Here is a 288,358-nt window from a genome sequence, read left to right as displayed (position 1 = left end):
CCCCTCCTCAGTTTCTACGCGATTTGTCGGAACACATGTCATCATTCAAACATAAAAACGTAGTTCTTGTCGGTGATTTTAACTTACCTAACACTAATTGGGAGTTGGCCTCATCTAATTCACGACATTGCGCAAATGCTGAGCACTTATTTGATATTATGCTGTGTCACAATTTGAAACAGGTAGTCGGACAACCTACACGTATTCATGGCTCATCTGCTTCCATTCTTGACCTGATTTTTGTGAACCGCTCTTTTGAAATGTTTTCAGTTTCGATCCACCAAGGACTATCTGATCATGAGTTGGTGTATTTCACTTGCGATTTCGTCGCTGATAAATGTGCCGTACCGTCCAAAACCGTACTTGTAAAAGATTTCTCACGTGCCAGGGATGAGAGTGTATTAGATTGTTTAGATCTGTGTCTCAGCACCTTTGTCGGAACTGACACATCTGATCTCTGGATCAAGTTTAAAGACATATGCACATATTGTATCAACCAATTTATTCCATCAAGAGCTAAAAAAAGTGGCAAATCTAATCCCTGGATTACACGAGAAATCTTGCATCTCAAAAGAAAACTTAAACGCTTAAGAAGAGCCCGTGTCCCTCACAACATCATTCAAATGAGGCAGGCTTCTTTGAACAAAGCTGTTGCGGCTGCTAAGCGACATTACTTTCAAAACATTTTGCCGAATTTCATTCGTAACGCTCCTCAGAAATTTTGGAATTTTTTAAGCAAAGAAAAAAAATCCCTGCCTGCGATGATGCATGAGGGCACGTTGCTCACCAACAAAAAAGATATTGCTGACAAGTTCAATTCATATTTTCACAGTGTGTTTTCCCAATCTGCAAATAATTTCACAACTCGTGATTCTTGTTCCCAGCCTGTGCACGATCTCGTATCTCAACCTGGTATTTTTGCAATGCTTTTGAATCTTAAAACAAAAGCAACTCCTGGGCCTGACGAAATACCTAATTCATTTTTACATCGTTATGCTGAGATGGTTTCGCACTTTCTTGCTATCATTTTTCGTGCTTCTCTTTTGTCTTCAAGTCTACCACCCGATTGGAGGGTGGCCCGTGTCGTTCCCATACACAAAACAGGTGATACCGCATTCTTTAATAATTACCGTCCCATATCGTTGACCTCTTCATGCTGCAAGCTTCTTGAACATATCGTAGCCAATTACATTAAAACATTTCTCGATGACAACAACAAATTATCGGCTTTCCAGCATGGTTTCCGCAAAGGCTTTTCTACGGTCACCCAACTTACATCCGTAATTCACAATTTCGCTCACGTTCTGGACCATTCCGGCCAAATAGATGTCATATTTCTAGATTTTAAGAAAGCTTTTGATTTAGTTCCGCACAATAAGCTTATCCATAAACTAGAAACTATAGGTCTTCCTTCTTTTATTGTTAATTGGGTTGCGGCTTATTTATCTAACCGATTTCAATATGTTAGTATCGATGGTCATTGTTCTAACAAACTTCCAGTCACTTCTGGTGTCCCGCAAGGCAGTGTCCTTGGGCCATTACTGTTTCTTATCTATATTAATGACATTACAGACATCATCTCTCATCCTGTTCAAATTAGGTTGTTTGCCGACGATTGTGTTTTGTTTAATGGAGTTAAAGTTCAAGACGACCAGATTTTACTTAATCATAACCTACACAATGTTAGTGAATGGTGCGTTAAATGGGGGATGGAACTAAACGCTGACAAGACAGTATTTATGCGGATTACTAATAAAAGAAACAGTCATTTCTTTTCATATAATCTTCCCACTCGGCACCTTTCAGAAGTCAAAGAATACAAGTACCTAGGAGTAACACTAACGAATAATCTTAGTTGGAATAAACATATTGAAACCGTATGCTCTTCTTCATTTCGCAATCTCTGTTTTCTTAGGCACAAGTTAAAACTAGCTCCCCCTAACGTTAAGCAATTGGCATATTACACCATGATTAGACCAAAACTTGAGTATGCATGCACTGTTTGGGATCCTCACACAAAAACTAACATTAATGCCCTTGAAAGAATTCAGCGCAAAGCAGTTCGGTTTATATTTTCTAAATATCGCACCACTGACTCACCATCTGCTCTGTTGCTTCAACATAATATACAGTCCCTTGAAACTCGGCGTAGAATACTAAGGTTAAGATTTCTCTTTCTATTGAAAACTAACAAACTGTCAATGGCCCCCGATTTGTATCTCCAACCGATAACGTCCAGGTCAACAAGAAACAGGCACACTGAATCGTTAAAACCTTACTTTGCCAGAACTAACATATTCAAATTCTCTTTTTTTCCCCGCACCATTACCGAGTGGAATCAGTTACCACCATCATCAACAGTTGACGTTGATGCCATTGAACAGGCCGTTCATTGATTTTTGTTTTGTGCTTTTTTTGTATTGTGTTTATTGTGCCCCTCCTGCCAGGGCCCTTCACTGGGCCTGCAGTATGTCCTAAATAAAATAAAATAAATAAAATAAATACCCACGACGCCATGGAGAACTGAGTAATTTCCGTCCTTCAGAGGCGCTGATAACAAGCACTCCGCAGTGTTCCACTCGCGACAGAAGTAAAGCCGGCGACCCATGTGCGAAAACTCGGCGACTCGGCCGGCGCAATGCACCGGTCGCTGCTTGCGCATTGCAGCCCCACTGCAAGCAGGGACACACGGAGCAGCAAGCATCGTTGCGCCGCTCGACTCAAGCACTCGAGCTCAAAGTGTACGCTTTGCCACCCGCAGCGGTCTGATTACTGCGTGTTGAAGTTCGCACCAGAAAAGACGAAATAGCCATATTATCAGAAAGACCGCCTGCTATACACGAGCAGCGACAAAGCATGCTTGCGCTAGTAGCGAGCTTTCGGCAACGGCACCGCCCGCGGTCCCGCCAGGCGACGAACTGTGCTGCTGCTGCCCGGCGAAGCGGACGCCGCTTCGCAAGTAGCCTGCGCTATATCTCTTAATATCGCTTGGCTGTTAACAGTATAATCGCACCATGAACTAAAATTATGGTCAGTTTCCGCGACACCTTCGGCTGCGGAGCTAGCGGACCGCTGCGGGCGACAGGCGAGCCGGACCACAACGGCGGGCCAGCGGCAGCTTGCTGGGCGATTCTGGCGAGAAATTTTGCTCTTATCAAAGTTGTTGCTTTTACCAGCAACTCGGTGTTGATCAACGATCCTCAGAAATGATACATTTGTCACATTTTTCAGTCTCAGCGTTTATTTCTTACGTCAAAAACAATCTTAAGCTGATTTTTATAACGGCGGCGGACGCCGGCGAGCAGGCTCGGTTTACTTCACGTTCGCACAAGAAAAAAAAAAAACAACGAAACAGCCATGCTATCAGAAAGGCCGCATGCTATATTTGAGCAACGGCACCATGCCTGCGCAACAGCCGCGCTTTCGGCAACGACGACGCCTGCGGGAGCGCCAGGGCGACGAACTGCGCTGCTTCCCGGCTGCCGTACTCGTCGCTAAGCCTAGCTGGTTTCGCATCGATGCCGCAGCTCAGGGAACTCCTCTAGTCACATCAACCTGTCCGATAATAAAATAAAGTTATGCTCGATTTCCGCGACGGCTTCAGCAGCGGATCTAGCAGACGTCAGGCGAGCCGCACGAAGCAGCAGCAGCAGCAGGCGGCTATAGGATGAAATTTGCTTGTATCGTAGTTATCACTTCAACCAGCACCTTGGCATTGGCCAACGATCCTCAGTAATGATACCTTTTTGGACATTCATCTATCCCAGAGCTTGTTATGAACATAAACAAACAGTACCATAGCGAAATCGTGTTCGTGTCTCGTGAATGTTTTTGCTCAGCGACCGATCTCGCGACGACACGGTCGGCAGACCGGTTTTGTCGGCGTCGCGGGCGTCAAAGCATGTCACACTACGAAGACATCTGGTCGTCGGACGAGTTGGTGTCGTTGTCGGCCTAGTGTGACAGCTTGGTCTGCCACAGACAAGGTCGGCCGACAGGGTTGGCCGATCTTTGGTGTCTTTGTCGTGTCGGCGTCGGCGGCGTGTCGGGCTAGTGTGACACTAAACGTCTAGAGTATTGCAACGCAGCCCGGGTACAACCGGCCCCTGGCAGGTCGAAATAACGCAAGCGTTATTTCAACCCATGACGTCGCATCTGGTTTGAAGAAAAGACGTCACGTCCGCCATTTTTTTTTTTTTTTTGCTGTTTGAGTCATGTGTGAGCCGAGCGCCGGTCGGCGGGTCGGGCGTGCGGTCGTGTTGCACGTGAGTAATTTGTTCTTTCTATCTTTTGGCATGCACATACTGAGCAATTGCCTGTTATCTGACACTCGGCATTCCGTTGTCAACTTCCTTGCGCCCGAATATTTTGTGTTAGCAGATAACCCAGGACTAGCACGGAGCCCGCTTGCCCGCCAGTGGACCCAAAGGCCCGGAGGGAAAGACTCATCTCTTTTATCGTAAGTTCTGCTCAAAAGCTCTGTGCAGGTCTACAGAAAAGAGCAAGAGCTGAGCGTGTTTTTATATCTTTTGTCAGCCCAGCCCAACGTAACTCATGGTAACGCATAATTACCAGCTCCCGAAAAAAGGCGGGAAACTTTTGACAACAGTCTAGTTGAACCACTAATAAAGCCGGTCGTGAGTTGGACTAACCGTTTGTGCGATGAGTTTTGTACGCGGTCCGATATTTTGTGGCCCCGCGGCTGGGATAGTCTTGAGTGTTGACTTAATTGCACTTTACAATTGTGTGCTCTTGTTACATTTCGCTTTCTAAAACAGGTGCAAAAATTGTGGCGAGATAAGCGATTACGCTTTGGTGTCTGCAGAGGGAAACATGTTCTTCTTTTAAATTCATATTTATTTCAGACGACAGCACTTGAAAAACTTTCAGGCAGTTTTCTGGTATGCACGGGCCTTCCCGATTCCTGCTTCGAGTCCGGCGTTCACTGGCTGAACGCAGAGGCTGAACAAATGGGACGTTAAAATGCTGAGGCAGCAAAGGCTTTAAGGCGCCACAAGGTGAGCCCTCCACCTTCTGTGATGATTTTAAAATGAGTGCTGTGCCACCTGCACCAAACATCTTGGACTTATACCCGTGTTACACGGGCGTTTTCAACGACAGTTCAGTTAACCGCCAGTTGAGGATTTCAACTGCCGTTGAACTCAACTGGAATCGCCAGCTGTTACACGAGCACTTCGCGTTCAGTTCAGTTAGCACTCTAACCACATGACCTCGCGTCTAGAGCGAAGTTTAAATAAGAAAAAAGCAGTGTGTGCATTTTTTTTCTTGTTGTAAATGATCGCAGTGTATATATTCCTTACTATAGTGACAATTATTTTTGTGTAGTTTTTGCTTTGCGGTAGAAATTTGCGGGTTCGAAGCACACTGAGCCAAGACAATCCAGTAAGAGGGCAAGTTTTTCGGTCCCTAGGTCGCCATCTTGTCAGTTGGCCGTTCAACTGGGACCCCCGATCTCAGTCGAACTCAACTGCCGTTGAGATTTCAACGGCAGTTAGCACTGCCGTGTAACACCGCTAACTGCCGTTCAGTTCAACTGAGAGTCAACTGAACTGCCGTTGAAAACGCCCGTGTAACAGGGGTATTAGGTGGCCAACTATCATGGAGGCAACTGGAAAAGCATGCTTCCTTTTAAGGCCTCTAATCTTAAGACCTTTTTACAGCTGATGTTGTAAAGAGGCCTTAAAGAGATGAACACTGTGGACAACGTGCATGATGTCCTTTGACAGTTTGGAAGCTTGTGAGGTGCATAAAGCTCACAAGGCACTGTTGTAGTGTGTGACAGGTCATTGTGGTGGTATTAGAAAAAGACATAGTACAGCACAATGGTACAGAGAAAAGGAGCACACAGGATAAGTGCTCGTCCTGTGTGCTCCTTTTCTTTGTCCCGTTGTGCTGCGCTATGTCTTCTGATATGCTATACCAACAAGCCCAAACTACCACTTTGTTAAGATTGTGGTCATGATGGGTTTCTTTGATTTGGCTGCACTCTCTGCACTAGTTCTGTGAAGTTCCACGGTGGTGCCGGTAGCATGCAGTGTCAGTTCAGATGGTTCAAATGCAGCTTGGCACTGTCCGCTTCCAAAACGAATGGTCGAGTGCAGGCCCGATTGATGGCCTTGCTGTTGTCACGAAATTGCAGCCAACTGCATGCTGCCGACGCCAACGACCACCAAAATCCTGAAACAGTTGGAAGAATTTTCAAGCAGCAAATCGCAAAGAAGTCTTACCATGAACCTGCTCTAGGAAATCGTCGTTTCACAGAGAAAAAAAAAATTGTTGCATGTATACACACAGGCTACTTACGAATTAGCGCTGAAATGCTGCCCATGCAACTGGACTTGACCACTTAGGTTTTCATTATGACGCCTCAAACAGTCACTCAATTCTTCCATGTGTAGGTCGAAGAAGCAGAGAAGGTATGGCACGTGTTATTTAATGAAATGATGACAGTTATTTACTGAAAGGTTATGTTTTATGGGGGTTTAATGTCCTAAAGCAACTCAGGCTATGAGGGACGCTGTAGTGAAGGGCTCCAGAAATTTTGACCACCTGGTGTTCTTTAAGGGAGCTGCTGACCTGAAGGACATGGGTTCGATCCCGGCCGCGGGGGTCGAATTTTGATGGAGGTAAAATTCTAGAGGCCCGTGTACTGTGCGATGTCAGTGCACGTTAAAGAACCCCAGGTGGTCGAAATTTCCAGAGCCCTTCACTACAGTATTCCTCATAGCCTTAGTCGCCCTGGGACGTTAAACCCCCATAAACCAAACCAATCTTTTTTGTAATGAGGTGTAAGGCATTATTATACACGGATTACACGTGGTATGCTCCTACGGCTGCTAAATAATTTATAACTGAATTTCTTTCTCGTGCTGTTTCAGTTTCAGCAGCTGAACGATGACTGTGACCTTAAAGAGAGGTTGTAGGTCATGTGAGGCGTGAAAAACTGCAATATAATTGGTGCTTCTACATTTGTTGTCATTCCTCCTCTAGAGGAAGGCTGGCTACAGCAGTGCAGTAAATAAAAACGATAAAGCAGCAATTATATCGCAGTTTTTCTATGCCTCTAATGACCTAAAACTTCTCCTTGTCGTCCCAGCTCTCATTCGGCTGTTTAAACCGAAACAGCGTGACAGAAAAATTCGATTATGAATTATTTAGCGGTCGTAGGCGAATACCAAATCGTGATTCATGCATTGTAGTGTCTTCATTATAAAGAAGAAAATATGCCACCAATATTAGGTCTCTATGCTCCATTAACATGCACTGACATCGCACAGTACACGGGCCCCTAGAATTTTGCCTCCATCAAAATTCTAGAGGCCCGTGTACTGTGATGTCAGTGCATGATAAAGAACCCCAGGTGGTCAAAATTTCCAGAGCCGTTCACTATGGCATCCCTCATAGCTTAAGTCACTTTGTGACGTTTAAACCCCCATCGACATTTCAACAAAGAACTGTCATCATTTCATTAAATAACTAGTGCCATATCTTCTTCAGTTCTTCAACCTACACATGGGCATTGCCATACTGCTGCACCGCAGCTGCGGTGCAGTAATTCGGCTTTCATTTCATTCATTTCGGCCAGCCTAGAACTCGTGCCGCACTAGTGCAGAAAGTGCAGCCAAATGGAAGAGACCTTATGATTATGTGTCTATTTCCTTTGCATTGGGTGGGCAACAGTTTTTTGTCCTAGCCATTACATAGAAAGAAGAAAAAAAAAAAGAAACGTGGGAACATTCACTATTAAGACAACAGCTTTCACCTGCAGACCCCAAATGAACAAAGCAACTAGGCTGTCACGTATCTAGCAAGTTATAATTTTGAAGGTGGGCCTCCTGCTGTGAAACTGGCAACGTTTGTGCCCCTAGAGACAAGCAGTGGCGAGAGGCGAGAAGTCGCAGACGAATGCAGGTAGGACAGGTAGCTGAACGAGGAAGTAGTTCCCGTAATTGAAGAATACAAAGAAACACAAGGACTAGACATGTTTATGTTCTTCCTTCTATGTTTGTCATTTTGTTTTCACAAGTTAACAGTAGACGTTCGTTGTAGTTTCACTTTTTGAGGAAAATGGGGATGGGGTTGTTCATCTTGAGACATGTACGTAGCCCAAAAGAGAGCACAGGAGTGACTCACACAACATTAGTCTTTGCGTTTTGTTCCTACTGTTCTGTGTGCTTGCACCCCTTGTCCCCAAATGAGGCATTGACATGATCTTACGTGGTGCTATGCTGGTAAAGGATGTCTGCTGCATGCATATGGGTGTGTGGCATTCAGATTCAAGCACCAACACACGGCTTCTAGTGCAGTAGGAATTACGGGAGGGAAAAAAGCCTCAAGGATATAGATGAATAGTTTAGCTCTTCAACACGATAGCAAGGCGGGCGAGTTGGTGATACATATTTAAAAAATTAACAGCGTGGAAAACGGGGACTTCAAAGGTAGAAAACACAGGACAAGCGCTTGTCCTGTGTTTTCTACCCTTGAAGTCCCCGTTTTCCGCGCTGTTATGTTTTTAACTCTTCAGTTTGCCTTTTCTGAAAAGATTCTGTGACGGGAGGTTCTAATACATGTCAGCCCACCCCTCATGTAATACTCCCTTGTGGGCCTTTGAGGTACAAATAAATAAAAAAAGTAGTGCCCTTTCAAACAGTATAATTTGCAACTTTGGTGCAAGATTTTCAGTGGCCCCTTTAGGGAGTGTTTGTCCAGTGCATGTAGCGATTGCTTAATGTCACTTGGTCCCAAGAACCAGACAGTTAACCAATTGCCCTTGTGCCTCTTGATGAGAAAATCTGAGAGGTAAAAATGACAATTTACCATAGCTGTGAACAGTAATGAGCTGGATGTATTGCCGAAGAGAATCGAGGTCATCTACTTGACAGTGGTAAGAATTTTGGGTTGGTTAGAGCATAGATGGCTTAACGTCATCTTCCGTATCTTAATAGATGTGGCATTGTTGGCGTGCGTAATTAAAAATTTGTTTCGATGTGTGTGTTTCGATGTGAGCTGTCAGCTCAGGCATGACGAAGTTGTAAGCTCGACCAGAAGTACCTGTGCTGTTTGAGCTCAGGGCAAGATCTTTGAGCGAGGCCACTGCACTACGTCCTTGTTGTACATTTGGCTTTCATGGTGCTCCAACTTCCTCCTTCCCCCACCACCTCTGTTAGGAATGTCGCCATGGGGCCGAGCGAAAGTGGTAGGGCCGTGGCATGGCCACAAGGCCATTAGAGCAGTGGCATGGCCATAAGGTCCATCCGAACAGTACTGCGTAAGACATGTTTGCTGGATTGGCCCCGCAGTCAGAACTGAGGTGAGTTATGAGTGGGCCACTGTGGAGAAAGAAAGTAGAGCAGCGGAAAACATGCCACGAATGGTGGAGAGCCATAATTTGGAGCAACCTTTGATGCCTTTTTTGCCATTGTGGTCAAAGCTATCTGTGAGACCATCAAGGGCACCACCTGTTCTGAATGCATCGCATAGCAATAGATCAGGGCTTCAATTTTATAGTTGGATCATGGGCTTTACTGCAAGAGGTGTATGAATTGGTTCAGATTTCACATTGAGGCGCATCAAATTCAGCAACGTTAGTACTCACAGGTACAGTAAAACCTCGTTAAGGCATACCTCGCGGCACTGTGGAAAAACTGTGCAAAGCGGCAATATTGTCACGAAGACGATGAAGCTGGCAGTGGTGCGGGAACGGAAAAGTCACGTTATAGGCGAGCGGCCATTAAAACCATCTCACTGCCATCATTCATCGCCGCTTATTATTCGGCTGGTCACGACTTAACATTTGGTGTGAGATGCGGGGTATCATCCCCATCCTGGTCCTGGATCTTCGGAGTCTTCTGCCTGCCGTTATTGTCGGCCATGTGCACCTGGTTTGCCCCGCTGTGCCCCAGCCCGCCGAACCTGTATCGACCTCGCCGCTCACCGCAGTCCCGTCCCCCGCCCTGACCACAAGACACGTTGACATGACAATGCTGCCGCGACCCAAGACGCCGCCCACACGTGAGGACACAACCCCCCTGCCCATGCCATTCGGTGCATTCAAGGGCTTCGTCCGTTGGCTACTGGTGACCTGTGTCCCAAGCGCTTCGTCGACTAGGATTCACTCACACGTATCTTTCATCGTGGCAGCCAGCACTTCCCCCCATGCCATTTGTGTTGTACCGTCCTCCTCTGAACCCATCTCCACTGAGCCGTCTCTCCGTCGGTGTGTTCTTCTATTCACTGTCAGGATGATCGCTCGGCAGCCCCGGTTAGTGTCACTGAAACGACGAAGCTGGCAGCGGCGCGGGAACAGAAAGGTCGCGCTATAGGCGAGGGGCCATTAGAATGATCTCACTGCCATCGTTCATCGCCACTTATAATTCGGCTGGTCGCCACGTAACAATATGCCCAAACTGAAAGCAGCCTGAGTATATCCGTTGACCTGGTAAAAGATGATACCTGAGGCATTTCAAAGAATGTGCAGGCGAAACCTTTTAATCACATAGCTACGAGTGCAGCCTCGAAGGTATGTAAGCCAGGTCTCGTGTCCCAGCTGCTCTATTAGGCCGTATTTGAGTGAACAAGCAAGTGTCTAGCACGCATGCAGTTTTTTTCCAACAGTACAAGTTTAGCTGTCTTCAGCTTCCACGTAGGCGTTACTTTCATTGGATGGTGTTTTGCCAGTGATGGAAGCAACAGTGTCAATACCAAACTGTGCTTCTTGGACTGCATTGTCTAATCCATCACCAATCATGCAGAAAAAAAAATGAGTCTCCGCAATGCGTCCTCTGCAACAAAATACCTCCTGTAAACAGGACTTATTTAGAAATACCTGCTCTATTCCGAGGCCTGGATTGGGAAAAGTGGGGATAAGAGTTAATGGAGAATATTTTAGTAATCTGCAATTCTCAGGTGATATCGCTAAGTCGCTCAGCAGATGAACCACAAAGCAAGATCAGTAAGCAGAATGGTGGGTCTAAAGAGTTAGAGGAGTATAGACACCTAACTTTTGGGTGCGTGTTTTTTGTTTGTAACGATGTGTAAGGCGTTGTTATACATGAATTACCACCTGGTATTCTCCTATAACCACTAAATAATTTATAATAGCATTTCTTTCTCGTGCTGTTTCGGTCTGAGTTTCAACAGCCGAATGAGGACTGTGACGCCAACGTGTACTTACAGGTCACGTGAGGCATGAAAAAACTGCAATATAATCGCTGCTTACACATTAGTTGTCATTCCGGCTCTTCAGGAAGGCTGGCTTCAGCAGTGCAGTAAATCATAACGATGAAGCAGCGATTGTATGGGCGTTTTTCGATGCCTCACGTGACACAAAAGCACTCTTTGACATCACAGCAATTGTTCGGCTGTTGAAACTGAAACAGCGTGACAGAAAAAATTCAATTATAAATTATTTAGCGGTCATGGGCAAATATCGCATGGTGATTCATGCGTAGTAGTATTTTCTGCATCGTTGTAGAGAAGAAAACATGCCACCAAAATTATGTGTCTATATTCCTTTAGCACGCAGAAAACCAAATGGAAAATGCTCTTGGCCATTCCCTCCAATGCAAATGCTGTGTGGTGTATAATATTGTTATGTGGTGGCTGTACACAGAGTGAGTTGCGATGAACGATGGCAGAGATATAATTTAATGGCCGTTGGCCTAGCGCGAGTGCTCTGTAACGCACCACAGCCAGCTTCGTCGTCTTTGTCACAATATTCCATTTTCTCATGAACATTGTCACTAATAGGAAACTGGGTGGTGTGTCATTGTTTGCGTAAGAACTTAAGGACACTGAGAAATTCCCTAGGCAGCCGCTAACCACACACCATACGTGGCAAAATTACTTTTGAAAAGTAATTAAATTCTATTACTAATTACTTTCCTATAAATCACAGAAGTAATTACATTACAAATTACTGGTCTCAAAGTAATGACATTACATTACAATTAGCTGCCTTAAGTAATGAAAATTACTTCGTTTCGATGCCAAAATGTTGCGCATTGGCCATAGTTTGTGCAAAATTTCTAGTTTTTTGTTTTTGTTTACACCGCCACTGAGCTTGAAAATGGGCGTCAGAAATTTTCCCCCTTTTTAGTCAATTTGAACTGCAGCTTTGCTGATGTAGATGAGTCTTTGTCATATCATTCTTCAATCAGAAGTACATTGTTCAATGTGTAATATGGTCCCACCATCCTAATTTTGAAGAATTTGTCATCCGCGTAAACAGTGGGAGTGCAGTGACTGCTTATCCACGCATCATCCCACAAGTGCACAGGCGCGCGAGAAGCTGCCAATTCTGCTGTTCAATTGATTTGTTCTGGAATTCAAGTTGGTGGAAATACATTGCATGTCGCTGGGACGCTGTTGCCTATCTTGCCCTTGAGTTAGAAATACGGCCTCAGATGAGGCCACAAAAACCCGACAACTCGTGGCCAACTTTCTTATACATGTCAGTTGAGACTTTTTGTCAGTGTCAAAGTACTCAAAGACGTCAAAGTACTTGCTCAAGCACTCGCAGTGCGTCTGCGTGAAGGTGCCATATGGCATGCCTTGGTCATCGAGCTCTCCTGGTCGCCATGCAGTGCATTTGCGTGTGAGAGCTTATGCAGTGCAGGGAGATGCGTAGCAGTCCTGTGACTGATATGCAGACTCTTCACCAAGGCAGTGCTGACGCCTGCGCGCACCTCTCGTCCGCGTGCTTCCCTGGGGTGCTGGCTATTACTACTTGCACGCTTTTAAGGCACAAGCCTTAAGTGGCACATTAACATCGATACTCGGCGTTGTTGTCGATGTCCAGGAAAAGTGGTCCATAACCCCCAATGACATCGTCAGCAAAGAGAAAAATTTCTTCCAAGGGTGCAGAGAATTGAACCCAGGGCCTTCAAATTACGAGGTTGAGTTGAGTTTTTTAACATTTTAGTTCTCAGTACAGAAAACTAAGGGCCGGGGACAAAAGGTACAAAACTTGTACAGGTGCGGCCAGAATAATACGGAGCACGCGACAGGCGACGCATCAAGGAGAAACTGCATCTAAGCGCCACCTATCAACAACAGTCATAAACACTTGGCTCTCCGCGCGCAGCGAGAGTACCCGCCACCGAGCCCCGCTCTTTGCTTCAACCCTGGCGTTATCTTTGCTCGAAAGATGCTGCGCAGTTGCGAGCAAAACCGCCAGGTGATGCCTTGATCCAAGCGGGCTGAGTTTATCGTCGATGTCGCGCGCCGAGCAACGAGCTGCGTTACGAAGCGCGCAGGCTTTTGTTTGCAGCAGGCATGCAGTAGAAACATGTCACGATGCTGCCTCTCACAAGAGGAAAATGCTGAGGGAAAAAATAGTTTTCTTCCCTTAACTGCCGAAATGCACTTTTACTTATCTTTAAATTTGCTGCGCGTATTTCTTCTTATTTGACAGCATATGTCAGTGAAGATTGCTGTCGTGTGAAGGATATACTTTTACGAAGGACGAAGAATGCAGTGTTTCTCCAGCACAGAAATTGAGGGACTACAGAATAAAATATTTGATATCGGAGCTTACGTTTCTAGACTAACCACAAAAAAAAAAAACGCCGGATATCATTTAGGTCTTCGCCTAGGAAAACTAACGTTTATTATCAAATATGACTTGCACAAGACAACTGTTTAGAGAAATAACTTTTATAACAGAAGAAAACAGCAAAAAAAAATTACATGAACCATAACAAAACCGAGGATACAGTTAAATGATCTATTCGACTCGTTATCTTTTATTTTTATCGGCATTCTTGCCTGGCCTCATTTTTCAATTCATTAGAAAACATGCAAATGCATATCGATTCATTTGTAAATGTCTGCTGTTTTTTGGCCATCGATTCCGCAGACCTACAGGCATTACACCTCTTCAGTGTCGCTGCCGTGTCCACTGTCCTTAGTTGAGACGGCGGAGAAAAAAAAAACGGGCTTTTTTGTGTGCGGCCAGCTAGTAGTGGGTAAAATTCCCGTTCACACGAATTGCTTCTTGCATGCGGTCTGGGAGTGACTGAAAGAGGCTTTCAACGTAGCCACCCCTCTTGGAAAGGCGCTCCCATTCGTCATGAACCGCTGTCCACAGTTCGTCCGCGCCGGCTGTCCTCAAGTTCATTTTAGATAGTTCTGACTTCATTACACCCCATGCGTTTTCAATTATGTTAAAATCTGCTCCTCTTGGAGCCCAATCCAATAGTCGAACAGCCCTCTCCTCAAGAAGAGATTTAACTGCTCTGGCGCAGTGAATGGGGCTCTGGTCGTGTTGCAGAAGAAAGCAACCGTCCTTGAAAGGCCCGTCCAGAGCGTATGGAATCAGGATATCTTCAAGAAGGTCACAGTACGAAGCCGAGTTGTAGTAGTGTGGTAGTCGCACCAACGGTCCGAGGCCGTGGAGGCTAATCGCGCCCCAGCCGTTCACGCTGCAGCGGCCACTGCTGAGGACACTTGACACGAACTCGGGATTATACCTGGTTAATGTAAGAAAGGGGAAAATATTAGCGCCCTCAAGAAAGATATTTACTAGCAGGGTGAAAAGGGCAGATGATTTAGAAAGGACCGACCAACCTTCCTTCGCCGAGCAAAATATATTTTTTGCATAACCAGGCACCAAATACATTGTGCAAAGAAGATACTCTCCCGCTGTGACGCCACCGCTCCTTCAAAAAGTTATTTCTAAATCCCTTTATCAGATTACTGGTATTAGCATGAGGTGACACATTGTTACCCTTAAATGCTCAAGTGCACAAGAGGTCGACCAGGGAGCAAACAAGGGTAATAAAAACGCACATTAAACGTAGCATGTTTCGTATTCCTGGCCACCAGGTGCTTTTTGTGATACGGAAGATGAGAATGAGGACTGACGTATAACATAAAACAAGGTCAAAGTAAGTAGCCAATGCTACAGTCATAATTACCTAGAGTTTAACGGTCGCCACACTCGGCGATGCTGATCCCACCGCGAGCTGAACGTGCTCTCGTCTGTAAAGATAACTTCACCCCACTCGGTTATGCCCCACTCCGCATGAGCTCGGGCAAATTCCAGGCGTTGTCGTCGCTGTCGGTCCGTGAGGTAAGGCTTTTGAGCCGCCACACATGCCTGGAGACCAGCTTCTTGTAGTCGACGCCGAGTTGTTCGCACGCTGACATCTATGTCTAGTGCGTCCCGAATCTCCTGTGCGCTCAGAAACGGCTCTGCCACTGCTGCTGCGATGATTATTCGGTCTTCGTCCACAGATGTGCAGCGGCTTCTGCCTGACCGTGGCGCATCTCCTAAGCTGCCATGGTCGTCCCGATATGCTTGTATAATCCTGTTCACCGCTGTCATTGAACGTCCTGTTATCCGGCATATCTCTCGTTGAGAAGTTCCCTGTATCGATAAATGAATTATTTCCCTTCGAACTTCTAAAGGCACTCTTGGCGGCATCTTGTGTTGCCTGTCGCGCCAAATATTTTCCATCTACACCAGCAGAAAGCTCGAACGTGGGCCCAAAAAAAACGTGGGCCCCGGTTTTAGATGGCCCGTATCAGCATGCATATCAGTCGCATATCAGTCGATGATTTTGCATTTTATTAATCGCGCTAGCGAATACACCACTGGTCACATTGTGTCTTGTAATGACAGTGTGAAATCTACTGCCGCACGGCCGTGACAGCGCAAGATAATACGCGATAAAAGACGGCCGACTAGGGTTCGTCTCCAGTTTGAGCCGCTGATCGACGCTAGCGCCGAAGCGCTTGCTGGTGTCAGCAGACTGTAAGCAGTGATGCGATAGGCCTGCGGCAAAAAAGTAGGTCCGTGCCCCGGCGCCTCTCTGCGCGTGCCGACACGCATAGTTCCGGCCGCTCCTGCTAGGTAGCGCGCTTAAGCAGCTCTCCGCAGTTCTGCCACCGTTCCTGTGCTCCGTATTATTCTGGCCGCGCCTGTACCTGGCTGGGTCCCCTGACCCCATAACAAAGTTGGTAGCGATGCACTCCGAATAAACAAATAATAAACTAACGAAGAAAAACGAACAAAGCACTTTGAGCGAAATCAATTTAACATGATGTTTGAAATTGTGCACAACACTCGTGCCAATATTTAAACAAAATAAAAACCGTTTTAGCAAAGCCCTGTGCGGAATCCATCAGAAAATACAGAATCCATCAGGAGAGACACTTATAATCAATAATGTACAACAAAAAAGTATGATGAACATAAATCAAGTATAGTTACTCGAAAAGAAAGTAGTCACACAACCCATCGGCCACAAAACCGCGTTGTTTCTTGGCAAGTAATGATTCATTTAATGTATGTGTTGCCCTATGACTATAAGCTAATGAGTAGGTGTGTCACTAGAAAGGAAGGAAACAATATAAATTAAAAAGTGAATGTTTTTTGCCTTCAAAGCATGAAAGTAGTCTCTAGTGTGTCCATAATTTATTCTTGCTTTGTGAGTCGCCGCGGTGGCTTATTGGTTATATGGTGCTCGGCTGCTGACCCAAAAGACTCTGGTTTCATCCCGTCTGCAGCAGTCTCATTTCGATGGAGGCGAAATGCTATAGGCCCGTGTACTGCGCGATGTCAGTGCACGTTAAAGAACCCCAGGTGGTCAAAATTCCCGGAGCACTTCACTATGGCGTCCCTCATAGCCATAGTCGATTGCTTTGGGACGTTAAACCCCCATAAACTGCATCTTTGCTTTGTATATTGCTACGGTTGTGCTTGTGCTTGGAACGCTCGTGCTTGGTGCGCTCGTGCTTGGTGCGCTCGCGCTTGGATCGCGAAGAGGACGAAGTGCGTTTCTGCTGCTGGGCTTCGCGTGCCCGGTTGTTCGGCTGCGTGGCTGTAAGCTGTTTCCCTGTAAATATATTTTTCCCTTTTGGTGTGCACATCTTCACGTTACATTATTGGTGTGAGGTGCGGGGTACAGCCACAGCAAGCACGGAACTTCGCAGCGGTCGTCAGCTCGCCGGCTCTTCAACCATGACCAGCGAAGGGGCCGCTCCGTCGGCGTCCGCCAACCCGGCGTTCATCATTGCCCATCCGAGAGATCCTGGGACCTTCAACGGAACGGACGGCGTCGACGTGGAGGACTGGCTCGCAATGTACGAGCGCGTGAGCACACACAACAGGTGGGACCCGACCCTAAAGTTGGCCAACGTCATCTTCTACCTGACGGGCACTGCCAGGGTATGGTTCGAGACCCACGAGGATGAACTCACCAGCTGGGATCTCTGCAAGCGCAAGCTTTGTGACCTGTTTGGTAAGCCATTCGGGCGTCAGCTCGCTGCGAAGAAGGAGCTCGCATGCCGTGCACAAACGTCCACAGAGTCCTATGTATCATACATTCAGGACATATTAGCTCTCTGCATGAAAGTCGACGCCACTATGTCAGAGTGCGACAAAGTAGGTCACGTGCTCAAAGGCATCGCAGATGACGCCTTTAACCTTCTTGTATACAAGGACTGCGGAACGGTTGACGCAATCATCAAGGAATGCCGCCGGTTCGAACAAGCGAAGAGCCGCCGAATTTCTCCGCAGTTCACGCGGTTGCCGAATACGACTGCGACGTCGTCCTGTGTAGACTCGACTCCACCGAGCCGTCTGCCGACATCTGAGAGCCTGACACGACTTGTGCGCCAAGAAGTAGAGGCAATGTCCCCCGTTGCGTTTCATCCACCCGCAACAGACAGTACTCCAGCAGTATCCCTTATACAGGCTGTCGTTCGCAAAGAATTTGCCAATCTTGGGATTCAACCTGTTTGCTCAGTTAGTGCCCCATATGCTCGCCGCATGTCCCCGGAGCTCGGTTCTGAACGTGCATACTACCCTCGACGCAGCCGCAATCCAGATGAATGGAGAACACCTGATGACAGGCCCATCTGCTTTAACTGCTCCCGAGTTGGCCACATATCTCGACACTGCCGAAGCCGTCCGTCCTCGACCTACAGCCGCTACCCGCCGGGTTCTGCATATTCCCGCCGCTCTCCCTCGCCCCCGGAAACGACCTCTTCTGGCCACAACGCTCAGACCCCGCTTACCAACCGTTCGTCGTCACCTCAGCGCCGTCGATCTCCATCGCCCCGACCTCGCCGCCCTTCGTCGCCGGCCCCATATGCCCGCTCCCGGTCGGAAAACTGATGGCTGCAGCGTCTGGGGGTGATGCTGCTCTGACGACCCGACCAGAAAACCCTCCTTTAACTCTTCATGCTCATCGGAACATCCTTAACGTCGACGTGGACGGGGTCCCTGTTACCGCTCTGATCGACACTGGAGCGCACGTCTCAGTCATGAATGCTCGTCTTCGCCGTCGCCTAAGGAAAGTGCTCACTCCTGCCCCCTCAACTGTGGTCCGTGTTGCAGATGGCGGTATGTCTATTGTCGTCGGAATGTGTACTGCTCGTGTTTCAATAGCCGGCCGCCATACTTCTGTGCTCTTCACTGTCCTTGAACACTGCCCTCATGACATCATTCTCGGCCTTGACTTTCTCACCGACCATTCCGCCCTTATAGATTGCGCCACAAGCATCGTTCAACTCGCTCTACCTGTTCCTTCAGAGCCACCGGATCCAATTGTTCACCGACTGTGCACCGCCGACTTTGTCCGCCTGGACCCCGATGCCGCCACTTATGTCCGTTTCTCCTCGGTCCCGCCAGTTCCCGATGGTGACTACATCATTACTCCGGTTCCTGATGTGCCCTTTACACGCAGTGTTGCCCTTGCGCATACAGTTGTCACCATGTCGGCAAATCAAGCGTCCCTTCCGGTTCTCAACTTTGCCTCTTACGTTCAGCCGCTCCCACAAGGTATGTCGCTCGCCACGCTGTGCCCTGCTGCCGAATGCGTCGTATCGGCGGTGAGAAGCGTCCCACCCTCGTCGAACTGCCGCGACTCTGACGTCCCACCACCTGATGAATATGCAAAAATGATTGCTGCTGACCTCTTACCAGGGCAAGCTCACGACCTTCGGTATCTTCTGTCGTCTTTTCGCGACATCTTTGACTTCGATGACCGCCCTTTGGCTCGAACATCTGTGGTCACGCATCGCATCAACACCGGTGACGCAGCTCCTATTCACAGACGACCCTACAGAGTGTCCAGTACAGAACGCACCATCATACAGCAAGAGGTGGACAAGATGCTCAGTAAAGACATCATAGAGCCCTCGTCGAGCCCTTGGGCCTCACCAGTTGTGCTGGTTAAAAAGAAGGACGGCAGCTGGCGCTTTTGCGTTGATTACCGGCACCTAAACAACATAACAAAAAAAGACGTCTATCCACTCCCAAGAATAGACGATGCTTTGGACTGCCTTCACGGAGCCAAATTTTTCTCTTCCATTGACCTTCGGTCCGGGTATTGGCAAATCTCTGTTGATGACAATGACCGCGAAAAGACGGCATTCGTCACACCGGACGGCTTATATCAGTTTAAAGTTATGCCATTCGGTCTCTGTAATGCGCCAGCTACCTTCGAAAGAATGATGGACTCCTTGCTTCGCGGCTTTAAATGGTCCACATGTCTATGTTACCTCGACGATGTTGTGGTTTTTTCGCCCACGTTTACCACGCACCTCGAAAGACTGGCGAGCATTCTTTCTGTCTTCCGTCGAGCCGGGCTACAGCTCAATTCGTCGAAATGTCAATTCGGTCGCTGCCAACTCACCATTCTCGGACATCTAGTCGACGCTTCTGGTGTCCGCCCGGATCCTGTTAAAGTTAAAGCCGTCAAGGACTTCCCTATTCCCCAGTCGTCTACGGATGTGCGCAGCTTCGTCGGCCTCTGCTCGTACTTCCGCCGTTTCATCAAAAATTTTGCCGGCACCGCTCGCCCCTGACCGACCTTCTAAAGAAAGACACCCCTTTTACCTGGGGCCCTGCCCAAGAGGAGGCCTTTTCTTCACTAGTCGACTTACTCACCTCCCCACCTATTCTGGCCCATTTTGATCCGTCGGCTCCGACTGAAGTTCGCACAGACGCCTGCGGTTATGGGATTGGCGCCGTGCTAGCCCAACGTCACCAAGGGCAAGAACGCGTTATTGCATATGCCAGCCGCCTCCTTTCTACAGCTGAGCGAAATTACTCAATTACAGAGCGCGAGTGTCTAGCTCTTGTTTGGGCCGTAGCTAAGTTCCGACCGTACCTGTTTGGCCGTCCATTTTCCGTAGTGACCGATCACCACGCCCTTTGTTGGCTGTCTTCACTGAAAGACCCCACAGGCCGGCTCGGACGTTGGACGTTGCGCCTCCAAGAGTATTCTTACACTGTTCATTACAAGTCAGGGCGTCTCCATCAAGACGCCGACTGCCTGTCTCGGCACCCTGTAGAGCCGCCTGATCCTGGAGACAACGACCTCGGCCCGTGCCTCTTCGCTATCTCCGATCTGGTTAACATCGCGGACGAGCAGCGACAAGACTCTTCCTTGCGTATTCTCATTGATCGCCTCAACTGTGCCAGCCGAGATCCTTCATTGCAACTGTTCGTCATTCAGGATGGCGTCCTATACCGCCGCAACCTTCGTCCTGACGGACCTCCGCTCCTGCTAGTCGTTCTTCAGCGTCTCCGTTCATCTGTCCTAGCGGAACTACACGACCTACCGACCGCAGGCCACCTCGGCGTCTCCCGCACATACGATCGGGTCCGACGCCGCTTCTTTTGGCCTGGTCTGTACCGCTCTGTTCGGCGTTACGTTGCCTCCTGCGACCTCTGTCAACGCAGGAAGAGACCATCAACGTTGCCTGCTGGCCTTCTACAGCCTATTGACGTACCTCTCGAACCATTCTACCGTGTTGGACTCGACCTTCTCGGACCTTTCCCGACATCCTGCTCCGGCAACCGTTGGATTGCTGTCGCGACCGACTATGCGACCCGGTACGCTATCACGCGTGCGTTACCAACAAGTTGCGCAACCGATGTCGCCGACTTCCTATTGCAGAACGTAATCCTTCACCACGGCGCTCCACACCAATTGCTGACGGACCGCGGCCGCTACTTTTTGTCCCGAGTAGTTGACGATATCCTCCGGTCCTGTGGCACGCAGCATAAGCTCACTACAGCTTACCATCCCCAGACGAACGGGCTTACCGAGCGCCTCAACAGGACTCTGACCGATATGCTATCCATGTATGTCTCGCCCGACCACCGCGATTGGGACGTTGCCTTGCCTTATGTAACATTTGCTTATAATTCGTCGCGGCATGATACCACCGGCTATTCTCCTTTCTACCTTCTGTTTGGTCGGCATCCTGCGCTGCCATTGGATACATTACTCCCGAGTTCTACTGCCTCGACCACAGAGTATGCACGTGACGCCATCTCCCGAGCAACTATGGCCCGTGAAATCGCCCGAGACCGGCTCACCGCATCTCAGACCTACCAGAAGTCAGTTTACGACCGCCGGCATCGCCCAGTACACTATCCGCCGGGCTCACTCGTCCTCCTTTGGTCTCCTTCTCGCCATGTCGGTCTCTCTGAGAAACTTCTACGTCAGTACAGTGGCCCTTATCGAGTTCTCCGTCAGGTGACCGACGTGACCTACGAGATTACACCTCTTCATGCTCCGACGTCGTCCACTAGCCCTTTGACTGACGTCGTTCATGTAGTCCGTCTCAAACCGTACCACACGCCTGCTACATCATCCACTTAGCACCGGGACGGTGCTTTTGCCGCCGGGAGTTATGCTACGGTTGTGCTTGTGCTTGGAACGCTCGTGCTTGGTGCGCTCGCACTTGGATCGCGAAGAGGACGAAGTGCGTTTCTGCTGCTGGGCTTCGCGTGCCTGGTTGTTCGGCTGCGTGGCTGTAAGCTGTTTCCCTGTAAATATATTTTTCCCTTTTGGTGTGCACATCTTCACGTTACAATATGCTTATCTCCCAAACGCGAGGCCAAAGCATGGCAGATACGAGGAGAAGCATGGACTCGGTATGCAGCAAAAGTAATATTGCTAGTAATTGATTACTTTTCCGTGAAATTACTGCTTGAAAGTAGTTCATTACATTACTAAATTACCAGGCCACAAAAGTAATGAATTACATTATAAATTACCGAGAAAAGTAATTTAATTACTGTAAATATATTACAGTAATTTAATTACTGTAAATATATTACAGTAATTTATTTGCTGGCTAATCTGCCACACACTGATTTCAAAGTGATTGCACACTGCTTTTCAATGAATGCGAAATCCTGACATGATAGCTTTTGCAAATGGTACGAAACAACGCCTTTTGCATATTTAAGGCAAAGGTTTGTGCCACCTTCCCTTTTATTTTTTTGTTCCCCCCCCCTTTCCCCCTTCCTATGTTTTTTTTTTTTTTTGATTTTATGAATGCAATGTTTTAGCAATAAGCTTGAATTAGCCCCTATGAAAGATTTTTTTGCTGGTCTGCACGTGACTGTCTCTATGTCCAGGTTTTGCACCATTTCCTAGTCTCTGGCATTTATTAGCACTTTCACTTCAATAAAACTTTTGTGAATGTGCTGGCACAAATTTTGAAAAGTTCCTTTGCTAGCGCTTGCAAGTTGTTTCCATATTTTTGTTTTCCATGGGGGTGAAGTTTATGGGGTCACTCCGCGTCCAGCCGGCCGGGAAGGCGAGCTTCCGTGCAAGCTACACGCAGGCGTTATTCAAGTACGCAACACGTTTCCCCAACCCGTGGCGCAGAGTCGCAGCCACGGCAGGTCCGGACGAAATAGGCAACGGCAGGGCACGCTAGGAAATAGTTTATTATCCTAACGCGAGGTAAAGCACACTGCAGAAGAATGTTCTATCCGTAAAATAGATGTTCAGTAGCTCACCAAGTCGTTGACGTCGACCGGCGTTGGTGTTCGGGGGCCGGCGGGCAGCGGAAGGGGTCCGTGGGGCAGATAGGTCAGGTCCGGCGGCGAGAGTCCCTTCCCGCCGCGCGACCACCCCTTTTATCCCCTCGGTCATTGCCTCCCTGGCAGCAAATCGTTACCGTCAAGCTTAGGCGTGCTACCCTCTCTGCAGAAGGCAGCGCGCTGCCGTGACGTCACGTCAGTGCTGGGGCGGAAATGAGCAGAGTCGCGGGGGTGTCTTCTCTCCACATTCCTGGCGGCCAGCGCGCCCGTGTAAGTCACAGTCGCCGCTGGCGCGGGGGACGAGGAGGGGATACCAGTGTATCTCACATCCTCCCCTCCTTAAGAAGCCTCCCGAACACAGAAACAGGGGCAACATTACTTGATCTCCGCCATCCTGGGATCGAAGTTCTTCAGCTCCCGCCGGTGCATCGGTTGACGGCCGCGCCACGCCCCCGCCGATCAGCTGCTTCGCTCCGAGGGCTTGGCCTCCCGCACGATGACGCTTGGAATCTTGCTCCCTCTCACGGTCTTCCGAGTGCGCGCGGCTGCGCCGTTCCGGTGAATTCGGTCGACCGCCTCCTTGGCGCCGGCTGCGATGGCTTGGAGGCCAGGTCCATGGCTACGCCCTTGAGGTACTGGGTCAGGTGGCTTCAGGGGCCAGGGCTGAGGCGCTTTATGGTTGAGGCCGCGGTTGGGCTGCCCTGGCATACCTGGTCAGCAGGCGAGGACCCAGGGTTGCGGTGGTAATGGGGCCCCACAGGCGGTGGCGCACAGTCGACGGGTGGGCAGCTCCGATGCGTTGTGGCAGGTAGCCGGGGTGGCCAGGGTGGCAACTGCAGGTCGCGGGCGGGGCGTAGCGTCGAGCCTTGGGCGCGGCGCGTTGCCGAAGCTGGATGGTGGCTGGTAGTTGAACGGTGTCGTTCTGATGTGCCCTGCTTCTTTTCCATCTGCGCTGGAAAAGGTCAACACAGATGTAGCCAGCTCCCGCAGCGCGTGCTGCGTGGCTGTTCGACCCTCACGATAGTCATGCGGGTTAACGCAAGTCAGTCTTGCGTGACACTGATCGGCATGAGCGGCCCGTACATTCATGCATCTAACGAGACTGCCTGCCGGCTCGCGCCCTTGCTCTAGGCTGCGCAGGCAGATTCTGTTTCTGCCTAGGGCGCAAGTTATAGCGGGACGCGGGGTTCGCCGGCTCATAGCAGCGCTCGTTGTCCGACTGCGGCGCGGGTGGGGCTGTGTCCTCTACCCACTCATCTCGCTGCACGTAGCGTTTCAGGTCGCATACGTGCACCGGTCCGCCTGTCGGTTTCGACCGCAAGTCCTCGAGCCTGTAAACGAGCGAGGAAAGTTTCTCTCGCACGCGGAATGGCCCGATCCATTTCGGCGCCAACGAGGCCGCAAACTGTTTGCTAGCGTCGCTGAGAACGTGCTGGCGTCGAAGCACCAGATCGCCCACTTCGTAGTGAACATCCCGGTGCGAGCGGTCGTACTGTGCTTTCTGCTGCGCCCTAGCGGTGCTCAGGTTGCGGCGAGCCTTGCGTAAGGCCTCCGTCATCTTAGCGCGTAGCTGCGTCGCGTACTCAGCTCGTGCTGACGAAGCAACTGGCGTCTTCCTGCTGTCCGATAGAATCCGGTCCATCGGATTTAGCAGCTCTCTACCCAGATTGAGAGAAGACTGCGCATACCCAGTCGAGCGGTTAACGGTCGAACGCAAAGCAAACGTGATCTCCGGCAGATAGGAGTCCCAATCTTTGTGCCTCTCAGAGTACGCGACAAGCAAGTGCTTAACGTTGCGATTGACTCGTTCCGTGGGGTTCGACTGAGCATGATAGGTGGTCGTTTTCTTGTGCTTAATGCCGAGAGCAGCGCACGAATCAACGAACACCTTCGCAGTGAAGTAGGACGCGTTGTCCGTTATCAGCTGCTCTGGGAAACCGAACCTGGTGAATACGTCCATCAGCTTCTCCATGGTCACTCGTGCCGTCAGCTTTCTAAGGGGGAAAAGTTCAACCCACTTGCTGAAGTGATCCGTGACCACCAGCAAGAACTTGTTCCTACTCGGTGTCATAGGATACGGTCCCATGATGTCGCACGCCGCGATTTGCCAGGGAGTCTGGCTGTTAATCGGGTGCATGAGGCCGGGTGGTCGTCCGCCTCGGGGCTTCACACTTTGGCACACGTGGCACGAGCGGGCGTAGCGTATTACGTCCCTTTTCATGCCAAGCCAGGTAGCAAAGTGACACAACTGAGTGTAAGTTTTGGGGCCGCTTGCATGCCCAGCGATGCACGAGTCGTGAAAGTAGCGTAACAGTGCTGCCCTCAATACTCGCGGTATCACCACCTTGAACGCCTCGTTTGTGTCGTTCTCGGAGGGGATATACCTCAGCAGGACGCCGTCGGGATCCAGCAGATACGAATCCATTGCGCTCACAGCACTACCAGCTGTTTCCGAGCGCTCCGCACCGACAGCAAAACCAGCTGTCTCCTTGTGCGCGGCGGCCCTGCCGCCCGGCTCCCGGAGCCCGTCGAACGCCTTTCGACAAAACGGATCCTTCTGCTGAGCTTCGAGCAGCTCCTTTCTGCTGAACACGATCCCCACGGAACTCGCGTAGTCCACGTGGTTCACGCTCTCGCCCTGGATCAACGGTTGGTCCGCGTTCCTTACATGGGCTACGGCTCGAGTCAGTCCCTCGCTCTCTCCGGCTGTCGGGCGGTCGGTCGCGTGACCTTCCTCGCACTGGACAGGCGCTCGCGAGAGTGCGTCAGCCACAGCGTTGTTTTTCCCTTTGCGGTAGCGCACGGTGAAGTCGTAACGCTGCAGCAACAGGAACCAACGCGCTAGGCGGCCGCTCGGCTCGCTGAGTCGTCTCAGCCACGTGAGCGCCATGTGATCCGTCTCGATCACAAATGTCACCCCATCGACGTAGTAGTCGAACTTACGCAGAGCAAAAACTATCGCGAGACATTCCTTCTCTGTCACCGAGTAGTTTCTCTCTGCCGGCGTCAACGAACGGCTCGCGAAAGCTACCGGACGGAGAACGCCTTCATGCTCCTGAAGCAACACTGCTCCTAAGCCCAGGTCGCTTGCGTCAGTTTAAATCACAAACTCCCTGTTTAGGTCGGGTAGCTGCAACTCAGCCTTGTCAGCGAGCACTTTGGTGAGGTTGCGCAGTGCATCCTCTTGCTCGTGACCCCAACTCCAGCGCTCACCTTTCTTCAAAAGCTTTGTCAAAGGCGCCTGCAGCGCTGCGCACTCTGGGATGAACTGGCGATAAAAGTTCGCCATTCCCAGGAAGCGCCTGAGTCCGGCTATATCTGTGGGCGACGGAAACTTAAGCAAAGCCTCAAGCTTATCGTCGCACGGCAGAATGCGGCCTCTGTCGATCGTGAACCCCAACAGTGTTATTCGGGCCGCGGCGATCTGTGCCTTCTTCGGGTTCAAAGTGATTCCCGCGGACCTCAGCCTCTCTAGGACGTCCCTCAAGTGACGCAGGTGTTCCTCGAACGTTTTCGAGTACACCACGATGTCGTCTAGGTACGCGAGCGCATGTTGCCACTTCGCATCTCCCAGAACACGGTCCATTAGGCGCTGATAAGTAGCGGGTGCTCCTACCAAACCAAAAGACATTCTCTTGAACTGGAAAAGGCCTCTGTGACAAGTGAAAGCAGTTTTCTCCTTGTCCCGCTCATTCATTTCAACCTGAAAGTATCCGCGGCTAGCATCGAGCGTTGTAAAGTACTTCGCCCCACCTAGGTTGGACACTAGGGAAGAAATGGTGGGTAGAGGGTAGGCGTCTTTCCTCGTAACCTCATTCAGCTTGCGGTAGTCCACGCAAAGTCGATATGTATCGTCTTTCTTTGGAACCAAGACTACCGGGAAGCCCCAAGGGCTGTTAGACCTCTCAACAACGCCAGTGTCGATAAGTTCGTCTAAGGCGCTGTCCAGTGCTTTTCTCTTGGCCAAGCTAATTGGTCTAGGATTGCACTTCCAAGGCAGTGCGTCACCCGTGTCTATTCGGTGCCTGACTAGGGCAGTGAGGCCCGGGCGGTCAGTGAATGTCGCGTTGTACTCGCAGAGGAGCGATGACAAACGTGCCTTCTCCCTCTCCGTCACGCTGTTCACTTCCGACAACAAGGGGTGCGCTGACCTTCCCTGCGCGGCAGAGCAGCTTCTAACCCCGCCAACCTTCTCTCTGCCCTCTCGCCTCCTGGATCTCGGGCTGGCGGGGTGGATTTGTCACGGTCTCCCCCCGCTCGCGCCGCGTTCGGAGTCTGAATGGTCTGCGACGCCGCGGGCGCTTTCGCGAAAGGCTTCAAGGCGCCTGACGTGCGCTCCCTGTAGCCTCCGCTGCTGATGTCTATCACAATACCTGTCTTGGCTAGGAAGTCTCGTCCAAGAATTACAGGAACGGATAAACAGGGAAGATGAACGAGGCGTTGTCGCCGCACGCGTCTTTCCCAGCGAACCACTATCCTAGCTGCACCGCTTGATTGCGCTGTGCCGCTCGCGAGGCAAAAAGTGGTATCGCACTCTCTCAGCCGGATTTTGTTCTCGCGGAGATGGTTTAACACCTCGTCACCGAACAAAGAAGCGCTTGCTCCTGTATCTAGTAACGCGGTGAATTTCTTTCGAGCTATCGTTAGCTCAATGAACGGCGCTGACAGGTCAACAGAATTTCCTACGCGACATGCCAAAGGCGCTAGCAAACCGGGGTTTTCTGTGTACGCCGCGCGGAATCGAAGGTCGATCACCGGCGGCTTTGGCCGTTTCCCGACCGTGTTTGGTCACGGGCGGGAGGGCGGCCACACTCGCGGGCGAAGTGTCCCGGCTGGTCGCACCGGTAGCAACGGTTGCCCGGGCCCCGACGGGCTAGGCGCTGGTCGCCCCGTTCCGGTCGGTCATCTCGAACTCGCGGCGCGGATGGTGGGGGCCGCGTGTCGGCCTCGCGATCTCACCTCGGTTCGTTCCGCTCTGCGGCAGCGCGGTCGGACAACTCCCAACCCCTTGGGACACGCTCGTCAGCAAACTGTGCTGACGCTTCAGTTCTAGATGGACTGCGCGCTGAGCTGCCATTCCACGCGCAGCGCGGCTCAAGTGACAGCGATGCGGGTGGGGGCGGCCGATACGCTCGCACAGAGAGGATGTCTCCCTGAATGCGCTTCGCCTCAGCTGCCAGCTCATCCAAATCTCTGAACCTGACTCCTCTCAGGTAAGCCGTGAAAGTCGGGTGCGCTTGTCTCGTGACACGCTCAACTTTCTCCGTGTTCGTGGCGCGAGGGTCAGCGAGGCGATAAAGTTCGTTTATCGCTCGGACGTACTCAAACAGAGACTCGTCGGGGTGCTGGGTTCGGAGCTCCAGCTCTCTCCTCAAACGCCACTCATAGTTTGCGGGAAGGAATTCGTCGCGGAAGCTTGCGCAAAACTCCTCCATTGTCCTCGCTCGGTTGCCGGCTAGTCGGTACCAGCGGGCCGCTTGCTCCGTCAAAGAAACAGGCACAACACGCGCGAGCATTTCGGCGTCTGCGATTCCTGTCACTTGCTGATAATGCAGCAGACGGTCGAGGTACTCATTTGCTCCCGTAATGTCGTGGTACCCCGTGTAGGTAGGCAAGTCTATCCTAACACGTGGTGACTGGGCCGGGGCTTGCAAATTGTTTTGCAAAATACCCGCTAGACTCTGCATAACCTGCATTGCGTTCTGCAAGAGCACCTCGGATGATTGCGGACTAACGCCCCCGGAGTTGGGCACAGCCGCTGATGGCGTCGAATGATGAGGCCTAGGTGCCTCATTGTTCGCGCCGCGGAGCGGCGAGGCGCCCGATGTGGAGCCCCCCATGCCAGGCCTAAGTCCTACCAACGCGTCAGGGGATGTTACTCGGCTATTCCGCGTGGAACGCCCAAGATTCACAAATTCAAACCCTTCCAACGGCGCGTCAAGTAGGGAGCCCTGGTTATGTGCCGCTGGCTCTGACAGCATAAACAAAGACTGCAAGTCACTCCTGTCGGCTGCCATCCTTTGTTAGGGCGACGGTAGTCGTTCGCTCCAACAAAGGTCACTGCTCGATTGCCTAGTTCGCCCCACGTTCGGGCGCCAAGATATGGGGTCACTCCGCGTCCAGCCGGCCGGGAAGGCGAGCTTCCGTGCAAGCTACACGCAGGCGTTATTCAAGTACGCAACAAGTTTCCCCAACCCGTGGCGCAGAGTCGCAGCCACGGCAGGTCCGGACGAAATAGGCAACGGCAGGGCACGCTAGGAAATAGTTTATTATCCTAACGCGAGGTAAAGCACACTGCGGAAGAATGTTCTATCCGTAAAATAGATGTTCAGTAGCTCACCAAGTTGTTGACGTCGACCGGCGTCGGTGTTCGGGGGCCGGCGGGCAGCGGAAGGGGTCCGTGGGGCAGTTAGGTCAGGTCCGGCGGCGAGAGTCCCTTCCTGCCGCGCGACCACCCCTTTTATCCCCTCGGTCATTGCCTCCCTGGCAGCAAATCGTTACTGTCAAGCTTAGGCGTGCTACCCTCTCCGCAGAAGGCAGCGCGCTGCCGTGACGTCACGTCAGTGCTGGGGCGGAAATGAGCAGAGTCGTGGGGGTGTCTTCTCTCCACATTCCTGGCGGCCAGCGCGCCCGTGTAAGTCACGGTCGCCGCTGGCGCGGGGGACGAGGAGGGGATACCAGTGTATCCCACAAGTTTCATGGCATGTCCAGTCCGTCAACTATTTCTTACCGTTCTCAGATTTGTCCTGTTACACTTGTGCATTGTGGAAGAGCCGCAGCTGCTCTTAAGATGCTTTGTGTCCTTGCCTTTGTGCAGGGCAGCAGCAGCGACTTCTCCGCAGCGCTCAGTTGCATGTGGGCAAAGCATCCAAAAATGATGACTAGATTGGCTGCCATTTTCTCTTGGTCTCTGAATGCTTCATGTGGTCAGAATTTGGCAAAATTATGGACATGTATACCAGGGAATCGTTTCAAAAAGTTATCCAGGATTTGTATTGTGAATAAAAATAGCACAACACGCATAATTTTTCGTTTTGTGATACTGCAGATTACACGAACCAAGAACAGAACAGGAAGGTTCTACTGTATTTCTTTGAAGGGCTGTGACGGTTTTAAAGGGTGTCTAGCAACCTAGAGTTATCCAGAGGAATTTCGTTTACCTGGAAAATTCTGGCAGTTGTGAGGAATACCATCAAGAAAGTGGTCAAGTCTCAAAAAAGGACGGACTGAAATTAACGCAGAGGTCTGCTGCGAGTTTTAACGATACTGTGAGTGTCCAGCACACGGTCCGTTCTTATTGGCATGACATAGTTTTGCTTCTAATGAGTATTAGGCATGGCAGCCTGTATGTTTTAGCTGTCTTTTTCTTGTCTTCAATTAAGTGAGCATTGTATATACTGTATTTACGCACATAATTTGCGCACTTTTTATTCAGAAATTAGGGCTCTAAAAAGGGGGTGCGCAAATTACGCGGGGATTTCCGTGAGCGCGACATAAACTCCACAAAGGTCATAACGCGCAATATAAGTATAGTGTATGTTGCTGCGTACACGTCAGCACCCGAACCCGCACCCTACGCTGGCCGGCCCCCGAAAAAAAAAACCAGCCAATTGTTCGATAGTTCCAGATTCCGTAAGTTTGCTTTCGCAACTTCGTCTGGGAAAGCAACCGCGAATCAATAAATCAATTATCAGACCACACAATTCTTTAACAGTACCGCGCGAGTATCGACCAAACTGCTTGTCAGCGCCTTATCACGGCGCGCAGCTGAGAAGCCAGCGAGAATAACCACATGCACACAAGTTTGCTGACACGATTGTCGTCTATCGACAGACTTGTGCGCATGCGGTTATTCTCGCTGGCTTCGCCGCTCCGTGCCATGATAAGGCGCTGACAAGCAATTTGAAACTTGCCGTATAGTTGTGATATCCCATCGCAAGACATGACCGAACAAACACAAGCCGTCAGAGCGACAGAGAAAAGCGTAGCCGGCAGTCGAGTCACATGCATCAGCCAAACAAACAGCGGTGTTGGCTCTTCTATCAGCTGCCGATCCTCCCTGAAAGCACTGCTGGCCGTTCCGAGTGGCGATGCCGCTGGTGCCACCGCGATTGTAACAGCGGCCCGACACCACCATGAATGCCCAGTGCACAATAGATTCAAAAAGCCTTCCGAACAAACACGCGGAATAGCCGAATGCTACTGGGTAGAGCCCGCGTGCATGATGGTGGTCTGCGCAGCACGGTGCGTAAAATATGCGAGTAAAAAAATTTTTTTTGTAAACCCGAGTGATAAGTTAAGGGTGCGCAAATTATGTGAGGGCACAAATTATGCGTGTAAATACGATACTAGTTGGTTCTGTACAGGTTGCCACATTCCTCATTAAGTTTGGTCTGGTGCATATCAATAGACACAGCTACGTTCAAAAGTATTTTCTGTGGAATAAGCCGTAGTCATAGAAATGTGCAGAATTCACGCGCTTTCAGTATACTGATGCGAGGTGCCACGCCACCCCAATGTGGCATCAAAATCGATCTGTAAATCTTGCTCTCAGGCCTCGTCAATCTTGTAGGCTATTGCAGAAACAAACAAACAGAGGCTAGTTTGCGGTTTGAGCTGTGATGATGAGGTCGTAAAAAGCTGTTACTTTTTGTGGAAATGCTTGGTGCTTGTCCTGTGGCATTGCTGCTATCGAAAGGGGTGCCAGAGTGTGCCTTCATTGGAAAGGCAGTAAAAGGCAGTGCTTCTCAGTGATGAGCAAACCAACCTTTGTCAGCCCTCTTGTTCAAGGGTTCCTTCTTGAAAGCCTGAAATATTCTTTTGCAGTACATTGAACAGTGTATGGAGTCCCTGAAAGCATGCATAGTGTTCCGTTTAGAAATTTTCCAGAATTTTCTCAGAGTTTTGTTTCTTTTGTGAAAGCAGATGTAATGTCAGCACATATGGCCACCACTCTTATGAACCATTAAAAGAAAGCAAAAACTTGTGAGCATAATTTTAACAAACTTCCAAATCTAAGAGTCCGGATCAGTCAGGCACTTTTCGTCCAGTGAGAAGGAAAACAGCTGCTGAAATTTCAGCACAGATTCCTAGTTGAAATGTGCCAGCATCTGTGGTTCCGTTACGGCCAGGGATTCCAGTGTGGTGAAACCCATACACAAGAGTTAAGTGGGCCATGTCCTGTTAAGAATGCTGCATCTGGGGCAGCATTCCACAGCTGGAGGTGTCACAAGAAAGTGTGGAAGAGGTCGTCTTGTTAATTTATTTATTTTTATTTATTTATTTACATATACTGCAGCCCCGATGTGGCTATTGCAGGAGTGGGAGGAAGAGGAGAGAAAAAAAAAAGGCAGAGAGGGACAACACCATTAAAATACAGAACAGAAATGCAACAGACTAATCACAGATTTGAAACAAGATTGAAAAATAGGTTTGGTTCCAGGGAGCGTATATCACCGGGTAAAGAATTCCATCATTCGATAACACGAGGAAAAAAACTAAATTTGAACACATCAGTGCGCGCGTGAATGGGTGTTACATTCAATGGGTGGTAGCTCCTTGTAGATGAGGATGCTGAAAAATGCAAATACTCAGACGGAAGCAAAGCGGGATGAATTAACAATACCATGAAAATATTTTACACTCATTGTCGCGGCGGGTACAAAGGAGGGAAAGGCCTATGGCAGGAAGAGTGGATGAAGGTGAAAAATTTCTGTCATACCGTCGGCAAATAAACCGTACTGCTTTCCTTTGGACGGATTCCAGCTTACTGATATCGGACTGTTTATGAGGATTCCAGATTATTGATCCATACTCCAAAAGTGGACGAATTAAAGCTTTGTATGTTACCAGTTTAGTTTCTTGGGGGGCAACACTAAGTGTACGTTTTAGATAACCGAGCCTCCGCATTGCATTATTGGATATTGTGTTAATATGCTTTGACCAGGACAAGTTAGAAGAAAAAAGAAGACCTAAATATTTGTACTCGGACACTTGATTCAGAGAGTTATCTTTGAATGAGTAGGTGTAAGAAGATGGTATTGTGCGATTACAGAATGACATGTATACAGGTTTACGAAAGTTTATTTGCATTTGCCATGTTTCACACCATGAGCAGAATGACACGAATGACTGATTTAGTTGCGCGTGATCCTCAGGGGTGTTAATTGAACTGTATATCACACAATCGTCTGCATACAACCGAATTTTAGAAATAATATTTTCTGGCAAATCATTAATGTATAATAAGAACAACAGTGGTCCGAGCACGGATCCTTGTGGTACACCGGATGATACATTAACAGTTTCAGATGAACAGGAGTTGAAAGAAACATACTGTGTACGATTAGAAAGAAAGCTTGATATCCAGTCTACCAGTAACGGGTTTTTGAGTATTGCATTAAGTTTACAAAGAAGTTTGCTGTGGAGAATGGTGTCGAAAGCTTTAGAAAGGTCGATAAATAAAGCGTCGATTTGTGAGCCCGTGTCGAGGGAACTAGCAATGTCGTGCGTGAATTCTACAAGTTGTGAAATGGTACTGAGCCCGCGCCGAAACCCATGCTGAAATTTGCACAAGATATTGTTAGCTTCAAGAAATTCTGTAATGTGCTTATGAATGATATGTTCTAGTAATTTGCATGAGTGTGAAGTTAACGAAATGGGGCGTTGGACAGGATTTGGGTGCTGCCAGCTTTAAACAGGGGAATAACTTTTGCAAGCTTCCAGGCTACGGGGATGGTTGCGGATGATAGCGATTTCTGGAAGATGGTAGTCAAATAGCGGCTGGTCCAAAGAGAGTAACGATGCAGAAATACATTAGGGATATCATCAGGACCACTACTTTTTTTCACATTTATGTTCAGAATGAGGTTCAGAACACCTTCGACGCTTATTGAAATATCATCGACAGAACATTGAGAGTTGCTAGGAAAAGTAATCATTTCAAGGTTATCTGTTGTAAATACCGACTGAAAATATGCGTTGAAACTAGTAGCTATAGCTAATGAGTCACAGACCGGCTTATCATCAATAATGAAGGTATTGGGACTAGTGCTCTGTGGCAATATGGATGCCCAAAATTTGCGGGGATTGTGTTTCATTAATTGCGGCAAGGAATTTCTGTAGTAAAAATCTTTTCCCGAGTGAACTTCGGCACGGAGTTCTTCTTTAGCATCGCTGAACTGTTGCAAAAGTTCAGGTTTACCATTGCGCTTGGAAACGCGTAGTCTGGCAACACGGCGAGAAAGATGCAGTATGTCTCTTGTTATCCAGGGCATACTGTGGTTTTGCTTTTTAGTTTTTAATGGAACAAAACGCTGAATACAGACCTTCACAATGTTCTCGAAAAATGTTACTAAAGAATTCACGTCACATGGTATGCTGAGGTGCTGAAACTGTTCAAATGCGCCACTTAATAAATCCAGGATAGGCACGTCGTCTGCTCTACTGAAATCCGGAATTGTTGAATAAGTTAGTTTTGAGGAAGGAATAGAACATGGGATCGAAACAAGAACAGCGTTATGATCGGATATCCCCTCGACGACTTCGCATGTAAAATTCGTCGCGAAAAGAGAAGAGCTTAAAAACACCAGATCCAGTATTGCCGAAGACCTCGTCGACTTATCAACTGTCTGTTTTAATCCAAATGACAAAGAAAAATTGACAAGTTCATTACTGATTGCAATGTCTTGACCAGTAATGGATAATGTATGCCATTGAATTCCGGGACGATTGAAGTCTCCTAGGATAATTATATTTGGATTGTTGATATGATGAGAATGCACGTGGTCTACGGAAGTGCCTGGTGGTCGATACACCGCACCGATAACAAATGATTTGTTACCTACGTAGAGTTTGCACCAAGTTGACTCTATTTCGACAGGGACCGAAATTTCAACAAATTTCAGACTAGACTTAATGAAGAGAGCGACACCGCCTCCTTTCCCATGCTGCCTGTCCGCCCTAATTACAACGAAACCTGGAGGAGTTATTTCAGAGTCAATTATACCATCATGTAGCCACGTTTCGGTGACCGCAATGACATCAGGCGAATGAGTTAGGATTAAAGAGATAAAATTTGGAAGCTTGTTTACTAAACTTCTGGCATTGATGTTCAGAACACGAAGGTTGGCGGCGGTGTCCCGTCAGTCAGAATCTGCGGGTGGCTTGGCAGCAGTAGCATTAGCAGCAGCAGTGTCCGGGGGCGTTGATTTCGAATCTTTGACCAAACTTTTCTCAACATCATCCCAGTTGTACCGCACGCTATCAATAAACACGTGGTCATAACGCAAATGAACCTTCGAGCCACTGTCACGATAAGATTGCGTTGCATCCCATATTTTTTTCCGGATCAATCGAACGTGAGCAGAGAAATCCTCGGAATTCTCTGCTCACGTTCAACTGAAGGTTATCGATGAATACCTTAGTCACCGCAATGAACAGAGCTTTGTTAGTTTCTTATCTTCTTCAGCAAGACCGTGAAATATAAGATTGTTTCTGCGAGAACGGTTTTCCAGGTCATCATTTCTTGAAGCAAGCTTGCTAACAACCTCAGACAACGAATTCAACTGGCGTTGCACGGCCCCCGTCGCTTGCGTCGCCGTTCGAGGTCGGCGAGCTTGACTCAAGAGCAGAGACTCGTGATTCAAGTGCCTCAAAACGAGAGTTCACTCTCTGCTGGAAACGTTTTATATCTGCAATATCTTCGGCCATTTTTCTCTGGCCCGCAAGCAATTCGGCAAGCATTTCATTAATAGCTGGCTGATTGGAAGTGGAGCAAGCGTCATCAGTGCTTGCTACTTGAACATTAACGGAAGAAGATGTAGAACGTGTGCCTGGTTTTGAACCGGGATTGCTGTGAGAGGTTCCAGGATTAGTTTCCACATCTCCGCTTAAGAGAACACTAGCAATGCAGTAAACAAGCTGTGAATACAATGATACAGACACATAACGAAAACCGCGATTGTGTGGGCGAGGAAACAGCATCAAAAATCTGTCATCAGAGCGGACGCAACGTGCGTTTTCAAGAAAACGTACCTGCGTCAAGAATAAGAAGCGGATCAGCATGCTGCCACTTTCGCTGTCTCCTAGCCCACTGGCAGACCGCTGTGTAGGCATTGCTTTTATACAATCCGTGGGTGACGTCGCAGAACTTGGCTTTAAGATGACCGGTAGATCGAAGATGACATCGTCGAAGGGAGATGCTCGGCCAGGTTGCGCAGTGGAGGGGAACACCCGTGCTGTCTTTTACAGGAAAGGTAGGGCAGTCCACGCTCGCACAGAGGTCATCCACGTGTAGGATTGATGATGGCGATGGAACTGAAGTCCGTAGCACAAGGAAACAAGGCGCCGCTGTAGTCCCGACGAAGGCACCAGCGAGGCAGGCGCAGAACTGCGTGAAGAATAAGAAGCGGATCAGCATGCTGCCGCTTTCGCTGTCTCCTAGCCCACTGGCAGACCGCTGTGTAGGCATTGCTTTTATACGATCCGTGGGTGACGTCACAGAACTTGGCTTTAAGATGACCGGTAGATCGAAGATGACATCGTCGAAGGGAGATGCTCGGCCAGGTTGCGCAGTGGAGGGAACACCCGTGCTGTCTTTTACAGGAAAGGTAGGGCAGTCCACGCTCGCACAGAGGTCATCCACATGTAGGATTGGTGATGGCGATGGAACTGAAGTCCGTAGCGCAAGGAAACAAGGCGCCGCTGTAGTCCCGACGAAGGCACCAGCGAGGCAGGCGCAGAACTGCGTGAAGAATAAGAAGCGGATCAGCATGCTGCCGCTTTCGCTGTCTCCTAGCCCACGTCTTGTTAATGCTCTCACTCTTGTAGCTTAAGCTGCTGTTCATTGATTTTTTGTGTCATTAATGTTTCTCAACAATGCCACATCACGTCATACGCCTTTTCAGTGTCTGAACTGTGACAAGAGCATCTCCACAGCAGCCGTGGCCTCATGCTTGAGTGCTCTATTTTTTTTTATTCGAGAAGTGTGCTATGAGGCATAAGTTGAAAAAGGAAAGGGGGGGAAGGAATGCACGGGATTGAAAGTTAAAAGAAGGAGTGAAGAACCGTTGCGCTGAGGTAGTCGCAGCCGTCGCTGGGCACGTCCACAACAAGTGCCGAACATCACATATGTCCGGTGCAGCGCTACAGTGAGGGCACCTGTCAGGTAGTGGCAGATCTTTGGCACGCCACCGATGACGGACAGATGGTGTCAGAGCCGCCCCTGCCCGAATCCGGCGCATGGATACCTCCTCCTGCCGAGTAAGACTACGGGGGAGAGGGTGCGAACACGGAGGAATTAGAGCGCGTGTTCGCTGGCGCAGAACTTCGGAATCAGAAACGTGGGACAGGAACGGATCTGGGGGAAGAGGGGAAGGTAGCGGATCGTCTAATGTATGAAGATGAGTCATAGCATCCGCTTGAATGTTAGGTGGATCCTGGGCATGGCCGCGAATCCAGTGTATGCACACAGGACATGGATACTTTGCGCAGAGCACATGAATAGATTGTGAAATCTGGAAGGTTCGTCGAACAGCCTTAAGCTGTTTAAGGGCAGCGCGGGAGTCGGTGTAAATGTGAACTGTATTGAATGTTGGAACGAGTGGCTTGAAGTTCCAATGCCAGGGAGTGCACGTATCCGCAGTATACGTCGTGCGAGAGTTGAGATGCGGATGAGATGGACTATACACAGCAGTAACTCCCCTCTCTGCAGAATGAGATGCATCCGTGTATAATATGCACCCTTCAGGCAGATACGCTGCTGATACCGACGGGGAAACAGTGGGGCGATTGTCAGTGAGCTGGCAATAGGACCACGGTGGAAGTGTCTTTAAACGATGAAGTCTGAGAGACTGTTTTCGAGCTCTATTTGCCACCCGTTGGTCGATGATTTCACTGAGTGTATTAAGTTGGGCGAACTCCTGTAGCACAGGTATGGGTGTTAAACGAGGCAGATATGTTATGACGCGCATAGCCTCACGATTGATAGCTTCAAGGGAGCCCCACTGTCTGCGGGTGAGACGTTGAAATTGAGCCTGATATACTATCCGTGGCTGAAGGATAGAGCGCACAAGCTGGCGGGCCGTATGAGCACGTGCGCCACCAGAGCGCATAGCTATGCGACGAATCAGACCTAGAGTAGCGTGAGCCGATATACGGGTGGCTGTCAGCCACGGGGTGCCAGTCCCAGATGTATGGAGGAAAAGACCAAGAATACGAACAGTTTCTACCTGAGGAATCGGAGAATTATGTACCGTAAAATTTAAAGGGGGAGCTTTCCGTAAGGCGGCTTTATTTCCAATTCGAATGAAACATGATTTAGTAGGAGAGAGTGTTAGACCCAGAGGTGGGAGGCGAGATGTCAATACATCCAGCGCGTGTTGAAGGACCGACTGATGAATAGACGCATCTGGATGACAGCACCACAAGGTGATATCATCGGCATATGCAAGCACGCGGATAGAAGGGATGGTCTCTAGGGCTCGAACAAGAGGAATTAAAGCCACATTAAATAATGTGGGGGCGAGAACGGAGCCCTGCGGCACTCCTCTATTGGAAGTGAAATTACCAAAGGGCTTTCCGCTGAAGGTTCGATTTGCTAAAAAGGCGTGAATGGAGAGGAGGAACCGGTGAGGGAGACGGAAGAGTTTGAAGGGAGGCAAGAATGGCAGAGTGAAGGATGAGTGCTCACCTCGGCTACGGGAGGTCGTGGGTACGATTCCCGCGGCCTCCGGTCCACCAGCCAATTAATCCAATAGGAACAGGCGGTCCCCCGGCCTAGTGCTCGGCTCTCCAGGGCTGCACTGCGTGGGAAGGATAGCCTGCGCCTCAAAATTCCCATCAAATGCGGGCACAAAAACGTCTCCACGTGGTTAAAACCCGCAGTCCAAAACTCTCGCCTTGTGCCAGTTACAAAACTCACAACGTTCACTTCTCTAGCCTCAAGATAGATGTGCCATAAGCACTCTCCGCTCACAAACCCCCTTTGAGCAAAGTGCGGCGGTATTTGATTGTTACCGTTGTGGCTGGCTCACATGCATCAGCAGGTGTGCATGACGGGTTAAAAAAAAGATGGGCTTCTACCGCACGAGGTGGATTTAGGGTTGCTTGACGGCGGAACTTATCTCTGATCCATCAAGGCAACGGTTTGGTCGGAGACCCTTCTCCCAAGCATCTCACCCTAGATGAGCCGAGCACCATGGCGGGGAAATCTTAAAACCGGTGGGTACCCGGCGGCACTGGGAATCGAACACAGCACCTCCCGAATGTGAGGCGGATGCTCTGCCACAAGGTCGCGCTTCGGTGCTATGATCTTCGCCAAAAGGCCGAGAAATGAAAAGCCGAAAGATTGTCGTTCGGCAGCTTACAAAGTCAAGCTGTCATGTTTTTTCCTGAACACAGTTATGGCTCAGGCTAATTGTACCATTCTACATGATTTTCCCTCATTCATTGAGACGCTCAGTAAGCATTAGGATGCGATAAATTATGAAGAGGAATGAAATATTTGTATGAAATGTTTCTTTTCATCACTGCATTTTGTGGAAACGTGTTTGTATTGTAATTTCAAATGTTTTATAATTTGAACTACTCGAAAATAAAGCATATCGCAGTACTGGCCGGCATTTCGAAAGGCCCTGATATGCACACCATGTGTACGAGAGCAGACGATGCAGCGGTCCCTGTGTCATTACTTTTGGAACCCACATGACCAGGGTTGCTGCTCTTCCTCGGGAGTGACGTCGTAATGCACCCCGACACTCAGAAACCGAAATCGCTCAGTATAAATAATGCGGTAATATTTAATGTTCATATTTAAATTGCGGAGCACGTATCATGCACCGGGTGGGAGTATGCAATGCTTGAAACTAAGAACACTCCAACCAAAAATTTGATGTCTCCGCTCCTTTAAGGTTTTGGGTTTAGCATATGGAGCTTGTGAGCTCCTGTGTGCCAGCTTCAGAAGCCTTTCAGAAACCCTTTCGTTGTTTGTCTTGACTGTTTTTATTCATTCTTGGTCTCTGCCTTGTACACACTTCTTTTTGTGTGTGGTTTCTCTGGCACATCTTGAACAATGTTCCTATGTCCATACGCAAAACCACTACAGGAGTGCATGGGCTGCTGCTGTAGCCTGTTGGGAGATCTCCTTATCTTTTTTCCCTCATATGCATTCCATTTTTTGTGTATTTGTTTGTGGGCTTCTCTTAGTGATTTATTAGTTGCATTTTATTGTTCTGAGCTTGCATACTTTTTTCTCTTTTCATGGCATCCAACCCAGTGTATGACTGACACTAGTGGAGGGACTGCAGCAGCCGACCTTGCATGGCGCGGCAGTCTCTGGTCCAAGGTACCTATTCCCCATTCCAGGCTATTGGCTCAAGGTTGTGCCCACAAGTCTGCACCTTGGCCTACAGGCAGTTGCATTAGGCCCCCGTCAGCCAGGACTTCCTTGCCAAATAAAGTGTTCCTACCAACACGCCTTGTCAGTAATTGATGAGGTGTATGAATAAATGAGTAACAACTTCGTTGGCCGTATAGAAAAACCGTGTTACAAAGCAGTTTTTTTTTAAGGCCATACCCAGCCACCACATTGTTTCCTCTGAGCAACCTACTCATCTTTGAGGTAAGTGCTTGCCGTGTGAAGCATGGCAATGCAGCGCGCTGCATGCGGCCATCGTGGAGAACCACTCATCTACTACCCCTGTCACACGGTGCTTTTGAAGTGGTTTCTCTCCCCAGCTGCGCTCCTGTTCCTGCCACGACGTGGGACCAGTTTATTTTACCGTATGCGGGGCCTATCGAGTGGAATCGATGAGGCGCCGCTGACATTGCAGATGAGCGGTCACATAAGAATGAAAAGATCCGTACCAACCCATGGTCGGGCTCCCAAATTTATTCCGAACTCTGCGTAAAGAACTATTTTCGGTCCCCTTACCCTTTGTTTCTAATCAGCATAGTTTGAACAAATTTCCGGTCGCTTAATAGTTTGAAGTATCGAGGCGCCGAATGCCTGACCATTGGTACGTGGCCACGTACATACTTCCCATCCATGGCGCGCGCACAATTTGTCCCTAAACGTAATGGCCCTTGGATATATTGTCCATGTTCAAAAGACGTGTCGCAAATCTCGAAAGTTTATTATAGCGACAAATTTATATATAAGACTGCTCAAAGGGAGCACGGCTACAAAACCGCCGCACGCCGCTCTTAATTCAGTTCCAATAGATTGGCCGAAAGTTTGAGCTATAAAAAGCGAGCACTAAACAACGAGAATTCACTGTGCAAGTGTGTGTTTGAGGACGGATCGCGCATAAAAGGTTTTACCACTAAACGCACTGATCATAGTGCTTGCATGCGGCACAGCGGAACGGTGATATCGATATAAGATGGAATTCCGCATCTGGCGCATCTAGCCCTCGCAATGAAAAGAGTCAGGATTAATTTTTCCCTTTGCAAAACAAACATCTAGTAGAACCTGCTGTTACGTTCGCGGTTGCTGCGTTTTTCCCGGTACGTTTTTTTTATTCATATGAGCCAGATAGTTCAGCTGCCACAGAAGCCCCTTCAACTGAAACTCGATCGCCTATATCTGTTACATAATGCAATTGTTGCATAATTCCCTTGTCGTACTTCGCGAAAGTCATCTCACGATGGTAGTTTACACCGTCCCGGAATTCGTTCAATTGCGCGCGTAATTGCGACGCCGGCCAGAAAAAGCGATACTATACACGTACTCTATATAGGCACTTGTTTGCCGCTGCGTTCGGCGACGTCTGGAAGCACCCAGACCACCGCCAACATACAGACCATGTGATTTTTTGTGCATCTGTTGGCGCAGTTACATCGACGCTGCGACGCTAGCGCGAACGACAGCACAAAAACGAAACTATGCCGCGGCAGACGGCACAAACAGCGCTGTACGAAATGCGCTTGCGTGGGTTCGCTCCGACAGTTTTATTTCTGCCATCCGCTTTATTATTGTCGCCTGCGCCTTAAAATACACAATTTCTAGATTCCAATATAGCGATGATTCTATGGGATTAATGCGGCCACCGCGATAGCAGCGAAGAAGCGCACGCGTACCGCATCTTCGCACGCTTCGGGTATGCTCCCTCTTCATTGCTAAATACCTTCCACAGACAGCTGCTCAGGCCAACTGAGACTCGTCGCAGTGCGTTTCTGAAGGACGGTATTTGCTTATGTCAGCTTTGTCCCCCTTTCCCTTATATATCATGTTCATTCTACTTGATCGCCATTCATTGGGGGCTTTGCCATCCACTACCATTTTTTTTTCACTACCTCTATTAATGTTTGCTTGGATTTTGGTCAAAGCTTCTTTATTGATATAATCGGAATATCATCTGGTCCTGTCGACGTGTCACTAGCAACCTTCTTCTCTTGTCATAACGCGAGCGCATGGTTGCGCTCTCTGGAGGGCCACCGCGTCCGACACGGCCGCGCATCGAAGCGAAGTGGCAGATGAGGCGAAGCGCCACGCGCAGGTCCAACTTCTCCTGCGCCACTCGGCTGCGATAATGGCCGTGTCGAACGCAGTGGCCCTCCAGAGAATGCAGCCACGCACTTGCGTGTTCAGGGTGGACGACCCTGTACGTATGGGACCGCTGCTCGCTTCGACCGACGAATGCCTCGGGGACTGCAGAACCACCGTGCCTGATCACGTTGTAAAGAATTCACGTTACCAACTTGCCTATACTCTGCGCAAATCAAGGATGAAAGCTCGGAACTTATGAGCGCACATATGCCCACTCGAACAACCCATAAATTACGCGAAATGAAAGCGTATTTTCATACGGTCAATTACGACAAGATTTTCCTGAGAAAGCTTCGAAAAGACTCATTTTTCTGGAGCGCCTTCCAAGGCACAGGCACTACACAAGTACGAGCACACAAACCACACAAGCGTCCTTTCACAACGAATGTGCCACACCACACGTCCAGAGCATCCAGAGGCCGACCAAACAAGCAAGCGATGCAAAACGCCCGCGCCCGCACGACCGCGATCCACAAATCACAAATGACGCCAAGCCAATCTATAATCCATGGGTGAAAATAACGCTTCCGGGCCCTAAATATTACCGGCCATCGCCCCATCTAGGAAGATGCCTGCCGTGTGCGCCAAAAACCTGCTGCCCTTACCTTTCTCTATTTTCTCCTTTCCACTTGAGGTAGCACCTAGCGATCTTTGTGGCGGCCACTTGCAACATATGCGCGCATGCGCACATCACCGCGCGGTCGTGGCGCGCTCGCGCCGTAACCGCCGTAACAGACGACGTCTCTGCGCCACTGATCTCCACTAGGTGGCTGGATGCCGCATCGGGCGCTCGAAAGTGAAGCCACCAGAAGTTGGGCGGCATGTCCCGGAAGTCAGCCTTTTGCAGTGCTCGAAATCGGACCTCAGCACGGTTTTTCAGTTTTAGGTTTCGTTTTCCATTTAGCATTTTGTCTTGTCGACGTTCTCGTCTTTTTTCGTGACAATGCCTAGCTGTTGTGCCGTCAACTGCGTGAGGAGAGCAGTAAAGTCCTCGGGAAAGACGTTTCAAAAATAAGGGTCCAATGCATCGCTATGGGACGATGCTAGCATACGACAGAACGTCGCTGCACACGGACGGAGCCTCGTATGCTCAACTCTGTCGTCCTGTTGCACTAGCGTCGCCAACTCTGCTCTTTGTTGTGATGCACGTTGTCGCGCTCTAAGCCCAAGTTATACCATCAGTGGGGGATAAATTTAGTAAGGGTAGGTGGAAACCTGCATTAGGCAGCCGACTTAGCATCGAACGTACATTTTACCGAATTATGTTTAGACCGAACTGATCGAGCCAGCTAGGGCGAGACCACAATCTGGTGAGGTGCCGTCGGTGTTCTGCTGGTTCACATTAGCGTGTCCAAAATGTATATGGCACTGCTTTTTCGACGGAGCGTATACAAGTATACTGTTTCGTACTGTCGCAAATTATGCCTGAATGGGCTTTTATTCGTAATGCTTGATGCAGTTTTCTTCTAACAGCGCTTGTCATGCGCTGCTGCATTTCTTGTCAATCGTTTCTCTCGTGCTGTGTAGATGAAACGTGGCTGTGCTATAGAGTTAGATTAAAAGCACGTCTGGAAGATAAATGGCACACTAAAGCGATAAACATCACCTGTCATCGGTGAGAAGAGACATCGTCCGCCACCAACCCGAAATTGAAACAGCGGCAGCTGTATAGCGAGTGGCTCTTCGAGTGTCAGGATTTCCGCGTCATTGCCTTTTCTTTGCTACATGAAAATTTGTTTTCAAGATGATCTAGGCTCATCGCCATTCCATTACTTCTCCTAATTACGCTCGTAAGACAAGAACCAGGTCAGAAAATAGCCTTTAATGCACGTACTCCTTGCCGCGGCATGTTGAGACATGCATGCCTGTTCACTTCGGTTCTTCTGAAATTACAGTGTTTCCCGAACAATGCTCACATTTATCACGTTCAGCTTGCTTATTACTTTGATATTATACGTTACACGAAAACAACGCGAGAAACTGAGGACAGAAGGGTGAAAGACGCGACTTTTTGCATTGAAATACTCAGCAGACACCGAACTTCCGGGACATGCCTCCTAATTTCTGGTGGCTTCACTTGCGCCCACTTCGGAAAGCGGGAATGCGCAACCAGCCACCTAGTGGAGATCAGTGTTCCGAGCGTTTCGACTGTTTAAGCAAACGAAAACAAAAGCACACAGAGCTAAAAGTAAACAGTCGCAAACAAATTTATTTTACTCTCTCATAGGCTGCTTAATCCCTTTTTAAATGAAGTTTAAATCTTTTGAGAAAAATACGCTGGCAGGCCTATTAGCAGAAGAACTGATTAACACGTCTGCTGACTGCTGCCGCTCGCTGCTTGCAACTGTTCCGGTATTTTGACACTTCAGCAGCAGTTTTACTTGCTCATTGTGCGTATGGAAAATAATTTTTTTGTTTTGTAAAGCACTATGCGCTATTGTTGCGTCCCAAACTGCACCTCAAGCGAACGAAGAAAGGAGCCCGGAGCTACCATCCGACAGCGCTACGCGGGTGCGGTGGATAGGGGCAATAGCGAGGAAGGATTGGGTGCCAGCATGTGATTACACTGTTGTGTGCAGCCTGTATTTCAAACCGTCTGATTTTCGAGACGACTGCAAGCGACGTCTACTGAAGCCAGGTGCAGTGTCTTGTGTGTTCAGTGTCAGAACGCCGCGCACAGAGGAATCCGCCGTTCCGACAAAACAGAGCGGAAAAACGCAAGCGCGAGCCTTCGCCAAGTGTGCCTTGCGTGTTAGACGTGTGTGAAGATGAGCAAGACAAGGCAGCCCCTTCAGTTGAACTACCCGGTGAGCTACCGACAACATCAGATGCTGCTGGGCCATCCAACGGGCAATTTACAGACGGTAGAAGCAGCGCGCACTCCACATTGAACATGACGTGACTGCACCGATTGGCGCATCGCATGAACCTGTGTAACATGGCAAAGAACCGGTCACAGCTGTGGAGAAGAAGAAACGAAAAACCAAAGCTCATGCTAAAAGGTCATTTCAAACACAAACAGCGCCAACACCCTTTTCAAGTTTTTTTCGTCCAGCGCAAACGATGGCGACAAAAAGAAGGCGCCCTGACAGCGAAAATTGACAGGCTGAACACAACAGTGGACGTGTACAAGCAAGAGCTTCAGAAACTGAAGGAAAGCTGCTTGGTCAGTGCATTTTTAGAAGTTGCGGCCGATGCAGAAGACGGAAGTGCGAAAGCAGTATACTAGTTCAAGACCAAGTGAAGAATTATAAAAAGAATAAACTGCAGTGGTCTGAAACCACAATCAGACACTGTATCGTTATTCGACACCTGTCGACAAAGACGTACGATCATATCAGGTCCGAGGGACTCCTCCGACTACCATGTCGGAGCACTCTACAGAAATATATTGGAACAGTCGCCGGAGAAGTTGGGTTTAACGACCTGGTTCGCTGCCGCCTGGAAGCAGAACTAGAAAATCAGGAGACGCCTCAGTCGAAGGTGTGCGGTCTTGTGGTTGACGAGAGGAGGATTCAGGAGAAGCTGATCTACAACAAGCAAAGAGATGCATTTTGTAGGTGATGTTGACATGGGCCCCGAACTTCAAGATATTAGTCCCAGCTCAGAATACGAGGTCCTAGCGAACCACCTTTTGTGCTTTTTGCTGTGTGGTCTTCACGCAAGGTTTAAGATACGTGTAGAGTATTCTTTTATCAAAGGCTGTACAGGAGAACAACTGGCTGTAGTTGTACGCCACGTGCTCAAGAAGACAGCCGATGTAGTATTCGACATTGTCTGGCTGGTGACTGACAACCACAAGGTGAATGTCGCGGCAATGGATATTTTGTGCGGAGGCAATGCGAAGGCGAACATACAGACATCGCACCCTGCCGATCCCTCTACGGAGCTTTTTCTTTCGACCAGTCACATAATAAAAAATGTGAAGTCACAGTTCCTGGCGAAGGACTTCGGCAAAGAAAAGCAGATCACATCACGGTTTGTCAAAAGGCTCTACAGAATGCAGAAAAACTCGACAGTGAAGCCGGTTAGGCTCTTTAACCTCTTCACCGATAATTGCTGATTTGCCCCCTTACTGCTGTCCAGATATTTGCTTGTCAATTTTCTAGTTCGCTTTCTCCATTTCGTGTCAACATTCCTTATATACAGGTATCTGAAAACATTCCTAGCCCTGCTTTTCCCCAATTTTTCTCAATCGCTCCTCAAATGCTATCTTACTGCTAGCTTCTCTGCTCTCGAATGATGCCCATCCCATATCATCCTGTACGCCCTGATTTGGTGTATTGCCATGTGCTCCCAAAGCTAGCCTCCCTACGCCACGTTGTTTAATTTCTAACCTTGCTTGAACATCTGGTCTCATGCACAGGACCGCATTACCGAAAGTCAGACTAGGAACCATCACCCCTTTCCAGATGTCACAAAACTCGGCGCATATTCGAAAAAACCGGCGCTGCGCGTAAGCAATCGCGCCCGCGCGCGATAAATAAAACAAAACAGGGGGGAATGATCCCCGGAGAGCGCGTAACTTTGCTCGCTGGCGCGGCGCCAAAGTAAACAGCCACGCGCGGCGTCGATTTCTCTAGAATGTCTGAGCAATTTCTACTCATCGTCAAAGGAAAGGGTGTGACCTTGACCGCGCTAAAGTGATACCCTCTCCCCTTCGCTCTCGCGCCGGCGACTTCGCATCCTAAGGGCCCAGAAAATTCTCGAAGGCTGTCTCCCCGCTCGACCAATGGCGCGAGAAGGTGCTTGTGCAGTTGATACTGCGTGTATGTGCGCGCCTGCCTTGGTGCGAAGAACAGACGCGGACTGCGCCTATAAAGGAGGGACTTCAACCGCTGTCTGTTAGCCCGAGCCGCCGTTCAAGCTTCCGAGAAGGGCGCCCGCTCGACTCCCGGGAGAACACCACTCGACCAGCCACGGACCAGCGAGGCAACGTGTGCCAGTCTGCGGACCGGCCCCGTCATGCTCCTCAGGTCGTCGGACGTACTGTCGCAGTGCCCGGTGAACAAATTGTTTTGTTTGTTTGTCTATCTCTCAGTTAGTGCACTTTAGGCGGAAAGATTTTGTTGAATTGTTATCTCTCTCTATGGTTACTTTGCACGAGTTGCATTGTATTTGTAAATCACTTCGTATCTGCTCGTACGAGGGATTGTGAAATCATCTGTATCGTCTCTTTGCTGCATAAACTGTTTTGTTTTGTGAACCTTTGGCTCCGACCCATTCTCTGGCTTGCGACCGGCGAAAGCTGGGCACCAAACGACCAACCCCCCTTGTCACTTGGTAGCTGGTCTCCGGCTGAGCTTGCCACGCTGAGTCGAGGGCATCTCCTTTATGACCGAGACCGCTACACCCACACGCTCTAAGGGTGTCTGGGAGCGCACGCAAAAGTGCGCGAAGTGGTGACACCAGATCCCTCTTACCACTTCATATCTGTTGTAATTCCACAGTGCCCTATTTTTCATTACACCTGCATTCCTACTAGCTTTATTCATTACATATTTTTCATGCTCTGTCAGATACTCAGCACTGTTATTTATCGACACCCCAAGATATATATACTTGTACTCATCCACTACTTCTAGCGTGAACTCCTGTATTCTATGCTCGCCGCCCTCATCATTAAATATCATGACTGCAGATTTTTCCTTACCAAACTTGAGACCTAATCTATCTCCCTCTGTACCCCATATGTCTATCAACTTCTGTAAATCTTCCTTGTTGTCAGCCATTAGCACTATATCATCGGCGTATATTAGTCCCGGTAATGACTGTTTAATCAACTCTGCTTGCTTGAAAAAAGAAAGGTTGAAGCCTAGTCCGCTCCTCTCTAGCTTGGTCTCCAACCCTTGCAGGTACAACATGAACAACAAAGGAGACAGAGGACATCCTTGCCTAAGCCCCCGCTGTATCTCTACAGGCTCCAATACATTTTTTTCCTATTTTATAAGCACTCTGTTACCTTTATATATATATATATATATATATATATATATATATATATATATATATATATATATATATATATATATATATATATATATATATATATATATATATATATATATATATATATATATCTTTTAACAGATTAATTACTCCATCTTCCACATCCACTGTGCCCAGTATGTCCCACAGATACTCTTGAATAACATTGTCATAGGCTCCCTTAATATCCAGAAATGCCAGCCATGGGGGCCTGTGTTCCTTTTCAGCAATCTCTATACACTGCGTCAAAGAAAACAGATATTGTCCTCCAACCTCCTTTGTTTCCGGAACCCATTTTATAGCTCCCCTAGCAACCCCTCGTTCTCCACCAAGCCTGCAATCTGTTCTTTATAATCTGCATCCCCACCCTGTAAACCACAGATGTCACTGTTATGGGACGGTAGTTACGTCAGCTTTGTCCCCCTTCCCCTTATATTGTAGCGAAGAGAAAGTTGAAGCGCGATTGCCGCTACTATCCGTACCGCGAACTTCGGCCTTCGAGGTTTCAACCGGGCAGATCCGCGCCCCCGCCACGGTGACAGCCCCGCGAGGTACAGGACTACCTTCGGCACTCTCCATCGCCAGTGTCAGCTCCATCTGGCACCTCCCGGTCGCCGCTGTTGTGACTTTGAGGTGGTCCCGTAACGCTCGCCACCCGTTTTGTGACAGAGCGTCGCCAGCTCTCAGTCGGTAGCGAAGACTCCGAGTCAGGCGTCGGTGAGAACAACGAAAGGGATTTTATACGTTATGTACAGAGCATTATACAGGACGAGATCGGCAAAGGGGCCGAGAGCTAGCAGCAAACGCGACTGTTCTCGCACGGTGACGTCCGGCGAGGCTCCAACGCGTCACACATCACGCTCCACTCGGGAGCGGCACACTCAGCACGAGCTCGGAAGATCGGCAGCGTTGGGGCTTATATAGCCCCGAGAAACGGTCGTCACGCAAACGGACCAATAAAAATCCAGCACTTGACAGCCGGCCGAGAGGTCCAACCAGCGACCGCGCTGGCCACCCGCTTCAAGTTTGCCGCGCGCGGTGACTCCCAGGGGGAAAGGGAACCGGCGCCTGGCTGTCTAGCAATGCTGCAACACGTTTGGACATGTTGCTCGCCGATGCTTCTCCATACGGCGCCGCTGCCCAGCGGCGCAGCATCTGTGCCTGACAAGGCGTCAGCGGTTGCCTTGCGGCGCAGCGCCGGGCTAGTCTAAGGGGCCTGTCCAAGGGCGTTCGCAGGAGAATTTGTGCATCTTGTAAATGTGGAAACCGGGCTGGTTGTCCGGGCACAACACCGCCGCCTCGCCGATCATCACCCCCTTCTCGCGGATCTCGCCGTGAGAGCCTTTCGCCACTTCGGGAAAATTAAGTACGGCGACGCCTGGAGGTGGCGTTGCCGGTGTTGCACGCAGTAAAGAACCTCCGCCTACGATGGAATGTACCCGCTCGACTGATGGGACCCTTGGAAGCGAAGACTGTTCTGTGGCCTCTAGCAATGCACACGTCTTAATCGACGGTCGTGACGTAACGGCGCTTGTCGACACCGGTGCCGATTACTCGGTCTTCAGAGGCAACTTCTCTCGGCGTCTTCGCAAGGTTACCACCCAGTTTGACGGCCCGCCCATACGTACCGCGGGAGGTCACCTCGTAAACCCTGTTGGCAAGTGTGCTGCCCGCGTTGAGATTCACGGTGAGACGTGCCCAGCCACATTCGTGATCTTGGAGAATTGCTCCAAAGATGTTATTCTTGGCATGGACTTTCTCCGTGAGTATGGCGCTGTAGTCGACGTAGGGAGAAACAAGTTGACCCTCCGCGCACGTTCTTCATCGCCAATACCTCCTCGGGCCCCTCGCGTTGCGATGAAAGTTATGCCGACCATGTTCACTTACCGCCGTTGTCGACAGTTTTCCTTCCGGTCCGAGCCGATACAACCGCATGTGGCGAAGGCGTTCTGGAAGGAAGTGTCCAGATGCTGCTTACACGGCCGGGGCATTGGTGTAGCCCGGGGTATTGCCAATGTTGAACGTGGGCATGCCAAAATTTTAGTGACCAACTTCAGGAACGAGCCGCAGCACCTGACGAAAGGGGTAGTTATAGCCCAAATGGAAGAACTAGCGACGTTCGCGAACCTGTTGCGCTGCCTGAGGAGGAGGCCCCGCCCGGGTCATGGTACCCTACAACGTTGTCCCTGGACATCGATCCCGAGATTGAGCCTGCCCACACACGCGAACTGCTCTCTCTTTTGCATCGGTACCACAACTGTTTCGCGACGACATCCTGAGTTCGCCAGACGCCCATCGCCAAGCATAGAATTATTGTCGATACCGCGACGCCCCCGATTCGCCAACCACCGCACCGCGTTTCCTTGAAGGAGAGGGAAGCCATACAAGAGCAAGTGCGCGAAGTGATTAACGACAACGTCATCCAGCCATCCAACAGTCCGTGGGCTGCCCCAGTAGTACTGGCCAAGAAAAAAGACGGAACCCTTCGATTTTGCATAATAAGGTGACCAAGAATGACATGTATCCACTACCTCGCATCGACGACACTCTCGACCGTCTCCGTCATGCCCGCTATTTTTCGTACATCGACTTGAAGAATGGATACTGGCAGATTGAAGTGGATGAGCGCGACCGCGAGAAGACCGCATTTATAACACCGGATGGACTCTATATACCGAGTTTAAGGTCATGCCGTTTGGCCTGTGTACAGCGCCCACGACATTTCAACGAGTCATGGATACCGTGCTCGCCGGACTGAAGTGGCAGACGTGTCTCGTGTATCTGGATGACGTTGTCGTCTTCTCCAGCACTTTCGCTGACCATCTTGTGCGCCTTGAAGCGGTTCTTCAAGCTCTTCTGACCGCCGGACTCACGCTCAAGCCTTCGAAGTGCCGTTTCGCATACAGTGAGCTGAAGTTCCTAGGCCATGTCGTCAGCCAAATTGGTGTGAAGCCAGATCCAGAGAAAACGGCTGCCGTAGAGTCCTTCCCTCCACCATCCGACAAGAAGACTGTCCGCAGCTTTCTCGGCCTCTGCGCGTACTTCAGACGTTTCGTTCGCAACTTCGCCCAGATCGCAGCGCCACTTTACCGCATTACGAAGGATAGCGTCGCCTTTGAGGGGACCGAGGAGCAGCAATCAGCATTCCGCCAATTAAAGCACGCCCTTGCAGCGCCTCGATCCCGAATTAGGCCATTTCGACCAAGATGCCGACACTAAACTTCACACGGACGCCAGCAACCAAGGACTAGGGGCAGTGCTTGTGCAATTCCAGGACGGCGCCGAGCGGGTTATTGCCTACGCCAGCCGAGCTCTTTCGAAGGCGGAGGGCAATTACTCGACAACTGAAAAAGAGCGTCTAGCTGTCATTTGGGCGATCAACAAATTCCGGCCCTCTCTGTACGGTCGCCCTTTTCGCGTCGTTACCGGCCACCATTCGCTGTGCTGGCTCGCCAATCTCAAGGATCCCGCAGACCGCCTTGCTCGGTGGAGCCTGCGGCTACAGGAGTACGACGTACGTCACCATCTACAAATCCGGCCGCAAACATAATGATGCTGACTGTCTCGAGCCCCCGTGAATCCGGCGCCAGAGGGCGATAATGACGACGAGGACGGCTTCCTTGGGGCATAGGACACGGCAGATATGGCTACTCGGCAACGCAATGATCCTCAGATTCGTCAGCTGATGGCACACCTGGAAGGCCACGAAGACGTGGTGCCCCGCGTTTTCCTGCGTATTCTGCCGACGCTCCGGATTCTGCAAGCCTATTGTACAAGCAGAACTTCGACAGCAGCCCGGTCATGGCTCCTTGTTGTGCCAGAAGACTTGCACGCCGAGGTGGCCGAGGCTTGTCACGATGATCCTACAGCTGGCCACCTTGGCTACAGTCACACTTCACGTATTCAAGAAAAGTATTATTGGCCGCAACTTCCTAAGTACGTCCGTCAATACTTAAAAACTTGTCGAGAGTGCCAAAGGCGGAAGAGACCTTCTACATGACCAGCTGGACTTCTCCAGCCGCTCGACCCACCGCATGCTCCGTTCCACACAATCGGAATGGATTTTCTCGGCCCATTTCCAACGTCGAAGTCGGGTATACAGGTACATTATCATAGCCACCGACTACCTAACCAGATACGCTGAGTCCCGAGCACTTCCGTCAGCGACGGCTGCTGAGGCAGCTGTTTTTTCTTGAGTGTACTGTGCTCCGTCATGGTGCCCCTGCCGTTTTGATCACTGACCGGGGTGCCGCGTTTCTGGCACAGCTCACACAGGAGATCCTCCGTCTCAGCTGCACCGGCCACCGCCGAACTTACGGCGTACCACCCGCAAACCAATGGGCTGACGGAGAGGCTGAACAAGACGATGGCTGACATCGACGTCATGTATGTGGACGTCGCCCATCGCAGTTGGGACGAGGTATACTGTCCTACGTTACATTCGCGTATATAATACCGCTGTCCAGGAGACGACAGCATATATGTACCCTTTCCAATTAACTGGTGCATGGCAGACATGTCACCACGATGCTTGACGCTATGTTGTCACATGAGCCGTCTGTCGACGTAGTCGATGATGCCCGTCTAGTCTGCGAGCGCGCGGAGGAAGCTCGTAACTCGCTCGACTCCATTTTTGCCCTGGGGACAAGGTCTGGGTGTGGACACCGGTACGCCGTCGAGGTGTCTTCGAGAAACTCATGAAGCGCTACTTTAACGGTTCTTCGCCGCATCGGTGACCTGAACTACGAGGTGCAGCTGCCCGAAGGAATGCGACCGTCATCTCGTCGTTCCCGCCGCCCTGAAATTGTGCACGTTGTCCGGCTTAAGCCGCATTACGCGCGATAATCGCCTGCATTTCCCATTGCCTTCTACATCGGCCACCAAGATTTCTGGGCCCCTGTGCGGTTTTCCGCCGAGTGTTTTTTGCTCTCGGGTTAGCATCGGGACGATGATCCTTTATAAGGGGAGGTGGTGTAGCGAAGAGAAAGTTGAAGCGCGATTGCCGCGTGCCGACGACGACGCTGCTGCTGGCGGACCTTCCCGTTCCTGTGTTCTTAATTGTGCTCCTGCTATCACCACCTGTGCTCGATCGCCGCCGGCCTCTACGTCAAGCAAGCCGCGACAATATATCATGTTCATTCTACTTAATCGCCATTCAACGGGAAGTTTCCCATCCACTATCATTTTATATTCACTACCTGTATTAATGTTTGCTTGGATTTTGGTCCTATATAGCTTATTCATTAACATAATCGGAATACCCTCCGGTCCTGTCGACGTGCCACTAGGAACCTTCTTTGGCTTTTCCCACTCTTGCTCAAGTGAAGCTATTGCAGTAACCGGTCTATCGTCCTTCGATAAATTATGTGCAATATTTCTTTCTTTAAATTTTTCTGTCATCCTTGTTCCTATATGTGTTGTATATCGCTTCATCCCCTTCCAGTCGAATACCCTGATCTGTAACAATAAACCTCTGCTCTAGCCTAGTCTTATTACTCATTGCATTTAGATTTTCCATAATTTTTGAGCTGCTTTTCTATCCTTTTTATTTACTTTTGACATCCATTGGGCACCCTTTCGATCTTCTAATTTTCTCATTAATCAAATAGGATGCTTCCTTTCTACACTGTATGAAGGTATCCCATTTTCTGTCTACTTCAACTTCTGGTTCCCCCCTCTTCTCGGAATATCTTTGTTCCCTGGACGCTCCCTGACGTTTCTCTATCGCCCTCTTGACCTCCTCATCCCACCAACTCTTGGGTTTGCGTACAGTGAACTAGAAATGATGAGGATGAATTTTTATGGCGCAAGGGCATCTATGGCCAAAGAGCGCCATGACACAAGGTATTTTTCACTTCTCAAGGTGCGGTCAAGGACGCATTTCCCAAGCATTTCACCCTAAATAAGCCGAGCACCAGACCAGGGGAAAACTTGTACCCATTGTATCACTGGGTACTGGGGATCGAACCCCGCACCTCCCGCATGCGAGGCGGATGCTCAACCACTCGGCCACCGCTGCGGTGCCTGAACTAGAAATAGGTTTACGTCTTTTCCCTTTTAGCTTTACTCGCACCTTAGCTAGCTCTAGCTCCAGTAATCGAGTTAATTTGGTATCAGTCCATTCTGTTTCACTATCCTCAAAGATTACTTTCTCAATTTGTTTGGCTGCTGCTTCCAATTGCTTTTCTGAGTAAAAATTCCCCTCTGATTTTTCATCTCGCTTCAGTCCTACATTGGTTTCTCTTCTGTTAAAATGTTGAGCAGATAGGGAAGTAGCTGGCGCCATCTCTTAACAACCGTCCGCAACTTGGGGCACGGCTGGCACGGCGGCTTTAATGGGTGAGCTAGCGACGCTGCAGGCATCTTTCTAGAGGAGGAACTGGCTGAGCCAATACCACCTAGATAAGTAATCTGGCTGAGCGTGGTTCCGTTATCGCCGGACCGCGGGATCGTCCCGTGCACTTACTTCGGGCAGCTTCATCGTAGGTGGGCCCTTTGCGTCGCCCGCCTGTTGCGGCAGGACGAAGGACAGCCAAGGGCGATGACCATGCTGCTTCGCTCTGTGACGGCGCGGACGCTGCTGCGATGCGCGGTGACCAGGCAGAGCCCACCCTGTATCCTTGCTCGCTGCCGGTGACAGTCAACTCGCGCTGCCTTCCGGAGGGTTGCACCTGCGCATGTCGCAGCGCAGCTATTGGTGAGAGCGTGCACATGCGGGACAAACCACACCGAGTTGCTGCTGGTGGTGTGACCTGACTTTGTTGTCGCCAGGTGTGATCACCATGGAACATTTTCTCAGCGTGACTGAGTCCTGCAATACTGACAGTGGTGTCTTTCCTCAATAATTGCAAATTCTTTCATCACTATAGCCACAAAGCAAAAATCTGAATTGCGCGTAGCAGGCCAACAAAGTCTAATCAAGCGACCAACTAAATTCATGGAAATTCAAAAAATGCCTCAAACTCAAGTTTACACCCTTAGCAATGGGCTATAAGTGTGCCCTTCGTGTTTTGGGGAAATAAAAACGATTTCAAAATTATGTTTTGTTTAAAATTCAGCAGTAATGCGGGTTGTTTAACTGCAGATTATTAGACATATCTGTTTTCTACAGGGGTATGCCAACGGAGCTGTGGATGGAGACGCAGAATTGAGGCATTACATTACCAAGTATGCCGAACAGCATTCTATAACAGTTGCACCTGCTGGCCTTGCAGGGCAAGGCCTGCAGCAGAGCTGTATGCGACTTCTCACAAGTAATTGATTACTTGTAATAAATTTGCATTTTCTTTGAATTTTGTAATGCATTGATTACTTTTTGTAAGAGGTAATATTCTTAAGTTTACAAATATCTTTTTCAATAATGAATTACTAGTAACCAGTTGCTTTTTGTGCAAAAAACAAGTGGTTAGCACCAGTACTTAGGGAACCTGAACTGTGTGGCAAAAAGTACTAGCGCTTGTGCAGAAAATTCCTTTGTGACAGAGGGATAATGTTCGGGCTGTGGAAAAGCTGCATATTCGGAAATGCAAGCATTTGACTAGTGCTCTGTCACACTGTTCACATTTCTTCGTGATGGCGCAGCAGAATTTTATGTTTCGTGACAAGAGCTTTGTCCCCTCAAAGTGGAAACGAGAATGAAGCCCGGAGCTTTGTTAAACTACAACCTTGTGCATAAGTGCTTCATACATTACAATTCTGCCTTTCCTTCCAGTGTGTACACCAAGAGAGTCTGCAGTGTTGCTCTTAATGCTTTTACTAGAAAACGTGCGAAATACCTGGTGTTTTCACAAGAAAACCTGGGAAGAATATTGAGGAAAACTTGGAAAACCATGGCTGGTAAAAATTAAGTGTATAAACTGCAGCAGACAACAGATCAAGGGTGCCACACTAGCTTATTGCAGTCAGTGTATGTTTGTCTTATGCTAACAAAAGTGGAAGGAAAATAACAATAGTAATCGATTGCTCTTTTGTAATTTGGGGGCTGTAATTGCCCAATTACATTTCAAGTTCTGTAATTGTAATCAGTTTCTTACTTCGTGTAATGTGTACAAGACTGGCCTGCAGATAACATACACCGCGCTTGTTGAAATGGTGGTCCACCTGCTACCTGGCGCTTTTCAAATTCTAATCATGGGAATGGTGAATGATGCATGCGCTTGTGGTGATCTGGAAAGGACTGAATGTGTGAGCACATCTCTAAGTGCATGATAAACACCAAGGGTGCCTGCAAGTATTACTTGAAAATGTTTCAGCTAGGAAGCACTTGATACATTACAATGCCACTCAGTGTGTTGTTGTATTGTTACTTGCCTTTAATAGGGGCTGTTACAGTGGCCACTGGTAACAGTGAAAGCAATGGAGAACTCAGGTCTCTGAAAGGCCCTTGAGCTCCTTGCTGTGCAGGGAGCTCATTATCTGCCCGAGTTGAGAGAAATTGCTGCAGTATGCGACAAGGCTGTTCTTAGCAGGGCATTGTCACTGTGGGCCTGACTGCTTGCCAGTGACTCTTAGCAGCCGCGGCTTTTCAGCTCAAGTCTGTGCCCGGAGAGCTCACCCTGCCTGTTCCTAAGAAAGAAGGTTTTGTGAAATAGGGCATATATATATATGTTTTTTTCACAAGACTGCCGCTGCTGTTGTGAGGCTGGCACACTGCACTGTTCTGATGCCTTCTTTCCTTGACTTCTTCCCTGCTCAGCTCGAGCTGCAACCTCAGCAAAACGTGAGTGGCCTCTGGAGTGATAAATTTTCACTGCATTCGTTTTTCATGTGTTTTCTGAATGCCCCTATTTCTTCTAACGAAGGGAGTTTGGTGTAACATATGTGTTCCGTAGCCAATTCATTTATGTGCGTAAGCAACATCATAAGTAGACTTCGTCTTGTTAAAAGGGCTCTGAAAGGGGCTCTAATAAAGTTGCGCTGTGCCTGGGATGTTAAAGCACGCTGCTTTGCAAATATTGTCCAGGAAAAATTTTTTTTTATGCACTTCGTAGAAGCAGAGGTTATCTGTAGTCAGCATTTGAATTTTAGCATCTTCGTGCCTTCCCTTTCCTCGTTACTTTTTGCACGCTGGAAGGTCGCCACTTCTCTGCCGGACCCACCTCCGGGGGCAGGGCTTTCTCACCCGCTGGAGCTACGCGTCTTATTGGCCGTGGCCATGGTAGCTGCCTGATGTCTGAAAGAATCTAATCAATAGTCATTCCTCAACTTGTATGCGCAGGTGCGAGCATGAAAAAGTCACCTGGAAGGGCTTGCCAACTTTCACGCGTGTTTGTGCGTTCTCTGCTGCGTGTAGAAATGTATTATTTGGCACAGGTGCTCGTGACGACCCAATGCAGTGATTGAGCTGGTTGACGTTCTCTCCTCGGAATGTGTTTCAGAGCGCCTTTAACGTTGCACTGCCTGGCCAGGATGTGCCTGCATCGTTATGAGTAAAATTCAAATGAGAGCACTGCAGAGTGAATGAATAGGATTTGTTGTCCATTTCTAAAGCAAGTGCTTTAGTACAATTTTAGCCTAAAGTAAAACACTGCGTTCAACTGAGAAACACTGCAGAAAAGGTGTGGCAGCAAGGAAGTTGCAATCAGCATTATGTCTTGCTTGATTGTTTAAAGCTGAAAGTATCTTTTTTTTGTTGAGGTACCAAAATTGGGTTGCTTGACCCAGGCATGTGCACTGAACTCGTGACGGTCTTGCATTCCTTCCCAAATCAGGTCCCAGAAATTCTCTCCACAGCTTCTCGGCTGCTCGCTTAAAACCAGGAACTGTCGTAAAGCAAGGTTTTGCAGTTTTAGCATCCTCATTGCTGCCACACTCTCACAGAAGAAGGTTGGCAGTTATGTGTCGAGCATTAGCGTTTCTCTTAGTTCCCTTAGTTCCCTTACCCTCACTGGAGGGTAAGGTGTGGTAAGGAGTTGGTGTAGCTGCGTGCAGTGTCTACTTATGCATGCGAGAAACAGTTCACAGCCTCAACAGTACGCAAGTAGATGAATAGCATTTGTTGTGTTTTGCTCTCTGCTCCTGGAAATTGCCATAAGGACATGTCTAGGACACATCTGGGGACAACAGCAGCCATTTGCTGCAGCTGTGCACTCTTGCATTGCACGTGAAACCAGAGCCTCTGTGCAGTTTGCCTGGGTGACCTGTGATTGCAGTTGAGTGCCTGCGTGGAATCGGAACAGTTGCCTATAAGTGCATCATTGTCCAGTATGCATCAGTACATCAGTAAGCATGGTGTGCAGCTGACCAATCCTGGGCGGAATGCATGTCTAGGCCCATGCATCCTCCTCCTCCACTTGAGTGCAAGTCAACTGCTCTTTTGTTTCCTCTGCCATTGTAAGAGGACTCGCTGTCAAGCTAGCTATGTGAGGGTGTGTGAGTAAAAAAGCCTTTACCATTTGCATGCCTGCCCCCATGTTGCAAATTAGCCGCGCCTGTTGTTGGCCGAGTTGGTTCATGGGTTCTAATAGCAGAATGTGCAAACAAAAAACACACACATAGGAGACGAGGTTGATGGGACGAGCCCAAACTTTGAACTGATTTTATTGCCTTGCAGCGATAAAAAAACACCACAAAAAGAGGGATTGCAAGTCATGCCTCTGCGCATGGTCTAATTTTGCACTGGAATGAAAGCTGGCATTCCTAAGACCACTGAAACCGCATCATTGTTTGCACGAAGCCAGCGGAAAGCACTTTTTCCCCTCATTTTTTCCTTGAACTGGTGCACTTGGTGGTGGCGCCCCGAACTACTGCTCCTTGGAAGCTGTGACGTCACGCGTCTCTCTGCCTCTGTGCACGGCAGGTCTGGCCGCTTCAGTGTCACGGGGTGCACCTGCTGCAGCGGCGTGGATGCTAGGTGCGACGTAGGGGATGCACTGCGAGTGCCGCCACTTTTGTCCGGAGTCCCTTGAGCTCGAATTTGATCCACGCGGCTGCCAGACCAGCGAAGGGTGGGGGTGCTAAAGTATTATTCAGCTAAAGGTTGTAACAGTAGCGTGTCAAGGGAAGGGACATGCCATGTCATACCTTCGCAAAAGATGCTACGCTCTGAAGAATGGATCTGTGTGCGCAGCTAGCCTTCGCGGAAAACTTTCTAGGTTCGAATTTTTATCGTGGAAATTTAATCGTCTGCGACATAAATCTTTCTCTATTGCGAATCGCCGTCATGCCACTGAAACGACAGTGCCTCAAAACCTGACGCTTTGCAGTACATAATGTCATGTATACATGTGTAAGAGGAAGCGTTTGTTGTTGTTGTCCTCAATATCACGGTAATGGGGGTCGATTAGCGATAGCGCAAGCGCTACATCGTTGTCTTCCAGATCAGCTGTGTGCAACCTTGCAATACTAGGTGGCAATATTCCCTAGGAAGCACGAAACCGAAAGCGTGACAGCCACCCTTAAGCGAAAAGGGGACCTAAACTTAATGAAAATTATATTATAAATTATAAAGAATGCAGTTTACTGCTAAAAAGTGTGCACTCTGTAGCGCATGTTAGTGCACATAATTAGCGAGAATATGAAGGCTAAAAGCGTGGCAGCATTTGTTACAGGTGTATCTTCTTTGTCAAGAGACAGTTCGGTAATATTTTCACTGGTTCCTGTTTCTTCGCTGATTCAACCCTCAGCGGAAAATCATCTCGGATGCGAGGCAGAACAGAAATGCACATCATAAACGCCCTCGCCTCCCTTATTCCGAATTTGCAGTACATTCACCCAACAAACCGCCAACAGGCAATATATATGCATGCTTGAGCAGGCAGAAAAATAAATATATCATGTAATAGTGTTTTAATGCGAGCATGTGCCAACGAAGAAAAATTGAGCGGAGAGGTTCTTCACTCATGCCCAAGACCATCACAAAGTAACTGCGTTGGCAATCTACTAACAGGCCAATTCCTTGAGAATCGTGCGCCTTTTCTTGGGAAATATGCACTCAAATCTAATAGCGTAGTAACAATGCTCCAGTCACAAAAAACGATGTGCTGCATACTTTTTCTCTATGCTGATGCAATTAAGTTGGCTGCCTTTTTATGTTGAGCACTCACTCCGCTGTTTGCGCTGCTTACGTGATGTGTAAGTCCTATTTAAAATATTCTCCCCCCCTCCCCGCCCCATCTCAGCGCTGAGGCTGCCTTTGGCAAAGGAAATCTTTCAATACCTAATGCTGGAAAACTTGTCCGGGTCATATCAAATTTTGGATTATAATATGCATAGCTACCATTATGGGGTGCGCACCTGGGTGATATGTCATCCTCCGGTCTCATTTTCCTCCTCGTCACTCAATTAGGCGTCGGGGTCGCAGCCGTGTCTCTAGTCCGAGGTCATTTCGATATCTGAATGATATAATCGTTACTCACTCTTTCAAGGCTCTAACTTTTGATCTCCACAGCCGCCGCGGTGGCTCAGTGGTTATGGCGCTCGGCTGCTGACCTGAGAGTAGCGGGTTCGATCCCGGCTGCGGCGGTCGAATTGCGATGGAGGCTTTGTATGGGCAGGCGCAAATGGAAGCTTTCGAAACTGCGGTTCCCGATGTGCTATCTCTGTTTGACCAGTGTTTGCACCCCCTTTCACTGACATCCGAACTTCCGGAAAGTAACTAAATGAGATTTCTTGACCTACGGCTACATTTTGCCGCCACACATACCTGCTGGGCCTACGAGCCGCGAGGTAAAAAGCCACTTCTTCCATTTGCGTCTGCCCATACCAAGTTAGTAAAGCGAGGCATCATCAGCCTGTGCCTCAGTAACGCCCTTCAGAAATCCTGTGACCATTTGCTTCAAGAAAGTCTTCATAAACAGATAGGGCGCCTCCATGCTGCGTGCTACCCCTTGCAGCTCATTATAGCAGTAGCAGAATGCCTCAATAAGAAACGACGGGAACAACGTCCACCAGCACCCAATGGAAACGACCGCAAAAAAGTTGTCGTTATACCCTACCTGCACAACGTCAGCCATAGCCTGAAAAAAGTTGGCAAACGTGCAGGCGCGGACGTGGTGTTTTCGGCACCCCATAAGCTCTCCTCACTCTGCAAGAGAGTTAACAGTAGTAGAGTTCCTCGTGGCTGTGGGCAGACGCATGGCAATCGCCACGTTTCATGCGCCACAGGTGTTGTATATTCAGTTCCCCTGTCCTGCGGAAAGAAATACATAGGCCAAACGGGGAGATGTATAAACACCAGGCTACAAGAACACCACAATAATATGAGCAGGGTAGCTATCACCGGGAACCTTGCAAAACATTGCAAAAAGTGTAATAACGACACCTGCACCCCTGTATACGACGGGTGCGCGATCATTGGCAAAGGACGGGATCGCTTATCTAGAGAAATAATCGAAGCCATCGAAATCCAGCGTGCCAAGGACTGCTGTGTGAGCACTCCGTCCATCTGCCTTTCTGAGAAAGAATTGATGTTCTTAAAGGCAGCTGGGCATACCTTTTGAGAGGTGACTTAACTCGGGGTATTTGTGTTCTAGCAGACATTTTTTCCCCTCTCTCTTGTTCCTTGGGGTTGATGGTGCTTTGGTTTTTGGCGTTCTTCCGTTGACTGCCTTCAAAAAACTTTTTTGTCTTTTTAACCTTTGGCCCCTGTTAAACTTGAGAAATGTTGAACGCCCTCTTTACATGTTTTTAGCCGCACACAGCAATTTTTATTGTTTTTAATGTTTTTATTCTTTCACTATCGTTTCCACGAGTTTTAACTTTTATAAACCCATCTTTTTTCGCCATACTTTCGCATCCTGTTTAATCCTTCATCTATTTTTTCTTAGTTCACGTGACGGCCCTCTACACTGTGCAGTTTTTTATCGGTTTTAGTCTGTTATATCGCCTTTTCCCTTCCGTCCTTCTCAGCGTCAGATGTCTAAATTCATTATTTGACGTGACTATTCACTGTTTCCATGTGACCGCGCATACCTGATTGTACCCCCTTGCTGCCACCTTATATATGTTTGTGCTCCGAAATAAAGATTCAGTTGATAGTCAGCGCCCGTCCCTGTGCTTCCATGTCTGACTTCTGTCCTGTTCTTAGCGCTGTTCCTACACCAAGCTGTATGAAAGTTAGCCAATACCATGTGGTTATATTTTGGGTAGGTGTTTTCATTCAAGAGGTGACCTCAAGCCTTTTTGAGCGCTTGTTATCTGTGGCACAGCTTAATCTGAAGATAAGTTTGAAAACTACAATTTGGAAGCGAGAGGCCAGAACAAGTTCTTAGCAAACATCTTATTGGTATTATTTTATCAAGCACTGCCCATTAACAATGTCCAGCTCAAAGGCACTACTGAGTTTAAAGTTGCTGCTGTGATGTTTGTGGACACGTGTGTGGACTAAGTAATGGCAACTATTTATTTGAGGGAATTTCTTGAAGCCTGAAACAAAAACTTCATTCTAGTCAAGCACCGACATTCAGCTAGGGGTGGCACATTAATCAACGGAGCATCTCTATGACAGAGTCAGTACACGTATATCTGAACATTATAAATCGAGCTGCTGCTCCTTGCACGCTTTCAAGTTGCTTTTATTAATAGACTGTCTACGGGATCCCATATAATGCTGGCATATTCTAATGTTGGTTGCACATGTGTTAAATAGGCAGTTAATTTGGATGATTGTGTGGCCAGTTTTAATCTTTGACACTGAACAGAGTTTCTTTTCAGCATCTGAACAAATTTTCAGTACATGATTTTTCCAGCTTAAATCTTGAAATATGACAACTCGGTCGGCGTGTCCACTCTAATAAGTGCGGTAGAATCAAGCACGTAACTTCGTTAGAATTCATAAGCTAACATAGTGGAAGACGATGTTCTTGAACCTTAACCACATGATGAAGAAGATAGAACACCGACCAAGATAAAAATGAACATTTCAATGACGTTTCGGCTCCCACACAGGAGCCTTGTTCACAAACAGGTACAGACATGAAAGGGTGGCTATTTAAGCTTGAAAATGTGCCCTAGGCAGTGGGCATATGCACTAGGAAGTGCCCCGCCAGTGTGATGAAGAGTGTGTTCGGTTGTCTGCATGATATATCTGCAGATATAAACGGCTTTGGAGATTCTTTTCTGTTTTTAACCACATGATATTGAAGCCATCCTCTCCTTTGAAACAGTCTAAGGAAAAAGTTAAGTAGTCTAAAATACTTGTATGATCCACTTTACCTAAAAATTTGGCGGTGGTTTAACTCTGGTTAAACGTGGAGTGACGCGGTAGCTGCAGCTGGCCGAGTGGAACTTAGTCACGTGATCAACCACGTGACGAATCACATGACCAGCAACGACGCCGCGCTGCCGGCAGCTGCTCCGCACCACGTGGCCAACCACTTGACAGTGTGACCACAGGGTGGCGGCGCCGCCACGCAGAAGGCTCGAAATGCTACCGTAATGTAGCTATCACTACAAAATTCGTTACCTGAATGATGCTCTCGTTTAACCTTTCCAGTCCAATCTGTGCAGTTACCTGAGCAAAAACAAGTTTGTGATCGGACACACCCTCTTTGACATTTACTTCATCATTGTCGATTCGCCTGTAAGCAAACACCAAGTCCAGTGTTGATTTGACAGTGCCAGCTGCATGTGTATTCTCAGTCACCACCTGTGTTAAGTTGTTATTAGAGGCAATGTGCTTTCACACTGCTTTCGAGTTAATTTTCAGTATTCCAGTGAATGCCTGGCAGATTAAAGCCTCCATAAAAAGCCTTTAATGGCTCATGCTCGTGTCCGTCCGTCCGTTACGCTCCAACTCGATAAGAAAAAAAATTTTTGTGTACGATGGAATTCGAACCACCATCCTTCCGTTCCGCAGTCGAGCGTGCTAACGAATACGCTACTTCCTGCCAACACATATGTAGTTCTGCTTGTCTAGGACGCTGCAGAGTGTTTGCAGAAAGGCGTCAAATCAGACGGATGCCTGCCAAACGCCCTCCAGTGTCTCCAGCATTTAAGATTCACAAACAATTGTGTACTTAATTAACATCTTAATTACACATCAGTGGCACAAGCAGCCACACCGCGCTAAAGGCTTTCGCCTCACCGCGCTTTAGGTCATCAAAGTGCTCCCCTGAATTTTTAAAACTTGTGGTTCCTCGGTTTTGCATTTTCTAGGTATCTAGGTACGAAATGGGTGCATTTGGTGGCCTATAGATCACTCCTAGGAGACAACAGGTTTTACCTAAATTTATCTGGCACCAAGTACTTTCATGACTTGGGATACCTTGGATGGGTGAGAACTGAATCCTTTTAAGCTTATAGTTTTCCAGCACAACGGCACTGGGCCAAAGAAGGCGAAAGAAGAAAGCGCTGTGTTCGTCCTTCTTCTCGTCTTTCTTTGGCCTTGTGCCGCTGTGCTGGAGAGCTATATGAACTAAATCTACAATACCAGCTACCTCAACTGAATCCCTTCTTTTTGATTGTTGCAACACCCCTGCCTTGGGTTTCCCAAGCATTGCAAACTACCCTGTAGCCCAGAGGTGCCAGCTCGTTATCTTTCCAGACATAACCAAGTTTTGCTGACATAGATACATGTGGTTCATAATTAGGTAATAAATATTATATATCATCAATTTTATTGACCAGCTTATTAGAGTAGAAAGACAGACTATATGGTATTGGTAATTCGAATGCATTTTTTCAGGGAAAAGGACGTTGCAGAGAGACACACGCAGGACAAATTGATCCTGTGCCTGTCCAGTGTGTGTCTCTCTTCTGATTTTGCACAGGCATTTAAATTATTGCCCAGGCTCTTTGCATTTGGAGCATAGTTGCACATTTGCTTTGGTTCATTCCTGATTTCGCACAGGCGGATGATTTCTGGTGCTGGCAAATTTTAATGCAGTGGTCCTTGAATGATTCCAGAAGGAAACCTCACGATTTATAACCAACTTATCATATTCAATTCGCTCGTTTTATCCTTCATCTCTTTCTTTCTTAGCAAAGTTCCAGAAATGCTTGGGTTTATTCTGTGTTCCTTTGGAAAAGTCGCCAGTGGAAGTACTGGCTCCTTTGAGTTCCTGTCGAGTTCCCACCTGATTCTGTGGACTATTTCTGTGGTTTCCACTGGGATGCCTAATTTATCCTGTGTAACTCTGTAATAGCTTTGGTTTTAAGCACTATCATAGTTTCTTTCTCGCTTTCTTCAATTTCAAACACCATTAGATTATTCCGTCTGGTTCTATCTTCTAAAGCGAATATTTTCTCAATTTTTTTCTGGATGGGGCCATCAAGACCATGCACTCTCTTTTTCACCTTTTTAAGCTGTGTAATTCTACGAGCATGGTCTTTAACTGCTTTTAAGCTGTTTTCAACCTCTTGAAGTCTTTTGCCTAAATCGTTTAGTTCAACCTGAATTGCCTTTTGGCTGTCGCACAACTAAGTGCCTTGGTATCAGGCACAGGGTTGAGCTTCAGATCTTCAGAGAGTATTGATGCAAAAGCAGCAAAAGTCACTTTGGGGCACGGCAGCATGACAATGAAATGACTGACACTTTTGTAGCCATGACAATAGTGGCAGTAACAACCAACGTGCTCGAGAAGCAACAGCTGCAGGTTTAGGCGCGTTACCTCTATCGTGCCACGGTGAAGAAGACTACAAACAGGCATGGCATGCCTATGGTTTTTTGAGCACCATGAACACTTGCCGGGCTATGCCTTAGGATCAGTGGCCAAGGAGCTCGGCCCAGTGGATGCGGAACGAAACATGTCAAAATGTCTGTGAAATGTGACATGGCTGTCATCTACCAAACTCTGCTGAAATGTGGACGTGTCTACATAGGCCAGACGGGCCGCTGTGTTAATGTGTTAATAAATGCGCAGGGGAGCATGCGCAATCGATAAAAGGAGCCAACTTGCTTTCTCACTGCATTGCATGCGAACTTTGCAAACAATGACTAGAGAGTATCAAGATTCAAGGCTGAAGCAGGAGTATAATAGCGCATGAGCTGTTGGAGGCGTGCCACATCGAGAGAACCGGTGATGCTTGCATTAGTGAAACATCATTTTATTCAGAGAGGGAATCTCTGCAGCATTTGGCTTGGCTTGGCTTGCAGTTCCTCTTTTTGTGGTGTTTTTTATCACTGCCTGTTTAAGATGTTACTTATAAGGCAATAAAATCAGTTGTAAGCTTGTGCTCATCCCACCAACATCTTCTGTGTGTTTTTTTTGTTTGCACGTTTTGTTATGAGAAGCCATGAACCAACTCGCCCAGCAACAAGTGCTGCTAATTTACTGGCCTTTTGGTCGATATATTGTGCGGACGCCCTAACTTCGAGAACTGGAAAGAGTAAGAGTTCGAATGGCACTTAGATCGCACAGTGGAAGCTAAGCTGCCAACTAGAAGTTAACGTGACCAGCACAGCACACCACATGTCTGAGCACTGTCTTGTCTTTTTTCTTGTCTTCTGTGTTCTTTAAGTGCTAGTTTGTCTCTCAGCCACTTGCCAAAGTAATTGTTAATAAAATCAGTGCAGTGTTAGACTTCAATCATCCAACTGGCTAGTTTTCAGATAGGGGCTCAACAGTGCACCACATTACTGCCATCAGTCACATTATGAAGAAATATGTGGAATATGACAAGTGGCCTCCTTGAGTTGGTATATAGTGAACATTTACATCATTTGTTACCTTTTGGTTTGGTATTGTACATTCAACTGCTAAAACCATCTTGAGAGATTCTGCAGAGAAGCCTGTAAACTCTGTGCATTGCTGAGCAAGCAGCCACAATGTAGGGTAACACTACCTGAAAATACTTTCCCCAAACCGTTGTATACATATCATGCCCTATTTGAATGTTAGCACTGCCACGTGGCCTATTGATGCACAGTGCCACAGGCTGTGGCTTTCTACAGGTACTCGCAGTGTGGTCACATTTGCATGTTAAATAAAACTTGAGAGCCTTCTTGACCACATTCTTAAAGAAGAAAATGAGGTGGCATTTGGGTTGCCTGAAATGGTGTCTACACTGAGTGGCTAACGTTGTTCTTCCAATTTTCCCGCTAAAACTCCAGTTGGAACCTGTTCCATTGCCCTTATATGGTGGGCATGCATCTTCAGCTGATACAGTAAAACATCGATAATTCGAATTCGGATAATTCGAAATCCTGGATAATTCTAAGAATTCCTGCAGTCCCATAATTTCTTATGTAAATTTGACCGGATAATTCGAACTGGCGGTGTGTACCAGCCCGGTTAACTCAAAGATCTGATGTGCTGTGTAAGAATGCCCGATCCCAATTTCGCCGCAAACTGATGAAACGACAGCGTCTCGGAGCTGCGAGGTGGCGCTGCAGAGCGATGTCGATTAGCAGTTTTTATGCTCAATATGCGAAGCGCCCCTGTGCCGGTACTACCAGCACAAAAACCAATCTGGTATGGCTTGCTGACTGCCGAAACACACGCCTGCAGAAGAGAAGACATGCTTCACTGCAACACAGGTGTAGATAGCAGTTTCAAAGTAATGTGCTCTCAGTGCATCATGAAAGCACGGCAGAGGCGCTGGCATAGAAGCACATCCCAACCCAAAAGTGGCAACTCGACGAATACATAGGCGTACACATGGAGAGCCCAGCACTGCGCCAGGCATCCTCCCGACTCTTGGTGTTAGCTCACCCCACCTCTCATGCCAACTGAAAGAATGTCAAGTTGTGGACAAGAGAGGTTAGGGAGCGGAAAGGATTCCAAGAAAATTTGGGGGAACCTGAAAGAGCTTTAAGCCATGAAGAAAAGGGTCACCGAGAGCCTCGCAGTCCTCCGATTGCTGTAAACCAGCCCGCACTTTAGACACGCCATGGCACATGTAGTGTGAGCACCAAATATTTAAGCGGGGACAGATCGAGCTCATGCTGCTCGTGTCTCTCACTGCGCGCATGTGCATACCAGCTCTGGCTGATGCGCGCGCCTCGGGGTGCGCGGAACAAGTGCCCATCAAGTTGCCGGCCTGCCATTTGTAGAGGATTTGGTCAAAATTTCTAAAAAAAAATTAAAAACGGCATCCTAAAATTCGGGGTCGACGTATACGTGGATCGGCTTAATTGTGGTGTGCGAGGCAGTTTTGGACGAGCGCCAGGTAGTACGTGCTCCGTGACGGTGCCCGTTCCCAGCAGGACGCATGGGGCTCCTTAAGTCAGAACAGTTGTTAATTTGTATGCAAATCTGTTCCAAAATTCTAATTGTGCACCATTTACTCAGCTCATTCATGCTGCCAGTCACTTCCTCGTACCAGCGGTGGATAGAGCAAGGGCAAACTTCCGATTCCAATAATCTCCAAGGTGTGTGTCACACCAGAATCCGAAACTACAGGACTGCTTGAAGGTATGCGCCTGCCTTTTTTTTTGGCCAGCAAGGACTACGAGCTGGACGGTCGACTTTTCGCTGCAATATATAGGAATCACAAAGTTCATCCAGTAAAGGTAGCACGTTCCTGCAAAGAAATTTTTGCCTGGGTCCATTTCCTTTGCTGTGGTTGGTTAATTGAAAAACCCGGTCAACTGGAATATTTTTTTGCAGTCCCAATGACTTTGAATTAAGGAGGATTTACTGTATGATGTTCAAGTACCATTGATTGAATTATCTGGGATTATACTAAACCTACCCACAAAGCCACCTGTGATGCCATTGTGATGCCATTCACTTCAAGATCGTGGTTGAAAGTGCCTTATAGTATTTCTTATTTTTTCAACTAGTGTAACGAACTCACCACTCCTTTCTGTAGTGCCTACGGGCCTTGAAAGTAGGCATAATAAATAAACAAATAAATACTAATCCCTACTTATCTACTTAATCCATTTTCTGGGGTGGGCCCACTTCCAAAATTTGGGGGTTCTCAGAGATTTCAAATTTGGCGGTGCCCTATGATTGGTCCACTGGCTGTCACGTGGCGTTGATGACGTTGCGGCCCTCTCAATTGCATTCATAGCTCACGGGGAGTCCTTGTATCACTACTGCGCAGTGGTGCAGAGGTTGAGCGATGCTCCACTGCCCTGGCAGGTGGCTGTTTCAAACATGGCCACTGGTGAGGCTTGTGAGACCCGGGTTGCTCTTTCCGAGCTCCCTTAAGGCTCATGCACAGTGCCAGGGTGAGCAGGTGGCAGTTGCATGCAATTTGGCAACATTGAGCAGTTTGCTCACAATCCGGTGGCAGGCTGCCATCTGCCTGGTGAGCAGGTTTTGATGACGTCGCAAGGTCTTGCGGTCTCTCTCGACCATTCGGGGAATTTGGTGACAGAGAAGCTGGAAATTGTTGTGAGATGACAGCATTATTGCATTAAAATACTCCTGTTTGCAGCATATGTGGATGCCTGTGGCCAGTGGTTCCCCAATTAATGAAATAGGCAGAGAAAAATCTTACTGGAAGGCGAGAAAAGGCTAGAATCCTCACTGCAAAAAGGGGAAACTGATGAAAGCAGCAGAAGTGCAAAAATTTCTAGACAAGGTGCTTAGAAAGATTTCTGGAACCAGGATGACACGAGAAAACACAATTTGTGGTAGTGTGAGTAAGCAGCCACAAACCAAACGGTGTGCTCTGCACCTCCTCGCACCACCTGCACAATGCACCCCCCCAGTGCCAGGCAGTGTAGCTTTTTCATGGCTTATGTGTTCTGAGCAGTCACCTGTACATAATCGCTCTTTACTTAGTGTAGTGGAATGTGCAAAAATTAGATAATTTTCAGCAGCGGCAAGTATGAGAAAACAAAATAGTCTTATTGCTTTGGATTTTTCTGATGCTCAGATGTGGTCTGTGATGAGAAGCTTGTCAACGGGTTTCATGAGAGTGTGATGAGTTCGAAGACCATCAGGTCAGGCATTGTTAAATGATTCTTGGAACCCTTGATGAGCCTTTGACTTCTTTGGCATGCTATCTGTGCTGTTCCTCCTTTGTAGGATATGTTTCAAAGAGTATATACCCTGTGATTGAAGTTTATTGCTGGTAGATGACTGCCGATTGTTTTTTTATCATGGAGGGAGAGCTTTTGTGAGCAACTTCTGTTTACCTGTGTCTCCGAATACAGTTTGTGGTTGTCTTGCAACAAAGAAACCGGTGCTGATGAGCCTGTGTCAGGTAGTGTCGTCATTGAGAGCAGCTCGTGTGATGGAGCGCAGGTTTTGACCACCGTGATGCCTTCCTGTTGGACGAGCAGCTGACGGAGGAAGAGCGGCTGGTGCGGGACACAGTGCGCGACTACTGCCAGGCCCGGTTGCAGCCCCGCGTCCTGCTGGCCAACCGGCATGAGACCTTTGATCGTGACATCATCCGCGAGCTGGGCCAGCTGGGTGTTCTTGGGAGCACGCTGCAGGGCTATGGCTGTGCAGGCACCTCCTACGTGGCGTACGGCCTCACGGCACGTGAGGTGGAAAGGTAGGCTTCCTTCCTTAGTCCTACTGTAGTGGTGTGTTGGCCAGTGCTCGGGTGATTGTCTTCAAATGATGGGTTGCCAGCTAGCCCACGTCTGTTCCCATGCAGAGTATGGATGCACTCGCGTTCTGAAGTGTTATTTCCTCTGTCTGCAGAGGCATCAGGCAAGCTGGCTGCAGCAGTGTAGTTGCCACACCATGAATCATGCATATATACTCATAACATCCAGGCTTGCATTGGTTTTTTAACACTTTTTCAACCATTTTTTATATCACTGGCCCAAGGTGACCAGTCACCTTGTGTTAGCACTCTCCCTTTCCAAAGATGCCCTTGTGCCATAAAAACTCAATTGTCATCATCATAATGCATCGATGTTGTCCATTACAATAAAGGCCAGTACTTGATGCCAAGGCTCTTTAATGCTGCACGTCTCACAGTGTAGTGTACACGGAAAAGTAGTGTCTCCTTTTTTATTTTTTCCTTCACATTAACTCTTCTGCTTCTGTGGAAATATGGACGACTTGGAGTGTACTGAAAAAAAAAAAAAATTTTTTTTACAAGAAGTAACAAACCCAGCGCATATGAAATTGTAGCTTATTAGTTACACTTCCGAATGAAACAAACAGCAGAGTCCTGTGTGCAAAAGTACTTGAACATTTATTAGTCAAATGTGGCAAAAACACTGAAAAAGTATACAGAAAAAAACAAATTACTGGCTACACTAAGTGAGAACTTGTTTAGAGAAAAACTGGAATATACAAACTGTTTCACATGCTGTCATTCCTTCAAGTTTTAGCTCTGAGGAAAAATTATTGCACTTTCCATGGCCAGTCAAGCCAGCGGTCATGACTGTGGTGCCACTGTGAAAACCAATCACATGAACATGTGAATCAGAAGAAGACTTGACAGGTGCTGCACATAACGTTTGATCTTTGTTCATGTTTTGTTCTCTAATAGCAGGGCTTGCAGTTCCTTCTTTTTTCCATTTTTTTTTGGTTAGTGACGAATGGATTTTATGGGAGGATTGGGGACGTGGACTTCTTTTACCTCATCATACTCTAAGATTTGTTGGATGAGCTGCTTCCTGAAAGCCCGCTGATCAAATTTGGCATTTTGGAAAAACTTTGGAACATCAGGATCGATGAACATTCATTGATGTTGTTCAAAAGCCAGGACACTTTCCAAGTCTTGCCAATGGATTCAGCCGCCACGAATCCTCCGGGCCCACTGCGTGCAGAAAAACAAGCAAAGCGAAAAACTGATTTCGGAAAATTTTATTTGATGGCTGAAGGCTAGAATAGATGATTCCTGTATTCCAATAGAGATATAGTCATGGCAGGTCAACAGTTCCTGTGTGCATGATGATTCAATGAACTTCAGCATCTCCAACGGATTCACCTTTTCCCATGAGCCGTCACGCCGAGCGTATGTTTGCCTGTCGAAAATCTTCATCCAGGCACACTTATTAGTGTTTTTGTACAGAGTCTTCATCACCTCCACCATGAAGAACATCAAGAAGTCAAAAGGTCGAGCAAATCTCCGAGCGCCGCTCCGCAGCGATGCGCTGACATGCGCGCCTGGCTGTTGTCTCGGTCGAAAAACGCGATGCGACCTTGAGCATTTGGAAAACTCTCTTGGCCATATGTTGTGAAGGCCCTGAAGAACAAAAATAAACCACTCTCATCAATTACAAACCGCACGCACCGCAGAAAACACAGAGCGAACAAAACCAAAACTCACAAGCGAATACACGCTTACGTTCCAGGACCGTGAGACGAAGTGTCTCTACCGGAACTGAAATCCGACATTTGTGCATTGTTGTCTGACTGATCACCGTGACTTTCATCGCAAAAACCGGAACAGAAACTGGCCGAAGCGCTCAGTGTAAGATCTCAATTTCGAGGGGCGCGCGGCGATGCGGACGACATGTTCACCAGCTGACGCTGCTGCGGCCGTTTGAAGTTTTATTTTTCACGGTGCCCCCTCATGCTCTAAACTGAAAACAAAAGCTGCAATTATGAATAATGGCTGCATTTGGGCGAGTTGGTTTTCCATTCTGAACGTAAAAGCGCAAAAACACAAGGACACAGACTAAGGCAGACAACACGAGCGCTTACTTCCAACTGATTTTATTTCATGCAAGAAGCGAAATTTATACTCTTGATAAGCGTCTGCACATGCTTACAGGGCAATTACCACAGAGTTATGACTGATGCCAGTTATCATGTAACACATATGAAAGATGTCAGATATGCCATCTCTTTTTGTGACAGCAGAATTGATGGAGCACTTATGCAATCATCCCCAGCTCGCGCTATCTCCAAAGCTTCAACAATTTCTCGGGCAATTTGGCATTTGTGCACATAAAGGACTTTGCACTTGTGAAAGAGAGGACGACAACCCTCTTTACTTTTTCTTTTGCACTTTAAACAATGAATGCTCATGTGCCCCCCTTTTTTGTTGTTCACAACGTAGTCATGCTCGCTCAACCGCTCGTTCAGGCATCGTCCCGTTTGGCCTATATAGTATTTTCCACATGATAAGGGCACTTTATAAACAACACCTTCTTTGCATCTCACAAACGGCTTTTGATGCCTGATTATGCAACCAGTTTTTCTTTGGTTTCCTGAAGTACTTTGCTTACATAATGACATCAGCTTATTTGGGGCAGAGAACACCACATCAACGTTTACCCTGTTACCAATTTTTTTGAGATTGTGTGAAATCTTATGTTTATACGGAAGGACTGCAAATTTCTTATTGGCTTTTGTCTCTTCCGGCTCATCCTGGCACTTAACTCCCCATTTTTTCTTTTTGACAAGTCCTTCCGCCACAGAAACCAGCAGGTGTAACGGATAACCCACATCTTGCAATTTGTTGGACTGCAGGAGAAGGCTTTCTTCGATTGCATGTTCACAAGACTTCTTTATACAGTTAAGAAACCCTAAACGAGCTATGTTTCTTTTTATAATCTTTGAGTGCGCGGAACTGAAGGGTAAGGTCATTTTTCCATCCCTGGGATGATAAATCCAGCAAGTGTGGTCTTCTAGAAAAGTTAACCTGATATCGAGAAAGCGTATGCTACTGTTCTCTGGCATTTCATGCGTGACTACAAGAGGAGATAGGCTACACTTGAAATGATCTAAAACCTTTTCTACAGCCTCATTGAGGGTGATTGCAGTGGTGTGTTAGACACCACTGCAATCACCCTCAATGAGGCGGTAGAAAAGGATGGAAAAATGCCCTTACCCTTCAGTTCCACGCACTCAAAGATTATAAAAAGAAACATAGCTCGTTTAGGGTTTCTTAACTGTATAAAGAAGTCTTGTGAACATGCAATCGAAGAAAGCCTTCTCCTGCAGTCCAACAAATTGCAAGATGTGGGTTATCCGTTACACCTGCTGGTTTCTGTGGCGGAAGGACTTGTCAAAAAGAAAAAATGGGGAGTTAAGTGCCAGGACGAGCCGGAAGAGACAAAAGCCAATAAGAAATTTGCAGTCCTTCCTTATAAACATAAGATTTCACACAATCTCAAAAAAATTGGTAACAGGGTAAACGTTGATGTGGTGTTCTCTGCCCCAAATAAGCTGATGTCATTATGTAAGCAAAGTACTTCAGGAAACCAAAGAAAAACTGGTTGCATAATCAGGCATCAAAAGCCGTTTGTGAGATGCAAAGAAGGTGTTGTTTATAAAGTGCCCTTATCATGTGGAAAATACTATATAGGCCAAACGGGACGATGCCTGAACGAGCGGTTGAGCGAGCATGACTACGTTGTGAACAACAAAAAAGGGGGGCACATGAGCATTCATTGTTTAAAGTGCAAAAGAAAAAGTAAAGAGGGTTGTCGTCCTCTCTTTCACAAGTGCAAAGTCCTTTATGTGCACAAATGCCAAATTGCCCGAGAAATTGTTGAAGCTTTGGAGATAGCGCGAGCTGGGGATGATTGCATAAGTGCTCCATCAATTCTGCTGTCACAAAAAAAGATGGCATATCTGACATCTTTCATATGTGTTACATGATAACTGGCATCAGTCATAACTCTGTGGTAATTGCCCTGTAAGCATGTGCAGACACTTATCAAGAGTATAAATTTCGCTTCTTGCATGAAATAAAATCAGTTGGAAGTAAGCGCTCGTGTTGTCTGCCTTAGTCTGTGTCCTTGTGTTTTTGCGCTTTTACGTTCAGAATGCAATTATGAACTTGGCTCCATAGAAACAACCTAGGTGGCACAGCATATCCGCAAGCACAAAATGAATTTTTGGCGGCTTTTTCAAAAGGTCGGTCATATGTGCCTGGTCGCCTATGGCACGGTAGCGAAAGAGTTCCTTTACATATTTTTTTGCACCCTTACTGACCTGCCCCAACATCCACAGCCTTCTTTTTATTATTTTAGCTGTTCTTTTCAAATGTCTCTCAGTTTAAAACTTTCTACATCCCTGTTGTACAAACTGGGCTCCATGCATCAATGTTCACCAGAAGGGCCTTCTATGCCATAGCTGAAATAAGTGACAGAACTGGAGAAGGAAGCACTTTCCTTATGTGCACACCATGTGGTGGCCATGATACCATGACTGGAGATATGCTTTTCTTTTTGTTGTTGGAGACATGTCCACTCTGCAGCATATATTTTAGCTGCATTTCTTGCAGTGAACACACATTTGGCGGTCGCCAGCTGGAGTGGGCCGTTGCACATTTAAAAAAAAAACTGCTGTATAATCACTGGTACATAGTATAATCTCAATCATACGAATCTCATGGGTTCATGAAAAATATTCGTACCATCCGAAATTCATATCATCCAAAATGAACAAAATTCACATGAAGAATTTATGCAGGTCAGTTTTCAGCTGACGGAGTTTACTTACAGCTGCACGGCACTGCCGATTCGCGACGTCGGTGCCATGCTGGTCACGCGCCGCTTCTCACTGCTCGAGATGCCCACCACATTGATTGGTGATCGCGGTGTCAATTGTTCAGGCCGCATGCCGCCGTCGACTACTCGTGGTGCACACCACATGACTAATGGTCCCTGTGTCAGCGATGTACAGGCAGCAAGTATTTGGGTGCTCGAGGGTGCGGTCGTGGCTGGCCGTTCGTCATACGCAGTGAGGCAGGGGGTTGTCTGTACCATTCATGCCTATCAACCATATCGACCGGTATTATACCATCAAGACCCTACTGTAGTCTTTAATTCACTACAACACTTAAGCCAGTCTGCCTCAAGAGCTGGAATGACTACAAACAACATATCAGCAGTCATATTGTCATTTTCTTCATGCCTTATGTGACCTAAACAAAAACTACTCATCACGGCGGCCATCGTTCAGTTCATAAAACCGAAACATTGTCAAGAAGAAATTAAATTATAAATTGTTTAGTGGTTGTAGGCGAACATTACGGGGTGCTTCATGTATGCTAATCAGTATCATTGGAAAGGAGAAAACAGTCAAACAGAAATTTGGTGTCTATACGTCTTTAATAGTTGAGAGCAAGTACTACTGGCTTGCAGATATAAGAGCTTTCAGCATTCAGTCGTTCTCGTGCGTTCTCGCTAATAGCTAGCCAGCTCGTTTATCAAATTTTTACTGAGCATGTTCCAGGCAGTCCTAATGTGCATTGAAAATCCAATTTCTGTTCACCTCGTCGAGCACGGCGAATGATCTCCACTCTGTTGGAAAATGGCAGGGCTTGCTGTACTACATAACACACTTGCCACTTACCAGATGAGAAACAGCAGGTACAGAATTGACAGCAACAGAGGACAAGCTGCAGTCGTGAGTGCAGCGCAAACAAAAAAAGCATGAAGGTTTTAAAAGGGAGCGCAGCTGGTACGGTGTCACCAACATCACATAGCAACCTTTCTTTTCTCCCCAATCGTCCGATGCCAGTCCCACCTCTCTCCTGATGCGCGAAAGGCTGCTTGTGCTTGGTTGATCACATGAGGGGTGGCTGCCCAACAGGAGCACTGCAATGCATGGCAGGGCCATTGACAGCCATTGGGAGTCACCACAATGTGGTCACCACGAGCATGCAAATTGCAGAGCAGTCTGGTGAAGCTTTGGATATTTGCCCTAACCCTTTCAGTGTCATTGGCGTACGGCTACGTTTGAGATTCAGGGTTCATAAATGCACCAGATCTCTTGGAGGTGCTGCCATCTGTCGTTAGTTTACGCAAACATTCTTTTTGTTTTGTTTTGTTTCAGGCAGTAGTTTTGGCAGGAAAGTTGCATTATTTGCACTCATAGCATCTCACGTGGGAACTTCAATTGAAGGAGAAGACTGGGAGTGGCGGCTCATCTGATCTGACTCCGATTACATGCAAAACCTGGAATCAGAATATGATAGCTCTTTGTCTGAGCAAGAAGTGACAGGCAGTGCTGGCTTGGTACCAGACATGGTGAGCCCATCACATAAGAGCACGTGGCCAAACGAAAACAAGTGGAGCAAATATACTACCTTACCATCTGTGTTTTCTTTTGATGCGTTACACTGTGGACCATTCGCAAGTGCAAAACTTCACCTGATGCTCAAGAAGCACACTGCTTCTTTGATGAGGGAGTCATTTCAATCATTGCGAGCAACACGAATGCTTATGTACGCCAGAAGGCAGGTGCCCCTGATGTTGTACGCATTTTGCAGCTGAAAGCCTACGTCACTGTCAGCATGTCAGAAATGTATTGCTTCCTGGTAGTTGTTCTGCTCATGGGCCTGGTTTGTAAGAATGCCTTAAAGGGCTACTGGACAACTGGCTCGCTGTTGAAGACATCTTTTTTCGACATCTTTTGCGGCTACTGCATCTGAGCTCCAGTGTAAGTGAAAGCGATCACCTCAGAACAATTGGACCCTTTATACAAGCAAGCAATCCAGGCTAAGTTTCTGAGTCTCCTGGTACACCGAGACCTCCACATTGATCAGTCCATCACACCGTGGAAAGGACTTCTGTCGTTTGGACAGTACCTACCCCCTAAGTGACACCACTTCGTCGTCAAGTTACCCGCCGCGGTGGCTCAGTGGTTAGGGTGCTCGGCTACTGAGCCGGAGTACCCGAGTTCGAACCCGACCGTGGCGGCCACGTTTCGATGGAGGTGAAACGCAACAGTGCCCGTGTGCTGTGGAATGTCAGTGCACGTTAAAGATCCCCAGGCGGTTGAAATTATTCCGGAGCCCTCCACTGACATCGCACAGTACATGGGAATTCGACCGCCGTGGCCGATATAGAACGTGTCGGAGCTAAGGCGAAGAACAACCAGCTCCGACAGCGTTGAGGTGCGAACTGTTTATTTGCACTGCTCACGCTGCGGTGGCCAAGCCCAACTTTTTCTTTCTTGTCCAGTGCCGCGTGCCATGGCCTGTGAGCCGAGCGCGGCGCGAGGGGCGCTACAGGGCTCCCCCCCCCCCCCCCCCCCCCCCCCCCCCCCCCGTAGATCGAAGCCACAGGATTCGCCCAGCGGATGTGCTTGGAGGAAGCTGCACACAATGGTGGCGCAGTCGAAGCGAGAGCAAGTGTAAGGCCGACGGCAGAGGAGTGGCAACGTAGGCTGGTTTGAGGCGGTCAGCAGCCACGACGTCTTCACGGCCGTTGACGTCTAACGTAAAGGTCTTCTGCGCACGATGGAGGACGCAGAACGGTCCATCGTAGGCCGGCGGGAGGGGTGTACGGACGTGGTCACAGCAGATGAAGACGGGTGCAGGAGGCCAGGTCCTGACTGACGAATACGGACTGAGGGTGACGGGCTGCAGGGGTAATGTGGTGAAATGTGTGTCGTAGGTCTCGAATGTAGGTGGAAATGTCATGGATCAACGGAGGGGAGGAAGGAGAGAAGAATTCCCCAGGGAGATGCAGGGGAACACCGTAGACTAGCTCGGCAAAAGAGCAGCCGAGGTCAGCCTTCAGTGCCGATCGAATGCCCAAGAGGACGAGGGGAAGGTGGTCGGACCAGCATTCCCTTGGCTGATAAGTGGTAAGGGCAGCCTTCAGTTGTCGATGCAGACATTCCACCATGCCATTGGCCGAAGGATGGTGGAGGACGTGGAACGGTCCATCGTAGGCCAGCGTGAGGGGTGGACGGACATGGTCACAGCGGATGAAGACATGGGTGCAGGAGGCCAGGTCCTGACTGACGAACACGGACTGAGGCTGTAGTGTTAGCAATGGGTAACGCCTCGGGCCAGCGGGTGAAACGGTCCATGCAGGTGAGCACAGAAGAGGCCCTATGTGATAACTGGAGTGGTCCAACAATGTCTGTGTGAACGTGGGAAAACTATGCGTCAGGCGGCCGAAAAGGAGAGGCAGGCGTGATGGTATGCCGGTGAACTTTGATGCACTGGCAGTGAAGGCAGGTTCGTGCCCAGTGGCGGACGTCGGCATTGATGCGTGACCAAAGGAAACGAGATGTGATCAGCTCCTGCGTAGCATGAATACCATGGTGGCTCAGGCGGTGCAGTTTTTCAAAAATGGTGCGACGGAAAGCCAAAGGTACTTAGGGGCGCGAGACACCAGTGGATGTCTCACACGTAATGAACTGGGAGGAAAACGGCAGTGGACATTCGGTGAAGGACAGGGACGTGGATGAGGAGTGAAGACGTTGCAGCTCTGGATCATTGCACTGTGCAGCCGCTAGCTCCTCCATGTCCGCTGGTGATTCGGACACCATGGCACTAACACGGGAAAGCGCATCAGCATCAGCATTCTCCGGGCCATGGACATGATGGAGATCCACTGTAAACTCGGAAATAAAACACAGTTGGCGGATCTTGCATGCAGTGTAGGTGCTGTGGCTCCTTTGGAAGGCAAACGTCAAGGGCTTATGGTCCGTGATGATGTGAAAGTCTTGGCCCTCCAGGAAGTGGCGAAAGTGCTTGATGGCGAGGTACACAGCGAGCAATTCTCGACCGAAGGTGCTGTATTTAGTCTCAGGTGGTTTCAGTTTTTGGGAGAAAAAACCGAGGGGCTGCCAACTAGAGACATACTGCTCGAGAACTGCGCCGACGGCAATGCCTAAGGCGTCGGTGACGAGGTGCAGTGGAGCATCAGGAACTTAATGTATGAGCAAAGTGGTATCTGCGAACGCCTTCTTGGCAGCAGCAAATGCAGCGGCAGCGTCCTCAGTCCTCGTAGCCAGAAGAGCCTTTTCTCATCGCCAAAAGATCGGTTGGAGGCTGCAGGAAAGAGGCGCACTTCGGGCGGCGATGAAAGTTTAGGAGGCCCAAGAATTCTCTGAGCTTTTTGAGTGACGTTGGGGCAGGAAAATCTTGAATGGCTTTGACTTTGCTGTCAAGAGGCCGAATGCCCTGTGGAGTAACAAGGTGGCTGAGGAACTCTATTGTAGCTACGCCAAAGAGGCATTGTTTATTTATTGTTCGGGTTGATGACGAGCCCATATTCATCTAGACGTTGGAAGAGGGCGCGCAGATGAGCTTCGTGCTCACTACCAGATGAAATTGCTTCGAGGAGATCATCAATGTAAGCGAACACAAAGTCGAGGCCTCGCGTAACCTCATTGATAGCTCGCTGAAAAGTCTGTGTGGCGTTGCGCAAGCCAAAAGGCATCCGCACCTACTCAAAGAGGCCGAACGGTGTGGTAATGGCCGTCTTCGGAATATCAGCGGGCTCCACAGGAATTTGATGATAAGCCTTTACTAAGTCAATTTTAAGAAGATCGTGCACCCAGCCAGATTTGATGTAAAGTCCTGTATGTGAGGAAGTGGATAGCGGTCTGGTAAAGTGTGAGCGTTGAGGGCGCTGTAACCTTCACATGGTCTCCAGTCGCCCGGATCCTTCTTTGGCACCATGTGAAGTGGTGATGCCCAGTTGCTGGAGGAAGGGCGTACTATGCCGAGTTCAAGCATGCGTTGGAACTCGCGGCGAGCGATAGCGAGGTGCTCTCCCGACAAACGGTGAGGCCAAGCAAACACCGGAGGTCCCGAAGTCACGATGTGGGGAGTGATCAAGTGTTTCACCTTTGACTCTCTGGTATGCGGCTTTGTGAGGTTGGGAAAATCAGCCAGAACTTTCGCATACAGCAAAACAGGGTCGAAAGCGCGATACCCCGTCGCCGCAGTGGTGGAGAGTACGCCGGTGATGAAGAGGTGCGTGCTGAGGTCTATGAGGCGATGAGCTTGCATGTCGACGGCTAGGTTGACGAAACTGAGGAAGTTCACGCCGAGAACAGCTTAAGAGATGTCAGTGATAATGAAGATCCAGCGAAATGTGCAGCACAATCCGAGGTTAAGCTTCAACGATTGTTGCCCGTACGTGCGAATGGGGGAGTTGTTGATCGCTTGGAGCGGGGAGGTCTGTTCGTTGCAACGGCTGTCTGCCCAAGAGGCCGCTATGACGCTGACTTGTGCTTCCGTGTCGACCAGGAAACGAGTGCCAGTAATCGTGTGCGAAACGTAAAAGAGGTGGCATGTCCGCTCACCAGAACCACTTGCCGCCGTCAGTGGCCGGTCGCAGCGTTTCCCGACCAGGAGCATGCGTGTGTGCACTTGTGGGCATAGCTGCCGAAAATATGGTGGTACCAGATGTGGGGACCTGCCCTGCAGCCCCCTGAGTTTGCTTTCCCGCGAGGCACCGTGCAGCAGCAGTCGTACCCCGAGGATGAGCGCGTTCCCTTGCCAGTTACATTAACTGGCAAGAGAGGGCGCCAGCGTCGCTGCGCGGGAGACTGCTGAAGCCCGCCCGCGGGAGATGGGGTCTCTTGGGCCGGGATAATCACCCTGATCGGACGCGTCGCTCGGGGCTCCGCTCTTCGCCGACGGGGCGAAGAAGCGACGGGGAGACAGGCTCCCGTACTCGTCCCGTCCGGCCTGCGGAGTTTATATCCCTTGCCCTAGCGCGGGCGAACATTCGCTCGGAACCTTGCTGGTGAGTCGGACGTCCTTGATTCATTAGCGTACCTTGTTGCTAGCTGGCGTTATTGTTTCTGTAGCAATAAATGCCTGTTTGTGTCAGCCAATGTGTCGTTCCTTTGTTCCCCCAGAGCAAGGCCCGCCGTGGTCGGCGTGCGCTCGGTAGCGTACGCGATCACGGGGTGGGGTCCGGGCGGCTTTGAACCGTGTCAGCCGCGATTGAGTGGGGAGAAAGTACTTATCTCCCCATGTCAAACCCCACATCTGGCGCCCAACGTGGGGCCTGCTCTTGGAACATTGGACGACTGTCGGTTCGGTTCGAGGAACGCTCTTTGTCCGGACTTGACAAGTGCTAGGCCTAGAGTGAATTTTGATCGCTAGGACCTGCGGCATGCTTTCTTGAGTGCGAGTATTGCGCTGCAGCATGTTTGAACTTTTCGACATGCTCAGCACATTTTTTTCCCTGGAGTTTCTTCGTGAGAATGACTTGGTCCGCATCGAGGGAGTTCGAGGCCTAGCGCCCGCGGAGTCGCCGAGCCCGAAGCGAGTGAGTACGGAAGCCGCGTGGGTGGTCCGAGTTTCTGTATATATTTTCTCTACTATCTCTTTTTCGACTCTGGGAGTCGCGGCTCCGGGAGCCGGGTGGCCTGGGGCCACGGGTGCCGCTACGAGCTCGCTGGTATTGCAGCTCGGCACCGGGCGCTCCGACACCGTCCGATACGGTGGGCGCCGACCGCTCAGAAGCTGCTTTGTGCAGTGAGCGGGGTAGGACCACCCCACAAAGCTGACGTCTCCTCGCGGCTGCGCGCACGAAACCCGTTTCGGGTCTTTCTTGTGGTCACGGTCGTTGTCGGAGTGGTCGTTAGGCCTGAGGCTTTTCGGAGCTGCCTGCACCACATTAAAAGAGACATGACCACCGGACCGTGACGTTGAGAGGGGGCGCACTTTGCTGCCCGTCCGTTTTTTTTTGTAACCTCGCACGAACTGAGCAGTCTCGTTCAACTCAAGAAAGGGCTTTGTTCACTCGAACTTTGCGTTTGCACAGCCGCCGACACGTTTTGCTAGCGAGTTAGGCATTGTGCCACGAGGCCCTTGCGGATGCCGTTTCCCCTCCCGTGACCTACGTTAAAGGCACGCCGAGAGAGCCACCCAGGCTTGCTGACCGGTGCACATCGTCTCGCTGCCACCTGCTGCGACGGAGCGGCCTGTATCCTGTTCGCCGCATCCATCCGGGGCAGCTGTGGCGAGACCAGTCAGCAGTCACCTCCGGCTGCTGCTGCCCTGGCGACTACTGCAGGATCCTGGCCTGCAGTTTTCCCACCGGCCTTCGATTCGCGGGCCTGCGGACACGGTAGTCCGCGGGCCATACGAGTCATCCCAGCGGAGACCGTCACGCCGCCTTCGGAATACCGCGGAAGTCTGCGTGGACGCTGTCGGCGTGACCTCCGCTGCAAGACGTGCCTCAAAGACATGAAGACCAGGAGACTCCTCCATAGCATGTACTTTCAGGCGCGTGGGTCTATTTAAGGTTGGGGGGATGTGGGGACCTGCCCTGCAGCCCCCTGAGTTTGCTTTCCCGCGAGGCACCGTGCAGCAGCAGTCGTACCCCGAGGATGAGCGCGTTCCCTTGCCAGTTACATTAACTGGCAAGAGAGGGCGCCAGCGTCGCTGCGCGGGAGACTGCTGAAGCCCGCCCGCGGGAGATGGGGTCTCTTGGGCCGGGATAATCACCCTGATCGGACGCGTCGCTCGGGGCTCCGCTCTTCGCCGACGGGGCGAAGAAGCGACGGGGAGACAGGCTCCCGTACTCGTCCCGTCCGGCCTGCGGAGTTTATATCCCTTGCCCTAGGGCGGGCGAACATTCGCTCGGAACCTTGCTGGTGAGTCGGACGTCCTTGATTCATTAGCGTACCTTGTTGCTAGCTGGCGTTATTGTTTCTGTAGCAATAAATGCCTGTTTGTGTCAGCCAATGTGTCGTTCCTTTGTTCCCCCAGAGCAAGGCCCGCCGTGGTCGGCGTGCGCTCGGTAGCGTACGCGATCACGGGGTGGGGCGGCTTTGAACCGTGTCAGCCGCGATTGAGTGGGGAGAAAGTACTTATCTCCCCATGTCAAACCCCACACAGCAGACAGCCGAGGGCGAGGTGGCTGGCTGCGCGTCCGGGGAGCGTCGGCGTGGCCTGAACCTCGGCGGAGAACGGCATGGCAAACGCGCGAGGGCATTGAGCCGCCTGGCAAGAGCATCAAGTTGACATTTGTTGCTGACAAGCTGGGAGTCTGCGGTAGTAGTTGGAGGCGAACTGGCCACGGAGCTGACATTGGAGAGCCGTGAGTAGTCCGCAACACGGTCAGCGAGTTCAGCGAGCTTGTCTGATGAAACATCACCTGCAGCTGCGAGGATGTGCTGGGGAAGACGCTGAAGGAACAACTCCTCAGAAGTGGGTCGTGCTGAGCAGCGGAGTCTCCCAGAAGCTGGTGCATGCGACAGAGGAGCTGCGAAGGGCGGCTGTCGCCAACTCTGTAGCGCTGAGGAGCTGCTGGAGTTTGCTGCGCTCGGACGCTGACTTGCGATCGATGATAGCCGCCTTCACTGTGTCAAAAAGTCGAGCCGAATCCGGCGAGCTGATGATGTCCACTAAGTTCTCAGCGACGTCAGGAAGCAAGGACGACACGAGGTGGAGGAACTTGGTCTCCTGACTGGTGATACGTCGCAGCTGGAAATGCACCTCAGCCTGCAGGAGCCAGGCGCGGGGGCTATTGGCCAAAATGGTGGCAGGCTGACTAGCTGGAATGCGGCCACTGAAGCACCGAGAGGCTGAGCGTTCTGGGACGGGTCGCCGCCAGTAGGCAGGGCGGAAGAGCCAGCGGAATCCATGTAGGATGATGGGGTTGCGTGTTCGAAGCCGGGTCGCCAATTCTGTCGGAGCTAAGGCGAGGAAGAACCAGCTCCGGCAGTGTTGAGGTTCGAACTGTTTATTTGCGCTGCTCGCGCTGCAGCGGCCTAGCCCAACTTCCTCTTTCTTGTCCGGTGCTGCGTGCCATGGCCTGCGCGCCGAGCACAACGCGAGGGGCGCTACAAACCTGCATCTTTCAGGTCAGCAGCCGAGTGCCATAACCACCTGCCAACATGGCAGCGAACAAATAAAAGAATTAAGGAACCTTATATGGTGATTGCAACTGCCATGATAAAGTGTATGGTTCTTGCTCGATTTAAAGCACTTCTTTCTCTCTGTCTTCTTTCACTCCCACTTTCCTCCCTTCCCTTATGGCAGCGCAGGGCGTTTGGTGTTCATTGAGATAAGTGAGACAATTACTGCGCCATTTCCTTTCCTCAAAAACATTTTTTTTTTTCTCAAGATGCTTGACCTCTGGGATACAAAGACGAGCCATGTATCAGAATTTGTTGTTTATTCTGGGGCCACAACGAGCACTATACAATGATTCAGGAACTTGAATTTTCTGGCTCAATTATCGTGGAATTGCTCTCTGGCTATCCTGGGCAATATTACGGATAATCGAAACTGTCTCAAAAAGTGTTTCATTTTCCCCTCTCCTATTGGTCGGCCGTGGTCGGCGGTCATTTTGATTTTTTGCGTCACTGACTGACGTCGTAAATGGCCCAGAAGTGTTGACGTTGGCCACCTAATTATGCGGGCAGATTGAGACGATTTTTTGAGGCTGGGAAATGTAGTCTCAAAGCGTTTGAGACACAAAATGGTGGCTGTTTACATCGTCGTATATGCGGGTGACCGCGCGAGCAATGGTGTCGGAGGGTGCAATGGGGTCGGAGGGTGCTTTGACGCGCGGGACGAGTTATTTCGATGCTTCAATTTAAGAAGGAGACTGCGCAGTGGCTGTGCGACGAACTCGCCGTTGAACTGGGAGGTATGCGGGCGAGTGCGCTGTCAGTATAGCGGCAGGTGCTGTGCGCGCTGCGCTTCTTCGCCTCCGGTGGGTGTCGAGGCGCCGTTGGAAATGAAGAAAACGTCGACACAGCCCAGCTATACCACACCCAGCTATACCAACATCACTCCGCCTGCCAGCTATAACACATCACTGCCCTGTCCTACCTGCCTCACTGCCCTGGATCATATGCAAGCGCTATGTACCAGCGAACATGAACAAACTTGCTCAACTTTCTGCCCAGTTGCAATTAGCCTCTACACAAGCCATGCAGGCAAACTACTACTTTCCTGGTTGACCCTAGATCTACTACAAGATCAGCAGATGACGTTAATGGAACAAGCTCGTTCTCTCCTTGGTGACAATAGCAAAGTTATCAAATCAAGTGCTTCCTTTCTCTCTACATCACAATTTCTGCATCTTGCACAGGAAAAAAAAGAAACTACTGCAACAGCTGAACATCAACCGAACGGAGCTACAAAAATACCAATGGAACATCAAGTGCTTAGCACGATGTGGGCGGCATCACTTGGTTACGAGGCAGAAGAGTGACTGCTGCCACAGAGGCAGGCCGTGTCGGCTCTCATTTCCCGCACCGAGATTGCAAGCTATCAGCAGCTGCACCTATCTGTCGGCAGTTGCTTCTGTGTGATGATTCATGGTTTTCTGGTATTTTCTAAAGAAAATAAACAGAGCCACACGTCACTCGATCATCGATAGGCGCCGACCGAGAACACAGACTAAAGTTGTCGTCGTCGATTTTTGAGCCGAGCTAAGTTGATGTTGGCAGGCTGGTAGCATTCACTGCCTTCAACCAGATTTTTCTGCGCACTGAAGACATCCGCAAAGTACCTTGACTTTAGACGACACGCAAAAAAACAGGAACTAGCCATGGAATCAGCTGTTTTCTTGCAAGCCGCCATGTTCACGTTATACCACTGCCAGTGCGCCCTCATGGCAAGAGAAGTTACCCTACAGCAAATTTAATTGCAAAACTGAGAATGCTTCTAATTTTCCTTCGTGTTGTTGAGTTTTTAACACAGTTTGTTACCAAAATAAAACATTATTTGTTTTCTTCATTGCGTTTGTTTATTTTTAGACTAACATGTTTACGCTTTACCGCTCACGGCACACCTTCACACCTTCACGGCAACAAAAGTGACTGAACAGCAAACTTAATTGAAAAAGGGAAAACACTGCTTGTTTTGCTTGGTTCTGTTGAGTTTCAAATGTAGTTTCTTAGCAAAATAAAATATTACTCGTTTTGTTCGCTGCGTCTTTACAGCAAAACATTACACTATGGTCCCTTGTCGTGCGAATAAATGGTTCCACGGCGGTACCCTGCTAATGGCCATTGCAACCTTGCTGCTAATTGGCTGATTCCGCGGTCGGCATCTCGCGGTGTTGTCATTTTGACGTCACGATCTCAAAATTGAGACTGTTTTTGAGAGCGATCCGTAATACCGCCTCTGGAAAAGGACACACTGTCGACAATTCCATGAGCAGCACCATCCAAACAGGCTGCACTCTACACCGACGGCTCAGTGAAGCCCATCAGTAGTTCGGGTTTCGTGGTTATACCCGCAAGGACTACAGAAATCAGAATTAGGACAGCACACGAGACTTCTTCGATGGGTGCTGTATGTCGCCATTGAGCATATCAATCAGCACTCTCCCCAGCAGTGGCCTACTTTCACCGATTCCAAAACAGCCCCCCAAGGCTTACAAGCTGCTCTTCGCTGCGAAGGCCATGAATAGCTGGTCATGGAAATTTGAAAACTACCTCACTCTGCCATCAATAAAGGGCAGATATTATCTACCAGTGGCTTCCAGAACACAGCAGCACCGCGGGCAGTCACCGTGCAGACGAGGTGATGTGAACTATTCACCATAATGGCAGTTATGTGTTGATCACCATTTCGAGAGCAGATGGAGCAGGCAGGCTTCGCACACTTGTGCGGGAGGACACGCTTGCCGCGTGGAATTCAGGCCAATTTTCGAACTCGCGTTTAAAATCCCTGGACTCTGAGCTGAAGCTCCAGCTTCTACCCGGCCTGCCACAACTTGAAGCAGCTTTGCTATGTTGCCTGTGGCTTGGTTTTGCATTCACCAACCGATACTCTTCCTTAATTGGTATAGCTGACAGCCCTGCATGTGCCATCTGCGGGTGTGACGAGACTATAGCCCACATTCTTTGTGAATCTGTGCCGGAAGGCAGTCTCTCTGCCATGAGCTGGAGCATCTAGATCTACCCCCGTTGACGGAAACAAAGATTCTCTGCCACTGGCCACACGATCGTCAGTGGTGAAGTCCTCCCAGGCAGTGCTCTGCTTCTTGAGAACTTCTGGCCTGCACGCTTACTGACTTCGCATACTGACTTCATTTTCCTGTTACTCTTCTGTTTTTTGTTTTCCTCTTCCGCTTAAACTCCCTGCCTTTTCTCCTCCTTCTCCTTGCATAACTTTTCGGAGCAACTGAAAGAGTCTTTCAAATTTCAGGAAAAAGATGAAAAAGGTTGAAGTGGAATCCTTGAACACCAAGATGCTCCTGGCACTCAAGTAACATGACAAGGGGGAGGGGGGGTACACATGTTGACACCTGTTCATGATGCTCATCTTAGCATCATTGGGAAGGTGGATAGAGCCACAGCACAAGAAGAAGATGGGGTCTGTCGACAGGACAGACATGCAGCTCAGTTTTACTGAGAGTATAAAGAAGGTGCTGGAGTGGCGCAAGAAGTATGTGATGGACATGGTTCTCGGGACCTGCCTAGGATTGCTGAAATGTGCCTCTATGGCCGCAACCATACTAATTGCCCTGGAGAATTTGGTCACCTACCTAACAATTGATGCCCTGAGGGTACATATTTGATACCTCTGCCAGGTTCACTCTCACCATCTTGGCAGCCTTCATATTACCAGGCCACGTACATTGTTTGCAAACATCAGTGATGCACATCACGACATTCTGCTGGTCCAGTTTACACCCACCTCAAGGCCATCCTCTCCACTGTTGCACCAACCTTGTGTGCTTCTTTCTCTCTGCCATACGCTGAAGCATCTTGATTTACGCCCGCTGACGAAGACGAAGATTCTTGAACATTGTCTTGGTGATTGTTGGCAGTGTAGGCCTCCCAGGTACTGCTCCGCTTCTTGAGAGCATTGGGCCTGCTCGATAGGGTATGACTTTACCTCATGCTTACTGACTTAATTTTACTGGAACTTATATCCCCTCATCCCTTTCCCCCAGTGCAGGGTAGCAGACTGATTTCTTCTCCAAGTACACCTCCCTGCCTTTCAATCTCCTCCCCTGCTTCCTCCAACACCATTGTCGAGGTGGTGGTGATGATCGATTGAAGCATACAGTGGACTGTCTTTAAACGGAACCTCAAGGTATGTTCTATTTACAGAGAGAATGAGCAAAATGCACATTATGAGCACAAACTTGATATAAAAGGAAGACAAACTTTTCAGTTGTGCAGTCACTCTTTCTGGAAACCTGCGGAATAGTGGAAATAGGCACTTCCATCTATGAGAAAACATTTTACATTTCTTTGTTTTAGCTCTTGCAGCTATTTTTTCTGAATGATGTCACCCATACTTGAGGGGTTGTGCAGGAAGAGTTTTGAACTTTGCTGTCAGTGCACTTGCACTGCCGTTTCTGCCTGTACTGGAAAAAGAAAAACTGACAGTGGCACTGAACTTTCACTACTGCCGTATTTACCTGATTCTAACACTCTTTTATCCTTCTTTTTTTGTTTGTTTAACAAAGATTGTGCCTCGAAACGGCATGCACGTTGTGTGGATTTCAAACGGAAACTATGCTACAACCAGCTCTAGTGTCATTGCCACCACAAGATCGCGCTTAGGCTTTCGTGTTGCCACGTGGGAGAGGTTTCTCTGTAGGCATAGTTAGCATCTTGTTTGTTGATGTTAGGGCCAGCTGCATATATACTGCCGCGTAAAATTTTACCTGTTTTAAAAAAAGATGACGATCCGAAATTTGGTGGGCGAGCTGCGGCTACAATGCGTCTGTACAATACCGGTGCCCGCTCCTGCCATGATGCATGGAGCACCCTTTGTAAAAAAAAAAAAAAAAAGTATATATATGAATGCAAATTGGTTCCACTAACGAAAATTCAAACTGCGTGCCATCTGCTCGCTTCTTGTGGCGGTCACTTTCCCAGACTAGCAGCAGGTAGCATTAAAGAACACTTCCGGTAGTGACTGTTCATAATCTCTGTGGTCTGCTGCGTGCATTTTAGCTAAAATCCAAAACTACAGGATAATTGTTACTTCATTTTGCTGCATGTGAGTATGCAAAGCATGAAAGTCGGGCTGTCTTTGATCTGTATTTGCCTCCGACTTGCCTTGCAATTGCGTTCTTACGCTTAATGCAACTTGAGGTGTATGCACCGTAATGACTGCGAAGGACTGTCAAGGAGAGCAATGAGTAAAGCCTGTTTCACATGCAAGTGAAAACACTCACAATTTCTGCTGCCGTGGCACGAAAACTTGAACATTTGCGGCGTCTCGAGCAGCCAAAGCAACAAGATTCCAACAAATTGGAAATTTTTCGCTGTGGCACGCCATTCAGTGGCTCAGTCTGCTCAGTTGCTTGATGTGAAAAAGCATTAACGCGCAAGCATGAATGAATGAATAATGCTTTGATGTTTTTTTGAACAGGAAAATCACATGCATGTCGCAGTCGGGGCGTGTTAGAATCAGGCAATTTCAGTAGTTGCAGTTTTGGTTCTATTTCTAGTTTTGTTTACCTGATGGTGGAAAAATTTTGCTTCCAACCAACGAGATTTTTTTCACATAGCCTTAATACAAAACCAACCAACCCTGAGGTGCTGTTCCTTTTTAAGCGGGAATTCCGTTGAACCGATTTTCATTTATCGAGATTCTACTGTATATTTTGTTCTCGAGTGTGTTAAGTTTTAGTCTGAAGAGGTGGTCTGTGCCCCTGCAATGAGACCTAGGCTAGGGCATCAGAGTCATCATGTCATCATGACTTATTGCACTTTCAGCTAGGAACCAATTTGGTTAAGACATTCACTGAGCGCTTCTGAAAAGCAGTCTTGTCACAGATCTCTCCGGAGAACACTCGGACCGAAAGAATGGACTAGGCAACGGGTGTACCCACACAAATGCACATCTAATACAGCCTACGCGACACACGCATTAGAACACAAAACTAACACAAAACACAAATTTTATAAATACACACCACCCGGGCACACTGCTACCAGCGTCTACTACTACTATTAGTTGTCGGCGTTCGTGCTCACGGTTGGTTCGGTGTGGTTGCGGCGTTGTATGGATCCAGTAGGCGGCGTCGAGGCGGCGTTCGCCGTGCTTGGGCTGGCGTCGCTCGACGTGCTTGGGCTGGCGTCGCTGGCTGCGTCGTACAAGCTCCAGGTGCAAGCGCCCGTGGAGGTGATGCCGGTGTTGTTGGCGTTGGGGGCACCACCCGGATGGGTGGAAACAGCGCTGGAGACACCCCTGGCCGTAGCAGGTGGTAGCGTCCTCCGTTGACTCCCCGGAACGGGCTCAGGCACGGCAGGAAGTCCACGATGCGGAGTCGTAGAACGCAAGCTCACCGGAGCAGTACCCGGCGTCGCTATCTTCCAGCCAAAGTGTCCCTGACCCGCCGGAGCCTCCGCTTCTCTGCTGTTCCCCCCCTGTGCCTCGCTCTCACTCGCCCTTTTATAGCCTCAGTGTTTGTCCACGTAAGCCTTGTCCTCGTCTTCTTCTCTTCTCCACCAATCATCTCTCTCCACCTCACCGAATGCTCCTTCACCAATCATCTCTCTCCACCTCAACGAATGCTCCTTCTTCCTCTTCTTTATTCTTCGGTTAATTTGCGTCGTCTTCTTCACACCTTTTTCCTTCAAAATTTAGTTTAGGCTCCTTAATATATGTGACAAGTCTTCACATTATGATATATGCGCCCGGGACAGAGGGCATCACCTTCAGCGTGGTCATGGACTGAAGTTTTTCCCTGGGTGGTGGAAAGCACCATGTTGTTAACTAGATGACTGGAGTTCACCTTTTGCACCTTCTTTCCTTCTCTGGTGCTGCAGGGTAGACAGTGGGTACCGGTCGACCATGAGTGTGCAGTCCTCACTGGTTATGCTGCCCATCTACCTGTTTGGCACGGAGGAGCAGAAGCAGCGGTACCTGCCGCGGCTGGCACAAGGGGAGCTGCTGGGCTGCTTCGGCCTCACCGAGCCCAACCACGGCAGCAATCCGGGTGGCCTGGAGACCCGCGCTCGCCACGACCCAGCCGCACGCACATACACCCTCAACGGTTCCAAGACATGGTGGGTCTGGGGAAAATGTGATGAGGAGGTTGTCTGCTGACGAAGAATTTACTTGGATTACGGTTCGATTGGGGGCAATCTCCTGTGACCTCCCACTGCATAATTCCGGAAGGCCTGCAGAGCCTCACGTTGACACTGAAGCGTATGACAGTTCGAAGGTAGTTAAAGTGCTCCGTGGAGCTCTGAACTGGTGCAGGCAGCAACTCCCGAGTTTGTTGTACTTATAGATGCAGAGGAAAAGGAGCACCAAAAGACTAACGTAATTGACAGGTCACAACACTACTCTTTCAACTAATTTGACTGAAAAAAAAATTTTTGGGGACCCTTAAGCTTTGCCTTTTAGAGTAGCGCGTGATAGTGTTGTTGGGTCCCATTCCGACTTCCTACTCAACACTCACACAATGACCTAATTCCTAATTAACATATTCGTAATTAGTCATGTACGCATGAGTACATGCCTTTAAGACAGTTCATTAAGTGCTAGACCACAACGCATTCACCAGGTCCACTTTTAATCAGCTCGAACCAATGAGCCTTTGTGGCCTATGGGAAGCATGCCCACCTCTATTTGCCCAATTTTCCTTATAGCTCAATTTTATTAATTCTTTGCATCCATCGGGAGGCTTCGTTCACAGCCAGTGATGCCGATGTCAATGCCGGCTTTTCTGCAACACGGTGCCCTTAATGCTATCTCATTAAAGCAGTCACGCACGAACATTCTAAGATCAGAAATGCAGTTACGCACTGCAATGGCTCAATCGATTTGGGGTTCAGCAAGTGAACAGCAGCTCACAATTGGTAGCGAGGTGCTGGAAGTGGTAAAGGAATATGTTTACTTAGGGCAGGTAGTGATCACTGATACGGATCATGAGAGGGAAATAACTAGAAAAATAAGAATGGGGTGGAATGCATGTGGCAGGTTCTCTCAGATCATGAATGGCAGTTTACCAATATCCCTGAAGTGAAAAGTGTACAACAGCTGTATGTTACCAGTACTCGCCTACGGGGCAGAAACGTGGAGGATAATGAAAAGGGTCAGCTGAAGTTGAGGACAACGCAGCGAGGTATGGAAAGAAAAATGTTAGGTGTAACATTAAGAGACCAGAAGCGGGCAGAGTGGGTCACGGAACAAATGCGGGTTAATGACATCCTGCTCGAAATCAAAAGGAAAAAAATGGGCTTGGGCAAGGCATGTAATGCGAAGACAAGGTAACCGCTGGTTCTTGAGGGTAACGGAGTGGATTCCAAGAGAAGGCAAGCATAGCAGGGGGCGGCAGAAGGTAGGCTGGCGGATAAGATTAAGAAGTTTGCAGGTATAGGGCGGGTGCAGCTGGCAAAGGACACGGTTAATCTAATCGGAGAGACATGGGAGAGGCCTTCGCCCTGCAGTGGACCTAGTCAGGCTGATGATGATGATCACAAGGTTATGGGATTGAATCCCAGCTGTGGTGGCCGCATTCCAACAGAGGTGATATGCAAAAATGCTAGCATGCTGTGCAATGTCAGTGCATGTTAATCTCTTTCCTTACCACGCCATAGACCACCGCTCATATATGACCGACGTTTTGCACCTGCCGCCAAAAATTAAAAAATTCTGGGATAAGCTACGCCATCTTGTTTGCTTCTGTAAGACGAACTCATTGGTTTCAGTTTTGTCTTTTCATTTTCTAATGCGAGAAGGGGACGTGAATAATGAAACATTGACCAGATGCAGTTCGCCGGTCGCTGATCATGGCTTCCATTTCAACACGCGCTCCTCGAAAGTGAACGGTTGCACAGAGCACTTTTGTTGGTTCCTATGCTGTCTTTTTTTAGATCAGTAGTGGTGAGTTAGACAACTACGTGGAATGATCGGATTTCAGTTTCAATTTCGAGACTTCGTCACGGAGACTTGGGACATCAGCGTGTGCTTGCATGTGTTTCATTTTACCGTTCACGTTGTATTTTATGTAGTGCACTTGATTTGTAAATGATCAGAGTTGTTTTATTTGGTGCTTTAGGGTCTTTGGAATATACTGCCAAGATATTTCACCAACTTCGCGAGCAGATTTTTGATTATGATGATGTTAAAGAAGGCCACGCCCCATTTTCCGCGCCGTAGGCCATCGGTCATTATAGACCAGATTTTTTTACCCTCGCGCGCAGGCTGCGGCCGCGCTCCTACTTCGATACCATGGACTGGGGTCGCGCCGGTGCCGCCTGTAGACCGCGTGTTTACTACGTGTTTGCTTCTGTCGTCGCGCTCCATCACCTAACATATATGGGTGTGTGCTGTGCATCACTACTCACATTTTCCCTCTACCAGAGAGTACTACTGCTACCGGAGACACATTGTTACTCGTTAAGGTGACGTCCGAGGGTATTCGACCAGGTAGGGTGCGGACAGGAAACTAGTACTATAAGCAGATTTCTGTGCTGGCGTGTCGCTTGTTGCCATCTTTTACGTGTGCTACCATCTATGATAAATTTATGCATCAGAATATAGATTTACTCATTTGAATTAATGGTGTAGTAACCAGACAGGCCAGCTGCAGACTGAAGATTGTCTGGGCAAAGCACGTGTTTTCAATCGCCAATACGTCTTCGACATCCGTGTGCTAATCTTGCTATTGTTCCCATTAAGCTCACTAAGGGAATGTAAGCTCGACCACTACCATTCTAAGATGCTGTTTCTCAAGAAGGGTTTTCTGGCGGGCTAGTTGGTGCTTCTTGTTCATGATTAAACTGCGCGAAAGAAACGGACAAAGGCAAGAAAATACGTACACACACAGAGCGCAGACTTCCAGCTTTTATTCGAAAAAAGCTTTTGAGCATTCCTTTTAAATGCACCAGCCCACCACGTGACACAACCCCAATCCAACACAGCAGATAAGTTTAACAGTTTAGTAGAGCCAATCTGGAGAACCAGTCTAAAGACCCCAAATGTATGCGTGCCTAAACACCATTGATACCTGGATAAAAGGAGAGAGGAAGATAAAAACCTGACGGTGAAGCCAAAACTTCAAAGAGAACGAAAACAAAGAGGGCCTAACCATGTATTACGAGCGATAATCTTACTAAGCAAAGGAATGAGACGTGAAACCACCAGTAACAACAGTAAAAGATGAAGGTGCAAGCACTAAATGTAGGCAGAAAAGCATAAAAACGAAACCATATGAATGATACAAAACAAGATTAACAACGAGGCTAAAACCATGAAACTGAGAGTGAATTCTGGAAACGACCATAAACAAAGCTAAAGGCTTACGCGAGAATGACAAAGGCTAAAATCAGGCTAAAATCTATGAAGGATGGAAACAACAAGTAACAAGAGTAAAGGTGCAGGGTTAAAAAGGACAGTTTCAAGGATGGAAACAACAAGAAACAAGAGTAAAGGTGCAGGGTTAAAAAAAGGACAGTTTCAAGTGTTGCTTTCTAAAAACGAGATTTCTTTATCCAAAAGCAGAATGGACGGTGTGCTCACACAATTGTTCGCATTCTTTGCGATTAAGAAAGCCTCAATTATTTCCCTTTCTGTTTTGGTTCTAGCCGTAGCGAGGAACTTTGTGCTTTCGATCAACGGGTGGCAATCTCTTTTTTTTTGCACTTTTTACAATGTAAAGCTAAATTGAAAACACACTTGAAAACATTAAGGATGCTACTCACTGGGTGAGGCAGACTAGAATGAGCAGAGAGGTTTGCCATCACGAGATAATCATGAACGTACCTAAAGATGCACACAAAATGTTGGTCGTAGAGACAACACTGCAAACGCTGGTCAAAGGAAGAGAGAGAAATACTACATAAAATAGGTGCTACGGATGAACCAATGCAAATGCCACTTTTCTGAATGTAAAACTGTCCTTTGTGGCAGATTGCTGTCGAGGCAAGGTAAAATTTCAAAAGTTCAAGGAATTGTTCCTAGGACATGCTAACTGCGTTGCGGAAGCTGATTTCACCGTATTCTTCTACTTGCTGCTTGACAGCTGCAAACGAGGCTTCATGCGAAACAGAGTAGAACAAGTCCTCTATGTCTATCGAGAACGCCGTGGTGGCCGAGGTTATGTCATCCAGAGTGGCAAGAAGTTCTTTTGAGCTCTGCACTAAAAACGGATCCGGTCCCACAACTTTGTCCAGATGCTTCTTTAGAAAATCCCCTACCATGCGCTGCCAGCTGTCCTTCTCTGAAACACGAAGAGGGCAATCTACCTTGTGGGTTTTTCCTGTGAAGAAAACGTGCAGGAACCCATTTTGATCTTTCTTGACGTCTTTGGCTATTGATTCAAGCTGTACCTTCTTCAGAAGCTTCCTGGAAGCTTTCTTTTGTCTTTTTTCACAAAACTCTATCGGCCCGAAGTTCTTCGTTAACGCCTGTACAGCCTTTTCTTCATACATTCCAACTAGCATAACAACGAAGCTGCCGCCTTTGTCGGCTTTGATGACTGTAAGGTCGTTGTCTTTCAAGTAGTTTACGATCTTCTTTAAAGGAGGGTTCTTTGGTGGACGTTCACATACAGTGCAGATGAGGCTGTCAACTCCGTCGCCGATAACACGTCCTTTATCTTGGTTAGTTGCGCTACGGGCAATTTGTCGCACTGTTGCTAGAAGCTCAGAGCGGTTTGTCCGCGGTTCAAAGGAGAACTTCGGACCTCTTTCCAAAAGGCTCTGTATATTTCCGGGGATGTTGACGTTGTCTTCCACTGAGATGGTCCTGGCTGCATTGCTGGCACGCTTCCGAGACAGAAGAATTTACGCCCTCACATATCTGTTGGTCCTACAACCCCAGAATGAACAAGCAATTTCTACCCTATGACAGTGCACATTCAAAGTTGGTAAAAAGAGCGATCGTTCACGTAGCCTGCCGTTCCGCCCTAGAAAAGTCTTGTCAGCACAATTTTCATTCTCAACCATCAGATTGAGAGATTGTATGCTGCTGGGTATCCAAGGCAAATGATAGCCTGTGTTTGCGAAAGCTTGCTACAGAGGATGAAGAATACAAACCGAAAAGCGAACGAAGAACGAAAACCTGTGTGTGTCATGCCTTACGTGCACCGTGTGTCACACAATTTAAAGAAAGTTGCAGGAAGATTCGGCGTCCATCTTGTGTTTGCGGTGCCCTGTAAGCTTGCTAAAGTATGTGCTATCTTGAACAGAGAAGATAGACAGAAAAGAAGCACCTTAAACCACAGCCTTGAGTACACAGAATGTGCCAAAGAAGTTATCTATCAGGTTCCATTGTCCCGTGGAAAGATGTACATCGGCCAAACTAGGCGATGCTTCAATGAGAGGGCAGCTGAACACGTTCGCAATCTGTCTACCAACTCAGGAGGCAATTTAGCTTTACATTGTAAAAAGTGCAAAAAAAAGAGATTGCCACCCGTTGATCGAAAGCACAAAGTTCCTCGCTACGGCTAGAACCAAAACAGAAAAAGAAATAACTGAGGCCTTCTTAATCGCAAAGAATGCGAACAATTGTGTGAGCACACCGTCCATTCTGCTTTTGGATAAAGAAATCTCGTTTTTAGAAAGTAACATTTGAAACTGTCCTTTTTTTAACCCTGCACCTTTACTCTTGTTTCTTGTTGTTTCCATCCTTGAAACTGTCCTTTTTAACCCTGCACCTTTACTCTTGTTACTTGTTGTTTCCATCCTTCATAGATTTTAGCCTGATTTTAGCCTTTGTCATTCTCGCATAAGCCTTTAGCTTTGTTTATGGTCGTTTCCATATACTCTCAGTTTCATGGTTTTAGCCTCGTTGTTAATCTTGTTTTGTATCATTCATATGGTTTCGTTTTTATGCTTTTCTGCCTACATTTAGTGCTTGCACCTTCATCTTTTACTGTTGTTACTGGTGGTTTCACGTCTCATTCCTTTGCTTAGTAAGATTATCGCTCGTAATACACGTTTCGGCTGTCTTCGTTTTCGTTCTCTTTGAAGTTTTGGTTTCACTGTCAGGTTTTTATCTTCCTCTCTCCTTTTATCTAGGTATCAAGGGGGTTTAGGCACGCATACATTGGGGCTTTTTTTGGACTGGTTCTCCAGATTGGCTCTACTAAACTGTTGAACTTATCTGCTGTGTTGGATTGGGGTTGTGTCACCTGGTGGGCAGGTGCATTTAAGTTTTGAAAGGCACAAAAGACACACACACAGCAAAACAGGGGGATGACACAAAGAGCGCCTACTACCAACTGAGTTTATTGCGGAAACACCCTCTTTTTTAAGCCAAGACATACCAACCACGAACAGGAAGCAGGAAAACACATAATCATGGTTTGAATTCACATTTCGAAACACCATCGGCAGAAAAGAAAAAGCCACAAGAACAAACAAAAAACCCCAGAATCTAGAACTACACGTGGCCGTCTAAGAAACCCAGCTCTTGGCGGCAGAGTTCAATTGATGAAGTGCTGATGGACGTGGACCCAGCTTTCTGTATATGATAGGCTTCGATAATCTCTCTTTAAAATCGCTCCTTGCCTCTGCCGATAAACGTTGCCTGTTTCAACACCGGTCCGCAATCTCTGCATTCCCTACAGTGATCCGGCAGGTTGCCCCTGTCCTTGTTTTTAATTGTTCTTCTGTGCTCGCTAGCTCTCTCGTTGAAACACCGGCCAGTCTGGCCGATGTAAGCAGATCCACAGCTGAGCGGTATGCGATATATGACTTCGGACTTGCAATCGGTGAACCGTATCTGATGTTTGATAGCGCATCTTCGGGGTCGTCTGTTCATCATGGAGCAAATTTTTGTAAGCTTGCATGGTGCTGAAAACAACACATTTACACCATATCGACCCCCTACCTTCTTGATGTTGTGCGCTATCTTATGCATGTACGGTATTACCACCGTAGGCCTCTTGTCTTTCTGTTTGCTTTGCGTTTCACCGCTAGAAGTGACCTTGATTCTTTGTAGCAGAGATTCACATATCGCTGTTATCATCAGGTACGGGTAGGCAGCGCTACCCGATCTCAGCAGCTGCTTGTCGAAGCCGGCCTGCACACAATGATCGCAGTATTTCGAGAGAGCTGCGTGTAGGCACGTGATGGCGATGCTGCGTTTAACCAGTTTGGAGTGGGCACTGCTGAACGGCATGAGGCTTTTCTTAGACCGGGGATTGTACACCCAACACACATGGTCTTTTCTAGAGAAATCAAACAGAATGTCTAGGAACTGGATTTTGCCCTCTTGAGGCAGTTCCCAAGTAAAAGTAAGGCCTTGAGCACTGTCTCTAAAAATGTTAAGAACTTCAGCAACAGCATCGTCAAAGATAAAGGGAGAGGTCCCGTCAAAAAGAATAAAATAATCATCAACAAAGCGGAAAACCCGTCTAACAGGTGTCCATGATTCAAACCATGATTATGTGTTTTCTTGCTTCCGGTTCATGGTTGATATGTCTTGGCTTATAAAAGAGGGTGTTTCCGCAATAAACTCGGTTGGTAGTAGGCGCTCTTTGTGTCATCCCCCTTTTTTCCTGTGTGTGTGTCTTTTGCGCCTTTCAGAACTTCAATCATGAACCAACTAGCCCCAAAGCAAGTTCTTCTGGTGCATTTAAAAGGAATGCTCGAAATCGTTTTTCGAATAAAAGTTGGAAGTCTGCGCTCTGTGTGTGTACGTGTTTTCTTGCCTTTGTCCCTGTTTCTTTCGCGCAGTTTAATCATGAATGCTATTTCTGCATGTATGTCAGAGCGATCAGCGGGGTAAAGGGCTGACTTTAGTATATTTCTGCTGTTGGTATCTGTGTGAATCGCATCCAAATATACACGATTTTATTACAATTTACGACACTTGGCCAAGCGGCTACGCGACGCTGTCACATGCGCTGAAAGCTTCCGAATAAAATGAATGCGACTTCGAGCTGCAGAATTTGTGAAAGTTGGCTTCTCTGCTAATATATTTATTCAAGCTTTGATAAATTAAGCGAAAATACATTTTTATGTGCCAGATAGCATAACTTGTTACAAAATTTGTTTTCTGTTAGCCCTGCGGCTCAGTTGAGCTCATAACGATAATTTGTTGATGTAACTGGCACACCACCGCACAGACGACAACAAAGCCCCATTTGTAGGAGGTGATTTATGGCCAGCAGGAAGGATTAAGAGCGCATTGGAATTTGAACTATATGCTAGCCATACACCTAATAATTGGTATTGATCAAGAGTTTTTTCTGCGATGGAGCACCAAGACAGTAGTGATACTACGAGCACGTGCGAAGTGCCCCGGCACAGTCAGCCTGAATGTCAAACTAGATGTGATGACTAACGCATCAGTTTTATTCCTTTGATAATGCAAAGGCTTCCTGCAACACAACTACGCTGTGGAAGTAGGTTTGGCAATATTTTTTAAGCGCCCGAAGGCCAGTGTATCACGGCTATATGCAGGCGCAGCCATGGAGCTGCAGCAACCCCACAGTCCCCAAAGAAACGCTCGCACCGCGGCATGTCAGTCGGTGGAAAATGACCATGCCAGAGAGCGGCTCTGGATATTGGTCTGTATGACCGACGTTTTGAACCTGTCACGAAAAATTAAAGGTGATGCTGTTGGACGAGCTGAGCCTTTTAGTTAGCTTCTATAACACCATCTCTTTCAGTTTGCTTTTTATTTTTATAATGCGAGAAGGTGACGTGAATATTAAAACTTCGACCAGGCATAGTCCACCGGCTGCCAATCATGGTGTCTGTTGCACAGTGCGCTCCTGGAAGGCAAAAAGCTACATCGAGCACTTCTTTCTTTAGTAGCAATGGGATTTCAGTTCCGATTGCAAGACTTCACCTCAGAGGTTCGTGACATCAGCGCGTGTTCGCGCGTTTCGCTTTGCCACTCTTGTTGTATTTTATGCAGTGCGCCTCATTTGTAAATAATGAGGGTGGTTTTATTTGGTGCTTTAGGGTCGTTGCAATGTACTGCCAAGATATTTTACCAAATGCACCAGCAGATTTTTTTATTATGATGATGCCAAAGAAGGCCACACCCTCTTTTCACCCATTCACTACACACTGAAAAATAAAAAAGGGGAAAGACAGTAACTGTGAGCTGTGCTATAAAAAAACAAGAACAGTGCTCATAACAAGAGCAATGTGGAGCACATCCCTCATCTACCTCCACTTCATGTCCTCATGTGACTGCTTTCTCTAGTGGCACAGCAGTCATACTGCCTAACTTGAGAGGATACGGAAAGTGCAGTGCATTACGTACGAAGCTGAAAATCACAAGAATGGTAGCTAAGAACATGTGCAATATTTTGTCTATTTTAATTTTTTAAATAAATTTATGGTTTCGTGCAGAGGGTTATTTTTGGTTTGATTGTATTTTTTTAGTTACCAACATATTTCATCAGTAAATTTTATAAACGTTCTGCACACACAACTCTTTCGTTTTTTTCATTCGGAAGTAAAATCAATAAGCTGCAGTTTGATATATTGCCATGATCAGTGCATTTAGCACTTTCTGAAGAAATATTTATATTTTAAAACATTCAAAATTGATAGTTTTTTTACGGTAAGGAAAGAGTTAAGAACCCCAGGTGGTCTAAATGAATCCCGAGTCCTCTGTTATGTCCCTCGTAGCCCATGCATTGTTTCGGGACATTGAACCCAACATACTGCATCAGAAACACAGTGGAGGAAAAGGGAAGTAAGAAATATAACACGAAGCCCTGGAAACAAACATCATTAAAGACGCGATGACAAAACCCTGATGCACCACAGGTGGCTTCTTGTTAGTAAAATCAGTGAATGCAGCGTTCGCATGCATGTCGCCCAAGAAAACAACCTCTTCAGTTTTGATCATTTCTGTTGTGCCTTAATCAGGGCACCAAACAAAAAAAATGCAGCCACGTACTCAAACATGAGTCCCAAGATGGCTACATCTTCAAGCGTACATACCATGCTTTCAGTCATTTGGAGTCTATTGGACACTCTATTGGAGTACGTGAGAAAATGTATCGGCTTACGTGCTTTTGCCTAAAGTGCTTTCTCTGGATTACATTTACTTCTCTCCGGGGATGTCGAATTAAACCCTGGCCCTGATCCAGATGATGGCAGTACTGAAGGATGTGCTAGTATTGAAGGCATTTATGCAATTGTCCGCAGGCTTGAGCAAGGGCAGACTCGTTTTTTCTCCGAGCTTGAAGATGTTAAGAGAGAGAACTCTGCTCTCCCTCTTTCAATACAAGAACTACAGAACACAGTCGCTGTTCCTCAAAGTGATCTACTTTCAGCCAAAGAACAGTCCTCAGAAAATCTGCGAAAAATGGTCGAAATTAAAACGTCCCTTGAGGATGCAAACAACAGGACATACAGAAATAGCTTGATAGTTGTTGGCTTATCTGGTTGTGAAAATGAAAGTTGGAGAGAGACTGACAAAAAAGCCATCGCGTTTTTTGAAACTGAGCTCGACCAGACTATCACAACAGAAGATATTGAACGTGCTCACAGGCTGGGAATGTTTCGTGAGGGAAACAGCCGGCCAATTATTGTCATTTCTGTAGATTTAAAGTTAAGGAACTACTTTTGTCATGCGGATCCAAGCTGAAAGATAAGGAATACGCAATTCGAGAGGGTTTGAGTACTGCTATCAGATATGCACAATCAAAACTGGTTGAATATGCTCTAGCCACAAAGCTCTCATTTGAGCTATGTTTCGATAAACTGCACATCGGCAACAAAATCTTTGGCTGTGATAGCGGAAAAAAGGTGGTCACTGAAATAAAAAGATAGCTAAAGGTCAAGCATTGTGCAGAACCTAAAACTTTGTGTACTGGCGTGAAATATAACAGTTCTTGTTACCTTCCACTTAATGTTTTGTTAGCTAACTGCCGAAGCTCGAAAAATAAGGTTGACGAGTTCGCTGCATTGCTTTCCGCTGTCCGACCGCTCATAGTGATCGGAACTGAGTCCTGGTTTCATGAATCTGTCGCAAATACCGAAGTATTTCCACGTGGTAATTATGTTTACCGGTGTGGCAGAAACACACATGGCGTTTTTATTCTCATTAATTAATGCTTTCAGAGTAGTGAACTACCTACTTCTTTAAATTATGCTGAATCCATATGGTGTAGGGTTAGAATGAGCAATGTCAGTAACCTCGCTGTTGGGCCTTTTTACCAGTCTCCTAGGTCTTGTGATCCGGAATCATTTACTGAGCTTTCAAACTTTCTAACTACCTTAAATACTGAGTATATACTTGGGGGTGACTTTAACATGCCTGCTGTTGACTGGGGAAATGGCAAACCTGTGTTCACAGATTCGACTACCCTATCTCTAGCCTTTTCAGAGTTTTTTACAACTAATGACCTAACCCAATTCGTGTCCGAATGCACGCGACGAGATCATTTTTCTGCCAGCACTTTGGATTTGTTGTTCGCTAGCTCCGAGTCGTTGATCCAAAATCTAGTTGTCATCCCTGGTATCACTGAACACGATTGCGTTGTTACCACGCGTATTGCCGCTCCAATTAGATCAGCCCATTAATATTCTAGAAAGGTTTTTTTCAATGACCGATAGGTTTACACGTCTTTATCACGAGAGGTTTCTAATTTCTCCCCTATTTTTTGTGAGGTCAGCCAGTCAGTGGACATAGATGAAGCTTGGATTCTTTTTAGTGATGAAGTAAAGGCTTTAATTGAAAAATACATTCCTTCCAAAGATTTGACAACTAGGCGCCGGAATGATAAACCTAGGGTGGAGAAGAAAATTCGCTCGCTAATTAACAAGAAACACCACCTGTATGCTTTGTATTTAAAGACTCGCAATCAGTCTGTTTTCCAGGAAATGCGTCACGTGAACTACAAAATTAAGCAATAAATCCAGGTAAATAAACAAACTTATATTTCATCGCTTGACGCAAAGTTGAGGAATAATCCTAAAGAATTTAGTAAATTTGTCAAAATAAATACTAAAGAGGCCACCACTGTTCCTAGTTTATCAGTTGGTGGGAAAACAGTACTTGATGATTATGAGAAGGTTTGGTTTGGTTTATGGGGGTTTAACATCCCAAAACGACTCAGGCTATGAGGGATGAGGGACGCTGTAGTGAACGGCTCCGGAAATTTCAACCACCTGGGGTTCTTTAACGTGCACTGACATCGCACAGTACACCGGGCTCTAGGCTTGCTGTCTGAATTTCTATTCTAAAAGTGTTTTTTCTGAGACGTACACTGGTGAACTGCTTGAAATACAAGAAATAGCCTACGAGAATATGCTTATCATTACTGTCACATATAACGGTGTTCTCAAGCTTATTTCCAATCTGAACAACAAATCGGCTGGCGGTCCTGATGGTGTTCCGTCACAGGTATTAAAATCCTGCTCATAAGAAATTGCGCATTTTTTAGTAGCTCTGTTTAATAAATCATAAAATACCATTTCATTACCTGCAGAGTGGAAGGTAGCCCACATCATTCCTTTTCATATACTAAACGGTCCCAAAAGTGTACTAGAAAACTACAGGCCTATTTCTCTAACATGCGTATGTTGCAAAACTACCGAACACATTGTATACACTGCTGCAATGAAACACCTTCAAAGCAATAATTTCTTTTTGAATGCTCAACATGGATTCAAGCCTGGCTTGTCATGTACGAGCTAACTGGTAGAGTTCTCCCATCATCCCTTTGACTCTTTTGACCTTGGATTTCAGGTAGACTGCATATTTTTGATTTACGGAAAGCTTTTGACACCATTTCTCATGCATTGCTATTACATAATGTATCTTGTCTCTGTATACACCCTACAATAGTGGATTCGATTATAAATTACTTGTCTGGGCAAACACAGCATGTTTTAATAAACGGAACTAAATCAACACCTGTCACTGTAACCTCTGGCGCGCACCAAGGGTCCGTTTCGGGGCCTTTGTTATTTTTAGTCTTTATAAATGACATTGTTCAAAATCTAGAATAATGCAAAGTGAGTTTATATGCTGATGACTGTGCCATATACAGGAATGTAGAAAATGATTCTGATGTTAACAGTTTGCAGAATGATGTGAACAAAATTCATGCTTGACTAAGTGGAGCATGTCTTTGAACAGTGCCAAATGTCAAGTTGTGTCATTCACCCATAAATGCTTTCCTGTGAGATCAGCGTATATATTGAACGGACTACTTCTTGAAAAGGTCCAACGTTACAAATATCTCGGGGTCTATTTTTCAGAAAGTTTAACATGGAACAGACATATTGAATACTTAACCTTAAAGTCATCTCGTATGCTAAACCTCGTTAGACGTAATTTTTATAAAGCCCCCCCCACCCTAGGAAGTAAAAGAACTGCTTTACATAACAAATGTTCTTCCGGAACTCGAATACGCTTGCGTGGTATGGGACCCTTAACGCTCTAATCTTATAGAAAAGCTTGAATGCGTCCAGAACCGCGCTGCAAGATTTGTTTCTGGTAATTATAACTTCCGTAGCAGTATTACACTAGTTAAATAGAACCTTGGTTGGAAAACACTAGCACACCACCGATTAACTGCAAAGGAATTTTTTTTCTGAATTTACTCTGATCTCGCAGGAATAAATAAGAACTTGTACATTTTTCCTCCCCACTTCATCTCTAAATGATGTGATCACGAGCTGAAAGTTCTTGAAATGCGCTGTCGTCTACCGTAATTAATTTTTTCCGCATGTTTCCGCACATTGGAATAGGCTTCCCAAGAGCATTGGTGAATGTCAAACGTGTTCAGAGTTTCTTTCTTTATTGTCACGCAGTCTGCCGTAGATTAATATCATCCCATTTACTTCATATCTTTTGGCTGGCATTGCGCTTCACGCGATGGTGTACCCTTTCCATTTCTGTGTTGTAATTTTGCACCGCAGTACACTGAAGACCGTTTGCCGCCAGATGACTTATCAATGTTACGTACTTTGTTACTTTCTTGCTTTTACCAATTGTGTTTAGCTATTTTAAGCTTTTGTCACATGTTATTTTCCTCCAATTGTCCCCCACTGCAATAATGCCCGTGTGGTGCTGCAGGTACTTGTATAAATAAATATATATATAAAATTAGGATGGCATCCACTCAGTCCAACATGCTTCTGCTGAATCTTTTGACACAGGAAAGGCATGATGTGTGCTATACCTTCAGTGCACGTACTTCTTTGCTTAGTTATACGTTATTAAGGTCCTAGTTCCCCGTGATTGTGATGAATCACGGATTTAAGTAGCATAGACTGCTCATAACGCATACCGCGGGAGTCGGGAAAATCCGCATTATAAGCGGTAGTGCACTATAACCAAAACATAGCTTTGCCATGCATTCGTGCTTTCAGAATGGCCAGCCTACCTTTCAAAGTGCACCTGACAATGCATCAGGTGCACAGTACTGCAATCACAGGTAACAGAGAAGTTTATTTGATCTTTTTGTCAAAGCGTCGTAGTGAATGAAAGAACGACGTTATTTTAGTAAGGCACCACGATTAATTGCATTGCTAATGGCTTCATCTTCAAAAACAGTGAAGCACTTGAGCGCTTGCTCGCCGAGGTTTCTCTGAGCGCAGTAGAGGCTCAGTTTGTTGCAACAGTTGAGCGTGTCTTTGCGTGAAACTCCTGCTGCACTTTCACTCACTTCGTCGGGCTCATCCTCGGATAGAGGCTCATTGCGACTGTGCACCTCTGCCACAATGTCTTCGCTGTTACTTCACACACAACACCGTCGGGGTCGGCGATGACGAGTTTATCTCATGCCGGTCCTTGAAATGCTGAATACGACCGTTCAGTGGGTTGAAACCATCATGCTCCAAAATGTTTGCAAGGCACCTGGCCTTGGCTTGCAATATCGAGCCACTCACAGGAACGCTCTAGGCCCAGACCTCACAAAACCGTTCAAACAAAGCGGCGGCGACGTCATTGTACTTCACCGCATAAATCCGCTTCCTTGCAAGTGACATAGAGTCTTCCTGCAGCTGTTGTCTCACTTGTCACTGTTATTTCAAGTAGCCTGTTATACGTAGTGGCACAGGCAGGAGCTTATTGGTTTACGTTTTTTTATGGCAGCTCCACCATACTTTTTTGTTATTTCAAGTGGTGGACACAGTAGCATTGGCGACACTGTACTTTTTTGCCTTAGTAGCCTTTTTCAAACTGCTCTCGACGTCCCTCACAATGCTCTGCTTGGTTTCGAGAGCTTGTCGTTTACAGGCTTTCGGAAGAGCAGACGCCATCGGAACTGAAGACAGCCCAGGCTGGTAGACTTGCTCACGTTGTCAACTGACTTGCCCACGATTTCAACTTTTTCCTACACGTGACGACGACACGTATCTCACTCATAGGCTCAGGCGTGACGAGACGCTGCCGCCGCCACTCCAGCATGCTCCAGTCAGGCTGTGCCATCACGCGTGTGCTTTCAAGTTTTGTGCAATTAGGGAGGCGCATCGGAGAGTGAGAGGAAGAACGCCTGCTTTGGGACTTTTTTCTATCCTCTTCTGCCTTCAGCCTTGCGTCGAACCACGCTGGCAATGCTCCCCCGCCCCGACTTTTGCCCCCTTCTTGCACAATCTGGGAAGCACGCTTTTCGTGCCCGCCCATACCCACGGGCCTGTGCTGGTACGCGGGCCGCCAGGCTTTCCAGAAACCGCACTATATGCGGCCTCCAGTTATGCGCTGTTGCATATTAAGCTTTAAGTGGTACGCCAATACATTGAACTCTATGGGAAGCGAAGCGGTTGTCACAAAAAGCCGCATATAATGTGGTCCCGCATTATAAGCGATAAATGGTCTGAGCTTCTTTTTTTTTTTAATTCTGTGTTACAGCCACATTATATTTTTATCCTCCTTAATAGTCTTAATTCTCTAGAAATCTAGAATTTCGTAAAGCTGAAGTTCTGCCGATACCTTGCCTCAACAGAAATTGTAATTTGTATAGTTGCAAGTTTTCGCTGGTTCTATCCGTTTCCTTCCTTGTGTTTTACGTTACCCCATAGTGTGCATATGTCAAGATGGTTGATTAACCAACTGGCCCCTCTTCTAGCCACATTAGCCTTGACATGCTTGCTTCTCCATCCAGCCGAGCAAGCTATCATGCCAGGCATGATGGCACTGGCAACAGCGTGTTCACGCCCTTCTTTTGGGAGAGTTGCGATACCTTCGAAAGCAGGGAGGTTATCAGTAGTGGCAGAACAGATTAGTTCGGGGTCTGTCCAGGAACGAAAAGTGAGCGGCTGCAATGCCTCTATGACGATACATCCCACTTGCGGGCATAATCACGACAGCACCATATTTACACGATTGTAACTTGGCCCCCCATATCACATTTCAGAAAAAAAAAAACTTGAAGGTCATCTAAGCTTGGCCTTTAATAATGGAACGCGATAGCATTATCCTGCGGCCGCTGCTTATTGCCGGCTGCTCTCTCCTGCTGCGCGCAGGTGTGCCCGTGGGCACATTCCAAAACTACTACTCACTCATGCACACTTGCACCATCATGCAACTAGCGCTGCCGTCGTGATCACTGCTGCAGTCCCACAGCACGTCGTTCTAATGTCGTTGTTTAGCAAAATACCGCACTTTGCAAACAGTCACATCTTGACATCAAGTGGAAGAGCTGAAAATTTTGCCTCGCTACAGCTGCCACACCTGTATCACCCGTTGCAAACATCGAACTTGCGCCCCGGCACGCAGTTGTTCGTTTCTTCGGCGTTAAGAACGACAGCAGTTTTGAATGTAGCCGTGGATGAGTGCCGGTCGCTTACCAGAGCACAAATGACGCACTGCTTTAAAAACTTGTGAAACGCGGCTGGCAGTAGTCAAATGCGTCAGAGCAAAAAAAAAACTTCGCATGAGCGGCATCGGTTCTTTCGTCGGCTACCGACACTCCCCGGTGCCGCTGCCATTTCGAGTGGCAGTGCCGTCGCAATTGGAACAGTGGCCTTTCCATCAATTGTCAATGCTCTCTTGAGCACCGAGTGCGCAGTTGAAAGTAAAAAAAAAAAAAAAACTTGGAGGGCGCCTCGCCTATTAAGAGTAGAACGCAAATGAATTATCCGGCCACCACCGCTTATCAGTAGCCACGTGTGGGGAGTGGAGGCAGGGGGGGGGGGGGAGGTTCCGGTTTGCTGCTTATCGACGGCCACCATCAGTCGCCGCTCACGGGGAGGGGATGCCGGTTCTGTGCGTTGACACAGCAGCTACTCAAGGCCAGCACCAAGAGCGATGCAACAGAGCCGCACAGCAGAAATGCAACCACGTGGTAGCATGCCTGATATCTTTAAGTTAGTCTCGCCTTTATTTATAATGTCATGCTTTGGTTTCGATTGTAAGTCGACCCCCCCACTTTGGATTTTCAAATTTTGAAAAATAGGTCGACTTACAATCGTGTAAATACGGTATGCACCGGGACAATGTCACTGAGGTCATTTGTTGTGCAGGATCACCAACTCGCCGGAGGCAGACGTCTTTGTGGTGTGGGCCAGGTGTGAGGAGGATGATGTCATCCGGGCCTTTGTGCTTGAAAAGGGCATGCCGGGCCTGACGGCGCCTCGCATCGAGGGGAAATTCTCGTTGCGTGCATCGGCCACCGGCATGATCCTCATGGACGACGTCACCGTGCCGGACAGTGCTCTGCTGCCGTCATCCCACGGGCTCAAGGTGCAGCATTGGTGGGAATAAAGGGGGCAGACGTTTTTGAACAAATGGCCCTTCGGGGCAATGGAGTGGATTCCAGAGAGGTGGCTGAGGATGGAGAGGTCATTGCAAAGGGTCTTCATCCTGAAACGAATGTAACCAATCATGGTGAAAGCTTAACCCTTTAACCACCAGCCCCGAGGTGTACTCGTCATGGGAGACTGTGCCAATATTGCCAATGACAAGTTGCACTCATCCGGCCAAGTGTTGCGTTGCTCCCAATGCCAGACTAGTTATGGTCAGCATTAGCGTTGGTTGCAATGTTCAACACTATAGGGTGGCAGTTGCCTGTGAAATGCATTTTATGTTTTTAGCACGTGATTTAAGCCTGACAACAGTCATTTTTGCCAAAAAAATTGCTAAAAAATTAGGCAATTTTGGCACGCTTTTTGGGAGATAATTTGGCGGTTAAAGGGTTAATACAAAACACCGCAGTGGATTGTTTTTAGTGCGACGTGGCAAGCGAATCTGAGGGGATGAAAAGCTGGCCTTAAAGAATAATGGCTGTGGTTGTGGCTCATTAGACTCCTCGTGTGTATGCTGCACCAGTCAGTGCCTTGCCTCTGCAGTCGAGGCAGCTTGACTAGCATTCCTATCACATTATGTTAAGCCTGTACGTTACTGGGAAAGAGCTGTACATCTAGCTAGGACATTATCCCCACTGTTAATGTGAAAGCTGTGAGAAAAACTGCCAAGTAACTTCGTTGCTCAAGTGCCCCATATCATGCTCACTTTCTTCATATTCTTGTTTTCATTCAGATAAATTCTGAGTGAATTTATCTAATGGATCTGGAAACACGGTGTCTTGTACATCAGCACATATCACGTAACGCTGGACTTTGGCAAAAGCTGCTTCCCCCAAGGTTCTACTGCACGAAACCTTGGGCTAGCAGCCTCAGCTGCAGATTTACGCTGAAGGCGACTGCAGTGTTTGGCGTGTCTGCAGGCAGCGTTCCAGTGCCTGACTAGTGCTCGGTATGGCATCTCATGGGGAGCTCTGGGTGCAGCCGAGTTCTGCCTGGAGACGGCGCGCCAGTACACTCTCGACCGGTGAGTCCCCCTGAATGCGAGGTTTCGGCTGATTGGCACTCTGGGGCCACTTGCCAAGTGCCTGGTTGTTGCAAGAGCGCGGCTTGCTGAGCAAAGCCACCGCAAGAAGACACAACACTAGGACAAGCAGACAGAATGATGCTGGACTAACAACTGACTCATTTCTTTGACACCGATTCCTATGGGACAATCACATGTGTGTGCCAGAACCAGTTCAGCACCTGCAAAATGAATATCAAATATTGTGGCTATATGTACAGCCTAAGGGGAAACGCTGGCCTTAAAATGAAAATTATTAGAATATTGTATTGAAATGAGGTGTGCATATGTATGTATTTCTACCTCCTGTCTTTAAAAATGTACTTGCTTTCATTATATCTCAATTAGTTCCCATATTATGGAACAATAACTGAATACTAATTAGGTAATTTCTAGTGGGTCGTTAAGACACCTTTTCTTAATTCTTGGGTCCCATCTTCTTAATTTTTGGGTCCCATTAAAATGGAGCTGCAGCCAAAGGCCTGCCTTGTAGAGCTATGCTATTTATATTGTTAGTGAGGTACATCGCTGTATAAATGTTTTTTTTCAAAGCACCATAATTATAAAATGTAATTATGTGACATTATTGCTCATTATTGTTCTCAGAATTAATTGTGTTTGACTTGGCAAATACAACGAAAACTTCCGTAAGGCTAGTCGTGTTGCCAAAAAACACAAAGTTGAGTGACATTATTGCTCATTATTGTTCTCCATAAATACAACGAAAATTTCCGTAATGCTAGTCATGTTGCCAAAAAACGCAAAGTTGAGAAATCGCATTTGAAATGCACGCGCCTGCCATTTGGAGGTTGTGGTAGAGGGCTCACAAATGGACGAAATGCAGATGTTTCGAGAGGGTTGCTCAGTAGTGAGTAATACCAGAGTAAAGGTTTGCCGGTGGTGTTGGTCCGGTGATTTCCAGAAACTGGATGCACTGCTTGAAGGCTTCTCGATGATACGACTTGCAGGCGAAGCGATTTATAGAGAAACGAACTTTTATACAGGCTATTTACAGATGGGTACAAACAAAAGTCAGTATACGGCCACAACTATCCGCGGCTGGCCTAGCCGACCGCCTGCACAGAGGCAAGGGACACCGCGTCCCAACAGTCAAACTGGCGCGCCTCGCACCAGCTCTCAACGGTCACTCCCTCCGCACTCGGCCAGACCGAGCGCCTGCCCGCTAGGAGCAGCTAGAGACAAAAGCCCACCGGCGCGGCTCCCTTCGCGGGCACACCCCGAAGATGCCCGCGCCCCTTTCCACACGCAAAAATTAACTGTTAACTGCGGCTCATCAGTTTTGACGAATAGGAAAGCTCAAAACTGATGTCACCGTTTTCCCTTACCCCCGAGTTCCTTCCAGGTGGTCTAGCAATCCTTCGGCAAGGGGACAGGGGTCCAAGGTCGAGGCCGGCAGATAGCCCCGCCGTCCGGAGCGGCGAAGGGAACCGCAAGGACGAATGGGGAGACTAACCAAAAAGGCATGAGTCCCCTTCTAACGGCGTGCACCAAAGCAAAACAAAATAAAACAAAACCGGACGCGCAGCCTAGGTCACTGCCCTCTCGCGGAATATTCGGAACACATGTACAAAAAGATGCGACAGCACGCCGAACCCTACACCTTCCCCCCCAAGAGTCGGCTAATCTATTCAGAGGTAAGCCGAGACAACAAACAACAAAAAGGGTTCGGCAAGTGGCGGTTGAGTACCTCTGCACGAGCAAGCAACTGGAGCCTGCGAGACCGCATGCTGCGACCCTTCGTCACACACACAGATACATGCCACTAAGGTCCACAAAATATAGACAAAAAAAACACGCACAGAAATCCCACACTTTCGTTCGATCGACGTGCGCCTTTCTTGAGTACAACGAGTACAGTTTGTTGTCCATGCACACAGTTCCCTGGTCCACTATCCCCAGCGGTCACTGTGGGACGTCAGCCAGTGCACTATCCCAACAAGCGTTGGGTATTCTAGACAAGGCATCTGCGTTAGCGTGGTTGACTCCTCTGCGATGTTCAATGGTAACATTGTAGCGTTGGAGCGCAAGAGCCCAGCGCGTAAGCTTTGCACTTTGAGGCACACTGCTCGTAAGAAAGGAGAGCGGATTGTGGTCAGTGATGACAGTCACGGTGGCGGCGAACACCCACGTCTCAAAGTTTTTTAATGCCCAGATTACCCCGAATGCCTCCCTCTCGATTGCCGCCCACCGCATCTGCGATGGTGTGAACTTGTGACTGGCGAAGGCTATCGGCGCCTCAGTGCCGTTGTCAGAAAGCTGCGCTAAACAGGCACCGGCTGCTACTGCCGACGCGTCTGTAAAAAGCAGATACGGCAATCGCGGGTCCGGAGTGGTCAGTGAAACCGCCTCGCTTAGAGCTTTCTTCAGGGCTTTCAAGGCTTTGTCCGCGTCATCTGGCCATGGTATTTTGTTCGGCACGCCTTTTCCTGTCAGGCGTGTTAGTGGCAGAGCGATTTCTGCAAAATTGGGAACATAGCTACGGTAGTAGCCGCACAGCCCAAGGGTGCTCCTCAATTCTTTCTTTGTCTTAGGGACTTGAATTTCTTCGATGGCCTCAATTTTCTCTTTGGCTGGGCCATGCCGGCCTGAGCCGACAACGTGCCCCAGGTAGCGGATTGAAGGCATCGCTACCTGGCACTTCTCCCAGCTAGCGTGCAGGCCCACCTCCTCCAGAGTGCAAAACACCCGCTTTAAATGATGGATATGCGCTTCTAGAGATTGGCTGAATACGGCGATATCGTCTAGATAGGCGCAAGCGTATTCTTCCTGCCCGGCTAGCAACTGGTTCATGTTCCTTTGGAAGGTTGCCGCTGCGTTCTTAAGACCGAAAGGCATCACCCGCTAGGCAAATTGACCTAGGTGCGAGATGAACGCTGTCGGAAGCTGAGAATCCTGAGCGAGTGGCACCTGCCAATAGCCGCGCCTGAGGTCTAGAAGTGTTATGAACCTCGCGGCTCCGACTCGCATGATCAGCTCCTGGGGGCAAACCATAGGAAATGCATCCGTCTCGGTCACCACGTTCAGCGCTCGGTAGTCTATGTAAAGACGTACCGACCCGCCTTTTTTGGGAACGCACACGATCCGGTGTGCAAAAGGGCTTTTACAGGGGTAGATGAGGCCTTGTGCAAGGAGCTCATCAATTTGCCTCGTTACATCGTCTTTTAAAGCCTCTGGGATCCTATAAGGGTGGCCTCGCCTTGGAGTTGCCCCCTCCGCGAGCTTTATGCTGTGCTCGCCCACGCGCGCGATCGACGGTTCGTTTGCAAATAATGCCTGGTGCTGCTCGAACGTGGCGTGCACCAGCTCCGCTGCATCCCTGTCTAAGTGGCTTGTTTTATCCAGTGTAGGCATTACCCGGTCCTTCGGGACGTTGCTTGCGCGCGGGGTATATTCGATTTCTCCGAAATCGTAGTCGTCATCAAATATGACGCTCACCGAACCTACCTTCCCGACGTAAGGGCGTAGCCTATTTGCATGTACTAGCATGCGGCGACCGTCACTCATCTGCACATAGTACGAGTGCTCGCGGTACCTTTTTGTCACCACCGCCGGCCCTAGCCACTTCGGGTACATTTTCCCTGGCCTCTTGTCATCAAAGACGAGGACCGCCTCACCTTCGCGAAAGGTTTTTACCATTGCATGCTTGTTGTAGTGTGATGAGTACGCCTCTTTCTGTTTTCTAGTCGTTAGCTCCGCAATGTCGGCCGCGATCTCGAGCTGTGCTTTCAGATTTTTCAAATACTCAGCCGTGCCGCCCGCCTGTGATGGCTCTACCTCATTACTGTCAACTGTCTGCTGGGACAGGGTTTCGTCTGCGAACGCCAGGACGGGCTCGGTGCCCACGTCTGGCCCTGATCTATCTGGTCTGTCTTCAGCCGGCGGCGACAGAGTTCCCACCGCCTGCACGAGACCCTCACTGTCCGTCTTGCCCGAGCCGTGCAGCTGTTCCCATGTGTCTGCGGAAATAAGACAGTCTGCTTGTGTGAGCTTGTCGGTAAGCGCACACAACACCGGTGTCGCATCGTCCACATCTTCGATCAGGGGAGCGCCACGACACAGCGCCAACGGAACTACTGCCAGTTTTGCCTCTACCTTCCCTCCGAAAGCGGAGACGAGATCGATCGTCCCATGTGGGGATACGAACTCCTCAGGTACAAGGCTTTCGCGCACTACGGTGATATCTGCACCGGTGTCCACAATAGCGCCAATAACCGCTTCCCTACAGCAGATTTTACTGTCCCTAAGCGCTGGACGCGTGGATTGCAAGGGATGGGTGGACACGCGTGCCGTTAGCCTATCATCGCGCGGTGGATTTTCTCGTCTGTCAGCTGGGTTCTCCCGATCAAATGGGCAGTTCGCGACATGTCTCCAGCTTCCGCATCGGAAACAGCCACCCGACCGCGATACCTTTTTCTTTTCTCCTCCTGGCCTGACTGCGGCTATTCTGTCTCCTCGCTCTGCTCCATGCTTCCGCGTATGTGGGGCTTCAGTTCTCGGTTTTGGGGTCGTGTCAAAACCTTTAAAGCTGTCGGCTTTCCTCTGAGCGCTTCCCTTCCCGGCGGCTTCCTCGTATGTCTGTAGCAGTGCAGCTATCTCATCCGCATTCAGCCATTCCTCACCCTCGCGCAGCTTGACATATTTATGTGCTTCTTCTGAGAGCCCCGCCTTGAGCTGGTCGGCAACCAGTAGCTTCAATAATCCATCAAAAGACGACACGCATTGTGACTTTAAATAAAAATTTAAGTAACTCTGGACGCGTGTGACAAAAGCCTTCCAGGTTTCTTCGCGGCGCTTGGTGGCCCCAGAAAACCGCCTTTGATACTCTGCGGCTGAAAGTTTCAACTCGTCTAGGACCACCGCCTTCAACTTGTCATAGTCCCTGTGCTGCTCTGCGGTGAACTGTGTCGATAAGTAGGTTACCCGCCCAGCCAGCACCGGGAACACAAGCTGCGCCCAATGTTCCTTCGGCACGTTGTAAGCCACGAGCGAGCATTCCACTGACTCAAACCAGACGGGTACTTCACCGTCTGCCGGCAATTTGGAGAACGCGCCGGCGAGTAGCTTAGCGTACTGTCTCAACCACTCGTCCTCGGAAGGCGCCGCATTCTGGCTTCGAGCACGCATGATTTGCATCTCGAGCTCTAAGGCTCTTATCTTTTTTTCATACAATTCCAACTCTTTCTCAATGTCTTGGCCATGCCGTGACCCTGATGCCTCATTGCTGCCCTTGTCTCCACCGTCCCCCCTGTCACAACTGTCACTACCGCTGTCCATCGTAGATGCCTTGTCGGGGTTAAGATGACCAAATCGGGTTATCATCAACTACGCAAGCCTTGATCAAACAGTGACCGCTAAGAAAACGAAGGAACCAGGGAACTCACTCGGAGCTGCGCTCAGGGTCCTCTTTTCGGGCAGGAATGGCGGCGACCTCGGACCAGGTGCCGACTGAAGCCGCTAGCAGCTGCCTTTACTCGGGGATGCCGTTTTCTGTCCGCTGAAGGCCGTGTCGGCTGGAATCTTCCAACTGCCGCTGTTGCTCAGGGATACCACTCTGTCTTTTGAAGGCCTTGTCTGGTTCGCACCTTCGTACCCCCATAGCCTGTCGTCCTTTCGGTATCTCGCCTTGGATGCCGAACTTCGTCGTTCTCTCCGTGGATGTCTTCGTCCGTTCCTCGGGGCCGCTGCAGAGCACCAATCCTGTCGACTGCGCCAGTAAAGGTTTGCCAGTGGTGTTGGTCCGGTGATTTCCAGAAACTGGATGCACTGCTTGAAGGCTTCTCGATGATACGACTTGCAGGCGAAGCGATTTATAGAGAAACGAACTTTTATCCCCTTCGGGCGCCGTGTCCACGATTGTGGACGCGAACTTCGCGCGCGCTGGTGTGTAAAAATACACCCAAAAGCGTTTTTTTGAATATACTAAGACACGCCCCTTGAGCCACTTTAATGGACAAGTGGCGCCATCCCACGGGATGTCAACAAAATGCTGTCGAAAAAGCGCGGGAAAGTATGGACGCGTCTACCTTCTACGGAGCGAAGAGTAAGTACTTCTTTTTTTCTTCCGTTTTTCACTATTCCAAATACAAACTCACCGAAATATTGGCATTTACGTATCAATGTAAGGTCCTGTGAATGTGAAACAGCTGCATTCATCCTTCTTGTGAAGAAATTCAGCCCTGCATGCAGTTCCAGAAGTTAGCGTCCACATTTGTGGACACGGCGCCTCATATCCGCCTTTCCTAACACACGCTTTTTCCAGAGTTCACGGCGTCGCTCACGCGCTGAAATGAAGAAAACCTCTCATTTTTCCAGGTATATCCAAGCATGCTACTGAAAGAAGGCGCCTGGATGATGACACAGCCGAAAATATATTTAGAAGAATTCAAAACGGTGATATTTCTGACGCAGATCTTTCTGATGACGAGTACACCGAGCAGGACACACAAACTACGGTAATTTTGTCTGTTTTATATGTTTAGTTAGAAAATAATGTGGCGTATGTTGTGTTTTTTCCTCAGACTCCTACTACAAATGGCACTGCCCAGAGTGCATTGTTATTGCCTGGAACATCAAGCACGCAGGACAAGCAAGTGCCAGATGTGCCATCGAAGAAGATGAAGACCTTGAACTGGGTTGCACAACCTCTTCAACCTGGGAACACTAACTGCACCTACCAGCTTCAAGGTGGATCAATCCCTGAGGACCCATTGGCATACTTCAGCCGGTATTTCTCACCCATGCTTTTTCGCGATCTAGCCACATTCACTAACATGTACGTCCTGCAGAAAGACGGGAATGTGCTTGGGACTTCTGAGGAAGAAATCAAAATTTTTTTTGGAATCCTAATGCTCATGGGAGTTCTAAAATTCCCAAGAATTCGAATGTACTGGCAAGCCTCTACAAGAATTCCTGCCATAGCTGAATCCATGACAGCAAAGCGATTTTTTAGGATTAGAGCCGCGCTTCACATCACGGACTCGAACGCTCCACGGGACCCAAACAGCCAGGACAAGTTCTGGAAAGTGCGCCCTATCATAGAGGCAGTGAGGTCACGGTGCTTGCAGCTAGAACCCTTGGAGCACAACAGTATAGATGAGCAGATGGTTCCATTCACTGGCCGTGTCCCTGCCAAACAGTTTGTTAAAGGAAAGCCAAACCCAGAAGGGGTGAAAGTGTTTGTCCGCTGCAGCGCCGATGGCTTAGCACATGACCTCGAGCTACACCAAGGGAAGGGAACAGGGGTCAGTGCACAGCATTCACACCTCGGACTTGGCAGATCGGTTGTCATGCGTCTTGTGGAAGCAATGCCTAAGGAAAAGAACCTGAAGTGCTTCATGGACAACTACTTCACCTCAGTGCCATTATTCCTGGAGCTGAAGCAAATTGGCATTCTCGCCAGCGGGACGATCCGAGCCAACCGACTGCTCAAGTGTCCCTTAAAAAGTGACAAAGAAATGAAGAAAGAAGGACGGGGAAGCATGGATCAGAAGGTTTCCGCGAATGGAGACATTGCCATTGTGAGATGGCAGGATAATGGAGTCGTCAATATGGCATCCACACAAATTGGAATTGGGAATGTGGGAAAAGTAAAGCGATGGAGCGAGGCAACAAAGCAACATATTGAAATTGACTGCCCAGAAGTTATTGTGCAGTACAACGCATACATGGGAGGTGTCGATAAACTTGACTTTGTGATGTCACTGTACCCGCTTACGGCAAGAACCAGAAAGTGGCCAGTGAGGGTTATTTCTCACTTTCTGTCTTTTGCGTTGTGCAACAGCTGGATAGAATATCTACGAGACGCGAGTGCCGAGAAGCTTCCACAGAAAAGTACCTTGGATATGATGGCATTCCAGAGAGACATTGCTAACAGCCTCATCGTATGCAGCAGAACAACCCCGAAAAAGCGCGGTCGGCCAAGCAGTGAGTGCCCAGAGCCTGTTGCGAAGAAGGCTAGCCCGCATTTGCTACCCACCGCAACCATCAGGTACGATGGCTACAATCACTGGCCGGAGCATGTCAGCACGCCAAACGCACAGCGCTGCCGCCATGAGGGATGCACAGCGAAGTGCAGGATTCGCTGCCGAAAGTGCCACATTTTCTTGTGCCTCTCAGCTCAGAACGACTGCTTTTACCTTTTTCACAACAAGTAGATTCTAAAGTGCTTGATTTTATTCACAAATCAAGCAATAACCCTTTACCCATGTTTTGTGCCCCACGTCATGCTGAGAACACTGTCGCACTTTCTTTTAGTTGTGTGCCATATTTTTTCTGTACTGAGGCGCTGTGTCCACAAATGTGGACACTCTGAAATTCTAAGAAAGAATAAAGTTTTTGTTTCAGTCTTTTAAAGACTCGTCATTTGCAGCTTGGAGAACACAAAATTGCGCTCACATATTTTATTTGTTTCACAGATTTTTTTCGTGCCTGAAGGGGTTATACAGGCTATTTACAGATGGGTACAAACAAAAGTCAGTATACGGCCACAACTATCTGCGGCTGGCCTAGCCGACCGCCTGCACAGAGGCGAGGGACACCGCGTCCCAACAGTCAAACTGGCGCGCCTCGCACCAGCTCTCAACGGTCACTCCCTCCGCACTCGGCCAGACCGAGCGCCTGCCCGCTAGGAGCAGCTAGAGACAAAAGCCCACCGGCGCGGCTCCCTTCGCGGGCACACCCCGAAGATGCCCGCGCCCCTTTCCACACGTAAAAATTAACTGTTAACTGCGGCTCATCAGTTTTGACGAATAGGAAAGCTCAAAACTGATGTCACCGTTTTCCCTTACCCCCGAGTTCCTTCCAGGTGGTCTAGCAATCCTTCGGCAAGGGGACAGGGGTCCAAGGTCGAGGCCGGCAGATAGCCCCGCCGTCCGGAGCGGCGAAGGGAACCGCAAGGACGAATGGGGAGACTAACCAAAAAGGCATGAGTCCCCTTCTAACGGCGTGCACCAAAGCAAAACAAAATAAAACAAAACCGGACGCGCAGCCTAGGTCACTGCCCTCTCGCGGAATATTCGGAACACATGTACAAAAAGATGCGACAGCGCGCCGAACCCTACAACCAGGATGTAGGGAAGAGCACTAGCTTTTGAACAAGACCAAGATGGTGGCGCTAGGGGATGCAGTTGTGAGAAGCGATGGGTGCAAAGTTCTGCTGCCTTTTGCTCCAAAATTGCCATTTTGGTGCTTTGGAGGCACCAAATTTATCGATCTTTTAGTAGTTGGAGGTCGAATTAGACCTTGAAACTTTGTAGGTTGGCGAGTATATTGAACCCGAATATGCCATTTTTTTTAATCTAAATTTTCAAATTGTGTATGTTAGCATTAGTGAGCCATATATATATATATTTATATTGCCAGAAAGCCTGGCCTGCCCGTTGGCAAGCTTTCCTGTACATGTCGGTGAGTGTTTGCTGCATGATGAGCATTTCTGATGCAGTCAGTATGTGAACAACCATGCTGAGCATTAGCCTCTCAATCACACATTGTTTCAAATTGGCTTGTGGTTTATTCGAACTTTTCCAGTCCCCATACAGTTGAAATGAAAAAGTTGCATTCTGTTTCAAGGTTTCGGTAAGAATTACGGCAGACCTAGCAATGCCAGACCATGAGAGCATTTTCACTCAAAATTTATTCAGGCCCTTTTTATTATACCCCTCACCTTTGGTGGTTTCTGTCCACCATTATAACTGTCGACATTGTCTAAATTTCTGCCCTCAAATTTGTAGTGTGGCAAGTGTGGTCATCTCTATGGCGAAAGAATTGAATAAAACACTCTGGGAACCAGGCTGTTCTGTGCCTTGGGCTGAGCCCTGTTGGTTGCTGTCGCAGGCAGCAGTTTGGCGGACCCCTGGCACGTAACCAACTGGTGCAGAAGAAGATGGCTGACATGGTGACCGAGATCTCGCTAGGCCTCCAAGCCTGCCTGCGTGTGGGCCGCCTGTTTGACCGGGGCAGGTGAGTCGCACACAGAGCTTCAGATCTCCAGTAGTAGCACCATTTTCGAGACTGCTGGTTTGGAATACAGTGCAACCTTGTCAGTTCAGACTTGGAGGGATTGGGAAAAGTGTCTGCATTATCCGAAGGCCCGAATTAACGAATGCCCCCTCCCCCACTTTTAAAAGGCAAAGGTGGGCCAGTTGGTGATTAACAGGGGAGTGCATACTGCAACCGCGCAAAACGACGAGGAACGAAGAGAAGAATGCACAAGACACAACGCGGAACTTCAACTGAGGTTTACTACAAGGAAAACCACATATATACAAGATTCGTAATCACACCTGATAAACAGCAGACACCATCACGTGGCACTGGTATGCGGGCGCGCGTGGCACAGGTTAGCATCAAGATAGTTGAATTCCTTCTTGGATAAGGATACGGAAGTGGTGCTTATGCAACGGTCATTTTCTTTTCTAATGCTGTAGGCTTCAAAAATTTCCCTTCTAAGCTGGGTCGGTAATTTTTTTTCGTACCTCTTCGTTTTGCGCGGTTGCAATATGCACTCCCCTGTTAACCACCAACTAGCCCGCCTTTGCCTTCTAAATGTGCTACTTTCTAGTTCAATGGGCCCTGTTCTACCTTCCTTTCTTTGTGTGAATTCAGCCATTACACTTGTTAACTTGACGGACATCGTCACCTGTCGTGCGCGCGTGTGTGCCTTCGCCTTGAACCACCGGCTCGTCCTTGCAGAGGTCATTCTCCCCTTCTTCCCGTGTGTTCCCTCGCAAAGGCATTCTACCAGAATGATGAAGATACTACGGTCCGAACTATGGAGGCAAGTCTCACATCTTCAAGGTTGTCTACGGGTCCTCGCAGCTTCCCAAGTTGGGGGAGCTGAGAACTGTGATGCCGTGTATAGAAGGTACTCTCGTGAGTGTAGCTTTATCACTGAACTACTGTGGTCGCTATGCTTTCCCGCGCTCCTTGACTGGGTAAAAAGTCGAAAAAAGAAAAATCCGCTGCCAGGTAAAGTTAGCTACATTGGTTACTGTGGTGTTCCTACGTATGTTGATTTGGTATTGTCCAAAGGTCCTAAGTTCTGCACGGAACCTGAGGATTCCCCGGTAGAGCTGTTGTCGCTTGTCAAAAGTATCGCTAGACGTGCCCCAGAGGAGGAAAAAGGCTGGTGTATTTCAGAAGGTGTAAATTCCCTTGTGACGAAGCGGCTGCAACAGAAGCAAAAACTTGATGTAAAAAAGACTGTTGAGTACCTTAAACAGAATGATCTTGCCTTAATGATCTCCGATAATGAGGGTAGTTTTGCTGTTCTGTCCAATTCGGTTTATCGTCAAAAAGCGAGAGAAGCTGTTTCATAAAACTTCTCCCCCTCGAAGTTCAGCGCCGCTAAGCTGAAGAAACTAGCGATAGGGTTATGTGAAAGATGTAATCTGGAGAGGCTCTGTTCGACTGTCAAGGGTGCGTCCAGCGGAGCACTTGGCATTTTCTTTTCTGCTAAAACCCACAAACAAGATGTTCCTTTTAGGGCCATTGTATACGTGGCAGGGGGCAGTCTCGAACTTTCCTCAGAAACACCTACGCATGCTCAGCTTTGAGGACCCGTTCTTGATTAAGAATTCTGAAGAGCTCATCATACAGTATTTCTTAGTGACCAGGAAAGCACAGGTGAATCGTTTCCTTTTTCAATTGACGTTGTTGACCTTTTTTATTCCATACCACAAGACAAACTGCTTTGTGCTCTTAAGGATACCATAGATGACTACGGCTCAGTGGCTTTTCAAAACGCATGTGGGTTGAGTGTGGACGACTTTGTAGAAATGCTCCGTTTTTATCTTACTTCGACCATAGTTAATTTTGAGGGAAAGAATTTCATTCAGAAGCATGGTGTTTGCATTGGTTCATGTATTGCCCCTTTGTTAAGTGACATCTTTTTATCATATTGTGACAAGTGAATCGCTGCAAACCTTGACACTGCCCACTCGGCTAAGATTTTTAGATACGTAGATGATTATGCCATTTTCTTGAATGGCGTATTTCGAGAAGGGGCCATTGCAGTAGTGAACCAAATTCTTCAAATCTTCAGTGAGTGTGCCTTTGGGTTGAGCTTCACCTATGAGTTGCCGTCGCAGGGATGCTTGCAGTTTTTGGACGTCTGTACTGTTACTAGTACTAGTGGAACCCAGGTGTGCTGGAGGTACCAGCCTCGTTCAAAAAAAGGTATTTTAAACCACCAGTCAGCTCATTCGAAGCTTATAAAAAGGGGAATAGCAAAAAACTGCCTGCGCGCCGCTCTTGATAAGTCTTGCCCACATGAAATGCAGAACAGCATGTGATTTCAGTTACAAAGACTGACTAGTGCGGGTTTCCCTTGTGAGCTGGTCACTTCGGTGATAGAAGCCCTAGCCAAGGAAGCTCGATGCCCACCGAAGCACTGCCTAAGTGAAGAACCGCACCGCCGGAGACCCGTGGCTATGCTGTACTTCCACCAGATTTCACATCGCCTCAAAAAAGTGGCCATGAAATGTGAGGTCCCGGTGGTCTTCACGGCGCCCAAGAAGCTTTCAGGCATGTGCAATATGGTGCAGGGAAATGGAAACAAGAACGGGTGCCGCACTAAGCACGTAGACAGGTTCGCTCCCTGCAAAACAGGGGTGGTGTACCAAATACCCCTCACGTGGGAATTGTTACATTGGGCAAACTGGACGTTGCCAGAATGTTAGACTTCTGGAGCACCGCGCAGCCGTTGAATCATTGGCGGGGGGTGGTGAACTGGCGAAACATTGTTGCCATTGCCGTAACTGCACGCCCAGGTTCCGAGACACAATTGTCCTGAAGAAATTACCGACCCAGCTTAGAAGGGAAATTCTTGAAGCCTACATCATTAGAAAAGAAAATGACCGTTGCATAAGCACCACTTCCGTAACCTTATCCAAGAAGGAATTCAACTATCTTAATGCTAACCAGTGCCACGGGCGCCTGCATACCAGTGCCACGTGATGGTGTCTGCTGGTTATCAGGTGTGATTAAGAATCTTGTATATATGTGGTTTTCCTCGTAGTAAACCTCAGTTGAAGTCCCGCCTTGTGTCTTGTGCATTCTTCTCTTTGTCCCTCGTCGTTTTGTGCAGTTGTAATATGCACTCCCCTCCCCCAATTTTCTAGAAACCATTCACATTACAGTAAACTTGCTTGGCTAAAACCAGGGTGACGGTCATCTGCTTTTGAGGTGAAAACTGCACGGCAACGAGGATTTTTCTGAATAACATCAGATGCATGCTGTGTGTACACTTTCAGCATTATTTTGTAGTGCTGCTCCAGAATAGTACAGTGCAATCCATTTACCATATTTACACGATTGTAAGTCGACTTGAATGTAAGCGGAGCCCCCCACATCACATTTCTGAAAAAAAAAAAAACTTGGGAGGTCGTTTACTTCGCCTTTGATAATAGTAGAACGTGGTAGCACTATCCTGCGGCCTCCTCTTATCGCCAGCCCCTATCGGCTGCCGGATGCGGGAGCGTCTGTGGGCACATTCCAAAACGAAAATGTATTATTCACTGGACTACTAGTCCACACTTGCGCTATCGTCCTCTCTAGCGCTGCAGTCGTGATCGCTGCTGCGGTCCCACAACTCGTCGTTCTAACATCGTCGTGCAGCGAAATCCCACACTTCGCAAACAGCCACATCACGACATCGCGTGGAACAACTGAAAATTTTGCCTCACTGCAGCTGCCACACCTGTATCGCCCGTTGTGAACGTTGAACTTGCAGCCTGGCACACAGTTTGTTTCTTCGGCGTGAAGAATGACAGCTATCTTGAATGTAGCCGTGAACGAGGTCACTTGCTGGACTCGGAGCACAAATGACGACTGACGAAGCACTACATTAAAAACTAGCAGTAGCCAAACGCGTCAGAGCCAAAGAGAAACTACATGTGAGCAGCATTGGCCCTTCCGTCGTCTACTGACACTTCCCGGCGCCGCTGCGGTTCCGAGTGGCGGTGCCGCGGCGATTGTAACAGCGGCGCCCTTTCATCAACTATCGGCGCTTGCGCGGTTGAAAGTAAACAACAACAAAAAAACTTTGACACGAATGCATTATCGGGCCGTCGCCACCGCTTATCAGCAGAGCAATATGCGGCCACGTGTGGGGTAGTGGGCTGGTGCCGTTTTGCTGCTTATCGACAGCCACCATCGGCCACCTCGCGTGGGGTGGGGATGCCGGTTCTGCGCATTGACACAGCAGCTGCTCAAGGCCAGCACCAAGAGCGATGTGACGGAGCCGCACAGCAAAAATGCAACCACGCAGCAGCATGCCTGATGTTTATTTTGTCTCACCTTTATTTATGGTGCGATGCTCTGGTTTCAATTTTAAGTCGATCCCCCCCCCCCCCCTCCACTTCGTGTCTTCAAATTTTTAAAAATAGGTCGACTTACAATCGTGTAAATACAGTATAACGATATTGAGTAAGCCAGAAAATCTGATTGTTATAACTATTATTGTTATATATGGACCGGCAAAAAAAAGAAAACCTACCCATGTATTCTTCCATGCATGTAGCCACCTCCACCGATGCTCCTGTCAAGGGCGCACAGCGCCTCAGTGCTCTGCCAAGTTCGCTGAGCAAGCTACCTCCACCCCTTCAGGAGCCCATATCAAATTATAAACATGCTGCGATGTTATTGGCATGCAGCATCTTGCGCGTAACGGGGGAAGGTGCAAGAAAAGCGAACGCTTAAAAAAGTAAATTCTCAACTACCTCGGTCAGAAACTACATTTGTGTGAGACAGCGTTGCGCGGCAATGGCCAAGCAAGCTCCTCCATCCAGCGATTGTGACGATGATAGTGCTTGGTTCCTGAGGCCGTAGGCAACGCTCCCTCACGGATTTCGCCACAGTCCGTTCATGGAGTTTTTATATCATTCGCTTCAAAGTATTTTATTTTTATCAAACTTTCAAATTTTGGTGGTAAGCACCATCCGGGCGGCCAGAATTTCGCCGATAATTGTATTGTTATACACAATTTATTTTTACATAGGGGCAATGGGATAATTGATAAATCTAAAGAATTTGATTGCCATAAGCGATATATCATTATACCTGGTGTCATTGTAAGTGGTTTACACTGTAGAGGCGTCCACAGGTTCCTTCACAGTGCGACACGGTAGAAGTGGAGCCTCCTCACTAGCAGTGTCGCCGCACGTGCGAACAGTGCATGACGGGCATGCATTTTTGCCCCAATAAAAGATAGGAAAAATCATGCGGACAGAGCCCAAGGAAACGAGTCGGTGCCGGCAGTGTGAGACAACTTCTAGTCAGGAAATGAAATGTCTAGAGACGCACCAATCAGCGTTCGAAACTGCACAAAACTGTATTCGGCTGGCTGGCAGATGCTCTGCTGGGTCACCATTGCCATGGACTGGTAAAATAAGGGAACTGAAATATGTAGCCACAAATTTTTTCAGCACTGGGCCCCTTGGAAGGCCGTCATGCCTGCCATTGCCTGTCGTAGGAGATGCGGGCACCACTCTGACGTATTTGACATGATGTGGGATATTAGCACAATCGCTCACTGTTGGGAGCATGTCTGAATTAACTGGTGTGGGCGCAGCAGCTTCCGTTTTAACGAGCATGTGATGCCATAGACATGCATGGGCGTAAGACGAAACCACGTCGGTAGTCCGAATTGTATGGATTTCTGAATTAACGAGGTTTCACGGTCTAGGCACCGCCTGTGGCCAGGTCCTAGAAAGGCAGACATGGCAGCTGCAAGTTATTTCCACTGTTACAGGGACACTCTGTGCATCACGTCAGTCTGAAACTATGTGCTTGGGCTCTGAGGCATACTGTTCTTCGTCCAGACTTGGCCATGTGGGGCATCTAACGCATCACACACACACACACACACACTGGCGATGATGCTGCATGCCCAGCTGTGCCATTGTATGCATGCTTAGAAAACTGGAAAGTGCCAAGCATCAGAGAGGTGTGCAGCAATTTAAAACAGAACACACTAGAACATTCTCTGCACTAAAATGCTTAACGAGCTTTCTTCAACAGGGCTGGACAGCAGGACATGGAACAAGAAGAGACAAACAGGGCGCTGAATTTACAATTGGATTTTATTCGAAGTAAGCGTCAGTCTATACATGCATAAAGCAGTCACAAATAGATGCACTGACTAAGAAATAAAAATAAAACTATAAAGCCACTCAAACGCATGTGTTGTACCCACCTATCAAGCTACCCTTTGTGAAGCATGGCCGCTTCTCTTGCAGATGAAACTAAAGATGGTTTGCTAACGCATCCATTAGATTTCCTGATAATGTGGAAAGCCTTGGCAACTTCTCTGATGATCTGGTCACTATGAAAAAATAACAATTCAGTGTATTATCAAAATATAGTACGCATTGGTACACATGGCACGCTCATATCACTAACATATCAGCATCAATCAAAACACTAGGTTTTCTAAGTGCCATCTCAGTCTTGCTCCATCACATGTAAAATTGCTCGCATATAAATCGCTTGTAAGACCCAAAGTGGAATATGCATCTGCCATCTGGAGCCACATCAAGCGTATCTAACCACTGCATTAGACGTCATTTAAAATCGTGCTGCCTGATTCATTCGTTCCACATATTCATACGAGAGTGTTTCATCTTTGAAAGCAAAATCTGGCCTGCCACCCCTCTCTTTACGTCGCCGCATTACAAGCCTCTCTCTTTATCACAGGTTTTTTATTCTCCTCACACCCGCAGTGCGCATAGCTCATCGTACCAGTCATCCACTTCAAGTTGCGCGCTCGTCATCGCATACTACTGTGTTCTCTGTTTCTCTCTTTTTTTCGAGCTGCTACAGACTGGAACGGCCTACCATGTGACATCATCGCCATAGCCTCCTCTTCTTCTTTTAAAGATTGTGTAACTGATCATCTTCAATAATACATAATCATCACCGTTTGTTTTCCTATACTCAACTGTAATCCGACCACTTATGTAACACACCCATGAATGGGGGCCTTTAAGGAATAAACCTGAACTGAACTGACACATGTTGCAATGTTTTGCCAGGTTTGTGGCATTCTTTTCCAAAAAATTGTACGCGAGGCCGCAAGACAAAGGAATTTGGTATGCCACACCCGTCTTGCAGGGTAAGGTATACCAAATAGCCAGTTTTGCTGATTGGTTGTGTGCGCATAGTGCAATCAGATAAAGAGTTCCTTGTTGTACTATCTGGGGAGCAGTTTTCGGGAAGGGTCTATGAGGCAGTACTAAAGAATTTTAGAGTTCGTAGGCAGGATCCGGTTTGGTGCAAGCAAAAGGCAGTGGCTTTACTGCAGAGCTTCAGGCTCGAGGGTTTGGCTCAAAAAGTGAAGGAAGCAGGGCTTTCCATCCTTGAAAGTTTCTTTTCAGCAAAGGACGCACAAACTGGATGTTCCTTTCAGAGCAGTAATTTCTGTGCACCACACTTTGGCAACTGGTTACATCGCCAAACCTATGCAGGCATTTGTCAGCACTCTCCGTTACTCACCCATTTGTTACACTGAACTGAGATGCTGTTCTAAAGTTTGTCTTGAATGAGTCTTGATGAGAACCCAGCTTCTTGCTCTGGCTTTAGCATAGATGTGGTCGATCTGTTTTAGCCTCTTCCTCATAATTGACCTCTGCAGTGGGTGCAGAAAAGTATCATGGATGACCGTGATGAATACTTGCTCCAGAAGGAACGTGGTATTACTACCGAGCCTTTTCTGGAACTGTTGTCCTTTTATCTCGAGAACACTTATGTTGTGTGGGAAGGTGAAGTATTAATGCAGAATTCGGGGGTATGCATAGGTGCCAAGGTAGCCCCTGCTCTCAGCAACATTTATATAAGCCAAGTTGATAGGAAAGTAGAGAACGACATATTCCAATACATGAATGATTTCTTGGTTTTTGTTAGGTGCCTGGATACTGAGAGTGTCGTTCAGTTGCTTGATGTTTTTTTCAAGAAATGGTTCGGGACTGAGGTTCACACATGAAGTTCCTCAGCAAAGCATCTTCCAATTCCTAGATTTGAAGTTGACTTTCAAGCTGAATCATGTGTGTTGGCAATACTCTCCTAGCAATGAAAAGCCTCTTTTAAACTACAGGCCTCTTGCATTCCAAGCTTGTGAATCCAGGATTGTTACAGGATGTATTGGTATTTCTGTCAAGAAATCGTATATCAAATGTTGACTAGTCTTTTAGCCAGGCCCATAGATGTAGGGAGCTGGATTCCCAGACTCTGTACTTGTGGCAAGTGCTGATAGGGTTTTGCGAGCGTTGAAATGCTAGGGACAGCATAGTAGAACAGAAAAAAGAAGGTTGCTCTCATGCCTTATGTCCGTTCTTTGTCGCATAGTTTTAAGAGAGTGGAGGCCAAGTATGGCGTAAATGTACTTTTCTCAGGTCCTAATAAACTTGGTAAGGTGGGAGCAGCTGTTCAGAGAAAGCGGGAAGGTTCAAGACAAAACAGCATCTGCGATATAAACCGTGACAATAGGTTTGTTCCCCGCAAGATGGGCGTGGTATATGCCAAATTCCTTTGTCTTGCGGTCTCATGTACCTTTTGAAACACCTTTTAAAAGGTGTTCGAAAAGGTGTTAGTGGGCGATGCTAAAACATTGGCGACTCAAATGTAGCTGACTACGTGCTTTTGTTGATGGGCGGCCGGACACATATGATGTGAAATTTCGACGGTAGCAAAAAAAAAAAAGTTAATTACACGAGCAAATATGATATACCGCGTTCCGACCAAGTGTGACATGAGTCATCTCCAAATGGGCCGACGAACTCCCTCTGCTATCGCATAGTTGGAGTGCACAAATTTTCGAAAGGAGTGATACGTGTTTTGTTGCAGGTAAGCTGCCTCTGTCATATTTTTCGATATGCGACAGCCTGCGGCCTTTTTTTTTCCCATACCAAGAACTCTCTTCTTACAAGCTAAAGTGGCGCAACTAATGTCTGATCGTTGAGAAGGGTTACTGCAGATTTTCTACAGTGGCAGGCCAACACACTGGTAGCAGCATAGCTGGGTGCTCCATTCAAACAGTGAGCAGAAGGGGGTGTGCGACGCAAACGTCAGACAGCAAAGGAGAGGCTTGGAACGTGTGGTGGTTTTTCAGCATGTGCCCCGAGATGTGTCCCTGGTGAAGCGCAACTCGTGCGGCAAGGCCCTGGACATTGCCCGCACCGCTCGCGACATGCTGGGCGGCAACGGCATCAGCGATGAGTACCACGTCATCCCGCCACGTCATGAACCTGGAGGCAGTCAACACCTACGAGGTGCCCTTTCCCTCTTCTTCCTCCTTCTCCACATGCAGTGAGTGATGGGACTCTCTTCTCCCTACGATTGCAGGAACCCATGATGTCCATGCACTGATCCTGGGAAGAGCCATTACAGGGATACAAGCATTCTCTGCAGATTAGGCACCAACTAATGACTGGGAAGGGGTGGACAGCTATTTTTGGTACACACCAACTGTGCAATAAAACTTTTTATTCCCCTGAAGGCGTTGTAGTTTTCCTATTGCAAGTCTGGTTGCCCAGTTCTTGCATACACTTGCACAGGCATGATGGAACATTGCACAGAGACGACATTGACCTACTGTCGCCTCAGCTCTGTTTCTTTACCTAATTTTGCTTAATTTACCTAGTTTTATTTTAATATTCGAGGACGGCAGCATATTCAAGGCGGTACTGTCCCTATGGGAAGAGTACGGCTGCTCCGGCACGGCAAGCCTAAAGCGACCATGCCAATCTAAGGAGGCTGGCTCGGAAGAGGCGACTATGGCTTCCCAGGCCGTGGAGCAACCAGAACATGGAGACGACCACCCGTCCAGTGAGACCTCATCGCTTAGTGGGGATGAGTCAACGATCGTGGACGGTGACGAGTCAGTGGCCGATATGGCTGACGTGGACAACGAGGGCTTCAAGTTGGTGAGTCATCGCAAGCAACGAACGGTCGGGATTCCTGCAGTGGTTGAGCCCACAGAGAAAGGGGATTAATTTAAGAGAGAGGAATCCCATCTTCCTTTTCGCGGCCATTCAATAGGGGACACAACCTGGGCCAGAGGGCGCTGCAGACGCCAGTGAACAGCGCCCTCTCCGAGCGATTCCTCCTAATTGATCGGGCAGGACGACGAGCTTCACCACTGACTTGTGTGCGTTGCCTGGCTCGCACGTGAAGAAACGAGTTTCGCGCATGCGCACTCGTTCTTTCTGGCTTGCGCTTCGTTGCCGTTGAGAGAGGAGCTTGCTTCGCGTGCGCTATGCTCTCTCTGCTCGTGCATGGACGCCGTTGTGAGAGAAGAGCGCGCCCGCTCGAGGGTTTTCCACACGCTTTGACACTGCTACGAAAATTTTGCGCGCGCTTTCGTGGTTTAGAGAGGGAGCAGCTCGTGTGCGCGGCGTCAAGCAAACAGTCCAAAAGGGTGCTGCTTTCGTCACGCCCTAGTTTTGTGCCCAGAGCGCATAATCACATGGTGTACGAAGTGAAAACTGAAATTTAGCCTACCTTTCAACGAAGCTGCGGCACGAATGCGTTTCGCGTTTTTTTTTTCTTCGTGTCTTCAAATAGTGCTAGCTTGGCTCGATCTGCTTGCTTCCGCCATGCGTGCTGGTGACATGTTTCTGCTACCTTTTTCTTTTCCCTTTGCGCGGTGTTTCAATGGATTTGGCGCTATGCTGCTCACCCCAGTGTCACAGATCATATCGCGCTGCGTTTAGATTTGTGCAAGATACGAAAGCGTATTTCGCAATATAGGTGCGCATTAATGAATCCCATTCTGTTGAGCTTTGAGAGTGTTAGCATGGGCGTGCGGCTGATGCGACCAATATGGTAACATATTGCCGTTCCTACCGGTGTCGCGCTTGCTTAGCCGCTTCTGCCATATGGTCGTATTTACAGCATATGGCGTATTTACCATACGGATATCTAAAAATAATACGTTGTGACATTCCGTGTGTGCTACGAGGATCCCCGTTCGACGGCGCGGCGTAGACGGAGACCCGTGACAGCGGCATCATCAATTACCCAGCCATGCTCTTTGAGTGACGACCAGAACAACCGGACCCGCCGCCGCCCCGGGGAAACAGGCTTTATCCTCCCCAATTTCCGGGCACATTCCAGGACAAGGGAGCTGTCAGCGGGCCAGAGCGCGCCGTACCACAGCCGACGCTATGCGCTACCGCGAAGACAACATTCTTTCCCTCCTTCCCCTTTCGACGTGGGCTATCGCCGGGAAGGCACCCACAGCTTCCCGCCGTGCCTCGTGAACAAAAGCGCATTCCCAGAAGGGCCGTGACGGACACCTGTCATGGCGGACAGGCAGTACTCGCCAAGAATGTGGAAAGACAGGCGCTAGTGAATTAGCTCCGAAGAGAGAGCCTGTGTACACTCTCACTTGAGAGAGAGTGGTGGCGTTTTTGTTGTTTATTTAGTTTGTATTGTTAACAGACTCTGGGTTCGAGGCTAAGCCCAACCCAAGGGGTGGTCCTTATCTCGCATGTTATTTTGGATTGGAGAATTGATGCTTTGGGCGGGCCACTGGAAATGACCGCCCTTAGTCCTTTGTTAATCAAGTGCTTAAAAGCACATGTAAACGGATGCAGTCCAGTCTGAGCTGAGGAAGACATCGTTCGCCAAGAGGGCCTTCAGCGCCGAAGCCCGACGGCGTGCAGCTTCTGCCAGCAACCGCTCGAGCCCAACTCCGGAGCCACTCCATCGCCCCCATGAAGTCGTCGGCACGTAAGCTCGGACGCCCCAGCCTCTGATGTATAACCTTAATCATGTGTAATTATTGAATATACCTGTTTGTTTAAACTTCGAGCCATACGGTGTCTCTTTGCCTCTCCGTCCCGTGTGGACCTGCGCATTATGGGGGTCATCACACTGGTGTCAGAAGTGGGGTCTCAAAAGCAAATGTCCTCTGAATGCTGCGACATTCATGACTTCAAAATTGTAATCAAAAGGGAATCACGGGACTGATTGTGGGACTTTTACCCCCATTTGAGAGGCTTGAGGCACCGGAGGGCTTGAAAAAAAAAATGTCTTTATCTGAGGGAGCTCCCACTCCACAGCCGTCGCTCGGAGCAAGCATGCTGGCATTAGGAAGCGTCGTTCCGACGTTTACAGGAGATAAGACAGGGGTTCCAATCTGCGATTTCTTTTCCATGCTAGAAGAGATTGGGAAAATGGGGGGATGGTCCGATGCTCAAATGCTGGGAATGGCGAGGTGTAAGATGGCAGGAGCTGCTCATGATTTTGCATGGCGAGACGAAAAAGTAAAATCCACAAAATCATTTGAGGAATTTAAGAAGCTCGCGTTTGAGCATTTCGACACGGAACCACGTCACGTGCGGGTACAGAGGTTCCGTGACGCCGGACAGATGGTAGGGGAGGACGTGCGAACATTTGCGTCGCGGCTTCAGCGCCTAGCGCACGATACGTTAAGCAGGGAGGAGGAAGGAGACCAGCTTAAGAAGAAATACGCGGAGGATATACCTAAAGAGGAAATGACCGCTTTGTTCGTGGCTGGTCTGCAAGACCCCGTGCGCCGGTTCGTGCTCTCGCGCAAGCCGAGCAATTTCGACCAAGCCGTGGAGGCCGCATTGGATGAGGAACAAAATGAGGCGTTAACGACAGCCGCAGCGAGAGTACGCGTCATAGAGAGAGCGGTGCTCAACCCTGAGGTTGCTCTCTTGACAGAGCGGCTAGATCGCTTAGAACAGCTGCTATCTCAGCAGGTAGAATGCCAGGTTGAAGCGCGCGCTCAACAGCGCCCATTCGCTGGAAACCGGAGACCGCCACAAAGCTACAGGCGCGGTATGCGAGATTTTGAAGAAATCGTATGCTTCGCTTGCCAGGGTCGCGGACACATCGCCAGGTTCTGCCAAAACGTGCGCCGTGGGGAGCCACAAAGAGAAGCAGGCGAGACACGCCCTAAGCAAGCCTACAGCGGGGCTCCAGATACCGAGTCAAAAAACTAGTTAGTCCTCCCCAGCCTGAGGAGCGTGGGGAGGGAGCAGTAGATGATGAGGTGGTGGTAGTTTGTGTGGCCGACGAGGCATGCCCTGTTGTGCGTTGCAAGTTAAATGGTTGTTGTATGGAATTGTTGATAGATACGGGGTCAAAGGTGACATTGCTTAAGGAGAGCAGTTTTAACACGCTTCGAAGGAAGGGGGACCGCGAGGTGTTGGAAGCGTCTGGTGGTATGGCAACCAAATTTGTAGGCATAACGGGGGATCCTCTTGGCATAAGTGGACTCTACCGGTTACACTTCTCTCTCGGCGGAATTGCATTGGAGCACCCCTGCTACGTATGCCCGGACACGGTGTCTCTGCCAAACGGAGTGTCAGGTATATTAGGGCAGGATTTTTTGAGAAAAGGGAAGGTAGTAGTCTCATTCTCTGAGGAAGAGGTTAATGCGGGCGGCTCAAAAGTTCCGTTTTTGAACAGGAGAGGGGCTGAGATTCGCATTACCGATATTGACACCCGTCAAACAGTGGGATCATTGGAGAAGGTATATTCGCGGGTTGCCGTCCGGCTGGTCGAGGAGGCGGTCGTCCTTCCTTGGTCGGAGCACATTTTGTACGCGTTTGTGCCTTCAGATGTAGAGAGCGGCGCCTTGGGAGTGCTTGAGCCGGTCGACTCTCTCAGCAATGGCCTGAAGGCAGCCGCGTGCCTCGTGACAGTTAATGACGCCCACAGAGTGCCCCTACGGGTGGTTAACTGTAGCCAGCAGCCACTGAGCCTTCCCAAGAACAAAACATTGGCTTTCTTCACCTCTGCGATAGAGCAACGTGAGCCCACCGATACGGTACTCGCAACTGTAGAGCATGCTAGTCCTTCGGCTGCTCCAAAGGTGTCGTTCGATCTTTCTCACGTAAATTCCAGGGAGAGGGAGGCTCTGGCTGGTTTGCTGAACGACTACTCGGAGGTATTCGCCGCGTCCAACCTGGATTTGGGCTGCTGTGGCGTTATAAAGCACAGGATAGAAACCGGCACTTCATCGCCCGTTTACCAGCGTGCGTACAGGATTCCTTACTCCCAACGTGAGGAGATGGAGCGGCAGGTGCAGGACCTGATTGATCGCGGCATTGTCGAACACTCAAAGTCACCCTGGGGAGCACCAGCACTATTGGTGGAAAAGCCAGATGGCTCGTATTGATTGGTAGTGGACTACCGCAAACTAAATGCCGTAACTCGCATCGATCCATACCCCATCCCCAATATACAGGAGACGCTTTCTCAGCTGGGCTCTGCCAGGTACTTCACGGTAGTGGACATGGCGGCGGGATTCTGGCAGATAGCAATGGATCCGGCAGATGCCGAGAAAACGGCATTCAACACGCCCTCAGGGCACTATGAATGGAAAAGAATGCCGATGGGTCTGGCCAACAGCCCTGCTGTCTGGCAGAGAATCGCTGATGTTATCCTGGCAGGTCTTCTGGGGAGGCTGTGCTTCGTGTATATGGATGACATTATCATATACAGTGACAGTTTTGAGAACCATTTGCGCGATATTGAGCAGGTTTTGGTGCGACTAAGAGGAGCGGGTCTCAAGCTGAAGCCCTCTAAGTGCCAATTCCTCAAAAACGAGGTGAAGTACCTCGGGCACGTTGTTTCAGCTGACGGCGTGCGACCGGACCCTGAGAAACTAAGGTGTGTCTCGGATTTTCCATCCCCGACTAGCGTCCGCCAGGTCCGGCAGTTTCTCGGCCTGATCGGTTACTACCGAAGGCACATAGAGGAGTTCGCCAAGCTCGCTAAGCCGCTCACCGCCTTAACAGCCAAAAATGTCGCCTTTCGCTGGGACGAAAAACGCGGAGAATTCTTTTGGGGCCCTGAAAAGGAAGCTAATGAGTGCACCGCTGTTGCGCCACCCGGATTTTAATTTGCCCTTCGTTATGGCCACAGATGCGTCAAAGTTCGCAGTTGGTGCTGTGCTATCTCAGGTTATCGAGGGCAAAGAACATCCCGTTGCTTTTGCTAGCCGACAGCTGAGCCCCACAGAGCAAAAGTACGGAGCTACGGAAAGGGAGTGCCTCGCCGTTGTCTGGGCAGTAAAGCACTTCAGATGCTACCTTTACGGCCGCAAATTCAAGCTAGTCACAGACTGCCATCCTCTGAAATGGGTGATGAGTGTCAGGGACCCTAGCTCGCGACTCGCTAGATGGAATCTACACCTGCAGGAATACTGCTTTGAAGTTGAGCACAAGTCAGGAAAGACACATCTGAATGCTGATGCACTCAGCCGCACAGCTGCCGTGGCAGCTATAGATGAGTTTGTCCCCGTAGTCGACCCCGCCGAATTACGCACAGAGCAGTGCAAAGATCCTGACCTGAAGCGAATAATCGAAAGCTTAGAGGGCGCACCGTCTCACCCCGAACAGCTAGGTTATTTCATTGACAAAGACGGCACCCTGTGTCGGCGCACGAGGCCAACCAGGAAAGGGAGACCAGAGAAAACCGCTTGGGAGAGAGTCGTCATACCTCGGTCGTGGACAGAAAGGGTTCTTCGCGAGTTTCACGATGCGCCATGCGCCGGTCATTTTGGCGTAGCAAAGACACGCAGGCGTGTGGAGCGTTTGTACTTTTGGAGTGGCATGCGACAGGATGTTAGAGACTACTGTGCGAAGTGTCATTCCTGTCTCGAAAGAAAAACACCCAAGGGACGAAGACCAGCTCCAATTCAGCCAGTCTCTGAGGTTTCGGCTCCCTTCGAGCGGACAGGTATGGACATAATGGGCCCATTGCCCACGACCACTTCCGGAAACAAGTACATTTTAGTATTTGTCGATCACCTTTCAAAATACGCGGAAGCGGTAGCACTCCCAGATCAGAAGGCAGACACGGTTGCAAGAGCATTTGTCGAACAGATCGTGCTCCGACATGGACCCCCGAGGCAACTCTTGACAGATCGGGGAACGAACTTCGTGTCGCAGCTAATGAGGAGAGTTTGCGAGCTGCTTAAGATCGCTAAGAAGCAGACAACACCGTACCATCCGGCTTGCAACGGCGCGGTGGAGCGACTGAACCAAACCGTGGCCGGGTTCCTGTCGCATTTTGTTTCGCGCGACCAGCGGGACTGGGACTTGTGGCTCCCGTATGCAATGTTTGCCTACAATTCCGCAGCACACGAGAGCACGGGCGAATCGCCATTCTTTCTTCTCTACGGCCGAGACCCGGACCAGCCTAGTGAAGTGCCAGAGGGCCCCCGTCGTGTCCCATACGCTTCACTGGACGACTATAAGGTTGAGCTAGAATCGCGCTTGCAAGTGGCGAGGGACATCGCAAAGGAGTCCTTAAAGAAAGCGGCGAAGCGCAGGAAGGAGGTGCACGATCGCAGTGCTAGAGACGCGCCGTTTGATGTGGGGGACAGCGTGTACATTGAAAACTGCCAAAGGCAGATTGGGCTAGCTCGTAAGTTCCAGACGAAGTGGAGAGGACCGTGCGAGGTTGTCGAGAAGCTTTCTCCGGTAAACTTCAGAGTCCGAGACGTGAACCGGCGTTTGATAAGGATACACGCAAATCGCCTCAAGTCGGCACCGGTTCAGTATTCACGAAATGAGGAAAGGGAAAGCGCGGATTTTGATGGGGACAGAAGTGAAGCGGAGCGCGCAGATAGTTCGCAAGAAACGCCCTCTCCTGCATTTGTTCGGCAGGCGCCCGAGGTGACGGCCGGAATGCCACCGGATTTACTTCATGCATTGCTAGAAGAAGAAGCGCGCGAGGTTGCCGCGCAGATAACGCCAGGAGAGGCTCCTGCCACGAGCCCTCGCGAGTCCCAAAGCAGACAAAGGGGCACAGACTTACTTAGTATGACTCATGAAGGCCGATATCCGCTGCGAAATCGGAAAGCTAAGTCGGACTAATGGCGTAAACAGAGCGGAGTTGTGAACTGGTTAGAATTGTGTAATGCCGCAGCTCATAACATTGCTATGTGCTTATGTGTTAAGTTATCGGAGTTGGTAGTTAAACCTTTCTGTCATTAAGTAACACCTTCACAGGAGAGCATGCGGAGCGCATGCAGAACCTGCCCTACTTCCTTTCGTTATCTATATTTTTGTCTGTGCCGTGATCGTGCTAGAAGTGGGAGCTCCTTTGTAACTGTGGTAAATTTATTTCGTCCAGTTTGGACTAGAAAGGAGAGGCTTGGGTGCTGAGTTTCATGTTTATCTGTAAAAGAAGATCAGTGCTGCCCCTGGAGACGCCAGTATTGACCGCGGAGGCATATGGTGTTGTGCAGTGGTGTTGAGTGCAGCGAAAAGTGTTTTGTCGGACGCACTGTGCGAGGCGATTCAGAAAGACAAGGGGAGCTGCGTGGACTCAAATGTTCGGAGAACATTCTTCTGGAGGGTGAGCGAGTGTGACATTCCGTGTGTGCTACGAGGATCCACGTTCGACGGCGCGGCGTAGACGGAGACCCGTGACAGCGGCATCATCAATTACCCAGCCATGCTCTTTGAGTGACGACCAGAACAACCGGACCCGCCGCCGCCCCGGGGAAACAGGCTTTATCCTCCCGGGCACATTCCAGGACAAGGGAGCTGTCAGCGGGCCAGAGCGCGCCGTACCACAGCCGACGCTATGCGCTACCGCGAAGACAACATTCTTTCCCTCCTTCCCCTTTCGACGTGGGCTATCGCCGGGAAGGCACCCACAGCTTCCCGCCGTGCCTCGTGAACAAAAGCGCATTCCCAGAAGGGCCGTGACGGACACCTGTCATGGCGGACAGGCAGTACTCGCCAAGAATGTGGAAAGACAGGCGCTAGTGAATTAGCTCCGAAGAGAGAGCCTGTGTATACTCTCACTTGAGAGAGAGTGGTGGCGTTTTTGTTGTTTATTTAGTTTGTATTGTTAACAGACTCTGGGTTCGAGGCTAAGCCCAACCCAAGGGGTGGTCCCCATCTCGCATGTTATTTTGGATTGGAGAATTGATGCTTTGGGCGGGCCACTGGAAATGACCGCCCTTAGTCCTTTGTTAATCAAGTGCTTAAAAGCACATGTAAACGGATGCAGTCCAGTCTGAGCTGAGGAAGACATCGTTCGCCAAGAGGGCCTTCAGCGCCGAAGCCCGACGGCGTGCAGCTTCTGCCAGCAACCGCTCGAGCCCAACTCCGGAGCCACTCCATCGCCCCCATGAAGTCGTCGGCACGTAAGCTCGGACGCCCCAGCCTCTGATGTATAACCTTAATCATGTGTAATTATTGAATATACCTGTTTGTTTAAACTTCGAGCCATACGGTGTCTCTTTGCCTCTCCGTCCCGTGTGGACCTGCGCATTATGGGGGTCATCACAACGTGTTATTACGGAGCCCTTCAGAAACAGCTTTGCGCACAATCTACGTACAGAATTAGGACGTTAAACTCACAAACCGCTGGCACAACTCAGTTTTGATGCGCATCGACGGGGCACGTAACAGTATTGCGCGGCTGCCCGAGGTCAAGCTCAGTGTTGTTGGCGTTACCGAAAAAAAGTAACTAAATACGTTACTGGTTACGTTAAAAAAAGGAGCGCGTTACCGCCCTACGTTACCTACAAAAAAGGTGGCGCGTAATCGTTACCGTTACCGAAAAAAAGTACCGTACGTTACTTTGCCGTTACTTCATGGCCATAAATGTTAGGTTTTCGTCACCTTTAGAACTTACGATAACAATTTTATAAAGCTGACATTTCCCAAATAACATCTAGCCTAAACAACGGTTTTACGCGCTATCCTGATTTAACGAGAATAGTTTGCACAAATGTGCACGAGCTTAGCAATGTTATAGTAGCCTAAAGATGCCTGTAGAGTTACATGTGTTCGGTTCTAACTGTGTATTACATGATGAAGCCATCTTATGAATGTGGCATTAAACACAAAATGACACTCCATCATCAATTCTGACTTCACAAAGAAAACATCGCTGAACTCAACAAATTTAGAGTAATTCTGAAAAATGTGATGTTCCAAAATGATCGGCATGCTTCCACTCTAGAAAGTTGTGTGTGTGTGAGTGGTTTGGGAAGGGGAGGTAGGTGAAGGCAAGTGTGTGAATGCGTGTTCGTGCAGGTGTTTTGTGCTTTATGGCTATTCCATCTTTTTTTAATTGGGTGCGTTGTCAAGGGCAGCTGTTTTCTGGCATGCATGCGAACCCCAACACGGGTTGTCGGGAGCACCTGTGCATTTTGTTTATTTACATCACTTTAGGTGCTCTGCGCTTTTTTTTCTAAAAAATGGGGCGGAGTGGGTCACAACTGGAACAAAAAGTAACTAGTAACGTGGCACCTCCCGTTACCGAAAAATGTTAACGTAAGTATGTTACCCGTTACAGTTCTGAATTGGTAACGACTACGTTACTAATTTACCCAAAAAAGTAATGCGTTACCGATAACGCCGTTACTTGTAACGCGTTACGAACAACAATGGTCTAGCTACAGTGTAATTTGCAGAGCCACACTGCTACTCGTGTGTACGACAGAGACACAAGGTTAGTTCACATGTGGAATCGTGTCTGCCATCTTCGCCTTCGCAGTTGTATGCGCGGCCACTTTACATGGTGTCGGCCGAGTAAGTGCACATATATTAAGTGCCCGCCAGCGCTCTCTCCTGTTGCCGCTGGTGATGGATAAGTAGTGCTATTTTAAATCAATACTGCAGCGCGCGATAATGCACCGGTACTTCGCATTGAACGATTCCTGCCACCTGGGTAATTTCCGTTGACAGCACACACGTCAGTAAGCAAATGCGTCATTCCATAGAAGCCCACAAGTCAAGCAAGACGCTTCCCCACCTTTATGCAACCACGGTGCCGCGTGCCACTTCGATCACCGCGTAAAAACTGCCCAGCGATGGACATAAACGGCGCACTGTGCAGTCGTCAGGCTGTGCTCGCATCCGCCGCGCCCGCGAGGAGATGGGCACGAGGAGCACGCGGAGGGAGAAAGCGCGCGCAGCACGCGAACACAGTCAGTTGGAGCGCGCCGGCGCCGTCGTGCCCTATCGACGCTTCAGAATTCCGCCGCTGCGGGAGGAGCACGGTGCTGTCGTCGCGCGGCAAACTTTAGGTTGGGGTCCCTATTACTGCTGGGATCAGCTCCGATTCGTAGTCGGTTCACCATGCACGGGGCTCTTCAGCTGGATGTCTCGACGGAAGAGCAGGTTGACAAGCTCCTGCAGTGCTCTCAGATTGGTGACATCAAAGTTAACGTGCGGTTGCCTCATTCCTACATGAAGAACACCTGTGTTATTAAGGGTGTATCAAAGTGGTATTCAGAGCGCGCCCTACTTGATTATTTTAAACCACAAGGTGTTCTGCACGTGAAACGACTCGTGCGTCGTGTGGAGTCTCCAGAAGAAGAATGGGCTGCGAAACCTACCAACTCATCGTGTTGACATTCGCTTCCAACTCAGAGCGCCCCTAAAAAATTGATCTGTGATTCACAAAACACGCAGTTGCCGATTTCACTGAAGCTGCTCCATGGTGTTGTAGATGCCAACGTTTTGGTCACGTGGCCAAAGTTTGCGCAAAGGATCGACGCTGTAAGTGGTGCGGAGGCGACCACGACTTTAAAACCTGCAAGGCCGATTTTGCTTGCGCCAATTGCGGTGGTGATCATCTAGCGAGTTTCAGAGGCTGCCCCTTCCATGTGAGCACTCTGCACCGTCGAATATCCTTTATTGCTGGTCCCAGAACCCAACCGACTGAGACGCCTGTTCCAGGATTAGACGAGTTCCCAGTGTTGGAGTCTGATGTTGTTGCGTTACCCAACAATGTCCCTAAGAGACCTGGGTCCAGCAAGACGTCAAGATCCATTGTGTGCGAGTCGGCTGTTCGACCTCCAGCAAAAAGTGTTCATGTTCCTGAGCGACTGGATCACAGCCAGACTCGACGGCAAGGGGGACTCTCATATGCACAAGTGACAAAAAAACCAGCTACTGCGGCCAAGACTGTGTCCCCGTCGGCATCTTTTCTCGATGTTGTGAGTGCGTTGCGCAAATTAAGGAGCTCAAAAATCAAGGTATGTCTGACCTTCTTAATGTCTTGGTTGGGGCCCTGCGTTCACATGTTCCAGCGATGGCGCCTGGTAACCTGAAGAACCTCCTACAGCTGGTGCTTTATTTTGAGTCCCTAATTACCACCTTCGCAGCTAACTTTCTTGCGATCTAATATGGATGGGATTAACCTCGTGGACCTAATATTCACTGAAAAGTGCCGTTTATATTGCAATGGAACTGTGCTGGGATTTTAAGTCGGTTAGCTGAACTAAAGCTATTCTTGAAAGAGACTTGTGTTCCAGTATTGGCCCTGTCAAGCTGGCCTGCCAAGTGGGAGATGTTTGACTGGATATGTCGCCCATAAAAACTGCAGCATAAAGTCATTTCCTGCAGGAAGTGCTGCGCTTTACATGAGAAGGGAAATTATACATGCTTCTCTAAGCATTGCTGATCTTTGCATGGATGACATTGAGGTAGCGGCTGTGAGAATGCAGCTCAGCTTTCGAACCCTTTCTATTGCATCCGTGTACGTGTCCCCGCGGAAGAACGTAGCATTGGATTTGTTTCTACAGCAGCTCTGAGACCACTGCCCAGCTCCTCGAATCATCTGCGGTGATTTCAACGCCCATCATGCCGTCTGGGGTGACAAGAACACGGGATTCGCGTGGATGCAAACTCGTAGACGTTATTGACAGTTTGGACCTGTGTGTTGCCAATGACGGAAGCCCCACTTTCTTCCGGCCTCCAGCTTCAGCGACAGCTATAGACCTGACACTGCATTCACCTGACGTCCGCTTGAGGTGGTCAACAGCGCCTGACCGCATGGGAAGTGATCACTATCCGATTTTTGTGTCTGCTGCTGACTTTCATATGCGGGGTCCTAAAATTAGCAATGTGGTCAACTGGGACAAGTACAGAGAGCAACTAGAACGTGTTTCTGGCGGTGTTATTGACAAAATGATTTCCAGTAAGCTGGCAGCAACTACGGCAGTCAAGTTACGTGATCATTTTCCGGCCCCGGATTTAAAACTTAGGAACCTTTGCGCAGCGAGAAGGGCGGAGCGCCAACTCGTGCGGAAGAAGGACGACAGCAAACTGAAGACGACCTTCAATAGGGTGAATTCTGCCATTAGACTGCACACGAACAAGCTCTACAGGTTGCAATGGGCCTCATTCTGTGCTAGTTTGACCGTGTTCACACCGATGACAAGAATATGGCGAGTTATTGGCAGCCTTGCTGGAGAATCTCGCCCCTCGAAGCCTTTTGAAGGTCTTGCAATACGCAAGGAACAACGTACTGCGTGCTTGGCAGAGGAATTTGCAGATGCACTCGTATGTGTTAATTCTGGAATGGATATATATACGCCACCTGCTTCCTCCAGGTCTATCATGGACGGCCCATTCACGCTTCGTGAGCTTCAGACTGCGCTCAGTGACCTGCGGCGCCGGTGTGCACCAGGCCCCGATGGCATCACCAATCAAATGCTGAATAATCTGCCCTTGGAACTCGCGAAGGAGCTCCTCAACTTCATCAATCGAGTTTGGGAGACTGGCGACGTTCCTACATCATGGAAGGTGGCACATGTAGTTCCAATACTCAAGATTGGCAAAGACATGACGGATCTTGCCTCGTATCACACTGTGTCATTGACCTCCTGTGTAGCTAAGTTGATGGAGAAGCTGGTAAATGAACGCTTATCGTGGTGGCTTGAGGACAGCAAGGCACTGCCAACATGTATGACAGGATTCCGCCAAGGTCTTAGTGCCCAAGATAGCGTCTTAGACTTGGTGAGTCACATTGAACACCAGAGAGCTTTCGGCCTTTCCACCTTAGTCATTTTTCTTGATGTTGCGAAAGTGTATGACAACATGCTTCAGAGCTCAGTTCTAAACAATTTGTAAGGGATGGGCATAGAGGGCCATATGTTAAGATTCATTTACAAGTTTATAAGTGATCGTGCGGTTCGTGTATGGTTAGGGAGTACCTTAAGCACCGAAAAGGTTCTATCACGACGTGTGCCTCAAGGAAGCGTTCTTTTCCCCACGCTCTTTAACGTCGTAATGGCTAGCCTTCCCAATTCGTTGCAAAAAAATTGCAGGCTAGTGCGTATGTCAATATAAGCTGACGACATTTGTATTTGGATTACTGGCTACCAACACAAATGATTAGCCCTGATAGCTCGACAGGCTCTACTTTCGGTACAAGCTTACCTCCAAGGTGTAGGATTGTCTCTGTCAGTGGAAAAATCCAGCTTTGTTCTGTTTCCAGGTGTAGGAAGACATCAAGCGCGGTTGAAGATAGACTTCGGTCACTTTTGTTGCATCCATCAACTCATCCACACGTGTTTCCTGGGCGTCATTATTGACTCCCGTCTACAGTGGCGAAAAGCTGTCAACGCGATTATACCATCCATATCTTCGCGTGTCAATGTGATCCATAGAATTGCACGTGAGCAATGGGGAAACCATCCTTCTTCAATGGTCAAACTTCGTGAAGAGCTGGTGGTCAGTTGCATAATGTATTAATTACCTTTAATTTCCCCCTCGACATCACAGCTTGAACGTCTCAAAGTTGTCCACAGAAAGGGCCTAAGAAAAGCCATTGGAGTTCCTCAGGTGGCTGCGAATAAGGCAGTACTTCATGAGTCACTATCGAAACCTCTTAGCCTTGTCGCTTCTCAGAGACTGCTAATGCATCTTGGCGGCCTAGGAGAGATGGTAGCTGGGCGATCCCTTCTCCAGTGGCTCTGCAAGAGATATGAGTCGAAGGCCTACTTGGCACTTATAACTCTTAGTTCTTTAGGCCTTAATGTCCGAAGGCAAAGGAAACGGTTGAAACCCCCCTGGTCTTTTCCGACCCTCGACTGTAAGGTCACAATTCCCCATGTGAGCAAAAAGCGCAGCTCTCCTTTGGCAGCAACGTGTTCGCTTGAACTTGAACACTTGGAAATAGAGTATACCCGCCACCTTCATATTTTCACGGGTGGTTCTGTGGACAAGGTCAAACAAGCTAGCGCAGCGGCTTTTTACATTCCTTCTTTGGACTGTAAGTGGTCCGTACGCTGTACGACTGTCGTATCCTCCACAACGGCTGAAAGTGTTGCTATTGAGGCGGCTTTACGGAAGTTAGGGTCTTGTCCGGCTCAACCTGTTGTCATCCTAACTGATTCAAAATCTGCCCTTCAGAGGTTAGAGCACGGATTCCCTACTGATGCCTATAAGCTCTCTGCGCTTGTTGCAGAATCTGCACAGCAGAGGCTTTACTCTAATTTCCAATGGGTGCCCTCTCACATAGGAGTCAACGGCAATGAGGTGGCAGACAATGTTATAAAGCTCTCTCAAGGAATCCATCAATAAAAGTACCTCAAGATGAAAAAGTCTCTACAGGAAAACGGTGTTCGATCATTTCAGTACCCTGTGGAGTGCGCCCCACAAGCCATGTGTGACCAAGGGACTGAGAAGATCCCAGGAGACTCTACTACATTGAATTCGCACTGCCTTTGCTCGCACTCCTGCCTGGATGCATAAGACGGGCATAGCATCGTCTCTGCTATGCTCTTTATATGGTGTGTGCGGGGATATCGAACATTATATCATGTACTGCCCAGAGTACAACGCGGAAAGGTGTGCGATGTTCGCTTCCTTCAAGAAGACAGGAACCCGTCACAGTACAGTTCAGGACATTGTCTACCCGAGTGGAAACCAGACATACAGAAGGGAGGCTGCACACCTTTTAACATTTCTGCAGGGCACGGATCTTGTTTCTAAATGGTGGCTGCAGGAACGGACTAAGGCCTACTGTGATTGAATGTGTGCGTAGATGGTGTCTTCTGGAGTGGACTACGGTATACTGTGAGTGAATGTGTTTATAGATTGCGGCACTACAATGGACTATGTTCTACTGTTAATGTTCTACTGTGACTGTATATGTGCATAGATGGTGACTTCTGGATTGGACTGTGATGTGGACTGTGTGGAGTGATTGTGTGCATAGATGGTGACTGCGGGAGAGGAATGTGTGCTATTATAAGAGACTGTACGCATAGCTGGGTAGATGCAACAGGTATTTAGGAGATTATTAACATAGAAAGGACTCTACGGTGGAGCAATTGCCGGCAGAATAAGCAAGGCTAATCCCTCCCACCTGTAGCATTCAACACCTCAACCTGCACAGAGACAACATACAAGCAGTATGCCCTGCTGCAAGCTTGGTGGTGGTTGGTGGTGCAGGTGCCACTTTGCTTGAGTGTGTTCCTTGAACCACAAAAGTCGGCTTGCAAAAGAGGCGGCCGAGGCTTTTCACAGTGAGCATCTGTGTCTTTGGACATGGTTTACCTAAGATAGTGAAAATGTCAGATGTAATCCGAGGTACTTATGTGACGTTGTTGGGGCAATCGGTACTGAGTTAATATTGTATGAATGATGAATAACTGCACGGTTGCGAGAGAATGACAACAGTTGGCATTTATTCAGGGTTAAAGGCATGAGCCATCTGTCGCATCATGTGGCTATTGTGTCAATATCTTTTTGTAGTAGGTGATTATCGTAGGGACCACGAATGGGGCTGTATACTACACAGTCGTCTGTGAACAGTCTTAATTTGGCATTTGTGTTTACTGGAAGATCGTTGATTTAAATGAGGAATAGCAATGGTGATAAGCCAGCGCCCTGGTGGCACCTGATGATACACTGGTAAGGAATGAGCAGTAACCGCTGCGTGAAAGGAATTGCATGCGTCCATTTAAGAAATGATCAGTCCAGGTTATTAGGCTATCAGGAATGCCTAGGGAGGAGAGTTTTGCGAGCAGGTGCGAGTACGAGCAGTCGAAGGCTTTGGAGAAATCTAAAAAAATGGTGTCTATTTGAAGGTTATTGTCCATAAAGTGTAGGATGTCATGAGTGAATTTGGCCAACTGGGTTTCACAGGAATAGTGTTTTAAAAAAAACCGCATTGGTGGCGATAAAAGAAGTTAGCTGAATCTAGGTGGCTCATTAAGTTAAACGATATAAGATGTTCAAGTGATTTCGAAGGAATGCTGGTCAACGAAATGGGGCGATAGTTGGAAGGATTTGTGCGGTCATCTTTCTTGAATATTGGAACGATTTCAGCTATCTTCCAATCATAAAAGACTTCTCCAGATTCCAATGATTGGATAAAAATTGGATGCAGGATTAGGCTTGAGACTGAACTAGTATTTGTCAGGAGTTACTGTTTACATTATCGCAACCAGCCGATGATGAAGTTTTGAGAGAACTGATTAAGTTTACTATTCCTGCCGGTGTGACTGACTTGGGGCATGGGTAATGCCGAGATGGCTGGTGAAAAAATTTGGACTGCTATTTGGTGAGGAGAACACTGAACAGAAGTATTTATTTAGAATTGCCGCGCACTCTTTGCCGTCTATGGGCTCACGGTCAGTGTCTAGAAGCTCAATGCTACAAGATCACAAATTAGGGGAGATAATACACCAGAATTGATTAGGGTTTGTTTGAAAGATAGAATGTAAGTCGGAAGAAAAAAACGAGTTTAGCGGAGGCTAATTTTTCATTATATTATTTTGCGCATTGATGGTACCATTCCCATGTTTCAGGCAGGTTATGCAAGTTAGCCTTACGATAAAGATGCTTTTTCTATTACGAGGCCTTTTCAGATCTCTATTGAAACATTCGTTGTTACAATCGGATTTTACAAAGAAGGACAGAATGTGTGCGTTTTTCAATCTTAGCATTGTAGTTTTAAAATGTTGCCAGTTGGCATTGACAGAGCGAGCAAGACAAGATTTCACAAATGAGTTATAAAATTCTGATAGTGTGAGGTTGATGGTGTCGAAATTAGCCCTTTTGTAGTCATTCATCTTTTTTGTTGGGGACCACTTTGTGATGGGCAATGATAGGCGGATGTGAATTAGGTTGTGATCGCTAATGGCTGGTAACATGGTTATGCCTTTAATGTCATCGGTGGAGGTTGTCAGAAGTAAATCAATAAAGTTACTTCCTCTTGTGGGGCATGTAATGACTTGGTGTAGGTTGAAGTCAAGTGTTAGATCAAGGAAGCGTTTTGATTCGTTGGAAAGTGATCTATTAAGCAACGAGAGTAAGGGCCAGCTAAGGTTAGGGAAGTTAAAGTTGCCAAATAAATAGATGGGAGAATTTGGAAATTTATCTGATGTTGTTCAAGGCACCACACAGTGCGTCACAGAAGAATAAATCACTATCAGGTGGCCGATAGCAAATACCAAAAATGACTTTTTTTGCCCTGTCATTCACGGATGCCCACGTGAGTTCAAGAGTGTCGTCACTAGAGATGCGAGACGATGACAAGGTGTTCTTGATAGCTGTGAGAATGCCTCTGTCTTTTTTTTGTTTTTTCTGTCATGCTGGTATATTGTGTAGTTAAGTTTGGGGGAAAATATTTCACTGTCTCTAATATCGTCGTTCAGCCAGGTTTCAGTAAGTAGCACGACATCCGCTTCAATATCAGTAATGCAACCTTCAAGTCTGTCGCGTTTTGGGATAACTCTCCGGATGTTCCTGAAAGCAATATTCAGGTCGAGGTATAGTGACGGACGCTGTATAATGACGGGTGAAAGTACTTGCTGGTCGGTGCGTCATGTAGTGCTTCGTTGAGTGTTTGCGGGGGATGGTCCTGTGTTTCTGTGCACGGTAGCTGCTGAGCTTGGGCTCTCCAGTACGCTATCAGCGTCAGCGTTATAATAATAGCATTTACTGCCCACATAAAGCTTGCCAAAAGCAAGTTTAAAGGCACATTTTTTTGGTCTTATGAACTCATGCAGCTTTGAACATGCTCGGCGTGTAAGAAATTCAGTCTTCTCTTATGGCATAGCTTGTTCCTTTAAGTTCTTGCCCATGGGAAAGAATGTTCTCTTTCATTTTGAACTGTGTAAACTTTATGATGATGGGGCGTTTTTTTGTCGTCGGAGCAACTTTCAATACGGTGGGCACATTCGACGCTGCTGCAGTCCAGATGAAGGTCAAGGTGATCTACGCAAAGTTGAACAATTTTGTTCCGTGATTCGGTCCGATTCGGTGTTTGTGTCGTCAAGGCCCAAGAAAAGCTAGTTGTTGCGGCGCATACGGTTTTTGGTGTCAATGTTGGCAGCGTTTAAGACTGCGATTTTGCGCTGTATGTGGTCTGTCTCGTTAGGCGTTTTGTCGTTATTCAGTGAGTGTTCTGGTGACTCAAGATCGGTTGCTTAAAGCGGCTATTTGTTTTTCGTGCGAGACTTGAGTCACACGAAGGCTAACTATTTCTAAGCGGAGTGCTGCAAAACTTTATTCTAGTTACAGGGTTGAGTTCGACATCACCAGATAGTACCGGCATGAGTTTTGACAGGTAGTTGAAAGCTTGAATATCAGTGAGTATGCGAAAAACATCGCGCCACTTCGAGTCGTAGGGGCACGACACCATGACCAAAAAACGGTTGCTACTGCGGTATTGTTTGCAATGGTTAAGGTAACTAACTTGAAACATCAGGAGTGCGGTGAGCATTGTGCGGCAAAAGGCGTCGTGCCCTGTGTGGACCGGGTGTTTCTGCTGGTTAAGTAGGGCAGCGTCGTGTCCTGTGGTTGATGACGTAATAGATAGCGGCGGTTGCCAGGTGGGGACAGCGATTATCATCGACAATGATGCCTCGAGCGTAGAATGGGCGGCATTTGGTCCAAAGTTCCGGGCAGGTGCGGTGTAATCTTTGGAGGGCGGTAGATCAAGGCGGCACCATGTACAACAACCAGTACGACAACACCTGAAACATCAGGAGTGCGGTGAGCATTGTGTGGCGACCGGTGTCGTGCCACGAGTGTCTAGCATTTTGCCTCCACCGAAATGCGACTACCGCAGCTGAGGTCAAGCCCGTGTCTTTAGTGTCAGCAGCCGAATACCATGTAGGTCAAGCCCGTGTCTTTAGTGTCAGCAGCCGAATACCATGGCCACTGTTCCACCACGGTGGCTGCAAGATTCCTAATGGATGGACATGTAAAGTGTTAGCAAATCATATCAGTTTGAAGTGAAGGTTAGCAAGTTCTATGTATAATTAGCGGTATGTATTGCAGTACGCAAGTGTAACACCCATTCCTTACAGAGTGAAGATGTGTGCTCTCACAATTTTACATTTAGTTACACACATTTAATTTTTAAATATTTAGGAAATATTTCTAAGTTATAAGCCTTTAAAGAGTTTAATAAATAGGACAATAAATGAATGTTTGACCCAATCAAACAAATGTTTAATATTAAAGGTTGCTATCTCTGTGGCTTCTGGATCGAGCAGCTACTGGTCCCAGCAGATAACGGTCCCATGGGCAGGGAGACTGCACAGCAAGGCTTGTCGTTCCAGATTTTTTTTTTTCAGTGCACCATTTAGGCATCGTTTACAATGACCGCCAAGAAATATGCAATAAGGGCTGTACCAGTGATGGTAGCCAGCAGTTCACGCTGAAAATTTGTGTCAATTTTTAGTGTTCACTGGATACAGTAGGTTCAGAGGGACCCACTGGACAAAATAGCGCCAATTGGGGTCCGATTTGTGGGGTTGAATTGGGGAGATATAAATACGCTCTCCCCACTCAATCGCGGCTGACACGGTTCAAAGCCGCCCGGACCCCACCCCGTGATCGCGTATGCTACCGATACCGAGCGCACGCCAACCACGGCGGGCCTTGCTCTGAGGGAACAAAGGAACGACACATTGGCTGACACAAACAGGCATTTATTGCTACAGCAACAATAACGCCAGCTAGCAACAAGGTACACTAATGAATCGAGGTCGTCCGACTCGCCAGCAAGGTTCCGAGTGAATGTTCGCCCGCGCTAGGGCAAGGGATATATGCTCCGAAGGCCGGACGGGACGATATACGGGCGCGGGTCTCCCCGTTGCTTCCTCGCCCCGCCGGCGAAGAGCAGAGCCGCGAGCGACACGTCCGCTCGCGCCGACGATCCCAGCCGAAGACACCCATCTCCCGCGCGCGGGCTTCAGCAGTCTCCCGCGCAGCGACGTTGGCGCCCTCTCTTGCCAGTTAATGTAACTGACAAGGGAATGCGTTCATCCTGCTGCTGCACAGTGCCTCGCGGGAAAGCAAACACAGGGGGCTGCAGGGCAGGTCCCCACAGATTGGAACCCTATATTGTCGAAATAGCAAACTAGTTGTGTTCCTCAGTTTACACATACTGATGGTACAGTGTAATATGGTGTGGTATGTGGGTTTAAATGTCCCAAAGCTACATGTGAGCTGGCGTAAGGGAGGGCTCTAGATTAGTTTTTACCACAGTGGTTCTTTAACATCGCTCTGCACCCAGGCATTTTGGCATTGATAGAAATGCAGTGGGTGCATCCTGCCAGTACTTGCTTAAAAAATAAACCAGGACAACGCAGTTTGCATGTGGCTAGGCTTAGAGTGGTCCCTGGGCTCCAGAGCATGCAGCATCTCTCGCCGGGTCGTGTTGCCCATGCAGTGCACTTGCCTTTGTGCCCTCGGCCCATTGTGTTGAAGGTCCTGGGGCCCACTGATGCACTCCTTCACCGCTTAAGAGAGGGTCCTCTTCTGTGGACAGGGCACCTCGTGTCTATGCCTTGCCCTAGCTGCAGCCAGGCAGGCCACTTGCTGTGCACTGACCTTCCCAAGAGATTCACCTGCTGGCTGTGACAACGCCCCAGTACGTGTAAACACTGCACTTATTCAGGTAGCAAACCCATTTTGTTGGCCATTCCCACCTGCACCCTTTTCTGTGGAAGTGAGACAACCTGCCACAGTGTCCCTTGTAAACTGCAAAGGAACCTTAGCCAGCTGGGTATGGGCTACGGCGCAAGGTGTCTAGGTGGCAACACAGTGGCTCACACCACTGGCATATACGAGGTGTGTTAAAAAAAAAAGGTATCGAGCCTTCTCCTCTCCCGCTTAAACCAATGAAGTGCGGGAGACTTCTTTCACTGGAGATGTAGAGGGGACATTCATACGCATGCGCAATATTTTTCCGGCTCACAAAAAGGTTCAGTCGCTGGCCGTCTGCCTACAAGTGAGGACACGTAGTGCGCAGTCGTCGGATTCCAGTAAGTTGTACAATGACAAAACAACATGAGCAATGATATTGCATCAAATTTTGCCAGAAGCTTGGCGATACCAAAGCCGAAACCATTCGCAAGATTCGACAGGCTTCTGGGGACGATGCCATGAGCAGCTGATGGATAAAGGAATGGTACAACCGCTTCAAAGATGGCCGCACAGCAGTGGACAGTGACTCGCGTTCAGTCAGACCATCAACAAGCTGGAATGAAAATGTCATTCAGCAAGTGCAGACTTTGGTCATGGAGGACTGTCGCATTACAGTACGAGAACTTGCGAGCGAGGTAAGAGTAAGCATTAGATCTGTACATTCAATTTAGACTGAAGATATGGGCATGAGGAGTGTTTCCGCAAAATTCGTACCGAAACTACTAACAAAGGAGCAGATGGAATGCTGTCTGGAAATCGCGCAGGACATGCTGGACAATGAAAACCATGACCCCAACTTTCTGAACACTGTGATCACAGGCGATGAGTCATGGGTTTATGGGTACGACCCAGAAACTAAGATACAGTTGTCACAGTGGAAACATCTGACATCCCCGAGGCCAAAAAAAGCACGGCAGGTCCGCAACAATGTGAAAGTCATGTCGACCGTTTTCTTCGACTCCCGTGGGATGGTGCATCACGAGTACGCACCACAAGGCCAAACCATCACAAAGGAGTACTACCAGGACGTCCTTCGTCGCCTTGGTGAAGCTGTGCGGCGCAAACAACCAGATCTGTGGGCAGCACAATCTTGGCAGCTCCATCATGACGACGCACCCGCCCATTCTGCGCATCTGATTCAGACTTTCTCAGCCAAACACAACATTCCTGTGGTTTGTCAGGCTCCCTATTCCCCCGACATGGCTCCGTGTGACTTTTGGCTGTTTCCCAAGCTAAATGTGCCAGTGAAAGGAACCCGACTTGAGTCAAGAGAAGCATCATGGGAAATGCTATGGCCCGGCTGATCTCCATTCCAAAAGAGTTGTTCCAGAAGTGTTTCCAAGAATGGAGGGAGCGTTGGGAGAAGTGTGTGCATCACCAAGGAGAATACTTTGAAGGGGATTAGGGTTTTGTGCCTCCGAATAAATAAATGCATTTCTGCAGACCAAAGGTTTGATACTTTTTGAACACCCCTGGTAAAGTACCGTAGTTCCTGTATGCGCCAAGAGATGAATCATTGCTAAGCGCCCCATTAGAGTCACTAAAAAACTTATCCAGTGACTCTACAGCTCATTTTCGTGTTTTATTTGAACCTGTAATGTGGGTAACCACTGGCACTTTGATGACAATGCAGTAACTCTCGCCGAGTGATGTCATTTGTTTACTTGACTGTTCCCTCATTCGTTCATCACCGCCCCTAGTGCAAGTCATAGCGCGAATGCTCTAGCGCCCGTGTTGAAAAAAAATTCTACTGCACATGTACGCCGCGGCTGCGCTGAATGGTGGCTGGCGGCCAAATGCCAACGAACAAGCACCACACAATAGCATGTGCTTTCTATAACAAAGAGACAGTTGATGCATGTTTCTTTCGAAACAGTAATGATTCGCCGCTCAGCCAATAGAACTCTGCAATCACAGGCTATGTTTGGAGGTGCAAGAGTGGTACATTATCCAGCCGCCAGCATCCAGCGCATTTCGAATGCTGCGTCCCCACAGTCGAGCCTGGATATATCAAATCCAGACATATTGAAATATCGAACGGTGCGCCGCTCCCCTGCAAGTGGCACGTCTTCTAACGGCGCTCTTTGACTCCTTATCGCGCACGGCCTCAGGCGCCTGCTGGCAGCACTAGCGCTGTGAAACCGCATGACGAGGTGAACATGGGATGCGCTCGAGGATGGCCTTCGGTCTCTAGTACTCAATTTCCATGCCACATCACTGCCATGTGATGAAGCCAACTTCTCTAACCTCGATATGTTGCAAGGTACTCGAACACATAATATACACTAACATTATGACTCATCTTAACCAGAACAACCTGCTTCATAACAACCAACATGGCTTCTGCAAACATTTATCGTGTCAGACACAGTTATTTGAGTTAATAACGGACCTTCATCAAGCAATCGACTCTTCCCTCTACATTGACTCCATCTTTATTGATTTCTCCAAAGCCTTTGATCGCGTGCCTCATAACTGCCTAATGATAAAGATACGCAACCTACAGCTGGATCATTGTACTACGCAGTGGATCTATGCATTTCTAACAAACCACTTTCAGTCAGTTAAGTTAGAGAGCTTCTTATTAAGACGAACAGGTGTTGCTTCAAGAGTACCCCAGGGTTCGGTGCTGGGTCCACTGCTTTTCTTAATATATATTAATGACATCACGTCAAACATAACATCAACAATACTATTATTTGCAGACGACTGTGTAATTTACCGAGTAATATCGAGCCCTTGCGACATCATTGCTCTCCAAACTGATCTTGATGAGCTAACTCATTGGTGCGGCAGGTGGCAAATGGTAATAAACGCAGATAAAACTAAACATCTAAGTTTACTTCCGCTGCTAACACGAGTTCTAATGCCTACACATTTAATAATAGAAACTGCATCGTCGGTAAAATACCTCGGTGTTAATTTTAGCTCTAATTTATCCTGGAGCTCTCATATTGAACTGATCACTACCAAAGCCTTAAAAAAACTTGGGTCTTCTTAAACGCAGACTTCACCAAGCCAACCAGGACACCAAACTACACGCATTCAACATGCTAATCAGGCCTGCAATTGAATATGCGTCAGTGATCTCGAACCCTCATTATAGCTATCTTATTACCATATTGGAATCTGTGCAAAACAAGGCTGCTCGATTCATCGTTTCCCGTTACTCTCGGTATCAAAGTGTAACAGCACTGAAAACATCGCTCCATCTCCCGCCTCTGGTCATGCGCAGAAAATTCAGCCGTTTATCTTTTTTCCATACTCTCTACCACAGCAACACACCATTTGCAAGTTCACATCTTCTCCCGGCACCGCACACATCAGCTCGCGTAGACCATACGAAGACTGAACCCATTTTCGCTCGGACAGAGCGACACACTCACCTTTGGTACTAGCTATTGAAGAGTGGAATTCGCTTCCTTCTAGCATTGCGGCTATCGTTGAAACATCATCATTTCAAACAGCTCTTTGGTCATACTTAGAAAATTCCAATGTAGAATGATGTGCGTTTTTTTTCTTTCATTTGCTTCAGTGTGTGCGTGTCGACCGGTAACGTTCCATGAAGTGTTAGATATGTTTTGTAACTTCTGAAGGTGCGATTGTTTTGTTTTGTGGGATTTGCTACATGTGCATTTTTTCAGTGCCTATTCCTAGCCATTCCCCCCCCCCCCCCCCCCCCCCCCCTCTCCTATTAATTTGTACCTGGCTTCTTGACTTGTTTATGTCTATCTTTAGCCGTTTATATGCTGTGTTGTATATTTGTCAAGTTTTTTTTGATTAATCCCCCCCTATGTAATGCCTGCATTGGGCCTTTAGGGTATTGAAATAAATAAAAAACTATAACCTAGTGGTGACCCTCCTCATGGCGTGCGCCGCTACAGAAGACATTGTGCAAACAAAGTATACCTTAATTTTAATGAGATTATTCTATTTACAGTGTACTGGTAATTAGATTAGACATCTATTAGCAAAGAAGAGAGTAACTTCGGTTGGTGCAATGTAGTCTCGCTTCTAAGTTTCAGATATGCTTATCCTCTGCCATTTTTTTTATATTAAATAATCTATATATAAACTATTCGTGGTCCCCTTTGAGTTTGATATACCCGGGTTCGACTATATATTGCACCGTGGGTGTAGCCGTCACATAGCCCAAACCCCGACAGGATTGGAGAACAAACTCAAGTTAATGTTATTAACATTGGGGCTGAGAAAAAGGAATCTACGTGGGTTTCCGGGACGCGTATTGTGAAGAACTGACAGTCTGTTAGGGTAACAGTGTGAATTCAAAAGAAAGAAAAATATAGCCAGATGCAACTGAAAGTGGAGTGGAGAGATAACAGTAGGTGTTGCAATGCTGCCGCAAAAGGAGGTTAGTGGGAATAGCCTTGTCCTGTAACCCAGGCGATGATGAATAATAACGCTTGGTTGCCCATTAGCCAGTACATGCAACAATGAGAAATATTGAGATTAAAAACACCAGGAATGCTGCCCCATGATGCCGGCTGCATTTTGCAACACCCCAAAGAGAGCATCAATTGGCTGCAGTTGTGACGCATTGTTTATTGGGTGGTTTGACTGTACAGGGGGGGGTCCTCTAATCAGCGTAGAGCTTGTTGTTGGCTTTCGGTGACGCTGAAAACAAACTGCAGGCAGCCAAGCTTAATGAGGGAGCCGTGGTGCAAAAGTGCCGTGCCTTCCCAGCCGGCAGCCCCAATCGGATTGGCACGGCAACTGCACGTCCGCCTCGTCACCTGCAACGACCACCGCTCTTATCGCACTGGCCAGGGCAAACACTGCAACCTTTTCTGCTTTCTGCCATTTCGCAGCATTGAAGGTCTCATATTTTCTAAGACAAAAAGCTTGTATTAATAGCTACATCACTACAGTTTTACAGACACTTAACTCTATTCAACTCTAGTTCACAGATAATTACAGTTTCAAATAGTCGTGCAAAGATGGCCTCCTAGATTAACACAAATCTCGGAGACTATGATGCTATGGAGACCATGATGCTAGCACACTGGCACCTTCTGTGTTCAACCTGCACTGAAACAAGAGAGACAGCAAGGTTATTTTTGTTTTTTAGTGCACTAGCACAAAAACCTCCACTTTCATATTTTGCTGCTGTGTGTCCAAAGCCTCTCTCAGTGACATTGAGGATGCCTGGGTCTCACAAGCCCCACTGGTGGCAACACCTGCCATTGCAGGGCAGTGGCGCATTGCTTGACCGCTGCACCACTGCGCCAGGAGGGGTACAAGAACTCCCAGGGAGCTATGAATGTAAAACAGAAAATGAGCAATTCTGCTCACGTGGGCATTAACTCATTAATGCTGTTGTGTCATACCCTTAAAGCTGCTCTGAAAGGGGCTTTTAATAATGTTGCGGTATGCCTAGCAAGTTAAAGGAAGCCACTTCACAAATGTCCTCTGGCAGGAATTTTTTAAATGCGTTATGTGGAAGCTTAAGTTATCAGTAGTCCGAATTCAAATTTCAGCGTCTTTGCACCTTTCCCTCTCCTCTCGTCACTTTTTGCGCACTGAAATATCGGTGCTCCTCCGCCGGCCCCTCCGTCGGCTGCGGCAGAGTTGGCAGAGTGAACCAATGATAGCAGTCCGCTGCTGATGCAACGAGCGCTGCATGAAACATGGATTCAGGAGAAAGCCTGACATCGCTGGTGGCCGCGAGGCACTGAAGCGGAAGTTTTAAAAATGTATTTTAAATCATCGGCTTGCCTTTGAGGTCTTGAACACTCAGTCGCCTGTACTCAGCACAATGCAAGCATTTTATGACAACCTCAAACACAGGACCCTTTAAGGCAGATCTCAAATCCGATTTCGCCAATCTTTGCCCGAAGCTTGACCTTGAAAACAAAGCCTTGAGCCTAAACTGAAGTGAAAAACCACAGTGCTAGAGCACCTAGTTCTCATTTGGCCCAACCACACTAAATAAGGTGCCATTTTTTTTCTTTTTGCAGAATCAGCACATTTGGTGCAAGAAAGAGTTAAGGGTGAACTAGAATGCAATGCTTGTAAGGGTCAAGAAACCATCTAGAGACAACTTCTTCACCAAATGCCAGCACAGTTTGTGTCAGGGATTGTCAACCGTCAAGCAACTAATTGAAACAGCACATGATATCAGTGAGGCACTTGATCGCAGAAGTGAAATAGATATAATATTCCCTGATTTTAAAAAGGCCTTTGATTCCGTTATTCACGAAAAACTGGCATTGAAACAAAGAACTGTATTATGGAATAATAGTATTATTCGATGGATAGAAGCTCTTGTCAGTATCGAGGGATACAGGTCATCTGTGGAAGCAAAACTCTTTGCATACGACTGCGTTATTTACACTGAAGTGAAATCAGGAGGTGATAAAATTCAACTCAACGAACAATTAAAAAGAATAAGCTACTGGTGTAAGGACTGGCAAATGTCTCTCAACTTGAAGAAAACAGTATGACAATTTCCCATTAAAGGGGCTGCGAAACACCGCTTGAACGGACGCCAGTTACACTTCAGATGGATTCTTTATGTCGCACAGATGCTGACTCAAAAAGAAATATGAGAATTGATGCATAGGAACGGTAGTTATTCAATGAAGAAATTTCAAAATACAAGCAAACAAAATGCTGCCCTCAACTCGATTTTCGCGCAGCTTCCCATTCCCATTTCACTCTCCCAATGACGACACACTGTGCGACCAATCAAAGCAGCCTATCTTAGCACGTGGCGGAAGTTTACACTCCATGGTTGCCTGTTCTCTGTAACTCGTTCATGCCAAGGCTGGCAGCGCCGTTTGCATGGTTACAACAACCATGTGAACGCCCAGCTGACACAGCGATGCTTCATCGTCAGCACGACGGCGCAGAAGGGAACACTGACCAGTGACGTTCCCTGACTTATGGATCCCAACTGGAGCCCGAGATACTGCGACCATGTGACAGCCTGCGCAAGATATCAGATAATAATAATTGGTTTTTGGGGAAAGGAAATGGGGCAGTATCTGTCTCATATATCATTGGACACCTGAACCGCGTAAGGGAAGGGATAAAGGAGGGAGTGAAAGAAGAAAGGAAGAAGAGGTGCAGTAGTGGAGGGCTCCGGAATAATTTCGACCACCTGGGGATCTTTAAACATCGCACAGCACACGGGCGCCTTAGCGTTTTTCCTCCATAAAAACGTAGCCGCCGCGGTCGGGTTCGAACCCGGGAACTCCGGATCAGTCGTCGAGCGCCCTAACCACTGAGCCACCGTGGCGGGTACAGACACACTTAGCATAGCGCGTACTACCGCTACTACTTACCGCCATCCATCGCCCCTAGCGCGCTGGTTGGTCACGGCAAGCAAGGAGCGCGCGCTGATAGATAGATAGATACTTGAGGCCTTGCCCTTTGTAACGCGTGGGCACCACTACGGTGGGCACTCGAACCAAAAACAAAAACAAAAAACGAGATGAAAGCGCTGTTGACGGGAACGTGGTGCCATCTGGCGCCGCCGCCCGGTGATCCTCCACAAGCTGACGATGCGCACTGTCTGCTAAATGTGAACTGAACGCATCATCCCATGGGACCGAAATGAACGCTTATAGAGTGCAATGGCTCGATCGGATCAACTCCGCAAAGCTGCTCTCATATACTTAGAGAGTACCCATAAGCATTAGTGCTAGGTTGTAGGATGTTTACAGAGAGGCGCAAAGTCCGTCGATGCAAAAAGTAGCCAGAGCCTCTACTGCTGTATTTTTGTTTTACTTGCTTTACAGTGCGTTTATCTAGGGCAAACAAGTTGGTTTTGTTAATGTAATACAGAACACAAAAACTTGACAAAACGTATCTCTAGTTATTAACACAATTTGCAGTATATTTACTCTTTGTCCAATCATAAAGCTCGCTCTCCTTGATGTCATATCCGATGCCAAAAACCGCCACTGTATGGTGACAACGTCAGCGCCATGAATTTGTTTTTGCGAGCTAATTAAAATATTAAAAACAGGAGTATACGCGGTACGACCAATGCCAATAGCATCACTATAACTCATTCTATGCAACCAATGGGCAAAACAATGCACTGAAAATGTGTTTCGGGGCCGCTTTAATGTGAACCCCTGCACTATACCTACACATACAGAACTATGCTTTATCGAAGGCCACAGAATACAATTACTTAGGTATAACAATTAATTCGAAACTTGGTTGGACCACGCACATTGACAACAAAATAGGGTAAGCAAATAAAAAATTAGGATACTTAAGACGTTCACTCAGACTTGCCACATCAGAGACAAAACTAATAGCATGCAAAGTGATAGTACGCCCCATGTTGGAATACGCTTGTGAAGTCTGGGACTCCCTAAACCAAGTCCCTAACATCTAAACTGGAGCATGTCCAAAGACGTGCACTGTGTTTCATTTTTTCCAAGTATCGGAGGCAGGAACAAATTTCCCCGCTGTATATCAAAGCTGACCTACCCCTCTCAGAGCTTCGTAGGAAAATAAAAAGGTTGAATCTGTTTTATAATATTTTGAATAACAAAACACTCTAAGACAACGTAAGTACATCAATGAAACTTTCTCACCTATAACGCGAAAGAGGCATGACAGGACCGTCCAAGAGAGGAAATTTTCGAAGGGTTGCTTTAAATATTCATTTTTTCTATTAACATCACGTGATTGAAACAACCTGCCCGAACAAGCAGTAAGCGCCGAGAGTCGTGAAATGTTTTCATCATTGTTATTGAAACTATTTAATATGGAATGCCGAGGTATCGGTGTATTTTGTACTGCTTTACACTTTCTGTTCCTTTCAGTTGTCACATTAGAATGTATTACAATAATTCTAGTGAAGTGTTTTGCACTGTTTTTTTCTGTTATCCACCGTTTTTTCCCCATTCCGTTTTGATACTATGCTGTACAAAACCGCTTCTATCGTATTTTCACACTGTTTTCTGTTTGCACTGTTTTTTTTCCTTTTGTTCTTGTATCATGTAGTATATAACCACTCCTATCCAGGCCCTATTTGGGCTGATAGTACCAATAAATAAATAAAATAAATAAATTATACCCTCATTAACTGCATTAGGAAGAGGCTTCAAGGTGGGCAGATATGAAGGTATCCACACATGTGTCCTATCCTCAATTTTGTCACTGAAACAGTCTCTCAAAATTAGCATTCATTTTTCTAGATGCACATAGTCCCATGCATACTGTCACATGGTGGTGCGAATGCTGAGGACAGCAGAAGAGTAGATTAACATGGCACGAAAACAAACTCTTCGCTGGACTGGCTTGAACAGCTCAGTAGCGGTGACAGCACAAGCATGCCTGGTGGTTGTCGAAGACTAGAATCACTGTCGCTCCCAGTCACACTCAATTTAAGGGGTATTCACACAAGCAATCTAATCACTAAGTGAGTTGCGCCTTTTGTTCGGACCGTTCATTCGGCCGGTATGCCCAGTCCCTGTCTCCCCGGGATATGTGGCCTTCGGTGGCATGTTCACCCTCGGGTTCCTTTTTTCTCTTATCTCCCCTCCTTTCACGTATCTATTCTGTTTCCCCCTTCGCTTTTTTTCCTTTTCCCCACAACCCCCCCAAGGGAAACGGTATTGTTTTCGCCCCTTCCTTCCTTTTCAACCCCTGGGCCTCTGCCTCCACAGCTTCGCTCCTCCCTATGGGCGTCTCCCTGCTCCATGAGCAGGGCGGACTTCGGAGGATCAGTGACGTCGCTCACCTTCTAGCTACACCCATCTGCGCCGATGTCCACCGTGTGAATACTGCTTTCAGAGGGAACATGGCTCTTAAAGCTGCTTTGTTTATTTTTTGACCGAATTGGATGGAATTTCATTCAGTTTCTTGCTCTGATTTCAAATATTTGTATCTTTTTAATAGGCCAATTACGAATATAAACAAAATTAATGGTTCATAATTTGCAGAAACAATGAAAAAATAACCGCCCCACAGAAATTGACACTAACATATGGCTAGGTACTACAAAGCATTAGGAATACAATGTTAGGAGTACTTTTTTGATGTAACAAATATTAGCGATGCTATAGCAATACAAAGTTCACTGTTCCAAATGTGGGTACCCTATTATCTATCTAATCTAGAACAGAACTGCTAAATTTTTAAACATAAATTCCAAAATCTGTTCCTAACATTGTGTGCTTTGTACCCTTAGCTACATGCCACAACAAAAACTATGGTTCTACCTGCCTTGAAGGCCAAGATATCGCTTCCGCAAATTAGCAAGAAGTTAAAAATGGGTGTTTTGAGAAAACGAGAAAAAAGAAATAAACCCACTTTTAATCAAAAATGCAGAGAAAATAGTGCCATATTTTGCATCCTATGTAACTAAAAGCCACCAGGAATGTAGTCAGTGTGACTAAGGCCACCGAAATGACGCTTTTTGAAAGCGTGCTGCATGACCAAAGTGGTCTTGCGCTTCTTTGCAGATGCCAGTGCTCAGCTGCGGCCTCTTTCCACCATGCGCTTCGTGCAGTATGCCAGGGTTGAGGTACAGCTTTTTCAGTATTGCTGCAGATGCCCTCTCACAGCTAGCATTGAATCTCATTACAGCCTCAGCCACTGCAACTTGTACAGTGAACAGTGAGGCATGCTATTCCTTCCTTCGGAGCCACTGCCCATATCGTGGAGTGAAGGGACTCATTGCTGTTCCCGAGTACTGCTCCTTTGGCACCGCTCAAAAACCCTCTCATCAGAAAGGCGCTCATAAATGGGCCTCACAGACATATGAAGCCAGATTGTAGCGGTGTTAGGAGCCATCTCGCCCTTAGCACTTGCTGCATTTTGGCGGCACCTTGAGCTCGGTCCTGGTGGGCAATGGCTATGGTCTGACACCAAGTCATTTGATGTTGTGCGATGTTAAGTGGCCATCATTGCTTTCTTCAATCCCTGCACATCACCCTTGTGAGTCTTCAAGGTCCAGCCATAGTACTGCATTAGCTTTGCAACTAGGTCAGTGGTTAGTTGGCCTTTACCGTCAAGGCTCTCCTATCCAGGTCCCTTATGTTTTGTGATGAGGATGCGCAAGCTTGTGCTCATTCGTTTTTGTACATGGTTGGTACAGTATTCTTTTTCCACCGGAACGTACCCATACACACTGGCTTCCTGCAGCACACGGAAAGCACGGCTGTCACCATCTGAGAGTAGGGTGGTGTACCTTAGCTTACGTCATTGCAGTGACCTCTGGAAAAGGATGAGGGCGGCTTCAACTTCCATTTCACCGACCTTCTTAGTGGTGTTTTTGGAGCGGGAGCTACACTAGGCTACCAGTCGAGCATTTCGCGGTACAGGCGAGACGCCAGTTGTGCGCATGCGCTACCATGGTACATGCGGGAGGCAGTTGTGTGCATGCGCCGTTACCATGGCAACCGGGGAGGAGGAGTGGGCGCGTGCGCACTGTCGTTTCCCTCCCTCCTTTATCCTTTCCTTTACGGCGCGGTTCGGGATTCCACTGAGATATGCGAGACGGTTACTGTACTTTGCATGCTTGCGGCGCCATCTGGCATTACGTCACACCGCGTGGCTCGCCGTCGCCGCTTGGTATGACGTCACACCGCGTTCATCACCCGAACCGCGCGTCGTCGCATGCGCAGCATTGCGTATAAAAAGCGGAGATGTAATCGGCGGATGTATCGCAATGCTTGATATGGATGCACAGAAGGAGAGTCCAGCTGCTGCTAAATGGCGGTATAGACAAGAGAACATTAATTCTTCCGATCCAGAGGTTGTCGCCTGGCAGTTGGCTACTCAACAAAGAGAGAATGAGCATCAGAAGGCGAAGAGAGCAGCGGAGATGCCCGAACAGAGAGAGGAACGCCTTGCCAAACGGAGGCGCCAGACTGCCAAGCGTAACAGACGCTGCATAGCCGCCGAGATGGAGCCTATGGAAGGCGTCAGTCAACAGCAACCAACCGAAGAGGATGTGAAGGCCCGTCGTGTGCCTGATCACACCATTCGAGTTTTCCGAAAGTGCATCTGCGACCCGGACATTTTAAGCGAACATATCTCTCATTGCTAAGCATACAGTGCCAACAACAAGCTCAGCCAGGGAAACGTATACCTCCCGCTACGTATATCCTGGCATAGCCGAGCTAAGCCGCTGCCAATTTTTTGGCAGGCGTGGCTCTCTCTCCTGCCAAGCCTTGTACGTCAGATTATCTTCCTTTGGTCCATGCTCACAACCAGCGCAGAAGTTGCGGAGTACAACAAAATCGAGAATGTGAAGAGGTGCTCAATGACCGTGCCAACGCCAATGTACGACGAGTGGCCACGCATCATCCGGGAATCGTCGTATGACAGGGCATGTTTCCGAGGTTCCCAAGCTTCAAGTTGTCGTAGGGTTCCCAAACCGACTGCGCACACAGAGTTGTCTGCTTCTTGGCAGCAAGAGCCGCAGCAGGCGCCAACTTCGTCTTGATGTATACCTCTGCCATGTTTTGGTGTGAAGGCCGCGGTGGGAAATGTTCATCGCGGCAAAAAAGACGTTCAGTGCCGTTTGCCGATTCCCGCTGGCTTGGATCATGCGCGCAGCAAGGATGTTCACACGAACGGCCTTCTAGTTGCCGTTCACGCGGGGCGAGCTCCACGCCGACGCCACATCACCGCAGCACGTGCACCTGATAACAATCTTTATGGCGAGGCCATATTTTCGTTCTCCTCTGCCTACAGTGACGCTACCGCCGCACACATTGCACTTCACGCAAGTTTACGATAACGAAGCCCGCCTCGATGTCGGCTGGCGCGGCCGCATCGTCGTCAGCGTGAGTGAGAAAATCAAGCTTTCGAGTCGTTGCCGGCATTGAAGCAAGAACTTGGAAGTTTTTCTTGAGTTTCAACCTCCCTCTGCACCAAATCCGCACGCTGCAACATTACAGTGTCATGCCGAACACGACCAGTGTCCGCAAAACTGACTCGTCGACGAGCTAGATAGGCCTACTTCAGCACTGTCGGCGGCTTCGGCATCGTTTGCCATTGCAGCGGACTATTCTCAATGCCCTCGGAAGGAACGGCACGCTTCTGGAAGTTATAAACAGATCGCTTCTTTCCTTTGACGAACTTGTGCCTCGTGGCGTGAATTGCTGGGCGTGTTGGTACATGTTCAAGAGAAAAAAAACAGCGGAAAAAGACACAGGACCAGGAGAAGACAGTCTGTGTGCGACAGTCTGTGTGGATCTTCTCCTGGTCCTGCGCCTTTTTCCACTGTTTTTTTTTTTTCTCTTGAACATGTGCCTCGTGGCGAACTGCCCGTTGGATTGGACATCGTTGCACACTTGTCACAAGGAACGAAGAGACGCGTCGTCGCGTCGCTTGCAGAGTGGAGCAGACGACGGGAGCCTCATGCAGCCAATCATAGCATGGTGTATATAACACCGCACTTTTCGGTCATGTGCATTAGCTCAACGAATAGGGCCTCGCGTTGGGACTTTTTTTTTTGTGTGCATGGATTTAGACATCACCAGTGAACTGGTGGAGGCATTTGTGGCGGGAAATTAAAAACTACAAAAAAGAAATTTAACACTAGGATCAGGTACATAAACATGCGAGGCCGTAGAAAGAGAGTGAAATGGTTAGAAATAGAACAGCAGTTAAAGGACAAAGAAGTAGGTGTATACGCGCTCTGTGAAACACATCTCAGAGATCTAGAAGATCCACCGTTTATTGGTGGCTGCGTCTGGGAAAGCAACAGAACAACAACGGAGAGGAAGGGAGGAGGGGTAGGTATGCTGATACATCAAGGAACAAATTGGCAAAGAATAAAGTCAACTTGCAAAGAACATCTCTGGGTATCAGGTACAATTGCCGGTAAAAGGACATGGGTAGGAGTATTTTATTTAGGTACAGGGGACAAATACAGGCAAGAAAACAAGGATATAGTTAAGTGTCTCAATGACGATATAAAGCAGTTTGGAGAAGGTGCCGATATTATTCTGCTGGGTGACATGAAAGGCCACATCGAGGATCTGGATGGATACACAGATTGTAACGGGAAGTTGATGCTAGACTTCTGTGAGCGACACAACCTAGTTATTGTAAATAGAGAAACTAAGTGTGACGAACAAATCACGTGGGAATCCCGTAACAGGCAGACGACCATTGACTACTGCCTAATGTCGCAGGGCATGCATAACGTGCTCGCAATAATGGAAATAGACGAAGAGGGGAAGCACAGCCTGGGAAGTGATCATAAGCGTATTAGCCTACAGTTGGGAGCCCAAATCAAAAGAGAAATGCAGAGAAGTTAAGAAGAAAACGCAAAATTAAATGACGAACAAATAGCGCTAATTAGCAGCCTGCATAGAGGAAGCAATAGAGAAACGTCCCAGGGAAAAGTGGAATTATAATCACTTAGAACTACTCATTAGTACAAAAATAAAACAAGTAAAAGGAGTAAACCGCTGGAGAGGAAAGAGGAAGCCACTAAGTTGGCGCAATAAGGAAATTAAAGAGGCCATCGAACAACGACGGTTGGCATCACGGGAACACAGAGAAGAGAAGAGGGCGCAGTTGTCTGAAGAGGAAATAGGCCAAAAATGGGAATCTTATCGAAAAAAGAAACAGCAAGGTAGGTCCTCGTCCAGGCTAAAGTAAAGCAGTACTCTGATTGCTGGCTGGCTGAAGTTCGCGATGCAACTAAAGGGGGTCAAGAAAATTCTGGAACCATATAAGCTTGCTGGGTAAAGAGAATCAAAGAAAGCAGGAACAGACTCGAGATGCCAAGGGAAAATGTTTAGAGGGAGATGACGCTAACTATATTGCATCAGTTTTAGCTGAGTCATTTAGGAGCTATGATAAGGTAATCGCCCAAAATGAGGGAGCAACACAGAACAGCACAATAGAAAACAGCTTAGAACTGGCCAATCTTAACTGTAAAAAGGCGGGAGCAAATATTCTAAAATGCACGTCAAGCTAATAAATGAACTTGGCCGAAGAGGCAAGGAAACACTGATAAAAGCATTGGAGGCAGTCATAACAATAAGCAAATTCCGCACAGCTGGAAACAGAGTAAAATGAATTTGGTTTATAAAGGGAAAGGTGATAAGATGAACATAAAATCCTTCCGACAGATTATGATAACATCAGTCAATTACAGACCGGAAATGAAGGCGGTGAAATTAAAAATGCAGTCATGGGTAGAAAGTAATAGAATACTTTGACCAAAATTGTGTCTCAAATATATACCCAATTCATCTACTCGTAGATATTGTCATGTAGTGGCGACGGCGGTCAGGTAATCAGGAATGCACCAAAAAGCTTTTAAACGAAGCTCTTTGGAGTAGCAGTTCATTAATTCAAGCTTCAAGGGATGAGAGATTTTACTCTGAATCATCAAAAATACGCCTCAATATGATCCAAAACTAAGGGCAAATTGCTTTATTGATATATATGCATACAAATAGTATTTTGGATCTATTACTCTATGAAAATGTAGCTAAAACCTTTAGCGCAAAATATGATATTGGTGAAAGGCAGTGATATGTTTACTTAACCAACAATCTTCAACTGGTTATGTAGTTAAAAAAAAGTAATCAATAATGCACTGGTTTCCCTGTAGAGTGGTTTGGTTTGGTTCATAGGGGGTTAACGTCCCAAAGCGACTCAGGCTATGAGAGACGCCGTAGTGAAGGTCTCCGGGAATTTCGACCACCTGGGGTTCTTTAACAAGCATTGACATCGCACAGTACACGGGCCTCTAGAATTTCGCCTCCATTGAAATTCGACCGCCACGGCCGGGATCAAACCCGCATCTTTCGGGCCAGCAGTCGAGCGCCGTAACCACTCAGCCACCGCGGCGGCTTTCCCTAGAGTAAAACCATGTTAGTTGGGGTCTCACCTGACTGCAAAACACGCCTGAACTGAATGGTCCAATCATCAAATGGCTACAAACAAGCCGTTTCACACTGCAGCAAATTTAAGTGATGAAAAACAGGCAATGGTCATCTGCTTTTGAGTGAAAACTGTGCAGCAACAACAATTTTTTCCAATTCCACCGTGGAGTAACTGCATGCCCAATGTTGGGAATATCAAAGCAGAACTAATCCAAAATTGTAAGGCCTTCTGCGGCCTCCTTCACAGGTGTGAAGCGTTAGCGGTGGAGCATCCCCACAACTTCAGGTTCGCGCGCTATACTTTGGCACAAGGACTAGTTACAAAAAACAGGACAAGACAGGTACGTGCCCAAACTTTCAACTGTTTATTAAATGTACTGGTCTCCTTATATACTCACATACAAAGAAGAATTGTACAAACGCGTATGAGATACAAGATGTTAAGTGCTATTCATGAAACCGTAACCCAAGTATCACTGCTTTCCATCGCGCTGCTCGTTAACAATTGAACCTCGCTTTGCGTCAACACTATCGACAAATCTGTTGTGCATTCCGCGGCACTGGCCCATGCCATTTCGTATGCTTCAAAGATTACTCTTCCATTCTGGTCTGTGAAATGCCCAATTATATTGGTTTCCTCAAATCTTGGGATGCATTCTTTGCGAGTTACATGCTTGGCGAGATTGCTTGGACTGTTAGTTTTGCAAGGGCAGAAACATGGGTGAAACTTGGGTACACAACACAAGCGCTAACAGCACCTGTGTTGTGTGCGTTTTTATTTGTCCCTGATCCCGGTTTGCGCTACACTCACATACCAGGGTTCATTTTGCCGCAGTTTCTTCGATGCTCACCCAGTCTGATGTTTATGCATCTTTCGGTCTGGCTCAAGTATATCTTGCCACAAGACAGCGGGATGTTGAGCACAACACACTTATCAATTCATGATCTTCTTTTGATGGCCGATTCTGCATGTCGTGCTAACTCTCTTTTACCTTTCCCGGAAGTTAACATTTCTGCATATTGACACGGTGCATTCCGCTAGCACGTGCCGCCTCAAAAGAAGAAGAAGTGATCTGGAGCTGTGGTCAAGACGTTCGTCGAAGCCCGCCACTGTCTCCTGCGACCAGTGATCTCCCACATTCACGCGTGACATCTTGATGGAGGTGCTGGGTATGGGGTGCGCTACCCAGCATCTCAGCCTTGGGACCACAGTGGCCCACATTCATCGTATTGCCGACGTTTGACGAGCACCTGGCCCTGCCATGGGGTCGTTAACAGAAGTACACACCGGTGTTCCCGACTTCCAGTACGGCATTAACTCCGCGCTTTCACCACAGCAGCGAGGGCAAGTAGAAAATCTCCTCCAGCGCTAAGGCGATACCTTCTCGACTTCTTCCCGCGTCGGAAGAACACACTTGGCCATGCATCGGATAATTACGGATGACGCTGTGCACCCTCTCCGACAGTCACCTTACCGTGTGTCTTCCACTGAACGCGCCGAAATCAGCCGTCAAATTAATGAGATGCTTCGAGACGAAGTCATTCAGCCCTCCCGTAGTCCCTGGGCGGCACCTGCCGTCCTTGTGAAGAAAAAAGATGGTACACTGCGGTTTTGTGTTGACTACCGTCGCCTATACAAAGTAAATAAAAAAGATGTTTATCCCCCTCCTCGAATCGATGATGGTCTCAATGGCCTCTGCTATGCAAAATATTTCTCATTCATGGACCTGAAATCCGGATATTGGCAAATCGAGGTAGATGAATGGGACCGAGAAAAAACAGCATTTATTACTCCAGACGGGCTCTATGAGTTTAAGGCAATGCCATTTGGTTTGTGCTCTGCACCCGCAACGTTCCAACGGTTGATGGACACGGTTCTGGCCGACCTTAAGTGGAAGACATGCTTCGTCTACCTTGATGGCGTTGTTGTGTTCGCCCCAACGTTCGAGGAGCGCCTCGAAGTTGTGCTCCAAGCCATAAAGTCTTATGGGCTAACGTTAAAAAATGAGAAATGCGACTTTGCTTACACTGAGCTACAGTTATTGGGTCACGTCGTCAGTTACGAGGGAGTTCGGCCGGACCCAGATAAAACCAAAACTATTGCCAATTTCCCTCCACCGCAGGACCAAACCAAAAGGCAGTCCGCCGCTTTCTAGGATTATGTGCCTACTACCATCGCTTTGTGAAAGATTTCGCTCGAATTGCTGAGACCCTGACGCGTTTGACGAGGGCAGACACGCCTTTCACGTGAGACGCCCCTCAAGCACAAGCATTTGAAACTATTCAACGCCACCTGCAAGCACCTCCAGTTCTGGCTCACTTCGACGAAAAGGCTGATACGGACGAAGCAACGTAGGCCTGGGTGCCATTCTGGTTCAAATCGACAGCAGTCGAGAACTAGTCATCGCATACGCCAGCCGCTCTTTGTCTCATGCTGAAGCTAACTACTCAGCAACTGAGTAAGAGTGTCTAGCGATAGTGTGGGTGACATCAAAATTTCGACCCTACCTTTATAAAACGTTTTACTGCAGTTACGGACCACCATGCCTTGTGTTGGCTCGCGACCCTCAAAGATCCGTCAGCCCGCTTTGTCAGATGGAGTCTGCGCCTCCAAGAATACGACATGACAGTGGTGTACAAGTCCGGCCAAAAGCACTCGGACGCCGACTGCCTCTCGCGTGCCCCGGTCGAATCCCTAACGGAGGACGGTAACTACGACGACGACATCACCTTAAATGGGATCAGTGCAACGAGCCTCGCTGAAAAACAATACGCCGACCCGGAACTTCGGCACCTCATGGAGTTTCTTAACGGTACCCGGCCGGTTGTCCCGAAGGCTTTCAAGCGCTCGGTAGCGTCACTCTGCGTTCGCCATGGTGTCCTCGTGAAGAAAAATTTTGCCGCAAACAATCAGCAATACCTTATTGTCATACCGACGAGCCTACGAAATCCTTCAAGCTTCACACGACGAACCGACTTCTGGACATTTGGGTGTAGCCCGCACGCTTGCAAGGATCAAAGAGAAGTATTACTGGCCCCGCCTTCAGTCGGACATTGCGCACTACGTCAGAACGTGCTGAGGCTGTGAGCGTCGCAAAGTGCCCTCAAGAAAACCAGCTGGATTCTTGAAGCCTATAGCACCAGCATTGCGGCCTTTCCAGCAGATCGGGATGGGCATGCTGAGCCTATTCCCTCTTTCTCATTCGGGAAACAAGTGGATCATCGTTGCAACTGACTACCTGACACGATACGCGGAAACATCAGCTCTGCCAAGCGCCACAGCCCTTGACGTGGCAAAATTTTTAATCCACCATATCGTTTTGCATCACGGTGCAGTGGAGATCCTAATCACCGACAGGGGTACAGCATTCATGGCTGACCTCCTGCAGCAGATTTTACGCCACAGTCATACAGACCACCAAAAGACAACATCCTATCACCCTCAGACGAATGGTTTAACGGAACGATTAAACAAAACGCTAGGTGACATGCTCTCAGTGTATGTCGACGTTCAGCACAGAACTTGAGATGAAGTGCTCTCATACGTCACCTTCGCATACAATACGACTGTACAGGGAACGACAAACATGCCACAGTTCCGTCTCGTTTACGGCCACGACGTGACCACGATGCTGGACACCATGTTACCGCATGTGGACGACTTCGACTCGAATGCGGATCTTCACACCTTCCTGCACCTCGCTGGAGAGGCTCATCAGCTGGCCAGGGTGCGGATTCTCGACCAACAATGCCGAGGTGCCCAACACTATAACCTTTGACGCCGTGATGCTCGGTACACATCAGGAGACCGTGTGTGAGTCTGGTTTCCCCATTCGCTGACGCGGACTTAGCGAACAGCTCCTCTGCCGGTATTTTGGACCCTACAAAGTGATCAGGCCAATTGGAGACCTCAACTATGAGGTCGTTCCTGACAACTTCCAGAAGTCTTGGCGATCCCTGCACCCTGAGGTGGTCCACATTGTCCGTCCCAAGCCTTACTACGAACGATAGCGGTAGAGCTGGTCTTTTGCGCGCACATCATGCTTTCCCTAGTGAACTCTTTTTTTAAAACACACAGGCTACGCATTGGGATGATGCTCTTTCTTTCCGGAGGGCCAGTAACACGGTGCATTCCGCTAGCACGCGCCGCCTCAAAAGAAGAAGAAGCGATCTGGAGCTGTGGTCAAGACGTTCGTCGAATTCCCAGTTGCTGTCTCTTGTGATCAGTGATTTCCCGCATTTACGCGTGACAATATTGGCATTAGTTTTTGGGGGGCTGAAAAAACAACCGGGGTTTCATGCTTTGCTGCAATTTTCTTAAGCCAGTGCGATACCTTGTGTATGTATGGTACAACAACAGGCCTCGCCCTTTCTTTTTCCTTTGTCATCCCATTTTCTGGCCGGGTTACGTCTCTGATCATCTTCTCTGCAATTGAGCCAATCAGATGTTTGAAAAATCCACTTGTGACCAGCCTATCAACTTGCAGTTGTAAACTTTTTCCCATTTCGTGCCATACCGAAAGATGCATAAATATTAGACTGTGCAAGCATCGAAGAAACTGCGGCAAAATTAACAGTTCAAGCAATCTCGCCAAGCATGTAGCTCGCTGCAAAGAATGCATCCCAAGATTTGAGGAAACCACTGTAATCAGGCATTTCACAGACCAAAAGGAAAGAGTAATCTTTGAAGCATACGAAATGGCACAGGCCGGTGCCACGGAAAGCGTAAGCGATCCGTCGATAGCGTGCCCCGCCGCGGCGGCTCAGTGGTTAGGGCGCTCGACTACTGATCCGGAGTTCCCGGGTTCGAACCCGACCGCGGCGGCTGCGTTTTTATGGAGGAAAAACGCTAAGGCGCCCGTGTGCTGTGCGATGTCAGTGCACGTTAAAGATCCCCAGGTGGTCGAAATTATTCCACAGCCCTCCACTACGGCACCTAATTCTTCCTTTCTTCTTTCACTCCCTCCTTTATCCCTTCCCTTACGGCATGGTTCAGGTGTCCAACCATATAGGAGACAGATACAGCGCCATTTCCTTTCCCCCAAAACCAATTGTTATTATTATCCATCCATAGCACTGACACAAAGCGACCTCATCGAGCAGTGCAATGGAAGGCTGTGATACGTGGGTTACGGTTTCATGAATAGCACTTAACATCTTGTACCTCATACATGTTTGTACAATTTTTCTTTGTACGCAAGTATATAAGGAGAGCAGTACATTTAATATACAGTTGAAAGTTCACGCACATACCTGTCTTGTCCTGTTTTTTGTGACTAGTCCTTGTGCCAAAGTATAGCGTGCAAACCTGAAAATGACAAACCAACTAGTTGCCGTTACAGCATTGCTTGCATTCTCACAAGTGGTGGCATCCATGTAAGGAGGCTTCCTTACACAGCACATAGCTCATGATGAGCATGCATTATAGATGTACAGGACCACGCAGACGGAAGCGAGGCGAATGCACATTTGCGCCAGAATGACAAGATGCCTAACGAAAACAAAAGACCATTAACTCACCAATCAGAGCCCAAACCAGCATTCAGCTGGACTTCGCTTGCTGAAGCGTGGCCAATAGCTGCAATTGTCGCGGGCTGGTATCGAAGCTCAAGAACATAACTATGCGGCAACAGGGTGCCTCCAGTTGTTGGAGTGCCGATCGGACCTTGACATTGCCCCCCCTTCGAACCGGGACTGACTTAAAAACGGCTGGAGAGGCTGAACTTTAAGTTCACATGGCGCCGCAAACATGAAGTATCAAACCTCAGCCACTGCTCTTTTGTGTGCCGGGAGTATTGGAACAAGATAAAAAGTTTGGATCAATCGAATTTAAGAGATGCAGCGGTATTAATTAAACGGCAGCCAGCCAAAAGCTTTGAAATTTGTTTGAATCAACCGAAAGTGCGAATTACTCATTTATTTATCAGAGTTATCGTGAGTCTGCTCTTTTGGGCTGACTTGCACCCACAAGAAACTGAACAATCGACAGCGGCAATAAAAAAATAGCGTGCTCAGCGGTTATCGCAGAACAGAATCACTGCTGCTCTCAGCAGTTTCATTTAAAGCTCAGGAAGAACTTTCGAGATAAGGGGCGGTAATAGTCTACGACAATATTGAACCACATAGAGCCCACTGAATGCAGCTAAAAACATTCCAGACAAAAATAGTCCAGAGTTTGACGGCATAGCGTCTGGCGAGGAGCAAACATTGTAGAAATAAACATGCACTCGCCAAGAGTTTCGAAGAAAGAGACCCGTATGGGCCCTGAAAAGTCGTGTTTCCTTTCTTCGAAACTTTTGGCGAGTGTATGTTTATTTCTATAATTCCAGATAAATGTGGCAGCACCTCTCGTGCAAAACAAGTGCTAAAGCCGCATGACAGGAGATTTGCACATGAAGACATGAACATTGCAAAAGCTATGTGGCAATATTTTTGAGACCGCTACCAGACTTGGAAAAAAAAAATCTCACCATGATGTTTCTTAGCTGCATGCTGCTCAGTCCCACTGAACACAGCTACATCTGTTAGACATCTACTGTATATTTTGATGAGACATGCAAGACATATTTATGACAGCTAGCCAGGCATTAAGGGCAGCTATGAAACACCTAGAAGCAATTCTGCAAAACGCACAGTGCACATCTTGTCACTCTCATTCAAGATAGCAGTCCAGTCAAGTGAGTAGTAGTGGCCATCTCATAACTGGGCCAATGCAACATCTATTTTGGGTTAGAAGACATCTTCCAAGATGTTCTGTATACATTTCAAAGCAAGGATGCCTGCTGCACCTGTCGAATAAGATTTCTTGTGGATGTACTAGATCTTCACTTACTACCTTCGGTCTAAATTAGCGCTGCATAACAAAAACTGCCACAGGGTCTTCCGTGCAAGCACAGGAAACATGAAGGAATACAAGCCCTGCACTCGCCTTACTCCATCAGAAAACCTTCGCACATCCTTATACCAGATTTTACAGCTATCTTTACCCAAAGATTAAAAATTTTAAGAACAACAACACGAATTAGAGAAGGACTGAAGGAAGACACACGTTCCAAGCAATAAACCTTTAGTTGCAAGTCAGTGCCTGTCCGTGTGTGTCTTCCTTCAGTCCTCGTCTTATTCGCGCTGTTCTTGAAAATGGCATACCAACTCGCCCCAGCATCAATCCTAATGAGATTAAAAATTTACCAAGGCAACATAGGTGGAGGCAACTTTGACCATGTTGCCGATCACCGCATGTGCTTTTTGTACTTTGTAGTATTTTTGTACTTTGTTCAACTGCATAATTAAATAAATTGAAAAAAGAAAAACTTTTTGCCTACTGCGCTTCTGGCCAAACTTACGGAACCAAATTGTAGAGCATGCCAAAAAATGTCTAATAGCTCGCATTCCTGGTATGCCCACCCAATGGTCTCTGCAATGTTCATGTGGAGAACTGCTCATCAAAAAAGTTACGAAAAATATTTTTGTAGCATGGAATTAGTCTGGTCTAAATGCGACAAAGTATTGGTTCCTATCAAAGCACCAAAGACAAACTCAAAAGTGAAAGATATTCATCCGCATGCATACGTGTTCTACAACCTTCATCCGTAAAGTTTCGAGACTGGCTTATTTTCTTCTCTAGAAATGATTCCCCAAAACAAATGTTGGTGCGTTTGTGTAGCGCCATCTTTTCGGGCTACCCTGAGCTATTTATGTTATTTGCTGTGGCAACCGCTAGATGGCACTACATGTAGAAAAATACATTGTCACTAGTCGTTTGCGCATTCTACTGTGAGTGAATGTGGAGAGATGACATCCACCTTGAACAGTGTGTAAACATAAAATTCAGTGTGAAGCTTGGCAAGACAGCCACACAGATGTATGAGCTCTTTCGTGACGCTTACGGCAACGAGACATTATTGCGGGCGCGAGTTTTCGAGTGGCACAAGAGGTTCGTTCCAGGGAGAACGTCAGTGGAAGACGACACAAGGCAGTGGCGCCCTTCAACCTCACGGAATGGCAACAATGTGGCTCGGATCAAGGAAATCGTACAGCAAGACCACACCATTACAGTCCGCATGCTATCAGATGCTCTCGACATTAGTAAGGCAACATGCCACCATTTTGCGTGACAACTTGGGGAAACGAAAGCTGAATGCCAGACTTGTGCTACACTCTCTCACACAGGACCGGAAGGACACGCGGGCATCAGTGAGCGCTGATTTGCACTCCGAGGCAGAGAAGGATGCTGCATTCGTTGATAGCATCATTGCTGAAGATGAAACATGGTATTTTCAATACGATCCTCAAACAAAGAGGCAGAGCGCCGAATGGCAGTCCACAAGCTCTCCGGCGTCGAGAAAGGTGTGGCAACCGAAGACCAAAACAAAGACGATGCTGATACTTTTCGATGCCAGAGGTGTCATACACCACGAGTTCTTCCCACAAGGGCAGACGGTGAATCAGGAGTTTTAGCGTGCTCCAACACATGCGTGATGCACTGGGACGCTATCACCCTGACTTATGGGCATCTGGACAATGGAGCCAGCCTTCTCCACGATAATGCAAAGCTGCACACTGCTCTCAGCCTTACAAAATTTTCCGCAAAGCACAGCAATACTGTACTTCGCCATCCGCCATACTCGCTTGACCTCTCCCCATGCGATTATTTCCTGTTTTCTCGCGTGAAGGGAGCCCTAAAAGGTCGCTGGATGGGGAGTGTGGAGGCCATTCAAGATGCCACGACAAAGGAGCCGACAGCCCTGCCAAAAGAAGCGTTTTCCAACTGTTTCCAAGACCTCAAGAAGCGTTGGAAGCTGTGTACAGACTGAAAGGGAGACTATTTCGAAGGGGTGCTGCACAAATGATTTAAATGTTAAACCCATTTTTTTTATTGGACTCAGTCTTGGAACTTTACGGACAAAGGTTGTACATAAGAGACCTTAGATGCCAGTCAAAGCTGTCTTATTTCAGTGTAAATAGCACTCTTTAACGGGGTCCAACCCCAGCCAAGAAAATTGTGTGAAGCTTGACCCATGAGGGCGACCCATGCGACCGTAGCCGGTCCACTGGCCGTGCTTGTAGATGGTGCCTTGGGACCTGTGTCGCCAGCGCACGCATTATGTAATGACAGCAGCTTTGTCACCTCGCTCAGCATGCATCACTAGGACTGTGTATGCACCTCTTGCGCCTCCTTCGCAACGTGCACTGTCTTCGCCCACTACGAGACTCGCAAGACACTGCTGTTGACGCATGTAGCATGTAAATTGAGCTTTTTCTGTTGCATTTTCAGTGGTCACAGGATGCACTAGTTTCCTCCTGTTTAAGTGCAAAGATTTCACTGCAGCTGCATATGCGGCCATGTAGCTGAAGCAGTCTTGTGAGGAAGCCCTATAGACATCTGCAGCAGGATGTCTTGAAGGCAACTTGCTTATGCCGACTTGTAAGCGTCATGCACCGGTGAATATATGTATAATCCATCTAAAGACAGCTTCCCACATGTCTTTTATCTAGACATGTTTCAAAGGTAGTCATGATATTTATAAAATTCTGCTAGACATTTTGTGCCCAGTAAAAAATTTTCCACCGGGTTTTGTCCATAATGGCCCTTCTAATGCTAATGCATTAAAAAGAAAGTCCGCCATGTAAACCCCTTGTTCTTTGCATGCATTGAGGCCACTGCGTAGCTTCTTCAGGAATGGCCTCACAGCTGGGAGGAAGAGCGATACTCATCAACGCCGCTCCTGGCGCCCTTTCCTAAGCCCCAATATTTGTTTTCTTTTTGTGGCAGGTCATAGAGGAGGCGATTTGAACGAACCTGAACTGACCTGCGGTCAGTCATGTCGACAGTTAATATCGTCTTTGCTGCACATCAACCATGCGGGCCTACTTTGCCAAATCTGCGCACTTGCGATACAAGCAGTGTAAGGAAATACCGTAAAATACCGAACAAGCCCTTCCACCCATGCAAGGGCCCCCCCTAACTTCACTGTTAATTTCACATTTCAGCACCAATCCAGGAACCCCCCCCCCCCCCCTCCCCGCCCTTATCACGCACGGCTCCCAGGCTACAGTGAACAGGGAGTGACAGTGAACAAGACTATTCCCAGGCAACACTGGCCTGCCCCATCCAGTCCAAGAATCCAATCCAATCCAATCCTGCTTTTCAAGCCATTCGCATGCCTATTCATCATGCGCCATTTGTCTTGTCTTGGCGTTGTCAAGTTGGCAATGCATTCGTACACAGTGGCGAAGAAACTTGGTCATACAATGGCATTGGGGAAGGAATGTTTGCCAAACGTCTCGAGGCTTCAAGTTCGACCAGAAACGGACACAGGAATGGGGCAAAAATTTCTAGACGCTGCTACAGCAAAACTTCGAAGAAAGTTGAATAATGGCACGCCGTTTAGTGAATGCGTGGATGATGCGTTATTCGAGTACTTCGAGCAGGAAAGAACGGCAGGACGTTTTAAATCCATGTGCACTGCGCTTTTTTCTTTTTTTCTGGCGGGAAAATGTCGCCATTGAATTTCAGCACCGTTCCGAGATAGCGCCCCCCTCCTACTTTGCCAATAATTTCAACTTGCGGGGGTGGGGGCGCTTGCTCGGAATTTTACGGTATGATCTGCTATGCTCACTTACTGCAAATCATGTAGTCGATGGTTTGGCGGTATGCCGCCTGGTCAGGAATCATGGCTGATGAAGTTCATAGGTCACTGACCATGGTTGAAAAAAGAATGACGTTTCGGGAGTGCTATGGCTCCCAAACAAACTGTGTGTGGCAATCAGGTTTGCTGTGAACATGCAAGGGGTGCTATAATGAACAAACAGTGCGTGGCGATCGTGTTCACTACTAGTGGGCTCCAATCCTGTGGCCACAAGAATCAACAATGCTTAAGCTTGTTTACACCGGTGTTGCAGTGAATACTTTTCCAACAATGAAACACACAATAATCCACACTGATGCACAACTCTGCAGATCTGTGTTTAGCATGATGGGACGAAAAATGCCTTTGACTCGCTTGCAGTGTGCCGCTTCTCAGATCAGGGATAGTCAAAAATGACTAGTCACATTAGAAAGGCTGTCTTAATTAACTACAGTGCCAGTAAGTCATTTATGCAGTATGTTGTACAGGCATCGAGAGACAACAATTTGAACTGCTTGCACTTTCTAACAATGGTGAGATGCTTTTCTGGCATACAACCTCCAAGATCAGCTCTGTTGTAGCAAGCTGTAGCATGGGTGACACCAAAGCAATTTGACCTGCACAGCATACATTCGCTGCTTGGCTAAGTTGTAGCCAGACTTCACAGATTGTTTGTTCTGTAAAACTTCTCGACCAGACAAGTCCTGAAGGCACGAGTTGGGCCAAGCAGTGCCAAGTTGGCCTGCTTGGGCCAAGCAGTGGCCTGCAGTATTCTGAAATAAATAAATAATAAATACAGGCCTATGTGATTGTACTACTTTCTATAGACCTCCTGCATGTTTGTAAACAAACGAGGTGGCGCTGCAGTCGCTAGCGGGCTCGTGGTAGGCAAAAGGTCGGGGAGTGGCGTTGCGGATAGGTGTTGAGCGCGGGTTTTCAAGGGTTGTAAGTGCGTTTCCAGTTCCTGCGAATCATATCAATGGTTTATGCTTCGAACTTAGTAATTTGTCGAAGTACACGAGCTCGCGTTGGCCACATGCGGCGTATTCAGAGAAATAGTTTACCACTGTGTATTGTATATATGGTTAGTAGTAAAGATGTAGAAAGCGTTTCTGCTATTGATTTATACGCTAGGCATTGAATAAATAAGTTCCGACACTCTGCACTAGCCGGAATGATTTTACTTCGGGACAGTAGTGAGGGGAAGTGCTGGCGTTGCTTCGTCGGAGCAGACGTGCCCTCATCGTCTGTTGGCATACGTGTCGCGCTGTGCGAAAAGTGGGGACAGCGTCGTGTTCCTGACCTCCTCTGTCTCGCTTAGCGCTGTTTTTAGCCGCATTACCACGCACCAGCCAGGCCGAGTTGTCCTCTTGTAAAGCTGGTCGATTTGGTGAAAATTTTTGATTTCTAGAATTATTATAGCAAAATATCGAGTACAAATTTATAAATTACGCTTTTTAGATGTGTGGTCGTCAAAAATTGTGAGGTAATTTCTTTGATTTCAGTGCCGCATTTCTTTGACAAAAGCGAAAGCGAAGAGGCCATAAACGAGGAAATAAACTTTAAGGTTCGTTTTCTGACCTCTCAAATTTTCTGCGATTGGATCACTCACCTTCGTAATTCGCATGAAAATCAAATCATTCCATTTGTTGCAAACTATTCATGAGACGTTGAAGAGCAAACTAAATGTCTCGATTTTTTTTTCCTACACGTGCAGTACTGTTATTTTTTGTAAGAAACGTTTTCATGTAACTAGGCATGTAAGTACTAATCATCTAGAAAATGAACTAATCGCGTCATCATACTGAACAGGGCTTTGTGTACATGCTGGCATAAAAAAAACTGGGCACTATCTACTCAATTATTTAAGACCTTGGGGTGACTTGACGAGGGTTTTAATTATAAATACCCAGAACTGCACCAGGTATAGCTATAAATAAAAGGAATTACTGAAACTAGCGTAGGAATTTCATACTTGCATCAAGTTTAGTTACATATCGTATGCATAAATAGCGAAAACACTTTTCATCGCCACGTCCCCTCTCAATCTCGCCAAGTGTCTGTTAGTAGCACGCCTGTGGCTGCTTATTTTCCAAACAAGCTTCGCGATCTTGTACTACCTCATGAAACATGACACATGCATGATGCAATGAAAAAGCATATGGCGTTTAGCACACTTAAGGTATGCTATTCTAAGCACACCAACGCGACCGCCCAAGATTGACACAACTTACCAGACTTCTTTGTACTCGAATCAAATAATTACGTCGTCATATCAAGAAACAGTTTCAATTAAATATTAAATGCCATAAAACGCGCCATTAAAACATGCTGTGCTGTTGCCGGCGCCCCGTGCACTCCGGCTCAACGTGATAAGTACGTGTGCAGCTACATGTCTTTTTTTTTTCTTGAGCGATTATCAGCCTACTATCCTGATGTTCAGGTGAATGAACGCAGTAACTTGCATGCTATGAAGTGCATTGAGTGGCAGTGCCTATCGACTCTCAGACTTCGCGCTTTACTATACGTGGCCAAATGCCTGTTAGCCAGTTTCCGAATGTGGCATTTGTGTGCGAGAAACCTATCGAGACTAATTTAAATTTTTTTTATGCTACTATGCGGATCCAGCAGTGACGCAGCTGGTCAATACATGCTGCTTCTGCAGTGCACAAGCTTGAAGCAGCCGCCGGTAGCTGCGCTAGGCACGGGCAAGCGGAACCTGTTTTGCCTGCCATGCGAAAGTCGCTGCTAACATCAGCGCCACTGCATCTTCGTGACGTCGCGGGGTGAAGGAGGTCTATAGGCAGCAAATAATTTTATTTTCTATTGCTTGCAAAAAATTAAAGTACATCTACCTGATTTTGGGTAGGCTTCATCCTTTTTCTTAAGGTGTAAGCCTTACTTAACCAAAAACCCGAGCGTGTGTGCACTCGTGCATGTATGCGTGCATGCGATAACACCCTATGGTACCCATAAAAGATGGCATCCTTATGCAACCTGGCAGTTGGCAGTTAAATTAATGATTGGTCGCGCGAGGTTGCTTCGGACAACCTGGTCCACATTAGTCCCACTGGTGGTAGCACCTGCCATCCCAGGGCAGTGGCACGCCACTTAAGGGGGGGACACTGGTCTTAGACCTACTTTCCTTATTTTTAGTCCAATCCTAATAAAACTGTATCGTGTTGCTCTGTATTTTATACTGATTTCAAATCTGAAATTGCTTTTTAATTAATTCACTAGTCCCTAAGACAATTAATTTTAATTAGTCATTTATTAGTGCCTCGGTACAAAAAAATGGCTCAATAAAAATAATTTTTAACCCATGGCTACATAGTATGGTGAGTAAAGAGTACAATAATCAAAGCAGTTTTTCCATTTTACCCTCATTAGTAATTTTACAGCTCTTAGAATAGCAGCATTCAAAGTGTGAATATCGTGCATCGATAAACTTTGCAAAATTACAAATTCTTGCAGCGTGATTCAACAATTGTGCTTCGATTATTGCATACATTGTGCCTTCAGCTTCCCTTAGCAAACAATATGACATGTCTACCTGTCCTAGACGTTGAGATATTGACGTACTAAGACAGCCAGGTGTCCAAAATTTTCAGTGTTAAATCACCTTCTCCAGAACAAATTGAGCCCACACAGCGATCTAAATTTAATATTATAGTCAAAATACCGATTTCCTGGAGGAGAAATCTGGTAGAGTTGAAGAATAATAGCTATAGGCTCCAAAAAGTTCATTTTTAAAAAATTGATTTTTGGGTCGTTTTTTGGTCCCAAAGACCAGTGTCCCCCCCCTTAACCACTGCACCACTGTGCCAGGGGTGGTACAACGACTTCCAGGGATTTATGAATGTTAAGAGAAAGACCAATCGTACATATATGGGCAATAACACATTAGCTATTGTGTCATACCCTTAAGGCGGAGCGTGGGCTGCAGTGCGACAGCGGCTACGTAGAGCCATGCAGAGGTAGAATTGCCAGCTGCGTGGCATCGGGTTACATCACGCCACAGCGTGCTGTGACTGCCTCCACAAAGTGAGCGGGCAGGCTTACACTTTCTCACACGTAAGCAGTCTCAAGTGTCTCTGCCAATTTTTTTTTCTTGCAGTGCAGTTTGCAAATGTGCGCTCTGCTTGAAACCTAGACTGACCACTTGCCTGCATCAGGGCGTCACCAAAAGCATGTCCTTAAACAGGAAAAAATGGCCAGCAATTTGAATGCATGAGTGCATGGAATGGTTACTTCAACAGCCTGCACAGCCTGTAACACTTGCCTCTGTGTTTGTTACAGATGGGACCACAATCGCAGTGCTCAGCTGTATTTCACATTACAACTCTTGCTTCACTAAACTGTCAGGCATCCAGACTCCTTATGAGATTTCAGTGTATGAAAGCTGCACAGGGAGCACCAGATTGTTGGTATTGGTATGTGGGGCTTAGGCTGACTGTCACAAAATTCGACGCATATTCGAAAAAAACGGCGCTGCACGTAAGCAATCGCGCCCGCGCAGTGCTCCTCAGGTCGTCGGACTGTCGCAGTGCTCGATGAACAATTGTGTTTTGTTTGTTCATCTCTCTCTGTTGGTGCACTATAGGTGCAAAGGTTTCGTTGAATTGTAATCACTCTCGACTGTTACTTTGCACGTGTTGCATTGTATTTGTAAATCACTTTGTATAGGAGTGATTGTGAAATCCTCTGTATCATCTCTTAGCTGTATAAACTTTGTTTTGTTTTGTGAACCTTTGGCGCCGACCCATTCTTTGGCTTGCGACCGGCGAAAGCTGGGCACCAAAGGACCAACCCCCTTGTCACTTGGCAGCTGGTTTCAGGCTGAGCTTGCCACGCTGAATCGAGGGCATCCCCTTTGTGACTGAGACCGCTACCCCACACGCTCTAAGGGTGTCTGGGAACGCACGCAAAAGCGCGCGAAGTGGTGACATATTCTGGCGTCCGCGATAGGATGTTTGGTGTTTTGTAAGCGCAAGGAACGGAGAAAGAGTCGGAAGGTGTTTACGAAGAGGTCGTAAACGAGAGCTTAGCAGCAGAGCGATATTGTGAGGTAACGCGCAGAGGCGGTTGGATACGGTTCCCCGAGTTGAGCTATGCTTGAGGCTTGAACAGCTGGGATTCCAAAATGGATCTGAGAGATATTGTTAAGTTGGGTCGTCAGCTGGGCCTGGAAGAATCCGAGATTGCGGATTGGGTGAACCAGGAAATAGAAGGGAGAGAGAGAGAGAACGAAAAGAAAAAGAGAGACAGGGAGGGATGGCTAGAGAAGCCGCCGAGAGAGAAAGAGAAATAGCTCCAGTAGCTAAGAAAGCGCAAGAAGCGTGCAGAGAAAGGAACAGAGCACGTTATGGTGCTGAGGAAAGGGAAGGTGCCCAAACAGAGGTAGTGAAATTCGAAGTGAAGCCAGGAAGAGAATTTCAACGAGGTAAAGAGATTCCCGTTATGAGGGATAACGAAGAGAGAAGTAGGAGCGAGCTTCAGCTCATAGCTCAAGGCAAAAGAAGGGGCAGGAGCGAAAGAGTGCCAGAGCCCTCAGTGCAATGCTACCGTTGCAAGAAGGTAGGCCACTACGCCTCTGATTGCCGTAGCAACGTAACCAGCAAACGAATGGCTGTTTGTTTCAAGTGTGGAGATAAGGGAGAGAAAGCTGCGGCGTGTCCAAGTCTATGGAAAACACTCCAAAAGGTATCGCATGCCTGTGCCTCTTCGTACCACAGAGAGGAGGAAAACGTAAGTGCCGACCGCGTAGAACAGGCGTACTGGGAGAGACCTCCAGTGTTATGCACAGTTACGTGCTTCAGGTCAGGGTCTCTAACTGAGGGAATGCCGGTTCTCACCGGAAAAATTCGGGGAAATTCGATTTCTGTTCTGAGAAGCACAGGAAGCACCGGTGTTTTCATCGAAAGAGAATTGGTTACCAATGAAGAACTTACTGGAGGGATGGCCCCGTGTATTTCGCGGATGGTTCCGCTCAGCTGTTGCCTGAAGCCAGAGTGCACGTGAACACTCTGTACATTAATGGAGAAGTGACAGCACTATGCATGGAGCGCCCGCTGTATGACCTTATCCTGGGCAACATCAAGGGTGCGAGATCGCCGAATGACCCAGAGAAATGGGCCACCGATGTGGTTGACGAGACCGTCACTCCCAATACGGAAGAAAGGTCGGTAGGCGAGAGGTCTTCAGGAAATCTGATGGCACAAGCACAAGAGAAGGCTGAGAAGATGGAGCCTGATTCGTTAGCCTCTGTCGAAAACAAGCAGAAGATTAACGAGCCTGATTCTCTAGCAGCCACAGAAGAGGTTGTAACTAGCTCCACAGGACAGAGTTTGGTTGAGGAACAGCCAGTTCCTGCAGCTGAAAAAAATTAAAGAGAGTGACGATCAGACCGGAGTGTCGCTTCCTCAGGAAAGTGGGTGTGTGGCTACTACTGAGGTAGTAGGCAGTGTGGAGCAGGCCAACCTGACACTTGAGTCAGAGAGGACCTTAAGGAAGGCACATGATGTTGAGGAAAAAAGCAGGACCTTCACTGAGAAGTCAGAGTGCTGCACGCCTGATTGTTGCAGTAGCGACCATGAGGCAGAGTGGTCGAATGTCAAAGAGGGCGAAAGCTCCTGCACACTTGCCGCTGAGGAGAGCACCCTCAGGGAAGAACCGGAATCTGTTCCGAGTGAACCGTCGAGCAGCGATGAGGCCTTTCCCGATGAGGAAGGTCACGAAAAATTTGCCTGTGAGAAAGGCGAAAGTGCAGTGGAATGAAGCCCGAGTGCACTGAAAGTGACGAGCTCAAGAGAGGAACTCAGGAAAGAAATTCAGTGCTCAAAAAACTAAAAGTAACCGAACCAGGGGCTTCATCACGAGAACTAATCTCCAATAATGCAAATGAAAACGGGCCTGCCCCGAAGAAGAATGTGGAAGGAAGTACAAAGGAGAAACGAGTCGGATACCACCGAAGTGGGTGAACTCGAACTGCAGAAGCCCTGGAGAAAATTGAGGAGAAAATTCAGGAAAAAGCCGGTACAAAAGAGAACCAAGGTGAAGACAGCAAAGTCGGGTGCAAGCAAGCTGCACGAACATCGCAGCAACGTTAGAAAGAAGTTGAGACCAACAAGTCCAACTTTCAGAACGGACTCGGTGTGGAAGCGGAAGTGCGACCAAAAGAGCGCACGCGAAGAAGAAGAAACCCACGAGAAGTGGAGCCGTTACGAGCGAACTGGCCTAAAATCTGTTCGCAACAGACGCGCTAGCCGATAGGAAATAGGAAGGGCTTACAGTCTGAGCAGGAACACTCAGAGCAGTATGAGTAGGAAGCAGAGCCAAAATCGCCTCAGTCAAAGAAGCCTCAGTCAAAGGCGAAAGAAGAGCAGAGCTCGCGACAGGAAGAAAGGCCAGATTCGCGTGAAACAGAGAAACAAAGATATGACGGAAAGCTTGAGAGAAACAGTACTGTTCCGAGCACACGTCGGCCGAATGTGGAAATGTAGGTGCAAGAATGACTTGAACCTGAATGCTCCCTTTTTTGTATTAAGCTAATGTGTTGCCGAGTTGCGGCATGTATTGAAGTGAATCTTCACAGTTGTCAAGTGTTATGTGCGCGCAGGCATCATTGTATTGATGTGTGTATTTTGGCATTCACCACTGAGTTTGTGAGCGCAAGCATGTGCGCACAAATTTTTTTTTGTGTGAATATTGTTGCACAATATTCTTAAAGGAAGGGGCAGTGTCATAAAATTCGGCACATATTCGGAAAAAAAAAAAAAAAAACGGCCCTACGCGTAAGCAATTGTGCCCGCGCGCGGTAAAAAAAAAAAAAAGACAGCGGGGAAGGACCCCCGGAGAGCGCGTAAACCTTGCGTGGGCTTTCCACTAAGCTCGCCGGCGCGGCGCCAAAGTAAACACAGCCACGAGCGGCGTTGATTTCTCTAGAATGTATGAGTAGTTTCTACTCATCGTCAACGAAGAGGGCATGACCTCGACCACGCTAAAGTGATATTCACTCCCCTTCGCTCTCGCGGTGGCATCTTCGCATGCGAGAAGGAACCAGAAATTTCTCGAAGGTGGTCTCCGCGCTCGACCAATGGGGTCGCGCGCCCGGCGCGAGAAGGAGAAGGAGTTTGTGCAGTTGAAGCTGCGTGTATGTGCGCGCCTGCCCTGGCACGAAGAACAAACAGACGCGGACTGCGCCTATAAATGAGGGGCTGCAACCGCTGTCGGTTAGCCCGAGCCGCCGTTTAAGCTTCTGAGAAGCGCGCCTGCTCGACTCCAGAGGGAACACCACTCGCCCAGCCACAGAGCAGCGAGGCAACGTGCACCAGTCTGCGGATTGGCCTTGTCGTGCTCCTCAGGTGTCGGACTGTCGCAGTGCCCGGTGAAGAATTGTGTTTTGTTTGTTCGTCTCTCTCTGTTGGTGCACTATAGGTGCAAAGGTTTCGTTGAATTGTAATCTCTCTCGATTGTTACTTTGCACGCGTTGCATTGTATTTGTAAATCACTTTGTATGTGCTCGTAGGAGTGATTGTGAAATCCTCTGTATCGTCTCTTAGCTGTATAAACTTTGTTTTGTTTCGTGAACCTTTGGCTCTGGCCCATTCTCTGGCTTGTGACCGGTGAAAGCTGGGCACCAAACGACCAACCCCCTTGTCACTTGGTAACTGGTTTTCGGCTGAGCTTGCCACGCTGAGTCGAGGGCACCTCCTTTGTGACCGAGACCGCTACCCCAACACGCTCTAAGGGTGTCTGGGAGCGCACGCAAAAGTGCGCGAAGTGGTGACACTGACATTGCACGTCAAAGAACCTCAGGTGATCAAAATTAATCCGAAGTGCTCCACTATGGCATCCCTCCTAGCCCCATGCTTCGCTTCGGGACATAAAACCCCATACACCAATACCAATCAACTATAAATTCAGTCTGAAGGCTACTGTAAGGTGTTCAGACTGCCCGCGCAATTTCCACACTCTGAGAACATGAAGCGGGGCCAATGTTTTCAGGCAAAAAATCTACTGCTCCCTCCATTGCACAAATGTCTGCCCCAGGGTAGACACACACCTCCTCAAAAGCAGTGGTGACCAGCTTTCCTGCTGTGATGCACGCTGAATGGCAACATGACCTTTCTTTCTTTAGGCAAGGACAGAAAACATGGTAGCAAGAGAATGGATCTCCTGCAGCAACACTCACAGGTCGGGGGGAGCGCACAGCAGCGGGGGAGGAGACTCTGCCTGCGGAAGGCCGCTTCTCCGAGAAGTCGCATGAGTACAGCACGTTGTCCACCGTTGTGCCATGCTCGCTGTAGTTGAGCAGCTCGTAGTGCTTGCCAATCTACGCACGCACAGCCACCACAAAGCAAAATCTTTCAGGTGCAACCTAATGCATGCTTCAAGAGGGAGGCACTCGCTTCGGTGCAGACAGGAAATAAGCAAAGGCACGAGCGCAAGTCAAATGCATCAGGGTCACTGGCCTTCAACAAGACTTGCACGCACAGCTCTTACTAGCCACTCAGTCTCTCTGTGACTTCCAACTTCACTTTCCCGAAGCGCAATTCTTCCAGTGCCTCTCACAAACTGTAGTCACTCTATCCAAGCTAGCTTTCTCACCTCACCCTCACGCCTGTGTTTCTGCCAGGTTCTCTGGGCATCTGTCACCCTATTGAACCACCACTTCACTATGGTCACCTAACAGCATTTGTTTGGCAGCAAGCAACACATATGTAGTTGACCTCTGGCATATCGAATTATTGTTTATATCGCATGATCAAAATATCCCCTTCAAAGCGCCGTGCAAAAGTACAACATTTCTGGCTATCGAACTTGCATTCAGCAGAACATCTGATACAAGGTCTGCTTGATTTGGCTGCACTCGCTGCACCAGTTTCATAAAGTTCAATGGCGGTGCCATGAGTTTGCAGCGCCAATTCAGCAAGTTCATGTGCAGCATGGCACTTGCTGCTTCTAAAACGTAACGGCCGAGCGCAGGCTGAGTTGTCTGCTCGTCTTGGCGTTGCCTCCAAACTGCAGCCAGTTGCGTGCTGCCCACTTGAAAGGCCGCCAACAGCCCAAACCAAATGAAAAATTTTCAAACAGCAATTCGCGATGAAGCGTTTCCATAAATTAGCACCAGGAAATCCTTATCTTCCTGAATTTAGTTGCTGCATGCGTTGCCAGGTTCATTCAAGAGATATGGGAGAGGACTCTCTCCTGTAGTGGGTGTAGTCAGGCTGATGATGTAATGCACGTTAATTTACGAATATATGCGTGCTTAGGCAGCTGCTCACCTAAAGGACTACCACCATTTCATAAATGTGGCCATCCTATGCTCCCTCATCCAGGCATGGGCACCGCCATCTTGCTGCACTTCCACTTTGGAGAGTGCAATCCAGACAAGAGCACTAGGCGGGAACTTTTATAAAACAGATATGAGACTGCTGCACTCCTTGGAGAAAAACTATCTGCCTTGGATGATGATTGGCAGCTTTATAGGGATCAACCAGGAGCTGCAGAAAAAAAATTGAAGCAGCTAAACAGAAATTTGCTAACCACAATATAGCGGCACTACTACACTCTGCTTATGTAAAACAGTCGACACTGCCAAAGCTAGCACACCTCTTTGTGCAAGCTAAATCCACACTCGAGAAAGTGTGGACTCGATGCAGTCCTTCAGAAGGACCGCGTCGAAGGACCGCATCGAGTAGTCACAATAGGGCGAGCGATCCTGTTAAAATCTTGCCTATTGCATGGTGCATTGTAACCTGCACACCTCTTTAGCGAGCATAACAGCAGGCGTGACAACAATCGGAAGGCCTCTGTCACTAGGGAAAGAAAAAATAGCCTGGCAGCGTAGTTTCAGTTTCTGAGCTTCACCGCTGCCCCGCGGCAACTTCAAATGTCGGCCCGCGCATTCACCGATAGTCCAATCCCAGCTCCGCTCAGCTTATTTCTTTTTCCTTTTTAGAAACCGCCTCGCCGCTCCGACACCACAGTGTGTTCCCCGGCCCCTTGCTTGTATTTGTGTTGTTCTTCTAGCACTCCAAAACGGGTGGCTCGTCACGGGCCTACAGGTGTTAGCGCGATGGAGCCGCCTCATAAGGCCTTACTGCATCTTCAGCATTTTCGGCAGCATTTTAACCGGGCATTTCTTCTGGTCCCTTGAATCCCGAATGAATGAGGTTTAATAGTCATCATGTTATTTTTTGTTGCCAGTCTGTCATTTTATAGATTTTTTTTGCATGACTTTATTACAGTTTGGATACTGTTATGCTCTCTAATCAAGTAGTATACATTTCTGTGCATATCATGTTTTTTTATATGGTACTGAGGCAGTCTAGTTTTGTTTATTTTAGTTGCAAAGACCATACACTATTTTGAAAAATATAAGGGCAACAACGTTTGCTTGCTCATAGTTTTCTGAAATTTTTTTTTGTACTGAACAGATATTCGATTCGATATTTGAAGCCATTTTTTCTTCATATTCGTATTCGACTCGTATTCAAAAATTTCAATATTCGCACACCCCTAATAAAAAGTAATGCCAAGAAGTTTTGGACGGTGGAAATTGCAGAAGGTAGAAATCCTGAAGATCTCGGAATCACAACTTCATAAATCTTTTTTTTAATAAGACCACCTTCCCCCCTTAATTAAACTATAGGCAGTGCAGAATAAAGCAGTTAGACTTATAACTAGAAACTATTCAAGTCATTCCAGCACAGCTGCCACCAAAGCATTGATAAACTTATCACCACGGGAGAAGAAGGGACTGCTAGCACTATTATTTTGTGTCTGCAGACTGTACCATAGCAATTCCTCACTCGCTACGTGCTACATCAGCCCAGCCCACCGTATATTTCTACACTCAGATCTTCCTTTCAGAATTGAACTTAAATCTGCACGTACCAACCCCCTTAGTCATCCTCCATCGTTTCTTACCATCTATCACTGGAACAAGTCACCAGAAGACATCATTTCAACATCAAAGCATGACTCCTTTTTTTCAAAGATTTAAAGAGTTTTTTTAACAAATTCTCAGCAGAGAGGCTTCATTTATGTGCATGCTCAATTTTGAATTTTTGTTACTGTTACTAACGAAAGTTTTTTTCTACATACATTTTATTTGTACTTTTGTATCTGTATTGTAAACTGCAAAGACAATAAAGTGGCTATCGGTGTGTGAGTAGTTCTTGGGCTAGACCTGGCTTGGTGGTTAAAACAGACCTCATTATTCTTGGGTTCGCCCCTCCTTGAGTCCTGACAACATGTATGTTTAGGCTGAAATATTAAATATTTGCTTCCTATGTACCTACCCCTTCTCTCTAGGCAATGCATGAAAAGGCCTTCAGAGTATATGCATAAAAATTAAAAAGAAAAAGCAGGCCAGTGGTTGGTTCCAAAGCACCATCCACTGTGACTTTGATGCGAGGCACACTAGGCCTAGCCACATCCATAAGCAGTGCACTGCCAGTACGCTGCGGGCGGCAAGTCGCTGCAGAAAGTGCACCCTTTGTACAGGTGTGCCGTGTTCGTGCTGCTAGGTTACAGACCAGCTTACCTATTTGCATGTTTTGTACATTTAATTACTGACCTAATGAAGTATTTAGTGATCCTTTGCAAGTATGATATATCCGGGATCGGCTGTATTTGGCTGCATCAGGGGCACTCAGCACAGAAGTCAAGGAATCCCTCAACACAGATAAGTGGCAGTCTAAATGCCAGCGCTACGCTGTCCTCGTTCTTACGGTGCCAGCAAGCCCACCGACATGCAGCAGGTGCGGCCAAGGCCACCTATGGCTGTAACAAAGTAGCAGCTACAGTAGAACCGAGCTTCAAGGGAACCGAGACTCGTTTGAATCATCAGAAGTGCACCTTAATATGATCCAAGCCTGAATGCAATTTGCTGTATTGATATCTATGCATACAAATAATTAAATTGGATCTATTTCTCTATGCAAATGTAGCTGAATGCTTTAGCACAACATAAAATATGGGTGAAAGGCAGTGATAAGTGCGTTTACTCAAGTGAGGTCGAAAAAAGTTATCAATAATGCGCTGGTTTTGCAATAGAGTAAAAACCTAAAAGGACGAAAAAAAAGGTCGAAATGATTCGAAGGTCGTAAAGTCAAATAGCTACAAAAATACCTCCTGAAACTGCTTTGCACCGCAGCAAACTTAACTGATGAAAAAATAGGCAATGGTCGTCTGCTTTTAAGTGAAAAACTGCGGCAATGACAGTTTTACACAATTCCGTCATTTTGCAGTGCATGCCCGCTGTCAGAGAAAACCGCACTGTCGGAGAAAGCAGAACTGCTCCAAAATAGTAAAACCTTCTACAGCCTCCTTCACAGGTGTGACGCAGTTGCAGTGTAGCCTCCTCACATGCGGAGGTGTCCGTGTAAAGAGGCTTCACAACACAATGAGCAGCTCATAATGAGCGTGCATTATCGATGCACACGACCATGGAGACGGACATAAGGGAAACGCACATTTGCGCTGAATAGTGAGATGCCCTCTAAAAGGAAAAAAAAAAAAATACCAGCGACACGCCAATTAGCATTTGAACCAGCGCACAGCTGGGCTTAGTTCACAGATGCGCGCCTGGCAGCTACAATCGTCGCGGGCTGGTAGCAAAGCTTACAAAACGAAACAATGCCGTGACGGGGCAGCTCCAGTCGATACGGCCCTCCTTTAGGCTGCATCAGAACTAACCGGCTGGAGATGCCAGATTTTCAGTTCACACAGCGCCACAAACCGGACTCGCCCGACCTCAGCTGCCGCTTTTTTTGTGCACTGAAAGAGTCAGAGCAAGGCAAAAGAGCTTGATTTCACCAAATTTAAGAGAAATTGTGATGCAAAGGGAGCGGCTTTAAAAATGCATAGAAAATATAGGCAGGCAACCAAAATTCTGAAATTTGCTTTAATTAACCGAAAGTGTGATCTCTCTGAGTTTTGAGTTACTATCTAGAGTTTACTGTAAAATGAAAAATGAAACTTTGCTACAATGAAGTAGTAGAAATGTGCAGGCAGCACATGAAGTCCCTACTCGTTAAAAGCAAGGACGCACCTCATCGAAGAAGATGCAGGCATGCTTGGCAGAGACAAAGTCACAGTGGCCAAAGTCCCCGAGGCACACATCCATGTCAGCACCTGTGTCCCAGCAAGGCGGTTGGGTAAGCACACGTCAAATGCACAAAGCCAAACCCGATGCAATGTGAGCATGTTGTGCCAGCACAGATATGCTGCGCTAGTCCTCCACAGCAGAAGGCATACCCCTTGTTCAACACTGCATACGACAGCCCCTCAAGTGGGAAGTGAGGCTGGGCCAAATTTGCCCAACAGTGTTCTAGCGCTTGAAATGCTGCCAGTGGTCTGCACTCAGCCAGCCACCTGGAGAGAATGTGAAATCTGACATCAACTACGTGCAACATGCAGAAATTCTTAATTTTAAAGCCTGGAATGAAACACCAAGAGCAAGACACACCTCTGGAGGAGCAGCTTATTGTGCTGTGTGGGGTTTTATGGCACATGGGCGGCTAAGGCCATCATGCGCCAAACGCCAGGTATAGAAAATTGTCTTGTGCCGGATTTTATATGACAGAAATGAAGCGGTGGTGTAAAGGACCTAAAATGTTATTTCACACCATCTAGTGAAGGTAAAAGGCAGAATTTTTCAAAATGGCCAATGGTAAAAGCTTTAAAAACGGTCAGGTAACCTCAGCGGCCATCCTTTGCAGAGGAAGAATGTCGAGGCCCCCAACCAATGAAATACACACCTCAGTATTCTTCTCAGGAATGAGAAAGTGGCTGAGGTGTATTACATAAAAGTGAGGCATTCAAAGTTCATTAAGACAACCAACCTGTCGTAAAAAGTTAAAAACATAAGAAATGTCAACAATTGCATTATCACTCAAGAGTAGTGCTGGGTGAAATGGAATGCATTGATTCTAAAATTGACTAAAATACTTCTTTCTTGGCTTTTCTAGTTTTGAACATGTAAATAAGATATGGTTTAGTGTGAGCTCATCGCCGCATCTTTCACAAACGGGTTTGGCTTCTTTTGTCAGTAGGTAGTTGTGTGTCAAGTGTGTGTGTCCTATGCGAAGGCGACATAAGATTACTTCAGTGAAATGTTCCTGGTGTCTGCATGACTTTCATTCCCCCAAGGTGGGCTTTATGAAGTGTAGTTTGTTGTTGGGTTCATTATCCCACTCTTTCTGCCATTTGCTTTTATTTTGTTATGTATGAAATTCAGGCAGTCTTTAAAAGGTATGTTCACATTTTTGATTTCACCATTTTGAGCTTTTACTGCTGCGGAGTCTGCTCTCTCGTTACCCTCTATGCCGACGAGGCTCGGGACCCAGCAGAACTTTATCACATGTCCTTGTGTTGCGACTTTTTCTGTGCTGTGTATGATGTGGCCTACTAAGGGTTCAACTGCATTTCTTGACTGCAGGGCTGTGAGTAGGCTGAGGGAATCTGTGTATATTATACTCTTTTCAATGTTCTCATGTACTATTTTGTCCACAGCCATACACACTGCGTAACATTCGGCAGTAATGATTGATACATAACTTGGCAATCTTACTATTTTTCCCATTTCCCCTGTACTGCGGCATTTCCAACGTGCATCGCTGTTTTAGAGCCATCTGTGTAAAACTCCATGTAGCTTGAATATTTCTCTTTCAAAGCCAAGTATTCTTGTAGTAGATGTTCATGTGGTGTTTGTTTTTTACGAAACTGTGTTAGTGTGAAGTCGCAAGCAGCGGGAAGACAGTACCATGGTGGCAATGGATCGTGCCTCGAGGAAATTTTTGGTAGAGCATCTAGTATTCAGAGTTCATGGCATGCATCTTCAAAGCAAAGTAACAAAGGTTTGATCGATTGTGGTTTATTATTGAACAGTCTTCTAGATGTGCACTTGGTAACTATGGGATAACAAAGGTGTTTTGGTAAGGATCTTATTTTTAGTACATATGCACAGGTAACTATTGCTCTTCTGTTTGCAAGAGATGGTTCATTTGTTTCTGCATATAGACTGTTTATGGGGGATGTTCTGTATGCACCAGTTGATATACGAAGATGCAGGTTATGTACGGGATCCAATTTTTGTGAGGTATGACGGTTTTGCAGACCCATACACAATGCATCCATAGTCAAAAATAGACTGTACTATGGAGCGGTAGATATGTAAAAGGCATAACCTGTCGGACCCCCAGTGTTTTCATGAGAGTACCTTCAGTAAATTTAGAGATGAGAAGCTTTCTTTTTGAGGGTGTTTATGTGGGGTAAGATTGTGAGCTTTCGGTCAAAAGTTATGCCTAGGAATGTATGCTCTTGTTTTACTTGTAGAACACTTTCATTCAAGTGCAGGGTGGGATCAATCAATTTCAGTGAGAAAAGGACAGCAACTGTTTTTTGTGGAGAGAACTTAAATCCATTTTGGTCTGCCCAAGTTGCTAGTTTGTTCATTGTAAGCTGTATCTGTCTTCCGCATGTTGATAAGCTGGAAGATGTGCATGAAATTTGAAGGTCGTCAACATATACGGAATACATGATGGTCTTTGGAATTATTCGCGATATTGAGTTCATTTTTACAATAAAGAGTGTGGTACTTAGAATACACCCCTGCGGTACGCTGTTTTCTTGGATGAATTTTTTCGAAAGCGTGCAGCCTAGACGTACACGAAAGGAACGGTCAGAAAGAAAGTCTTTTAGGCAGTTCAGCATCCTGCCACGAATACCTAGATCTGTGAGGTCACGAAGAATCCCATACCTCCAGGTGGTATCGTAAGCTTTTTCCAAGTCAAAAATACTGCTAGACAGTGCTGTTTGTGTATGAATGCTTCACGGACTGTGTTTTCATGACGGACGAGATGGTCATTTGTACAGCCTGCTTTTTTAAAACCACATTGGTGGATATCAAGAAGTTTTCGCGATTCAAGGATGAACATTAACCTAATATTTAGCACACTTTCAGAACATTTAGCAAGGCAACTCGTAAGTGCTACTGGCCTGTAACTACGAGCCGAAGTTGGCGGTTTTCAAGATTTCAGGAATGGCACAACCACGGCGTTTTTCCACACCTCTGGCATTTTTCCAGACTGCCATATTTTATTGAAGAATTTTAGAAGAGCTTCTACAGCATCTTCGGAGAGGTGAGCAAGCATTTCATAATGGATTTCGCCTGGGCCTGGTGCTGTCTGTTTGCCAGCCGAAAGTACTGTACGGATTTCTTGTAGTGTAATTGATTTATTGTAATGTTCATTTGCACTGCCACTGGTCAGCAGTCGTTTTTAAGTTGTGTTCTTGTGCTTCAAAAATGATTGGGTGTAGTGTGAGGAGCTAGAAACTGTGGCGAAGTGTTCCCCTAGTTTGTCGGCCTGTTCGCTAATGCTTGTTTGTGTATCCGGAGCTGTTAGGAAAGGAATTGTAAAAGGAGTAAAGCTGCCATTAAGTTTGCGGACTTGCTCCCACATTTGTTTCAATGTAACTGAACCATTTATGGACGACACATAGTTTTTCCATGAAGTTTTCTCAGCATTGCGGCATATGTATGGTGCTTTTGCTCTCGCCTTTTTAAAATTTGTGAGGTTGCCGTGGGTGGGGTACCTTCGGAAAGTTCCCCAGGGTTTGTTTTGTTTCTTTTTTGCTTCTCTGGACTCTTGTGTGTACCAGAGCTTATTATTTTGCCGTACAACTCCTGGCGATTGAGGAATGGCTAGACGTGCAGCCGCAATGATACATGTTCTAAAATTTTCATTTAGTTCGTCAACGCCATAATTATCAGAGAAAATTTTCTCCAGACAGGCCTTTTCTTGAAATAGTGGCCAGTCCGCTAAGTGCAGCTTCCAACGGAGTGGTTTTGTTGGGATTATTGGTGGTGGTGATGCACAATAAATTACCACTGGAAAGTGATCACTTCCGTACGGGTTATCAAGAATATCCCACTTAAAATCGGTAAAAACGGATGGAGAGCTAAAAGACAAGTCTATGCAACTCATTTTACCTGAGGATGAAAAGCAATATGTGTGTTTGCCTGTATTGAGCAAGCAGACGTTGTTGCACTGAATAAAATCTTCTAAAATCCGACCTCTATTCTCTGTCTGTTCACTCCCCTAAAACGAGGAGTGCGCGTTAAAATCCCCGACTACCAGATATGGTTCTGGTAGCTGCCTAAAAAGATCCTCTAGATTTTGTAGTTTAACAGTGATATGTGGTGCAAGATATATAAAGCATACAGTGATTGTTTTAAAGCTTAGGACGGTGACTGCAACGGCTTCATAATTTGTCTGGAGCTTGATTTCATGGTTTGCAACGCTGCTCTGAACTACAACAGCAACGCCTCCAGATAGCCTATTTGCTTGCTCACGGTCACGGCGAAAGACTTTATACTTTTTAAAAATATTTTTATGAGAAGGTCCCAAGTTGGTCTCCTGCAGACACAGTGCCACAAGAGAATTCAGGATATCTGTCGCATCACTATAGTTATTTAGAATTCCATGGCAGTTCCAGTGGATAAGGAATGCCATGATGATTTTGGGGGGGACTGTATTGAGACCTTAGGTCCCTCCCTGCTGAGGGCCTGTTATTAAGGTTTTTTCTTTTTTACGATCAAGAGAGTTCCGCCTCCGCAACGGCGGAGGTGAGCTCTGACTTGTGTCCATCGCCTCACTGGAGGCGTTGAGAGTTCCGCGGGGAGCCCGCGGGCAGGGAGGTTGTGGGCTTCTCCCGAACGGGGGAAGCTTTGCGGGCTGCCGACTTGGTGGGCGGCGGGCCCTTTTTCGGGGGTGGCATAGCAGCTTTCGCTGCATCTGCCAGGGGCGCGGATAGCCCTGCCTCAGCCTCACTAGGCGTGAGCTGGGCAGGTGCTGAAGGCCGCTGTGGTGCGCCGCACCCACGCACCACGTCGGCGACGTTTGCATGTGCGGTGAAAGAAAATGTGCTCCGAGTCATTGAGTAACACTGTCTTGCCTCTTTAAATGTAACATTCTCTTTGGTCTTGATGGTGATAATTCCCTTTTCTTTTTTCCATGCAGGACACGATCTGGAATAAGCGGCGTGATAGCCTTCGCAGTTTGCGCAGCGTGGTGCAGCATCGCAGTCTTCGGATTTATGATCATTGGAGGCACATTTGGCACATGTATCGTGGTCGCAACAGCTTTGGGAGCCGTGGCCAAACCTTTGGCATTTGAAGCAGCGTCTAGGGTTAGGGATATATGGCCGGACGGAGATTTTTGCGTATCCTACCTGGATTGATTCAGGCAGGGGCCAGTACCAGGTGTTTCGGGAATTTCTTTGTTTTCTTTGCGTATTTTTATTCTATATACATTGGCTACATTTTGTTCGGACAGTCCTTCCAGCATTTCCTCTTCTGTCAGGTGCAAAAAGTCGTTGTCGGAGATGACACCACGTACAGTGTTTCGCGATCTATGGCGTGTTACAGACACAGGGATGTCACCGAAAGTTTTGATGTCTGCCAGTTTCGAGATTTGAATGATGTCAACAAGTTCTAGCAGGAGGTCTCCACTGGCCAGTTTGGTCACTTTGTACTTTGGACCCAATGAATCTGTGAGAACTTTTAAAACTATGCATGGGGATATTAGTCTAGCTGGCTTTTCTTTTTGTTCACTGTGCAAAATATGGTACATTGGGAAAGTTGGTTTCTTTTTGTCGTAAAATTGTGAGGTCACATCGGTGCTCCCTATTTTCAGAGGATGATCATTTGAAAGAAAGGAGGTAGCCATAAAAAAATGTGTTCTTCGGCCATGGTGCCAGCCACCCACCATGGAGCCCAACAAGTGGACGGGACAGGAACTTGAAAAAAAGTCCTACTCATGCCAGCTGTACACCACTGCTATAACCAAATATGACGCAACTCAGGATGGTTGGCCACACAAGGTTAACCCTTGCTGCCTATGAAAAGTGGAAAAAACCAAGACGGGAGGAGGAGACAGGAAAGTTCTAAGAAAGATGATAGGAAAGTGAAAGACAGAGGGGAGGACAGAAAAAGGCGAGTGCCGATTTCCTCCGGTCGGGTCAGGCCGGAGGAGCCGTCTACAGGAAGCTGGGGCCAAAGTGGTGTGTTGCCTCCGCCGAGGGGCCTTAAGGGTCCAAGCGCTCGGCATCGGCTCAACCACCAGGATCCCCTTTTCCCCGGACACGGCGATGCCACGCACGGCTGGCCGTGGGTGTTCGGGTCCGTGGTGATGCACTGTCCACCATCATCCCCTTGCGGGGATGTCCCTGCAGATGCTCGGGAACCCGTGGTGTCACCACTCACCAACGCCTGCAAGCTGCAGACGCCCCCCTGCAGGGAGGTGCAGCTTATCATGGCTGCTCGCACACCAAGTGCAGAAACAGCGACATCACCACCAGCAGCCAGATTGAGTCCACTGCAGTCCTCGTGATAGATTTCTTAATGGCACAGCTTTTTCTTCCTGTTCACATCACTGTGCAAATATCCACACAGTCTGCATATATGATTGTCTAATATGTACAGTGTGCTTTTTCTGAAAATAATGTCCGTCTATGGGTATTGTTTGGGTATGGGTATTATTACGATTTAATAATAAACAAATAGCACAAATTCAGCAATCTCCAGTCAGCCCTGGTGCATCACCTATTCTGTTCTGTCAACAGTACAGTCCCATAGGGTGCCTCAATGCAGCGTTCCTTTGGTTAGCACAGACGGCTGGGCCAGTTGGTGAACTATCACTGCAAGGAAAACTTTGCAAGACAAAGGAGCAAAAAGCACAAGCACGCATCTATGTTTTCTTTCTTCTATTCTGTCTATTTCGCGCAAACTTTTCTTTGTAATGTTCCTTTGGTAGGGTGACGACACGGTCGGGTGATGCCACTCTGAATAACAAGGATGGCGCCAACCCCTACAGTTGAGATAAAGCTTCTAAACTTTTATCTCAAATAAGATTTCAATGTCTGAAAGGAATATTGGGCATTCTGATGCCATACCCATAGTTTTTCCGGAATTATCGGCCTAACTGCAACAGTCAGCTCATATGTAAAAAAATTCATAAGGCCCTTTCTCACTAATTTCACCTGCCAGCTGACTGAGCACAATGCTATGATCCGTAGAAGTAGCAATGCAAAAAGGACGGTACAAAAAACCCTGCTCGCTAAAACTAATCAAGGTATAGAGCTCATTTCTCTGTGATGGCACAGTACAGCACCACTGGAGTTTTTTGTAATTTGCTTTTGTAATTGTTTGTTAAAACAGCATGAACGAAACACTCACAGCTTAGCTCATTGGGAAAATTTTTCCAGAAATATTGCACGCACCAAAGTTAAGTTTGCTGCACTTTCAAAGACTCATCACTAGAGTTAATGTGTTCACAAGCTTATTACGCGCGCAATGAGAACCGAAAGGGGGAAACAGCTGCAGTCCAAGCCGCCAAGCTTACATGTTCACCAAACACTATTTAATTGCAATGGACAGCCTGTGTGCACAGATGTGCAGTGGAGTGTAGAACGCCCATGGGAGTGGGGAAAAGCAACTGTGAATCTGCTCCAACTGGGCTACTATTGCTACCAGACAACAGATGAGATGTGTTTAAAAAGAAATGCAAGTTTCATCGCAACCATGTCCAGCGAGAGGACGACAACGGCTGCGTCAAAGATACCCCACGTGTGCTTACCCCCACCGATGCCACTCTCAATTCACTGACTCCACACCTTTACCTAGCCTCAGCTCTAATGTGGAATAATGGTTTCACAAGCTCTTCTGGGGAACTCTGCCCATGTAGAGGATGGCCCGATGTGCAGGTCACCCATTATACAGTAGGTCGTGACGTAGACCATTAAAAAATTTTGCTGGGTTGGGTAAGTCATACTTTTTAGATTAGATCAGCCAAAATTGCCACTTAGAAACCTGTGAGATGAGCACTGAAGCATTACACTTCCTACACTCTAAATGCAGCTAAGCCTTGCTTCAATTAAGGACCATGGCAAAAGTGAGGCCTGCACAATGAAAAATGTTACATTTCAAACAGCTTCGTCAGCCATGAGGTAGGAAGAATTAATTTTTCAGACATGGTGGTTGCACAACACACACACACACACACACGCACGCACGCACGCACGCGATACGGGACGAGTGCAAACTGACGACTGCAGCTGTTGACATCAGTCGTCAATTTGCGCCCTTCCTGTATCCTGTCTTCTCTGTGTGTGTTTTGTGCAACTACCATGTCTGAAGTATTGCACTAACTAGCCCTACTACTACTACTACTACTTCTAAGTGAGGAACAGTTGAGGTACCCTACTGGAGGTGCATGGTCTTTTGTGCAACGCTTTGAAATTCTTCCCGTCATTAACTAATTGATGGGCAGTGATTATAACATTACAGTTAAACCTTGACATGGCGAAACTGAGAAAAGTTTGCGATGTTTCATTACATGCAGTTTTCGTGTGAAGGCATGAAAAGTGGGAGTAGAATGGCAACCAATGTGAGAAGTGAATGCACTAGGCACAACCAGCTCGCAAATGTCCCCAGTAAACCCTCGTTACTAAGAGTCATAGACATGGAGGAACATCTTCACTGCGGCTTGCATGACGTGGGCGGTGGAGTGGGGGAGGCACCTGCCTCTTTCCATTTCTCCCTCTCCCGGCCTGCCTGGCTGCTGTTGCTACCAAAAATGGACTCCTTGTGCCACCGGCGCTCTCCGCTGTTTCCGCTCCCTACGCACAGCAGCTGTACGCGCTGGAATTACGCAAGCAACAGAGCGGATGCACTGCTTGTCTTGTGCCTTTGGTATGTCCTCTCGTTTTGCACCGCTTCTGAGCATGAACTGCTGCAGTGCCATTTGGTGCGACGTTACAACAGCGAAAGTGCCTACGAGACTGGAGCATGGCGTGTTGTGTCAGCTGTGTCTGCTCATTTCGATCGCAGACACTTCCATGGCTCAGACAAATTTCATTTAACGCACACCAGTTAACAGACAATCGGCATCACAAGTTTGTTATATCAAGGTCAACTGCCACAACACCTTCGTCACATGGAGTTCACAAACACGCACTTCAATGAAGGCAACGCTGAGAAATTAAATAACTTTGTAATATCAAGGAATTCACAACATATATCCAGGTTTACTGTACCCCATGATGTCAAAAGCTTGCATGGGTAAGGAACCCTACTGTGGACGTTACGGGGCCATGCCCAAGCATTGCAGACTCATCCCATCACTGCAAGTTCAAGACCAAGCTCAGAGCTGTTTTTTCTCTCGGGCCCTTTTTGCGAGTTCATTCCACTCGACTGAAGTGCTCCCCACCTGAGCCGAGGGCGAGAGTTCGGTACAGCATGGGGACAGGACTGCCTTTGACCCCCACGGGGCACACCATGGCCCGTGCCTGCACCTCGCTGCGCATGATGACGGCCGGACCTGCACACAAGGACAGGCACCATCACCACTGCTGCGCAACATTTTTCATCAGGCAAGATCTTACCTGGTGGCACTCATCATCAATACAGTGCAGAACAAAGGCCACTCCCATATCGCTCACAAATCAACCCTGTCTGGCTGTGGCCACCTTACCCCAGCACACTTGCCAATTATCATTTGCCCACCAGAGTTACCCCGAGCGGCCATCGGTTAGCGTGTCTGTGTTGCATTTCCTGCTCATTTCTTGTTGCTCATTTCAGCTGGAATGCCATTACCTATATCTGTTCCCTGACTCATTCTGCCCTCTTCCTGTGTCCTAATGTTCCACCTATCATTTTCCTTTCCATAGCTCGCTGTGCTGTCCTCAGTTTAGGTTCAAGCCTTTTTGTGAACCTCCAAGTACTGGCAAAGTGGCAATACACACGAGAAACTAAACAGTGCGAAGATGAGACGCCACCTATGTGCCTCAAAACTATTAGAAAACAGCATTTCATGCATGTGCCTTTGCCCAGCCTTCACCTCAGTGCTAAGGCAAACATTGCGTTCAGGTTTTAGGTAAAATGCTCCACAATTCACGCCGGGGGCTTCAGTGAGAACTGTTATGTGTCTGTTCAGAGGCTGAAAGAACATTTTTAGACCCAGCTGTGACTGTCTGTGTACATGAGCAGCAGCCGCTTTCTTCCCTGAATCTACCGAGCCTCAAGCAGGCATGCCTGTTCGCCTGCTGTGATGGTGACTGGCTCAAAGTCAGCGCTACAAGTGCCTCCAGCACTGTACTTCCTCAGACAGCCACCGAGTGGTTGCTCCCTTCCACACCACAGCTGGCAAGCTATGTGGCAGCACACTCACTTAGCAAGGTGTAAACGTTTCACTGCAGCAGACCAGGTGCACCACTTTGCTTTCGCCACCTCTGGTGTTATGTGAGGTACACAGTGAAACCTCGCTGATACACTCCTGGTTCATATGTTAAAAATTGTGGTCCACAAGAATGGTCCATACAGTTTCACTATTTTTATTTTTGTTAAAATGTTCCCTGATAGCACGATTACTATGTTCAAAATTTTGCCATCTTCTGGCCATGTAATATGTTTAGCGACCAGCTATTACGTGCAAACTAGGGGTGAGTGAATATTCGGAAATTTCGAATAATAACGAGTCAGATATCCTCGTCCTTGATTGTTCGAACAAATCAAGCAGTGTACACTCAATCTTATTCCAAACTGAATGTGTCCTTGAGTTTTCGAATACTTTTCGAATAATTGGCACAAGGTTCGAATAAGGCCTGCTGTATTTTTCTTCCACGACTATTCCAAGAACAGAGACCATACACACCGCATACCATGCTGTCACGATCGGTATGCGCGGGACAGAGGGCTCTGCGCCACGGTGAGGTCCATTCGTGTGATGGTGTTCATAATCATCCTACATGGCCCCAGAGATTGGTTGATGCAGCAGGGGCCAAGCAGGTGCAGCAAACCCAGCCCTTATGCCTGACCTCAGAGGCCACGCCTCATACGTAGCTCTCACTCATCTCATGCACCGAGATGTGGTGCTAGTTCATTATCTTCTGTTATCAACACCAAAAGGTACTTTTCCTGTGCACAAAGCATGACAATGATAACGTTAACACAATGATTTCATGTTGTGACCCCCTAAATAAAGATCAGTGGAAGAGATACAGCTGTAACTGCAAAAGCAGTGCACCTCTGTTTCTCACGATTGCTCATTGAATATTTGCACAAGTAGCGAATATTCATATAAATACAGTCGAACTCGGATATATCGAATTCTAAGGGGATCAGAAAATAGTTCGATATAGCGAAAATTTGATATGCAGCTAGAGGCTTAAACTGCACTTGCGATTATGACAAAATGTGGCTTACCAATTGCAAGCGTCATGAACTGCAAAGTCCGGACATACAACGTAAAAGCACTTTACTTCACGAAAAAAAAAATCACTAATAGACTGATTTCATCAGCAGTTGCGCTATGCCACTACCGCCGCAATGCACTTTGGGAGTTGTGGTACTCCGGCCGACAGCCGTGTCGGCGCAGTGCGTGGCATACGCACGAGAAGTAGTTCTATTTGCGTCGCCGCAAGATGCTTTGCTGCATGAATGGTGGATTTGTGAAGTGGGTTCACCTCAGGGTGGCCTGTGCTCCGACAAGTGCGCGAAACAGAGGGCCCCGGATTTTTAGTTTCCTCGAAATGGTCCCCGTGATAGAGCTTAGAAGAAGTTGGTCATGAGAGGCAGCTGAAGTCCTGTTCAGCACATTTAGTCGTCTTGTCCTTGTTGGTCAATGCACGTTGGGAAATGGTAAATTTTTAAGGCCTGAAGCTCTAAAATGCCTTTTATGCGCCGCTCAGCTTTGGGCCAGTCCCTTCAATAGTTAACTAGGAGGCGGTCAGATTTACCTTCGTGCGGCTTTGTCAAGCCTTCTTTGTACCGATTTCTGCCTGATGTAGGATTGTGGGTGAACAACCGCGTGACATTTTATTGTCATATTCAGAAATCCGCAATGTGGATGCTTGATGCGCATATTCACTCTCGACACCTCAAGCTGCCATAGCAGCTATAGTGTCAAGTCAAGTCAAGTTTATTTCAGCTTTTGTCGTACAAAAACCGTGGGTGAAGAAAAAAAAGCGGTTCGCAATGACCGCTTGACAAGCTTCGTCACCCGTAGAATTCGGCAGCATTAGCAGCGACAGTTACACATGAGAGTCATTATACATTGTTAGACATTGTTAGAGAAAGAAGAAAAAAGGAAGAGAAATGACAGGTAAAAACATTTCAACACAGTAACAAAATACAACTCTCTAACAAAATACAGTTCCCTAAGTGCAGAAGAAGTCATTTTTGTTAAATTGCTATAGAGAGGGATGTTCGAACATCTCGGAAGAATATATTTTAACATCGCACAACCGTAGTTTGTTCTGCGTCTGGGTATTGCAAACATTCCATGGTCTCTAGTGCTTCCTCCATTTAATGGAATGAGAAAGCGTGGCTATAAAACCATGAAAATCTGGAATAATTCGTGATATTTTGTTGCACATCGGTCTTTGAGCACATGTGATACTACCATTTTAACGACATGCAATTTAGTTGGAAATGTCACTCCAGTTTTACTCAGTATTTCCGAAAATCAAGAAATGGTCGGGTTTTATAGTAGCAAAACTGAGTAGACATACAAAAGCATTTGTTTACCCTGGTTGGCTCATGGTTTTGCTTTGCTGGGTCATTGGTGCATCTGGTGACGATATAAAACTCAGGTTAAACTCTGATAGAGGTTAAGCTGGTCTGATGTGTATGGGCCGTAGATGGAAGTTGATGAAGACGATGATGTGCAATACACAGAGCGAAAGTGTGTTGCAGTTTAACATGAGGCGTGATCAGCAGCGGTGATTACATAGTACTGTCGTACCATAATCACCACCGCCACCACCAACAACGTAATTTCGCGCCCGTCCTCTGTTTTGTGTTTCTTCTCATCCTCATTCCGTTGCGCTGTGTCAATCTGTGTCGTAGAAACATGTGCCAAGGAATGCTAATCAAGATTTTCATGCAGTGATAACATCAATGCATGCCTTCGTACCTCTATCAACGGTTATACTTTTCAAAATTAGCTACTTTGGATCATGCACTTTCTCGAATAATGCACCCTTTTTTTTTATAAGATAATAGCTACTTTCCAGCATTGGCTGCAGAGTTGCAGAAGATTCAAGTTGCCCCATGAGCTCTGTGCATTGACTGTGCTGCTGTGGCAAATGTGCAGAATTTCAAAGTTTGAACAGTGAAATACAGGTACTGTCACCATTGGTAGTTTCTGCAAGCAGATCGTGGTGATGTCAACATATATTTTTGCGTGCGGATCGCCGAGGCTGGGCTGTAGTGCCATTCACTTCCAGACACCACTCAAGGAGTTTTCTCTTGACAGCCCGGGTTTGAACCGACTTAGAGCGAAAAAAAAAATGGTTTCGTTTTAAATCACAGCAACAAGTGTGCGTTTTTCAGCCAGACAACAACAGCAGAGCCAGAAAGAACCACAGATTTTCACCTCACCAGGAACAAACAGTGAACATCAGTGTGCCTTTAAGAGCAGACACTGGTCTTAGAAGTTTTTATTAATGAAGTCACAATTACGAAATTTTCAGGAAACATGCATTTTTGTGTGCCGATTCTAAATATCTCATTTCATATCACGTCAACCAATTCCTTGTGCACTTTCCGTATTATGTTACACAAGTTTTTTGCGATGAGCATCTAATAAATTTTGCTGCAGGGAACTTGCCAAAATGTACACTATTGGTTTTTCTTGACTTCAAGAAATGCAATGGTAAAATTAACTTCCAGCCCATCATGGATGTTGAGTTATGGGATATTGAAGTTGCCACTACAGAAACAGGAAGAAAAGTGTGTTCCCATTTCTGAAGCAGCAGCTTCAAAACCACATAACTCTACTTCTTCCATGATAGGCAGGACGATAATTATACTCTTACTGCATTACTTAATTTACAAGAGAACCCAATGGCTTGAATTTTGGAAAGTTCCCTGCAGCAAAATTTTCTAAAAGCTCACCACAAAGACTTACGTAACATATGGACCTCCTTCACCCCGCGACGTCACGAAGATGCGGTGGCGCTGATGTCAGCAGCGACTTTCGCATGGTAGGCAAAACAGCTACCGCCAGCTGGTGCCTACCGCAGCTGCTGCAGCTACCGGCGGCTGCATCATGCCTTCGCACTGCAGAAGCAGCATGTATTGATCAGCTGCGTCACTGTTCGATCCACGTAGTAGCATAAAAAGAAATGTAAATTAGCCCCGATAGGCTTCTCGCGATAAATACCGCATTAGTAAACTGGCTAACGGGGAATGGGCCGCGGTACTAAAGCACGAAGTCTGGGATTCGATCGGCACTGCCACTCAATGTACTTAATAGCATGTAAGTTACAGCATTCATTCACCTGAACATCAGCATAGTACGCTTATAACTGCGCAAGGAAAAAAAGCACGTATGTAGCTGCGCACGCATTTATCACGTTGAGCCGGTGTTCACGGGGCCCCCACCAGCAGGTTCACTCGCCCCCAAGGAATGCGTTCTTTTGTTAATAGCACAGCATGTTTTAATGGCACGTTTTATGGCATTTGATATTTACTTGAAAGTGTTTCTTAATATGACAGACGTAATTATTTGATTCGAGTAGAAAGAAATCTGGCAAGTTCATGCGCGGTCAGGTTGGCGTGCTTAGAATAGCTTACCTTAAGTGTGCTAAAAGCCATATGCTTTTTCATTGCATCATGCATGTGTCATGTTTCATGATGCAGTCCATGACCGCGAAGGTCATTTGGAAAGAAGCAGCCGCAGGCGTTCTACTAACAGACGTGTCGAGATTGAGAGGGGGCAAGGCAATGAAAAGTGTTTTCGTTATTTATGCACGCGATATGAAACTAAATTTGGTGCAAATATGAAATTGCTACGCTAGTTTCACTAATTCCTTTTATTTTTAGCCATACCTGGTGCAGTTCTTTGGTAATTATTATTAACAACCTCGTCAAGTCACCTCAAGGTCTTAAATAATTGAGCAGAAAGTGCGCCAATTTTTTATGCCAGCATGTTCACAAAGCCCTGTTCTGCATATGACGCTATTACTTCTTTTTTTAGATGATCATGTACTTATGCTTGCATAGATACGTGAAAACTTTTCTTACAAAAATAACGAACATAATACTGCACGTGTAGGAAAAAAAATCGAGAGATAAGTTACACTCTTCAACGTCTCAGGAATCGTTTGCGACAAATTTTCATGCGTTACGAAATTACGAAGGTGCGAGTGATGCCAATCGCAGAAAATGTGAAAGGCCACAAAATGACCCTTAACGTTTACTTCCTCGTTTTTGGCCTCTTCACTTGCGCTTTGGTCAAAGAAATGTGGCCCTGAACTCAAAGAAAGTCTCAAAGAAATTACCTCACAATTTTCGACGACCACGCATCTCGAAAGCGTACTTTATAAATTTCTACTGAATATTAAGCTATAATTTTTCGTAACGAAACAGAACACCCAAGGGCTAAGAAAGGAAATATTTCCTGAAATCAAGAATTTTCACCAAATCGACCAGTTTAACAAAGGGAGAAGTCGGCCTGGCTGGTGCGTGATCCTGCGGATAAATACAGCGCTTAAGCAGGACAGCTAGAGGGGAATGGGGACACGACACTGTCCCCACTTTTCGCACAGCACGACACCTACGTATGTCAGCAGACGGTGAGCGCACGTCTGCTCCGCCGAAAGAACGCCAGCACATCCTCTCACTACTGTCCCGAAGTAAAATTATTCTGGCTTGAGCAAAGTGTCAAAAACTTCCTATTTTATTCAATGCCTAGCGTAGAAATCAACGCCAGAAACGCTTTCTGTTTACTACTAACCATATATACAATACACAGTGGCGAACTATTTTTCTGAATACGCCGCACGTGGCCAACACGAGCTGGTGTACTTCAAGAAATCACTAAGCTGTAAACATCAACCATTGCTGTGATTCGCAGAAACTGAAAACGCGCCTACAAGCCTTGAAAACCCGTGCTCAACGCCTCTCCGCAACGACACTCCCTGGCCTTTTGCCTACCACGAGCCCGCTAGCGACTGCAGCGCCACCTCGTTTGTTTACAAACATGCAGGAGGTCTATAAGTCCTCAAGGAATTGGCTTACATGAAATTACCGTATTTTCTCATGTAATTTGTGCCCATTTTTCCCTAAAATTAAGGCTTACATGGAGATTTCCTGAACACGTCCTCGATGTGGCTCAATGGTCCTGGCGCTCGACTGCTGACCTAAACGACACGGGTTCGATCCAGGCCACGGCGCTTGAATTTCGATGAAGGCGAAATGCTAGAAACCCGTGTACTGTGCGATGTTAGTGCATGTTACAGAACTCGAGGTGGTCAAAACTTCCGGAGTCCTTCACTACGGCATCCCTCATAGCCCGAGTCGCATTGAGACGTTAAACCACCATAAATGAAACAAAATGAAATGTCCTTAAAACTCTACAGTCATAACATGCAATGTATACGATATACTGCCACGTATAAGTCGGCCCCACAATTCGCACCCCTCACTCACTAAAAGAAAGTTGTCTCCAAACATGATTTGATGCATTCCCCCACACGCCCACCCCAGGACCACGTTATGTAGTTCCCCGCGTGATGGCATCACGGCGCCTGCGCAGTTCAAAGCAATAAACAAGGAACAATACAGTCACAAAGCCAGCAGTCAGAGGTGATAAACAGGCACCCTCGCGTGCAGCCTGGCTGACCAGCGGTAAATCAAACAGCCAACGGTTCAATAGTTTCGGATTCTGGCACTATGCATGCTCCGGAGGTTACTGAAAGTTTGCTCTTGCAGCCGTTCGTTTGGGAAAGCGACCACTGGCACGAGCGAGCCAGGTAAACGGCACACAGCTGTCCTTTCTTTACCCAGATTCAATTTACAAACAAGTTACCACCTGTTTTTTTGCACCACTCAGTCACCTTTCGCAGCTGGACGCAGTGATGCGGCTGTGCCGATCTTCCGAAGTCTGCCCTCTGAGCATCTGCGTGAATGCTGGTGTGCTTGCACAGCAGGGAGCACAAAATATGAGTAAAAGTTTTCTTTTATAAATCCGGATAATAAATTAGAAGTGTGCAAATTATATGAGTAGTAAATAAGGTAAATGACATATTTTGAATCGGCATACAAAAATACATGTTCCCTGAAGATTTCATAACTGTGACCTCATTAATAAAAAATTTTTTCAAAGACCAGTGTCCCCACATCACATCGTTACCTCCTGGGGCGGAAACCATTGCTCGTCCTGCCAGTAGTCTGGGCTAGTGGACACTGACCATTGGGTATCTGCTGGGACCCCCGCAGCTGCTGCAGCCGCTGCCAGGCAAGCATGCGCACCAGCTTCTCGTCCAGTTGGCCCAACTCCTCGCAACCTGCACACCACAACCAGACCTTGTTCATGCTGCCACCCCTTCAGCCAGCACCACTAGACATGCTGCTCGCCAAGCGGTTACAACTCGGTGCAGCAAAGCAGGACTGTTCACAACAGCAGCAGCTGCATTCTGACTGGGCTCAAATGCAACCCCAGATGACAGCTATAATTCCAGTGCTCCCAACTAACTGCGCACCACCACATGGACTCGATACAGCTTAGCGTGCCATGGCATCTGGATATGCTTTGGGCTCCAGCCACCACATCATCAAATGCAATCCTTGCATCCTAAGTGTGTCCGTGGGAGCACTTTGGACAAGAAAAAGCAACATTAATAAGGTGCAGTAAGACTTTAGACGGAGCAGTATTAAAATAATCTGTAGCAACGGTATATAGTCAAAACTACACTAATGAAGCTTGGCACAAATAAAGCACAGAAGTAGTATAGTAACAATAAACTTTCTTTCGTAGACTAATACCTTGCTTGCAAGTTCTTTGAATAACAACTGCTGTCAGTGGAAAAAAATGTACCATCACAGTTTGTCTTAATGCTCATATGACAAAGGAGTTTCTGAATGCTGTCATGAAGCAATGCAAGGCAGCCAGATGCCTTCTTACTGGAGGAGTGACGTCAGAGGTCGACTAACCACAAGGAAAGGCACTGCTTGCTGTCAAAACGCAACAGGACGCCTCGCAAAACGGACAGAAGAGCAGCAACCCGAGCTGTAACGAGAGTGGGATGATCCCTTCCATGCTCCCTTGCTACGCCTGAAGACAAAGTGCCAGCTGTGGAATGACACCCAAAACGCAGCATTGACGATGGCACGTAGCCCTCTCACCCCTCGTGCATAGGTTTCGCCAGACTGCCACCCGTGTGATGGGCCCCAACCACCCCAACAATGTCGCGAACTGCGAAGGCGTGAAAACGAAACCACGCCGTTAGGTGCCCTAGCACACGCATTGATTGCACTGTATGCTATGCAGTTGCACAGGATAACTGATGTTTCTGTCGTGCGTTTCTTCTAGTCCTCTGTGGCCTAAGATATGCAGTCCCTCCATTCTAACTGATGGAAACTGACAGCAATAAAAGCAACCACCACGAAACAACTGCACTGTGAAACAACTGCACGCAGTGCACGCAGGCAGCAACTTCGCCCCTTCCGCTATCCTCCACAAGTCTTAGCCGCATTAGATTCAGCTCTGGTCCACTGCACCACCTGCACCAGTTGTGGAAACCTGTTTCCCCCTCCATTTCGACGCGGCGCATCTTCATCGTCGGCCGTCAGTACAGCACCAGCTGGGCGAGGAGGGAAGTCTCCCTCATGGGGGAAAGGGAACGGCGACGGGAGCACCACCTCGTAGGTTACACGGAATTCTGCGGACCGGACAGAGTCTCTTTGGGATCTGGCCAGCGTTACGAGCGGTTGGAGCCGCACGCTCTCGTCACCTTTCGCGGCAGGCGCATGGGGATCCGTTGTGCCTTGCCGCTGGATTTCTGGTTCCGGGCAGCGAAGCGAGTGCAGCAAACGCGCGCTCTGGTCACCTTCCCCAGCAAATGCTAGGGAATGGCTTTGCCCCAAGAATGCGGTGCGCATGGGAAAACCCGGCCGCCATTGTCGGCGCAGGCAAATGTTCGCCGCCGATACTTCCGAAGTCGCGCCCCAGCCCCAGCCGGTAAGTCGGAAGTCCTTCTTATGTAGCCTTCTATTTCCAAGGAACGCCTCGTTGATGTTTTGTAGCTAGCTGGCCCGCTCTGTGTATTGATTGCAAGTGTAATAAATAGCATACGAGTGTTAACGCTGTGTCGTCCCTTCCCTTTGCCCCTCGAGCACGAACCCCATCCGCGGTTAGCGAGCGGGAGCGCTGCATCCGCGGAGTGGGAGTGCGGGCGGGGCGGAAGGCTGTCCCCTGCGATATTTCCAAAATGGCATCCCAACGTGTGGCAAGCTCTTGGGACGAGGGATGACAGTCAGTTCGGTTCGTGGAATGCCCGCCCGGATTTTGAACAGTGTTAGGCCTGACCCGAATTCGGAGTTGCTAGCAAGGCTAAGATGCTTTCTTGACAGCGAGATGAGCGTAATAGCAGCATGGGAGAATTGTCGTGCATGCTACGCCTTTGATGAGCACTTCATCGGTACACCTTTGGAAGGTGAACTTACGAGGTCCGCACATGGAGAGCGAGCGAGACGTCCACGGAAAACAGCAAGCCAGAAGCGATTGAATGCGGAAGTCTGAAGGGTGGCCCGATTTTTCTTGCACATAGTTGTAAATATTCTCTGTTCTGTCTCTTTGGCTCTGGGAGCCGGGTGCCATAATCAGCTGATTTAGATTGCAGTCGTGATTACAGGAAAAGTACCGGGGCGCTGCGACACTGCGAGAAGCGGTAGGCGCCGTTCATGTTAGGGTCACCTTGGCAGAAACGTATCTCCTCGTGGCGTCATGTTCTAGCTGTTGTCCTTGGTCCTTTGTTGGCACCGGCAAATGTCAGAGCGAGTAGGCCTAAGGCTCTTCGGGAGCTGCCTGTCGCTTTCGGGAGGACACAGTCGTACCGTGGCACAAGCACGCGCAAACGGGTTCGCTTGTTTTATATTTAACCTCGCTAGAGCCGAGAGGTCTCACTCAACTAAAGAAAGCTGACTTTGTTCGAATGAACTTAGTATTTTTTGGGCTGCGAAGCGAATTTATAATTTCGCGGAACCAGAGACGCTAATGCAGCTCAAGTGAGCTTAACATCACCATGCCGGAAAGTGAACCGCGAATGCGCTTTGACCGAAGAGAGCCAGCTACGTTCAAATGAACCGAGCGATTGGGCGGTGCCGGATAGGATTGTTTGGCACTTGCATTGCTCTGAATTTTACCAAATGGTGAGTTTGCGCGGTCTCCATTGTTTTCGATTCAAACTTTTGGAAATCCTAGGAGCGATATGCAGAGTTCAAGGGAAGTTGCCCCAGCCTGCTGTCCATTGTATGGGTCCCTACCTGCTGCCTTGCGGCTGTGAGTCATCCAGCTGCGGAATCTTTGGCGAGCAGTTTGCAGCAGCTACAAGAGCGGGGGGGGGGGGGGGGGGGGCCAACCCCCCTACCTTCCAACAAAGGCGCGTTGGTGCGAACAACACCCTCCCGGCACGCTAATTTTGGATGCCTGCCGCGGGAAGAGGACGGGTGCCCGGTGACCTTGCTGCTCGTCGGATGACCCCGGCACCCCGCCTGTATGAGTTGTCTTGCAGTCATCACCGCAACGCTCGTGGCCCCTTCGTCGTTGGCCTCCATGGATGAGTTCAACTGTGGGCCAACATTTAAGGAGGGAGGGATGTGGAAACCTGTTTCCCCCCTCCATTTCGACGCGCCTCTTCATCGTCGACCGTCAGTACAGCACCAGCTGGGCGAGGAGGGAAGTCTCCCTCATGGGGGAAAGGGAACGGCGACGGGAGCACAACCTCGTAGGTTACGCGGAATTCTGCGGGACCGGACAGAATCTCTTCGGGATATCCGGCCAGCGTTACGAGCGGTTGGAGCCGCACGCTCTCGTCACCTTTCGCGGCAGGCGCACGGGGATCCGTTGTGCCTTGCCGCTGGACTTCTGGTTCCAGGCAGCGAAGCGAGTGCAGCAAACGCGCGCTCTGGTCACCTTCCCCAGCAAATGCTAGGGAATGGCTTTGCCCCAAGAATGCGGTGCGCACGGGAAAACCCGGCCGCCATTGTCGGCGCAGGCAAATGTTCGCTGCCGATACTTCCGAAGTTGCGCCCCAGCCCCAGCCAGAAAGTCGGAAGTCCTTCTTACGTAGCCTTCTATTTCCGAGCAATGCCTCGTTGATGTTTTGTAGCTAGCTGGCTCGCTCTGTGTATTGATTGCAAGTGTAATAAATAGCATACGAGTGTTAACGCTGTGTCGTCCCTTCCCTTTGTCCCTCGAGCATGAACCCCATTCGCGATTAGCGAGCGGGAGCGCTGCATCCGCGGAGTGGGAGTACGGGCGGGGCAGAAGGCTGTCCCCCGCGATATTTCCACACAGTTCATGGTGCACTGCACCAAAGCCCTTGATTCATAGCGCCCGCTGCACCACCATTCGTGACTGATACGTGTGCGGTACTACTGTGGTGAAATAAACCATGGCACCAGCTGCCAGGGAGGTGCAAAAAGTTGTGCACAAGCAGACAACTTTCAGCAGACAGTCAGACGGCAATGAGTTCGTAAGTACTGACGGTGAATTGAAGGAGGAGGTCTTCCCTATCATCGATGGGTCCGGTGCCATTTTCGAGAAAATGGTGCCGAAATTTACATGACAGCAGTTAAATTTGTTTTAGTAAAACGAGCTTTTGGGCAAGTTGGTTACTTTGCTTCCACATAACTGCAGCGTAAAAAATTACGAGCACAAAAATGGGGAGAAACACATACGACACGGACAAAAGCTGCACTCACAACTGATTTTATTTCGCCAGGAATGGGAAATATAAAGGTTCCGCCGCGGATGCGCGCGCAGCAAGTACACGTACCTCGATCACAAAAACCAAAAACCAAAAAAACCAAATCCAAAAAACTAAAAACAAAACTTTATCACACCGTGAAACCCATCTTATCGCCTGGCAGAGAAAAGGTCACATTCCGCTTTATACAGATGAATAAAAGTATCGCTTACGCAAAAAACGCCCTTTTTCTTTATATGGTAAGCTTCCAGTAGTTCACGTGCAGTTTGATCTTTGCTTTTGCCTAGAATACTTGCACCTTCAAAATGCGGCGAGCAATCCTGACAAGACCTGCAATGTTTAACTAAATTAACATCTTCATCTCTCTCTAAATTTCTTTCATGCTCCCTCAATCGATCGTTGACACATCTGCCAGACTGGCCGACATAGGCTTTTCCGCATGACAGCGGAATTTCATAGACCACTCCTGCCTGGCACTCTACATGGGGCTTAGTATGCTTTTTCCCGCAGCCAGTTTTTGTTGCCTCCTTACCGGAGATGCGAGGGCATAGTTGGCTGAGCTTTTTCGGAGCTGAAAAAACCAGCGGCACCTAAAACCTGTTCGCTACTTTCTTCAAGTTATGCGAGACTGTGTGCAGGTAGGGGGCTACTTCTGGACGCACAGTGCGCTCAACTTCCCTTGTCTTCGAGGACGTCGCCTTCTTCTTCACCTTTTTCAGGAGGGTTTCCGCAACAGCCGTCACGATCGACTGAGGGTAGCCCGAGTCCAATACTCTTGCCAATTGGCCGTCAAAGCTGGTCTGCATCGATGCAGACCAGCTTTGACGGTACGTGTATCGAGGTACGTGTACTTGCTGCGCGCGCATCCGCGGCGGAACCTTTATATCTCCCATTCCTGGCGAAATAAAATCAGTTGTGAGTGCAGCTTTTGTCCGTGTCGTATGTGTTTCTCCCCTTTTTCGTGCTCGTAATTTTTTACGCTGCAGTTATGTGGAAGTTAAATTTGTGTTTTGTGTCGTAGGTGCCATCTTGTGGCAGGCCATCCATGTGCGTGGGCAGGGCAAATCAAAGCATGTTTCATCACAACCGGCACAGATCCCTTTGCCTGCTATGTCTTTTCCTGCTGAAAAGGCCAAGAAGACTGGAACTGATGGCGAATGGGACAGCAAGTTAGTGGTGGTGCCATATATCCACAAGCTGTCACACTCCCTCAAGAAGGTAGCACAAAAAGTGGGAGTGAAGGTGTATATGTCTGCACCAGAAAAATTGTCCCGCATTTGCAAGGCCACCTGTCCCGACAGCAGGCTTCAGAATAGTTGCCCGATTCGGCATAGGAACCCTTTCGTACAGTGCACTGAGGAAATAGTGTACAGTATCCCGCTTTCATGCGGCAAGACGTACATTGGGCAGTCAGGCAGATGCCTTTATGAGCAGTTAAGCGAGCACCATAGCGAAGTTAGGGATGGCGGTTCCAGCAATTTGGCACGGCACTGTCGTGCTCATAAATGCAAGCCTGGTTTTGAAGAATGCGAGGTGATTGGCAGAAATGCGGATAGATTAACAAGGGAAATTATCGAGGCTGCCGCAATCGAAAGAGCTGGACCTGAAAGCTGCGTCAGCAGTCCGTCATTGTTGCTGACAAAGAAAGATATGGCATTTTTGGACTCGGAGCAGTATGCCAACCGGTGAAATGTGTTGCATGTGCTTTTTAAGCTTTTGTTCACAAATTATCTTGTCTAATCTGGCGGGTATCGTTTTTTTCTTCATGTATAAATTCTGTGTGCACCAAATAAAGCCTTAGTCGAAGTTTAGCACTTGTGTTTGCCCCGTTTTGCTTCGCTATGGATGATAACGCATACCCACTAGCCCGAACCATAACCTTGTTAATTTACAAGTTTTGTTCAATTTTAACAAAGATCTTATTTCTGGCGAATAAATTCTTCTGCTGCAAAGCGAAATTTGTTACTCAATGTTATATGTCTAAAAAGCCCATTTATTTAGCTTTGTCTTCGAGTATTGCATTAAATTTTTAATGTAATAGCCTTTGAAAGCTACAAAAAGCAGTCACTATCCCCATGGTAAGGAAGAGTTAAAAATGTCCCAAAGAGTTACACTACATTTCTCTTGGTTAATGTGTTCCTGCATAACACAATTTCCTGGCTACTACGTTTAAAATTTCAACAAAATGTGGTATATAATACGTTTATTAATCAACAGCACATGCACAAACATACAAGTTAGCCGAACGCGAGGACATGTGACACGAAGAGCTGGAATGCAGTGGCAGTCATCTACCGTGGTGGTTTTTTTGGAATGCAAAGAGACAAAGCATCACCACCATAATCACCACCGCCACCACCAACAACAAGCAAGAAGATAAAAACGGCGCTTTCGAGACAGGCATTCTTGCGGGGATGCAACAGGGAGAGGTGAAACGAACTTTCTTCGCGCAGTGCATATGGGCAAGGGGGGCGAAGCATCTATGCACTTAGTACATACCAGCCGGCCGGGTCTGGGAATGGAGCATAAAAAGAAACACCACGACAGTCGGGCACTGCGGTGGCTCCCCCGCAGTACTTAGGTGCAAAAGGGCAAAGCATCCGGAAATAATGAAGAGATTTTGGTTACTTCGGTCATTGCTGTTGATGGGCCAGATATGTTGCGAAGTTCCTTCAGCGCTTATAATAGCGTAAAAGCGAGCTGAATTCTGCGAGCACTAGAAAAGGATCTGTTCAGATCATGTACCAAGAAATGCTAATTGACATTTTTATACAGTGAAACTGACAATGGATGCCTTTGTGCCTCCTTCAACAGTTACTTCTTCAAAATTTGGCAGTTTGGATCATATGTTTTCCTGGATAAAACTTTTTTTTAACAATTTTTTTTAAACGTATCAACGAGGTTTTACTATTCGCTCACCTCTACGAATAATATTTTAGTGATATGTAGTCATGTGGGAGGATACATCAATAATGGTTACGTTTCACCTGCAGGATGATGCTTCAGCTTGTTTTATGAAATTTTCAATGGCAAATTAAAACTATAAACCCTCATTTCTTCAAAATAGCAGTGCTCAATTCTTACAATACTGGGCAAGATCTTTTCAGTTTCATCATAATCTCAAGACATGTTTTGGTTAGCTGTCGGTCCCTTCATATCCAGGCACCATGATACCCTGAACCAGAGTCAAATGATGCTGCCATGAAGGTGCAGTATGCCAGAAAACACCAACGCATTCTCGCGAAAATGAACACTCGGAAGCCCACCTGAATGCACTCAGGCCATTGCCATAAATTAGCCCCTGTGGAGCCACCCAATAAGCCCACTCACCGGGACTTCCCTCTCGGCCAACTCGCTTGCCTTCGCCATCGCATGCCTCTCCAGCGGAGTCCTGCACACCAAGTTCATCCCTCTCAATCCAGGCAATGACTGGGATGCACAACACAACCCCAACAAGGAAGACAGCCAGCGGCGTTCACCAAGACTGAAACCCTGATGGGTGACAGGGATCCACTCTTTAAGTTCACATGGGCACATGAAAGGAGAGTTGCAAAATGTGCCACGAAATTTCGGACAGTCTGTGATGTGCCAAAGGGGAACTTCCTTTGAGGGTCTCGTAAACTGTCCATCAGTTGTTGCACCAAGGCATACAGGTAGTTGCGTGCACGCGTGACAGCACAAGTGGGATGCACAAGTAAGGCCCCCAAATGAACCAACAGTAATGATGTCCTGTGAACTTTGCCACTTCCTCCTTCCCTGCTTTGCTGTGGGACAGGCAATCCTCCCACTGGTCGAATCATGCAGTCACGTCTCGGTGGCACTTGCTTTTTTCCCCTGCTCCATCACAGGCACCATTCGTTTTGTGTCTCCTTCTTTTGTCCCATCTTTCGCGCTGTTTACACAAAACCTTCACCAACAAGCCCAGTTCGCCACACTTGTGACCATTCTCAGGTCGACAATGCAAACAGCCAGTGGAGCTTAGTGGAGACAAGGGTGTGAAGAAATGAGCTAAGAAAAGGTAGCGCTTAAAATAAGGTGACCTTGTGTAAGGAGGAAAGTGGATGCAATCGGGTAAAAGCAATTTGTCCTCCTGAAACTCATGTGAGTGATTGGACGATGCAGCTGACAAGGCAGATAAGCCCAACGCAGACAAAGTTCAAAGACAGCAGGCACTTGATTACAAATTTTGTGAAAAGCAGTAGATTTTCGGTTCAAAGGCGAATCAATGTCTGCCAGAAAGGCGAATGAGATGTTGGCACAGTTTGCTTCGTCATGATGTTAGAGCAGTTGCAATAAAAGTTGGTATTTGCAAGTGAGAAGATTCATTTCCTTATCGAAGTTTGAAAATCTGGTGTGACTTACAATCGAAGGTGCATTATTAAACTTGAGTAAATACGGTAGTATTTTTCACGCTCACAAAGCTGTGGAAATGAGTTGAAATGCTAAATTAAAAACACAACATGAATGTATGCATGAAGAAATATGCACAAAAACAAACATTTACCAGGCAGGTGCAAGTCATGAAAGCATAGGCAAAAGGCACATGTGGAAACCAGATTATGTGAACATACCAGGTGTTTCAGTGAAGGTGAACCAAAATTTTTAAAAATAGGCTTTTTCAGGTATGAAGGTGGCTTCTGCGGCACAATAATACCTGCGTTGGCGGACATCAGAAAACGTAAATAATGTTAACTAGTTAGCTGCTTAAATAATTTCAGATAATTAACTTTTTAGCTATAACAGGCAACCTCTTAACTATAACAGGTTGCAATTAGAGACTTGTAGCCAGCCATTAGTAATAGTCATATCAGTTTTTAGAATTTCGGAAACGCGATTACCATCGGCGTTGAGGCTCAACAAATTTTGGCTTTTTTGAATAGATCCGTGGACTGGAAAACTTGCTTTGACAGCATGCTTTCCAACAAGCGCATGTATTTTGGCATGATGTAGCCAAATTTTGTCGACAAAGTCTCTAACTGTTACAAGTCTCTAATTGCAACCAGTAGCCTGTTATAATTAAAAAGTTAATTATCACAAAGTAGTTCAGCAGCTAGCTTGTTAAATTTTGTGATAATCCAGGCTATGAACATTTCCCTGCCACAAGTGAAGGACAACACGCCATTCAAGGGCATACCATGCACTGACTAGCCCAGTCATGCGTGCATTTTTATTTACCGACGCGGTGGCGCCCTCCAGTTATCAATAACGTCACATCCCTCCCACCCTAAGTTAATAAAAAACTCAAACAATTATAAGGTGATTAAGAGTAGCAATGGCAGCACTTGAGTTTTGGGCAGTAGCGCTGTACAGGCCGACAAACCCTGGTGCCCTGTCAGAGAGGCGTGGTGACAGGCGTTTGACAAGGGGACGCTGTACCTTCTGCAGCCCTTGGCTGCCTTGGTTCCTCAGTTGATACCCCTGGACAGGAGATTTCAGAACTCTGTTCTGACGAGTCAGGTGCCACAACCTGACCTGCCGGCTTGGATATGTCAGGACTGGACCCAGGAATGTCAGAATCCATGACTGTGCTGGACGGTTGCTTATGCTCAACCTATGGTAGCGGGTTTGCCTGCCGGATACGATCATGACGGCGCGTCCAATGTCGTCAGTCTACCAGTTGGAGGTCCGATGAAAATGCTCCCTGAGCTGTGACTACAGCCGGCACCCATGCAAGCTCTGGCCGGAAGTTTCCGACGAATACCTGATCCCCAGGCAGTCCCTGAATCCAAGGTTTCGTTCGCTGGTCGCATCTGATCTTCTGATTGAGCTGTTTTTGCTGTATGGTGGTCCTTAGATCCGGTCGGAGCAGGTCCATTGCAGTCTTCATTTTTCGTCCCAGCAGTAGCTCTGCGGGACTGCATCCCGTGACTTCATGTGGTGTTGATCGATAAGTCAGGAAGAAGCGTGCAATTTATGCCCGAAGGTCCCCAGGACCACCCTTCTGCAACTCCCGCTTTACAGTCTGAATGGCATGTTCTGCAGCACCATCAGACGCTGGATGGTACGGCGGTACCAGCATCCGTCTCACCCCATTCTTGTTCAAGAATGTTGCATACACGTCACTAATAAACGCTGGACCATTGTTGGACACGACAATGTCGAGTAACCCCTGGTTCGCGAACATGACTCTCAAGCATGCAATGGTGGCTTCTGCAGATGGCGAAGAAACTGGGAACACCTCAATCCATTTAGAAAATACATCCACTGCAATAAAAAAAATAAGTATTTCGGTATGGCCCAGCATAGTCCACATGAAGTCTTGACCAGGGTCTGTCCCATGTCCAGCTGGCGTCCAGTCCACAAGGCTTCCCTCACACGTGAAACCACTGGATCCCGGGCAGTGGCGTCAGCAACAGCAGCTGACGACAGCATTCGTGGGTATACTCCCGCCAGCATGAAGACGTCAGCAGGGCAGTCCACGGGAAACTGTTGTGGAAAGCGGCAGGCGACTCAGTCCGTCCGCATGTGCTATGTGGCTACCAGACCTGCAGCTTAGTGCATATCGGTACCCAGACAACAGCATGGCCCATCGTAGCACCCTGGGAGAGCAGGACTCTGGGAAGGGTCTGTCTGGTGAGAGCAAACCTAGTAGTGGCTTGTGGTCAGTGACGTCGTCGAGCGGCCGACCCCACAAGTACTGTCTGAACTTTGTGACCCCAAACACAAGCGCTAACGCTTCCTTGTCCCACTGGCTGTAGTTCCTTTCTGCAGCCGCGAGACTTCAAGCAAAAGCAACGGGACGCTCATCTCCCAACGTCTCGTGCCGTGCCAAGACTGCCCCCAGCCCGTAAGGTGAGGCATCTGTGATCAGCACAGTCGGCCTTGCAGGGTCAAAATGTGCTAAAACTAGCGGACGTAAGCAGTTCTTTGCTTTTCCAGAAAGCTTGCTTCTCTTCAGACGTCCAGCACCACCGGGCCCCTGACCCCAGCAAACGGTTCAGGGGGTGCAACACACTGGACAGGTTTGGCAAGAACAGTCTATAAAAGTTGTTCAGGCCCAAGTAGCTCTGTAGCTCCTTCACATTCCGAGGCACTGGCGCTGCCAGCACGGCTTCGGTCTTGGTTGGGTTCAGTTGAAGACCGGCCGCACTGATGACGTGCCCCAGATACTCCACCTTAGGTACCAGGAACTCGCATTTAGAAACCTTCAGCTGCAGCCCGGCTCTCCTCAGTCGCTCCATGACTAGGCACACATTAGCCCAATGGTCGCAGTCGTTGGCGCCGGTCACCAGTGTATCATCAAATTATACCATTACATGGTCAAGATTGTGCAGAAGGCTCTTCATCTCGCGTTGAAATAAAGTCGGGGCTGACGACACCCAAATGGAAGTCGGGTGAACTGGTACAAGCCCTTCGGGGTGTCGATGGTGACAAATTTTTGAGAGTCTTCGTGCAGCTTAACCTGCTGGTGCGCATCTCTAAGGTCAAGCTTTGTAAACTTAGTGCTAACGGGGTAGCCTTGCAAACAGCTCCTCGATGCGAAGGATTGGGTACGACTCCAGCACCGTCACGGGGTTGACTGTCATCTTGAAGTCGCCGCACAGGCGAACGTGGCCATCCCGCTTTACTACGGGAACGATGGGCGCGGCCCATTCGGACGTCTTTGCAATGCTCGTTGGTCAAAATCAGTCTGCAGTTCTCTAGTATGGTGACCTGCATTGCCCATGTGATGCTTCAAGACCTTATTTCACCCATACCAGATCAATGAAGTCACTGCAAATCTCACAGCCCATTTTCTTTTTTACTTTTTTTATCCACATAGCCCGGAAACATAAACAAGGCTAAACAGTCCAGTGTAAGGGACAGTGTTGGCAGCTCAGTTGCTGTGAGTGTGCCTGTCTTGTGCCTTTGTGTGTGCTTGTGTGTTCTGTTCTAGGCTGCTGCTTAAAGGGACGATGATATGGTATTTACTGAGGTTAAGAAAAGTGCACGAACAATCAGTATTCCACTGCTTATCACCGCAGTACAAAAATTTTTAAGCTAGCTTCATTAACACTGCAGATATCGGTGATTAAAAATGATGCTCTTCCTCAGCCCCCTCAACTCATACAGGCACCAGAAATAAAAAAGAAAAAGGTCAGGACTGCACCCCCATGCACTCCATCTAACCTCATCCAGGATGACCACTGACATCATCTGAGTAGAAGTGGCCAAGGACACATGTTGAGGTGTCACCCTAAACGGCTGCGAGCTACTGTGAGCAGCTATTTTAAAAATTTGCGAATTATAGGGTCCATGCAGAGCTTCTAAATTTGACTTGAATACTCACAAAGACCACCTCTACAGATCTGTTATACTAGAATGTGACCATCAATATCATTTCAGGGTCCCTTTAAATGGAGTTGTAGAGAGCAGCCCCTTCTATGTGGAGAAGATGGACTGAGGGACAGTCACTCACCGCTGCCCCTCCTCGGGCAGCCAGGGCCAGCTGCAGGGCGACCAGGGAGGCCAACCACAGCTCCTGCTCGTCCTGCTGGGGAGGTGCACCTAGTGGCGGTGGCCGGCACCGGTAGTGGTCACGCACCGCCCGTGGGATGTGAGCCCGGTGCAGCCGGGGCCGCTGGCGCTTTAGCCGGAATGGTGGGTGCACCCGGTGCACCCGCTTCAAGAAGGCCAGCTTTACCGCGTCCTGGTTCAGCCGGCTGCCGCCCCCAAAACGGTCCCATAGGCGGACCCGCTCCGTCAGGCTCACCGAGTTCAGCAGCTTCTCGTCCTGCCGGTGAAAGAAAAGCTGCTGCTCACCCACAACCCTCCATCGCAAGAACCGTGACTGGCCTGTATGCAGATGGCACAGCTCACAATCTGAGGGGTCACTTAAGCTCCACCTTAAAGGATGATGCAATGGTTGAACCGGCCTTTCTCTACTTTATATTCCCTGGGAGTCCTCATACCCCTCCTGGCGCAGTGGTGAAGCAATTAAGCGGTTAAGCGATGCGCCGCTGCCCTGCGAAGGCAGGTGCTCCCACCAGTGGGGCTTGTGCGACCCAGGTTGCTCTTCCTGAGCAACCTCTCTAGATGAATTAACTCTTGCTTACCACGCTATAGGCCGTGGGTCATATATGACCCAATGACGGCACTCCTGGACAAACTGCACCATCCCGTTTGGTTTCCTAACACCATTTCTTTGATTTCAGTTCTTTTTTTCAGTTTCTAACGCGAGGAGACAACATGAAAAATGAAACTTGACCAGACGTAGCCGCTCCTCAAAGGTGAAAGGCTACATTGAGCAGTTTTGCAAGTTCTTATGCTGTCTTTTTTTTTTTCTTTTTAACAGCAGCAGTAGTGAGTTAGACAACCATGTGGAATGGTCAGATTTCGGTTCAGAATGAGAGACTTTGTCTAAGAGACCCGTGACATCAGCGCATGCTCGCGCGTGTTTTGTTTTGCCACTCACATCGTATTTTATACAGTGCGATTGATTTGTAAACAGTCAAGGTAGGTTCTATTTGGTCATTTAGGGTACTTGCAACATACTGCCAAGACATTTTACCAAATGCACCCGCAGATTTTTTTGTTATAATGATGTCACGGAAGGCCAGGCCCCCTGCTAAGGCTTTTTCAGCGTTCTTTTATTTTTTTTGTAACTACCAAGCGAAAAAAAAATGGGAAAAAGTGGGAACTACAAGCCAGCTCTGCAAGAAAAAAAAAAAACAAGAACAGTGCTCATAACAAGAGCAATGTGCAGCACATCCCTCATCTACCTCCACTTCATGTCCTCATGTGACTGCTTTCTCTAGTGGCACAGCAGTCATACTGCCTAACTTGAGAGGATACGGAAAGTGCAGTGCATTATGTACGAAGCTGAAAATCACAAGAATGGTAGCTAAGAACATGCGCAACATTGCACGTTTTAATTTTTTTGTAATCAATTTCTGGCTCTGTGCAGTGCCTTATTTTTGTTTTGCTTGTATTCTTTTTTTTGTGCTACTACCAGCATTATTTTACCATTAAACTTTCGAAAAACTTTGCGCAAACAACTCTGGTGCTTTTCTCGTTCAGAAGTGCAACTAATAAGCTGCAATATAATGCATTGCAATGTGCGATGCATTTGGTGGTTAGGAAAGAGTTAGACTGCCACCGGCCAGATTGCTCACAATCGGGTTGCGATGACACCACAAGGTCACGTTGACCTAGGTGGCCCAGCTAGGTTACTTGTCCGGGCATTTCTCACTCAACGCCACCACCAGATCTTCTGCAGAATGTGAAGCTTATTGCATTCGTGTTAAAGGTAGCAGAGCACTGGCAGTGGGAATGAGGCTCTCACAGAGGAGCATCACAGCTGCTCTTTAAATGGGCTCAGTGGCTGTGCAACCACACAGTCTAAACCTTCATCATGCACATTTTTCTGTTCATCATTTGCGTGGCCCTCCCCGCCCTGCTGCCTGCGTGCCCTGGAACCGCAGTGCCAGGAACAACAGCCCCTGCTGCAACTCTGCAGTCATCATCGGGCAGCACTGGACACTACCTAATCTCTGGCAAGCCAAACTGCGAGCGACATCACCAGCGGAAGCTATAAAGGAGCAATGTCCGTCCGCATCGCCCTGTAGGCTCGGTGGCTGTGCAACCGCACAGTCCAACCCTTTCGCCTTCATCATGCAGCTTGGTAATTTCGACAGCCTATTTGCTAAGAAGACTAGCAATTATCTCTTACTACAGCTGCTGAGCCCACAGAGCTGTATCTGTATTGATATTGAATGTGTTTATGTTGTTCGATCCTTGTTACTTTTGGCTGGGGATATTAAATCAAACCTGGGACCTGATTTTTAAACCGCGCTTGCTGCTGAGGTAAAGAGACTGTCTACCGGGCAATCTACACTTCTCTGAGATACAGGACACGAAAAAAAAAAAATTTACTGCTATTGACGTGGAAATTGCAGACTTAACAGCACGCATGTGTACACTTGAGGCACAAAACCAACTTACCACTGAGATGCAGTCGCGACTCGACTCGATGGAGACAGCGACAATGCAAATGTGTGCTCAGATAAAAAACCTTGAAGCTCGTGTTGACAACACTGGGAACCGGTCATGCCAAAACAATGTAATATTTTATGGTATCCCTGACGCTGACCCTGCAGAAACTTACGCACAATCTGAGGAAGCTGTAATCTGTGTTTGCTCCGGTACCTTAGATACAACGGCTGATCCAAACGACATTGAGAGCGCGCATCGCCTCGGCAGTCACACACCTGACAAAACCAATCGCCAAATTTCACTCCCACAAAATGAAGCTCAATATTCCGTCCAATGGAGAAAAATTCAAAGATACTAAATACAGCGCCAGTGAAGACTTCTCGCCTGTTGTTAAAAAGGCCCGAAAGCAACTTATCAGCTTTGCAAAAAGCAAATCTACATAAGTTGAGTTACAAAACCTTGTTTAATGGCCGTGCACAGTACGTTTATGACAACTCCTGGGAAGGGAAACTATTAAGGAAATATTATAGCAGCCACCTAGAAAAAGCAATTCACAGCTTTACTCCAGGCCCGCGTCACGACAAACATCTCAGTCTACTCTTTCTTTTTCTGTAGTTTTCCCGAACATCCGCAGTTTTACTTCTTAGCAAGAAGAAATCTCCAGTCTTGTTCACCCATCCAATAGCAACATCCTCATATTAACCAAAACATGGCTGACACGTGAAATTAACTACAGTAAGGTCCTGGCAGACTTATCGAACTTTAAGCTTTTTCGTAAAGATCGTCAGAGGTCTCGTGGCGGAGGAGTGCTCATTAGGTTCTCTAATGATTTACCTTTTGCAATCATTTCCATTTCCTCTTATCTTGAAGTAATGTGGCTTTTCTGCCATTGTCCTCCTCAGTCGGTACTTCTTGGTGTTTGTTACAGGCCCCCGCACAGAACTCCGGACTTTTCAGAGAAACTTAACTTGCTGTGTGAACTTATTGCTAAATATCGAAAGTTACATAAACTTCTCTTTGGTGATTTTAATTCCCCGGATATTGACTGGAGTACTAACAGTGTTATAGCATCAGGCACGATGCAAGCCAAGAATTTCATAGAAGTCTGCCTGAACATTAACCTTACACAAGTTATCTCGGCGCCAACAAGAATAACACAAACGAGCGCTAACATCTTAGACCTACTACTTGTCAGCCATCCCAAAAGTGTTAAGTCAGTTACGATTCTTTTTGGAATAAGCGATCATGAAGTAATTCCTGCCGATATAGCTTTAACTCCGCTTCGGAGCCAAATCTTTAAAAAGACAATCCATTTGTATGATAACGGTGACTATGTAGAGATTATTCATGAACTGGTTGGTTTGGTTTATGGGGGTTTAACGTCCCAAAGCGACTCAGGCTATGAGAGACGCCGTAGTGAAGGGCTCCGGGAATTTCGACCACCTGGGGTTCTTTAACGTGCACTGACATCGCACAGTACACGGGCCTCTAGAATTTCGCCTCCATCGAAATTCGACCGCCGCGGCCGGGATCGAACCCGCGAATATTCATGAACTGGATGCCTTTTTTTCAGTCTTTCCAAACTAATTTCTATATTCGGTCTATCAAAGAAAATTGGACTATATTTATGAAGAAAATTACTGAACTGATCAGTTCATTCCTAAGTTCACCTTCCGGGAGAATTCTCAGAAGCCATGGTTCACTAAAACCCTAAAACGTTTGCAAAAATTGAAAGAAGCGTCTTTTTCGCACAACCAAAGCACAAACTAACCAGACGGCCTGGGACAAGTATTACGCTGCCGAAAAGGCATATAATTCAACTGCCTGGAATGCCAAACCTCCCTTTTTTTAACAAGGACTTGCCCAAAACACTACATACTAATACTCGAAAATTCTGGGACACCATCAACCCAAAACACAAAGGCGATGTCAGTATCACAAATGAAGTGCGAGACATACTTAGTCATGCAGAGTGTGCTCACATGTTCAATGTTGCATTTCAATCAGTGTTCACTAATGAATCCGACGTGCAATTTCCTGTGCCAAACACTTTTCTTGATCATTTTATGTCGCCTGTTGAATTTAACACTTCTGGAATTCTGTCGCTAATTGATAAAATGTAACTTTCATCATCTGCCGGTTTATATAATATCAACGTCAAATTTCTTAAGAATACTAAATCCACCAGTGCCAGTTATTTATGCTGGCTGTTCCAGCAGTCACTCTCTTCTTGCCAACTTCCTCGTGACTGGAAAAATGGGAAGGTCATTCCAGTCTTCAAATCCGGTAGCACAAATTCGGCATTAAATTATTGCCCCATTTCTTTATCAAGTGTGCCTTGCAAGCTCATGGAACATATCATATTCTCCCATATCACTGCTTTCTTGGAGTCGAACAATTTCTTTCATCCCATGCAGCATGGGCTAATAATAATAATAATAATTGGTTTTTGGGGAAAGGAAATGGCGCAGTATCTGTCTCATATATCCTTGGACACCTGAACCCACCATAAGGGAAGGGATAAGGGAGGGAGTGAAAGAAGAAAGGAAGAAAGGGGTGCCGTAGTGGAGGGCTCCGGAATAATTTCGACCACCTGGTGATCTTTAAGTGCACTGACATCCCACAGCACACAGGCGCCTTAGCGTTTTTCCTCCATAAAAACGCAGCCGCCATGGTCGGGTTCGAACCCGGGAACTCCGGATCAGTAGTCGAGCCTAAATATTAACAAATGTAAAGTCATGTGTGTATCTAGAAGAACTTCCGCCCCACCTCACAACTACATCGATAACATTTCGTTGGAATCAGTCTCGTCATGTAAATACCTCGGCGTTCACATTACTTCTAATTTTTATTTATTTATTTATTTATTTATTTATTTATTTATTTATTTATCCCTAACCACTGAGCCACCGTGGCTGGTATACACGGGCTCCGGAAAGGCTTTTCTTGCGATACTCAACTAGCCCTTTTCATTCATGACTTGCATGCCAACCTAGATCTTAAAGGGGATGCGAAACACTGCTTGAACGGATGCCGCTTACACTTCAGATGGACTCTTTATGTCACACAGATGCTGACTCAAAAAGAATTACGAGAATCGATGCATAAGAACCGGAGTTATTCAATGAAGAAATTTAAGAATACAAGAAAACAAAACGCTGCCCTCAACTCGATTTTCGCGCAGCTTCCCATTCCCATTTCACTCTCCCAATGACAACATGCAGGACGACCAATCGAAACAGCCTATCTGAGCACGTGGCGGAAGTTTGCACTCCATGGCTACCTGTTCTCTGTAACTCGTTCATGCCAAGGCTGGCAGCACCGTTTGCATAGTTACAATAACCATGTGAGCGCCCAGCTGACCCAGCGATGCTTCATCGTCATGTCGACGGTGCAGAAGGGAACACTGATCAGTGACATTCTCTTACTTATGGATCCGAACTCGAGCGCGAGATACTGCAATGGTGTGACAGCCTGCACAAGATGTCAGACACATTTAGCCTAGCACGTGCTGCTACTGCTTACCGCCTACCATCACCCGTCGCTCCTAGCACGCTGGTTGGTCACCGCGAACAAGGAGCACAAACTGGATGGATGGATGGATGGATACGGCTGAACCCTTTACATCGGGCGGTGGCTCAAGCCACCTAGCCATGTCTTGTGAAATTTTACTCCTGTCTTGCTTTTAGCCACCAATCAGATAACCTTCGCTTGGTTACTTCTAACCTCTTAAAATCCACTTTCCCTTCACTATCCCTAAACCCCAATGCCTTGGGTAAGTCAGCCCCGCTGCCTTCCACTGTAGGGTGAAGCCCTTTACAGAAAAGTATCAAGTGTTCAGCCGTTTCCTCCTCCTCTCCGCACGCAATGCACAAAGTGTCTATCTCCTGGTACCTGACTCTATACGTCTTAGTCCGCAAAACTCCAGTCCTGGCCTCAAACAACAAAGAACTTCCCCTACAATTATCATAGATATTTTCTTTGACAATTTCCTGTTTAAAGGTCCGGTATGTTTCTAGTGCCGATTTCGTCAGCATCCCTGTTTTCCACAAAGCTCTCTCTGTTCCTTTAACCTTTTTCTTAACCGATAATTGCTGATTTGCCCCCTTACTGCTGTCCAGATATTTGCTTGTCAATTTTCTAGTTCGCTTTCTCCATTTCGTGTCAACATTCTTTATATACAGGTATCTGAAAACTTTCCTAGCCCACCGCTTTTCCTCCATCCTTCTCAATCGTTCCTCAAATGCTATCTTACTGCTAGCCTCTCTGCTCTCGAAAGACGCCCATCCCATATCACCCTGTACCCCCTGATTTGGTGTATTGCCATGTGCTCCCAAAGCTAACCTCCCTACTCCCCGTTGCCTAATTTCCAGCCTTGCTTGAACATCTGGCCTCATACACAGGACCGCATTCCCGAAGGTCAGGCTAGGGACCATCACCCCTTTCCAGATCCCTCTTACCACCTCATACCTATTGTAATTCCACAGTGCCCTATTTTTCATGACAGCTGCATTCCTACTAGCTTTATTCATTACATATTTTTCATGCTCTGTCAGATACTCAACACTGTTATTTATCCACACCCCAAGATACTTGTACTCATTCACTACCTTTAGCACGAACTCCTGTATTCTATGCTCGCCGCCCTCTTCATTAAATGTCATGACTGCAGATTTTTCCTTACTATACTTGAAGCCTAATCTATCTCCCTCTGTACTGCATATGTCTAACAACTTCTGCAGGTCTTCCTTGTTGTCAGCCATTATCACTATATCGTCCGCATATATTAGTCCCGGTAATGTCTGTTTAATCAATTCCCCTTGTTGACGGGAACATGGCGCCATCTGGTGCCGCCGCCCGGTGATCCTCCACAAGCTGACGATGCGCACACTGCCTGCTAAATGTGAAACGAACACATCTTTCCCTGGGATCGAAACAAACGCTTATAGAGTGCAATGGCTCGATCGGATCAATTCCGCAAAGCCGCTCTCAGATACATAGAGAGTAGCCATAAGTATTGAGTGCTATGTCGTAGGATGTTTACAGAGAGGCACAAAGTCCTTCAATACAAAAAGTAGCTAGAGCCTCTGGTGGTGTATTTTTGTTTTACTTGCTTTACAGTGCTTTTATCGAGGGCAAACAAGTTAGTTTTGTTAATGTAATACAGAACACAAAAATTTGCCAAAACAGTTATTAACACAATTTGCAGTATATTTACTCTTTGTCCAATCATCAGGCTCCTACTAAGTGATGTCATATCCGCTGCTAAAAGCCGCCACTGTATGATGACACCGTCAACGCCACGAATTTGTTTTTGCGAGCTAATTAAAATATTAAAACCGCAGTATTGGCGGTACGACCGATGCTAATAGCATCACTATAACTCATTCTATACAACCAACAGACAAAACAATGAACTGAAAATGTGTTTCGGGGCCCCTTTAACCTACAAACTAGTGCTATATTTCATGATTTTAAAAAACCTTTCGACAAAGTTGCCCAAAAACGCCTGCTACACAAGTTATCTCGCCTTAATATCGATCCTAATGTTGTTGCGTTCTTTATCAAACAGTTAATAATACCTCTGATCAATTATCCCTCTAAAACAACCTTAACAAGATTTAGGATCGGTGTAAAATTTGGCTAATGAAGCTTAGCCCTCACAAATGCAATGTACTCTCTTTTGATCACCGCCGTGACCCGCTCATGCCCTCCTATCATATCGACTCCGTTCCTGTGCTGCCAGTAGAATCATACAAATATTTAGGTGTAACCTTGTGCACTGGCCTCTCCTGGAAAATGCATATAACTAACATCAATTCTTCAGCTAGCAAATCCTTTGGTTTTCTAAAATGTCATCTTCGCGATGTGCCCATGTGCATTAAAGTATTAGCCCATGAATCACTTGTGAAATCAAAATTAGAATATGCATCACCTATTTGGCACCCACATCAAGCTTATCTGAACAACGCATTAGAAATTTTGCAAAACCGCGCCGTCAGATTTATTCATTCTTCACACCATTATAGCACGAGTGTTGTATATCTGAAATCACTTTCAGACATACAGCCACTCGATCAGCGCTGCCGCAAAGCCAGTCTTTTATTATTTCACAAGTTTTTTTACAGCCACCTACCCTACATGGTCCCTCCGGCATGCATATCTCACCGCACACTCCATCAACTCCAGATCAGCCGTCCACGTGCACACACTGTCACCTTCCCAGCTTCATTTTTTTTCTGACACCGCGGGCTGGAATGGCCTTCCCGCTGACACTGCAACAATAACCTGTCCTGTGAACTTGGCGCGCAGAGCCTACAGCTATTTGTCATCATCATAGCGCATAATTACTTGCTGTCACACCAAACGTACCCACCCCTTATGTAATGCCCCTAAAAAGGGGTCTTTAAGAAAATAGAATTGATTGACTGAAATGACCACTCAAGCCCACCATGAGCGGTAACAGGTGTGACCCCAGGTCCGAGTTGCAGCGAGATCAACATACAGCCCATTATACAGAGAGCAGACAGGGTAGCAATGTGAAAACCACAGGGGACCAGCATGTACCCAAAGGTTTGGGATGGCAAAAGTGACGTTCCTGACTTTTCACGAGTGGGTAGTCAAAGGTCGGACGGACCAGTGATGGCCCCGCAGAGGACAGAACTCTACAAATAACCTCCCCAACAGTAATCGCATGCTGCACTGAGAAATTATCGCAACAAGTGCACCTGTGAAATCAAAGAGGCACTTTGAGTGTGAGCAGGAAATGACCAATCATGGCAGTGCTTCCAGTGACTCTTGCAGAACGAGACTAGCTGGTAAGCATAATGCATTTTTGGGATTGAATTTTAATGAGAAAAGTTGCATAAAAATTAGGGACGGTTCAGGGAGGTTAGGCAAAATGCGAATTAGGTGATCTCGCACTTTGGTTTGAGGCTCGCCTTAAGAGGGCAATGCGATAGTAATGTGTCCTGTATCTATTGTGCATGGACGAAAGTTGATGAAGATGACTATGTCCAATCCAGAGTATGGCGTGAGAGAATGGCAGTTAAACACTCGGGATATTCAGATGCCCTGATGACATAGTGGTCTAATGCAGAGGCTAGCAAAGCTAATCTGTTTGCGCCGTGGTGGGTTCGAAACTCACTCGCGGCTGTAGAGTGTTTTGCAATTAAGCGTTTTGCACAGCTGGCCATAAAGACTAATGGTAGGTTGCCCACCGTGGCCTAGCATGGGAGGAGGTGGGCCACCTGACAAAGGCTTTGGACAACATCGGCGAAATCTGAGATTGGGGGTTTTAGTGCTAGAGAAAGATAACCACAAAAGATGTAGGACTGGTGCTCTATCCCTATCTCTTCCTGCACTTCTTTGCACAATGCTTCTTATCGGAAGAGATGATGTATCAAAGATAACAAAACAGTTTTGATGCATGTGTTCAAATCTTGCCTTTCTGGCTGCTTAAGAATTACACTGTGTTAACACAATAGCGTTAAGGGTCTCGCTCAGTGGAGAACCGAACGTCATAGTTGGCGTATAGAGAAGATGTGGATTGGTCAAAACGGTCCTGACATCACATGAAGCTGCAGAATCGAAAAGTGATTACAACATTAGATAAATTGTGATTACAAGGTCGCAACATGACTCAAGCATCATTCGTATAACACATAAGAATGTAAAGTAAATTAATTGCGCTGAAAAAAAAAACTGGGGAAATTAAGTACATAGGAATCAAACCTGTGACCCTTGGATTGCGAGTCAGACATGTTACCACCAAGCCATCGAGGAACAAAGGGAGGCCTTGTGTGTCTGTATCTACGAAGTGATTTGCTAGTCATACCCTTAAAATGGAGCTTACAGGGCAAATGCAGAGGTTTCAGAATCTGGTGAGCTTAAAGGAGTCAAAATATGAATGAAACTTGCAAGTAAAATATGTGAGTATCTGAAGTACTACGTCCCTTGACACAGTGACATAGTTGCTGATTGAAATCACAATGGCCATTAAGCTTCTCCGCAGCACACAATGGGGGGCCGCCATCTGGAGTTGTAGTGCTGTGCACACCACCTGCCACAGCTGGGAGGTGGTGAGAGCAATATCCCACTCTAGGGGAGAGGGTGGAAGATGGCTACCATGGGAAGAACCCAGAGGGTGGCTACCGTGGAAAGACGAGGTTCTGATGCAGGTGGAGACCATGGGAGTTGGAGGGCCAAACAGCCAATACCAATCCGCTTTTACTGATTGCTAAGCTGGTAACCTTAGCTCTTCGGGAGAGGACCTAACGCACTTTCATCGCATAATGACAATTAAGCGCCTCTGTAAATTTTGACCGTGGTGTCCATTAACCGTACTCTTCGACGATGTATAATTTTTATGAAGCAAGGGCAGTTTTTGCCAAGGAGTGCCATGGCATACGGTGTTTATCGTCTACTCAAGGTATAGTCAATGACCCCATCGCCCAACCATTTCACCCGCTCTAAGCCGAACACCAGACCAGAAGATTGCTTGTACCCATTGTATCACCAGTGGGTACCCAGCAGCACTGGGGTTAAACCTGTCTCATGTATCTAGATGACATTATAGTCATCGCAATGAGCAAAACGAATACTTGACAAGGCTGAAGGCAGTGCTGGACACACGAACATCTTCCGGACTGACCCTGAAGGCTGAGAAGTGCTGCATCTACCAGCAGCTGCTGTCTATCAGCCACATCATCAGCAAAAACAGCATATGCCCAGACCGATAAAAGACAGCTGTTATTACCCACTTCCCACAGCCTAACAAGAAAGCTGCTAACTGATTTCTGGGATTAGTATGTGTGTATTGCAGACGCTTTGTAGAGAACTTTTCCCCTATCACCAATCCTCTGATACAGCTGACAAAGGCAGACGTGCCATTCAAATGGGAAGTGCCACACACGGACGCCTTCAAAGAACTTCAGCATCGTATAGTCCCTTCCGGATCTTGGGCACTTCCGACAAAAACGCCGAGACTGAAATTCATACCAACACAAGCTGCGTGGAGCTAGGCGCTGTACTCGTTCAGAAAAGCAACAGACTACAGAAAGCACTCACGTATGCTAGCTGTTCCCTGTCAAAGGCTGAAGATAATTACCCTATAATCTCATGTAAGCGCTGCAATTGTATATGGGCTGTACCCGCTGTTTGTGACTCGAAAATCGAGAAAAAATATGGTTATATTTTTTCCAGCTTTACATTCTTACAGCGCGGCAAACAGTCACAGGAATTCTGTTCTGCGATGACCACCGAGCAGGCTCGTTGCTATTGCCGGCACCGAACTGTCCCTTTCATTGTGGGTGCAAGTCAGCCGAAAAATGAGCCTTGCTTGGAAGCTTTCTACTGTCTTCCTGCCTGTCGGACTGCTGTCACTATACTGTGGCAGTTAACAGTCTCCTCGATTCAGCTGTACTTTCTGCACTAGGTCACACAAGTCTCGAAGATACAAGGCGCAGGAGTAGACAGGACGAACAAAGAAGGAACACGAACAAGGTGCTTCCGTGTTCATTGTCTGTGTTCCTTCTTTGTTCGTCCTGCCTACTCCTGCGCCTTGCATCTTCGAGTCATGCACCAACTCGCCCAGCAGTCAATTCTTTTGAACTTCACACAAGTGCTATGCTCATGCAGCGCCAGTTCTTGTGGCACAAGTGCAGCCTGACACTAGCGCTCTTGGTGCAACAAACAAATCGAGTGCAAAGGTGCGGAAGTGTTCCTCTGCTATGGCCATGTGTTGGTGTTTGTCACATGGTTTGACGTACGCGCATGTATGTGCTAGCTGTATTGAACACTGCGCATTTGGTCGAAGTTGCGTATCTCTTGGCAGCAGACATGAAACTTGCCGATTCCAAAAGTGATGACTCCGCCCATTTTGTTGCATAGCGCAAAGCTGCGCGGGTTGCACCTCACCTAATCAACAGGTAGTTCTGGAGAGGTAACAGTGAAATACTTGTACTTTGAATGGCCTGGCTCTTGAAATAAAACAGTTGCATAAGATATCTGACAGTTTGTGTGTGCGGTTCAGGCTGTCACTGTTCTACCTGAAAAGTGCTGGTGATCGTCCGCCGATAACAGCAGAACAGTTGCCAGAACGCCGCTGCTCATGTCAAAACGTTGAAACAACGGCCACCGAGAGAAGCAAGTGGGCAAGTATCCCCTACGGTCCAGGAGTCAGCGAGGCCTTAGCCAGGGTTTTCAACGACTACAATGCCATATCGCCCACGTGCCATGAGGTAAACTAAAGCAAAAACTTGTTAGAGTAAAAGACCCGGTCAAGCACAACAGATACCCTGGAGTTGTATACAAATTTCCCTGCCATGACTGCGAAGCCACGAACATCAACGAATCAGGAAATTTCATTAAGCGCTTGAAGCAGCATCAGAATGACGCAGCCAACGGCCACACGAGAGAAAGCTTTGCGCGGCGGTGGCCAAGCAAGCTCCTCTCTCCAGCGATTGCGGCTACAGTAGCGCTTGGTTCCCAAGGCTGTAGGCAATGCTCCTCCATCGATTTCGCCACGCCGGACCGTTTGCGAAGTTTTTACGTCATTCGCTTCAAAGTATTTTATTTTTGTCAAACTTCCAGAGAAATTTTGGTGGTAAACACCTTCCGGGCGGCCTGAATCCTATCGTTGTATCCGTTCGTTCGCCGATAATTGTACCGTTATATACGATTTAATTTTACATAGGGGCAATGGGAGAATTGATAAATCTAAAGAATTTGATCGTTATAAGCTATATATCTTTACATGTGGTATCGTTATAAGTGGATTACACTGTACACCATGATGCGTTGTGCTTGCTGGTTTCGATGCACACGATGTAGAGCTTCGGCTAGAGTAACTGCCGAAACTATCAGCAGAAGATTCTCAACCTGATATTAGCTTGACTTACTGTTGCTTTTTTGATATCCTTTAACGTGTGCATATTCACTTCACTTTATTCACCTTATAGACCCCCTTCAGGGGGTATTACATATTATATTATATTGTCACGTCACCACCACGTCACCACCACGTGACAATATACATGTTGACAAAGTACTATGTTATTAGCAACCGCATGCCAGATAAACAGCATTAGCTGTCCGCTGCATGAGATAAGGTAGAACTAAGTGGACAAAAATATTGACAAACCTTTATTTTCTCGTAAGGGCACATGGCTTGTCGGCTGGTGGCTGCATAATTATAGCGCAAATATATGCATTGAACTGCTATCATAGTCAACATTTCTTTAAAATATGCCCACTTGAGATGCTTCATCTGTTTTTCGTCTTCGCTGAAGCCTCCTATCAGCCACCGTAGAGCAAAAATCTCCGCGTCAACAGCGTCATCTGCATGCGGAGACTACTAGCGCGCACTGCACGATGGGATTGCAGCGCGCTCCACTGTTGGTCTCCACAGCGGCGCGGTGGCATGCATGAGTATCGTGCTCATCTCAGCCGAAGATATGGCACAGCACAAGTGGCATCCAGCCGAAAGTGGGGCGCCACAAGAGTGCGCAGAAAACTCCACAAGTGCCGTTAGCCGAAGACACCATTATATGATCTCCACAAGTTGTGCGTTTACCGTCAGCGTATTGTGGCGACATGGTGACTGTCAAAGTGGCAAGCAAAGATAAGGCAAAGGCGTGACCTCACTTTCGACCTCAGAACCAGTCACTACCGAAACCAAAGGTGCGGCTGATGCTGCCACATGCTGATTGCCAATGTAGAGGTCACCTAGGCAAAAAGAAACAAGTTGCAGTGAGGCGGACAGTTTTACAGAAAAAAAGGGCCAGTCGCAGGTTATGTTTTAGATAACTAAGAACACGGTTACCTTCATTGGTTACGCTGATAACATCAGTGGTCCAAGCGAGATCGTGTTATGCTGACTCCCAGATATTTATGTGGAGATACATGTGATATTGCTATGCCACTTATGCTGTATTTTGTTGCAGGATGTGAGTGATGACATGAAATAAGATAAGAGCTGGTTTACTAATGCTTAAAGACATTAGCCAGTTAGCGCACCAATCTTCTACAAGTTTTATGTCGCACTGCAGATGGTAAAAGTCGCAGCTATTAATGATACTCCAGTAGATCACAGTTGTCTGCGAACAAACAAATGGTAGAAGATAGATTACTTCGGAGATCAAGAATGTAGATCAAGAATAACAGAGGCTCAAAAACCCAATTAGTATGAATTATTAGCCCATACAAACTGTTGGCTCTTAGTCAGAAAATTTCGTAGCAGAGCAAATAGTACTAGTGGGTTTAGGTTTAAGCATGTAAGTTTCAGTAAGAGGCTTTGATGGGGAACTTGTTATTCTGAGCGAGACCCATCCAAGCTCCCACAGAAACCTATCATCATCATCGGTGGCACCATCGTCACCCGCCTGCCAAGGCCCATGGCAGGACAAAGGCCTTTCTTATCTCTCTCCAGTTAACCCTGTCCTGTGCCAGTTGCGGTCACCTTATCTTCGCAAACTTCTTAATCTCATCCGGCCACCTAACTTTCAGTCGCCCCCTGCTACGCTTGCCTTCGCTTGGAATCCACTCTGTTACCCTTAACAACTACTGGAAACCTATGTAATACAAACTCACCTGTTATGTTGCAAATGTGGTACCTTTTTCGCATACTACGCCGCGAAGTGGGTCACTCTGTGCAGATATTCTGACAACTTAAGTTCAGCCCGCACGAAATGAAGACGGGGTAAAAGCGGAACTATACTCCATTTCATACATAGCAGGCAACGCTGTGAAGGCTGTGGAAGTAGTGTGTCTGCAAAACCATACTACTCCGCCATGTATCACTCGCCTTTCTTGAAGCCTCGAAAACAAAGTGCAGTATAAAACGAAGCGGTAGTACTGAAATTTACGGTCAAAGCTGTGTGGTGCTTAGTACTCGGACCCTCTTGCTATAATTTTCACGAGTGTAAACTACTTTTTAGTACCGGTAACAGCTATATCTTACCGGTACTCACCTATGGGGAAGAAACGGGGAGGCTAACAAAAAGGTTCAGCTTAAGTTAAGGACAACACAGCGAGCCATGGAAAGAAAAATGATAGGCATAACGTTAAGAGACCGGAAGCGGGCAGAGTGGGCAAGGAAACAAACGCAGGCTAATGACATCCTAGTCGAAATCAACAAGAAGAAATGGGCTTAAGCAGGGCCTGTACTACGAAGGCAAGATAACCGCTGGACCTTAAGGGTAACGGCCCAGGTAGCACATGACAGCGGGCCAATATTAGAAAGCCACTGGAAAAGTGCCATTGTCTGTTTGCTGTGCCATCGTCAAATCATGGCTATCATGGACCATGTTAGCCAGAGTTCTCCCACTCTTTGCCACAATTAGCTAAGCCATTTTAGAAACCTGGCTATCAGGGGCCATGTTAGCCAGAGTTCCCCCATTATTTACCAGAATCGGCTAAGCTATTTTCGAAACCTGGCAATATTATATTGGCCTTGGCTTGCCACCCCTTATCCAATGTTAAAAGTATACTGGCAGATGTTGGTGAACATTGCACCATCCATTATACTGGGTAGAAGTTTGATTTTATTGTCGAGTACCATCTCGGCAGTTTATATTTTTCGAACGCTTCAGATCTCGTTTGAGCTCCTGGGCTGGGCTCGTGCGAGCTCAAAAATTTAAAGTTTTATTCATCTTTTTCTTACCAAACACTTTCGCAGTATATGTGTGGAGTTGGATAAACAATGAATATTTTAAGACTGCGTAGTCGGAGATAGAGACATAGTTATGAAAAAAAACTCAACGAAACCGAAGCTGTCAGCAGATCACGCTGGCCAGAGGGAGCTCTCGCACAGTAGAAACTATAGAGGAGGAGCGTGTCGACGCCGTCGTGGCGCGGTGCGGTGACGCCTGCTGCGGGCTCCGTCGCTGATCAGTTGGGTTCTAAGGTGCTTCACAACAATTTCCAAACGAATTCGGAAGCATTCCAAATGCATTCGCTCGCTGTATAGCAATGGTGCTCCTGCCATCTACTTTTGTTCTGTCCGTTCGCTGATTCTGAGTTGTGCAACGACGTGACGGCGAGTTTGGTGGTAGTCAGAGGACTATGCATATTCCGCCACAGAGGAACTGCTCTGTCGTATAAGGCCCGTTTCACATGCTGCGACTAGAACAAAAACAGTCAGCCTAGCCGGTGACGCCGCAGTGCGATTTTCAGCCAGTGCCTACACATGCAACACGTACCCAGCAATTTCGGTCGCAGGGACAGGCAAGGCTACTTGATGTTTGCATAACCAATCCATGATTAAACACGAGAGAAATGCTACACAAAATGTGTTGATGATGTTATGACCAGCGCATTTTTAGATGCAAGGCATTATTTCGCATGTTTTGATTAGAATAAACAGTTTTGCTTCCACAACGGCAACAGCTCCCACGTGACCGCACGTCGTCTCAGCGCTCTCCATTGGTCAGTCGCAGAGTGAACACACCGACGCTGGAACTGAGTACCAACTGGACGGAACTCGATCGCAAGCCGTCTGCGACTAGACCGATGGCCCTCCCCAGTTGCAGGCCGACGGAATTCGCAGTGTCGCAGGCGAAAATCACATGCATGTGAAACGGACCTAAGGCTAACGACGACACCATCCAGACTGACAACTACAGATCTATAGAATTCTATCGTTAATACTGGGCAACTAGAAGCGGCTACAACTAACCACTAAAATTCCTTCTAAAAGGTCTCATAAATTTAGTAATTAACGAATGCGCGCTGGCATGACTTGGTTGTAATGATTCGTGTAACTATATATGGCTTAGCCAAGCCGCTACTAAAAACAATTATACTTTTTTTGAGAAGTGCACAGACATAGCTCACGCTGTTGCCTTTGTCGGAATTCTGGGCATAATAGCCCATCTATCTGTATAGAATTTATGTATTTGAATGTGTTTTTGCACGCTCTGCTTGCACGAGTATCTGAAAACCAGCCCAAGAGGGCTTCCTTCTAAAAAAATCAAATGACTTTTATTTCATAAATTTTCTAAATTAAAAAAGCACATTTTTGCTTCACTCCAGTGAATTCACTGCCGCACTGCACAGTGGGTGTCTGCTTAATGGAAATCCTAAATCAAACGTAATAACTTAGTGCAAGCGCATTTTCTAAGCCGACACTGCACAATTTTAGCAACGTCCAGAAACAAAGTAGTGGCCTCGTAATTCACAATTACAAGTTGCGCACGCGTGAAATATTAGGCCGCCGCTTCAGAAACGCAAGCGACCACGCGGTAAGAGATTCCTACGCCTCCGTAGGTTGTTAACTGTGATCGCGCCTTCCCCTGTGTTTTCAGATTTGCTTTTTCCTTCCTTTTCTGCAGATTGTAATACTTCAAAATGTTGTCGTTTTGTGCATTTTATTGTTCTGTTGCGTAATATGCATTGAGAGCTATAGCTCCTGCCCACGTCTTTACTTATTTGCTCGCAAATTAATTTTTTTTTGCTATCGAACATTACCTTTATTGATGAAAAGCTTCGGAAATAGTTGCGAGCCACAATTCAACACGGTTTTGTTTGTTTTAGCTTTTTGCGTGAAATTTCCACACCAACAAAAAGTTCAAGGATTCTTCCACGACCAGCAAATAAATCTACAGTCAAACCTGGATATAACGAAATTGAAAAAAGTTCGCAATTTTTCGTTATATCCAGGTTTTCGTTACATGCAGTTTTGGGTCAAGACTGGTAAGGATCATGCCAAAATGAAATAAAAATTCGACAGATATCAATTCAAGTGAACTCGCCATTCAAAGAATTTATTTAATAGAGAAAAACTGTGTAATTTTCGCTTGCTGTTTTTGCCCGATCGAAGCCACTACTCGGCGCTCCAAGGAAACTAAGGCATCCAGGGCTGCTTCATCGTCCTGCGAGCCGACGAAATGGCGCAGAACGTCCACCGCGTCCATCAGTTCCCTCGCGGTGGGAACAGCACAAAACGTATCAGGCTCTGTCGAACCGTCACCTTCAAGGCTATCTTTAACGGTTTCGACAAGTGCCGCATCAGTCATCTCTTCCGTAGCCACGGCGCCGTTTTCCACGAACAAAAAGTTGCACAGCTCGACACCGTCGGGCACCCCACCGTTCATGCGTAGTTCATCCCACGCTTCTGCGACCTCGGGTGGGCTTGAAGGTTCGTCTTCAGTGACTGTAGCTTGAATGGCCTTATTTACCTGAGCCTTGGTGAAGCAACTGGCGATCACTTGTGATCCAACCTCTTGCCACGACGCAGCAAGCATTTCGATTGCTTGGTAGATATCCACTTTTGTTGGCCGTTCAAGGCGGATGTCCAGGAGCATCTTTTGTATCAATCGACAGCGGTAACAGCATTTAAAGCTGTTAATAACCCGTTTGTCTACGGGTTGTACCAGAAAAGTGCAGTTAGGTGGCAAATACTGCAGCTCGACGTTCGAAAGTTGTAGGCCTTCCACATGGTGCGCGGAGCAGTTGTCAAGCAGCAAACAAATGCTGCGAACTTGTCGCTTGACATCTTGGTTGAGCTCCTTCAGCCAGTCGGAAAAAATTGCCCGCGACATCCAAGCTTTGGAGTTTTCCACATATTTTACTGGCATCCACCTTGTTCCTTTAAAACATCTGGGCCAGGCATTGCGGCCAATAACCAATGGGATTCGGTTGTCGCTGCCATCAGTGTTGGCGCAAAGCAAAACCGTCACGCGGAGTTTACTTTGCTTTCCACCGCGGCAGTCTTCTCCTTTTAGTGACAACGTGCGGCTCGGAAACATTTAATAAAACAGGGCCGTCTCATCAGCATTATAAATGTCGGCAGCTTCATAGCGGCTGAAAATGCCGGGAAGCTTCTCGGCCACCCACGAGGCAGCAGCATCACTGTCTGCGGAGCCAGACTCGCCAGATACCACTTTTCCGACAACATCGTGCCGGCTTTTAAATTCTTGTAGCCAGCCGTCACTTGCTTTGAAGTCGTCATGGCCCAGGATGCAAGCAAAATCTATGGCTTTCTGCTGCAAAATCGCGCCACTTATGGGCACGTTTTGTGCTCGTCTGTCCAAAAACCATGCAAACACGACGTTGTCCAAATCAGCATACGTCGACGTCTTCAGTCTTTTCTTCTGGGCACTTGTGCCTGACTCCATCGCACTGCGGATGCTTTGTTCTGCAGCAAGAATGGTTGACAGGGAGCTGGCTGGTATATTGAAGCGGGCAGCGACATCTTTCTTTTTTTCGCCGGCGGTAACCGCATTCAAAATCAAGAGCTTATCTTCAAGGGACAAAACTTTGCGTTTCCTCACAGCGGAACTCATCGTAACAAACCGACACCGTAAACACACACCAGCACACGCACGTCAACACGCTGACGAAGAAGGCTTACCATAACTGCGCCGCAACACCACGAAGAATTTGTCACAGTAGTGCCGCCTAGTGTCAAGCTACAAAATGAAAGCTTAAAAGTTGCTACGCTTACCACGGAGCGGCGATAGCGGCGCTCAACATCATCATCACCGAGGTCTGCTTGTTTGCTGCGATTGCAAGCGTTCTGCTCGCGGTCTACTTTACCTTTTAATATAAAAACTTACTTAAACAATATTCATTAAAGTTGCGCACTGCCCGGTCAAATTTCGGGCAAAACATTAGAAGATACAGCTCGATGATCAGAGCCGCGAATTCGTTACATCAAGGTCAACTGCCGCAACGAGTTCGTTACATGGAGGTCGCCTATACATGGGCTTCAATGGGGGATGTGTTGGGGAATTGAAAATTTTCGTAAAATCCAGGAATTCGTTACACAGAGGTTCGTTACATAGAGGTTCAACTGTACTGACAAATGGTGTTAGACGCATGTTAACCTAGCTTGTTTGCCACATGTCTCGTATGTAATACTCTGAAAGAGTGTGAATTTGCTTGCATAATATTTCATTTATTGCTTTATGTCTTTGTTATTTCATCATACCATTTTAAGGAATCCTGAACTAACACACAGCCCCACAAAATGCGCGAGTGTCTGAAGTCATTTTGGCGAAATCCATCTCGAAGCTCCACATTTTTCGCTTCAAAGTTTTCGGTCGCTGAGCATGATGCTTCTCCTGCGGCTTTGCAGGAACACTTTGAGGCTTCTGCGTTTTCCACACCCTTGCCTTCAAAACTGCTTATGACTCAATCTCCGAAAATTCCAAACCTCTCTCACATGTTTCGGCCCCCGTCCCCTTTCTCTTTTGAAGTCTCGTATCTCCCCAACTCATCTCCCGGACGTGCCCTTTTCAAGGCAGCGCGCTAACCTCCTACCCTGCGAAGCGCTTTTTTTTTTTACTCACTCTCTCCTAGCTGTTTCTCCGGTGCACAGCTACACGCTGCGCTTTCGTGCCCCCCCCCCCCCCCCCCCCCCCCAAAAGCTGTGTAAAAAAATAATGGCTCTCCCCCCTGCAGCCACCACCCCTCCCCCACCACCATCGGGTCCCCTGCCACTCCTCACAGCGCGATGTATCGCCACAACACATTCTTGACTGGACGAGTCTTGCCTTGTCTGGCACGGCGGCGCCCAACCGCACAACCAGCGCGACGAAAGAGCATGCACGTTCGAGCTGGCTCCGTTCGTAGTCTGCGCAAGCGAAAACTTATATCTGATACTATATGAGAGCTCCGATGCGGTTCACTACCCTGGCCTGTAATATCTTATTTGTAAGTACTACAAATATTTTACCTTGAGATATGTTCGGAAATTAATGTGATTTTGTGAGTGTCACTTTGACTACATGCGGCTTTATTTTTTCCGGCAGGAAAAGAGAAAGAGACAAAGCACAAAGACGACTTCTATGTACCTACTCTCATCGCCAAATGTCTGGCTTGACATCGTGCGCAGTGCAGACCTGCCCGAATGGTAAGAATTTTATTTTTCGTCCTTGGTGCAATGAAATCATCAAACATTCACTACTTTGTCGAACAGTGGGTTTGAATTCATGCGACCTGAAATCCGATGCATTCAGGAATACGTTTGTCATGTACAGCTTATGCAGGATAAGAATCGGAACTGCTTTGTGTTCCGCTACAGACCAATCGGTAAGGATATGTGTACTACTTCCGCGCTGTTCCTCTATGGATAACACACTTGCAGGTGCAATAGAAAATCCGCAATTTATGGTTAACGCTTTTGCCAAGTTATCTCTCAATGAAAAAAAGGCATTACTGTGGACTGTCAGGCGGGTGTTTTGTGTGGTTTTCAAGTCAGTTTCGAATCTGTATCACATGCATTGGAAGCGACTAAGATAAACTGTTGGATTAAAAAAAAAAAAAGCTGTTCTGAGTTTTTCCATTCAGTGTATTTATTTTTAACCCCATCCAAAAAAACGAGCTTTGTTCAGAACTGTTGTTTTGATGTCCATATGGAAGAGATGCAACAACCTGTGCATCTTTACCTGAATAAACAATGCGCTCTCAATTTAGAGATACGCAGTATGATATTAAAACAAAATAATACATTATTTCCTTTCAATATCGCATTACTTTGTTGTTTTTTTTCACACTGAATATCTTTACTGGAGGTGCGAAACGGCACATTAAACTAAAAATCACCAATTTGATACAAGGCAAATTAAATTTCACTTTGTGCAAGAAAAGAGGTGTTAGTTGTGACAAACTATATCCTGTAAAATGTGTGTTGAGTGTTTTCACGCTGAATGTGCCTCACAAAATTCAGTGTTATTTAATCACTTCTGTTTTTGTCCTGTGACGGCCATATTTAGGTTCATCATGACATCATGCCTCTCTTTGCAGGGTCGACGCATTGTGAGGTCATCATGTAACAGCGAGACGAGGAATTTGAGTGCAGTGCAAGAGACTTCTTGCAAGAGGAGTGCAACGATTACTTCAGATATGACTGATCAGTTCACAGGAGGACAGCTCCTTAAGCACTTTACCGATGTCTTAGCCATGCTACAGCAGATTGCCGAGCTGCATTGTCCAACCTGAATCATCGGCACGTGGCAAACTTGAAAATAAATGATTTTCCCACAGCCTCTGCCACCATACTCTTGGGTCCTCCTTTCCTTTAATTCCCAGGATGACTGGTAGCAGCGCGAGCCATTCTGCCTGCGCTAGAAGCGTGATCCCATAAACCGGTCTTTTTCATGAATTCTTAGGCACCCTCATTTATGAATATTTGCTAACTTGAATGGTACATCCATAATTCCAGTCATTAGGCAGTGGTTTATGTTGCATGTGCCAATTTTCGAAAGCAGGATACCAGTGTTTGAAAGCTCGGTATCAATGTTTGAAAGCTGCATACCAATGTTCAAAAGCTGGATGCCAGTGTTCGAAAGCTGGCAAGCCAATCCAAGGCCTTTACTGGCCCATGTCGCGGAAGAACGCCAGGCCTGCGTTGGCCGCTCGATCGGCCGCACGTTGGCCCAAAACTAGCCTGAAAGTGGCACCAATGTGTCAAAGTGTTAGTGTTTTCCCTAAGTGCCAATGTAGGAGTGCCGTTCATGCCACCTTTTTGCCAACGAACGCCCAATGCTGTTGTGCTGCCTGGGGGAGTGGATTCCGAGAGAAGGCAAGCGTAACAGGGGGCGGCAGAAGGTTAGGTGGGCGGATGGGATTGAGAAGTTTGCAGGCATAGGGTGGGTGCAGCTGGCAAAGGACCGGGTTAATTGGAGAGACATGGGAGAGGCCTTTGCCCTGCAGTGGGTGTAGTCAGGCTGATGATGATGAGCAGGAGTAAAGAGGCTGCAATGAAAGTAGTGCAGGAGCGTGCACATAAGCCCAAACTTTGCCCGCATCATGTGCCCACCCATTTTGCTGCTACCTCCCTGCCACAAATAGCTGTTCAGGCAGACAAAGGCGCACTGCAGGGCGTTTAGGACTCTCTCTGCACGCAGATGACCGACAATGCCTGGCAAATTCCAGAGAAAATGGTTCCCTTACTAGAAGTATAATTAGGGAAAAAAAAAAAGGCAGGCAACATTTTTTTTTCACGCACACTTCTTTACTACGTTTCCCGGCTGGTATCATTTTTTTGCCTCAGTCCCGTGAAAAACCTAACAGCGGGGTTCTACTGTATCCATACTAGAACTGATATCGTTAGTAAATAAAGCCAGTTGGGTAGAGCAGCAATGGTTATTCAAAAACCCGTGATGGAAAGGGTTAAAAATGTTGACAGAGTGCAAAAATTTCATGACGTGTGAGTAAACTGCGTACTCCATTAATTCAGAGCGAACGCTAGTGAGGGAAATGGGATGGTAGTTCTTGCTAGATGATGGAGGGCCTTTTTTGTGCACTGGAATGATTTTCCCCACTTTCCAGTCGTGAGGTAGGACACCACTCTAAATCGTTTGTTGCAAGATGTGGGAAAGAATGGCTACAACGTTTTTAGTATTCCTGAGAACTTCTGCATGAACTCCTTTGATGCCAGGTGATGATGCCAGTTTCAGGGAATCAATTAATGCTATTACAGTTAAACCTGGACATAACGAAGTTGAAAAAAGTCCGTGATTTTTTGTTACATCCAGGTTTTCGTTCCATGGAGCTTTTGCAAGAAGGCCCGAAAGGACGATGCAGTATGGAAACCAAAATAAGAAATAAATGTAGGTGAAATCACCTTAAAAATGTTTAAAGAAAACCCCACTACTCGAAGTCATAAACACGGAGAAATGTTCCGCAATTCTGCTTATAGCACGACTGCCGCAGAAGCCTCCGCCACCTCCGCCGCAGCTTGCGCAACACCGCTACGAGTGGGGTGGGGGAGAGGGAGAGGCAGGGGAGACCGGTCACGGAGGCACATGCTTGTTCCCGCATGTTCCCTCTCTGGGTCTGCCCGCCGCTGTTGCCCCAGGAAACGCTCTCCGCCGTCCCCGTCCAGAGTCCCAACGCACAAGAGCTATTGGCGCCGGAATCACGCAAGCAACATACCGCTTGGTGGTGATGGGCACGCACCGCAGCTGCCGTTTCATTTTTGCTATGCCCTATCATTTTTCACTTCTTTTGAGCATGAACAGTAGTAGTGCCATGTGGTATGGTGTTCCAAAAGTGAAAGCAACAGAGATGTGCTGGTGGCGCTGGAGCACGACGCGTTGACTCAACTGCGGTCACTCGTTGCTGTTGGCGTTCCTCTCATGTCAGTTTGTGCTTTATCATCGTGAGGCTTTTCTCCCAAATTTTGTAATTCAGCACAAGCTAACAGATGGTCGGCTCAGCGAGTTTGTTAATCAAGGTCAACCACCGCTGCACGTTCGTTACATGGAGGTCTCAAGTACACGTGCTTCGATGGGGGTGGCTTTGGGGAATTAAAAAACTTCGTTACATCGAGGAATTCGCTACATAGAGGTTCGTTACATCCAGGTTTAACTGTTTTCCTTGGCTGCCTTTGATGAGAAGTGATGAACTCAACCCACTAGTGATTGGGAAGTCCAAGCAACATCGCGATGTTGTCCATTTCCTTCATGAGCCGATAAGCCATTTTCAGAGAAAGCATCCATCATGAGGGTGCATCATTCTCATGAGAGAAGAGGAAAGTGGCCTTTCTGCAGACCCTGAATATGCAACTGTTCCAGGTCTCGAGTTTCTACACTTCAACAGCACTGCTGCTGACCAGGGTGAGATCACGCAAGAACTTTCTACACAGGATGCTGCTATGCATCAACTTTAGCACTTAGTGTGTATTTTTTCTTGCGCGTACAAGAATTTTGTTGCAACTGTCTGGCGATGTCGAGACTAATCCAGGCCCAAAGTCGGAGGAAATGCTAACAGAACTGCTAGCCGGACAAGCACGAATCAGTGCAGAGCTTTCCGCGCTCCACTCTAGAATGGGTTCTTTTGAACAGCGTACAGTAGCCGACGGGTAATTCGGACTCCAATAATTCGGACTTGTAGGATATTTCGGACCTCGATGAGGCACCGTCAGTCTCCCCACAGAAGCGCATACATAGGTATTCACAACGGATATTTCGGACTTAAAACACGAAAGTTCGATTTTTCGGACTAATTTCAGTCGCCTGCGGGCCAAACTCGGCCATATTATCGGCTTTTCGGCGGCGCAAAAGGCGCCATCTTGGATTGAGGTGAATTTATGCTGCAGTTGGCTTGGCTTGACACAACTTCGGTACCTCATTGTTGCCAGTAGAGGTCCCTGCGATCTCTGACACTTCGAGGTGGCAGCCGGATTGTCATCACCGCCAACTTGCTTTTGTCGCCGACGTTGTCGCGGGCTCGCTTGTCCCATAGGTTGAAAATTGGTTGTTGGGAAGGAAATTGTGCAGGAGCTATCTCACATCTCGGTAGGAAAGGATAAAGGAGGGACTGAGAGAAGAAAGGAAAAAAAGAGGTGCCGTAATGGAGGGCTCCGGAATAATTTCGACCACCTGGGGATCTTCAACGTACACTGACATCACACAGCACACGAGCGCCTTTGCGTTTCGCCTCCATCGAAACACGCCCACCGCGGTCGGGTTCCAACCCGGGAACTCCGGATCAGTAGCAAAGCGCCCTAACCACTGAGCCACCGTGGCGGGCCTCATACGTTCGCCATTCGCCGTTTCGTCACTTGGATTTCTCTGACCGCGTTGACCGAGTGGCGCTCAGTCCTCACGAAGTTACATCTGTTCGCCGTTTTGTGATTGCATCCGGCGGTTCCGCCACTTTGAAAGAAAACTGCCTTATCTTTGCGTGTGTTTAACGAGCAGTGTGGTGCACACTCAGATTGTGGACAACATGGCCCCGCTGGGTCCGTCAAAAAAGTATTCCAACTAAATGCAGTGACCTTGCTGTCGCGTGTACAGTGAAAGCACAACTTTGGCACAAATACAGGCGCAAATCGTCGCCAACAAGAGAAATTTTCCGCAAGGTAATATCAGCGACATTTTTAAGCCGATTTCATCGCAATAAAGTGATTTGTTTTGTACTTCACGGATTTTTCAGACTGTTCGATTATTCGGACCATTTTTCGGGTCCCTTCGAGTCAGAAAAATCGGTCGGCGACTGTATTACATACATAGAGGCATTGGCTTCAACTGCAAACGACGCACTTCAGCGCGTTAATGATCTTGAGAAAACTGTTGAGAACCTTAAATATGTCACCACCAAACTTGGCCGCAAAAACGATGACCTATAAAACCGATCTGTAGGAATAACTTAATCATCTACGGCTTGAAGGAACCATCAACAGATACTTCTCAGGAGCTATTAGCTTCTGTATCGGAGTTGCTGTCTTCCAAACTTGAAATCCAATGTGAAGGTATTGAACGCTATCATAGGCTTGGCATGCAAAGAAATGAAAAGACGAGACCTGTAATTTTTAAACTGCTAGACTTTAGAACCAAGCTTTCCATCATTAAAAACGCCAGAAAACAAAAAGGATCAGATATGTACATTAGTGAAGACTTTTCTATGCATGTATGGCAAATTCGAAAGGCTGTCTGGGACAATTCAGTTGATATCCAAAAAGAAGCAGATAAGTATAAATTGTAGTACGATTGCCTGATAGTCGACAGTGTTCGTTACACTTGGGATGATGTTTGCAAAAGGCTTGTGAAGGCTCCACGTGCTGCAGTGCCTACGAACACAGAGTGACTCGTTAATGAACAGAAACTAACTTTTTTGAATAAATGCTCGAAGCTTGCTTAACAAGGTTTAAGATTTCAATTGGCTTGTAGAGCGCTACAGCCCGTCAATTACTTGCATAACAGAAACATGGTTGGACAACTCTATATCAGATGTAGAATTTTAGCCTCCAGATTACTTGGTTATCAGAAACGACAGGCAGTTTGCTAAAGGAGGGGGCGTAGCTCTGTTTATTAGAAAAGGCACTGAAATTTTTGTATTGCCAGAACTTCCGAATACTAAGTCTGTTTGGTGCCGGATAAACATTTCTGGTTTCGTAACAGTTGTGTGTAATCTATACCGTCCACCCGGTTCTGACATTTTCTCGCACATTAAAGAATACATAGCGGAACACAGGCTCCACAATTATAAAAGGGTCATTACAGGTGATTTCAATACTCCTTGTATCGATTGGAACTTGTTAATTTCAACAGGTCGTGACAAGGCTGTTTGTGAATCCCTAATTAATATGGCTATATCATTTGATTTAACACAAGTGGTTGAATGTCCAACTCAAGTAAACTCTGTTCGTGACCTTGTTTTTGGTAATGAACAGTTGCTACAGTACGGTTTTCAGTTTGACGTAGTCGACGGACTATCAGATCACAAGGGTGTTTTCATGCAATTTAATGTGGTTTGTGAGCCCAATAAGCTGAAATTCATTATGGTTACAGATTTGACCCGTCCTAACGACCGTGCTATTGTTGAACTGCTAGAGTCGTCTTTCGGAGATTTCGTGACTGGCAGTGAGACGTGCGGTGTTGATGCTTTGCTAGAGCAATTTCATAATTTAGTACATAGCTGTGTGCTTCAGTTCGTCCCCACAAAATGTGTGAAACATAACCCGAAGCATCCATGGTACACAAGAGACATAATTCATCTCATAAGAAGCATCAAGCGTACGCGCAAGTGCAGCTGGTCACGAAACAAAAACCGCGATTCACTACTTCTTTTACTCAAGTCTGAGCTAAAGAAAAATCTGAGAAAAGGTAAACACATTTACTTCAACACAACACTGTCAACCTTCATGAAAGAAATTCCATCGAAATTTTGGAAAACAATATTACCCTCTTCCCATGACTCTGTGTCCTTCATTATCAATGATCAGCCTTGCACTGATGCCGTAACCATTTTGAAAGCTTTTAATAACTACTTTCACTCTGTCTTTTGTCTTGATGATGGTACCAATCCTCCTTTCATTCATAGCTTGGAACACCAGTTACCCAACCTCGAAGTCAGTTCAAGAAGTAAGTTACGCTCGGGTGCACCATCTGTTATTAACAACTGACACAGCTAAAAGTGCGGGACCGGACACCATACCTAATATGTTCCTAAAGAGGTACTCAGAGTAGAGTGCCCGTTATCTTAGTCATTTTCAATAAATCACTGGACACATCCTCCGTTCTCCAGGCTTGGAAAATTGCCAATGTGATCCAGTGTTTAAATCTGGCAATTAACAACAAATTAGTAATTACCAACTGATCTCCCTAATTTACACTTGCTGCAAGCTTCTTGGGCACATTACTCACAAGCACATTGTTCAGTACTTAACTTGTCATAATCTACTGTCCCACTGTCAGCACGGTTTTCGATCTGGTTTTTCCACCGTCACTCAGCTCATTGAATTTACTGACGACATAGCTTCCGCATTGAAAAACCGCGATCAAATCGATGCAATATTCATAGATTATTCCAAAGCATTTGACATGGTCTGCCATAACAAGCTTCTTCGTAAACTACGTACCATATTTAACGGCAATAAGTTACTCGACTGGATAACTGACTACTTAAGATACCAGTTCGTCACATTCAACCATGCACAGTCATTGTCAGTCACTGCAACTTCAGATCTGGCCCAAATATTGGCACTTGGGCCTCTATTATTTATAATTTTCATCAATGATGCAGCAAATGTTATATTTGACACCACAGTGAAGTTACACCTATATTCCGATGACTGCGTGCTTTATCGCAACGTTGCTAACGCCCATGATCAACAGGAACTGAACAAAGCATTTTCATTGTTCTGTGAATGAAGTAACACATGGCAAATGAAAATTAATTTCACTAAAACAGTTGCGACGACCTTTGGTAACAAAAAGAATCCGCTGCATTTCTCTTACAGTAATAACGGTAACTGCTTGACCCATGTCAGCGAGTTCAGGTACATGGGTGTTACTTTTTCATATAACTTAAAATGGAATGTTCATATTAATAACATTTCTGGGAAACCACTTTGCAAACTTGGCTACCTCAAACGAATCCTAAAAATTGCTACAAAGGAATGTGAATTAACTGCTTACAAATCACTACTTCGACTGATCCTGGAGTACGGCTCAACTGTTTGGTCCCCTCATCACGCGCGCGACGTTGACCATTTAGAATCAGTTAAAACAAAAAGCAATATGATTCATCTTCAGCAGGTACGATCGCAACTTTTCACCTTCTTCACACGTGCACACTTTATCTTTGCAAACGTTAGAACATAAGCACACACGTGAACGTGTCATCATGTTGCACAAGGTCGTTCACACGTCTTCTGGCAATCAGGCACCCTTTTCATTAGTGTCTTCAAGCGCACGTGCAACCCGACAGCACCACCCATTAAATATTGTTCCTTTCAAACCATATACAGATTGCTTTAAGTTTTCTTTTTTCCTGCTAACTGTTGAAATTTGGAATCAATTAGACGGCTCACTTCGCTCACTGCCAATTATTTGAAGAGTTCGTTGTTCGGTTGCCTAACAATTTGACCTGTTGATCTGTTTTTTATACTTCTATGTTATCTATTTCTATGCTACCCATGTTGCTTTTACTAATGTATGTAACCCCTCCTGTTATGTCTCTCCTCTGAGACAGCAGCATATGTAAATAAATAAATAAAGAAGACAAGGAGGATGTACTGCACAGTGTGTACCCTCTCTGATGATGCCTGGAGAAAGGCCACTGCAAACTGCTTCAGGTACGTGCTTTACATTCTCTTGCAGTACTTGGAAAAAAACATTTCTCTTCTGCAATAAAGTTTAGTGCACCTGTCCTCCTATTCTCAGAGCACAAACGAAACTCCTGATAAAAAGAACACATTTTCCCACTCCCTTGAGGTACCCTCCGAAGAGAGCGCACCGTATTTGAAAAGCTCAAATACTTTACAGTGTGGTTTCAAACAGAACAGTCAGCACAGCTTCTCTCCACAACTCACAAGGAAGTTCTCTGCGTGGTTGGGGCACATCCATCGGCCGGAAGGCAGGGAGGCCAGCGGGAACTCGAGGCAGTCGGCATGGAACAGCAGGGGACAGTAGTCGCACTGGATCAAGGGAGCCCACCGACAGCTCCTGCAACCACAGTGGCCATCTCAGTATCCACACAGCGCAGGAACAACCAAGAACACAGGCCTGCACGGTAACATAGCCCTGCTCACTGCTCAGCCGAGGATAATGCAACTGGCGCCCATCCCTTGCTTGTGCAAGATGTCCACTTTCGTGGCATTGCACTTCAGCATAGGAGCGTAGTTTCTCTCGAAGCCAAACAAAGGTTGACATCCCCTTGCTCTGTCCACAGCATGCAGGCACCACAAGCCAAAATAAGGAGGCATCGAAGGCAAGCAGGAGCCGAATGGTCCACTTGGGCACTGCACAAGGAATTCTGGAACTCTGGTTACAGTTGACCTGCATGTGATCATCTGCGGTTTTGCAACGACCTTGTGGCATTGACATCAGATTAACATACCACACTGCGAGAGGTGTTTCAGCACCCTTTCACACAGCGCATGAAAACAAACACATGACAGACAGAAGGGAAGACCACACAACTGTGTTTCCTTCAGTCGCGGTCTTTTGTCTTCATGTGCTGCGGTGAATTCAAGCATGTGGAACCGACTAGCCTAGATGTACATCTTGAGGCAATTCCAACCGCCGAAATCACAAATATTTCAGCCGTACATTAGCTACGGTTTCGCGTTGTGTTGTGTTTTACGGCACATAGGCAGCTAAGGCCATCATGTGCCAAGCAAATCCAACTGCGGTTTCAATTGGTTGACAAGACGGTCATTGCTTGCAGAAAAATGAGGCCCGAGTGCCAAATACAGTAAAATCTCGTTGATACGTTTGTTTTTAATTGCGGGGGAAAACGTATTATCCGGTAAAACGTATGATCCAAACCGCCTGATTTTGAGAAATGGAACTGTTGAATGAGGTAAAAAGACTAACAATTTCACTTGATAAAAATGTCGATTGGCATTTCTTGGCACAAGGGCTGAACAGATCCTATTCCAGTGCTCTCTGAATTCGGTCCGCATTTGCGCTGTCTTTAGCGCGGAAGGAAATTCGTAACGCATCCGGTCCGTCGACGGCAGTGACGAAAGTAACCAAAATCCCTTCATTGTCATCGTCGGATGCTTCGCCCCTTTGCACCCAAGCGTTGTGAGAAAGCCTGCGCAGCAGCTAATTGTTGCAGTGTTTATGCATTTTAAGCTGCGTTTCCCAGACCCGGGCCGTCAAGCGCATAGGTGTAGATCGTAGAAGCTTCACCTTCTTTCCCTTATGCACCGCAAAGAAACCTCAGCGTTTCTCCCCTTCATATCGCGTCCCTGCAGAAACGTGCCATTTTGATTTTTTGTTCTTGATGATTGTGGTGGTGGTAATGATGCTTCGCCTCGTTGCATCGAGGCACTGCAGAGAAGCCACCACGGCGGGTGACTGCCACAAAAACGTAGCGTGTCCACTTGTGGGTCATTCCATGGCAAACGTCCCAGACGTTGCGCTCGACCATCTCCAATTTGTTCAAGAAAATTCACGGATACTTATCCCAATGTGCGTAATAAAAGCCTGGCATATTTTTTCCGAAAAAAATTTATTCGCATGGTGAGCGCAATTTGAACATTTAGAAAAGGCGAGAAACTAGGCACTGCTCAATAATTAATAAAAAATTGAATATTTTAGAATACACTGTACAATTTTTTCAATGACATGTACAGAGATTCTGCCTTTCGATATAATTCTGAGTATGCAGCTTTATATAGCATAAATATTTTAAAAAATTGAAAGAAATTGTGAAAATGTTCTACTTTTGTCGTTTTTTTTAAAATATGACCTTTTTCTCTGATATTCAGAAATATCCTTTTTGCCCCTCTAGATGTCTAGTATCTATAACAAAAGTTACAGGCGACGAAACTGTGAACATGCAGGTAAAAAAAAATACTAAAGTTGCGAAAAAGTGCGTTTTGAGCTAAAAACGCCAGTAAATTTCACCCTGAGGTGGTCTATTAAAAATACAAACAATAGTGGGTTAAGTAGAACAGTCCATCGCCTTGCATCTGTGAAATTTTAATCAAAGTAATTTTTGTTTTAAGCGAGAAAATAACTTTTGAATTTGAGCTCTTGCGCCGCAAGCTGCGTCGTGTCTTAACGCCTCTTCGCCACAGAGCACAACACTGTGGCCTGAAGAAACGCAGAGTTCTTGTTCTCAAGTGAGGTTTGCACTGCAGGCAAGCATGGGAACGTTGCGTAGTCTTAACAGGTATGCGAGAGAAAAGATTTTCTTAACGCTGCTGGGACAGGACATACTCCAGTCAGCTAGTTGTTCGGTGTGGTCCTCTCGCAGTCAGTCATTTTTGTCAGCGCCATGACAGACGTAAGCACCAGCATAATACCTTCTGAGACGCCGATCTGGATATGACCAGAACGATCCGCTGTTCTGCTGCGCGGCTCCGTCGCATCCCTCTTGGTGCTGGCCTTGAGCAGCTGCTGTGTCAACGCGCAGAACCGGCATACCCTCCCCGTGTGCGGCGGCCAATGGTGGCCGTCGTTAAGAAGCAACCCCCCCCCCCCCCGCCCCCACCTCCACTCCCAACACGTAGCTGCAGGTCGCGACTGCTGATAAGCAGTGGCGGCCGATAATTAATTTGCATTCTACTCTTAATAGGCATCATCCAAGATTCTTTTTTTACCTTCAACAGCACACTCGGTGCTTAAGGGAGCGTCGATAGTTGATGGAAGGGCCACTGTTCCAATTGCGGCGGCACTGCCACTTGGAACGGCAGCGGCGCCGGGGGGTGTCGGTAGCCGAAGGAAGAGCCGACATCGCTCACGCGTAGTCTCTCTCTGGTTCCGACTCATTTGACTACTGCCTGCCGCGTTTCACAAGTTTTTAAAGCAGTGCGTCATTTGTGCTCCGGTAAGTGACCGGCGCTCGTTCATGGCTACATTCAAGATGGCTGCCATTTTTACGCCGAAGAAACGAACAGCCGCGCGCCGGGCCGCAAGTTCGATGTTCACAACAGGTGATACAGGCGTGGCAGCTGCAGCGAGGCAAAATTTTCAGCTGTTCCACGCGATGTCGTGATGTGGCTGTTTGTGAAGTGCGGGATTTCGCTGCACAGCAACGTTAGAGCGACGTGCTGTGGGACCACAACAGAGATCACGACAGCAGCGCTAGTGAGGATGATAGCGCAAGTGTGGACGAGTAGTCCAGTGAGTAAGCACGCGGCAGTCGATAGCGGCTGGCGATAAGCGGTGGCCGCAGGATAATGCTATCATCTTATATTGTTAAAGGCGAAGTTTAATCGACCTCCAAGTCTTTTTTTTTTTCTCTTCTGAAATATGGTGTGGGGAGGTCTACTTACATTCGAGTCGACATACATTCGTGTAAATACGGTATAATGCGATAGCACTAATGGGTTAATGCCCGTATATGAAGAACTGGACATCCTATTTTTCATTCATAGATTGCTGGGAGCAGTGGGCGCAGTCAGGCTGACGATGACAATGATGTGTTGCGCACTACAATGAACCGCTTATGCAGGGACCCAGATGCGCCTGCGCAGTAGCAGGTATGCGCTGCTCGCTCCTGGCCTCTGGGGGCCATCTGTGCATGCACAACAAGCGCTCCACCGATCACGCTATGCTGAAACTCTTGCACTTGCAGTGGAAAAGCAGCAAGGCACACTGTGGGCCTTACTTTATTTTACTAGGGGCCTTCTACTCAATCCCGCTGAAATGTAGAAAACTTGGGGGCCTTAGAGAAGAAAATGCGACAGTATCTGGAAGTTGGCCCCCCACCCTATTCAAAGGACCCCCAAAATATTGGAAGCAGGCCCACCACAGTAAATGAATTAAGGCAGGTTAGTGGGTGCATCAATGTCCCAAACAGACTAGGGCTGTGAGGGACGCCACAGTGGAGGACTGTGGGAACTTCGACAACCTGAGGTTCTTCAACGTGCACAGACACCGCACAGTGCACAGGCCTCTAGCATTTCGGCGCCATCAAAACGTGGCCGGGGTCGAACCCACCTCTTTTGGGTCAGCAGCCAAGAACCATAACAACTGAGCCACCGCGGTGGCTGGTGGATTAATGTGAATCAGTAGGGATTAATGTGTGGAATAGTGTGGATTAGTGGGGCTTAGTTGGTGGATTATGGTGGATTAGTCACTCGCATTAGTATAGTCCTGTATGATAGCCCAATGGAAGGTACTGAAACATTCTAGTCCTCAGATTTTCAAATTTGGTGGTGCTGATGACGTCACGACCCTCCCGACCAATTAGGAAATTTCATGACAGAGAACCAGAAATTATTTGCGAGATGACAGCTTAAATGCTATTGCATTAGAAAAGGGGGGACACTGGCATTCCCCACCACTGTCTCCTTCGTTCCCTGCCTACCTCCCACGAGGTGATAATGGTGGCGACTGAATGTTCCATGTGTGCCATCGTGTTAGCTCGTGTTGATGATGTGCTTGGGGACTCCTAAAAGCATGACCAGCATTCAAGGAGGGTGTGCCCACCATCAGTAAGGTGCTCGACTTGATCAATGTGCTGAGTGGCTTCCAAGCTTGCAAGAGGGAACAAAATTTCTATGTTCATACAAATGGCTTGTAACGCCGTTGATGGCGAAGGAAGTGCAGAAGTTCACTGCAAATAAAGGCTTTTCCCATTGGTGACCTGGCAAAACATTTTGGAGGATTTCTTGCATGCTATGACACGAATTTCGATGTAGCCAAATTTCAATCTAACGAAGTAAAGTGGGAATTTTATGGACTTAGTTATATCAAAGTTTAATTGTAGCCGCTGGCACTTGTTGCAAAGCTTGCAAGGTTCAGCATGGGGTGAAACACTATAAAGCGAAGTGACATTTGTGCCGTACCATATAAGAATGGCCCCGCATACTAGAGGTGCCTTTGCATTGCGTGGGTTCCCATAGAAGCAAAAGTGCGACTGGCCCACCACAATCATCAGCAAGGAGAACATGAAACCTGGCAACGTAACAGCAGAGTTCTGTAGTGAGACACAGACATTTTGCTCGCATCTAGAGAACAAATCGTGCAGAGACTGTGGGGGCCTCCATGATGAAAAAACAAAGGGGGCAGGGACCAGTGTGTAGGCCAGCTTTCAGTTGACTGTTAATGAAATAGCGCTGCTCAGATGAAGAGAACAGCGATGAAAGCAGAAGATAAAGTGACAAGAGCAAAAAATATTGTCCGGCACTGATCCCGCCCAAGTCATGCGAGTTGTGCTGCACACCAAGATGCATTCATACCAGTAGGCTTAATTAATCCCGTAATGCTCAGTGTGCAAAATGTGATACAGAGCATAAAAATAAGAATAATTTTCATTTCTTCTCAATTAACTATGTCAATTGCTAGCATACCTGAATTAACAGCCTTCTCCAACATAATCTATCAATGCAAGGCCAAAGTGTAAGCCGTTAGAGATGCAGGATGCCCAACAAAAGATTTACTCATGTCAAGGCTAACCATAACAGCAGAACCGCCTAAAATTTCTGCGGTTGTAAGCCTGCCTTCACAGAAGATGAAGATGGAGCAGTTTAGAATTTTGCACTTGTTTTACTGCACATTTCCGCATTTTCACACGGATTTGGGGTCCTTAGGAATTCAGGAATTATAAAAATTAGCCCAATTCAATTATGCAGTTATTTGTTTCTTTATGAACATCCCAGCTTAACACATTTCTGCCTTCAAGGAGCCATCAGTGAAGAAATCCCTAGAGTTGATAACTTTTATCCGATGTTTTCAATTCCTGGGCATTGGAGGGTTACATGTTTTACTGGTCAAGCAGCATGTACACATAGCTAAAGGGCAAAATAAGAAGAAAGGCAAGATATACTTCCAAGGCAGATGCTGAAACTCTCTCCAGCAATGCCCCTTGGCTGAAGGCACACTTTGTACACCTCCCTGCTTTTCACACTTCTGCCTGACTGCAGTGGGCACTGAAAACACAGGCCAACTCACTTGTGGCAGACAAAACAAACACGCAGCGGCAGTGGCACCGGAGGCTCAAGGTCATGCCGCCGGCCACGGGTCGGCCGCGGACGCTTGCTGCTGCCAGGTAGGGCAATGTGGCACCCCATCTCGTTGGGGAGCTCGAACTGCTGTGCGTTGAGCATGGATGCGGCTGCCACAAGCATGTGCAGGGAATTGCTGCCTGTGCTGCTGCTGCCTGTGCTGCTGCTGCTGCCCGTGCTGCTGCTGGTTTCACTTTGCTCGTCTCCAACCGAGCTGCCACTGGCAGCCAGCACAGTGCACCGGTGGCAGATCCACTCACCCGACGGGAGAGTCTCCTCACTTAGTGGAGGATCACTGCAAGACAAGAGGGGTGATGTGACCGCACAAGCTAGGCTCACTAGGTGCGCAGACTGATGCTTCAACTACAGATGCGTCAACAGCCAGTCGATGCAAGCAAATGTTCCTGTGTGTAGCAGAATAAGGTACCAAATGCACTGCTTCATGCAGCCGAAAGTAGGTTTTCCCCCTACATACAGTCGGCCCTGGACAGATCGAAAAGTGAAACCATTCCCCTGAAAATTCGCCGTAAAGGTATACCACTATTATTCGCGATTATCAAACTCTTGTTCAGTGAAACATTGAATTATCAAATGGCACCCTGCAACCCTGCAAGTAGCACTTCTCCTAAAGGCTCACACACAAGGCAGCGTTTCTTCAGCATTACACGCAGGAAAGGGCAACCAAACACATGAGGGCATATGAATTGGCATCTCCAGGCGGGCGTGTGGAGAGATCTTGGATGCTCGGACGATTATCTCCTGTCTATTGCGGAGGCAAGAGGGACAATGACGTAGGGACAGAAGCAGCACTCCTGCCTTCACAGAAGTGGACCGTACCTATGGCAGGTATAGCACCGCAAAGTAATCTACGAACCGCTGCCTATGCATGGCTAATTATTTCTTTCTTTCTTTATTGTTTCCTTAGACACAGTCTAAGAGGGGGTCGAGGCTAAAGGCGTCCACGCACCTGACAAAGGCCTCGGCCCCCTTACACAATGTGAACAAAAAAGGTAATAATGTTCGGACAGGCAGTCGATGTTGCAATTGTAAGGGACTAGTCTTTGCGAGAATAGCATGTCATCACAAACACTTTTGTTAGCAATACAATAATAAGTATAAAACAATGCAATAATTCAATGGTAAATAGCAACATGTCTGCAACAGGAACATAAAGCACAACAAATTGGTTTCAAACCAACAGTCACCGCACAATAACGCGCAACCATGATATTGATTGGGCAGCCGAGACACTATGGCAGTCTTTTAGACAGTACAGAGAATTGCGGGTAATGACAGGGACATGGCAAGAGAGAATACGAGAACGCATGTACAAACTTTTGCAATAATTTACGTTAATGAAAATTTAATATCACTGTTCACAAGAAGCTTCCTGCAGTATTTTTTTAAAGCCTGGAGACCTGTATCAAAGTTCAACTGTAAATCTTTGCTGTTCAACGCATTAGTTATTTGAAAACCCAATGTTTGCTTTCCGTAGTTAGTTCTAACTTGTGGCATTTTCCGTTTTGGGTTACGAATGTTGTAAGAACTGGAACTATATACTGGGTAACTATGTAGCTTGTGTCTATGAATCCACTGAAATAGTTTGAAGAGGTACACTTGGTCAGCCTTTAACATATTATATTTGATAAATAGTGGTTGTGTTCTCAAAGACTGCTTATGACCTTTGTAATTTTCCAGTATGCGTAACATTCGTTTTTGTAATAGGTTAAGTTTGTAGTAGTTAGTACTTGTTGTCGTACCCCAAATTAATATGCCATAGCTCATTTTGGAGTATAACAGGGAATAGTATAAGGTTTGTTTTAAGCGTCTGGGTATCAGATGTTGTACTCTATATACACATCCAATGGTGCGAGACAGGGTTAATTTAAGATGATTAACATGGGTATTCCATGAGAGGTCGTGGCTGAACCAGACACCCAGAAATTTTTGTTCAGTAACTTGCTCCAGCGAGCGTCCTTCAAATCTAATGCTGACTGAGTTGCAGTCTGGTTTATTTATTGGTTTAAATATTAAGAACTTAGTTTTATTTATATTTAGACTCAAGCGGTTACTTTGAAGCCATTTTGATAACTGTTTTAAATAATCATTAGCAGAGTTCTGCAGATCCTGAGCATTCTCTCCGGTGAAAAAACATTAGTATCGTCTGCATACATTATTATTTGTGGGGATACAGGTATTACTGTAATATTTATATACATAAGGAAAAGGAGGGGTTCCAAAATGGAGCCCTGCGGAACGCCATGTTGCACTTAGTTTGTTTGAGGACCAGTTATGGACGCACACATATTGATAACGTTTCTCCAGATAGCTGCGAATCAGTTCTAGCGCCACTCCTCTAATGCCATACATTTCTAGTTTTCCTAGCAGAATATTATGTTGAACAGTATCAAAGGCTTTGCTTAGATCAAGAAATAGACCACGAGTAAGCAATTTTGTTTCTATATTTTCAATTATCTTATCCTTGATGTCAATTAGCGCTTGCTCTGCTGATTTGTTTGCTTGAAATCCGTATTGGGATTCTGTTATCACGCGATGTTTCTTGAAAAAATCTCTTAACCTGTGGTTGATGACGTTTTCAAATATCTTCGAAAAAACTGTTAGAACTGAAATTGGTCTATAATTACCTAAATTGGTCTTACTACCGCCTTTATAGATAGGTGTAACTTTTGCAATCTTTAATTCATCTGGGAATTCTCCGCTAAGAAGGATCTGGTTTATTATATGCGATAATATAGGGCTTATCAAGTGCGAGACATGCTTAATAGGCAAGGCTTTTAACTCGTCATCACCGCAGGCAACATGATTTTTTAAATTTCATATTATTTCTTCAATTTCATGAGGTGTTGCAGGGGTGAGCATAATGGAGTCTAGCAATCAGTTTACACGTATGTGGTCGTCTGCACTGTCATACTTTCCTGAATAAATACCTGTTTTGATAAAGTGCCGGTTCATTGTGTCTGCTAGATCATTCCCACTTAGCACCACATCGTCAACGCAGATTTCCTTGACACTGCAACCAGGTTTGTTTCTTGCTAATATGTTATTCAACATATCCCATGTCTTTCTGCTGTCATTTTGAATATCCTGGAATTTATTTTGGAAATAATTATCCTTGGATATCTTGAGATCAGAATTTAGTTTGTTTCTTATTTGTTTAAATTCCCTCAATAAACATGGGTCTCGTTTCTTGATGAACTCTTGAAATTTCCTGTTTTTTTCTTTTATTCTGGTATAGAGCTCACACGTAACCCATGGCTTCCGAATCCGTTTGGGTTTCTTACCACTTTCTCTGAGCGGAAAGGCCACATGATAGCAGTGCTTAAATATATTCAAAAACACCTGGTACGCCAGTGTAACACTACGTTGCTTGAACACGTCATCCCAGTTCTCTTGTTCTATAAGGTTGTGAAACCGCATCAAAGCTTCGTCAGTTATTGCTCGATACAAAATTTTCTCCGGTGGAGAAGCGCTTTTTTTGCCAAAAGGAAAACCCAAGCAAAAGACCGGTAAATGATCACTGATGTCATATGACAGAACACCGGCCTTAACATCTGTATCATACAAGCTCGTGATGCATACATCAAGACACGTGGCAGTATCTGCTGTGACCCTTGTTGGCTGCGTTATCAGGTTAGCACAGGCGTGGAAATTCAGGATGTCACGAAAGTCTCTTGCATATGCACGGTCTGATATCGTGTCGATATTGACGTCACCGAAAATCATAAATGATTTGGTTGCATTCTTCAAAGAGTACAGCGCGTTGTCGATGAATTCAATAAATTTTGCTGTTTTGCCTGCGGGCAGTCTGTAGATCGCGCCAACAGTGAGGTTCGAGAATTTCAAGAACAGACTTTCAATATCTTGATCGCATCTGGTCATGTCGCTCAGCACTTCATACCGTATTTCTTCTTTCATAAAGATTGCTATGTCGCCGCCTCTTTTTATTTCACTACTAAGGCTCACACACTTGTAACCAGGAAGGTGCGGTACCGTGTCTGCCTGTGTTAGCCAGGTTTCTGTTAACACTATTGATGAGAATTTAATGCTTAGTGACTGGAGAAGCATTTCAAGAGCGTACACTTTGTTCTTCATGCTTCGCATGTTTATATGCATAGCCGAAAACTGTCTCTTGTTCGAACTGAAGTTTTGGTTAAAAGCTTGACAGTCGTAATACTGGCAAATAATCTTTCCCGCCATATTTGCTCTGAATTGCATCCAGCAGATGCGGCACCAATTTTAGTTTATTTTTTCGAGGTCAGATGTTCTAGCAATCCTGATGACATCGGCGCCCTCGTCTTTCCGTGCAAGAATTTTTCCTCCCGCGCACCACACGAACTTCCATCCTGCAGATTTTTTTTTGGCAATTGCAGCTCCCAGAAGCCTTTTGTTCAGAATGGTCAAATGTTCATTCACATATACCGGACAAGATTGTCCTCCATAGTCAAGGTCCTTGGTGGTGATCCTTGGTTTTTGCTCTTTTGCAGGACTGCATTTCGCTTGGTGCGCTGGACAAAATGCACCACAATGTTTTTCTCTTCTGAATTGTGCACAGGGACACGATGGCAGACATCGATATCAGTGTCTGTGATTGGTTCGCCCAAGAAGGTGCCAATTTTCTTAACGACATCAGTTGCATCTCCCTCTGCTGGAACAGCCTTGATTTCCAGGTCATTAGATCTCTGTTGCTGCTCTAGCTCTTCAACTCTATCACTCAATCTGCGGTTCTCGGCTGTAAGTTGGTCATTTCTTTTCACTAACTCTTGAAATTCTTTTCGCAGTTCTTTCAGTTCTTTCTTAATATCATTGACACCATCGCATGTGTCACTGCAGAATTTCACGCTGTCCTTCAATGTCCTGAGGTCCGCTCGAAGTTCGCGCTTAAAGTCATCAAGCGCCTTATAAAATTCTTTGGCCTCCTTACTCATACTGTGACAGAAAGTGGAAATGGCGTGGGTACAAAGAAAGTTGTTCGTTGTCCCCATCAATCCCCACCTGTTAAGTATTTCAAGCGCCAATGCCGTCTGGAATCACGCGATGTCTGCGCCTCCCTGTGTTGCCTTGCTCCAAGTGCTGGAATTTCTTGATGCCGGTAGCTGAGACACTTGACATGATGCTGAAAAAACGCTGCCTGGTGTTTGGGCCTTAATGCACCCGTGACCATTATTTGAGTGCAGAACCTGGTTGGCAGCCCAGCCTTAAACCAGCTGGCACCGCTAGCCATGTGAACATGTAAATACATATGACACGTGGATGTTGCTGTGGATAGCCTTCAGCCTGGCGTGCCTACCTTTAATGCAACACCACTGTCATGCAAAGAAGCCAGTGCTTGGTGCATCCATTGTTATGCAGTGAAGCCAACCTAGCTGATCAAAAGCTTACGATGGCTTTTGTGTGGCTTGCTTTGCTGCTGAAGACGCAATGGAAATCAAATGCACAGGAGGTGGCTGGTGCTTCTGGAGAGAAGCTGGCTTTCTGACTGCATCTTTGAATTCGATTTCACCGTCGCTTTTCATTCCAGTGCTGCGCAGGCTTCTAGTGGATGGAGGCCTTGTGGAGGGTGGAGGTAGGTGGGTTGGTGGTGGAGTGACGGGTGGGTGGATATGGAATTTGTGAAATCTGTAGAGAAGAACCCCAGAACGAGTCGTTGCCGGGTCTTCACAAATATATCTGATAGGACCCACTCAGCCAGACCAGAGCAGGACAACACGCCGCTGGCATTTGGTTGAGCAGCCACGAAATCAAACACTGCTCGTGCTTGGCAGGCATGCTGGGGCGTGTCATCCTCTTCTGCGGCTGGACCACAATGGACACAGCACCCCCTTGACCGATGAAGCCATGAGTGAGGGATGAATGGCGAAGAGCAGATGGTGTTGGCGAGAAGGACTGGCACGGTCGGGAGGGGATGGAGCTGTGCACAGTTGGCGATGACTTCGGAGTCAAAGTGGGCAGATTTCAGGCGGTCTACGGAGACCGTAATGGAATGGATTCCAAGAGAAGGCAAGCATAGCGGGGGGCGGCAGAAGGTTAGGTGAGCAGATGAGATTAATAAGTTTGCAGGCATAGGGTGGGCGCAGCTGGCAAAGGACAGGGTTAATTGGAGAGACATGGGAGAGGCACGTGTGCAGTGGGTGTAGTCAGGCTGATGATGTTGGTGATGGAGACCGTATCTTCTCGACCGTTAATGAGGGGAAATAAGTGCTTAGGAGCACGCTGCAACACCTGGAACAGACCATCATATGGTGGCTATAAGGGTTGATGCAAAGCATCGTGGCAAACAAAGATGTGCGTGCAGCGCTGAAGGTCGTGAGGGAGCAGACATGAGAATATTTTCACTGATGTGGCGGAACAACAATGTGCATAGCACTGCGTAGATGGCAGGCAAAGTCAGAAACTTCAACAGGTGTGGATCACTTTTGTAACGAAGAAAGAAACTAACCTAGCTAAACATTTTTTCGCGTGCAAATGCACGCCGTTTTTTGATGACACTGATGTCCTGTTCGCTCATCCTGACCAGCGCACTCGAGAAGTAGCGGAGGCATTTCATATTATCAGAAAAAGTGAAGGATGCGTGAGTACGCCATCTGTTTCATTATCGCCTCTAGAAATCAATATGCTACATAGTGGGTAGCGGTCCAGCAGATGCACACGTGCTTTTAAAGCGGTTTTTACCCTTTACTATCACTAGGTGTTGTTCTTGACATTGCGCATGTGCGCTGTTTTTTTTTTTTTTCGTGACTGTATATATGACATGCTTCTTCCCAATAAAAAATCAGTTGTAAGTTCAGAGCTGGTTTGTGTGTCTCGTCTCTTACTTGGTCGAGTGTGCTGTTGCGCTGTCGAACCACCACTAATGGCAAAACTCGTGAATGTCACATTTTCATTTGGTTATGTCTAGTTATGTTATGGGGACAGAAATACTTTTACTTTGCTTCTATTCCAAGGCAAGAATAATGTTTATAAACGCTTAATCTTTCCTCGCCTGATAAGTGAGTGGAATGGGCTTGACCGCGAGTGTGGAGAAATTTCAGAAGTTTATTGAACTCACATCTGTGAAGACTGTTTCGTATGATAAAGTTTTTTCATAACTCACTCTCCCTTCACTCATGTGTTTATTATTTCATGCACAGCATCCTATTTAATGTTGTTTTTTATTTGCTGTTTGAGATTTATCTTGTAATTACTAATGTCAATACCACCCTGCTGGGGCCGCCATGCTGGGGCTAGCAGCATTGGAAATAATTGAATAAATAGAATTTGAAATATTTCAAAGATCATCTAATTTAGTTGTATATTAGTTGTTTTTTCAGCCCTATGTTCTTTTTTTTCCTGCCAGTTTTTTTTTCTTTTTGATTCCGTGACAGTATGTATTTGTTAGTACAGTAGAACACTGCTGAGTAAACTCTGATAGAGTAAAGCGAGACTGCAATCCCATTTTCCCTTTCGTAGATGACCGTAGATATATTTTTGTTTATAGTAACCACATCTTTAACACAAAAAAAATGGTTACAGTAAAGAGCGACAATTTATGGTTATGAATGAAGACACCGCAGGATATGCACAGTCTAGGACACCTCACAGCCACAAAGAGGCCACTGTGTAATTGCAGAGCCAACAAACAGTCTGCGGCAAATCGATATGAACTCCAGCCGATAAAACGTTTTTTTTTAAATGGCTCAACCGCCAGATTTGCGAGCTGCGAGGTGAAGCCAACTTTTCAATGTCCTTGGGGTTGTGAGGCAAAGCGCACGGCGCACACGGTTAAACAACAAAATACAAAGCAGGCTATGAATGTCGAAAGAAGGCGACACGGGCTGCTGTGAAAGGTAAGACTGCAAAAATGCAATAAGGAGTAGGTAAGAGAAAAAAGGAAGTGGAGGCTGCTTAATGGCTGTGCCACGCTCAACTGTTTCAAGCGCACTTCTTAACCGTTGTCTACTACATGATAGGAAGGCCACGGAAGATGACAGCATGCTCATGCTCATTGTCATACTGAATCAAGCTCCCCACCCCTCCCACACGTTATATTTGTGGCCGCTTTATACTAGTGCAAATGCTGTAGCACTTCCAAAAGGCTTAGATGATAATGTGATAACAAAATTACAAGACTTAAAATATATCAGTGGCACATAATGGGATGATAAGAGCAGGATGTAAGGTATTCCAATGAGTTTCGTTTCTGAGTCAATATTATATGTTTAGCTGGTAGTGATAGTACCACACGCTTCCTTAGAGTCAAGCCGTCACCAACAACTGCTATCGTAACGACACTGATATAGCAAAGATTTCTGCTGGTCTGGGCTACTTTACCAAACAGGGGTTCTACTGCACCATATAACATTGTATCTTGAACATAGGCTGCCTCCGAGAGCCTGTCTACTGTTGTTGGCTACTTGTCCCATGCCCGTGCACTCCTTGCAATTGTATTGATGCTGCGTTGTTACGAATGCAACCTGGCAGCATTTAAACAAATCAGCCACAAGTATAGCCATGCAGACTTGGTATCACAATGTGAATCAGACCCTAAATATGGGCAACTTAAAGAAGTAGATACGCCAAATTTTTGAATGCAGACTTCCTTCTTTGGAGTGATGCGCTGGCAACGAAATACACGAGTCATGGCATGTAATTCACCTATGGCAGCTGAATAACTTATAAAATTTTTGGTTTTCAAAAGCCAAATGGTGACAGCGACGTAGAAGATGCATTCAGGTAATGTGAGACGTGTAAAAATCGTGGTATAATTGCTGCATGTTCACTTTTTGTCATTCCAACTCTTGAGCAGGCTTTCTTAAGAGCTCGTGCAAATTAAAAAGAAGAAAGCAGCGACCACACCTCACATGCCTCACGTAACCCGAACCTGTCTTGTATGTCATTGGAACTGAAACCGAAACAGCATGAGAGAAAAAAAATTCGGCTATCAACTATTTACCGGCACAATCCACGTGGCTGTCTATGTTTTCTGCGCATCATTCCAAAGACAGAAAACACAACTCAAGCTGCGAAGTGATCTAAATGAAAAGATATTAAATTCAGTAAGGGGCCAGCAGATATCACATTGAATGCTCAGAAAATTAGGTCCAATCGACAAATGACTGAGACCAAGTTGACAGATGTATTCCACTGCCTCCAAACACTTGAATACAGATTTAAGATTAGTTTGAGGACAGCCCAGCCTCTGTGACTGCAATTGCTAAGCCCTTGATATTACAGCAAGATGCTCTTAATTTTCGCCTAGACTACCTAGAAGACAGGTCATGTCACAATAAGCTGGTTATTCATGGTATACCTGGTTCACAAAAATTCTGGAAAGAAACAGAACGAAAGGTATTCACTACGCTGTTTTAAGCCCTCTGTAATCAATTGTTTCAAGGTGTTGTAGAGCGTATTCATTAATCACAAGATATTTTAAAGATAACGAAAGAATATGTGCAGCAGGCTCAAATGGACAGTTAAGTTTTTGTCTGAAGGTTTTACGCTCCCCACAAGACAGGAAAGAAAGAAGACAATTACAGCTTGCTAAAAGCCACCCTTGTTCTTCAACATACCAATGACTACATATAACTCAGTGACAAACAGTGTCACAGAGGCCAAATGTTCCTTGTCCCATTCAAGCATTCCTTCTCAGTCGCACAGCACAACCAGACAGGAAAGCTCGAGGTTAGGTGGTGCACCTACATCTGCGCCACATGCCTCACTGCCATTTGCTAACACCAGGATTAAGATAAATCTGGCAACTGGAAAGCTTCTCACGCCACCTAGCCATTACTTGTGAAATTTCACTCCTGTCTTGATTTAAAGGGACACTGAGAAGAACCCCATCAAAATTTTTTTGTTAGCAATATCTGATAGTTCGGCATTTCACGGCTTTGTTGACGCTTGTCCGGGAGCGAAAGATGCATTTCTTTCAAAGAAATTTGGATTCGAAGTTAAAAAATTTATTTCCCGCCGCTCAGATTCAAACTCGAGAACTCTTATGACGACACGGAGAACTCTTATGACGACACAGAACGGAGTGACGTGAAACGTGACGTAAACGGAGACTCCATGATTTCTGGCGGCTAGCGGTGCGGTCTAGCAGCTGCCGAAATGAAAGCTACCGCCGCCGCACGTTGAAGGCATCTATCGGGGGTCGCCACCGTCGCTTCGTTTACGCTTGCACCGGCGTCTTGCCAGCTTTACGATGGATCCCGTTCCCGAACCCGACGACGTAGTTCGCGCAAAAACTCTGGCCTGCATTTCAGCGACCTCAGCCTTACAAAGCGTGCGATGCTTTTGAGGGAGCACGGTTAGGTTAGGCGCCGGCGGGTGGTTTCCCCCTTCCTCAGAGAGCAGCCGTTGCAAACTAAATATCATAACCCCAGTGCGGGGAGTCGCAAGATTCCAGGACAAGGTCGGCGCCTTGCGCCCATCGGAGGCTGGCTGGGGCTTTAGAGCCAACGGATTGTGACTCCTTGAACGGCGCGGTTGCACGGCACAGCAGGCGGCGTTGAGATCTCCCACGGTTGCAAGGGCCAAGTTATTTATTTATTTTTTGCCACAAAAAACAAATGGGTGCTCAAGGGCGGTCGCGTTTAAAGTCGGCGGCTTGAAACCAAAGCCGACGCACGACGCTTCAACGGCTTCCGCTAGATCCAACGGGTCCACTGGATCTGGCTCTCTCGCCAACTTGCGTGTACCTTCAGATATGTACTGTGAATGGATTAAAATAGCCGAGCTCGAAAAGAACAGCTCCGCCCAACTGCCTCAGCTATTGAATATAACGCGCACCTCGCCGCGGAGCCAAATCAGACTGGCCGGGCCGGCGGCGGTTGGCACACTCGGCGCAAAATAGATACATGCTCCAATCTCCCCTTCAGTGCGGTCAGAGTGCGCCGAAGCCGCCGAACGCGTCGGCGGTCAAGCGCAGTTGGAGCATAGAGGGTCTCGCTTTGACCGACGTAACTTCGCCGTGCAGCGTGCGCGCCTTGCCGCAGCATAAACGCGCCTTAACAGAGCCTGCGCTTAACCGCTAACCAACGTATTCAGCGGCGGCATCCATGGGAGCCACTGAAACCCCCCGCCCACTTACTGAATAAAAGAAAAGAAGTCCGGTGCCGAGGTCCGGAATCAAACCAGGGCCTTCGGCGTTTGAGGCGGAAACGCTACCGCTCCGCCACGACGGCTCAAGTTACAGCCGTCAATAAAGGCGCGTCTGGTGAATGCACTTTTCTGATTCAGAAATCTCCGCACTTTCGCTAGGTATATCCTGGCCTAACAGAGCTAGGCCATCAGAAATTTTTCTGAACTGCCCTGTACCTTGTCTCCAGTCCCTAATAAACGATTTCCGTTAAGTAGTTTGAAGTTGACTGGCACAGCCGGGAATGTTTTGCCGGGCGAGCGTGCGAATACACAAGTGGTGCCTTGTACGATCACCGACCATCGTGCCATCATAGCTTTTCATCGACCGTGGCGATCATCTGACAAGCCTTAACAGGCTCCTTCAAAGGTTAACTAGCACTTGAAGCGGCACTTGGAGTTCCTCTGCTGTTCGGCGCATGTAAATCGAGGCGCGTCAAAAACAAAACCACGGGGCACGCAAAGCTCATAGACGCGAAGCGCCACAGCAAATCGAAACTCTCCTGGCCGCCTTTGGCGCCGCCTAGCATCGGTTTTCCTTGCTTCTAACATTCAGGTTGTATCTTGCCTGCCTTCCTTGTGTGATAAAAGTGCACTATTGGTTTTAAAACAAAACTTACTTCAATATTGGTCTGCGCAACCTACCTTTGTCAGCCTCAGAGATTCGCGACACCATGTAGGATGGAAAATTCCTCCAAGGTGGCGTCTCTTGTCCTATGGCGTCACCACGCTTGTACTTGCGAGATTGGCCTGTGGTGGCGATACCTGTATTTTGGTTCTTGCTATTTTCTACCTTACAAGAGCTTTGTTTTCAGTAAGAGCGGCGTTTTTGTGATCACGAGCTGGTATTCTATCGATACAAGCCAACTTCAATTTCTCCTCAGTGTCCCTTTAAGACACCAATCATACAACCTTTGCTTGGTTATTTCTACCTGCTTAAAATCTATTTTTCCTTTACTGTCCTTAAACCCCAATGCTTTGAATAAATCAGCCCCGCTGTTTTTCACTGTAGGGTAGAGCCCTTTACAGAAAAGTATCAAGGGTTCAGCCATTTCCTCCTCCTCTCCACATGCGCCACATAACGTGTCTATCTCGTGGTATCCGAATTGATACGTCCTAGACCAAAAAACTCCAGTCCTGGCCTAAGAAAACAGGGCTTCCCCTACAATTATCATAATTTTTATTTTTTTTTTCTCGAAATTTCCCGCTTAAACGTTCTGTGTATTCCCAGTGCCGATTTCGTAAGCATCCCAGTTTTCCACAGAGCTCTCTCTGTTTCTTTAACCTTTTTCTTAACCAATGATTGCTGATTTGCCCCTCTACTGCTGGCCAGGTATTTGCTTGTCAATTTTCTAGTTCGCTTTCTCCATTCTGTGTCAACATTCCTTATGTACAGGTATCTGAAAACTTTCCGAGCCCACTGCTGTTCCCCAATTTTTCTCAATCGCTCCTCAAATGCTATTTTACTGCTAGCTTCTCTGCTCTCAAACAACGCCCTTCCCATATCACCCTGTACCCCCTGATTTGGTGTATTGCCATGTGCTCCCAAAGCTAGCCTCCCTACGCCACGTTGTTTAATTTCTAACCTTGCTTGAACATCTGGTCTCATGCACAGGACCGCATTACCGAAAGCTCGGCTAGGAACCATCACCCCTTTCCAGACCCCTCTTACCACTTCATACCTATTGTAATTCCACAGTGCCCTATTTTTCATGATAGCTGCATTCCTACTAGCTTTATTCATTACATATTTTTCATGCTTTGTCAGATACTCAGCACCGTTATTTATCCACATCCCAAGATACTTGTGCTCATCCACTACTCCTAGCATTAATTCCTGTATTCTATACTCACCGCCCTCATCATTAAATATCATGACTGCAGATTTTTTCCTTACTAAACTTGAAACCTAATCTCCCTCTGTACCACAAATGTCTATCAACTTCTGCAAATCTTCCTTGTTGTCAGCCATTAGCACTATATCATCCGCGCATATTAGTCCCGGTAATAACTGTTTAATCCATTCCCCTTGCTTGAAAAAAGAAAGGTTGAAGACCAGCCCGCCCCTGTCTAGTTTGGTCTCTAACCCTTGCAGGTACAACATGAACAACAAAGGAGACAGAGGACATCCTTACCTAAGCCCCCGCTGTATCTCTATAGGCTCTAATACATTTTTTTTCCCATTGTATAAGCACTTTGTGCTTTTACAGATATCTTTTAAAGGATTAATTGCTCCATCTTCCACATCCAATATGCCCAGTATGCCACACAAATCCTCTTGAACAACGCTGTCCGTAGGCTCCCCTAATATCCAGAAATGCTAGCCATGGGGGCCTGTGTTCCTTTTCAGCAATCTCGACACAATGCGTCAGTGAAAACAGATTGTCCTCCAATCTCCTTCGTTTCCAGAACCCATTTTGTAGCTCTGCTAGCACCCCTTCGCGCTCCACCCATGCCAGGAGTCTGCCCTTTATAATCTGCATCAGCTTTGTACCCCGTTCGCTTACTTATCATGGTCATCCTGCTTAGTCGACATCCATCGGGGGCTTTCCCATCCATTATCTAATGCAGTGGCCGCCAAACCGCGACACTGAACAGCCAGCGTAGTTACATAACAATGGCGCATAACAATGCTGTTGCAAAGTTCATCTGCACAGGGAGTTGCACAAAGGGCTGTTGACGTGAACGTGCGATAATCGCTTCCAGGTACACCTTTAGTAAAACAGCGCGAACAACGTAGGACAAGATGAAGGAGGACACAGGACGGGCGCTGACTCTCAACTAAAGTTTATTAGGCAACACCTGGTGTTTATAAAGAAAAAATCACATAGACAAAGTACATGACATGTCACACTAAAAGCGATAAAACAAGAGGCAGAGATGCATACTACGCTCAAATGCCACCAAGGGAGAAGGAACGGTCGAGAAAAAGGAAAGGTTGTGGCACCGAGCACAGGAACAAGCTTGTCGCTTGTCGCAAAGGAGTTGTGTACAAAATTCCACTCTCCTGCGGAGCCCAGTACATTGGGCAGACAGGACGATGCCTAAATAAAAGGTTACAGGAGCACAAAAATAATCTGGAAAATGACAAGGATCTTTCTTACTTGGTCAGTCACTGCAAAAAGTGTGAGGTAATGAAAAAGAAAACATGCACGGCCATCTGGCGTAGCACGAAGGTGCTTTATACGCACAGTGAACAGACCACGCGGGAATTAATGGAAGCCTTTTATATCAGTCAAGAGGCCAGTTGTGTCAGCAAACCGTCAGTCATTCTTTGTGACAACGAGATAGCCTTTCTTGGTGGCATTTGAGCGTCGTATGCATCTCTGCCTCTTGTTTTATCGCTTTTAGTGTGACATGTCATGTACTTTGTCTATGTGATTTTTCCTTTATAAACACCAGGTGTTGTTTTACTAAAGATGCATCCATACCAACTCGCCCAAATGAACGTTCTACTTATCCAGGTACACCGCGGCAACGACCACGAATTTGGCGCGCCAACTATCTGCGACGGTGCTCGCACCGCCCGAGAGCGCAGCTTCAGAGAAGCGAGGCTACCTTAGCGGCGGGTAACACTGAACCGCGGCGTGAGCGAGATGCACATTGCAGGGCGGAAGCCCCAAGCGAGGAAACTGATCTACTCAGAGGTAAACTGCGGCGCTTCACCGCCCATTCGCCAGACGCAAAGGTCGCTCACTGGCACTGAAGGTGGAAGGTAGCCGGGCAACGGTCGCAGCAGATGAGGTCGCCGCCCTCCTTGCAGCTGTCGCAGCAGTCGTGGTTGACGGCGCGGCCCCCGGCCCGGTGGCAGCGCGCGGGCGGCTTGCGGCGCTCGTCTTCGCTCGAGGGGGGAGCGATCAGCGCCTGGATTTGCTGCGCGCAAAGAATGCGGCTTCGGGTAAGGGCTTGCCACGGAACCCCCACAGTTTGTACTTACGGGCATCAGACCCCCCGACGTGTCCAGGTCGTACTCCACCGTGGCCATCGTCCCGTCGCAGTGCTTGTCCGCGATCTGCTACTCAACACACGGCGCCATAATGCGGAGCTGAGGACGCCGCCATTGGGCGCCCGGTGTTGCCAGCGAGAGCTTTTGCAAACGCGCCATAACCAATATAATTCGAAGCATTTTCGGCGCATGCATCACGACCATGGTGTTCATTGTGTGTACAAAGGGCAGTTAAATACAAAATGATCACTAAATGTGATTAAAAAAACATACATGCGACCGTGAAAAAGCATGAAAGTCATACGTGTACATAAGGAGGCGACACAGAGTGACGTTCAAAAGCACTTGTGTACGTTGTCCTTTGTTTTTTGTTATGTTAATTTTTTTATGTATGCAGGGCCAAATTTCTCGCTCTGTGAATAAGCCTTTTTATTCAGAAAAATATCAGGTGCGTTCGGTAAAGTTTACCTTCCTCCATTGGTGTGGCTTAGAACTAATTGCCAGAAACTCTTTATTATTATTCTTAAAATTTTAAAATCAAAACACTCATCCGTTTTCTGTTCATGACGAAAAATTCACCGGTGTTGCGCTCCCACGTGCTTTTCCTTTTTGTTAACTGCGTTCAGGTGAATAGCCACCCGATTCTTGGCCGATCCCCCAGTGTGGGTATGTGCCATCTTTTGATAGGCTAACAACAACAACATCAACCCGCGAATAAAGCGCGACTTCAGGAAATGGGGTCAAACAGTCTTACTAAAAAATTATAACCCAGTGGCGGAAAGCCATATACGTTCTCATATACATTACATGTCACTTTTTCAATAAATTATGCTATTATGAAAACTTTCACAGCATTTTTTTAAGACTTGCCGTGATAAGAGTGGTATTGTTGTGGCTGAATCCACGTTTCAGGCCCAACAAGCCAATGCGAAGCGAAACCCAGCAAGCATGGCCGGCAGCCGCATCTACAAGCTAGGCTCAATCTTCACTAGGTGAGCATAGCACGGCGCATCGACTGGTGCAGCGGTTTTCTTTGCCCTGTGTTCATCTCTGCTCGTTTGTGCAGCGTCCGCCGAGTTTGACCTGTGACATGCCGACGTTGAGTGGTCTGCGCGATATGCTGTATTCGACATGCAGCAGTACTTTCTGCGCGTGTCAGTTGGTGTAATCATCCGTTTTCGTTTTAAAAATGTGCGTTTATTGAATAAATTTTGCTCTTTGGTTTGCTCTTGATTCAGGTAAAGTCAGACATAGCTGTATATTGAAATTTTTGCATATATATATAGGGCGTTTCCATGGTCGCAGCGTGGTTCCTGTAGGGCCTGTTCAGAAATAGCTAGTTTTCACCATCTTTTAACGGGATTGAAATGCAGCTTCCAGCCAGGAAAGCCAGCATGCTTTCAAGAGGTGTTCCCCTTATGCCAGGCAAACCGATGGCTCTACTAATTTGAAGAAAAGTGCTAGTGGTGCAGTGAGCAGTCGTGCACGCTACGATATGTGCCGAATGAAAGTGCAGTTCAGATTTCAGGTTTGAATTCAAAAATATGCTTTTAGCGATTGAGTGGAATTTTGACCGATCACCTATTTATTTATTTCAGTACGCACGATAGCCCAGTTGGGCATCTATGCACGAGGGCAAACGAAAAGTTTAAATAGCAAAATCACTGTGAACAAATGTAAACGCAGTCAAACAGACCCAACAGCAGTGCAGCTGCAAACACATGGGAAGTGGTTTACAACCCATGAGAAGTTTAGCGTATGCATTAACTGGTAACATGCATAGCTGTCTGTAATGCTGCATAAAAAGAAGGTAGACAGTAAATACAGCTTATGGTGCATGGTACAGCAGTTAGTCTCCACAAATGTGTTTTAAGAGCTGCTGGAAAGCTATTGTCAACTATTGTAACTTTTACATTTGGGAGGCTGTTCCGTTTATATTATGCATAAGAAGAAACCTGATTTAATACAGATTTCTTGTAAATTATGGCTTTGGGAAATGCATGTGCAAGGTGCCAGGCAAGCTCCATCGTCAGTGCGAAATTTTCGATTTACAGTGTTGTTTAAGGGCATTAATCTGAGTTCATCATTTGTCGGAACTTAGTTTCTGTTTTTCATCTTTCATCACTTGTGCACAACCCTTCAATTAGCATTGTGTAACGCTGGTCTGCTATATTGTACCCCACTCCTGCTTGGGCGTTTATGGCCTGCAGTATTTTATAAATAAAAAATAAATAGATATTTGTTCATAAATAGAGCAGTTAATTGTTTTGCTTCATGCCACATGCCAGGGAACTAAAGTACCTTTCTTCGAAACGCTATTGCTTTCGGCACACTAGATTATTTTCATTGCTACATGTTGAGGTAACGTAACATTTTGCGGGCAGTGTGTCCACTGCAGGCATGTAGGAGCAGCGGCAGAGCAAAATGAATAGGTAGGGAAGGATGATCTTAACAGTGTGATTACTGACTGTGCATTAGAAATAAGGGTAGTGCAGGGTGCAGACAAGTTCTTTCATGAAACAAGGTATCTCATCAGGAAATACCAGAGCGTAAAAGTCTGAAACGCCACAGACAGAACGTGGGTAGTGTAGAATAATGACAGATTTTAATGACACAACAGCATCTGCAGCCAAAGAGTGCCATGGCGTGAGGTGTTTCCTGTCTTTGCAAGAGGGGAATCAAAGACCCATTTTTTCCTGAACATGTCAGCCCAGGGAAGTGGAGCACCAGGTTAAGGGAAAGCTTTTGCCTATTGGAAATTGGTGGGTACCAGGTGGCACTGGGGATCAAACCCCACACCTCCTGCACACAAGGCGGATACTCGTACCACTAAGCCACTGTTGTGGTTCAGGCAATGTACAACTAGCTGAACTGTCGAGAGTTAATAACTGTGAGGTATGGCATGAAGAGCAAAATCTGCAAGTGTGGAAGAAGCCTGAAGAAGGAAATTAGGCTTGGGCAAAAATGTCGTGTTGCAAATGATGTGCAATGGATGAGTCTGCAAATGGAACGACAAAATTTGAGGGTCTGGCTGCAGGCACATGTTAGCAAGCCGTGTTTCTGTCCTGCTCGTACACAAGGATGTGAGCCGACGGTGCCCATAACAGTAAGGGGACGGAATGCATGTGCTGCAGGGTGGAGGGCTTGGTGAAAGCAGGTGGCATGCAGCCCTCTGAGCAGCCCCTTTGGCTGGACGTGTACCGTGCGTTCCCACCGCTGGAGGAGCCCAGCTTCTACCGCACGGTGACAGCCACCAGCCCCGTGCGCTCCATCCTCTACCCGGAGGACGTCGCCCGCATGTGAGCAGGAGCCCCTCCTTTGCCATTCTGGTGGAATAACATTTGGCTGCATTTGATGGTTGTCAAGGGTAACTGACTGGATTCCGAGAGAAGGCAGGCGTAGCAAAGTTAGGTGGGCAGATAAGATTAAGAAGCCTGCCGGGGATGGGGTGGCCACAGCTGGCACAGGACAGGGCTAATTTAAGAGATATGGGAGAGGCCTTTGTCTTGCAGTGGGCACAGTCCAGCTGCTGCTGATGATGGTGATCTGCACCCATTGGACCTCTTTTTGCCAGGACACTCTCCACTGCATGACAGAGGCCTCTCTTGCACCACACCAACCTTTCGTCATTTTGCACCAAAGTGCGGAGAGGAGAAGCAGCTATGTTAAAGCTAGAAAGGATGACCACCAACCGGTCGTCTTGGAAGAGACATTTAAAAGCGTTCCAAAAGGGGAAGGAAGTGCTAAAGAGGTCTGAAAAGAAAATAAGGGCAATCCTTTGGTACGCGTGTGTGTGCACATCAAAGTAAAATGAGATGAACCACCTAAAGTAAAAAGCCAGCATGAAACATCAAGGATGAGTCGTGAAAAAGAGAGCCAAAACCAGGCAAAAGGTCAATGGAAGGTTTGTTTGAGAGATTCCTCTAGAGGGGGTATCTAAGATAAAGAATTAGGGCAATAGTAGGAGCCTGCAGGTACACTTGCAGTGGGAAAAAAAAACCTTAAGAGCTGATGTTAAGTATGTGTTCTGTGTTAACCTTCCCCACTGCTACTGTTCCATCTCATGCTGCAATGTTAGCACAGCTGCACGTGGGCATGTTTTTGGGCTGTAGCATCAACCGCTTTACCTACAATACCAGGGGACTAGTACAGTGTGTCGTTGGGAAGAAGTGCCCGCTGTGGTGGCTGGCCAGTTCCCCTGGAGTCAACCAAGCGTGCTCCTCTGTGTGCAGGCAGTTCTACCGGGAGCATGGCAACACCTCCGTGGACCTGCAGAACACCACAGAGTTGTCGCCCTGCCAGCGGTGAGCTCTCCTGCTTTACAGCCTCCATGTGGTGCCGCAGGCGACATGTCCAGCCACTCCTGTCAACCCTCTTGGCCAGTGCCGTAGCTAAGTATCGGAGAGGTCTAGGACATGCCATCAGAAAACCTGCAAACATCACAGTAATGCTGGTGATAAGACAAGCCCACTAATAGCAGCCCCCACTTGAGACCAGTGGTCGCTTATCATGAGCATATATGGTCCAGCTCTCAAATTATGCCCTACTGCTGTGTGCTACCTTGTCTTGGCTTCAACAAACGTCTGGGAGCCCACCCAGTAGGTTACAGTGAAGGCGCTGGCATTGCGCCACCTCATTCACCTGCTGGAAGTGGCTCATCCACATGCCAGCTTATCTCTCGAGGCATTGCACCACAGGAGCCATAAAAAAAACTGTGGGTGAGCATTGAAGTGAAATAAAACTGGAAAGGAAAAGTCAAATGAGTACGTATGCGCTCAGAGGACATAGGAAAGGGCAAGTGTGTAGTCAAGGAAACCATGCAACCAACTGCACCTGTTTTGTAGTGATAGCTACATTACGGTAGCGTATTGAGCCTTCAGCGTGGCGGTGGCGGCGCTGCCACGCTGCCATGTGGTTGGTCACGTGGTGCGGAGCAGCTGCAGGCGGTGCGGCACCGTGGCTAATCACGTGGTTGGTCACTTGACCAGCCACGTGGTGCAGAGCAGCTGCTACTGCCGGCGGCGCGGTGCGCCGGCGAAACCGAGCTGCCACAGCTCTGTGCATGCACCGTGTCAAGTGGGACGAAGGTGAAGAAGGAACGGCTAGCGAAACGGAGCGGCGAAAGACTGACTTCGCAATTCAACTGAGCAAGTTCCACTCGGCCAGCTGTAGCTGTATAGTCACTCCAGATTTAACCAGAGCTGAACCACCGCCAATTTTTTTTACATTGTAAATTGGCTGTTCCACCATTGCTTGGCATCACATTTTTGAAAATGTTCCATGTACCATCCAAGGGGCAAAATCATACTTAATGAAAAAAAAGAACCCCTGATTTGCTCCATCAAACTACATGCGGCATAAGTGCGCTAGCACAGTATGCATGTACCCTTTGCATAGGTTATCCCATGGTGGTTTTACAGACAGTGTAAGGTGCACCTGATGCAACACAGTTTCTGCCTTTCCACTTGACTGCAGCTGCCACGAAACTGGTTTTCGTTCTTCACCAGGCCACTACCAGGCTTCAGCAGCAGGCAGGGCAGCTTTTTCGCTAGCAAAGCATCTAGTGCTAGCACAGAAAATGTGTCTTCGCTATGTGTCAACAGGTAGCACCTCTGCATTTTCAGCGGCCACTCGCCCCGGAATAGAGCGTTTCAAGTGCAACACAGTTTCTGCCTTTCCACTTGACTGCAGCTGCCACGAAACTGGTTTTCGTTCTTCACCAGGCCACTACCAGGCTTCAGCAGCAGGCAGGGCAGCTTTTTCGCTAGCAAAGCATCTAGTGCTAGCACAGAAAATGTGTCTTCGCTATGTGTCAACAGGTAGCACCTCTGCATTTTCAGCGGCCACTCGCCCCGGAATAGAGCGTTTCACCTGGTGCCATTTTTGGGGAGTGGTGGTGTACATCGTAGTATTTGTAAAGAAAGAGACCACAAAGTTTTTTTCGCCCCTGTCGCGTGGTGTGTTGCCACTTCTCCCTCCTGCCTGTGGAGGAGGCACACATGCTAGCAAATGGAGAGAGTGTGGGAGGGTGCCGTATGTGACTTGCGTTGGCGCAGCTGCCAAATGTGGAGCAGCTGCTTTTTTGTTTTCCATGGTTGCATATATTGTCAATGTGGGACCACATTCAAGATGGATCGAGGAGTGGAAGTTGAAGGAAGGGGCATGCAAATGTCACATTTTTCAAATGCAATCAGATATGAATAGTCGCTTTGCATCTCGAACCAAATACTGACTAATGGAGTACAGTAGCATTTGTACACAAGAGCTTTTATTTTCACATGCCGCACCGTTGAGCTCTGCTGAATAATGGACCAGTGTAAGCCTAAGCACTAAGGGTATGATCTCAAGTATCAGCCGCACATCCGAACATGCTGAGGCAGAGTTCAGTGCTAACTGTTTACAAGAGAGAGCAAGACAGGTGAAGCTCACTTGGGAAAGAACACAGCCGGGTACAAAGTGTAGAGCTAAGCACTACACAGTCTAGCCATGATATATTGATGTATCGATAATTCGATATATAAAATATGGCAGTAGATAAGCTTGTCTGTAACATAGAGCAAGAATGCATTGCACCCATGCTTGTGATGGGCTTCTTGCAATGATATGCTGCCCACCGGTGTCCTGGCAATGCACCGTTCGTTAGGCATTGCTAAGCCTAACCTGTTTTGCATTGAAGCGACTGCAGACAATGCTTTGGAGCTATCCACTGCCTCTCATAGTATGTCTGTAATCTAGTTACCAGTACACTATAAATAGAATATTCGCACATTAAAAATGGAGTCCAGTTGGCTTTTGCAGTGCCTTTGGCAGTGAAGGACACTTTGCTAGGACTGCTGCTAGTTAATTAGGTTGGCTTCACCCCTCTTCATGGGTTTCCAAGCTGCTGGCACTCCCAGCAGATGCTCAAGTTCACACAGCCGACCCGTCTGCACGCAGGGAAAATGCTCAAAGAGCGCCGCTGCAAGCGCCACATGCAGGGGTGCGGCACGCAGTTCGATATATCGAAAGGCTGAAAAAACTGTTGTTCAATATACAGCTCATCCTTCCTGTACTTTCACACAGGACTTTCAAGGGGAGTAGGTGTATTTGATATAGCCAATAATTCCATATATCCAGGATCGACTGCACACAGAACATACAGATGTGGCAGTTGTGGGTTACTCGCAGCACCTCAGCTGGGGATTCGCTGTGTGGGTTTTTGTGATGGGTGACTGCAGTGGTGGGTGAAATTTGGCAGCAAATATCCTTGCACTAGCCGTGACAGTTGTGCTTTGTGGCGTTGTTGCAATGGTTTGCACCAAAAGCTTGCAGCGACTGAGGTCTTGGACAGTGCCATAAACTTTTTGAATAGGCCTTATCGGCATGATTGAAGGTTAGCGACGTTGGCTGTGACCTCAAGTTCCACCTGCAAAATGTGACCAGCGTAGTGCGGATCTTAGTTTTTAGGCTGAGCCAAATACCTCAGCCGAGCCCAATATGGGCTTGAACAGAGTTTACTCTGAGCTTCAATGCTGAACATGCTGCGCAGGCCTTGTACATATTAATGTGCTCTCTCCAAGCTAACACAAGCAAGCATTACACATTTGCTTTGAGCATGTTAGGCTTTGGAAGTGATACCAAACAAAAGAATAATGTTTTGTCAGTCAATTCTTTAACTGACCTCAGAATAAAGTTTTATACCATTGCCGTGGAGCGTCGCCATGTGTTCTGTTCCCCAAGCACACAGAGGAATTTTCTTTCTTTGCAGGTTCCTACAAGAGTCGTCACGTCCAGATCAAAGTCAGCAGGTTATGTTTTGTTTGAAGACTGAGTAAATACTGTTTTTCGCTTTGAGCCAAGCTGACTCATACTCTTCACTTTTAATGCACATGTGAACAGACGCTGGGAGAAGCTGACGACAAACATAGCAATGTCGTTCACAGCGTCAGCCAGATAATTAAAGTCCCGCGGGAACTCTCTGGTGCAGTCGAAAAATATACCAAGCTGTGCATAGAAACGTTGGTACTGGTGGCAATGAAATTTCAGTTGATACCAAAGATGTAGGGAAGCCCATGTGGGGCTGTGAAGGGGAGAAAAGCAGCAGGTGAGTGTCAAGTGACTGTGGATCTGAAAGGGTGTCTGTCATGTACAGGTGATGGTAAGTTGCACCATCACACTCCCTAGCACATGTGGGCATGGTGCTTCGCTGATGCCAAGGATTTGGAAGCAACAAACCACTGGTACAGCCATAAAATTTCTTCAGGAGGGGGGGGGTCATTACCGCAAAAAAGAATTCAGAGTGAAATTTAGAAAAAAAAAATCAGGAAATTGCTAACAGGCTGCAATAGCATTAGCTTTTGGGCCAGTCAGTGCATGTTAAACTTGAAAAAACGGCATGCCAATGAAAACACAAGGACGCAACACAGAAAACGGTGGTACACACGGACGGACGCTGGACTTCCAATTGTGCTTTATTGAAACAGACACTGTGGCACAATCCTTCCAACGCATGCGCATCTTGACATCCTCCTGTCACTTGCAGTGATGTCAACCCTTATCAGCCTGCTAGGTATTGGCTGGAGGGCATCCTTTGAGGGGTATTTGCTGCTGCCTTCTTGACGTGTCTCCTGTTAAAGTGTTTGTACTGTACTGCATAATGCATTAAATTCTGCAGTTTATTAAGGTCTCCTCTATTTGGCTGCACTTTCTGCACTAGTGCACAAAAGTGCCACGCTAGTGCAGCACCAGTTCTTGTGGCGCGAGTGTAGCCTGACACTAGTGTTCTCGGTGCAGCGGCCAAATCGAGAGCAAAAGTGCAGAAAAGCTCATCTACTGCGCCCGTGTGTTGGTGTTTGTCGCGTGGTTTGACACATGCGTGGGATTGTGTTAGTTGTATTGAACGCTGTGCATTTGTTCGAAGTGGCACATCTCATTGCAGCAGCTATGAAATTTGTTAGTTTTAAAAATGAAGAATTTGACACCGCCCTTTCTATTGCGTTGTGCAAAGTGGCGCAGGCCGGTCGACCGTCACCGAGTCAACGGGTACCTCAAAGAGGCAACAGACGTTTGAATTCAAGAGGTTTTTAGAGTTCCGCTCAAGACAGCTTATACGCGTGATTCAGGCTGTCGCCGTTCTATCCGAAAAGTGACTTCGGTTGTCCGCCAATTACAGAATATGTAAAAGAGTTGCCTGATGACTTGGACTATATCTGAATTCAACAACTCGCGTTCACTGTCGGTGGAGGGTGACGGCGGAGTGACTATCAGAGACTAATTGGCAGGCGAAGGAGTGGGCTGACGGCGGCCTCGAGGCCAGTCGCTGCTGTAAGCGGAGCTACTGATGTCACAGCGAATCATCACAAACGTTGCAATCACCCACGTATTAGAAAACATCTCACCATTTGCCTCTTATGGAAATGCTCCATCGTGCTGCTTGCAATAATCATTTGCACACAAAAGAGAAATGGTGTAAAGCAACGTGCCATGCTGGACAGAAAGATGAGAACCCATACGCAGTGCACCATGCCAGCCAGTCGCTTACGCACATACACAGACACGCACACATGTGCGCATACACACACTGTCATTTCAGCTGTTTGCTGAGGGCACAACTCAAATGTCACGTCTAGCACGGGTATGTGGCTGTCTCAACCATGGTCTCAACGCCGCTCTAAAACAAGCATGGCCGCAGAGCCGCATGCTACAGATCGTGCCAAGCACCTTGCACTACTTGCACAAGAAGCGGACTCGCCAGGAGGCTAGTGCAGAACTGCTGCACCTCCCGAACTGGTGCAGAAAGTGTAGACAAATCGAGGAGACTATCGGTAATGTGTTATTGCAGAACAGCTGTTGTGGGGGAATGAGCGTCTCAGGGAGCATGAATGATCACTTGAGAAGGGCACTGGTTCTAATCTCCCGCTTCATTGCAAAACTTGTGAATGCATGCCTTGCTTAAATGGAAACTATCATCCTGGACAGAAGTCAAGACAGCGTGGCTCTCAAATTGAAAGAAGCCCTGTTCATCAAAAGAGAGGGCTTAGATTGCGTCGGTGACCTATCAAAAGTGCTGTACGAAAGTGAACTGCCTCTTTTAGAACCCCGCTGTGGAATTTCGAGCAAGAGTGTGATGCTGCGAACCGCACACGCCTGATTAACTGAAAGTCACCAGTTTTTTGTGATGGGGGTTGCACTATGCAGCCACACTTTTTTAGCAGCCGCTTATCTGTCTTTTGACCAGTCTTTTTTATTTATTTTCCTCTGGTCCTATACACTCTTTTTTAGTTGATTCACCTCATCATAGATGCCTTTTACCGCTCTTGTGGCCCTGTACAGCATGAGACTTTTATTGCCTCTGATTAGCCCCGCCACGCTGTGCCTATGTATTGTTGTGTGTTTCCTTCAATAAAGAATCAATCGTCGTGTCACTTTCTTGTGTTCGTACTTCTTCAATCCGTATCATGCACCAAGTAGCCCAGCAAAAAGTAGTGCCTGCTATCATCTTCAGCCCATCAACTCTTAAAACGAACTGCTAGTTGAGATCTGCATCAACTGTAAGTAAACTCCACTTTCAGCCTTACAGGTTAGGGACTTGATAGAGGTTCAAGAGTGTAGCGATGCATGCAGTAAGAGGTTTAGCAGCCACGTGAAGCAATTGTGCTCTATGGCTACCTTTGATTTCGGTTGATTTCGAGTGACAGTGCGAGCAGCAGTTGGGTGCAAAAAGGTTTTGCCACTGGGGATGAATGCTGCACAATTCAAATGGCATCGTATCATTTCATCTATATGCCAAACGAAAGTAACTGCTCTCAAATTACCAGCGGTTTTGCATGCCGAGTCATTTGTTTTCACAAATGCTTGAAAAGGGCAAGGTCCTGCGGAGCAGCTTTCTCATCTCTTGCTTTCCATATTTAACACCCGCATATTGCGAGAACTGGGATATGTGTCTCTTTCCACTGCACTAAGGCACCGCGAAATACATGTGCTGACTAAGGGCAGCAAAGCACGATGGGTGCACTTGTGGTGGCACGAGAGGTGAAAATTTCAGCTGAGTGATGCCCGAGAGAAACAAGTACTTCACGTTGTGCAGCATTTATGTTAAGCAAAAAGATCCGGCAGCATCACTTAACTGTGTTCCAACCTCATGCCCCAAGGAAAGCCTTCATAAAAGAAAGCCTAAGGCATGCACTGTCCTGTGGTGCACAGGTGCCCGCAGATGGGGTTTTCTTCGATCCTGAGCTTTCTGAAAATCGTTTCAAATCAATGACTTCAAACAATGTGTCGTATTCCATATGAAATTTATCATGTTGCGAATGCCACCAGCAAGAAGAGAGGTAACGCTGGGATTTCTGCACTGCCCGAGTACGTGCGGCCTAGACATGCTTCGCCAACAGCGGCGGCAATTGAAGTGTGGAGCTGCAAGCAAAAAATGAAAAGGCTGCAACACATCTCTGTTGCTAGGCAACCACTGGGCTTGCGGAAAACGGGCTCTTTTGGAAGCTTCTGTAAAAATCCTCTCCCAGATGAATAAAAGTCAACAGTTCCTATGACGGTGACAAGTCGTGCAGCCGCTTGTCGAATTCGGAATTTTCCACTACTTGTGGAATCTTTATCGGCATATTTTTTACTATCCCAGGATGTTATAATTGCATCCCAGGATGTTATATTTGTAAATTTTGTAAAAGTTCACCAACATGAACATCTCAAATGAAACATGCTCCACAGTTAACATGCTGTGCAGGAACGAAAGTCCCTCTGCAATTCTTACTCAAGCCACTTCCCATAGGACTTCTTGAATCATTCTGTGCATCAGAAGAAGCTCTATTCTTCTCAAGAAATGGGGTAGATCTCTGAAGACGAATGCAAAAAAGCTCTGGCCCTTTGCTGTCGCCCGCATTCAATGGGGGTACGAGTGCGGATGTGCCGGTTGCGCCAGAGGTACCTACATCAAGATGGTCTTGAGATGTGAAAAGCAACGGAGAGGCAACAAGGCCAGGCTGATACGATACCTGGAGGCTGGCCACTTTCCCAAGCATGCCAAGATCATGTTCCAAACGAAGTGCCACAACCTTTACTTAAATGGGAGATCCAGAGTGAAGTGCACAAAATGCCAGTTTTTTGGTCTTCAAAACAAGAGCTCCCTCCTGGACTTTTACACACATTAAAACCCAGTGTACCCACTTGGGTACCACAAATCTCAGAACTTTCCCTTCGTGTTTTTAAGCTGCTGCAGTTCTTTTATTTGCATCATATGATACACATTAAGAAGGTTTCACAGAAATTGGCCATGAAATGGTGTTTTGGGGGACGGAGGAGGCTGTGAAATGCATCATCTTTTCTTATTCTTTAATACAGTGAAGTATTTGAAACATTTTCATCCAGACGTGATTTTTTTTATTAACTAAAGTTACCTTGTTTTTAAGTAGTGTTCTTTAGAGTGATGAAGGGCCACTTTGCAGTCTGTGAAATGAATGCTCTTATGAAGTTGAAGGCAAAACAGTGACAAATGGAGGAATAGCTTAACATGTCCTCTCCTGCATGGAAGCCGAAACATCAAGCAATTTCTTTGTTGGCTGGTTCTTCCATCTGGGACAATCAGCATTACCCTATGGATTATAAGCTACCTCAGTCACCACTCAGTTTACATGTCAACAGTTGATGTGAAATTTGCCGTCAAGAGGTTTGACATTTCTCAAAACGCTTAGTCCATGCGTTAAAAAAATTCAAAACTGCCAAAAATAAATTAAATACTGAACTCTGACGAGCAAAGGATGTAGTCCCTGATCAACTGATTTATAGAAACCAGCCAATTACCATTCATGCTCTTTTTGACTTTTGTAATAAACATTTCACTGGATCTTCAGCACACACTAGCAGTTACATAGGTAGCGAAGTTCAGGACACTCATGCACTGAAAGTACATTTCTTCAACCAACAGATCAGGCAAAAGTCCACAAAACATTTATGTTCCTGAACAACAGTAAACTACTTGATATTGATAATATTCAAATTAAAGCTATTAAGTATATCTTGGAGCACATAACAGCCCCACTTAAATATATTTTCAACCTGTCTATTGAATCTGGGGAAATTCCCAGTGCAATGAAAAAGTCCATGGTGTCAGTTGCATAATAAAGGAGTCGATAGAAACGAAAAAATTACCGTCCAATATCGATAATACCCACATTTGCTAAAGGTATTGCAGTATCGTTTTAACCGATTCTTTGCGAAGAAGAACCTCGTTTCTGATACGCAGTTCTGCTTCAGAAAAGGACGTTCAACAGATCTAGCTTTATTAAGGTTGAAGGAACGTGCTGCAAAATACAGAAAAGAAACTAATAACCCTCGGCCTCCTTATAGATTTTGCTAGAGCTTTTGATTCCCTTGATCATTGTATTCTAACTCAAGCTCTCAGTTTATGGAATTCGTAGTAACCCTTTATCTTTAATAAAATGTTACTTAGCTGACAGGCAACAGTGTGCGTATATTAGAAACCACCAAACTTCTCTACCACCTATAATCAGAGGCCTACCTCAGGGAAGTGTACTTGGCCCTCTTCTACTTAATGTCTATATAAACGGCATTTTGAACATTGACAGAGGTTTAAAATTTATTATCTGCGCTGAGGACTGCACAATTTTGCTCTCTGGTCCTGATGTGAAAGAACTAGTCACCAAGTCTAATCAACTTCTTAATCAGCTTTGTGAATGGTCTGATGCTAACCTACTAAAAATTAATCCTGCAAAAACAAAAGTTCTATCATTTTGAGCAAGAAACAAAAATTTTCTTCAAAAAGTAATCACTTGTGGTGATGAAGAAATCGAAATTGTTCACTAGCACACCATACTAGGAGTAACATTTTCTTCACACCTTACATGGAATTCACATGTCCTGAAGGTAACCAAAAACCTCTCGTTGGTGACAGGTGCAATTGCTCGTAGCTGCACATTTCTTCCACCTAAAATAAAGCTCAGATATGTAATGCATAATTTGTCTCGCAAATAAGCTATTGCTCTGGTTAACTACTAAAACCAAGCTAGAAAAAATTTACCTCCTTCAACAGAAAGCTATGTGTCACATTGCCAGTCTTTATTACCTAAGCCACATACCCAAGCTTTTTAAACATTCAATGTGCTAAGAATTCAAAGTATGTATGAATTTCGCATGTTGCTTTCCTTTCATCTGTCCTTATCTTTTAGGTCTATGGTCAAAGGCACTGTGCTATTGAAATAGGACAATCACACACACTTAATACTCGCAGACCAGACACTTGTTTAGTTCCCCCTTTTCGCACGGACTATAAGTTCCAAGCATTACAGCATAAACATCAAATAATTTTAAATAGATATAAAGACACAAATAACCCTACTAAGAAAGCATTGCATCAATCATTTCTGCAGAGGTAGCCTGACTTACCATTTGCCACTAAGTACAACTGTTCCCTTGCATGTTTTGAAAATCTGTTTTTGCACTTCCTTATTTGTATTAATGATGACTTTGCACTTTTTGGTTTTCCTGTTTTAGTGAAAATTGTAATTGGCTATGAGTTCACTTCTTTGTTTCTTTTTTGTGTATGTCATCATCACAGATGGGCATCATCACGAAGGACAGCCCTCATGAGGGCGTCCTCACCCTCAGCTTATGAGGATTTCATTTGGTGAGGCGAGGGAGGATGCGCCCATGAAAATTCGTGAAGACGAGAGTGAGGGAGGAAAAGCATGGTGAGGTGAGGGTGATGGAGGGTAAGATGCACGGTCTGAGGGTGATGTTGATGGCCCGAATTTTCTGTGCAGCCCGTTACGAATTCCTGTTTTAGAGCGCCAGTTCTAAAAAGGGTGAAGGTTCCCGGAGAAGACCTAGTTTCTGCAGTATGGACGTACACAAGGCGAACACGAAAGCCGGGGAGCCGCACACTTTCTCTGTCGCCGCGATGTACTACACCACTAACAATGCTATGCCGAAAAAAAGCAATCTTCTAACTAAAAAGCCTATTTTGAAAAATTGCTTCAAGTTTTGGGTGAAACACCCTGTATAGTGCTCTAACAAGGAGGCACTGATCTTCCCTGAGTCTGTCAGATCATCAGCTGTAAAGCA

The 288,358-nt window shown here is 47.3% G+C and overlaps 4 protein-coding genes and 1 long non-coding RNA gene across 14 annotated transcripts; 3 read left to right on the top strand and 2 right to left on the bottom strand.

Annotated features, from left to right (window-relative positions):
* Positions 1 to 2,671: 2,671 nt before the first annotated feature.
* Positions 2,672 to 40,295, top strand: LOC144122141 (uncharacterized). 2 transcript variants are annotated; one of them, XR_013312815.1, is made up of 4 exons: positions 2,672 to 4,265; positions 4,378 to 4,459; positions 4,866 to 5,018; positions 40,098 to 40,295. It is a non-coding gene; the product is annotated as an uncharacterized LOC144122141 (long non-coding RNA). The 2 variants fall into 2 exon arrangements; XR_013312814.1 differs by having other exon boundaries at positions 2,694 to 4,265; positions 4,381 to 4,459.
* LOC144122140 (uncharacterized) lies at positions 32,058 to 43,284 on the bottom strand. Its single transcript, XM_077655701.1, has 3 exons — positions 42,977 to 43,284; positions 38,514 to 38,625; positions 32,058 to 37,090 (listed from the first exon to the last, which is right to left on the bottom strand). Exons 1-3 carry the CDS (start codon positions 43,276 to 43,278, stop codon positions 36,986 to 36,988), a joined length of 519 nt encoding a protein of 172 aa, XP_077511827.1. The 5' UTR covers positions 43,279 to 43,284; the 3' UTR covers positions 32,058 to 36,985.
* An 11,389-nt stretch (positions 43,285 to 54,673) lies between these two features.
* Positions 54,674 to 129,968, top strand: LOC144122139 (glutaryl-CoA dehydrogenase, mitochondrial). Of its 2 annotated transcripts, XM_077655699.1 has the most exons (9): positions 54,674 to 54,973; positions 57,055 to 57,078; positions 70,442 to 70,697; positions 91,538 to 91,777; positions 109,115 to 109,334; positions 110,317 to 110,420; positions 120,312 to 120,437; positions 121,170 to 121,254; positions 129,583 to 129,968. In XM_077655699.1, the coding sequence occupies exons 1-9, from the start codon at positions 54,901 to 54,903 to the stop codon at positions 129,781 to 129,783; spliced, it is 1,329 nt and encodes a 442-aa protein (XP_077511825.1). In that variant the 5' UTR covers positions 54,674 to 54,900; the 3' UTR covers positions 129,784 to 129,968. The 2 variants fall into 2 exon arrangements, with proteins under 2 accessions (XP_077511825.1, XP_077511826.1); XM_077655700.1 differs by lacking the exon at positions 121,170 to 121,254 and having other exon boundaries at positions 129,583 to 129,746.
* On the bottom strand, positions 124,891 to 273,622 carry LOC144122137 (PHD finger protein 12). Of its 8 annotated transcripts, XM_077655692.1 has the most exons (13): positions 273,281 to 273,621; positions 273,041 to 273,216; positions 258,155 to 258,502; positions 252,112 to 252,244; positions 221,830 to 222,144; positions 216,762 to 216,822; positions 208,914 to 209,009; positions 200,927 to 201,037; positions 191,707 to 191,789; positions 186,838 to 186,978; positions 172,270 to 172,324; positions 158,055 to 158,117; positions 155,712 to 155,922 (listed from the first exon to the last, which is right to left on the bottom strand). In XM_077655692.1, exons 1-13 carry the CDS (start codon positions 273,326 to 273,328, stop codon positions 155,831 to 155,833), a joined length of 1,722 nt encoding a protein of 573 aa, XP_077511818.1. In that variant the 5' UTR covers positions 273,329 to 273,621; the 3' UTR covers positions 155,712 to 155,830. The 8 variants fall into 8 exon arrangements, with proteins under 8 accessions (XP_077511821.1, XP_077511822.1, XP_077511818.1 ...); XM_077655693.1 differs by lacking the exon at positions 216,762 to 216,822 and having other exon boundaries at positions 273,281 to 273,622; XM_077655691.1 differs by lacking the exon at positions 172,270 to 172,324 and having other exon boundaries at positions 273,281 to 273,620.
* Positions 273,623 to 273,673: 51 nt separating this feature from the next.
* mRpS23 (mitochondrial ribosomal protein S23) lies at positions 273,674 to 281,122 on the top strand. The gene is made up of 5 exons (XM_077655690.1): positions 273,674 to 273,737; positions 274,202 to 274,281; positions 276,424 to 276,588; positions 277,522 to 277,593; positions 281,037 to 281,122. Exons 1-5 carry the CDS (start codon positions 273,681 to 273,683, stop codon positions 281,101 to 281,103), a joined length of 441 nt encoding a protein of 146 aa, XP_077511816.1. The 5' UTR covers positions 273,674 to 273,680; the 3' UTR covers positions 281,104 to 281,122.
* The last annotated feature ends 7,236 nt before the right edge of the window (positions 281,123 to 288,358 follow it).

Source organism: Amblyomma americanum, chromosome 2 (assembly GCF_052857255.1).
Source record: "Amblyomma americanum isolate KBUSLIRL-KWMA chromosome 2, ASM5285725v1, whole genome shotgun sequence".
NCBI classification, from domain to species: Eukaryota; Metazoa; Arthropoda; class Arachnida; order Ixodida; family Ixodidae; genus Amblyomma; species Amblyomma americanum.
The sequence above is the reverse complement of the archived record's forward strand: the minus strand, read 5'-3'. Positions and strand labels throughout refer to the sequence as shown.

Bases quoted from the DNA above. Each gene is read 5' to 3' on its own strand.
- LOC144122139 (XM_077655699.1), top strand. From the start codon at position 54,901: ATGACCATGCTGCTTCGCTCTGTGACGGCGCGGACGCTGCTGCGATGC. The intron at 91,778-109,114 runs GTGGGTCTGGGG...TTTGTTGTGCAG, and splicing joins CTCAACGGTTCCAAGACATG to GATCACCAACTCGCCGGAGG. The intron at 109,335-110,316 runs GTGCAGCATTGG...GCGTGTCTGCAG, and splicing joins CGTCATCCCACGGGCTCAAG to GCAGCGTTCCAGTGCCTGAC.
- mRpS23 (XM_077655690.1), top strand. From the start codon at position 273,681: ATGCAGGGCCAAATTTCTCGCTCTGTGAATAAGCCTTTTTATTCAGAA. The intron at 274,282-276,423 runs GTGAGCATAGCA...CATGTGCTGCAG, and splicing joins CTAGGCTCAATCTTCACTAG to GGTGGAGGGCTTGGTGAAAG. The intron at 277,594-281,036 runs GTGAGCTCTCCT...CTTTCTTTGCAG, and splicing joins GAGTTGTCGCCCTGCCAGCG to GTTCCTACAAGAGTCGTCAC.
- LOC144122137 (XM_077655691.1), bottom strand. From the start codon at position 273,328: ATGGCCACGGTGGAGTACGACCTGGACACGTCGGGGGGTCTGATGCCC. The intron at 216,823-221,829 runs GTGAGTGACTGT...CTTGGTGTGCAG, and splicing joins CTGCCCGAGGAGGGGCAGCG to GACTCCGCTGGAGAGGCATG. The intron at 158,118-186,837 runs GTGAGTGTTGCT...TATCTTGCGCAG, and splicing joins CTGTGCGCTCCCCCCGACCT to GCTGTCACATGGTCGCAGTA.
- LOC144122140 (XM_077655701.1), bottom strand. From the start codon at position 43,278: ATGCTAAATGGAAAACGAAACCTAAAACTGAAAAACCGTGCTGAGGTC. The intron at 38,626-42,976 runs GTAAGGGCAGCA...CTTCCCACGCAG, and splicing joins AAAGGAGAAAATAGAGAAAG to TGCAGCCCTGGAGAGCCGAG. The intron at 37,091-38,513 runs GTGAGCACTCAT...TCTCCCCCGTAG, and splicing joins CACGACCTCCCGTAGCCGAG to TCTTACTCGGCAGGAGGAGG.